We start from the raw sequence: 230,150 nt of genomic DNA on the forward strand, positions 1-230,150 counted from the left end.
AAAAAATTAAAAAGAAAAAAAACCACCCCACTGCCTTTTAACCTGCTATAAAATGATTATTTTTAATTCAAGCACTTATAAAAACTGCAGTTGGCTAGCACTGTTTTAACAAAGGCATCATTGTCCTTTTTACAAACAAGTAGGTAGGATGCCTCTGTTTAAGACAATGGGTTGTATGCCATGTTAAGCCTTCTCAGAGTAGATGCATTGAAAGTAATGGGCAGGATTAACTTAGGTCCCTTTATTTCAGTGGTTCTACTCTGAGCAGGACTTAGCTGAAGACAGCACAATACTGATGACTCTGCATGCTCACTTCATCCAAAACAAGGACAGTGATATTACTGGATTTCACCAGCCCTGACCAAACACAGCTAGTCATCAGGATGATGCAAGTTATAGTCCAACAGCGTCTTAAGAGACAGAGGTTCCCTACCCCTGCTCTAAAACCATAGAAAACGTGCTTCTGGGTTGGTTTTGCTATTTTGTAAACTGATGCACAATGAATCAACTGGTTATTATTATTTAAGTAGAAGCTTTATTATTTCTTCTTTTTTTCAGTCCATCACTATTCCACAAAATTATTCCGCAAACAGAAAACAGCAGGAGCATTCCTCGTGCAGACTATAAATTGTTTCTGTGCTGCGACTTAACCGATTATCTAATAGATGGGCTGAAACTGGCATGATGAATTGATTAATATGTCTCGACTCAATCTACAACACCCTAATCAAAATCCATGCATGAAAAGCCTCCTTTGAGCACAGTTAGATCGGAGGTTCCATGATCAGGATTCCTGATGGAACAACAACAACAACAACAAAAGAAAATAAACACCCACACAGAAACATACTGTATTGGTTTAACTTGCTTGCCAGACGTACTGAGAGGCTATTAAAAATAAATGAAGGATTAACATTGGATTGATTTATTGGAACTACCTGGACTAATTAAGAGAAGCAGCACAAATGTGAGATAATCATCATTCCCCGACCTCAGAGCATGGGAAGCCAACCAAAGATTTATAATTTGGCATAATATTTGGATTGTTTGATTATTTTATAATTTGGAATGTTTTCAATGCGGTTTTTATTGGATTGTTAAAATGGAAAACTTAATAAATATTATTATTAACAACAACAACTTCAAGGGCCCCAAATCACAAGAATGCAATGCAATGCAATGCAATGCAATGCAATGCTGGAAGGTTTTTAAAAGAACATTTCCTCCTGATTAAATCTCCCAAGCCGCTAATTGCTGGGGTGCTTTTAACAGCAGCTCAGAGCTCATCTGCACTTCCTTTTGTGCTGTTTCTAGGCACAAGTCAGGGCTTTCCAGGTCTCTCTTTTTTCCTTTTCTTTTTGTCCCAGCACTTTCCATGGGAAAACCCACGTTTTACAAGTGAATCGGAGCAAATGGTAATCCATGAAAAACTCAGCTGCCATTTGCTTTGATTCACCTGCAAAATGTGGGTTTTTATAGAATCCTAGAATCATAGTCGGAAGGGACCCCAGGGGTCATCTAGTCCAACCCCCTGCAATGCAGGAATCTCAGCTAAAGCATTCGTGACAGATGGCCATCCAGCCTCTGTTTAAAAACCTCCAAGGAAGGAGAGTCTACCACCTCTTGTGGGAGTTTGTTCCATGGCTGATCAGCTGTTACTGTCAGAAAGTTTTTCTGAATGTTTTGTGGGAATCTCCTTTCTTGCAACTTGAAGCCATTGGTTCGAGTCTTACCCTCCAGAGCAGGAGAAAACAAGCATGCTCCCTCCTCCATGTGACAGCCCTTAAGATATTTGAAGGTGGCTATCATATCTCCTCTCAGTCTCCACTTTTCCAGGCTAAACACACCCAGCTCCTTCAAGCGTTCCTCATAAGGCTTCGTTTCCAGACCCTAGATCACGGCTAGGCAAACTAAGGCCTGGGGACCAAATCTGGCCCAATCGCCTTCTAAATCTGGCCCGCGGACTGTCCGGGAATCAGTGTGTTTTTACATGAGTAGAATGTGTTCTTTTATTTAAAATGAATCTCTGGGTTATTTGTGGGGCATAGGAATTCGTTCACCCCCCCCCCATATAGTCTGGCCCCCCATAAAGTCCAAGGGACAGTGGACCGGCCCCCTACTGAAAAGGTTTGCTGACCCCTATGTGCCTTGATCATCTTGGTTGCCCTCCTCTGCACACATTCCAGCTTGTCTTAAATTGTGGTGCCCAGAATTGGACTCAGTATTCCAAGTGTGGTCTGACTAAGGCAGAATAGAGGGGCACTATTATTTCCCTTGATCTGGACACTATACTTCTGTTGAAGCAGCTTAGAATAGCATTAGGTTTTTTTGCTACTGCATCACACTGTTGACTCATGTGAAGCTTGTGGTCCACCCAGATCCCAAGATCCTTTTCACATGTACTGCTAGTAAGCCAGGTGACCCCCATCCTATATTTGTGCATCTGGTTCTTCCTGCCTGAGTGCAGAACCTTACATTTGTCCCTATTGAAATTCATTTTGTTAGCTTGCACCCAGTTCTCCAATCTGTTACGGTCATTTTGAATTCTGATTCTGTCTTCTGTGGCATTAGCTACCCCTCCCAGTTTGGTGTCATCTGCTAGTTTGATGAGCATCCCCTCAATTCCTTCATCCAAGTCATTTATAAAGATGTTAAACAACAACGGGCCCAGGACAGAATCCTGCGGCACCCCACTTGTCACTTTTCCCCAGGATAACAAGGAACCATTAATGAGTACTCTTTGGGTTCGGTCAGTCAACCAGCTACAAATCCACCTAACAGTTACCTCGTTCAACCCACATTTTACCAGCTTCCTTGCGAGAATATCACGGGGGACTTTGTCAAAAGCCTTATTGAAATCAAGATACACTGTGTCCACAGCATTTCCCTGATCAAGTTTGTAATTCCATAAAAAAAGAAAGAGATCAGATTGGTCTGGCATGACTTATTTTTGAGAAACCCATGCTGGGGCTTAGTAATCACAGCATCCTTTTCTAAATGTGCACAGACTGACTACTGAATTATCTGTTCGGGGACCTTCCCTGGTATCAATGTCAAGCTCACCGTTCGGTAGTTACCTGGGTCTTCTTTTTGAAGATGGGGACAACATTTGTCCGCCTCCAGGCTGTGGGGATCTTACTTGTTCTCCAAGAATTATCAGAGATAATAGACAAGGGTTCTGAAATTACATCCGCAAGCTCCTTTGGTACCGTTGGATGCAGCTCATCAGGCCCTGGAGATTTTTCCCCAGGGAAATTGCTGGGACCAGAATCAGGACCTGAAAAGTCTGGATCTGTGCCTTGAAAGCACAGCGCGAAGGTTGTGTGGATAAGCCTTCACTCTGCACCATCAGCTTGTGGCAATGTTCCCCTCTTTATTGTGAAAGGTTTTGCTTGCCAACGGTTGCAGGTCAAGCTGTTGCTAAAGGCAGAAAAGCAGTTCATGCTGGGTTTTGTTGGGTCGGTTGGCACCCCTAGCTGGATTTCCACACAGCAGGCACTCCAGGAAAAACTCAACCATGTTCCGCCATAAAACAACAACACAACAGGCTTTTTTTGCAGCTAGGAAAATGACAAGGCAATGCACAGAAAATTGCCGGGTGGACAAACAATTAATGGGAAGATATGTAAACACCCCACAAGCAAGCCAGGATCTATGCTCATTGTCGTATCACTGCCTTGAAAACAAGTCACAACAAATGCTCCATAAGGAGAAAACGTAGTCTGACATCCGCATAAACTTTGGGTAAGCAAATCATGATGAATAAACAGGTTTCCTGGAGGTGCCCCCTAATATGAATTCCAATCATAGTCATCATTCTGGCTTCACCCCACTTCCAACAGCCTCCAGAAGCTAAATCTTGGAGCAATAAACTAGAGGGAGCCTTAATGCCATAAATGGATTTCTTGGCCTCTTTTTATTTTTAACAAAAGGCAGCTGTAAGGTGAGGGGGAAAGCTATATGGGTTGGGACCACAGCAGAAGGGAAAGGGGGTTCAGCCTCCTCTGCACCATTTTATTGCCAAATGTCCCCCCCCCAGCTGCTATTCAGGACGAACCCAATATATTTTGCTACCTGAGACAGAACAGCAAAGAACAGCAACCCTCTCCTGCCCCCGCCCCCCACTCGAGGAAGGTGCACATTACCCAAGACAGGTCAGCCAAGTTATTTTGGCAACAGAGGCAGAAAAATCTCACAAGCACCTCTTCCATTCCTTGGCAGTAAAAATGTAAACAATGCTTTAAAAAAACCCCAAACAGCCATTAGATGCCCTTTCTTGACACCCCCGATGAGTGCTGTGGCTCCAAATATATTGCTGATACCCCCCCCCCCCCAATTAAATGCTCTTATTATTGTGTCAAGAACTTGTTACACAATGAACCCCAGTCAGGGTGGGGGGCACAGTTCAAGGAATTGCTCAAGCATATCTGCTTTTGGAAACACTAAAAGCATAATAAGTGGCATACCTACATTATATTTCTTATTTCGACATTTGTTTTGAAGATTAATGTGACTATTGGCTGAATATATATATATATATATATATATATATATATTCAGGGAGGTTATATGAAGAAATACACACATGGTTGGCATGGGTGCAATTGGCATAGACAAGCCATGTGTTGATGGACTTACAGTTGATGGGTTGGGTTTACAGATACATGCATTAATGTGGGAGGCTTTTGTTTTGTTTTCAAATGGGCTTGCTGTAAAATCATTCCCCGAGGCTTTCCCAATGGTTAAACAATATAAATGTAACAGGAAACTGGTGTGATCTTGCTGACGTGGCATCGCAACACATGCACACCCACCCACCCACACCTCTCCCCTCTATATCAAAGGGTGGTCTAGGCTCCCTCCAGCTGTATATTTTACCTAATTACACCTCTGGCTCTGAAGGTGACTTGCGTGCATTCCTCTTAACAGCGGTTTCTGCAGAGACACTTATATCAAACTTTTAAGAGCTCGTAATCTAAACAGGAGGCAGTTTGGCCCAGAAATCAAACCTCAACATTCCTTCTTTAGCTTAAGGACCACGTAGCAGCCACAGATCGGAGACAGCCAACTCCACCCCCACCCTTCTCATGCCTCAGATCCCTCTCAGATTCCCACAAATGGCACAGCACCTTTACAGATCCCACACCAATTGCCTGGGTGTCGGGGAGGGGGAATCGGGATCAAGGGGTCATTAGAAGGGAACATCTGAAGTAGTTTTACAGATTGTCAGGAATGACCTTCCCTAGGATGTGGGACATAATCTATTAATGACGGATTGGGAAAGGCTTTGGAAGATAGATTTGAAATTTACTGCATGTACAGTAGTACCTCAGGTTACAGACGCTTCAGGTTACAGACTCCGCTAACCCAGAAATTGTACCTCAGGTTAAGAACTTTGCTTCAGGGTGAGAACAGAAATTGTGTGGCAGTGGCGCAGCGGCAGCGGGAGGCCCCATTACCTAAAGTGGTACCTCAGGTTAAGAACAGTTTCAGGTTAAGAACAGACCTCCAGAACAAATTAAGTTCTTAATCCGAGGTACCACTGTACTTTACTGAAAGAGAACTACATGAAAATGATGCATCGGTGGTATTTACCCCCAGTTAAATTAGCAAAAATGTACAGAGCAAGTTCTATTAAGTGTTGGAAATGTAGAGAAACAGAGGGTACATTTTATCATACATGGTGGGAATGTAGGAAGGTCCAAAACTATTGGGAAATGATTTATAATGAAATGAAAAAGAATGTTTAGAGTTACCTTTGTTAAAAAACCAGAAGCCTTTTATTAGGTATTGTAGGAGCAGAGATTCCAAGAGACCAGAAAAAATTGTTTATGTATGCTATGACAGTTGCCCGGATACTGTTAGCTCAAAGATGGAAAGAGGAAGCAGTCCTGACCAAAGAAGATTGGCAAACCAAGTTAATGGACTACGTTGAAATGACTAAATTAACTGGAAAGCTTAGAAATGAAGATGACAAGAAATTTAAAAAAGAATGGGAAATGTTTATTACGTACTTACAAAAGTATTGTAAACAGGTTAATACATCAGCAGGATTTTAAGAGCACTTGTAATTTTAGAAATAATGTAAGAAATTTGAGGTGGAAAAGTAATTTGGAGTAGAAATGATACGCAGTTGAAAAAGAAAATTAAGGAACTGGGGGGGGGAGTCATGGGGGAATCATGGCATTTTATGGATTTGGTATTGTTTTTATTTACAGTTTTCTTTCTTTGTTTGTTGTTGTGTTCTTTTTTTATTTCTCTTCATTTTGTTGAAAAATTAAGAATAATATTTTTTTTTAAAGAATGACCTTCCCTGACTTCTTTGAGGACTTTTCAAGCTTCAGTGCCAGAGTGGTGTAGTGGTCAGTGTGTCAGACTAGGACCAGGGAGAGACCAGGGTTCAAATCCTTTTGCTTAAGGCTGCCATATTTCAAAAAGTCCACAAAATTGGTGAGCTTCTTTTAAAGGAAAACCTGAAAGTTGTTGAGCTTTGTTTTACAACCCTGCCCCCCAAAACCCACAATTTTTTGAATGACTTGCCTAAGATCCAGAACAAAGCGCCGCCTTTCAGAATTCCCCCCGGATGTCAATTCCACCTTTGAAATCCCAGTAAAATCCAGACATATGGCAACCCTACCTTTGCCGCACTGTGAGTTTTGAAGGGTGGTTGTGTGTTTTGGTTCGGTCATAGTTTTGAAATGTTAAAATCTGGAAGGTTTGCATTGGCACCCTAACCATTTGGTCCTTTCTCCTTCATCCCTACCTAACGCTGAAGCGAAATCTGCATAGAAACTGTGCTAATTTGCATAATGTCTTTAGAACACGGAGGCTGAAATCCTAATACACACACTAATCAAACAGTACGTTCCTTTGACTACAGTGGGGACTTACTTCTGAGCAGACCTGTATAGGATTACACTGCTGATTTGTGTTTACCTGGATCCAGAATTTGGCATCAGAATTTAAGGCATCACTTCTCCATAGGACAGGCATAGGCAAACTCGGCCCTCCAGATGTTTTGGGACTACAACTCCCATCATCCCTGACCACTGGTCCTGTTATAGCTAGGGATGATGGGAGTTGTAGTCCCAAAACATCTGGAGAGCCGGAGTTTGCCTATGCCTGCCATAGGAGCATAAGAAGAATCTGCTGGATCAGGCCAATGCCCTATCAAGTCCAGCATCCTGTTCTCATCTAGCCAACCAGAGGCCTGTAGGAAATCCACAAGCAGGACCCAAGCACAAGAGCTCTCTCCCCTCCTGTTCATTCCATCAACTGGTGTTCAAAAGCATTATTGCCTCCCACCATGGAGACAGAGCATAGCCATCATGGTTAACATAGCCAATGATAGCTATCTCCTCCATGAATTTGTCCATGAATAAAGACATCCCAGTTGGTGACCATCACTGCCTCCTGTGGCACAGTGGCAGCAGGTTCCATAGCTGCCTAAAGTCGAACAGTGGTACCTCTGGTTAAGTACTTGATTCGTTCCGGAGGTCTGTTCTTAACCTGAAACTGTTCTTAACCTGAGATACCACTTTAGCTAATGGGGCCTCCTGCTGCTGCCACGCCGCACGATTTCTGTTCTCATCCTGAGGTAAAGTTCTTAACCCGAGGTACTACTTCCGGGTTAGTGGAGTCTGTAACCTGAAGCGTTTGTAACCCGAAGCATTTGTAACCCGAGGTACCACTGTACTTTCTTTCTCCAGCCTTACTCTAATATATATTCCTGCGCCACTTTTTGGTCATAGTCCTCCAGAGCAGCGTAGAACAATTTAAGAAAAAACACATAATTAAGACCAAACCTGATCAAAACAAAACAAAGCAACAGCAGTGACTGTGGCGCCCAAGATGGTTAATGAAAGGAACGACCACTTCTAAGCTTTGCAAAAAAAAAATATATGCTGTGCAGTTTTGGAGCAGAGCAATGGTGCCTCTGTAGTTAAGTAAGACATTTGGACTTCAAATGTCACAAGCTGTTGGAAGGAGAATCTTTTCTGTCCGCAAACCATCTCCTTTCCCACAGCCAATCTGTTATGAGACTGGAGAGGTGGGTGGTTGTTTCAAATCAGGTTTAAATCCATTACTTAAAAAAAAAAAAGCTCTTGTGAGAAAAACCAAACAACATGTAACATCACAAACATATATGAACGGTCTCATTAAGAGTGTTGCTTGATTCTCTATTGTACTGTAAAACATTTGTTCTTTTTTACTTATGATCAGAATTCTCTTTTTTCATTTGAAATGCTGTGATATGCAGTCAATTCCACAGAAGGTCATGTGTGCCTGGTTACCAGTAATGTACCTTTTGTGCTACTTATTTAATAAAGGGATAACGTGTCGCTTGAAACTTCTTTTGTCTCTTTAAAATTGTTCCTGTCTTTCACCTTTTGCGCCATTTTCCCCATCAATGCAATGGTCCAAGTTTCCTGGTACCTTTCAGATAGCAGATTGATGCCTAACTCTTTCCACCTTCTAGCTATTGTCAAGATTGCTACTGATAGTAAGAATTTTCTTAAGTCCTTATTTGTAACATTTCAATTTCCCCCATCAAATATGGATAGAAGCACCATCCTGGGATCTAAGTCCAGTTTCTGACCTGTGAGTAGTCACATTTCATAAAATATCCCGCCCCCCCCCCGAATTCATGTACCTTCTTACATGACCACCACATATGGAGATAGGCACCTGACTCTTTGCACCCTCTCCAGCATACTATCAGCACTTGAAGTTCTGTTAGGAGTGCAGGGAGTCAGGTACCATCTATGAATATCTTTAAATTAGTTCTTTCTCATTTGGGATGCCACTGACCAGAATGGAACGATGTCCCCAATTTTGTTCCACTTCATAGCGTCAATTTCAACCTGTAAGTCCTGTTAAAATCCTTACTTCTGCATGAATGGAAGCTTCTTCTTCTTCTTCTTCTTCTTCTTCTTCTTCTTCTTCTTCTTCTCTACAAAGGCTCATAGCCCTGCATGGTGGTGTGTTTTTACCAAGATTGTGGCTCTAGACGAAAGGATTGGGACCCTCTTCCCTGTGCACCATGGTCCCAATGAACTCTTTCCCTTGCCTGCTTCCAAATACTGTACAGTGGTACCTCAGGTTACATACGCTTCAGGTTACATACGCTTCAGGTTACAGACTCCGCTAACCCAGAAATAGTGCTTCAGGTTAAGAACTTTGCTTCAGGATGAGAACAGATATTGTGCTCCGGCGGCATGGCAGCAGCAGGAGGCCCCATTAGCTAAAGTGGTGCTTCAGGTTAAGAACAGTTTCAGGTTAAGTACGGACCTCCGGAACGAATTAAGTACTTAACCTGAGGTACCACTGTAATACAAAACCCAATGTGGTTCCTAAGGACACATTTAGCACCATGTTTAGTTTGATTATGAGACACCAGAGAGTTGCTGCCGATCTAGAGTAGGTCACCCTACTCTAGGGTGCACATCCCAGGAGCGGGTGGAGCCAATAAAGACTGGAAATTGTTATAGGCTTTGGTGGAGGCAGCGGGGGGTCAGTCTGGATGATACCCAGGGATACCTTCCAAACCTGTGGTTCTGTATCTGTGAGATTACAATCTAAAACAGAGGTAGGCAACCTAAGGCCCAGGGGCCAGATGTGGCCCAATCACCTTCTCAATCTGGCCCGCGGACAGTCCAGGAATCATTGTGTTTTAACATGAGTAGAATGTGTTCTTTTATTTAAAATGCATCTTTGGGTTATTTGTGGGGCCTGCCTGGTGTTTTTACACAAGTAGAAAGTGTGTTTTTATTTAAAATGCATCTCTGGGTTATTTGTGGGGCATAGGAATTCGCTCATATTTTTTTCCAAAATATAGTCTGGCCCACCACATGGTCTGAGGTACAGTGGACTGGCCCACGGCTGAAAAAGGTTGCTGACCCCTGATCTAAAACAAGAAATCTGCTGAGCCAAACTACTTTAAGGTAATGGTCTTAGCTGGCCAGTTAAGTACTGCTGTTTACATGTCCAGAGAGCTTGGCCTGTTGCCATAGAGACAAATGGGGAAGGCTGTATAATGATGGCATTTTACTCTAGAGTCAGTGGAAACTTGGAAACTTGTTTTTCTTGTTGTTGTTGTCCACACACAATCTAGATCTAGATATATATCTTTTGCCCCTGAACAGCACGCTTTTTGAGAAACTGGATTAATTCCAAAAATGAAAACTCATTGCAGATTGGTTCTGCTTTACCCCAAAGCGTGTCCATTTGAGAACAGATGCAGGTGAGGAAAATGACATTTGTGTGTGTGCTACAAATGGGCTAATGTGTGTGTGTGCATCTCAAGCCTAACCTGTGTTAATAAGGTATTCCAGGTAGCTATTAAAGATACAGTTGTTGTTGTTGTTTAGTCGTGTCCGACTCTTCGTGACCCCATGGACCAGAGCATGCCAGGCACTCCTGTTTTCCACTGCCTCCCGCAGTTTGGTCAAACTCATGCTGGTAGCTTTGAGAACACTGTCCAACCATCTCGTTCTCTGTCATCCCCTTCTCCTTGTTCCCTCCATCTTTCTCAACATCAGGGTCTTTTCCAGGGAGTCTTCTCTTCTCATGAGGTGGCCAAAGTATTGGAGTCTCAGCTTCAGGATCTGTCCTTCCAGTGAGCACTCAGGGCTGATTTCCTTAAGAATGGATAGGTTTGATCTTCTTGCAGTCCATGGGACTCTCAAGAGTCTCCTCCAGCACCATAATTCAAAAGCATCAATTCTTCGGCGATCAGCCTTCTTTGTGGTCCTGCTCTCACTTGCATACATCACTACTGGGAAAACCATAGCTTTAACTATACGGACCTTTGTTGGCAAGGTGATGTCTCTGCTTTTAAAGATGCTGATTAAAGGTACAGACCGACCCATTAAAAAAAAGGGAAAGTTGGCAACCCTGGTGACAAATGTGGATTGTGAGTTTGCTTTGCACCCTGTTGCTTTGTGTCCTTTCCACCAGCCCACTTTCGCTTCGCACCAGGAGTGGGTGAGCTGTCCTCAAAGTCAGGGGGAGGGAAAACTCAAAACACACATGCAGAGAGAAAAAGAGAGAGAGAGTGTGTATGTTTTGTGAAACGTCAGCAGAAACAGCCCCACAGCTGGGAAGGAAGGGGTCCAGCTGGCGCTCTGCAGATTGCAGACAGATGTGCACATGGTGGGGGGTGAAAGGGGGGGGAGAGCAGAGGAGACAGTGGGAAATTCAGGCTGAAAGGAAAGAGAACCGAGGGGAGGGGAAACAGCCAGTGTATGACAGCCTGCCCTACAATTAGGCAGCAAGGGAAGCAGGAGGCAGACACTGAGAAGGGGCAGTGAGGTGTTGGAAGGACAAGATTGGGTTTTGCCATGTGCTCTATCCTGCACTCCCTTAATCTAGCCTGCCATCTTCCAGTGGGGTGTCAGACGCAGATCCATCACTGCTGGTGAAACAAGGGTGCTTCCACACAAAGCATTTGTGGAGCACTCATCCTGATTTGTGTGCAGGGCAATTAAATGATTCTGGCTATGTAAGCAGCATACACCCAATACATTGACAGGACACTGAAAGTACATTGAAAGCATGTGTCTCCCTGCCCCACCACCAAGAATCCTGGGAACGGGGTGGGGGGGGACATCCTCATGTTGTTTCACCAGCATTTAAGTGCAATTTTACCCTAATAGATTAAAGTTTTATATGCAATTTTGCCTAACATGTTCATTACAGCAAAGCATTTCCCCCTAACACAATGCATTTTTCTATGTTATTTTCACCAATATATACCTTTTGATGCACAATTCACCTTAGCATATGCATTCATGTGCACGTTACTTGACGGGAGAACTGCACTGCAAAATTCAGAGAAGTTTACAAGGAGGGCTGTTTCAGTGTGCCGATTCTTTCGGAAAGTATGAATTGCCGGTAGGTAGATTCGCCTCTCAATGAGAATCGGATTTCTCCCCCATCTCTAGTTCTTGTGGACTATCCTGGGTATCTGGTTGGCCACTGGGAGAACAGAACGGTGGACATGGCCTGATCCAGGCTCTTTGGGTTTTGCACATGTAATTCCTGAAAAGGACAAAAGGTGGCAGTGTGGGATAGCTACCTAAAAGAGAGGGGGAAATGGTGCTAAAATGGTAGGACCTGCTTTAAATCTAAAGCCATTCCAAAGGACGGGGTGGGGGCATGAAAAGCATGTGTCAGTTGGCATATGTACCCGGAGAAGGGTGACAGGCTGGAGCTTCCTTTATTATACATGCTGCAAATGATATAATGCCTTCCCCGCCCGTGAGCATGGACAAGCTTGCAGTGCATTCTCACTTCTATGCTCTACAAGCACATCTTTATTAATTGCAGACCATGAAATAACTTATTCCCACGAGTGCCCCTCAAACCCATACAATCAATGTAAAGTTTGATGTTGAATTGTCCCCAGCTCGTTCCTTCTAATACTGAATTCAGGCGGTGCATGGGGAAAATATTTATAATATTTATAGTTGTATTGTAAACTGCTTTGTGAAAGTTTTGTTTCTGGGGTGAGGTGGTGCGAACACACCAATAAAGTAGATATACTTTGGAACACCAGTTTATATGCTGGTCTGAATATTTACTGATTGAATTTTAATCCCACCCTAATCCACAGAGTTTGGGGTGGGCTGCCAGGGTCTTCCCGCTTTACCCTCACAACAACCCTGTGGTGTAGGTTAGGCTGAGAGAGAGAGAAGGAGCGTGCGACTGGCTCAAGGTAACCCAATGAACTTCATGGCTGGGTGGGGATTTGAACCTGGTTCTCCTCATTCTTAGTCTGGCACTCTAATCATTCTGCCGTTCTGAATCTTGCATGCCTGTCAGGAAGCAAACGCCCTTATGGATCTCACATGCTCCTATCAGGGAGCTCATCTTTTGCCGAATACAGCCAAATCAAAATTATGCTCTGATGCACTGCAGAAATTCTTATGTTACATTCATTACATCGTTTGTCATCATCGCACACTGGTCTCTGTGGTGGTGGTGAGGAACCTGTGACCCTCCAGGTATTCTTCCTCCAGCTCCCATGAACCAGCACAGGCAGTGGTTAGGGATGGTGGGAGATGATGGTGGGAGTTAGAAGGGATCCCAAGGATCATCTAGTCCAACCCCTTGCAATGCAGGAATATGCCACTGTCCCATACAGGTTTCGTACCTGCAACCTTGGCATTACCTGCACCACACTCTAACCAGCTGAGTTACCCTTGGATGTCCAGTTCAGAAGCAGCTGGAGGGCTGCAGGTTCCCCATCCCCAATAAGGGGGGACATTGATGACCACCATTCATGGCTCCAACCTGATGCAGCCACCACACCGCAGAACAGTCCTTCTCACAGGAAATTGCCGTTCCATTCTTCATGGCAACTCTAGAAGACCAGGGCCAACAGCCTCTGACCCTGATACTCAGCATGAGGAACTGAAGCAACTCTCCTTTTATCTCCTGCTAAGTAATCAGGCTGCCTTGAAAAGGATGCGATTTAACAAGCTGAAATTACCCGCAGATTCCCAATTAATGGGGTTGCATTGTGCTGTTTGCTTCTAGAAAAGTTACCTAGTCAATGCTACGTGTGGGTTTGGGGGATTGCTTTGTCTCCAGTGTTCAAGGTTTGTCCTTTGATGCTAAGAACAAAAGAACATAGTGTCAAAGGACGTTTCTCACCCAGCAAAAAAAGCCTTCCTTTAAAAAACAGCCAGGCTAGAGTGATGAAAACCTTCACAGATGCTGCAGGCAACCAGTTGTGTAAGTTGGGCAAAGCCACGCTGGCAGTGACTTGGTTGCTTGGCATGCAAGTTTTAGGTTTTTGCAAATGTATGACTTTTGAGTCAGCTAACTTGACATTTCGAAAATGACACCGTCTCCTATGCTGTCCCCTCCCAAGGACAACCTTTTGCAAGATCAATTTGCTTCCAGAAGAGGCGGCAGCACCGGAGAGCTTTAAATTATCATTGCACTCCACTCTAATCTCCAAACAGTGTGTGATTTCCAGGATTCCAAGAGCTCACCCAGGGTTTGTGTTTTCTTTTGGAAATGTGGCACAGCAGAGACTGTGGTGTCTTTATAATATATGGTTTCTTTACACGTATATACAACCTGAGTTTACAATGAAGGGGTTCATAGCATTAACATTCCAGTTAGGTCTTATTTCTCCCATAGCCACAGTCTTGGATTCAAGAAGAGATCTGGCACAGCAAACTCTTTCTCTCTGCTTGCTGCTTTGCTTCTGGCCCACAACCACTCACCCGGATTCGAGTTTTGTCCTTCTCACTCTCTGCTCACAGAGCTCCTTTCTTTGTTCTCCTTACATCTCACCAGGTGTCTAGCCAGGCTATTTCAAAAATTAGAAGCCTTTGTTGGATTTTAACACTTGCTGGATTCAGGGATTAGAGGGGCCAACACCCCAAACTCATAATAGTATCCATTCATTTACAGCAGGGGCAGGGAACCTCTTTCTGATTGATGGCTGTATTCCCTTCTGGACAGTGTTCTGAAGGCCACATGCCAGTGGTGAATGGAACAAGAAATGCACACTGTGTGTTGTGTTTCTCACCCTAATAGTGAACTCAGCGGGTGTGTGTAGACAGAAATGGAACCACAACAGTATCACTGTGTGTTAGCAAAGATGCTTGACACAGGCAGTGCAGGGAGAAAAGTCTTGGTGCCATTGTACTGAGGAAACTAAGCAAAACAGTATAATTTGAGGATAAATAAGCAGAGAGGTTTTGTCTTTATAGGTTCAGGCCTTGTAAATAGCAGGAAGAAATGCAACTAAATGTACAGAGCAAAAGTTCCTAAGAACTACACAGAAAATCAAAACACCATGCTATCTCACTAGAGATCGTGCCACCCTGCCAGGTTGCTAAGCAACACCTCCATCACCACCCTTCTAGATTAGCTGACTTCCTGATAACAGAATTAACCCTTAAATTACAAATGGAATGATTCCTGCTGTTGCACTTCCAACACTGAGAAACAAGGAGAAGTCACCAGAACAATTTATGGGCAAACTGAATAATCTCAACTGCTTCAAGAATTTCCCAAGGTCCACTTAGAGGGAGCTATACCCCTGTATCTAATTTGTCATGTTTGTGGCCCATCTTTCTTCTGAGTTCTGAGAATTACAGGTAGAAAAACGCTAAGAGACAGTGACTGGCTCATGCTCATTCAGTCTGCTCCATGTCCAACCATGATCTGAACTCAGGTTTCCACCAACAAAATCCAAACCACTACCCCTTTACACAGCACACAAATATTCCCTTCTTTCACTCCCACACTCTCTCCACAAGAACTTTTAAGATGTCAGATTTAACCTGTTAATTAAAGTGATTGCAGTCACATTTTCCCTGAAACACACTGGGTGACTTTAGTATACCGTAATTACAGCTACAGTGGGGTTCAGAGAAAAATATCACCTAGAAGGCTAATTAATGGATATTTGTTTTTCAGGATGTGGCTTCCACTTTGCGGGAAGCAGATCTTTTTGGATTGAAGGCTTTGGGGAAAATAAGAAGCAATCAACACATTTTGCAGAACATGGTGGCAGAATTCTGGACTCTACTGCTTGAAATTACAAGTGTGGGAATGGTCTTCATATTTTTTTAATCCTCTCCTATCTTACAAAAGACAACAACCCTAACTGCCTTGAATGTAGAAAGCTAGTATATCACAAAGGAAAGTTCTCCTCAATACCCTAGCTTACTACATACATGGAGGATTTGTTTGCTTTTAAAAAAACCCCCAAAATGTATTCAAAATTAGTGGAATTGAGGCATTTGGGCCAGAGTCCATAGGAGGTATACAAGTTTCCCCCGACAATTAAGTATGCCTTTTGGCCAAGAGAACTTCCCCATATAGCCCTGGAGGCCTGAGGTGCCTGGTCAATTATGAAGCACCTGCTTAGCATGGGTAATCTCAAGTAGTAATGTTCTGAGGTGTCCATTGGGACTGGTGGAATGGGAGGGAGGGAGTCTAACTGTAGGTGGCGCCAAAACTAATGACAAGCAAAGCGAGAGCAATGAGTGAACAAAGGATGGAAGAATTTCAGCAGTGGTTGGTGCTCAATGGGACTGGTAGGGTGGAAGGCAGGGAGCCCAACAGTAGGTGGCGCCAGAGTCAATGACAGGCAGAGCCAACTCATTCTAGGTGTCCCCATCCTCATCCTCCTCCCTGCTGCATTCTATAACAGACACTGAGACCAGGAGGCGTGCATTGAAACCCCTTGGACTGGTTGTAGATACCGTAAGTAAGAAGCCTGGCAGGTGGGGGCTGGCTGAAAGCAAAGTGAGCTTGTGGGGACAATGCCACACTCACCTTAACAGAGGAAGCTTCACTGATCTCAAGCAATCTGGCCATAATCACAACCCACTTCTGCCAAATTGCCTTCTGCATGGAAAACGGTTCGCTTAAAAAGATTTCTCATATCTCCCAAATTACTCTGAACAGAGAGTCGCAGAGCTAGCAGGCTGAAGATGCAATTTTAAGGCCAAAGGATAAAAGCAAAGGCAGCTGCAAATGTACCAGATTATGTAATTTTTTTTTTTAAAAACGGCTCCAAACTCCATCTTGGCAGAAATTCTCTCTGGAGATGAAAGGGAATAAGCAAGTTGTCTTAGGGGAAGGGTCTGGCTATTATTTACCTTAACTGAGGATGTGGAGAGAATTCTAAGCATCAATAGCACTGAAGATGATTTTGAAGTGCAGGTCTTTAGGGTGAGCAGATTCAAAGGAAGGCTGATGGGGAAAGAAACAAAAGGATATATATATATAGATAAGACAAGGGTCTGAGGCAGTGTGACATTCCTATAGAAAATGGGGGCAAGAAAGCCAGTCAAGAGAGCCAGTGTGTGCCACAGGGGAAGAGGGGCAGCGTTGTGTAGTGTTTGGAGTGTAAGATGAGGCCCCAGGAAGCCAGGATTCAAATCCTAACTCACTCATGAAGCTCACTGAATGACCTGGGGCCAGTGACTGTCTCTCAGTCTGACCTGCTTCACAAGGTTGTTGTGAGAATAAAATGCAGAGAGGGAGAACTGTGTACACCACCTTAAGGAAGGATGGGATTTAAGCATAACAACAACAACAACAACAACAACAACAACAACAACAACAGCAAATCATCTCAAGTTATTCCAGTGCCTGAAGCAGAAAACCACACTAAGCTCTTCATTCTTGACCGTAAAAATACAATGATAATAAATAAAACAATTGACAATCTGAAGCTATGTAGAAATATGGGAGCAGCAGCCATGTATGATTTCCTCTGAGAGCACATCAAGCCATGTGATAAAGAGTTGCTATGGATCCAGTGCTGAAGCCCGCTTTTAATACTGTTTGTGCCTGCAAAAGTTTTGCAGAAAGCAACAAGTGGAACTGAGACCTAGCTTTCTGCTTAGTTGCCAACTTTTAAACTGATCACTTTCATATCTGCTGGGCTGGCAGGAATTAGCAGGTGTCAATGTCTCATTCCTGCAAACAATCAAATCATAGAATTGCAGAGTCGTAAGGGACCCTGAGAATCATCTAGTCCAACCCCCTGAAATGCAGGAATATGCAGCCATCCCATAGAGGAATTGAACCTGCAACCCTGGTATTATCAGCACCATGCTCTAATCAACTGAGCTATCCAGGCTTATCTAATTCAAGCTGGGTGGGCTTGAACCACCAACCTTCTGGTTAATAGCAAGGCACACTGACCTACTTTGCCACAAGGGGCTCAAAAGTGGAAAGTGGAAGGAAGAAAGCATCACATTACAACCTCTACCTATCAAGCAACTCTTAAAAGCACAACAACAGGCAAATCTATTCTTTTTCCTGGTCAGTTGGCACTCCTAAAACTAAGCCCAACAAGCAACTGCAAACTTTTTGGTTAGAGGGAAAGATCCTTATCAAGACGTCATGATGCCATGCCTATTTCAGGTAGATAAAACAGCAGGGAGGGCATTTAAATCTGAAACTCATTAAATTGAGGGATTGTAACTGCAATATTTTCCCCCTTCCTCATATAACAATGAAAAAAAATCCATCGTGTTGGGTGGCAGGTTTTAAAGAATTATCTTCCCACTTTCAATGCAACACAACGCAAAATTAATTTACCATTCCTAAAGTTAAAAAAAAATGGTTATGAAGGCAGAGAGATCTGTAGACCACTGGATTTGATTTGTATGCTACTGGAGAGGCCAGCAGCACTTTCGCAAAAGATTGCTATATGAATCGGCATCCTCTGAAGATTACCCGTCAGTGGTAAAGGAATGATAGCTAGCGGATGAGCAAAAGATTGGTTTGAATGTCATCAGGTTCCTGCTCCTAAAGTCATTTCTAGATAGAAACTAATTTTGATGATTTCGTTTCTTTTCAGCCTGTGCCTGCACCGCAGGAGGGACTTGTCCCAAATCCAGCCAAATTCTGAATCCCAGATTGGGCTGGTTTGGGGTCATCTGGTCTTGGGTTGAGTCAGGTCAAGGCAGCACCAAATCACTCTGGGTTGGATCAGACTGCCTGGAGTAGACCAGAGCTGTCAGGGGGGGTGTCAGGTGGAAGAGCTGCAGGCGCTATCAGGATAGTCATCCACAAACGCTTCCCCTCAGGGGAGGGGCTTGCAAGCTAGGGTTGCCATTTGTCCTCTTTTTCCAGGACACACCCTCTTTTTCATGGGTATGGAAAATGAGAGTCGCCCTAGCAATCCATAGTTAAAAGTAGAAGTTGGCAAATGTGTCCTCTTTTTTTGCTCTTCAAAATAGGGCAACCCTATCAGGTACCCCACAAGATTGAATCCTTCTGCTTTCTACCGTGGTGGGGGGAAGGAGATGCAGTATTTTCTAACCCCCACAATAATACATTTGATTAGGGACAAGAAAGAGAAAAAAAATGTAAGGATAAATGGAACTGCTTGTTGAATTTAGGAAGAATAAATTATAAATGTAGATGATTCTAATAATTTCCTATGCAGCAAAATATTAAAGAATAATCTGAATATTATATTTATTTTATGTAATGTGAGAGATCTAATCAAGTTTGTTTTACAAAAAATAAAAACCTAGTTAAACATTAGCCCTGGCCCCTGCCTCAGATGCCCAAATTCATTTGGAGCTGTTGAGCAACCGGCTCTTTTGTGCTTGTCCCACCCCCTGGCTTCATGCAAATCCAAGGTTGTAATGTGCCACTACAAATCCTCCAATAGAGATTGAGTGATGGCAGCATTACATTTTTATGTATATCAGAAGATATACACAAGGTTAAATAATGTTTCTTTTTTTAAAAAAATCAACAATAAAAAACTGCTAATGAAGCATTACCCCTACTGTCTCTCAAATGATTTGGATCCAGGTTAGGTGTTCTCTTGGTCAGCCTGGATTGAGGAAGGGGGACCGTGCACAGTCCTGAACTGCAACTCACCAAGACAATTGCCTTTGCAGCAGCCTCTAAGATAGGGTTGCCAGTAGCAATGGAATCTGTCAGTTTCGCTTCTCTGTGTTCCTCCGTTTTCCAATCATGAGTTCAGTTCTCCATACTTCTGCAGCAATTTGCCATTTGAAAAAACCTTCCTAATGAAAATTCATCAACATTTTAATAAACACATTCTTTGTAAGCAAACGGGTGGGTTTTTTTTTTTTGCAAAGCAATTGATCATAATATAATGCATTTCTGCATATTCTTCTCACAGATTTATATGCACATTTATATGCACACTTTATACTAGTATATGCATTTTTGTAAACATTGCTTGGCTAGATAACTGTGTTGCAAAATTCAGAGAAGCGTGTATTACAGAAAATTCCCAGAGTTCCCAGGGAAGAGGGCTTTACTGTTAAACCACTCTAGAAATCATAGCTCTGGGAGGGGGGAAAGGGTCCCCTAAGAACTCTCAGCACCCTTAACAAATGGCAGCTCACAGAGTTCTTTCGGCGAAGCCATGACTGTTTGGAGTGGTCCCTTAGTGCTTTAAACATATGGTCTAAATGTGGCCTTGGTGTAGTTGAATAGGGGATTTAGTATCATAAAAGAGTTAAGTGACCCCAATGGTCGTCTAATCCAGGCATAGGCAAACTTGGCCCTCCAGATGTTTTGAGACTACAATTCCCATCATCCCTGACCACTGGTCCTTTTAGCTAGGGATGATGGGAGTTGTAGTCCCAAAACATCTGGAGGGCCGAGTTTGCCTAGGCCTGATCTAATCCAACCCCCTTCAATGTAGGAATCACCACTAAAGAATCCTTCACAGATGTCCATCCAAACTCTGCTTAAAAACCTCCAATGAAGGAGGGTCTACCACCTTCTGAAATAGTGCTTTCCACTGCTCTTACCATAAAGTTCTTCATAATGTTTAGAAGTAATCTCCTTTCTTCCCATTTGAATCCATTGTTTCAGGTCCCAGCCTCTGGAGCAGCAGAAAACAAGCTTGCTCCATTGTCCACATGGCAGCTCTTCAGATATTTTAAGGTGGCTATCCTATCACCTCTTAGTCTTCTCTTCTCCAGGCTAAACATACCCAACGCCCTCAACTGTTCCACATAAGGCTTGGTTTTCAGGCTATCCTTTCAAACTCTGCCCATCTGGTTACTCGGTGCAACATCAGGGTGGACTTGATGGTCAGGGAGGGGGAGTTGCTGTGGTTTGTAGAAATTCTCTCTCTCTCTCTCTCTGGTTGAGGGAGGGTCTAGAGTAGCGTTTCTCAACCTGCGGGTCCCCAGATGTTGTTGGACTACAAATCCCATCATCCCTGAGCTCTGGCCTTGCTAGCTAGGGGTGATGGGAGTTGTAGTTCAGCAACCTCTCGGGACCCCCAGGTTGAGAAAGGCTGGTCTAGAGTGTGTGTTCCTGTCAATAGGCAATTGGGACAGATTAGGGATTCTGTTACTTTACCACCCACCTCACTGCCCAGCAGTCTCCCTGAACAGTCTCCCTGAGAACTCCCAGACTGCTGTTTTGGGGAGCCTTCAACATCCATGCCAAGGCAACTGGCTCTGAGGTGGCCCATGAGGACCATGGGGTTATCCAACACATATGGCAGGCCACATTCTGGACCTTGTTTTCTCAACTGGGCAGGAAGAGGGGATATCTGAAAATGGGGGATATTGACATCATATTTCTGCATCAGTTTCTGGTAAAGAGTCAAGTCAAGTCCTCGCAAATTCATCAGCATTTTAGTGCGGATTTTTTTTTCTAATAGACCCAATTTTCTTATGTAATTTTTCTAAGTATACACAGTTTTGCAAGCAACATCCTGTAACAGAATGAATTTCTGAATGTCATTTTCACTTATCTGTGCATTTTTAAGCACACTTCTCTGTGATACATATACATTTTTGGTACACATCGCTCTGATTGCAGAGCAGCAAAGCAAAATCTGGAGAAGTGCGAATTTGCAAAGAGAATCATGTTTTTTGGTTTGTGCATTGTTTCTGGAACAGCGGATAAGCTTCGCTTCACTTCAAAATGTGAAGCAAAACAAATCTCTCTCCACCCCCAATCTCTAGCAAGCTACAAGGTGTGCTTTGGACTGAACACACATGGCTTTCGAGAGAATGAAATCTGCACAAGCGACCAGGTCTCAAGACTCAGTCAGAGGTGATGGGGAGACTTGACTAAAGTGGAGGGCAAGAGGTCAGATCCTGGCATCCCAGTGTGGGGACGAAGCCAGAGAAATGCCCAAGTGGAATCAGGGGGAGTAGAAAGAGGAGGAGGAGGGTGGAGAAGCAGTGGCAGGAGGTGTGCAGCTGAGAGGGAGGGACGGAGCCGACATCACTGGCTGAGGATCAGACGGAGCCACGATGTGGCAGCGAAGGTCTGCAGCAACCAGGCAGGATCCTCTCTCTTGCCTGTGTGGAGCTGAGGCACCAGGCGAGGTGAATGGAAATCTGTGAGCCCAGGAGAAGAGGCAGCAGTTTGGTGCATGAGAATCAGGTAGGCTGGAGCTGAAAAACTTGCACAAAGACCTAAAGTGGTCAGACGCAAAAGCAGGAGGGACGAGTCTGCGGATGTGGCCCCTTTCTGTGTCTGCTCAGAGAGGTTTTAATGCAAATGCCACTTGCATTTATTACCAAGACTAAGGCTAAGCAGTCCCTGGTGGTCATTGCTAAGTGGATGTATTTAATGCGCTTGCGAATTTTCTCTTTCAACACATGGTAAACAGTTGTGCACTGCATTGTTACGCTTGTGTTAAGGTTCTTTTGCATAATTATATATTGTGTTATGTTATGGATTTAGAAATAAAATGTAAGTGGGGCAAAATTAGGTGGCTGCTGTTGCTGCTGTTACCAGAATCTTGTGGCACACTGACTTTCTGATAGTCTCTTTGCTCTCAGGTGCGGGCAGTGCCAGCAGTCAAGAGTGTATTGTAGTCAAGCAGTCTTGTAGTCAAGCAGTATTGTAGACCAGCAGTCAAGAGTGTGAATTGTACCAGCTACAAATGTGGCTGTAACACCCTGAGAATCTTGACTGAGGATGGAGTTACACCTTGTACACCTTGTTAATATCTCATCTGTTCTTACATGAAGTTGCATTTAAAGGAAATACTGTTTTATTGTATTGTATTGTATCATTCATTCATTTTATTTCTTATTCGCCCTTCACCATTAAAGTCCCGGGGAGGGGGGGAGAGGCAATTTAAAAACACAATATTAAAAACGGTTTCAAATTTTCCTCACTCTGGGAGTGTGTAAACAACCAACAGTGGGTTATTGAAATAAGAAATAAGCACAAAAAATCTTCTGCCGTGCCGAAGTTGTCATAATAGAGCACGGGATGCTGCCTTATACTGAGTCAGACCCACCGGTCCATTTAGCTCAATATTGTCTACACTTACTAGCAGCAGATCTCCAGGGTTTTAGGTTTTAGGAGAAGTCACACCTGGAGATGCTGGGAATTGAACTTGGGACCTCCTGCATGCATAGCAGGTATTCTGTGGACTTTCTAAATGAGATATCTTCCACTCTATCTTCCACTTTGCAGAAGAGATAGTAAGAGGGAGCAGTTAGAAGAGGGCTGCGCCTCCTCCTCCTCCTCCTCCTCCTCCTCTAAATATGCAAAGAAATTAAGGAGGTGAAGTGTCATATGGAGACCTCTGTGTGTGTGTGTGTGTGTGTGTGTGTGTGTGGCAGGGGAGACTCATCTGCATGTTTGTGTTAAAGACACAGAAGTAGGTAAGTTGTGTTTGTTTGTTTGTTTGTTTGTGGTTTTTTCCTAACCCACCCCAGTTCTGGGTTCATCATCACCTCAAGGCTTCAGGATTTAACCTCCTTCCATCAGGCCTGTAAGACAGAGTGATTCCGCCTGGCCTTTAATTTGAATTCAGCCTGATCTTTTATTTCCCTTCTCTTCCTTCCCCCTCCCCTTTTATGAAGATCACCCACTCTGAGACCCCACAGCTAATTCTCCCCTGGTCTCCTTACTGGCCCAAGTAGGACCAATTCAACCAGCTAGCGCTGGGGATTATCTAACTGATTTTTGAATTTTATTGTTATTCATGTTTTTATACTGTATTTTATGCTGCTTTTATAATGAAGTGTTTTAAAGTGTTTTAAATTTGTTGTTAGCCGCCCTGAACCCGGTTTTTGAACCAGGAAGGGCGGAGTATAAATAAAAATTTATTATTATTTATTATAAGGCATTTTTTCAACTTCACAGCCAGTGCTTGATATTTTAAAAACGAGAGGCATGGTGGTGGTGGGAAGCTTATTTTCCTGGAAGTGTCCCCTTCTGACTGGCAGACTCAGAGGTGAAGAAAGATACTTTGCAAATGCCCTAAGCAGTGAGGAATCCCAGCTGAGGTTAAGCCGTAAATGTTGATGCGTCCTCAGTAGAATCTTGGCATAACCCTCCATTGCTTTCTGTAGAATGGACCCAAGTGATTCTTCTGGAAATGGAATGTGACGGGGATGATGGCTTCCTGAAAAATTGCTATTTATTATATTTTTATTCTTTCTTTCTCCCAGGGTGGCATATATTGTGCCCCCCTTCCATTTTACCTTCACAACAGTCCAGTGAGGTAGACTGGGCTGAAAGAACGAGTCTTACAAAAGCTCACTCAGCAAGCTCAGTGACTGAGCACAGAAAAGGATACCTTCTAACCTGGAAGCTCTTCATCCTGAAGATATACACAATTAAGCTTACCAATGCAGACATTTATATTAGATAAAATCCATAGTTCTAAATGAATCTGGACCCCTTTCCTGGATGATTTTGCTTTTAAGCCATGGGGAAAGATACAAATCTCAACCACATACACACACACTTTGTCAACATTTGCCTGCTTTTGAGGTTTATAAGATGTCCATGGGATACATATAATTAAGTCAAGAAGTGTGAACTGGACTGGAAAAGATATTGGCAATGCGTGCCTTAATGGCATTGAAACACCAGTGCAGTAGCAGGCAGAGATCTGTTTCATCATAATCCCAGAGAGCTGCTGCCAGTCAGTGGGGCCACTACTGAGCTAGATGGAACAAGGATTTGACTCAGTATGAGGCCGCTTCCTGTGTTTTGCTCAAGAGCCCTAGCTCAGTGAGAGAGCATCTGCTTTGCATGCAGAAGGTCCCAGATTCATTCCCTGACATCTCCAAGTAGAGCTGCTGCCGGTCTGTGTAGGCAATACTAAGCTAGATAGACTCTCCAAGTAGAGCTGCTGCCAGTCTGTGTAGGCAATACTAAGCTAGATAGACTCACTATAAAGCAGCTTCTTATGTTCTTCCATTGCCTGGCCTATGGTCCTGGTATTAAAATTGTCCTCTCTTATTTATTTTTTATTTTATCACAATACTGGAGAAGATGGTGACGAGGTGGCTGTGGGCCTCCTAAATCTGTTGTCCAGAGCTAACTGTTGCTAGGCAACCTGAGGCACCTTTCCCCCCATCTTTCCATTTCACCACCTGAGGCAAAATGAGAAAGTGCCGCCATGTCACCAAAGCCTCTCTGACCTCCCTTACCTGTGGTGGCAGATCTCACTGGGAACCTGCCCTACTGCCGGTGGCTGAGGCTGCAGGGTGGGCCTGCAGGGGTGGCCCCTCTTCAGCTTCTGCCACCTGAAGCAGCTGCTTCACCGTGCCTCATGGGCAGCCCGGCCCTGTATCAATGGACTGCGGCTATGAATAGCTATTAACCACATTGGCTAAGCAGAGACGGCACCATAGTGCTCAGATCCTGCTTGTGGGCTTCCCACAGCCATTGTGGGAAATGAATGCTGGACTAGATGGGCACTGGCCTGATCCAGCAGCCAGGCTCCTCCAATGTTCTTCACGGTTTCTGCTCTTCCTGTTCTCTCTTTTTTAAACCAGACTTGGGCCGGAGAGCCCCTTCACACACAAGACTGTCCTTTGTAAGGTCAGACACCCAGCCCCTCTGCCTAAAATCCACCCACTTTAAACAACGACAGCCTAATTTAGAGTTATTGACCACATTCACATCATCCCACTTTAAACAGTCATGATTTCTTCCCCCAAAGGATTATGGGAGCTGCTGTTTGTTAGGAGAACCCCTATCCCCCCTAAGCTACAATCCCCAATAAGTCCCTCTTCATAGGGAACTCTGGGAATTGTAGCTCTGTGAGGGGAATAGGGATCCCCTAACAATTACCAGCATGTTTAACATACTACACTTCCCAGAATTCCTTGGGCAGAAGCAATGACTCACAGTGCTTTTTCAATGTATAGTGTGAATGTGACCTTAGCTGAATACCACCTTCTGCCTTTCTGGTCCTTCAAATACCCTTTCTGGTCCTTCAAATGGAGGGTAGTCCTTCAATCAGAGGATTGTCCTCTGTAAAGTAGGTCCCATGGCCCCCCTCTGGCCGAGTGTGGATTTGAACCTGAGCCCACCTCAACATCCTCGCTAAAGCATCAAATTGTGTCCAAAACTGTTAATTTAGAGCTGTGTTGCAAGAGAGACTGGCGATTATAACTCTCCTTTCTCTGTGCAAGGCTCACGACTGTTGATTTAGCAAAACAAAATCGAAAAGCCGGGGGGGTGCGGGAGAGGGACGGACGGACGTCAGAGTCATATATTTCTCTAGCGTAATAAAACCGATTTTCTGGGCAAGTGTGTTGATTCGCCCCTTGAATCTTATTGCTGCACTGGGAACAGCTCTGCCCAGCTGTAGTCCATCATCTTCGCACAGAATGTGAGTGAAGTAATACCAGTATTAAATTTACAGCGACTAGAGATGTAGTAGCAAATATCAGGCTTGTATTTCCCTCCCCCTCCACGCATAATTCAACACTGAGTATTTGTTTCCCATTGCCAAATATTTAGATTAAAAACCTTTCTTGGGAAAAGGCTAAGACACTTTGACTGACACTGAGTAATGAGAGATCTGCAGTTTGGGAGTTGCTCATTTTCAAGGCAAATTTTTACCACTCACAGATTAAATCTAGGCTTCATTCAGCAACTCCCGGGCTGGGGTTCAACAGATCAAGGGCTCCTGTGCTGTGGTGCAAGGATGAAATAGTTCCCCTTCTTCTCTTTCTCCTTCTTCTTACATTTATATACCATCTATATAACCGCAGAGCCTAGGACTTGCTGATCAGAAGGTCGGCAGTTCGAATCCCCATGACGGGGTGAGCTCCCGTTGCTCGGTCCCTGCTCCTGCCAACCTAGCAGTTCGAAAGCACGTCAGAGTGGAAGTAGATAAATAGGTACCGCTCTGGCGGGAAGGTAAACGGCGTTTCCGTGCACTGCTCTGGTTCGCCAGAAGCGGCTTAGTCATGCTGGCCACATGACCCGGAAGCTGTACGCCGGCTTCCTCAGCCAATAAAGCAAGATGAGCGCCGCAACCCCAGAATCAGCCATGACTGGACCTAATGGTCACGGGTCCCTTTACCTTTACCTTACCTCCCAAGAACCTCAAGGTGGGGTACATGGTTCTCCTCCCCCATTTCATCCTCACAACAACCCTGTGAAGTAGGTTAGGCTAAGAGATGGTGACTGGCCCAAGCACACCCAATGGCTGGGTGGAGATTTAAACCCTACTCTCCCATGTCCTGGTCCAACACTCTAACCATTACACCACACTGTCTCTTTGCATGCAGAAGGTCCCAGGTTGGAAATGTCTCCTTCTTGAAACCCTGGAAAGCCACTGCCAGTCAATGGAGACAGGACAGAGGTAGATGGACCAGTGGTCTAATGTGGAACAAGGCAGTTTCCTATGTTCCTATGATGGGAGAGAAATTCGATTTTGTTTTGAGAAACTCCCTAATTTTCACTTCCCAAATGAATACATTAGCATGATTAGCTGAAACAAACCGATTCGTCAAAATTTATATTTCTCCGACTTTTGCTGTGTTTGCCAAAATACATATATTGGGGGCAATATATATATATATATAGCAATATATATAGCAAAACAAAAAAAATTTAAAATGAATTATATCGGGTAAGATTGCTTTCAAAAATGCATTTACTACTCAAAACTGCACACAGAAAAATGTTTATTTTCGGGGGGAAATTGCACTAAAACACTAATGAATTTTCGCAAGATTGTTTTTTTTTAAAAAAATTGCCTTGTTGCAGAAATATGGAACCCTGAATTTAAGACTGGATAAAGGAGAAGCTTCCCAGAGATTTCTGGTTGGCCGCTCTTGTAAAAAGGGAGCCAGAGCATATGGACTTTTCATCCAATATATCAAGGCTCTTCTTCTGGGTTCTTCTGGGTTCTTTTGGGTTCAAAAGCCAGATTTCCCCTTGGTGCAAGATTTGGATTATTTGGATTATTATTTCATATACAGCTTCCATTGCAAGACCCTCACAGTCTCTTTCTCCCACCATTCTCCCACAGATTAAAAATAATACTAATAATGACCGAACAGGAAGACTTTGCCAGCTTGGCTGGACACTGGAACGCCTCTGATGCCCACCAGTTCAGCCTGGCCAGTGTCATCGTCCCTGTCGTCTTCTCCTTGATCTTTCTTCTGGGCACCATCGGCAACAGCCTAGTCCTGGCCGTGCTGCTGCGGAACGGGCAGGTGGGGCACAACAGCACCAACCTCTTCATCCTCAACCTCAGCCTGGCAGACTTCTTCTTCATCATCTGCTGCGTGCCTTTCCAGGCCACCATCTACTCCCTGGAGGGCTGGGTCTTTGGGTCGTTCATGTGCAAGGCTGTCCACTTCTTCATCTACCTTACTATGTATGCCAGCAGTTTCACCCTGGCAGCCGTCTCTGTAGACAGGTAATGGAGACCCCTGCACTAAAAAATAATAATAGGAGATCCCGATTCATCTAGTCCAACTCCCTGCAGTGCAGGGATTTTTTGCACAGCGTGGGGCTCAAACCCACAACCCTGAGATTAAGAGTGTCATGCTCCACCAACTGAGCATTTATATCCCACCTTTTGCTCCAAGGAGATCAAGGTGGCTTACATGGTTTGCCCTGTTCCTCATTTAACCCCCACGGCAACTCTGCAAAGTGGGTTAGGTTGAGAAGCAGTGACTGGCCCAAGAGAGCCCCAGTGAGTTTCATGGTTGAGCAGGACTTTAAACCGTGGTGTCTCCCAGGTCCTGGTCTGACACGTGGGTGGCACTGTGGTCTAAACCACTGAGCCTCTTGGGCTTGCTGATCAGTAGGTCAGCGGTTCAAATCCCCCCAACGGGGTGAGCTCCCGTTGCTCTGTCCCAGCTCCTGCCCAACCTAGCAGTTTGAAAGCACACCAGTGCAAGTAGACAAATAGGTACCGCTGTGGCGGGAAGGTAAATGGCGTTTCCGTGCACTCTGGTTTCCGTCACGGTGTCCCGATGTGCCAGAAGCCGTTTAGTCGTGCTGGCCACATGACCCGGAAAGAGGTCTGAAAGCGAGATGAGCGCAACAACCCCATAGTCGCCTTGGACTGAACTTAACTGTCCAGGAGTCCTTTACCTTTTTTCAGTCTGACACTCTAACCCTAGACCACACTGTCTTGCTGCTTGATGCTGGGCGGTGGTGGTGAGGCTGAGCTAAAATAAGAACTTTGCACAAATTCAGGTCTCTCCTCTACCCCCGCCCCCACCCTATTTCAGTCCCTGAAATTTCAGTCCCTAATTTATAAAGTTCAGTATTGGAGGAATTATTAGTAGTATTATTAAAAACATAGTACAATATGATAATAAAATCAACTCTGCTTTTGTCAGATTTTTCTATAAATTATGAGTAACTGAAGCATAAATGTATCCCCCCCCTTTGTCTCTTTGTAACCTTGCAGAGCAGAACCATCAAAACAGCTTGTAGTTTAAATCAAAATGAACTATTAAACTCTTCTCATAATGTTGTCACCAAAGTTACTCAGAAAAGACTCACTGAAATTGGATCCATTAATGGGCTTACTCTGAGTAGAATTTGTTGCACACAACCCATACATTTGCATGTGGTTTTGCAAATATATATGCTATTTTGCCTATGTTGTCTCTTTAAATTTATGTTTATAATCTGATTATTAATAATTTAATTAAATACGCTACATGTATAAATAAATAGAAACAACAACAACAACAATAAATTAGTAAAACTTGCTTTGCCACGTTCGATATTTTACTCCCAATTCAGTAAAAATTTGAGTAACCCACAATGCAGCCTGCAGGAGGGGTCCTATTGCTGGAACCCAGGGGTCCCTGGCCTTGTTTCCCCCTCCTCTTTGTCCTCACTACCCGCCTGTCTTCCCTCCTCAAATGTGCAAACATGGGGGCCGTAGGATTGCAAACATAATGCAGTTGTTATACAGTACTTAGTGTTTTATTTTGTGCAACCATTTGAAATAAAAGGAATAAAGCTTGGAGCATGTTTGGACAATGTGCATTTAGGGGCTTGCTGTTTTGCATTGGCTTACAATGCCTTCGTAAGAGACGCGGGTGGTGCTGTGGGTTAAACCACAGAGCCTAGGATTTGCCGATCAGAAGGTCGGCGGTTTGAATCCCCGTGACGAGGTGAGCTCCCGTTGCTCTTTCCCTGCTCCTGCCAACCTAGCAGTTCGAAAGCATGTCAAAGTGCAAGTAGATAAATAGGTACCGCTCTGGCAGGAAGGTAAACGGTGCGCTGCTCTGGTTCTCCAGATGCTGGCCACATGACCCGGAAGCTGTATGCCGGCTCCCTTGACCAGTAAAATGAGATGAGCACCGCAACCCCAGAGTTGGCTACAACTGGACCTAATGGTCAGGGCTCCCTTTACCTTTTACAATGCCTTCATCCAGTACACCCTACAAACCCCCAGGCCCCACATTTTTTGGCTCAATCCCCTGACTCTCTGAACTTACAGACCTTCCCTGGTCTGCCTGGCAGTTCCTCTTACTCATCTCGAGACGTGATATGTGGCCAACCCGTGCTCTTGGCTGTCATGTCAATCTGACGCCTTTCCACAGCTGTCAAAATAAACCACCCCCATCCTGGTTTTCTCCCCTGGAGGAGAAACAGATGGTCTGTATCAGTCGCTTGTCGTTTCTGCTCCCTGGGGTGCAACACCCCCTTCTTTCCCTTCTCCCTCTTCCTCCCCCCACCCTCTGCCTACCAGGGGAGAAGAAGCAGATTGCTCTTGCCAGACTTCCGAACAGAGTCCTTGCAGAAGGCATACGGACTTAGACTGAGGGCCACATAAAATTAGGCTGATCTTAGGGTGTGTGAGCGTTGGGTGCAAAGGAGTGGTGGGAGGAACCAGCTGGGGCACCCCCAAGGGGAGAAGGCTCAGCCTGGGGAGTAATGGTGGGACGACAATGAGTGGTCAGAGGGAGAAGATAAATGGTGCAGATAATCCTCAGCAATGCTTAACTCTGTTGACTTTTCTGGCAGATACCTGGCCATCCGATACCCGCTGCGGTCCCGGGAGTTGCGGACGCCCTGCAACGCAGTGGCAGCGATGGCCGCCATTTGGGGCCTCTCCGTGATCTTTTCGGGGCCCTACCTGAGCTACTACGACCTGATTGAATGGGAGGGCAGCTACATCTGTGTGCCAGGATGGGAGGAATGGCGGCGGAAGATCATGGACACCTGTACCTTCACTTTTGGCTACGTCATCCCGGTGCTGATTGTCAGCCTCTCCTACACGCGGACGATTAAATACCTGTGGACTGCGGTGGACCCCCTGGAGGACATGTCCGAGTCTAAGAAGGCCAAGCGCAAAGTGACCAAGATGATCATCATCGTGACTGTCCTCTTCTGCCTCTGCTGGCTGCCCTACCACGTCGTCGTGCTGCGTTACCTCTACGGAGACTTCCCTTTCAACCAGACCACCTACGCCTTCCGGCTCCTCTCCCACTGCATGGCCTATGCCAACTCTTGCCTCAACCCCATTGTCTACGCCCTGGTCTCCAAGCACTTCCGCAAGGGCTTCAAGAAGGTCTTCAGCTGCCTGCTGCGGAAGAAGGCCCGGAACAGGGTCCACGTTGTCCATGCTGCTCATACCGTCCACGGCTTCGAGGCAGGTTCCACAGAAGTCTCTCAGATGAACGAGGACAACAATGGGCAGCTGAATGGATGTGAACTGGATGCAAGGTCTCTTGTGGTCCCCACAGGACCCGGCAGGACCCTCCATATTTCTTAAGCTGAGTTGAACGGCAACTCAGGCAAGTGGAGTGAGATGCTTCAATTCCAGAGGGTGTTCTCCGAGGGAAGAGGATATCTTTAGTGAAGTTCTTTGTTGAACGTCACAATGTTCTTTCTTCTGGGGCTGGACTTCAGGGCCAAAGGCAAAGGTCACAGGAGGACTGAAGGCCTGCTACTATTTCTGCAGCAGGGTCCCTGCCTCCGGCATCCTAAGAATCACCCAATTAGCATGAAACGGGAGCTTTTTTGCCAGTGTATGCTCCAAAGTTCAGCGCTTCAGTTTCATGAGAAAGGCATGCAAGCTCTGGAACAAGGGAACTTCGTAGGGAACACAACTTGAGTCACTCTGAAAGAAGATATTGGAAACATTTGCCCATGTACGTGCACATCTAGCTGAAAGGCAACACATGGAGACCTGCATTGATCATTGCAATATATCCCAAATGATTAATATTGTATAATTATAAGACTATTGCATAATCTTAGAAGGCTGTGTAATCTTATAGGGGTGTCACTGCGAGGGGTGCGGTTGTGACTATCATGAAGGGACCCTACGCTTCTGAATTTGCCACTACACTGCTGCCCACAGGCCAGGCTCAACCCCTTAAATGAGCACCCAAAGGTTCTGGGGGAGGCACTGGCAAAGAGGTCCCACATCAACACTTGGGCCCATTTGGGCAAGTGGGGGCCTACAAGAATTGATGCTAGTCATCACAGCATTTTTTCTTTTTTCTTATTCCAACTTAAAACAAAAACAAAAACATTTTATAGTCAGCAGGGAGGCGAGTGGCATGTACATAGTTACAGGTGCTCATTTCATTTATTTTTACTTTAAGAATCCTTTATGCTTTTACTTCTGCAGACCTCAGGGTTCTGGGTTCCCCCGATCTTGCTCATCCCTCCCTCTTGTTTCTCATTTTGGCTCAATTTCCATTGGTATTCGCCAACTGAGTTGCTTATTAGTGGGAACAACAGCAGCCCCTATCATGTCTATTATTCCCTTTAAAGTCACCATGCATTTAAAAAAATAAAAAATGGCGTTTTCACACAAAGGCTAGAACACCATTGCCCAGTTAGCAGTCATGATTGAGTGTCTATTAACAAGCTTTTTCGAGCGGAATAAAAATTACAAATGTCCCCCCCCCCCTTCTGACTCCATAAAATAATTGTCCTCCCCTGTGGTGTTAATAAGAGCTTTCTCTCTATGCAGATTGAATCCTAATTGGCAGGCAGCAGGGTACACGCCGTGCCCTGTGGCAACAATGGGAGTGGGAGGTGGCTGACTCTGATTGGATTAGGAAGACATTTGCATCCACCTTCAAGTCATCAATCGGGCTGGGAGACCTTGTTGAATCACAGCCTTGTGACAGTGCAAAATCTCTTTCCTTCACATCTTAATATCACAGGGCATAACAAAGCGTGGTGTAATTACCAGTAACACTCGCTTATAATTTCTGGGAGCCTAGAGCAGACCAGGTCATTCCCCCCCCCCTCCCGATTAGCTAGCATCACGGCTTTTTAATGTGACTTGGCTCCTACTCCTGGCTGATAAACTATAGCGCACCGCTTGGCTTCATATAAATCAAAAACACAGAGGGTGGGTGGGGGAGAAGCTTGTTATTCAGCATGACTGAAGGGTGCGTGCCACAAGTTATGCAGAACACACTACAGTTTCACTTGAGTACAACCAATTTGCCTCGATACACCCAGTGAGTCACAACGGGCAGAAATGCCGGGTGCTCAGTCCATCCTTGATAGAAGCCTTCGTCAAGCTCGACTTCAGCTGGAGGGAACGAGGGAGACACAGCGCAATCGAAATCTGCCTCTATGCTTAAGGATTAAAGGGTGTCTTATCATTTCAATGGTTGGCTGGAAGCCAAGAAGGCACCCTACTCCAGAAGATAAACACCAGCAACACAGAAAGAGGAACTACATTCAGAAAACTGTTTCATAAATCACTTTGGAAATCTAGCTTTACTGAGAGTGGTGGGGAACAAATTCAATTCAGCTTGCACTTAAAGGTGAACCAACCTAATTTGCACTTTCTGAAACAAGATGCAAACCGAAACAACAGCTGTCCTTCAAGATTCGGCTTTCCCAAATTTGGCAATGCATTTCTCTAGCCAATGCGTATACAAATGCATGTACAAGAGTGAAGCCTGCATAGAAATGGGTGTATTGGTGAAAATAACATACAAGAAGCACCACGGGTTAGGGAAAATTTGTGTATTAGGAGAAATTCGAACTAAACTGCTGAAGGGCTTTTCATGAGGACTTTTTTTTTTTTAAAAAAAGCAATAATTCATGTTAGGCAGGTTCGTCTTTATAAGTGAACAGGATTGAACTTCCGGGTCAGCGCCATTGGTGAATGGCGGAGTTCCTCCGACTGGAGGAACGGGCTCCGTGAAAACTGGGTCTTCCCGCCGCGGCGAAGGTGGGGACCCGCTAGAAATCCCAGGCGGAGGAAGCCTGGGAATGTGGGGTTCGGCAGGGCACCAGAAGCGCCCCCCTACTCACGGGGAATCCCATCTAGGGGCTCCGGAGTGAAGTGGGGTGAGAAGCGCGGTGCTACAAACTGACTGCTACTTTCATGGAGTGAAGCCGCACAGCCATTGCCAGAGAGCGCTGACTTTTTCCTGTGGACAATTGGACTTAAAACAAGTACCCGTGAGTAGAAACGGAAAATTGGATCAAGAAATTGTTTTAATTTGGTATCGAAGCGGGAAGGTGCAAACAGGAAGTCCGCCTTCCGCTTTTTCGTATATAGACTAAAGCAAAAATTTTGCAAGCTAAAGCCGGGAAGCTGTTAAAAAAGGACTAAATTTCCTTCATTTAGAACCACTGAAACCCCCCTTGGAAGCAGGAGAAAAGGGGGGGGGACTCTGTTTAACCCTAGCAGGAGAGGGAGTGAAGAAGGATAAGTTTCCACCGTCTCTAACCTGGGAACGGGGTGTCAGAGACAGAAACTGTTGCTGAGGTTCATTGACTGTGAACGTAACACTTTGACAGATAGCCAATGAAGAGAAACAAGTTGATTCTAATGTTGCCTTTTGCATCCTAAAGAAACAAAATATCTGAAAAACGTCTGAAATATCTGAAAAATGAAAGTAACTTTCCTTTGTCTTTAAAAAAATAAAATGGATACAAGTAGATTGTCTCCTCTAGAGGGAGCTTGCTAAATTGTTGTTGCAGCATATTTGAGACCGAACATCTGTGAGATTAAGACTGTGGGAACAGTCTTTTCCGACCTTGAACAAAGATGAGCTGGGAGAAAGACTGGCTGCTTGCTCTATGCAAGACAAATGCTTTTCTGGAACAGATGCATGAAAAGATGGACTTGATGAATGAGAAAATGGATTTGACTGTTGTGGTTAATAACATTGATACAGAAATCATCCAAGAACCAACCTATCAATCTGTACCGACTGGGCAAGTGCAGTTGACAATGGAGGAGGATGTGGCTGCACCTCAAATAGTACAAATGGAGAGACCCGAGGCCCTACAGGAGCATAAGCCGCTGCTGTTGAAGATTGAAGTTGGAGTGGGCCAAGGGGAGTCTGGAGATGAGGAGATTCCTAGCTTTGGAGAGATCTTGAAATTTGATTTTAAATTCATTTTGGATTATATCGAGGACTGTGGGGAGTGGGACTGTGGGGAATGGGTGAGCTGGATGAAGGGTGATGGAGACAATTTTGGGTTGGAATCCCCCAGAGACCTACTCCTCAATGAGAAAGGAAAGAAACTAAGACAGAGACCAACAAGAGACAAGGAAAAGGGCAAACACAAACAAGATGAAGAAGAATTGCAGAAGGGACATGGAAGAGATTTAAGGGCCTCGGACATAAGGCTTCCAGGTTGATGGACAATAAGGACTGACATGACCCGAGACCAGGAAGAAGAGACGCTGGATGATGATTGGAAGAGAATTTATAATGGAAACTTTTTTATTTTAGAATCAGCTAATGAATATTAGGGAAAATGTGGGAATGAAACTGTACGACTCTAGCAGAAATGATATTAGGAGCTATGTATATTTGAAATTTAAGATTTAAGTCTTAAGGCACTTAGGGGTAAGATAAGGTTAAATAAATTAAGGTAATCTGAATAATAGAATATGGGGAAAGATGGTAAGGATTTGCTGAGTTAATTATTAGGTTAAATTGTTAAGATAGATTTTATAACAAAAATTGAGAAAGATGGAAAGAATTTGCTGAAATAATTACTAAACTAGAACACAAAAATGGAGGTGTGAGGAGGTCAATGAAACAAGCAAATGGAAATTATGGATATGCAATTTGGGATTTGTGTTTTTTTCTTTCTTCTTCTTTTTTTCTTTTTTTATTGCTGTATTGTCATATTGGTTTTCACATTTTGTGCTTTTCTCTTTTTTTTCTATTGTCTTCTTTTTTGTATTGTAGTGTTGGTTTTTATTTTTTATTTTTCTTGTAATTTTGAAATTATCAATAAATATTATTTTTTAAAAAATAAATAAAAGTGAACAGGATTAATTTTTTCCTCCAAACCTAGTTTGTATTTAAGAATGGAAGAAGGGCCTACTCACATCCGACTAAAGGCCCACCTGGTCCAGCATCCTTTTCCCACAGTGGCCAACCAGATGCCTCTGGAAAGCCTGCAGTTGTGACCTGAGCACAACTCCACACTCCCCTCCTGCAGTTTCCAGCAACAGGGCATTCAGAGACATCCTGCCTCCAACAGTGGTGGTAGAACGCAGCCTTATTCTCTGTGTCTCTATCTACTTCTTGTGTGAGCAAATGCCATAGTTTAACTATGCACTGTGTGAAAAGGGACTGTCTTTTGCCTGCCTCGGATATTCCAACATTCAGCTTCATCCCCGAGTTCTAGGGGTTTAAAGGGAGAAAAGTTTCTTTCTCCATACACCTCTATCATGCCTCCCTCCCTTCCCCTTGTTTCTAAACTAAAATGCCCCAATTGCTGCAACCTTTCCTCATATAGGTCTTGTTGCAGAACTGATGAAGAATATAAACAATATTAAAATAGAAAAGTATTAAGAATTAAGTAGAAATTTTTTATTAAAATGGTATAGAACTCCAGCACAAATGGTGTATATAGGGAAAGGGTTTAGTCCCAAATGCTGGCATTGTGGTCAGGAAAAAGGACTATATTCACACATGTGGTGGGAATGTAATCTGGTTAAGGAATATTGGCAAAAGATTATAAAGATAATTTCTGGATTATTTCAAATAAACATAGAAGTTAATAGGGATTTGTTATTTTCGGGAATACTGGGAAATAACGAAGTAAAAAGTAATAAGCAAGAGTTGTACAAGATTATGATTTTAGCTGGAATGGCAGTTATTGCTTTGGGGTGGAAAGAAAAGGCCAAATGGAATATGGAAAAATGGAATGATTATGTTTTTGAATACGTACAATCAGAAATATTCGCACAGATAGTGGCAGAGGATAGATGGGAAAATAAATGCCAAAGAATCACAAATAAATGGGCATTTTACAGGAACTGGATAGAAAGAGGGGAAGCCAAACCTAACATACAAGTTCGAATGAACAGACTGTGTACATGGATAAAGATATGGAGAAGGAAGGCCTGACTCGGGGGGAGGGCTGGAGTGGGGAGGGAGGGGGAAGAAAAAAATGAAAAAAATATATAGGTCTTGTTGCATGACCTTGGTCATTTTGGTTGCACTTTTCTGAACCTTTTCTAGTTCTAGAGGTGGCTCTGCTAAGTTGAGGTGGGCCCTTCTGGGGTCTCATTGTCACACACACACACACACACACACACACACACACACCCCTCTCCCAAAATGTCACCTACGCCAGTCATGAGCCTGTTTCCTTATCAAGTTTGCAGCCTCAGCGAGACCAGCCTCATGCAAACAGCCTCACCAACTTCATCCTGAAATTTTAATTAACTGCTAGACCATAATCAAATTACAATGCAGCTTGTCAGCTTGGCTAATTCAAAGCCATTTGTGGGGAAGCTAATCTATTTAATTGGTAACAAAAAAGACGTTTTTCATGGCCAACAGCCATAGACCATGGGGTGACTAAGCATCGTTTTTTGGCCTGAGGGCAATAGTGCCCCATTACAGCCCTTTTGGGGACCACATCCCAGTGGTGCCTGTGTCCAAAAAAAGACTGACAATGACCATGGACACCACACACTTCATCAGCTGTTGTTTATACTGCTTTCCACCCTCCCTGTCCCAATGGTCACCAGTCACCACTGGGTAGGTGCATTGATCTGCATCCCCTTGACTTCCATCCTTATTGCAGTGCTAGGCTGGGCAGAGAGGGACCACTCTGCCCAGTTCAGTGTTGCAACAGGGAAGAAAACCTCTCTGCTCGGCCCAGCACTGTGAAGCCTTGACTCGGGGAACGAGAAATTAAAATGGCTAGGGGAGGCAGGACACAGCCTCTGCCATAGTCAGCCAGTAGGGCAATGGGGGCAGTCATGTACCCCCACCCCAACAACAGTGCACCTAGAAGGATGATATGTTGTGAGGGTGCAGTACTGAGAAGTACTGTGGGGGAGGAAATGGTCCATTATCAGACAAGAAGCACCATGACTGCATGTCCTACTTGCACACACCACAATGGAGCCTGGAATGTGGCCGGGCCTGGTTTCTCCCTGAAATTAGCAATGCTCTGAATTGGGAATCCATTTCTTAGGGTAGAAATGAACCCAGAGGAAGATTGTGGGCATGGAGAGCTTTTCGTTCTGTTTTTTGCTCTGCCCTTCAGATGCAGAACCTGGCAGCTTGCAGTCGTCAAATCCTTGCCAAGCTCTCCGGTCTCGTGGGTGTCGCTAAAAGGGTTTTTTGCGATGTCCTCCATTGCAAGTACCCTTCCCTCCTCATCTCTGCCTGCTCCTAATTAATGGTACTCGAACGTCTTGTGTTCATCATTCGAAGGTCAGTCGTTGCTGGCACCGAAGACGGCTGCTCGTTATTGTCCCTTTTATTTCTTAACAACCTCCCAACATTGATTAAATCTGGTGCTAAAGTTGCCCAACATCTCCTTCCGTGGCCTCACATTCTCTTAAATGAGCTGGCTTTGCGGATGAAAGTTCAGCTTCCTCAAGTCCCTGCTGCTTACAGAGGGCTCTTCCAGAGGTATTTGGTTCAGCTGGCACTCTGCATATGCCCTAGAACTATGTGGCTTCTTTAGCTTCACTCTGCAGGGTGACTGCACAATGGATATTCAGTCTTTGCCAGCAGAAGAGGGGAAGCAACCCTTGGCACAGACTGCCTGCCCTCATTAGAAAGGGATTGCTAGTCCTTACGAGACCGAGAGGTGCAGGAGCTTTAAATATGGGCTAATTCCTAAATATGTGCTTGATCATTTGCCATCTCCCAACACAGCAAATGCCTCTATTCAGTCATTAATTAGCTCTGACGAGGCGGATATTTCCTTCTGGCCAGCACTGCAACCACACTGGTAACCTCAGCAACGGTCATTTGCAACATTGGCTATTTCTACTACATTATGGATTTACAAAGTGTTAGCGCAGTTCAGGCCTGTCATAAAATATGCAGTGGTACCTTGGTTCTCCAGTGCCTTGGTTCTCAAATGCCTTGGTTCCCAAACTCTGAAAACCTGGAAGTAAGTGTTCTAGTTTTCAAACGTTTTTCGGAAGCTGAACATCCGATGCGGCTGTCGGCTATTGTTTCCAGGATGCCTGCACCAATCAGAAGCTGCACCTTGGTTTTTGAACATTTCGGAAGTCAAACGGACTTCCAGAATGGATTAAGTTCAAGAACCAAGGTGCCACTGTATTTGGCGCTTTTGGTTTTGCTATTTATTTTGCGTTTTTGAGGCTTTTTTGATTAATTTGTTTTTGTGACTGTGTGGAACCCAGTTCAGCTGATTGATTGATTGATTGATTGATTGTCTAACTGCAGAAATGGATGAAAGTCCCCCCTCCAAACAATGAGAAAAGAAAAAATAATAATTTTAATTTTCATAAACTACAATACTGTTTTATTTATTTTATAGTATAGTACATTGATCATTGCTTTCATTTTATGGATCAATGGTCTTCTTAGAGAGTAAAAATCATGTTAAATTGCTGTTTTAGGAGTTGTTTTTAAAAGTCTGGAAAGGATTAATTCGTTTTTGCATTCATTTCTATGGGAAAGCGCACCTTGGTTTTGGAACGCTTTGGTTTTGGAACGGACTTCCGGAACAGATAAAGTTTGAGAACCAAGGTGCCACTGTAGTTCATTTAAGTTGGTAATGTAGCATCTGACACACTTTTTTGATGGCAGATTTGCATGTGAATCAGGACTGTCGTATGATTCAGCCTCCTGCATTTTTCATTACAAGCCTTTGTAAAATCAAGCATGACCCTTATCTTTTGTGATCCCAAACATTATCAGTGTGGGGTGTATAATGCACTGCCATCCACAGATGTTTATTTGCCTCAGCCACTAGCCTCTGTAAATTGAATATAAACTACAGAAATGTATCAACAACTAAGGAGGTAAAATTAACGAACTAAATTATCACACAGCAGCCATTGCAAGGCAGATAGAATTAGCAAACTCAGTTGGAATTTTTAAATTACGCAAATTAAAATGTGCAGCCCATTGTAGCTGCTCTTATTTTAATGGTGGCTGCGGAGAATTTTACACTTTTGTCTTGATCTCTAAGGAGAAAAGTCACACAATTTCCTGCCCTTCCTCACAAGGTGAGCCTGTCTCTATCATCACTTGCTTTCAGAGGAATTTGAAAACATTCCAGTTCTCCCAGGCATGTTTGGTGACTGAAACATGCTGTTCCTGGCAACCCTGAGATCATTGGATGAAGGAGTGTTTGTAACTTTCACTGCTTTTGGAATGCTTTCCACTGTAAATGATTTTAGAATGTTTAAACTGTTTTGGAAAGTTTTTGCTTTCTTTCTTTGTCTTTAAATTGCATACCTGTTTGAAATCTTGGTCTCCTTGGGGAGGAAGGGTGGGGTATAAATTCAATTAATCAGCAACAGCTGGCTGAAACACCCTGGATGAAAAAGTAAACAACTCTTTATGTGAATCTCTGTACAGTCGTACCTTGGTTTTTGAACAGCTTAGTTCTCGAATGTCTTAGCTCTCGGACGCCACAAATCCTGAAGTGAGTGTTCCAGTTTGTGAACTATTTTTGGAAGCCAAACGTCCAACACAGCTTCCGCAGCTTCTGATTGGCTGCAGGAGCTTCCTGCAGCCAATCAGAAGCCACACTTTGGTTTTTGAATGTTTTGGAAGTTGAACAGACTTCCGGAACGGATTCCGGAGGTACGACTCTACAAAGAACAAAAGAACAGTACACGAACCATGTTTTTAGCACTGCCATCTCCACATGGAAGAATCCAGTATTGCACCGGGATTCTCTTATAGCAACCCTCAAGTGCTGATGAAGGAAGCACATCCTAGATATCTCCTTTGCCGTCTGACAGTAGCCTTGTCCGGACATCCCAGATCACCTTGGTCTTTGGCCATTTCAAAATTGCTGCTATTCTGCAAGTGGGATTCAATTGCATACCACGGCAAATTCAGGTTGCACAGTTAATAATTGACTGGGTGGTATTGCATAACGACAACAACAACTATTATTGTTATTTGTTAAATTTGTATACCATCCTTCCTCCGAAGATCTCAGGGCAGTTCACAGCATAAAAATTGAAGATAAAAACACAAAATACATAATGAAAACAAAACAAGCCAATAACCCCCTTTTACTCTCTCCCTCCCACAATCACATTTAAAAGAATATAGGATGTTAATCAGCCAAAGGCTTAGTTGAAGAGGAACATTTTCTCCTGGCACCTAAAGGTGTATAATGAAGGTACCAGGTGAGCCTCCTTGGGGAGAGCATTCCACAAATGGGGAGCCACTGCAGAGAAGGCCCATTTTCATGTTGCCAGACCTCTTGTGAAGGAGGCACGTGAAGAAGGGCCTCAGATGATGTTTGAAGGGTCCAGGTAGGTTCATATGGGGAAGCGATGGTCCTTGAGGTATCACAGTCCTGAACTATTTAAGACACTTTGAATTGGGACCAGAAACATAACTGGCAGCCAGTGCAACTGGACCAGTGTCGGTGTAATAAGCTCAAATCATCTTCCCTGGTGAGTATCATAGCTGCCAAATTCTGCTCCAGCTTCCCCCAAAGGTCAAACCTGCCTCCCAAAAAAGTTGGACCTTTTGCAGTAAGGAAAGTGACAGGAAAATCCACTGGTAAATGTGGGATAATGGCTGCTTTGATGCAGTTGTCTAACCTTCCTGCAAACAAATCAGGATGAATCCTCATAAAACAACACCCATAGTTCATCGCTATGGCCATTTTGCTAATGGATATCCATTTCCCCCATGCGGATTGTGGTTCCATCTAGCCACATTATATCAGTTTGCTTCTAATTATGCTAATAATGTGCATCTCTCCTCACAGCAGTCTGTATGAAAGCACAAAAGTAATTAATTTGAAATTGAAGGGGGAAATAAACAATATGCAGAAAGTTCAGTCACTCTCTCGAGAGTCTGATGTGTTCTAAATTCAAATGTACAAGAACTGAGAAGATGGGAAGAGTTTCAAGAGTCCCACAGGCTAGGTTTGGCACCCTTGAGACTCTCTAGGCAAAAGCTGAAATGCCTTTACTGGCAGTTCATTGAAGAAACTTCACTGGTGCATGTTGACTCAATGCTTATTTAGATCCTGTCCTGTGATTTAAAACCTTGCCGGAACAGCTTAAAAACACACACACAAATATAATTAAAAGGTATCTAAAACTATGAAACAGTAGAAAAATAAAACAACAGCATTAAACACAATTTTCACCAGAAATCCAAAACCTGGTAAAATAAAGTTCTTTGCCTGGAACTAAAAAGGCATTAAAATGGTTGCAAGGCAAGTCTCCTTGGGGAGAGGATTATGCACTTAGGGCCAAGGGTAGGTATATATCTTCCATTACTCTTCAAAAGCATCCTCTATTTGAAGGACAGTCTGCTTCAAGTTTGGGTGAAAGTTATCTCTCTCCACTATGGGAGAGATAGGGCCCAATTCGAAGTGCTGGTTTTGACCTTCTCCTGAGGTACCTTGAAAAACACACCTCCTTTTCTTTGGCTGAAACCATCTTGCCCATTTCCCCCATTCCCAGCAGCACCCTGAAATGCCAGGGTCCTAGTACCCTTAGCTTGACTTGGGCCCTTCCTTTTAACAAAAAAAATTCCTGGTTTAGCGGCTCTGAGCAGTGCTGGGTCTAGCCACCATTTCAATTTCTCACAGTTCCCCAGAACAACACTACATTGAGGTCCACGTGGATATTCTTGGGGTGCAGGAGGAGGCTAAGAGTGGAAGTTTTCTCTCTCTTAACCGTCCCCACACACGGGGGTTCTAAAAGTGAGCATGTTGAGGTTCTGAGGTAAAAGAATGCAAATCAAAGGCTCTGGCAACGCCTGTGAAAACAGTAATCACCCCGCATATCTTGTCTTGAGAGGCAGTCAAGTGTGTCTGACATATCTTCCCACTTCTCCTCAGGGGACTTCATTAGCATTTTCCGAAGGTTTATCATGACGATCGTTCGGCAACCACTGACAGCTCCCCGGTTTATGTTGTTCTGGGAAAGGGGGGGGGCAAACCTCTGTGGGGAAAGATTTGTGGGGGTGTCATCCCCACCTTGGGGGTGGGAGTTTCCAAATGTGGAGAGTGGCCTTGGGTGCCCCTCTTTAAATCCTAACTGCCCTCAAGACAGCTGTCTGAGAGAAGAACGGGAGGCGAGGAGGAGCTGTTCAGGGAAAGGGAAAGGCAAAGGACTGGATGGTTAAGTCCAATCAAAGGCGACTATGGCGCTCATCTCATTTTCAGGCCAAGGGAGCTGGCGTTTGTCCACAGACAGCTTTCTGGGTCATGTGGCCAGCAGGACTAAACCGCTTATGGCGCAATGGGACACCGTGACAGAAACCAGAGCGCACGGAATCGCCGTTTACCTTGCTCCCGCAGCGGTACCTATTTATCTACTTGCACTGGTATGCTTTCGAACTGCTAGGTTGGCAGGAGCTGGGACAGAGCAACGGGAGCTCACCCCGTCAAGGGATTCGAACTGCCAATCTTCTGATCAGCAAGCCCAAGAGGCTCAGTGGTTTAGACCACAGTGCCACCCACATCCCTAAGCAAACTATCAAGGACAATGCAGCCAGAACCGCCACAGACATTGGCTGCAACTTGAAGTGAGTGCGCTAGGAAGGAGGTGAGGGAGTGTTGGAGGGGTACAAAGCGTTGGTCCTCTGAGGTTCTCTGCAAGGGAGGGGAGCCTGGAGGGGGGGGAGTCATCCTATGCAACAGATTGGCAATAATTTACTCAGGACTGCTGTAAAAGGGTGCCTATTTCACACATGCTTAGGCTTTAATGGTCACTGACTGTAATCCTCACCTCTCACTGCTATCCAACTCCTTCCTACCTTCCATGTCCTTCTTTAATATAATAAGAGTTCATTTGAAGAGTCAAGAAAAGCCCAAGCGGTGACGACCGCTGTTCATTTTTAAGAGGCCAACAAAGACTCTTTGTTTTGTTGCCAGAGACATAACACAACTACCCCTCGCGGGGGGACGGGACCCAATAGTATCTGAGCACACCTGGATTTCACCCTCCTCACAAGCAAATAAGCACTCAGCTGTTATACATAACTGAAATATCTTTCGATAACCTTCCCTGCAGCTAGCCATTTGATGCATTTAAATTGACAAATTATCATCCTTGCAGACAATGTTTGGTCTCCTATTGATTGGATTGGATGAATTTGTTTCTTGCATACTGCTTGAGCGGCAGAGATGGCACTTCATAAATTCAGGGTGGCTGGGTGTGGGGCAGAGCTGAGGGGCGCCATAGCTCATCTAAATTCAAATTATGTTACTCTAATTTCTTCCTCCATTATTGGCCATTGTGAAAATTCTAGGTTGCTTCCACAGCTAAAGGCATTGTTTTCCAGCAAGCGTCTGCAAGTGGGATTCAAAGGGAGATTGAGTGGTTGTTCAAGACTGGCTAATTCCAGGTTGCTGGGGGCTCTCGGACAATGTGTGCTCTGGCAGGCCCCTTCACCCACTTGAATACGAGTTCTCTTCTGATGACTGTGCTGCTAAGCCTTATTGAATTATAAGCATAGGGTAATTATCATGCTGTGTTTATTTCAGCTGCAAATTTCATAAAGGTCGCCATAGTTGTGACGTAGGTATTCCTGTTCAGAACCAGAGTGCAATGCTGCAATTAATCTGAGCTTAGAAACTAGAGGCAAAATTTCATTAGAGTCTTCTATCGAATTACAGCGCAGGGCAGATAATTTTACACCACAATGATATACAGTGGTACCTCAGGTTACATACGCTTCAGGTTACATACGCTTCAGGTTACAGATTCCGCTAAGCCAGAAATTGTGCTTCAGGTTAAGAACTTTGCTTCAGGATGAGAACAGAAATCATGCTCTGGCGATGCGGCGGCAGCAGGAGGCCCCATTAGCTAAAGTGGTGCTTCAGGTTAAGAACAGTTTCAGGTTAAGTACGGACCTCCGGAACGAATTAAGTACTTAACCCAAGGTACCACTGTATATAGAATAATCGAATTAGAATTGTAGTGTTGGAAATTTAAAAATAGCATAACAACCCTCTTGACCTTCTGTCCCATATGGGGATCGAACATGCAACCTTGTCTTTTATCAGCACCACACTGTTTCGCCTGCTTGGTTTCATTTCTGTTATGAAGCTCATACAAAGACCTGCGAGGGGGCCAACAAGCTGTTAGCTTTGCTTTGCTTTTACAACTATCCATCGAGAGGATGCCCATTTGTCTCGACTGCAGACATGCTTAGGAGGACATTTCATAGCTTTGTCAAAGATGATAAAATCATATTATCAGCGAGGGAAGGGGGGGAATTGGAGGGCAAAAACAATAAGCTTCATCACTTCCGAGAATACAAGCTGTAAAATTAACAAGGGAACCAGTCTGTTAGAGGTATATAGCTTTGGGGAGCCCTTTCAATAGTAGGTAATGATGATGGATCTCCATCATTTCAAATAGTTTGGCTTAAGTCAAGGACTGGGACCTGTGGCCCTTCATTCCCGACCATCCCTGGCTTTGCTTATTGGGGCAGAAGAGAGTAGAGGGTCCTGCAACATCTAGAAGAGCACAGGTAGGGATGAAGAACAAATCCGATTCTGTTCACAGTGAAAAGGGAATTTTGCAATTTCTGAAACAAGAAGCAAACCAAAACATAGCCATCTCTTGAAATTCACACTTCTCCCAATTTTGCAGTGCAGTTCTCCAGCCAAGCAATGTGTACAAAAATGTATATGCTTGGGCAAAGTGTGCATTGAACATGCATACGTTAGTGAAAATACATGCATGCAATAATGCAGGTCATTAGAATAAGCTGCTATGCACGCAAAAAAGTATATTATGCAATGCTGCATACAAAAAATGAAATTCACACTACAGTGGTGATGAATTTTCTTGAGGATTTTTTTTTTTGGGGGGGGGGGGTTGAATCGAAAATCAATGTAGAAATGTAGAGAGCTGAAGACTGAGAGGTGGAAAGAAACCCCAGTTGACAGATTTGCCCATCCCTAGCCAGGAAGGAGTTCCACAGCATTGAGCTGGCAATACTGAATGCACAACTCCTGGTTGGACCACAAGCAGTGAATTCCCTCAGAGACTTCGGTGACTGGGAAGGGATATGAAGACTCAGGTGGTCCTTAAGGTATCCTGGACCCAAGTTGTCAAGGGCATTGCAAATTAAGTTAAGCACCTTGGCCTTGGCCTGTAGCGTATGAGCAGCCAGGGAAAGATTTTAAGCACTGGAGCTGTGTGTTGGTGGTACTCTGTCCCCACCAACAGTTGAGCTGCAACCTCCAAGGATTGTGCTGGTGGCTTCTTTCTCAAGCCAAGAAGCATTGTGGTCGAGATTCTGGGCATACGTGTCAGCTGTCTCAGAGGATAGCAGGAGAAAGGGGAAATGTCAAGGTGCCATGCGAGGGCAGCCACACAATCAAAGGCAAGGTTTCAAATGTCATTGCGCTTGACCTTTGACGGCCACCAGCAATTCTTGTCTCTGCAGCTTTGATGCAGCCCGTGAAAGTGGTTCTGCGCACAGACAGAGCAGCCTTTTGCAGAGCAGAAGTGGAAGCTCTGCAGATCTTCAAGACCTGAACACCAAATGGTGGCATCTAGCTCTGCAAGCCGTTCCCAAAGGAGGTGTCGTGAGTGGTGAGTTTGGGTATGAATACTCACAAACTTCCTTGTCTGCAGGGAGGTCAAAGAATTCTGATGGCATCTGGAGCAGAAATGGCCATGTTTGCTGATTTGTCCTACATCTGGAACAGAAATCCATCCGATTTCCAAACTTAGTTTAGTTCTCCACATTTCCATTTATGAGTGCTTTTGAAAATTCATCAGCATTTTATTATGGATGTGTCCCAAGAAATGCATTTTTTGCATGCAAGTTTGCCTATGATATACATTTTTGCAAATCAATCTTCCCTGATATAATGCATTTTTGTATGCTGTTTTCATGACATTTATGCACACTTTATCCTAGTATTTGCATTTTTAGGCACACTACCTGGATACAGAACGGTACTGCAAAATTCAGAGATGCTTGGATTTCAAAATATAGGCTATGCTTTGGTTCATGCATTGTTTTGCAAAGTGCAAATGCAATTTGAATTCTCCTCCATCTCTAGTAGCTAGTAGCCAGCAGTCTTCAACAGTCATCAGTGCTCTTTTAAGCAAGGGCCTCTTTAGCCACCAGTGGTCACTTGAGAAACCTACTTAGCTTCCAGCTTTACAAGTAACTTGGGAAAAGGCTGTCTCCTTCCTTGACTGCTTTAATAAAAAAGCACATTAGCAGATGAGAATTGCCCTCATATGAACTCAGAGAATTCTAGCAATTGCCAGCTGGTGGTGACCATTGGGTCTGGTAGGGCAGAAGGTAGGGAGAGGAACAGTAGGTGGTGCCATATCAGGCAGAGCCACTCCTGATTAGTAAGAAGTAATAAGGTAGGCAAGTGGGAGCAGACTCAAGTGCACAGCCCCATTCATCCTAATAGACCAGCCGCCAAGGGGGGAAATAGCACCAAGCACTTAGACACTGTCCTTTGTTTTCCTATTGTGGGCCAAGTTCTATTTGATTCCATGTTCTCTCAAGCGAACATTTTCAATAGACGTTGTTGTTCCCAGCAGAATGTTGGTGCCGGTAGCGACTGGCCACAAATCTGGATAAAAAGGAAAGAAGATAGATTGATGCTGCTTTTATCGACTCCTGCACAGAACGGTGCACCTCATATTTATTTTATGGCAGGCTGCGCTCACAGCATCTTGGGCCAGGGAGGCGGAGGGACAGAGAGGGGGACCCTGAATACAATTACCTTAGAGGATGCATTTGGAGGGCTGGTTGCCTTTTAAATCACACTGTACCCAACCAGATTGATCTTTCCTAGAGCTCATTCTGCTCTTCTTGGATCCCAGGCATGGGCCATTCTCTTGGGAGACGGTGCGTCCTCTCGCTCTTTTTCAAGAGTTCATAAATAAAACTTCTATGAGTCTGCAGTCACTGAGAAGTTTCTCTCATTCACTTTCTCCCTGCAGTCTTGTTTATTAGTTCTTGTCTTGCACTTTTATGAGCTTTGCAGGAATGAATTTCCAACATTGCACCGGTGTAGATTTAAGGGCAGTTTAACTGATGGATGCCTTGTTAAGGACCATGGACATACTGTGACCATGGACTACCAATGTGTTCGATTCCTCTGCTCTGGTGAATGCTTAACGCAGCCAACAGGCAGCACCTCCTCCCACTCTTCCTTGCTGGGATCTGATGAGTTCTTCTTAATTTCTCAATGAGAAGCACCATAGCAAAAATTGATTTGATGTGTGTGTGTTTCAACAATTCTCCATCAAGTTATAAGAAAAGAAACTGCATCCAAAAACTTCTCAAAGGGTGGGCATATTGTCCAAATTCATGGCCTAGATTGCATGACCAGGCAGCGACAGCCCCAGCCCCCAGGGATCATAAGGAATAAAGACTCTGACAACGTTCTATGGAATTAAAATTAAGCCACAACTTTATTAAACATCTGAATGTAGGAAGACCTTAGCTTAGGCCTTGGGCGTTTATCTCTCCCAGCCCCCCAGCTGAGGGGAACTGGGGCTCATCAGGGCAAACGGGATATCGGGGTGCTCTGCGAGAAGTAAGTGTAGCAGGCAGCTCGGCCCATATCCCAGCATGCAGGGTAGTTCACTGACGACCTTTCAGTGTATGGCCAGTGACACCCATATATATAACTCCTTTAAGAAGAGGACCCTGGAATCGCTGTCGCGCGGGGGGGGGGGGGGGTGAGTCACCACTTCACACACACACCCCAATAGGGAAGAAAAGGCTAACAGATTCCACCCAAGGCCATAACAGCCAAAGTTGTGATTAATTGCTACAGGGAAGACAAAACCTGCCAATGCAGGAAAATTTCTTCCCGGTCCTTCAATAGCAACCAGTCAAAGACCGTAGCAGCGCCTGCTACACAGGAAGAATAAGTTAACCTGCAAACTAGAAACATTAAACAAAGGGAGGGTAGGGAGAGTGAATCTCCAGAGCCGACTGCCTAGCTATTGTCAGCTCCACCCCCTATTTATAAATGGGGCTGGTCCCACCTCCCAGCAAGAAACTTGATTACTGGGGTTGGGTGTGAACCTCCAAAAATTAACACTGAGAGGCAAGCCAGCCCCTCTTTGCCAGTAAGCTCCTTGGGCACTGTAGCACCACGCACGATCCCACAAAGGGCACCCACAATGTAAAGTGTGAGTGCTCATTGCTAAAGGAGTAGCTACTGTTGACATTAGGGGTCAACAACCTTTTGTGGGTCTGCAGGGACACAATTCAGGGAGTGACACATGCACAGGGTTCTGCCCAAGTGGGGGGGGCAGCATGCATGTGTGATGTCACGCGGTGGGAGGAGGCCCAATGGGGCCAGTCATGGTGGCAGAATATTGAAGAGGCCCGGCCCCCTCCTTGAATTTTTTTTTGGGGGGGGACTTGCCCCCTGCTCCCCCAGGTGGCACCCCTGCAGAGTGACATGGACACACACACATCCTCTGGCTGCCTCTGACTCCCAGATCACCCCCCCCCCCAAAGACAGAAAGATACAAACCACGCATGCAGGCCCACTTTGCTTTTCTGTGGGGTATGCGTAAAAGTAGGATCCAGAAGAATTAAAGCAAATCCTCTTGGATGTGCAGGGATTATCACAGAGTGCTAACCAGTGCTCACCCTCAAATTAACTTTTGTTTACTTATTTATTATGCTGATATCCCACACACGAGCCAGTGTGGTGTAGTGGTTAAGAGCAGTAGACTCGTAATCTGGTGAACCGGGTTCGATTCCCCGCTCCTCCACATGCAGCTGCTGGGTGACCTTGGGCCAGTCACACTTCTCTGAAGTCTCTCAGCCCCACTCACCTCACAGAGTGTTTGTTGTGGGGGAGGAAGGGAAAGCAGAATGTTAGCCGCTTTGAGACTCCTTCGGGTAGTGATAAAGCAGGATATCAAATCCAAACTCCTCCTCCTCCTCCTCCTCCTCCTCCTCCTCCTCTTCTTCCTCCTCTTCCTCCTTCTCCTCTTTTTCTTCTTCTTCTTCTTCCCTCCAGGGAGCTCATGGTGGTGTAAACACTTCTCCACCCACCTCCCCACTTTATCCTCACAACACCCCTGCGAGGTATGTTGAGAGACGGTGACTGGCCCAAGGTTGCCCAGTGGGCTTCATAGCTGAGTGGCCCCTGGAACCTCAGGCTCCCAGCTCTTAGTCCAACACTCTAACCACTACAGGACACTGCGCACTCCTACGCTCTTTCCCTTTTTAGGGCTCTTTACCAATCAGAGGGTGCCTTCAAATAGAGGACTGTCATCTGTAAATGAGGATGCATGGGCACCCTACCAGAAAACGGGAAGGTCACATACAGTTCAGAGCGATCCGATCATCGGCCTTCAAGACCTGTTGTGCACCAATCTTGAAGAAGCCATAGACGCAAAGGTCAATGACTCATGCTGTCATTTGTGCCACCCCCACCTCAAACGCTGGGTCCCACGAACTGCAGACTTGCAGCAGACAAGGAGCTTCAAAAGGAATTGCTATGGCATGCCCATTGTGATCCATGCCTGCTGGCTGGGTCTGAGCCACCTTTTAAATTTAGGAACATAGAATCGTAGAGTTGGAAGAGGCCCAGAGGATCATCTGGTCCAACCTCCTGCAATGCAGAAATCTGAACTAAAGCATCCATGACAGAAGACCATCCAACCTCTGATTAAAAACCTCCAAGGAAGGAGGTTCCTGGGAGCAGGGGTCTCTCCCAGATGTACCTGGAAATGCTGTGAGGGGCTGAACCTAGGGCCTTCTATATGCCGAGCATATGCCTCAACACTGCATTGAAGGACTAGACAATATCCAAGTTGCCTAATCCTTTGAAAGAGGATTAGACAACTCCATGGAGGACAAGGCTATCATTAGCTGCCATCTATGATCACTATGTTCTACCTCCATCGTTGGAGGCAGTATGCTAGGAATCGGTTGCTGGGACCGAGCGGAGAGTGCTGGTGAACTGAGGTCCTGCTGGTGCGGAGCGGAGAGTGCTGGTGAACTGAGGTCCTGCTGGTGGACTTCTTGCAGGCATCTGGTTCGCCAGTTGTGAGAACAGGATGCTGGACTAGATGGGCCACTGACCCAATCCAGCAGACTCTTTGTGCTGGGCCCAGGGGTAACCCGAGAACCGCGGTCCAGATCTGGTCCAGAATCTGTAGGTTCCACTAGGAGTCAGTCCAACAGGGTCAAGGCGGGACACGAGGCAGGAAACCAGGCAAGGACAGGTACAGGATCTGGCATAAAGCAATGTTGCTCCCGCAACCTGGGGCGGGGTCTGACAGCCTTTTATCTTTGTTGGGGTAACGGCCGGTCCTGATCCCCCGGCGACTCACCTCCCTGTTTTGCCCAAAGGTGAGCACTCCTCCTGCAAGTACTCCTTCTCTCAGACCTTTGTCTCTGCAGCTCGGGAGACGTCGGTGGGTTACTAGACCCAGGGGCCGCCTCAGCCTCCCCTGACCAAATTGGTAGTGGAGCAGCTGTAAGTGATGGCCCAGCTGAAGGCAACGAGGTAATCACTGCATCTGGAGCCAGGGCAGGTTCAGGCCCCTGACTCGGCCCAGCTGGTATTTGTTGCAGGGGAACCTGTGCAGACTGGGACTCTTCAGGATCAGGCCCCAGACTTGGTTCAGATGATGCTTGAGGCAAAGGATCCAGTGCAGGCTGAGACTCCCCTGGGCCCGAGCCCGAGTCCCAGGCCATCATACTCTTCCTATATTCTTATGTCATAGGGCAACTGGATAGCTCAGTCAGTAGAACATGAAACTCTTAATCTCAGGCTTATGGGTTCAAGCCCCACATTACGCAAACAGATTCCTGCATTGCAGGGGGTTGGACCAGATGACTCTTGTGGTCCCTTCCAACTCTACAATTCTATGATTCTGCCTTCTACAGAGTCAGATTAACTATCCACCTAGCTCAGTATACATTGTCAGTGGTTTTCCAGGAGCTATCCTCAGCCCTAGCTGGACATACAGGGGATTGAACCTGGGACTTTCTGCATGCAAAACTGATGTTCTACTACTGCTCTACAGCCGTTCCTGACTCCTCTCACCTACACCAGAGAAGCAGCTGGGAAAGGATGTTCCCTGTAAGACAGAAGACTCCGCTTTTGATGCCCCCCAAGGTGATTTCATGAAGAAATCATGATTTCATGACAATTGCTTTGTCTTGGAGAAGGAAGGAAGGAAGGAAGGAAGGAAGGAAGGAAGGAAGGAAGGAAGGGGGCAGGGAGAGCGAGAGAAAGCCTCCATTGCATGCAAAGTATTTTGTGGCAGGAGGATCATCTAAAACTTTCAGATGTTTATAGCACTAAATGGAGATGAAAACCTTGTCAGAAGATTATCTGTAATTTCTCATCTGGCTATTGAAGAAAGACAACAGGGCAGCATTATAGAGCCCAGACAAAATGTGACTGCAGCAACAGTTCACCTAATTATAGCCACCGAGGAGCTCAATAAGGAAAAGAGCTTTTTCTCTTTGACCTTTCTGATCACCAGGGCTTTACATAAAAGAGTGCATTAGCTTCTGTCTTTGTGAACAGCAGAAGCCAATCTCATGTTGACTTTAGCGGTGAAGCACAACACATCTGTACTGCTTATGAAACAACTTCAGTGAAGCTTAGGCAGGAATGGACAAATCGCAGTTTTGCTTCCTCTCAGTTCCCCATTTTTCCAATCTTAATTTCAGGTCTCCACATTTTCGGATTATTAAAAAGTCCTTGTGAAAATTCACCAGCATTTTAGTGTGCATTTTTGCTAATATATTATTATTATTATTATTACCATTATTCATTTCATTTCTACACCAGGGTCAACCACAGAATGCACAATTGTATGCAATTTTGTCAACTTTTGCAAAGCCATTTCCCCCCCAATATAATGCATTTTCTATGTTGTGTTCACTGGTATATGCATTTATACGCACACTTAACTCTAGTATGTACATTTTTGTGCATACTATTTAGCTGTAGAACTGCATTACAAAATTCAGAGAAGCATGAGAATTTTGAAGGAGAGTTATGTTTTGGCTCCCATTGTTATGGCACCGGAACCAATGCATAGCCAACTCTTTCTGTGGTTGTTCTCCTCCTCCGCCTCCTCTTCCCTGCTGGGTTCTGTAATGGCAACGCTGAGACTAAGAAGGAGGCTGAAGCTGACAGGCAGTGCTGCCACCTTCTGGGCTGGAGGTAAATAAGAAGGGGTGATGGTGGCTGAGGGCAGAATGAGGTTGGTGGGCAGTTCACCATTCACTGTAATGGACCTGAAATCCAAAGTTTCCCCCCTTTTTTAAAAATTAGGGAAATGTTAAGTGTTATTTTTCAAGGGTTGTGTACAGATTTTTGCATTAGTAGAATTAAGATGAATAAGGTTTGACAATTGGATTGTTAAGACTATAAGGCTTTATGGATGTGCATGAATATGTCAATACAATGAAACCAAGAGGGGGAGTGGAGGGAAGTCAACTGAGATTTACAATTTGAATTTCTATATTTGGCTTGTTTTGCTTTGTTATTGTACTATTATTGTTTTGGTTTTTTTGTCATTTTTGGAAAATTTATAAATTGTTATCAAATAATAATAATAATAATAATAATAATAATAATAATAATATCACATCCAAAGTAGTGTAAACATCTAACCTGTAAAAAAAAGGACACATTTGAACCCACAAATTCATCTGAAGGTTCACATTCCAAGCCACGTGGATTTCTGCCTCTTTCTCCAGTTTCTGGCAGGCCCCCAGGGGGAGGCTTTGGCAAGCAGTTTGCTCGCCCTCTCACCCTGGCCAAGGAAGTGCCACACTTCAGGGAAGCTTGCTGTTGACTTTTGCAATTAGGTGGAAAGCGAATGGGCAGGAGCTGGTTGGAGGCGGCTGGCTCATTAGAAAGGGCTTTGCTTCCCCTACCTATCCTGCATTACAGCAGCACTAATGAGCCCCTCCACTTTTCCCATTCCGCTGAGCTATGACACCCACACTATTTTCACATGGCATTGTTTGTGGAGTTGGAGCCGCACCAAGCCCAAATGTTTCTCCAATTCGGCAGCATCCAAAGACCTTGCAGATACCAGCCCCCAAACATTTTATTGATGCTCTCTTTGGGCTTGTTAATATATTGATTTCTTTATTTCCCCCCTGAAAAAATAACAATTCAGTATTTATTAAATTTCTATCTCCCTCCCCCTCCCAGGAGCTCAGTTCGTTTGTTCTTCCTTCCTTCCTTCCTTTCTTTCTTTCTTTCTTTCTTTCTTTCTTTCTTTCTTTCTCTTCTCTCTCTCTCTCTCTCTCTCTCTCTCTCTCTTTCTTTCTTTCTTTCTTTCTCTCTCTCTCTCTCTCTCTCTCTCTCTCTCTCTTCTTTCTTTCTTTCTTTCTTTCTCTTTCTCTCTGTCTCTTAATAATTACATTTCTATCCCAAACCAATGCAATACTTTTTTTTTTGCATTCAGAACATTGTGAAACACTTGAAAACAGTCATATATTATCACCACTAATAATTTCAAGGTTGACAGGATCTTTTAGTCTTCAAATGGCTGGATGAACAGGGATGTTTTAAAATTCCTCCTGAATGTTTCCCTCACAACAGCCTATAGGTTCGGCAAAGAGATTGTGGCTAGCTCAAAGGCACCCAGTGAGCTATGTGGCTCCAAGTCTGTTTTTTTAATGTCAGCGTTGAGACTGGTAGGACTGGTCTGGGAGGCCAACAATAGGTGGCGCCACACCCAGCAGTAGGCTGAGCCAACTCATTCTAGTTTTGTCCCATCCTCCTCCTCCCTCCTGAGTTCTAAGGATGAGGAAGCTTGCAGGCAGTGCCACCCCCCCCCCCGGGCACACTGCAAGCAAAATGGCAGGCAGGTGGGAGGCTGACTTGGGGCGGAGTGAGGTTGGTCTGGCAGTTCCCCATTCATCACAATTGGACAAGCTTCCACCACTTAAGAGTTTTGTATCTTGAAACTGGGCTTGGACCAGTTTCCTCTGTAAAGTAGGAGACACAGCCACTTTCCTGAGAATCAATACTTAAACTGTACTCCCTCTTTGGTTATTTAACTTATACAGTGGTACCTTGGATTAAGTACTTAATTCGTTCTGGAGGTCCGTACTTAACCTGAAACTGTTCTTAACCTGAAGCACCACTTCAGCTAATGGGGCCTCCCGCTGCCGCCGCGCCACCAGAGCACAATTTCTGTTTGCACCCTGAAGCAAAGTTCTTAACCTGAGGTACTATTTCTGGGTTAGTGGAGTCTGTAACCTGAAGCGTATGTAACCCGAGGTACCACTGTAATGCAAGAGACAGGGTCCTGAAGAACAACACTAGTGTAGCGATTGACTGTGTAGCAGTTTCCCCTGGCAAATAGGGGCAGTGGTGCATGGTGTGGAGAGAGGCGTGTGGCCTGGAGAGAGAGGGTGTGGCCTATAGGGTGGAGGTGTTGCTTAGCAACCAGGCAGAATGGCATGATCTTCGCTGAGGTAGCATGCACTTTGATTGACTGTGTAATTTTGAGGGAGTTTTTCATCTCCTGAAAGTTTAGTTGTTATGTAACAAGGCCGGAATTAAGAAAGACAAAACCTCTCTGCTCTTTTGTCCTCAAATTATACAGTTTTTGTTCGGTTTGCACAGTTAAGTGTTATCAGGATTTCTTTTCTCTCTGGACTCCGTCAGTGTTATTTAAGTGACTTTGCTAATTCATGGCAGCTGTAACTCCCATGTTGGGCTGCTGCTTTGGCAAAGCTCGCTGTGCTCTGGCTGCAACATTCCTCATTGCAATCACTTCGCAGAAGGTCTCTGAAGCTCTTCCAAGCGCCTTGCCAACATCTGGAGCGCTAATCGGGTCGTGTGTTCCTTCCTGCAGTGCCGAGTTCCATAATGCCTTGACCTCCAGCTGCCTGACCGCATTTGCTGTCACTGTTGTGGTTTTCTGGTGCATCACCTTGAGGCGTTGTGCTCTTTAATGAGTGTTTTTACCAAGCTGGGCCCGAACTGGGGGTTTATTTGGCAGCACTCTCCAGATACAGCTACTGGGGAGATTCAGAACTGTGCTGCTGACCAATGCTAGGTTAGGAAGCCCACAGAGGTCACTCCTTGAAGAGTTTTGAAAATCAGCATTATAGCTGGAAGATGGAAGGGTCAGGGTTTGTGGTGATACATCATAAGTGGTCGTCTTAGAGGGATCGCTGAAGAAGCAAAGTGCATTGAGAGTCAGGGGAGCGCGTTGTCCCCCAAAAGAAAATAATGGTATATTGCACATTAATGCTCTCACTGTAAACCTGTTTTTCCTTAAATAATTCCTGCTTATTCTGATGGAATTAACTTTCAAGGAGACGAGGGTGGCGCTGTGGGTTAAACCACAGAGGCTAGGACTTGCCGATCAGAAGGTTGGTGGTTCAAATCCCCGTGATAGGGTGAGCTCCCATTGTTTGGACCCAGCTCCTGCCTACCTAGCAGTTCGAAAGCAGGTCAAAGTGCAAGTGGATAAATAGGTACCGCTCTGGCGGGAAGGTAAACGGCGTTTCCATGCACTGCTCTGGTTCACCAGAAGCTGTTTAGTCATGCTGGCCACATGACCCGGAAGCTGTACGCCCGCTCCCTCGGCCAAGAAAGCGAGATGAGCGCCGCAACCCCAGAGTTGGTCACGACTGGACCAAATGGTCAGGGGTCCCTATACCTATACCTATACCTAACTTTCAAGGAAGCTTGCTTACATGGAATCAGATGATTGGTCCATCTAGCTCAGTATTGTCCACACAGACTAGCAGTGGCTCTCTAGGATTCTGGACAAGGGATTTTTCAAGCCCTACCTGGAAATGCAAGGAATTAAACCCAGAACCTGCTCTACTACTGAGCTATATAAGAAGATGCTTTATATGCATACTGTATAACCGACCTGTTTTAAGCAGGCCGTCTCAGATTTATAGAAGCTTCTGATCCTAGTTCTGGATGTCCCATTTTGGCTCCTGTGCTCTGGCCGCGCCAGAGTGTGGGAGCAAAAGACAGATCCATTCTTCTTCCTCCTTCTAGAAGCAGCACCGGCTAGATTACCACATTACTGCCTATACGGACTGGCAGCAGCTCTCCAGGGTCTCTCTCATCCCCAACTGGCAATGCCAGGGCTTGAACCTGGCACCTCCTGCGTGCAAGGCAGACATTCTACGACTGAACCACAGTCCTCCTGATTTGGCATGTCAAAATTGCCTTCTTTTCAAGTAGTCCCAGCTGTCCAGCAAGGGGAAAGGCAAGCGGTACCTATGCATGAGCTACTTGTTTGAAGTGGGGAGTGTTTACCGCCCTCAGTCTCTCCCCTCTGGCGTCACCTATGACCCTAATGCTTGAACGTAATTGCTCTGCCCAGGGATACGTGTCTGTAACTTGCACCAGAGGGGGGACATGGTGTTCTTTCAACATGATTGGCATTGGAGGCCAGAGAGTGAAAGCAACAAGGTACTGGTGAGAGAATTCGCCCGCCACGCTGAAGACATGCTTTCCATATTGAATGTCCGGCGGGGCTTTTGGAAGCTCTCTTCCAGAGTCTTCAGATCTCGACCTGCCTCAAAGGGCAGAGCGAAGGGGCCCCTGACCCTGACCCTGCTGCTCTTGATACGGCTGAGAGCAGACTGGCTAAGAGCAATTCAGAAGTATTTATTTTTATCCTTGATGCTCTCTCAGTGATGCTTGCCTGGAGCTTCTTAAGGATTGGAAAAAGAGCTCTCTTGAGCAGCTGAGACCCCAAAAGTGTCCTTGCCCCACAGATTGCTGGAGAGGCTGGCCTCTGCCCATTTCTGCATGCTGGGTTTCGGCTCCACCTTCACTAAACATTTAAAACAGCACCACACCGCTTTAAACAGGCATGGCTTCCCTGCAACGAATCCTGGGAAACTTAGTTTGTTAAGGGGGCTGAGAGTTGTGAGAGACCCTGCTTCCCCTCACAGAGCTATGCTTCTCTGGGAAGAAGAGGGATTGATTGTTAAATCACTCAGCTGATGGGTCATAGGAGCCTGCCTTCATCAAGTGGTGGGCTTCTGTTCAATAGAAACTGCTTCTCCCTCCCGGAGCTGCTCTTTGGCGCTGTCCTGCATGGCTTCAACACAGAAGGGGGGGGGGAGCCCTGCAGGGAGGCTTGAAACAGGAACAGACTTTGGCCTTTCAAAATTCAGCAGCGCCCTGTGCGTCGCCAAAATTCGGCACGCCTCACCTCTTGCCTTCCATTTTTCTCAATTCACTATGTCATAGTTGTGACGCCCTGCGGTGCCCCCTTGGCTCGGCATCCAATGCGGCAAAACTAGTAGCGCTGCCCTAAATCCACCTCTGCTTGCAAAGCCCCTTGCAGTCCTCCCTGTGTTCTCCTTTGCACCTCCGATAGGGTTGTGGGTTCGAGCACCATGTTGGGCAAATGATTCCCGCATTGCAGGGGGTTGGCTTAGATGACCCTCATGGTCCCTTCCAACTCTACGATTCTATGAAAGGAGAAGTGCATGGGAGCCCTTTCCGATGCCCCTCCTTTCAACCTTAGATGTTGGGGATTTGGTTTGCATGCAACAGTACTCTATATATGAAGGGGTGGCTGAATGATCTTAGACTCTGTGTGCATTGGGGATTAAGAATGATGGAGAATTGTGTCCAAGGAAATGATGGTTGCTGAAAAAATAAGTCGTTTAAATAGTGAGTGCTGAGTGCATGTCTGAACTCCTGAACTCAAAATTAAAGTATATTTGTAAGATCTATCTGCAAGTATATATAATATATAATAAGTATATATAATATTCATAAATATGAAGGAGAAAATGAGTAAAGAGAGCAAGAAAATGTTGGAGAGAAAGAAAATGTACCTCAAGTTATATGTGTGGGCTCTGATGTTTAGGTGTGTGGGTTCACTTTCTGTTGTAAATGAGTGAAAAAATATCTAAAATAGGAAACAGTAGAATCTAGACAGCCAGGACTCAATTATACAGCTGCAAATAAAATGTTTGCAATGTGTTCTAACATGCAATATACAAATGTGACACTAGATGGCAACAGTGAGCTATGCAAAATTCAATGTGTTTTTTCCCCCCAAAATGTTTTTTCCAAGCATTTTCAGTGTGTTTTTTTATATGTGTGTAGATTCCACACTAGCCTTGTGTTAAAACAGTTTGAAAAGAGCAGAAGGCAAGGTGGATGTAGGAAATGGGGTAAAGGGACTTTTGGCCTGATCTGTGATGGACATCCAGTTTCCCACCCTAAACCTTCTCCCCATGTCTCTTTCTGCAAGCCTGGGCTCGCCTCTGCCTAAACCACATCTTCACATTTGAACCATGTAGCCTTCATGCCTATTGAGCAAGCAACGCAAGCCTGTCACCTTTTGAGGTGTCCATCAATCTCCCTAACCATCATTTCAATCAGCGCCAGTCCTTGTAAATAAATGCAGCATCCTCTGCGCCCTGCCAAGATCCATCAGTGCAAAGTGTTCCACGGAGAAGCGCTGAATTAGAAATATCATCCTTCCATCACCTGGCAATAACAATAGAGGCGAGAAGGTACTGTATATAAAGTTCCTATTCCCTGCTTTCTGAAAAGTAAATGTACTTAATTTGCTAGCAAGAGGCAGCCTTGGTGAAAGCCTTTGGATGTGAGCTGTGCAGAGTGAGTTTTAAAAAAGCAAAACCCTGGAAACAAAGCAATTTTCTGAATTAATTTCAGCCAAAGAGAAATGGCATTGTGTTTCCTTCCCACGTGGTGCAGCAGTACAACTGAGGATTGCTTGGGTGGCTTTAAAAGAGGATGAGATTCGTGGAAGATACGGCTATTACTGCCCTCTCCCCCGGTGTTGTCCTTTGGCAAGTGAGTGGGGCTCAGCTCATAGGGGAGGAGGCATGTCTCCCTTGCTCTCAGTTGCCTGTGCAGCAACTTCCACTGAGGACATCTGAAATAAGGGCTTCGTTTCCAGCCCTACCTGAAGATGCCAGTGACTGAACCCGGGACATGGAAAGCAGATGTTCTGTTACTGAGCTACGGCCCTTCCTGGAAGCTGCCTTTTACCAAGCCGGAACATTGGTCAATCTAGCTCAGTATTTCATATTGTTGCTGGAGAACACAGTGGGGTTGGAGGAGTGTTCTTGTGCTCAGGTTTCTGCTTGTGGGTTTTCCCACAGGAATCTGGTTGGCCACTGTGAGAACAGGATGCTGGACTGCATGGGCCGTTGGCCTGATCCAGCCGGGCTCATCTTAGGTTCTTATTGCTTGCACTGGCTGGCAGCAGTGCTGCAGGGGGCCTTTACCAGCCCTACTTGTAGATGCTGGGGACTGAAGCTGAGACCAGGTGCTGTACCACTGTAATATATCCTCACCCTTTCCTCTGTCTCCAGGCTCATATCACTTGCGCCCTCTTTAAGCTGTGTGAAATGGGAGAGGAATTCTCAACATGGAATGAAACAGCTCTCTCCAGTTCCTGCCGGACACCCAGGATGCTTTCCTCGCTTCTCTCCATCAGTTGGGACCAGACAGGTGTGAAAAAATAGACACCGAGAAGCCCGCAAGCGGCCCGTCACATTGCCTTGTCTGCTGTCGCATCCGATAAGCCCAGCACCGGTGATTGTGTGCTGTGTCCAAAACAGTTGTTCACAATAGGTTTTTTTGCTCTATAAACACCAGGCAAAAAAATATCCTCTCAATATTATAAAAAAGCTTCCTACTCCATCTAAAACAAGGTCTCCACATCATACCAGGTCAAGCTCAAAGTGTTACTATTAGTATTTAAAGTCCTTAACAGCTTGGGACCAGTAACCTGTGAGATTGCTTTAGCATGTATGTGTCCACTTGACGTCTTCAATGTGCAGAAAACTGGCACTATTACAAGTGCCAAACAATACTTGTTCCATGTTTGTATGAAATTGATATTTTAGTGTGGCAGCTGTCACACTTTGACTCTCTTTGCCTATTGACATCAGGCAGAGGCCTTCACTGTACTCGGGTATGTACCTCGGGTTACATACGCTTCAGGATACATACGCTTCAGGTTACAGACTCCGCTAACCCAGAAATAGTACCTCGGGTTAAGAACTTTGCTTCAGGATGAGAACAGAAATCGCGCAGCAGCAGTGGGAGGCCCCATTAGCTAAAGTGGTGCTTCAAGTTAAGAACAGTTTCAGGTTAAGAACAGACCTCCGGAATGAATTAAGTTCTTAACCCGAGGTACCACTGTATCCTTTTTGGCACCTGCTTAAAACATTTTTGTTAGGCAAGCCTATCCAGTCATGTAGAATGTGGACATGTGCTTTAATCTGGTTTTTAACTTATAGTTGATTTTAATTACTTTTTGAACATTTTAAATGGTTGCTTTTAACTTTTGTAAAACTGATAATTTCATTGTTTTATTATTTTGTAAACCACATTGAGGTGTGCGGGGTTTTGTTTTTTTACACCAGGATTCTGCACTAGGCCAGAGCCCCAGACCTGTTCACTGTCTCTGCTGCTGCACAGCGCTCTGAACACGTGTGGCGAAATCCCCCTCCAGCCCACCTCAGGCTAGCTTTCCGCTTCTCACACTGAGATGTACCTTTCCTCAACTGCCCAGCATTTATTCCTGTGTTAAGATGGAAGCTCATCCCTTTGGGGACTGGAGAACATCTCTCCAAAAAATAAGGATGTGCAAGAGCACCGTGGCTTGAATCTCCATATATATATATATAATTTTACACCTTCTGATGAAAACAACATGGAGCATATCAGCTGAAGAGTTAGAAATGATTGTTAAGAGGAGGAAAAGGAAAATATTTCATAGCTATCTGTGCAAACCCAACACCTCTGTAACACCTGCCAAAACCAGAAAGGGTTTGTATAGGTTGTTAATACGTGTATAGCACTGCGGACATGAATGGACCAAGGTCTCAAAGTCCTAAAGGGGTAAAGAAAGAATTCTGACCAACATGGAGTAAGGGCAGAAAGAGGCAAATGCTTTTTCTTTTTCTCATTATATAATACCATTTTTACCTCACGTTTTTCTGGCTCTGGTTTTAGTTAAGCCCCATCTGCATCATGCAAAGAATCTTGGGGACTGTGGTTTCTTAATGATGCTGTGAGTTGTTGGAAGGCCGCTATTCCTCTCACAGAACTACAATTCCCAGAGATCCTTGGGAGGAGGGATTGACTGTTAAACCACTCTGTAAATTGTAGCTCTGTGAGGGTAACAGAGGCGTCTCCTAAAAACTGGCAGCATCCTGAAAAAGCCACACTTCACAAGATTATCAGTGGGAGGCAATGACTTTTTAAAAGTGATATAATGCTGCTGGTAAATGATATATAATGAAATGAAAATGATGTCTAAAATAACGTTTGTAAAAAAACAACAACCCAGAAGCCTTTCTTCTGGGAATTATAGGGATAGAACTGCCTAAATTGTATAGAAATTTATTCATGTAAGCGACTACAGCGGCAAGAATGTTACTTGTCCAAAAATAGAAAGGAGAAGAAGTCCCAGCAAAGGAAGAAGGGATACAAAACCTTATGGAATATGCAGAAATGGTGAAACTTACCGGAAGAATAAGAAATCAAAATAACAAACTTTTTGTGAAAGAATGGAAATGGTTTATTGAATATTTACAGATAAATTGTAAACAGATAAAAACACTGGCAGGATTATTGTAACAACCCGCAGCTATATAAAAGTATATATATATAAAGAAGATAAATAAATGAGTAAGTTAAGTTAATTTGGATATGCAGAAGATATTAAAAATAAATTTAAGGAACTGCAGAAAGCGGGGAAAGGAAGTCAAGTTTTAAAATGCCAGAATGAATGTAAAATCAGTGAAATGTATATATATGAAAAGTATAATTTTTTTTTAAAATAATAATGCAGCATTAAATGTATAGTGCAGATGAGGACTAACTCATACTCAGAATCGACCCACTGAAATTAATCAGCACAGTTTTTTTTTTAGGCCCTATCCATGCTATACATTTAAAACAATATCCTAGTTTAAACAGGCATGGCTTCCCCCAAATGCTCCTTGGAACTGTAATTTGTTCAGGGTCCTGAGAGTTGTTAGCAGACCCCAATTCCACACAGGGCTACAGTTCTCTGAGTTCCCAGGGAAGAAGAGGGATTGGCATTTAAACCACTCAGGTTGTCAATGTTTGGCCGGGATCCTGAAGTAGGCTATCGCCTGCAAGGTAAATAAAACAACTTCGCCATCTGCTGGACACTCAGGAATTGCACGCATGCATTTTTTTTATCTCCAGAACCAGCTCTGTTCCCCAATTCCTCAAAAGTTTTCTTCTTCCTCATTCATAAGAACGTAAGAAGAGCCTGCTAGTCCAGCAGCCTATTCTCACAGTGGGCAACCAGATGCCTGTGAAAGAACTGCAAGCAGGATTCGAATACAAGATCACTCTCCTCTCCTGTGGTCTTCAGAAACTGGTATTCAGAAGTATTACTGCATCTGAACCGTGGAGGCAGACAGTAGTCATCATGGCTTGTAGCCACTGTCCTCACAGGGCTCTTGAGAATATCAGTCAGTGTTTGAAATTTGCACTTCTCCAAAATTTGCAATTGAATTCCCCAGCCACGCAACATCTGCAAAAGATGCATATATTAGGGTAAAGTGTGAAAAAACTCATGTATTTAGTGAAAGTAAGAAATACATTATACGAGCGGGAAATTTGCTCTGCAAAAATGTGCAGATTAGGCAAGACTGTGTGCAAAAAAATATGAATATGAAAAGAAATTCACAATAAAATACCGATGAATTTTCATCTGGACTTTTTTTTAAAAAGCAAACTGATGTGGAAATGTGGAGAACTGATCCTAAGTTTGGAAAAGTTGAAAAACAGAGAGAAACCGGTACTGGCCTATGTGAATTAGGTTGGTTTGCCTTTAAATGCAAACTGATTCTAATTTCACCCTCATCCCCTACCAAGGCTAGGAGAAGAGGATGTGTTTGCTATTTGTTTGAGCTCAGGTGGCTGCAGTTTAACTACCGGACTGGGCACTTGCTGAAACAGGAACAAGGAAGTGAAAGCGGGTGGCACACCTACTGAAAACCAGAGAACAGCAAAACCTCACAAAGGAATACCTGCAGGTAACAATATATAGTTTTGTCACTTGCCATTTAAGCAGTTGATTTTCTAGGTTTCGTGTTGGTCACTTTGAGGAAGCCACTTCCTAATTTTGTTTTACTTCTCTAAGCCAAGTTAATCTCCTTCCTCTGCTCAGTTTTGTGGGTGATTCTTGAGACCTGGCAGGTCCTAGGAAGGAAAGTAGAACAAGGAAGCATATGAGAGGGCTGAACAGAAGGTAAGGGGCACAGCACTGTGCCAGGTGCCAGAGGCTTGGTGATCTGGAGTTGCTTATTTTCTGCTGCACCCTGAAAACTGCAAAAATGAGTGTATGAGAACCATTCTTTTGGCCTGACTGGCAAACCAGCAATTGGCCAGGTAACCAGTATCGGAGTCTAGCACAATCCAGCCAGGGGCAGCTTCAGGTTTGAGAAATGGGATGCGGGTGGCGCTGTGCTCTAAACCACTGAGCCTCTTGGGCTTGCTGATCGGAAGGTCAGTGGTTCGAATCCCCGCAACAGGGTGAGCTCCCGTTGCTGTGTCCCAGCTCCTGCCAACCTAGCAGTTTGAAAGCACGCCAGTGCAAGTAGATAAATAGGTACTGCTGCAGCAGGAAGGTAAACGGCATTTCCATGAGCTCTGGTTTCCGTCATGGTGTCCCGTTGCTCCAAAAGCAGTTTAGTCATGCTGGTCACATGACCCAGAAAGCTGTCTGTGGACAAACACTGGCTCCCTTGGCCTGAAAGCGAGATGAGCGCTGCAACCTCGTAGTCACCTTTGACTGGACTTAACCATCCAGGGGTCCTTTACCTTTACCATACCAGGTTTGAGTGCAAAGTATCCTCCAGTTGGACTCCTCCTGTGTTTGTGGAGCTGATGGGAGTTGCTGTTCAAAATATCTGGAGGGCAGCAGTTTAGGGAAGGCTTCTCTCTCCCTCTCTCTCTCCCTCCCTCCCTCCTTGTTCCGATTTATATACCACTTGATTATTTTAAAAAAGGTGGGATGTGAGACAAACAAAAACGGGAATGTGGTGATACAGAATTTGAATGTTTTGAAGCATTTCACATGTCAGTCTTGTCTCATGTTTATTTTTTATGGGATAAGTGAAGTTCATGGATTTATTAATTTTTTTAGTGGGAGGACTCCTAAATTGTCATCATTTAGGAGCAAGTCCTTCTGTGGGTTGGCCATGGACCTGTGGAATGCTTAAAGGAGGCTTTAAAATATAATTTTTGTTCATCGTAAAACAAACTGAACAATTTTTCAGTTTTGCTTACCCTTTTGGATCACGCCAAATTTTGCAAGGGGAAATGTGTCTAAAATGCATGTTTTAGTGGTAATGCATGCAATTAGAATGTGAGGTTTTGTGCATTTTTCATTTTAAAAAGAGGAAATGGGACAGAGTGGACTAAAGACTATAAACACATTCGAAACTGACACGGGTTGGGAATAATCCATCCCAAGTGCAAAAAGGACACAGGGTTCCAATATGTTAGACTGCTAGAAACATAGGAAGCTGACTGATACTGAATTTGACCATTGGTCCATATATCTCAGTATTGCTTGCACTGATTGGCAGCAGCTCTCTAGGATTTCAGGCAGAGGACATTCCCAGTGAAATGTTGAGATGCTGGGGATTGAACTTGGGTCGTTCTGTATGCAAATTGCAAAGCATGTGCTCTACCACCGTTCCCCTAAAGCAAGTTTCCAGACCTCATTATACTGGTTAAGGTGCCATTTGAAATAGAAGCATAGGAAGTTACTGTGTCAGACCATAGGTCCATCTAGCTCAGCATTGTGGACACTGACTGGCAGTTGATCTCCAGGGTTTCTGGCAGGGAGTTTCTCCAAGCCCCATCAGGAGATGCTAGGATTGAACCTGGGACCTGTCTGCATGCCAAACAGACACTGTACCACTGAGCTACATGCCTTCTCTTATCTTCTTTTTCTCTATCTACAGATAAAACAGAACGTCAGAAAGGGGGCTACAGACAACCAAGTATGGCTTCCTCAGGGAAAGATTTTGGCCAAGAGCTAAGTGATCAGATCCACGATGTACTGAACCGACTGGAAAGCAAGCAGATGTTCCAGACTGCCTGGGACATTGCGGCATTTGTCATTTTCTTTTCTTTCATTGGTAAGTTGGAGGGTGTGGCGGGGAAATGAGAAGGGGAAAAAAATGGTTGCTTTTCACAGCTGATATTGTTTTTTCTCTAGACCTTGAGCCATGTCCCTTGAGGATTTGGACAGATCGCTATGGCTCAAGCTGCTTTGGTTGTTGACGCAGAAAATCCAAATGGCCCCATCCCATAGTGGTGCAAAAAATATAGATTATATATTGGAAGAAACTGAATTTTAAATAACTAAAGCAGCCTTGCTGAAGCTAAGCAAGGCAGGGTTTAAGCAGTGCCTGGAGCTGGGAGCCCCCTCAATGTCTGTTTGAGCTCCATAAAAGACAGGTGGGATGTACATTACTAAAGTTGTCTCCACTGAACCATTTAACAGTACCGTAAAATGTGTGTCCTAGGACAGGCTACAGCTCTTCTTTGTGGGCTGGCCCCACTTTTCTAGGCAGGGAACTCAGAAACTGATGCATCCAAGCTATCACCTTTACTGAGACAGACCAGCTCCCTTTAACTCTTCCTCAAATTATCTAGTGGCAGCCATTCTATCAGGCTGCTTCCATCTCAGTTGGCCATTATAACTTTTAAGAACTGGTGCCTGAGCTTTTCCCCTCGCTCCTCCCCTCTTTTTCCTCAAGTGCCATGTATTTTAGATTGCAAGCCAGACAACAGGGGCAGATGATCTTTGTGAGCTGCACCAGCAGCCTATTTTGGCTGAAGAGCATGGAAGAAAACGCTTTAAACAACAATTCTTTCTGTCTTCCAGGTGTGGTTCTCTTCATGGCCCTCATTGTTCTTATCCGCTGCTTTTGCTGTTGCTGTGATTGCGATTCATATGAGAAGGTGAACATTTTCTGGTATTATATTCCCACACTTAGAGCAGGGATCCTCAATTTTTTGGGGACCTGGGAGCACATTTGGAAATCTAATTAATTATCATGGGCACCACAATAAACCCATTTCAGAGAGGAAAACCTGGTGATGCTCATAACTCCCCTCCCAAAAAAAACACCCTACACCCCCTGAAACAAATGAAGACGTGAAAGAGGCAATATTTCCCAAAAAACAGGTACCCCCCCCAAACTCCTTTTTAAAAAAATTGTTTTGAAAAAATGAGCAGGGGAGCATATGAGGTCCTCATGATCTTGGGATGTGAGAAAAGGGTAATATGGCATTAACAGATCACTTGGGCTAGAAGCAGATCCGGGCTCAAATACACAGCATAGCGCTGTAGGCTGCATTCACACAAACGGGGCAATGTGCATTCCACACCCTTGCCATGGTTTACTGCTTGAGATTCTAAAACCTTGCTTTCCTGTATACAGGTCCCCAGGAAAAAGGCTGGCATTGTTAACCAGGGGATGGAGCTGTAGTTTTGCTATGACTGATCACCTAAGCAACCAGGAAGAGGACCAAATATTTGTGCTTTTCCTGGATTTTCTCATCTGCACTGGAATTAACCGTAAATTGGACCTTGCCTGGGGAGGCATGTATGATTAGGGAGGTACTGGAGGCCAGATGCACCAATTGTGACAATATTTAGCCCACAACTGATTGCATATTAAACTATTCCCTACGGTTCGGTATCTTCTGCTTTTTGATCACTGGAGAGAAGATCACAAGGCAGCAAACTCCTCTCCCAGTTGGTTTTTTAAGCCATCTAGTTTGTGTTTCATTAAAGGAGGGGCAGATCAAGATCGGCTAATTGGGTTTTCTGGCTGACTCACATAAAGCCATACTAGAAAAGGGATAACTCTCAACAACCATTACAGGGAATGGGTCAATGCTCTTTTCTTGTGTAGATCAAGATGCTGCATACTAATGGCAGACCTGCTGTTTCCTCTCCACCCCCCTGCCCCCCCCATACCATTTCTCACCCATGAATACTTTGGCCAACTGAGAAACCTACACTTCATGTGTCTGGAGAAATGTGCTCTAGTCCACAAAAGATTACACCACAATTACATCGGTTAGCTGTCAACGCGCTGTGATGAAATTTCCTTATTTTGCTGTAAAATGGAGCCTGAATCAGTGTGAAGTCTTCATCCTCCTGGTTTCTTACAGTCAACTGCTAATTGCAGTAATAAAGTCACATGGCTATGATGGGGCAAGCAGCAAGAGAAGCGTAACTGTTCAAGGTTCAGTAGGTTCCAAGGAATGTGCTTTTTGGATGTTGCGGTGAACACATGAATGCCTCCTCATTAGTGTAGTATAGAAGTTGCATTCTGGGTCATCTTGATTTTGAACTGGGCTTTGTAGAAACTCGCCCTACAAACCATCAGGAGAGGGAGCCCCCTCGATTATTTCACTGTCCTGAGAGATTTCAGGGCAGCCCTTAAGACAGGGCGGTCCAATGTGTAGCCAAAAGGCTGCATGCGGCCCTCGTTGCCTTTTTGGGTGGTCTTCAACAATATTTGAGCCCCCCCCCCAAAAAAAAACTGCCTTCCCAAAGCAGGGTAAGGGAGGCACTGGGCTTTGGGAAGGCGATGCAGGGGCTCTGGCAGTATCCTAGAGTCCTCCTTCCCAAAGCTTAGTTACTGCTTTCCCAGTTTTGAGGAGACACGATGACTCTAGGACTCTTGCCAGAGCCTTTCCCTGCTACAAAAGTGCAACTGATACTTTCATTGTATAGTTTTTGTCATATGCTGAAGATACACCTCTTTGCCCTGGCCTTTGAGATTTTTAGCAGTAGAGATTTTTAGGATCCTTGCTATTCATCTGATTGAAATATTAAAATTAGTTTAAAACAATTAGCATTCTACATGGTTGAAACGTGTTCTGGTGAAGGGCTGTTAAACAATCTAATAATTAACAACAGGCAGAGTCGAGGCATCTGTATCAACTTAAGACATTTCGACTAGCTCCCTCCTCCACATCATTGGGGTCTCCTTCGAAACATAGGTTTGCAACTTCAGCCACACAGCACAACGGTCAGGGATTTTTATTTAACGACAACAGCAGACCAGTTCAAGGAATGATTCGTTCAAGTTTAGCAGCAACCGACCACTCTGCCACCAAGACAAACATGTATGGTTTGCATTGCTTAGTGGTAGACGGGCATAGCGATGGCTCAATGGAAGACATGATGGAGGTGGTGCCTCTGGCTACCCACCAAAAGAACATTGTTCCCGACGCCGCTGGGGTTAAATTGTAGAGATGAATCTTCCACATTGGTGCAAGAGATTTGGTGGTGGTGATGGAAGGGACAGCAAACCAAAAATATGACGAGGAAGGAATGGCTCTTTGTGGCCCACCACACACACCAAGTTGGTCCCTCTTGTCATCCCTCCATAACAGTCCAGCCCTGGCTTCATTTTCCCTGTTCACAATCACACCTTTTCCTCTAATGAAGGGAAAAGGGGAGCCTGTGGCCCTCCAAGTCTTGCTAGACTTCAGCTCCCACCAGTCCCAGCCAGCATGGCCAGTGGATCAGGGACAATGGGAGTTGCAGTCCTGTGACGTTTGGAGAGCCCATTCCCTGTGCTAGAGGGTTGGGATTTGACTAGTGTTCACCAGCTTGGAAAGGAATAGGTGTACTTCTAAAGTGCTAATAAATAATGATATTCGACACATGAGGATGCCAACACTGGGCATGGTGCCTACCCGGCTGCCACCATGAACAGTGGGATCCAGTAAATCTTCACACATACACAGCTTATACAATGATTTCCTCCCGGGAAGAGAGAGAGAGTGGCTGAAATTGCAAATGGACCACTGTTTGAGGCAGGATCAGTAGAGCTTGTAGTTCCAGTAGCCAGAAAACACAGAGATCTGGAAAATAAGAGGGGGAGAGGTTGTCAAAAGCCACATCATGCTCCTGCTCAAGACATCTGTTTGGCAACCCCCAACCTAAGGTTTCCCATCCCTGCTGTAAAAAGCTAATTGGTGTGGAATCCAAGAATGAGCAGGGAATGGGGATCCTTAATTCAAATCTCACTTTTGTCACAAGCTTAGGGGTTCTCTAAGCCTCCACATCCCACCCTCCCAAATCTGAAATATGGGGATAATATCAACCTACCTTGACAGGGCTGCTGGTTCATTTTTCCATTGCATTTTACTTGAAATAGACTTAGCTGTAGCAGTCTAAATGCTCTAAATGTGCTATATTATTGCTAAGGGTTACTATCTATACATCAGCAGGACATATGCTTTTAGGTTTCACACAATCCAATGCTATTTGCCTTGCCCCCAGTGTCTCCTTTTTCTGCATCAGATACAGAACTAACACTTCACTAAGTATACCAGAAGTAGTCAACGTGGTGCCCTTCACATGCCCACTCAGCCCCAGCTAGCATAGTTAGCGGTCAGGGATGATGGCAGTCCAGCAGCTTCTGCAGGGCATCACACTGGCTGCCGCTGCAAAATACTTTCAACATCCAGCAGCCTCCCCTGGCCCCCAAAAGCAAGGAATGCCCTTTGCCAACCACGTCATCTCTTTCCACCACCCGACCTTGTCCTTCAGCTGCTGGCAGAGCTGCAGGGAGACCGTGAAAAAAACGAGGGCGTCATTCAGCCAGGGCACGACACACTCTACTTTGTGGACATGGTTCACTTCATATCTTTGGTTGTTGAACTCACTGGAGAGAGAGGGAGAGAGAGAGAGAGAGAGAGAGAGAGAGAGGGAGATATGCTGGGTGCAGGGAGGTTATACAGACAAAATTCCACCCTGTTCCCTCAGGCCTTCTTCACCATAGTGTGATGGTATTTATTTATTCATTTATTTTATTAAATGTGTAAACCACCCTATACCCGCAGGTCTCAACATAAAATCACAATATAAAATCACAAATACACAATAAAAACAAAAACAACCCAACTTACAACATGGCCCCTGGGTTGTGTAGTATGGACCCTCCAGCCGGTCTGAAGTTCTGGGGGAGGAAATAAAAAATTACCACCCATGGATTTTCAAAGAAGGAAACAGTTGTTCTGTGTAGACTCCACAAGCTTTCTTTATTATAGAGGTGATATGAATAGTGTACTTACAGTCTCAATATTTTTTCTGCTTCCTTAGCATCTGTTGTCATTTCCTGACTCTTAAATTAGAGAGATATGGTGTTGTCTTCAACCAAGTTCTACCCAAGAGTAGATCCACTGAAAGTAATGGGCATGACTAATTCATGCCCATTCATTTCAACAGCTCTACTCTGAGTAGAACTTGCTCAGATACAACCCACAAACATTTACTCAGCTAGTCAGAGCTTAGTCTTTCACAACACCCCCTTGAAGTAGTGATAGCAAATACAAAGGAGAAAGATGTTACGCAGCTGCTTCTGGGCTTCATCTATAGTTTTGCCAAAACTATCACCAGTGAAGATCCACCAACACATTTAAAATCAAGGCCCCTGGTCGGACCTACAAATGGCTTATGACCCTCAGCTGTATTAACCACAATATTTTACCCTTGTTAAGATTTGAAACCAATGCTCTAACGCTGACCTTCTCCCCAAGTGGTAAGGGATGTCTCCTGTGTAGGATTACAGTAGAGTAGATCCCTGCCCTGGGAGCGAGCTGGGGGTTACGTTCTATTTATATGTATTTTAGGAGATTTATAAATAGTCCTTCAGCATTTTCCCGGTACCTTTGTAGAACTGGGTTGCAGAGCATGCAGCTGATAGACAGTCAAGCACAGCTTATTCAGGTTGATGTAGAAATTGACGAGGATGTCTGGAGGCAGAGCAGGAGTGAACATTTTCTGCAGGGAAAGCAAAACCAGTGTATCATTAAGGTCCTTCCTTTCTTACCCATTGAAAATACCAGGTTTCAATACATGCAGGATTGTGAACAAGTATCCCTCGAGGACAGTAGTCTTCATTTTTTTCCCTGACCTTATAATCAAACATGCATTTGGGGACCCATTCCTTGACTTTTTATGATGTATTTCTATGGTGGTGGTGCAGCTGTTATGATCCACCTTAGATCAGATCGTGATTTGGTTCTGGGTTCCAGCTCACCAATTAAGACCAATGCTAGGACAAAGATTCTCAGAGTGTAAAGCAGGTCTTCCTAGAGGGGTCTGAAGTACTTCTCTGTCAGGAGAAGAAAACATTCCCCTTTAGGCCCTGTCACTCAATCACAGGGATAGGAGAAAAACAGAACACCCAGCAGCGGAGCATATACCCGTGCTGCCCAGGGCGGGCACGCTCCCAAGGCGGGCGGGGAACAGAGGGTGCCCTCCCAGGCGCGGGATAGCTGCTCGGGTGCACGGAGCAGCACGCGCGCCCTGCAGCCAGGGACGGAGCGAGCCACCAATGGCGGACATTCAGCGCACCGCCCACCTGCGACTCCCAAACTTCCCCCAGCTGTCAAAACGAAGGGGGAAAGGAATGCTGCAGGAACGCGGCACAGCTCCCCCCCTTTACCCGACGGCTCGCGGTAGGCTTGGGAGTTGCGGGTAGGTGGTGCACCAAATGTCACCCCCCTCAGCGAAGACACCTAGGGTGTTCTGCCCCCACTGCACCCCCTTTCCTCCACCCCTGGGAATACCAACCCACTGTTTTACAACCGTTGCATCACTGCTGCAAAGATAGTGATGGATCTTTTTTCTATTCTGAAAGTCCTAGTCTTTCAACTGGGCAAATACAAACTGGCAGACTGGGCCAAGCCCACTGGCCCATCTGCATCAACTTCTTTGGTGTCAACACTGACAGGCTGGCGCTCCCTGACCTAAAGATTTCAGGAGTTAAACAAAGAGCAATGCATCAGGGGCCACCAGTTAATATTAATGAGAGGCAGAAACATCAAGTTCACCAAAACTGCTGCCCTCCCAAGGGCAAAGAGTCCCTCTGCTCCTATTTGTAACAGTTCTTTTCTGATCACATGCAGTCACAGGAAACTTTGTGAGCAAAATTTGTCCGCTGCAGCTTGCCAGGAGCCCCCGTCTAGCAGCAGCCACCAGCTCCTTGGGGGTGGGAAATCTCAGAAGGGCCAATTGTACCTGTCTCCCCCATTGCCAACGTTGAACAATTTACCACATCATGTAAAGTATTACTAGGGAATGGATTTGGTTTCCCTGAGCTTGCATGTTGCAAGCAACATTCTAGTCCTCATGGATGTGCAATTAAAAAAAAAAATGTCCAGGAAATACATTCTCAAAGCTCAGGAGACAAAGGCAACTTTGTAGGTAGGACTTTCAGAGTTTAGAAGGATGGAAGCCAAGGTGGGAGGATGGCTACTACTACTGCTTCTTGACTTCTGTAGCCTTGCTGTTGCCAATAACTTAAAACCTAAGCCATTCACACAGTACAGCAGGTTTAATGCAAGTATACACAAAGCTGGACTTTTCTTAGAGCACAACTAAGATTACTCTTAACAGAGATTTGAGTGGGCCGGAGCAGGTGTGTGCTTATCCCTTCCTGAGAGACTGACAAAGGCAGTTACCGTAACACCACTAGAGGCGATTTCTGGCAGAGTCAAAGTAGCTGGAGTGGTGAGCCGATTCCGAGCTCTTGTCAACTGCAGCATCACTGCATCCATCAACTGGTGTGGAGAGAGGAGGAGGAAGGCAGAGAGAGAAACCCGAAATTTAATTTAGACTGATCCAGAGTTGTGGCTGAAAAGTCTTAGTCATATGACGTTACTCCAAAATGGCTTTCAGTGTATCAAGAACCAAGCGTAACCCTGGCCTCTCAGGTACCCCGGAGCTTTCTTCATATGCACAAATCATAATTGATGCGTAGGGTCAATCAGAAACATTTCGTTTGAGTGTTAGCAAGAAACTGCCCCCAAAACAAACTGCCTTCCTGGATTAAGTCAAAGGTCCCTCTAATCTCCCTGACACCAACTGCCCCGTGAGCAGGACCCCAGGAGAAGGTGGGAAGGAGGCGAAGACCACACCAAGGCCTGCTCTAGCTGGACTATCATCCTTCTCTCCCCTGATGATTCTACCACCAATTGCCCTGTGGGAAGGATCCTGATGACTTTATGTGTGGATATCGTTCACTGAGGTTTTGGAAAATGTGGGCTTCTAAACAGACTTAGAATAATTTGCATTCTGAAAGGTGGGACTGAAAAATGGTATCAATAAATAAATTAAAGTCCAGTATTCTATTAACAGCTATGGACAGCCAGGATTCTTATAAGACAGATATCCTACCTCTGAGCATGGAGGCTCTATTTCCTATCTAATCTATCTAAGTCAATGGTCATCACTACACCTTCTATATTAATTTCCCATTACACACGTCTGAAATCTCTTGTGACCTACGTGGAAAGGAAGAAAAACCCTTCTGTGTAAGGGTAAGTTATGCCTCTGAACACTGGATGGCTGTTGCCTTCATGCCCTGTTTGTGGGCATCTCTGAGTCCCTTAATTGGAGGCGAGATGGGCATTTGGCCTGATCCAGCAGGGCCTTTTAAAGTTCTGCTGGTTGCATACTAGGCCAGAGGAGTAGTGCTGTCTGTTCTGGGAGCAGCTCTCCAAAGTCCCAGGTAGATTTCCTTCCCTGTTCTATGACCATTTGCCCTTTAACAAGAGATGCAAAGGACAGAATCTGGGACCAGACACATGCTAAACATGTGTCCTGTCAGTGCCATCAAGCCACAGCTCTGTCCCACAATTGTTCCAGTTGCAGGTGAAGTGTTTGCTCATCTGGAAAAGTGACTGTTCCCAAGGCGAACGGAAGCAAGCACAATTCTCACCTTGAGGACCTCACATCCTGTCTTGAACTGGTAATTGGCGCCTCTGTTGGTAAGCAGGTAGATCGCTTGGTTGACATGATTCCTTGCATCCTGGATCTGAAAAAAGCACAAAGGGCAGCCCATCAGCATGCTGGGCCAAAGCAGGCAAAAAGAGTTTTGAACTTAGAAGCACACAAAATCAGCACAAACAAGATGCAAGAAGATGAGTTTGCAGTCATCATACCTGCTGGAGTTTCCATTGTTTATCATCCCGGAATGCAAAGTGTAGGAGTTGGTTATTCCTGGGCATTTTTAAGTTAATATCCTGAGAAACAGAGAGGGGTGATGAAGGGTGCATACACACAGCATACATGCATAGCAGTTCGCTACTAATGAAAGTCTAGCAGAGACTACTCTGACCCTCCCACCCTATTTCTGATTATTGAGCTCAGGATGGTGAGTCCTGGAAGTACTGTATCAGGAACTACATATCTATAGGAGGAACAGCAAGCTGGAGAAAGCACCTTTTCTGAGAGGCAAAAAACATTATTCTGTTTGATGCCTATGTGGTATTAGGGTTTAGGATTGACAATCAGATTAATGGCCATTTTCAGCCCTACACTGGATGCATCTGCTAACCAGTAGTTGGTTAACTGGCTTGGGAAAGTCAGCAGTGGAAAGTCACTACATCAGGTTGCAGAGCAAGGAAGAAGGGTTGTTTTGTCACCTCTATTGAGGAACCAGCTGCCTCAACTGTCACCTAGTGGCAGCTGTTCCATCAGGCCACCTGAATTGCTTCTATTCCAGCTAGCCCTTTGGAAGAATTGTAACTTTAAGAGCTAGGGATTGAGCTTCCCTTTCCCCTTCCTGTTCTGTTCCTCTTGTGTGCCATGTCTTTTATTGATCTTTCTATGCTGCTCGAGGCCTTTTTGGCCAAAGTGAGGGGTCAAATCATTTGAATTACTTGATGCCAAGGTCTGTGCAATACCTGGCTCACCTGAACCACTGCAGCAAAAACAAGCAAAGTCCTCAAATAACCAGTGGCCCAGGAGCTTAACTTTCCAGGGGCCTCCGTAACATACTGAAACGCGGTGCCTGGTTGAACAGTTAGCAAACAACAGGGAGTAGAGAAAGATGCAACCCCCCTCCTGGGTCAATCACTGAGAAGCCACAGTTTAAGCTGCAAGCTCTCAAATAAAAATACCGTTTCAGGAATTACTGAAGTGGCACCTCCAGGTGCACCTGTGTCTGCAGAGGCTCTTCCTGGCCCCAACAGGGCCCCCTCCCTACAGTTAAGCTTCAAAGAAGCACTCTGTTGTAGCCAGTGGAACAGGTTGTAATATGTGCTCGATTGTGGTGGTGTGTGTATGTGTGGCGCCCGCAACAGTTTCTCCAGTTTGCAAATGTGCCCCAAAAGGTTGGTGAGCAGTGTTTCCCAAGCTTGGGTCTCCAGCTGTTTTTGGACTACAACTCCCATCCTCAGCTAGCAGGACCAGTGGCCAGGGATGATGAGAATTGTAGTCCCAAACAGCTGGAGACCCAAGAATGAGAAACACTGATTTGGAGCATGCAGTAGTCCTACAGTTCATGGGACACACAAATACACAAAAAAAGTCAAATTCCTCTCTTGAATTTATTGTTACCAACCCCTTTGGGATTAGAGGCCATGTTTATCTGCATTGCAGCAATAGTGAACTGAGGCTGAAAGAAGTTTGCTTAACCATCTGGGGAATCTACAACCAGGCCTCAATAACAATCCTAAGAGATCTGCATGGTATGTTGCCTGGCACTGATGGTGTGTTGGCTGCACTGCTGACATGGAAACCAAAAGCAGCAGGTAACCATTAAGCATGAGCAGCAATTCCAGGGCAGGGGTTTCATGGTCCCTGCGGCCTTTGAAAGATAATTCAGCAATGTAAATGGCAAAGGCTCATGTGAGCAAGTTGGTTATTTATCTGATTACGGCAGAGGTACATCTGTGCCATACATTCACAGCATTCTTACAGCACTTCAAACAGTTGCAGCTTCCCCCAAAGAATTATGGGAGTTGTAGTTTGTTAAGGGCCCTGAGAGGCCTCTATTCCCTTCTTAGAGCTACAATTTCCAGAGTGGTTTACCAAACAACCTCTCTACTCAGGGTACTGTAGCTCTGCGAGGGGACTAGGAGTATTCTAACAAATCTCAGCACCCTTAACAAACTACGGTTCCCAGGATTTTCGAGGAGAAGCCACAACTGTTTAAATTGCTGTAATAGTACTTAAATGTATAGTGGCCCAAGTGAAAAATAAGCTGGAATTCCCCCAAGAGGAGATCTGCTGACATGCCAAGAGTGTTGGAAGGAGATGAGGTTTTCCTGCCTGGCACCATCAGGGAGGTACCCACTCCCTACCACGTGAAACTTGCATGAGCAAATACTCACAGCCTGGCACAAGGCATCTCCCTGAAGTGTCAGGACTCCCTTCACCTGGTCAGTGCTGAAATAAAAGGCAGTGTTGTTAACATGGATAATAAAATGCATCTAATTCTCACGGGTGTTTGGGGATGTATATACGCAAGCAAACACAAATGGTTCAAAGAGCAGGCCAGTGCTGTTCAGGGATTATAAATTTACAGTTCCAACTTCCTCATTGGAACCATCAGGAATAGACAGCATAAAGAAAGACTTGTGCTATTTTCTAGTTTTCTCTCAGTTGCTGACATACTGCAAACAGCCTCCTTGTATAATTGCGGAAAGTGTGATTGAGCAAAACAAACTCTGTTTGTTATTTAGAAATGAATCGTCTTTGTTTCTGCAACAGGAATGTGACCATAAAATTGGGATTGGTTAAGGATCTGATGACAGGATGCACACTGCTCTCAATAAAGTACCAAGTACGGTGGGTCCTCTGTAGCAGTGCATCATCTTCAAATGTAAGCTGGGAAAAGGATTGGATGGATTGGATGAATTTGGTGGAGGAAGGGGTTCAGCTCCCCACCCCCAAAAAGAGGAGATTCATTGTTTATTAGGATGGGTAGGCAATAAACTTTTACAATGTAATGGCAGGGAAATGTCTCTGTTCTATTTTTAAAAACTTTTATCATGCCAACATACCAAACAGTGGTAGAGACACAGATAACAGACCAGCTCTGCTTTGGCTTAACCCCAATTGACCTGGATGCAGCATCGTTCTGGGGCATTTTGAGGGATGGAAAATATGGCAGCCACCAATAGTGATAACCATGTTTCCTTCCTCTAAAGTGTCCTAAAATGACACTGCATTCAAGTCATTTTGCAGCTACAAAAAAGATGTTCAGGCTGCTGAGAGCAGAACTGTTCTGTTACAGAGAACAGTGCTAACAAAAAAATGGTTAAAGAAGCTGCCCATCCACCCTCACATTGCTTAAGTAAGAGGCCTCCATGATGGCAACAAATTTTTACTATGTATTACCCCTCACAATCAGAGAAATGGCCAGTTTGCGGTCTCTGAATAAGGCTTACGAAATCTGGGAGGGGAGCATTTTGGCAGTCCTACCTCAAAACTCAAAGCTGTTATATCCATAGGCAGAGGAAGAGCAGACAACAGCTAGAGGAAATGGGAGTTCTCTTCATCCCGCCCCCTCCCAGCCCGTTTTTGAACATGTGCCTGAGCAGTGGGTTCAGAAATGTCCATCCACACACGTGGACATTCAGCCCTTTATAGAAACAACAAGGCTGAAGACCAGAGCCAGGGAAGGGACACACATCTTTCTGATTGCTTTGCACCTTTGTAGTGGTCCCCTTTGAAGAATTAAAAACACATCTTCTCCTATATACCCCTGGGACTTTTAATAAAAACAAAGCAAAAAAAACTGCCTTTGTTATTTATATGTCTTAAGGTGTTGCAGTTCGGAAGGAGCTTACAATCTAAATAGAGTGGGGAAAATGACCAAGGGCAGGAGGGACAGACAGATGGATCAGTAATGAAGGCAAGAACTGCAACATGTGATTGAAGTTTGGCTACCGTTGGGAATGAAAAACAAGGGAGATAATAAACCTAAGGGTAAGCAGAAAAAGTGATTTTAAATCAGGTGTTCGGAGGGAGACTTGACCCAGCATACACCAGAGGAGGGGTATCTTGGGCCAGGATACAGGATGCAGCTCTCCACGCCCCTCTGTCCAGCGCCCTCGGGATTCTCCCCAGGCCACACCCCTTATTGTTCTGTACCCTCCTTGAGGGATTTTGCCTGGCTGGAATGTGATAATGCCTCCTGCTTGCTTGGATGGAGAGATGTGTATATGGAAACTTCTGCCTGGCTAGAATCTAGCCTACTGTACAAATATGTGGCTCCACCCACTTTTGCATCTGGCACCGCCCACCATGGCCACAGGGCCCTTGGGCTGAAAAAGGTTCTAAGCGCCTAACATACACACTCAGAGAATACATTCCACACACGGGGGGAAGGCAGCAAAGGAGAATGGATGGAGCTATTGAAGGGCAAGGATGAGAGGGATCATATCAGCTCCAACGTGTGCTTCTAATTTAAACTTAATTACACTGACAGAAGCTGAATAGTTTTCTAATCTTGACTCACAGAGGCTTCCTGAGATGCTGCCTGAGAAACAACTTTTGTCTGAGCAGCATGGTGTGGTGGGAAGTGGCAATTTAAGCTCCCAGACTTGGCTTCCCCCGCACTGGCTGGCCTTAGCCAAGTCCACTTTGCTTCCCCTCCCCTCTGTAGCTGCTACAAGGAGACAATAGTTGCAAATCATGTTGCCCATGAAGATCTCCATACATACTTTGAACTACCCAGAATAAAGTTCTCCTGCTTGATGGGTCCCTCTGAACCGCTCACAGGCAAAGTAAAGCGATGAGAAGCCTCCTGAGCAAGAAAGAAGCAGAGAAGAATGAGTGCCGCAGACACCAGCTGCCTCCCAAAATTTCATCTTCTTCTTCTTAGGTTAGAAACTCAGAAAAGTGGCAAGACCGCTCTGGTTCACACAAAAATAAAACCAATGGTATAACCTACTTCCTGCTTCCACACTTCTCTATTATTTTTAAATACTTTGAACAGATGCACCAGAGTTTCCTGTTTCTGGGAAATTTATTTAATCTCATGAACTTTAAGTACTTCACGGCTATCTATCTACACACACACTTCTTGGCTCAGTTAAAAACCCCCACGATTAATCTTCATTCACCCACCTGAACATACACAGCATAGCCGCCAAAATCAGAAGTCTTTCAATCTATCTCTGAAGTTGTAATTCTGATATCTGGACTGGGCGTGGGGTGAGAAGAGGACAAATCTGCAGTACACAATTTGGGTCCTTTTTTCATCTCTGCTACAAAGCTGGTCTGGCATTTGGCTCTTTGCTGGTGAAATTAGTGATTGGCCCTGCTGGTCGCCATACTTGCATACTGTATTCTGGTATCATCATAAGTAGAGACCAGCATTTGGCAACCTAGTACCCTCCAAATATTTTGGACTACAACTCCCATCAGGTCCAGCCAGCACGATGCTAGCTGGGGCAGACAGGAGCTGTGCTCCAAAGCTTATGGAGAGCACCAATTTTTGCCAAAGGCTAATATACAACCAAAACCCAGAACCCATAGCAAGTTTTGTTTTGTTTTGTAGTAGAACGAGAGGCCTGAGAGGTTCCTAGTATGCCCAGTAACTGTTTCAGACAAAGAAACACACAGTCGGAAGAAATATCATTTTTGGGTAAATACCTTCAGAATATCTTGCAGCTGCCGTAGGACAGCATGAACCTCCTCTCGTAAAAGCCACTTGAACTCCTCTTCCTGCAGGGAAAGAAAATACATATTAAAACCCCCTGCATTAATACTCCACATTTCTATAATATGATTCACTGAGAACTTTTGAAAGATATTTAGCACTCCAGTGCTACTCTCCTCTTTGTTCCTCCACTCATAAAATCATAGACTTGTAGAGTTGGAAGGGACCTTCGGAATCATCTAGTCCAACCCCTGCAATGAAGGAATATGCATTTATGGCACGCGCAGATCAAACCTGCAACTTTGGCGTTATCTGCACCACCCTCTAACCAACTGAGCTATCCACTCACATCATCACACATAAATGAGTAAGTTCTGCTGAAACTATCCAAAGACATTTAGAATGCTTGTGATCATGCACTTTTAAAAATGAAGATCTTACCCAGGCAGCAAGCTATGCAAGTTAACCAGAACATTTTAATTTAACATTCTTGCAAGTTTCACATGATTTTATTTTGCCTAGAAACTACAGGGTTTTCATTCATATTCAAATCAACACAGAAGTAAAGAGTACACAGGCAATGGCAAAATTGCTTCCTCCTCTTCATTTCCCAAGCACAGAGGGGGATTTCACAAGCTCTTATTGAGTCAGCAAGGCATGGGGTGTCTCCTTACTTTCGATGGATCAGGTTCTGCTCTGAGAGGGCAATGCCTCTGCTGTGCTGCTCTCCCTGCTGAGAAAAAGCCACTCTTTGTTAGTCCTACTCAAATTAGAACTGATGGACAAAACTAAAACATGTCCATTAATCTCAATGGCTCTACCCTTTTTGTTGTTGTTGTTTTTACTGTTTTGTGACCAAAGTGCCACAATTCATAGCTTAGATTTTCTACTGCACAAATTGGGCCATACTGATAGAAATATTTGGAAATCCAACATTTACCTAAATCAGTGGTGTCCAAACTTTTTTCAGAGGGCCAGATTTGATGAAGTGAAGGGTCATGAGGGCCAACCAAAGTTGTTAACCTTTTTTGAGGATTGAAGCTGTTGAGGGTTTTTAAGGATTTTACCCTAGGATATAAACTACCACAGGGGCCGGATTAAAGCGAGCAGCGGGCCGAAACGGACTTTGGACATGCCTGATCTAAATAAATCACCCCTGAGCCTTATAGTTGCAGAGACATGTACATATGGAGCTTCCAGTAAGGCTCAACTTTGAACTGAGCATGCCTCCAATCCCTTCCCCACAACTCAAGGTCTTACCACCACTCCTCAATTTATTGACCTGGCTTCGACACTGACAAAATAAACTGTGGAAACTCCGCTCCCAACATCTTTCCCTATCATGCAATGACATCTCAGTGTCTGTTCCCAAATAATTCTGGAAAGGTTTGGTTCAAAGAAGAAACCAACTATTCACAATGCTGACAACAATCCACTTGTTTACACAGGAGTGAATCCAAAAGCACCACATGGCTTCAGATAAACAGAAGCACTGCTGGATCCAGAAGGGGCGGTGGAGCCACAGTAAGGCTCCCTCCCCAAGGGCACCTTGAACATTCTTCTCCAGCTGTTATGAACACAAACAAATTCTTTCAGAGTCTCTTGAACCTTGACAGCACCTACACAGCTTTAATAATTAACTTGCATCTATTTCTAAGAGGCTGTTTTCATTTACTTTTAAGGATAAAGGCACAGGGTAGGAGCCAAATCTTACCTCCCACCACCCAACCATGTTCTCTGGGGAACCTCTTAGGTCCAAACTGTCAGGTTACTCTTCATTTACGCATTTCTACTTGAATACAGATGCCTCCAGATCTTCTGCATTTAACAGCTGATCAGCACCATTGAGTGAAACCCCTAAAAGTGCCCATCTGATACTGAGAGTTTGATACTGAGATACTGAGAGTACATTTCCCATGCTGGGCATGCACACAGGTTACTTGATGTAGAGTTCCCCATCTGTACAGCAGTCTGTCATGTTGTACACGTTAAAACTGTACTCCAAGTGTGGAAATGCACCATGAATCACTCCCACTGGGTAAGGGTGAATTTGGTTAGGATCAAGGAGTTCACAAACAAACAAAAAATGCTGCATGTAAACTGAATAACCTTTTGCCACTAAGACAACTTACTCTAGGATGAAGCATTCCTTATGGTGTTGGAGACATTGTGTTATTCAAATGAACACAGTGATATGAAGTGAGAACATGCAGCATAGAACTGTTGCTTGAACTAATGTTTAAACAATGCCCCAAGCAATCTGATTAAGGGCCAGAATAGCCTTACTGGCATCAGCAACACATGGGACCTAAACAAATAAATAAATGCTTTGTTTCAGGTCTCAACTGATAAATGCTGCCAGATTAGATTTATGTATATTTAAGACTCAGGAGAAACTTATAAAGCAGGGATGGGGAACCCCAGGCCTGTGGGGCCAATCTTTATTTGGCCCTCAGGAGGCCCTCCACCCCACATGCTCCTTGAGTGCTTTCGCCTAACTGAAATGTGTTCCTAAACTGTGATAACGCTTCTTTGCTTGCCTGGATGAAGGGTGGAGGTTTGTGTGTGGAAAAGTTTGCATGGTGGAATGCAAGGTATGGCACAAAGGCATGATTCACACTTTCAAGGCCCACTTTTGCATCTAGCCCTATCCGCTGGAAAGGAATGCAACCCTCAGGCTGAAAAAGGTTCCCTACTCCTGCAGTAAAGTCTTCTATTGATGATAAAGCAAAAGTAAGTATTCTGGCACCTTAATAGACTAACAAATTACTATGGAATAAACTCTAGGCCTGTACAGTTGAAATCAACAATACTGTTGGTGGATCCTAGCATATAGAACCATATACAGTGGTGCCCCGCAAGACGAATGCCTCGCAAGACGAAAAACTCGCTAGACGAAAGAGTTTTCCGTTTTTTTAGTCGTTCCGCAAGACGAATTTCCCTATGGGCTTGCTTCGCAAGACGAAACGTCTTGCAAGTTCTTGCGAGTTTGTTTCCTTTTTCTTAAAGCCGCTAAGCCGTTAATAGCCGCTAAGCCGCTAAGCCACTAATAGCCGTGCTTCGCAAGACAAAAAAACCGCAAGACGAAGAGACTCGCGGAACGGATTAATTTCGTCTTGCGAGGCACCACTGTATGCTAAGTTTTCAAGTACTTTAGCCAACCGGTGCAGACATGTGTTTGGTGCCGAAAAAGCGATAACAATGGTAACTAATGCAGCAGATGAAAACATTGTAGAGTTTGCAGATTCCTGAGAAACCTGAGGCATGTCTCTGACCCTCACAGCTCCAGTTAGGATCAAATCTATCAATCTTAATTTTCATCTGAAGCTGCAAAGCAACACACTGGCTATTCAGTGATACTCCACCCCCAACAATATGCCTTCTTTTACAATAATATCCAAATAGCAAAGTGACAGACCTTGCTTCTAATTCAGACCTTTCAGCAACAGCTGTGAATGGCATTTAAGAATTCATGAAGGGAATGCAGAAAACCACTGCACCATCCATGTGCCTTACAGAACCAACCAATGATGTTTCATTGTGCTAGAACTGAACTGTCAACAATTTGTGGATGCAGGCTTAAAGTGCAGAACTATGAACACAAACAAACAGAGACTGACAAATTTAGAGAGGACCATTCCATCAACTCTCCTGATCAATTCTTGTTAAGTAGATTCTCCACATCCAGAGGCAGTACATCTTTGGACACAATTCCAGGAGATCCCAATCATCATGAAACCTTGCTTCTAGGCAGTGGCCTCTGGCTGGCAGTGATTGAGAGAAAATGCTGGACAAGAGGGGTTATTTGCTCAATTCAATAAGGAGAAGTTAATGTTGATGTTATTGCTACCTGCTTGGGGAATGCAAGACAGATTCTGGGCATATACATGCAGCAGAAGGAAGTGGTAAAGAATCCACAGATGGCAGGATGGACTGTACCTTTTTGGACTGTATGTGTGCAAGGAGTCATTTTATTTAATGGTCCCATGTCTTAAAAAAATCATTGTAACTAGAACACTAGCACAGCAAGGATCAGGCTGGGCAAGAAGACTTTGCTCTGATGAAGAAGCCTTTTAAGACATCAAAGAAGCTTTCAAAAAAGCAATGACTTCCACATCTTGCAGTGTAAAATGCTACAGTCATACTATCACCAACTCAAAGAATGAGAGCATCTCTGCTGGTTTTGACAGAAGTCCACCTAGTCTAGCATCATTTCCAACATGTGTCAAACAGAGGTCTCTTGCAGCCCTTCCTGGATAGATTAGGAATCTATATTGGGACCTTTTGCATGCAAAGCATATGCTGTGCTACTGAGCTACAACCCCTCCCTGCTCCATGCTTTTGCTCTGCCTAACCTACTTCAGAAGGCCAAAGAAGCCTGTGGCACACTAAAGCCTAAAAAATTATTATGACATCAGCTTGTGTGGACTACAGTCCACCCCTCCTGTGTAACAGGCACACTTGCACACACACACAATGTTTGGAGGAATCGGAGGGCAAGGAAATGCAAAAAAAACAAGTGCTAGAGACTCAACATCCTCTGGAAATCACAACCTCACAAGTATGCTGTAAGATAAAGTGGGGCCCCTTGCGGGAAGGAACTTTGCCCACCGCCCTGAACTCCTTGAAGGAATTGTTAAGTGGGGTGCAAATCTTATCTAACATGAGTGGTTTTCAAATCGTTTCTTGGAAGTATATTGAGTGATTTTATTCCTCAAAGAAGAGATCAGCAACAGTGAACAAACTGCCCCTGAAGACAGCATGCATCAATTCACAAACTCTTGGGCTGGACTCCTTTAAATGCAGTTTAAATGTGCAGCTGAAACTCTCAGCCCAGTTTCCCCCCGGCAATTCATAGAAAGCAGGGGAAAGAACATCAACAGAGCCTGGCTGCTGGATCAGCCCAATGGCCCATCTAGTCCACCATCCTGCTACCTCAGTGGCCAACCAGATGCATCTATGTATAGGGAAACCCACAAGCAGGACCTGAGTATAGGGAAATCCACAAGCAGCACTCTCTCGGTGCTGGCAACATATTTCAGGATGATGATGATGACGACGATGATAAATATCATTATGAAATAAGGTAATTATAATTTCATGGGAGGAGGCGGCGCCGGCTCTGCGATGCTGTGGGGTGACGTCACGCACCGCCGATGCCGGCGCGGATGACGTCACGCACGGCCCCGCTCCACACCAAAGGGGTTGAGCCAGGCAGAGCCGCTGTCGGTCCCTCAGGGCTGAACAGAGGCGCCTCGGCTTCTCCCGGCCAAGTGGGAAGGAGACGCCGCCGACGCCGCCTCCGAACCCAGCTGCAGCTGCAACAGCAACGCGGACGGCCGCCCCAGCCGCTCTCTCACCAGTACAGCCCTCTCGGCCGCGCTCGCCAGCGCCGCCATCCTCATAGCCGCGCCGCCTCTCGTCCGCCGCTCGCCAGACCCAGATCGATAACCGCCTCACGGAGATGCTCCACGGACCCGACCGCTTGACTTGAGGCGATGCGTGAAGCGCGGGCTCTTCCCTCCCCTTCGCTCCTTATTGGGCAGGAGCTTCAAGAGAAGCCGTTCTTATTGGCCAGTTCTGAAAGGCCTTGCCTAGACGCCTCCGCGAGGCTCCGCCCACTTCTCGGCTTTTAAATAACCCTAGAGATAGGAGGAGTTTACAACCACTTCCGGTCGGAACGTTTTCTCTCTCTCGGTGCCTTTATATTTATCAATGCCAAATGGGTTTTACCATAGAGGTTGGTGCCAAGGGCTAGAGCGGCATCAATTTGCAATTTAATTTTTTTTGAGTGTGCCTACATCTATTTATTAATTGCATATTTTAGACACAAGTGGGCTAAAATTGCATATTTTAGACACAAGTGGTGCAGAATGCGGCGTAAACTCTTACCGCAGCACACACGCACGCCTCCTTAGGCTATCTCTTACAGTTCATGCTTTCTCCTTTTTACCCGAGGATCATATTACCTAAAACAGATTTCCTATGTACATCCCCGGTGACAACTCTGACCTGCAATTTGCATTCCTTCCGAGTAATACCCCTTCCCACCCTCTCACGATATATAAGGGTCTGGTGACCCTTCAGTGTATCTGAAGAAGTGTGCATGCACACGAAAGCTCATACCAATGACAACCTTAAGTCTCCAAGGTGCTACTGGAAGGAATTTTTTAATTTTGTTTCTACTGGGGTCCTTCAGTTTTCACCGGAATTTCAGGGCGATAGTGTTATAAAGACTATATAGTGTGTTTTATCTCTACGTTTTAAAAACTGAAGCCTAGCAACCAGGAAGTCAGGCGACACTCATGTATTTCTGCTTTCCTACCTTTTCCAGCTTCTGAGGGTTGTGGCGTCATAGAGCCTAGTGACGTAATGAAGCAGGCTAGTCCGCCCAAGCGTTTTGGGGGGGACGTAGAGGGAGAATTGTGAAAACAACCAACGGCAGATAATGCGAAATCCACCAATTTTAATGTGTATACTATTTTAAACTGTATCTAAGGGATATAAAGATAAGAGTACTGTACAATTCTCTTTGTTTCCAAAGTGCAGTGTTATGTGCTGGTCAAAACGACATTACTGTATTCACAACCAAGGAGACAGGAAAAACCCTGCTGATGACTGAGCATGCTCAGCGGCCACGGATTAGTAATTGACTGTGCTTGAAAATAGCCACAGAAAGGGGAGGGGCATGGAATGGAAAATCCTGAAAAAGACATAGCTGGATAGAACTCGAGCAGGCACATTCCATTCCGCAACACACCAAATATAATTCAGATTAATATTGTAAACTAACAGGAGTTATCACATCCAGATTATAAACCATATAGCACTTCTTTGATTGGCATTATGTTCCCAGTGAAATAGTTACCATAAATTCTTCAGCTTGCGCTTTCCTTCTGTTTATATCCCACCTTTCTTTCCCAAGGTTGGAATAGTGACTGGGCCAATGTTACGCAAATTAGTTTTATGGTTGAGAAGGTACCTGCATCAAAGATCTCCATATAACCACAACGGCAAGCAACTTTCATTCCCAATGCTATTTGAAATAGAAAGTTATGTTTACTGACATGATTTATCATACTGTGAAGTTATTTTTCTATAGTGTATAGCAGAAATTCGCTTCCAAAGACTTCCCCTTTGAAGCAGTTTAGTTTTTCAGGGAAATGGATACTCTCATTCTTGTAGTATTAAACAAGTTGATGTTTAATACTAAAGATAAACAAGTTGTATGCCTAAACAGAACCCCCATATTTAAATATTTACACAAAACAAAACTTTGTGCTAAAGCTGGCCTCTTCCAGTTCAAAACTTATCCAACCTGTTTGGGTAGCAATGTCTTAAAGGAGGGGGAACAGGAAATTCTTGCTTCCTACTTTGCTGCAGGACACAAAAATCATTGTGTAGCCAAACAGACATATGCATTAACAATCCCAAAAGCCAAAGGCAGGCAATTCTTCTCATTAGGATCAACTAGCCAAGTCATTTTATTATGGTCAATAACCAGTATCAAGACAAAGATACCAATTACAAAATTATAAAACTCTAGACAAAATAAGATGTAAAATCACATATAAACAAGCAGTTCTAGGTGGTCGTTTATATCAGAAAGGAATCCTTCTGATCTAGGGATATCCATCGTAGAACCCACTAAAACACCAGAATTTCATGTCCTCCTGAACTCTTTTGGCTTAAGAACCCCCCAAGGTAGCAAGCAGCCTGCAGCTAGAAACAGAAGGGGAAGGGCCATAGCTCAGAGTATAGTATCAATTTTGCATGCTGCAGGTCTCAGGTTCAATCTCCAGGTAGGGCTGGGAGGGAATCTCACTTGAAACGCCAGAGAGCCACCACTAGTCAGTGCAGACAGTATTGTGGTAAGATGCTCTGGTGATCTCACTCCATATAAGGCAGCTTCCTTTGAAAAAGAGCACCTGCCGTGTCTAGAGCAAAGCTGTTGTCTGTCACTGTTGAATGACACTGCTAGATTGCTCTTTTAAGTCCTTCAAGCCTAGTTCTGTATACTCTGACTGGCAGAGGCTCTCTAGAGTGTCTCTCCCCAGCACTACCTGGAGATTTCAGGGATTGAACCTGGGACTTTTGCCATGCAAAGCTGATACTCTTAACATTATTCAGAAAACACAGCAGTTCTAGAGCTGACAGAGGAAAAAAAGAGTAGGAAAATGGAAACAACTTTAACTGGGTTGTCTTGCAACAGACAGGAAGAAAAACTGCCTGTCATTATGGGATCTGAGTGTATAAAAGTGTGATGTGTATCTTCAGTTTTAATACAGGAAAAACATAACATTGTGCTCTATGAATCAAAAGTAAGGGGAATGTTAGGCTTAACATATTTCTTTTGATTTAATGGCTGGTGAAGGAGAGAAAAGAGAATATTGGTGGGGAGAGCTTAGAAACAGACAAGTAACATTGTGTTACCAAGAAAGGTTTTATTTCCTTTTGCCAGTAGCTTTGTTAATTGCACAAGAAAAAAAATCATTTCTTCTGTTTTTGCCATTTAATCATCACCACACATCCTATTCTGAATGACAAACGTTAATTAAAAACAAGGCAAAAAATTTAAAAAAAATTCACAACCTTAATTAACTATAGATCGGTCATTGAAGGAGAGGGAATTAAAAGAAAACTGCTTTTTCTTACAAGCTTTCCACAAGTGTCACATTTTTTTTTCTCTTTAAAAAGGAAGGATCCAAAATAAAAAGCAATTGCTAAAACAGAAATCCCCATTAAAAAGTAACTTTACAGTATTGTCAACAATATTAAGACAACAATGACCAAGCCAGTTCAATCACACAGTCTTGTAATCCAAGCTTCCCCTCCTGCAACATCAACAGCTGGAATCTGAAGGGACCCACAAAAAAAGGATTTTGGAGAAATTGGCTCCTGAAGGTGAGAAACTGAATAGAATGTATAGCGAGTCTTGCGGCCCCTTAAAAAAACCACCACAAATATATTGTGGCATAAAACCTGTGGGCCATAGCACACTTCTGACCCGTGAAAGTTTATGCCACAATAAAAGCTTTAAGGCACCACAACTCGCTCCCATTTTGCTGCAAGAAATGAAGGCGGCTATTCTTCTGAAGTGGCATTTGAGACTGCAGAGTGCTCGGCCCACCCTTGGCTTCTATCTGAGAGTGTTCTCGGCTGTTCTTGGTTTATCAGTAACTGTAGAGTCCTGCAGGAAGAACCACACCCGCTAGCAGATCTTTATTCTCCTTGCCAAAGAAGCCACAAGATAGGCCTTCAATACAAGGGGTTACAGTTCTCTGTTACTCCTACACCCAGCCTAGTTTGAATTTTTCGCTCCAAGGCAAAATAAAGTGTACTGAAGTCTGCTGTTTCTGTTTACACCTTTTAAAGTTTTCTGAAGACAGCCTTTATCACAAGATTAAGAAATCCCCCCCCCCACCCTGGACCTCTTTGGGATAGTACCTTAAGATCCTTGCAACTACTTCTATCATTTATAAATCACGCTATGTGAAGACTGCAAAGTATGTCCTCCAAAATTAAACTGCTCTTTCTGCAAGATCCTAAGCTGTCCTAGCAGGATCCAACAGGGAATCCATAAACTCACAACTGTTGTGTGCTCATTTCCACCGCTCATCAAGATAAAATTTCAGCACAGGGCAGAGTAGCAGTCTCTGATGGCTATCTATGGCCAGAGATCACACAAGCAGGAATGGAAGACCCTAGGGAGAGAAGGCTTCCTCAACCTGGTACTCTCCAGAAGATTTTGACTAATTCCCATCATGATGGCTGGAGCTGATGGGAGCTGTAGTGCAAAACACCAGGAAGGCATCAGTTTGAGGAAGGCTGCTCCAGAGGAACACTTAACTGGTTCTGTTTCCTTTCCCAGGCCGACTGCTAAAATACCACAGAAGTAACAAGCAACTAGAGGAGTGTGGCTTTCATTTTTGTACTGGATCTACAAATGTGAAGGTCCTGATCAAGGTAACGTCCTGGTCCACGTGGTATATTCACTACAAAATGTAAGTACGGATTACTGTGCAGACTGGGTCTGTGCATATTAGGGCTCTACAGCTGCAGGACACCCATGGAAAATGAAATCTGATGTGTGAACAGCAAGGGGTGTCCATCCTGCTGCTTTCCAAGTGTGAACACGGGATTCTCTTCCAAGACTAACACTGAGCATTTCTCTGGGGGCATTTTCTCTGCTATTTGTACGGCACCCACTTTGTATATCCTTGTATTCCATTTTGAAAGTTCAGGAGCTGCCAGAGAGAACTAAGGACTGTTCATTTGACACCAGCCATTTTTCACATGGAAGCATGTGGTCAAGTTCTGTTGGGCTCAAAAGCTCACCCTCCCTCAACGGCAGCTCTGGTTGATTCAAATAGATTTATTTGAATTCTCTGGGACCCTACTTGACTTCCAGTGAGACCCAGCATGGTAAATGGCCTCAACAACAGGAGCCATTCCCCACTTCCCTTTACTAGGTTATTTCCAAAGCACGGGTACTTGGCCAATCTGCTGGAGCACTCACAACTTCACCAACAGATGACAGCATATCAATTCAAAGCTTGTCGTCACTGCCATTCATGCAAGCAGAGTTTATTAGGCTGTATTAAAGTTCTTGCCAACAAATAGGCATATTTCCTCCACTTTTACAGAAAGGGAAACATGGAAGTCAAGATTCTGCGTTTAGATTTTGGGTCTTCCTGAAGCCACTTTCTCTTACCTTGCCCTATGGCTCTCTGGCAATATGAGAAGAATCCTAATAATCTTTGCCAACACTAACAGCCACAGAAGATCAGGTGCGTGCACACTGTGCATGCTCTCAGGACATAAAACCAAAGGAAGACCCCAAAGTTTCTACCTTCGCTCTTTAAAACACATCCCAGTTCATTTTCTGAATTATAAAAAGCAATAGGGTTTTACAGCAATATTCAAGACTGGATTAACCTTTTGGGAACTGGAGTCTTTTTAAAATCAACAATGGGGAATCTGTGCCCTCCAGATGCTGGGGGACAAAAATCCCTTTGTTCCAAGACTGCCTTGGATTTGGAGTTCAACAATGCTTGGAAAGCCAAAGGCTGTTCTAAATGCATTTGGCATATCCAAGTGCCACAGGCATATGCTAGATCCTGTGTACACTAAAAACTAAGCTGTCTGAATGGGAAGGGCCATGGATGGAGCCTGTTTTGGTTCTTGTAACTAATTCCACTGAGATACTGAGGTGGGGAATATCCGAAACTACAATGCTAATTTTAGCCCTGTCGCCTTCTTGATTGTGACTTTCCTCCTAGGAAAAAAAAGAGGAGCCAGGTTCCCAGGGTCTAGACCAGGTGTGGGAAATCTCTGGCACTCCAGATGTTGCTGAACGACAACTCCCATCACGACTGGGCCACTGATCTTGCTTGTGGAAGCTGTAGTGCATCAGCATCTAGAGGGCCTGAGATTGAGCCACCCAGGTTCACAGGCAGGTGAGACAGCCTTCTTTCAATTGTCCCTAGTGCGTAAGAGAGGACAATGAACACATTACCCACAGCAAATAAGTGAAACAGCAGTTAAAAACAAACAAACAACCTCTTGAGGACACTGGTACAAAAGTGAACACCAGAAGAAGTCAAGCAGCAGACTTCCTGGCAAGAGTCACCTCAGGGTTTGAGATGACCTGCAGCCAATTCCATTCTGTGACTCCGAGAATGTGGTATAATTTGTTGTCAAGAAGGCAATGATCCAAGCCCTTTCCCTCCTACTCTTGCTGCTGCTGGCACAGGAAGGCTTGCTGTAGAATCTGCCCTTGTGGCAGATCCCAGGAGAGTTTTTGTATTTTAAAAAAGGAAAAACAATTGAGGAGAGGTGGGGGGAAGAAAAAGAGAGAGAGACAGAGAGACAGAGATGGACTGGTCCAGAGTTAAAACCCAGTATTCATCATCATCATCATAATTAATAATCATGGTATTAACAAGAATGGGGTAGCCTAGTGGATGTAGGCCCTGTACACAGCAGACATGTCATTGTCAGATTGGTCCAATGCTTTTGCTCGTTTGTAGACCTGAAGAAAGAGAAAGGCAATAAGAGAGCAGTCCTTTCAGAAAGCAAGTATTCTCATAATACTATTGGTTTCCCACTAGAATACAGAACTGCCTCAGCAATATCTATAAACACTTCCCTTCAAGGAATGCTATGTGAGTTGGGGAATTGGGGTCACAGCCAGCACCTATGTGTAGCTCACTATGAGGAAAAGCCTGCTGGCCATAATTAGCCCCAACAAAGCTTCCTCCCACAGGAAAGACGATACTGTGTCATGTAAAAGAGCCAAAATATTCCATTAAAATATAAACTTTCAACAGCCATAAGCAGTATTAAATCACCAAACTCTAAACCAGGATGGGCAACCTGTGGCCTTCCAGATGTTGTTAGACTTCAGGCCTGCCAAGCATGGCCAGGGATGATGGGAGTTGAACAACAAATGTTCTACAGGTTTAATTTTAACCACGAGAAGCCAAGGCAAACAAAAATGTTTTACAATGCTTTGAAAAAATGGCTGAACCCCAGAGGACTTGGCAAATCAAGGGAAGAGTGTCATAATCAAGGGGCACCATCAAGATCACCTCCGTATAAGTGCCTGCTGTCTTTTAAAAAAAGGTGTGTGTATGGAATTATCAAGAAGATCAGGGTTTAAGAAGTCTGCTTGACATGGCAAGCGTGCAGATGTGAAGGCCCATTAAAAATAGGTGAAAAAAATGGTCGTTTCCCATTCACCTCTTTTTCCCAGCCATCACTTATCTAAGCAAGTGTGATGCATCCCTCTGGCGAGGATGGTGGGTGGTCCAGCCTATTTCCAAATTTTAAAGCTAAGGAGGGTGGGAGTCCTTTGCCAGTGAGCCATACCTCCAAAGTTGGAAGACTGGGGGCTGCGTGGCCAAGGCACCCAAAGAGGCTTGGCCATGCAGGGCCAAAGTGGCAACTCCCCTGACCTTTACAAAAGGGGTATCAGGAGATCTCCTAAAGATGGAACTGGAGAAAGAGAGGAGGCCTGGGCAGCACACATACCTCATTGGCTGCAGCTGCCATGGGAGTTGGGTGGTTAACAGAATCGCCTAGTGCAATGGCTAATCTGAGATCCTTCTGGATGTATTTCAGGTAGAAATCTGGTTTAAAATTTCCTTGCAGGATGTCTGGAAAAAAAGAAAAGAAACAAAACCCCAAGTACATTTCACATTCCACTTTCCCAGCTGCTGACTTGCTTTCTCTCTTCCCTTGCAGATTTCACTAGTGCCAGAATCAAACTGATCCTGCTTAAAGACGTCAAGTAGAGTGAGATTGCTACTCTAAAAGTGACCTTCAAGGCAGATATCTTTCCTAACCCTCCTTTTGGTGACAAAACCTAGGACACTGCTAAACTGTGACCCTCCCCCAAACATGGACTTCCTGTATCACCCCATATTTTTAAAAGCCTGGCTGTGAAGACAGATGAAGTAGCAACAAGCATGCAATGTTCAGTAGATAAAATCTTTGGCTTGGATGTGGGAGTGTGAATTTGCAGCAAATCCATCCTACACTACACTAATGGAACAGTGAATCCAGAAGCAATGCTTATCTCCTCTCCCCCACTCTTTGAACCCCACTATGCAAGTGTTTGGTGACACTTAAAAAGAGATACTAGCTTTCTGGTTAAGAAGGAAAGATGGGAGAGAACTTTACTTTGGCACTTCTGGTCCAAGAAGATGCTGGCGAGCTGTCCCTGGTTGAGGATATCCAGAAGAGTCTGCTGCGACTGACCAGTCACTTGAGCCAGAGTTAGTCCTTCTGCTATTGTGGCCATGAAGCTTCCTTGGACCATGTTCACAATGAGCATCATCTTGGCAGCGTTGCCCACTTCCCCTGTGAGAGAGGCACACACTGTTGGACAGCTCTATATAAGGAAAAAAACAAGAACCTGCACCATGCCCACTGACATCTAAGCCGTTCTGAAAGACACCCAGCGAAAGCAACCATGTCTTCTGTTTGGGGTGGGCGGGCTGAATCCCTAATATGAATGCGTGCATGACAGCAACCTGAAAGCGGCCAGAAAAGGGGGCATAACAGGGGTGGGAGCATAGTGGGCTTATGTGTGCGCTGCAGTTGTGCACATGACTCCTTACACAACCCTTCTGCAAATCAGGGGTTGCCCGTATCACTGCTTCAGAGAGACTCTGGATTCCAAAACAATTTTTTGACCACACAGTTTTATGTTCTCTTGCCTAAACTTGCTGAGGGGAGACTCACCTTCCTATTCCACCTCTCAGAATGGAGATACGGATTGCAAGGGTGGGAAACATGGTGCCCTCCAGATCAACTCCTGATTACTGGCCATCAGCTGGCCTGGAGCTGCTGGGAATTTTAGTTGAACAACAGTGTGGAGGACCACAGATTGCCCATCCTTACTGTACAAATCGAGGCACCCTAAAGCCAACTTAATTCAGTGGGCTTAAACTCTATTCTGCCTATGATCAGCCTACTATGATTCTCTTCAGCTCTGGGATGGAAGGTATTACCTAGAAAAAAAGAGGTTTTCCCCATTGCTTGGAAACAACTACTGCAGTCTTCATATAAGCCCCTGTCACCGGCGGCTAGTATCACCAGCATGCCATCATTAGAGAGTTGTTGGTTCCCTGAAACTGGTGCCTCCAGGAAGCGACCACCCCTGGATACGATCACCTGGAAGAAATGAGAAGAAATGTCCCAATTACATACACATGGGGCACACACATACTGCACCAACCAAGAGGTCAAAGAGGAAAGCTACACCTTGAAAACCATCAGGAAATACAGGAAACCCCAAACACCTATTAATGACAGGAGCACCCATGAACTCCCTCTAGCTATTGGGATAATCTGCTGTGGTGACACTGAAGTTGAAAACACCTCATATATTGGCTAATGTTGAGTATGTCAGCAAGAGACTATTGACAGTGCAGCTACTTTTGAGGGAACTGAAAGGGCACATCAATTTAGGGGCAGCCAACTTGGTGCCCTCCAGTTGTTCGTGGACTCCAACAGTATCTGGAGGGCACCACACTGACTACCATTTCTTTAGATCGAAGAAAAAGTTCAGAGATCCTAAGGACAGTAGGCAGGTGCATGTGTGTGCAAAAGGGCATACAGTTTGCAAGAAGGAAATGGAGACATGGAACTTTGACATGGAGAGAACGTGGTACAGGGAGGTGAGGCAGACTTTCACAAATCATTTGAATCAAAAATCCGAATCTCTGGTTACAGGTCTCAATTTTTAGTAGGCTTGCAAATTGCCTGGCTCTTTTAAGGCAGAATTTGCATGTAGCAGAAAAAGAGTGAATGAACACCATCCTGAAGGAGAGCTAACCCTATTACATGATTTAAAATAACACCAGGCACTCAGTTTGCAATGCTTACCTGAGCCAGTTCTGTAACAGTGTCTGCATCCACGGTGGACATGTCCACGTAGCACTTTCCTGGACGTATACCCTGGAGCACTCCACTAGGACCAAGCACCAGCTGTGGGAATAGAAGAGCGCCAAAGCAATAGGGTGTCTGCAAAGGAAATCCACCTGTGCCAATGCTAAAGGGCTTCCTGCTAACAATCTCTGCACAAGGGCTTGCTGAAAGTGCCCACATGACTTGAGTGGCCTCAACATTATTTACCTTGAAGGATGCTGCTGCTCACTTTAGACAGAGGATAGTTTTAAGGAAGCGCTAACAAAGGATCAGGAAGATGATGGCATCACTGCCTTGGGCTACATTTTCTCTCTATCTTGGATAAGGGATGTCTGGTTGAAGCTCCATTAGGATGTGTTACTATCTGCAGTTCCAGGCAGAGGGGAGGAACTGGACCACACAGAAATAAGACTATAGTTTCTCACAGCCGAGCATGCGCACAAATCTGCAGTGCTATACTGTAGCACCTGTATAAAACAGAAACTCAAAAGGAATCCAAAATTCATGCAGCCCAACTTCTTACTCAAGGATGAAACCTCCCATTCTATTAACTTCACAGCCTTGCAGTTACATATATATAAAACAGCAAGGGTAAGATTTGGTTTATTGTGTTGACATTGTAGGGCTCTGGATGGGTGCTGGTTATGACAGCAGGCCATTTTAAATGATATGGGGAGGGAAAATCCTTTTTTAAAAAGGTAGCAGATGAAGAGTTGCCTAACTCCTGGGCTAGATGGACTTGGTCTGACCTGGCACAATGGTAGCTTCTTAGGTCCTATTAGGAGGAGCAGATCATACATTTTGTGTTACTCTGCTTCATATACACTCAGCCACACAATTATTTTTGTGTATTTTACTTGTATTGTGCATTGATGGGGTTGTATGGATAACATGAGCTTAGGTAGGACCCTGGAGCAAAATCACTTAATAAATAGAAAAATATACTTAACTGTGCCAGGGGATTCTCTGCTGCTTTTCTGAGATTTTGCTAAGCACAGATAACAGTTTTTCAAGCCTACTCTTACAGCCACATAAGAGCTACAAAACTTGCAGCACAAGCATTTATTCCACCCTCTATTAGTAGTCTCGGGTTTTAGGAGTGTGCTACTGGGAAAGCACACACCAATTAAACTCCATCTGACCTCAGCCTTTGAGACCGAGGTTCAAGCTCCACCTCTTGGTGGTCTCATCCAAGTCACTCTCAGCCTCTGTTCCTCAGCTGTAAAATGGGAACAATAGCAACCTCTCACAGGGTTGGCTACAGTTATGGAAAAGTCACAATAAAGTTATCTAAAACATTTTAAACTGTGAAGTGATACAATTTGCTTCTGTGGCTGACTGTGGTTATCCTATCCCACAGTGCGCACAGTCCTTTATTTGTTTTATATATTGCCTTTAGACTACAGCCTTCAAAGAGGATCATGAAAATTATAAACATACACTACATCAGCAACCACACAAAATGAAGAAAACAAAAAGCAAAAGTAACCAGCTCTGCCCAAATCTACTGTGAACTATTCCAGTCATTTGACAGCAAAGCTTTTAGAAGGAGATTAAGCATTTGGGCAGAAAATGTCAACACACAGCTGAAAAGACAGGCTGACCTTGTTCTAAATACTAGAGCCATGTTTTGATACTCTGATCAGTTTCCACCCATGATTTAAAACTGGGAGGCACACCTCACTCTTAATTCTCACAATTTCTGTTCCTAGAACAGCAGCCAGGCTTCCTCCTTGAAACTACCACTACCTCCTATTTCCCCCTTCCCAGTCAAGGCAAGACAACAGTGATGCTTCTGGGCTTTACCTGCATCCTTCAGCAATTGCATAAGGGAATCCTAGCACACACTTATTCCAACTGAATATTCTGATACTATTCAAATATTCAAATTCTAGCATGTCCTTATACAGTGGTGCCTCGCTAGACGAATGCCTCGCTAGACGAAAGAGTTTTCCGTTTTTTGAGTCGTTCCGCAAGACGAATTTCCCTATGGGCTTGCTTCGCAAGACGAAACGTCTTGCGAGTTCTTGCAAGTTTGTTTCCTTTTTCTTAAAGCCGCTAAGCCGTTAATAGCCGCTAAGCCACTAATAGCCGTGCTTCGCAAGACGAAAAAACCACAAGACGAAGAGACTCGCGGAACGGATTAATTTCGTCTTGCGAGGCACCACTGTATATATATGCTAAGTAAACAGTGAGGAGGGTTAATCAATGTTGCACGGGCCCTCACTGCTATAAGGAGCACAGAATGGAGGACGCCTCCAGTCTACTAATTTTTTCAAGGCACACTTCAGCCTCTCTTGCAGGACACTAGCATGCCCTGATGCACAGTTTGGGAATTACTGTACCAGACAAACTTTTGGGCATCCATTATAGGAAGCTTACAATGAGGAGTATGATTTCTGCACTTTCTTGGCTTACAATTAAAGAGCTGCAGAGATTCATGTCTAGAATCAGTGGAGGGATTCATTCATCAGGACTCAGTATATTTTGGAAGAGTTTTTGGTCATGGAAAGTCAGCGCTGTGTACAGCACTGAGAGAAAGGTGAGAGTGTGCAAGAAAAAGAGATAATCCTTACATCCTTGGCTGCCTTTGGATCAGATACGCAGGCGAAAGTGATGTCACAGGTGGAGACCACTTCAGCGGGGGTTCTTCCCAACCTTGCCCCCTCCTGGATGAACAAATCACACTGCAAAAGTCACAGACCCAAATGTAAGAAATGGAAACCACTGAATAATAAAGGTCAAAGCTGGCTTCGCTCTACCAGGGACCCTGATGTGCCCATGGTGAACTGAAGAGGATTGCATCCTGGACCACATTCACATGAACAAAATGAAACAGGGCTAGGCTATTTAGAATAACCTTGTTTTCTGGGGTGTGGAGATCACGTTCAGTGATGTCAGGTTCTCTTCTCTGCTTTCTAGAGTGGTTAGCTATCCCCTTACTTTAGGCAGTGCATTTCAAGGAGTACTCCAAAGACCCCAGGAGTTCCATAGCAACTTATCAGGCCCTCAGCTCAAGAGGCCAATGATAGCAGGCTACCTTCTAACCGCCAAACAGGTAGCAACAGCTGGAGCCCAGTTCCAAAACACAGCCCATGTGGGCTGGTGGGGAATAGAAAACCTCACCTGTCCTGAATGACAGAAGACAACCTGCTACTTTCTACTGGTGGCAGTAGGTGGGGATGGGTCCTGGCACTAGCTTTCATCATCTCTGTGTGGGCACTGAACATTTGGGCCATTCCCCTGCTGTCACAGGCTGCTAGATGGTAGCTCTGAAACCAAGTCTCTTGATTGCTTTCACCCCAGAATAAGGGGGGGGGGGACCATTGTGTGTTTGATCACTGCTTTTGAGAATTAGACACGCACACTATCTCTCACTCCACTGTGCTCAAGCAATCTATAGACTACCCATTCCAGCTGGCTGTAGCAGAGGGACAGAGGGGCTTCAGGGTCCACTCCATTGACTCTGCTGAGACAGGCTGCCACTGGCCTCCTCTCATTCAAATCTTCCCATTCAAAAGCTATTTATGTGTTCACTACGAACTGATGCCTTAGTCGGCTTCTCTTCCCTCTTGTGTTGTATCTGTTAGGTTGCAAGCCTGAAGGGACTGGCTTGTATGCTACTGATCTCATATACAAGCTATTCCAGGAGCCTTTTTGGCTGAAGGGCAGGGTAAACCAATGCTTCAAATAAATAAATCCATCTCCAAAAACTTGATACAAGAATGATGTGGGCACAGCTGTTCCAGAGATCAGAAGGCAGAGCTTCTGCTACTAGCCACAAAAATAGCACAAAATGAGAGGAAAGAACATGAAGCAGAGGGAAGGAAAATGTTACCATGGCTACTACTTTCTGGTGTGATAATTTAAGCTGACTTTGTCACAGCAGTGGTGGAGCTCAGAAATGCATGTCTCAGACGTGACTGACAGAAAGGCATACTTTTTGTCTAAATGGCTTCTCCTCATTACTATACTTCCAAGCTCAGTGAAACCCCACTGTTCACATTTGGGAGGATGGCTTAAGGTCAGCCAAGCTGAAAGTTGCCAAAGCTTCATAATGAAGTTTCTCTGCAGATGCATAAGCTTAGACTAGGTGACTAAGATAATGTATGATATCGCCTCATACTTCCCAAAGAATGAACTCACCTTTTCAGCAGTCCGGTTCCAGACCGTGACAGTGTGACCCATTTTTAGTAAGTTGGACACGATGCCACTCCCCATCAGGCCAAGGCCAAGGAACCCTATCCTGGGGAGGAGAGAAGGAAGTTTGTAGCGTTGGAAATTTGCATAAGGGCTTAATGTGAGGTTGGAGATATAGAAGCAAAGGCTCTTCGAGGCCTTGTGGGGTTCAAGCTTCATGGAAACAGACATACAGAGGCAGGCAGCAAAGTGCGTAATTCATAGTAACAGAGGATTTATTGAGTGAGCACCAATGTTCTCAAGAGCAGGAACACCAAAAGGATCACATTTATATCCCTAGCAAAGAGCCAATGGCTGACAGACATCAAAAATCTGCTCTATACAGCATGCCTAAACAAGCAGTCCAGACTTAAGAGACATTACTTTCTGCTCAGGCAGATAAGAGAACCTCATCCTAGGAGGACCAAGAACTGGGTGCACAAAGTCATACTCATTGATAGCACAAAACGGACTAGGACGGTGCAGTGAAAAATGTCTTGGGTCTGCATGTGCAAGGTCTAAATTTGAGTACAGTTCAGCAATGACTGGGCAACTCCCTCTCTTAGCTAGTTTGCCTCAGAAGGCTCAACACAGCATTTGGTATCCTGGTGCACAACTCACAGATCAAAAGTCACTTATGTTTTTGTAAATCTTTCTGCCATGCCACTTAAATAGAATTAAGTGCTTGTTTAAGCTACAGTTCACATGTTAGCAGCCACTCTGGTTTCATGCTTAGGAAAAGCCACTGCTAATATACAACATTCCTTATCCAAATTAGTAAGGAGGGGAGGGGGGTATTGGAAGAATTTTGGTTGAGAGGGCCCTGCATGCACTTGTAAGTAAACTATAAAGAGGCAGTGGCAAGAACAAGGGATACCAGAATGGAACAAAGACAAATTACCCTTGGAAACTTACAAAGAGTACAAGTGACTGTTTCCCTCCTCAATTAACAAAGGCGTTTCAAAACTGATCTTAATAAAGCTAACACATTTTAGCTTCCTGTATGTCTGCTGTTCAGTTCACAGCTGGCAGCACTTGCAATGCTTAACTAAGCCACCATGAGAGACTTGCGGCAAGCCACTGCTAAGACATTTTCACACTAACAGAGCCCAACCCAGAGGGACGCATTGTCTGCTTCCGAATTGCTAAGGGGAAAGGGTTTACCTGAATACTTTCATTGTTATATATTAAGTTTCCCTTCAGCAAGCCTGAAAAACGGACATTCCGAGACAGCTCCAGCGACAAACAGGCCACAGCCTGTTCTGCATCGGAGCAGGAGGGAAATTGCTTCCGAGAGCGAGGCAGGAAGTGCAACCGTAGCTCCTGTCACTCTAGAAAGGAGAGGGGGGGAAGCACAGGAAGTGCCAGAGGACACAAGTGTCACAGAGTGCTGTTCTTGGAAGGTACAATGCTTCCGCCTCTACTCATGTGTCTGGTGGTTTGGGGTTGGTGGTTAAACAGATTAGGCCACCTGACCTGCCTTGCAGGACAATGCTTTCACCCACATATAGACTAGGCAACTCCCAGCACATTCATGCAACGACCCTAGAGTTGTGATAAAAGCAACTTTCATTTTTCAAAATGCATTCATCAGACCAGCAGGCAGGCTCATTACGATATCCCAGGAAGTCTTGCTAATTTTATTTATCATAGTTTGATCATGCTCTTCTTCAAGAAACTCATTGCTTTTGACTTTCTTGCATCTCTTGGAGCCTTTTTTTTTTATCCTGGAAGGCCTTTGCAGCTATTTAAATTTCTAATGTTTAGACTAGCCAGTTACTTTAGTGATTCTCTGAATTGTTTTTAATGGTGTTTAATGTTTTGTTGTACATCACCCTTATATTTTATAATATGGTGATGCAGAAATACTTTTATAAAAACACAAACTCACTCAGCCATTCCTCTTTTAACAAGCCTTCTAAAATCTTTATCCCAACTGGTATCTGCTTTGAATCTGAATTAGTTTTCCATATGTGATCTTATTTTCAACTGCTATAACACATATAACTATGGTTTTTAAAAATGTTTTATATATGCAATTGTTATAACTGTTTACATATATGTATCATATGTGTTATATTGCAAATTGCTCCTTAAGCCAACAGGCAGACACGACAGCCTTCAGAATCAGAGGGAAATGAAAGAAAAGGAGGTTCTTACTTCTTGTCTGTGGGAGTGATGCTGCCATTGATAGCCGTGCTGTCGGCTGCCTGGATAGACGTGGACCCTGTTTCCTAAGGGGTAGAAAAAACACAGCCATAAAAGATAATTTTACTTTACAGAAACAGGCAGTCTCAAAACTTTAATGCAGGCAAGTAAAAAAGGAAGTCTGCTATACCTCTTCACACACCTTCAGCTTCTTTGTGATGGCTTGGTAGCAAACAGCCGGCTGCATAGAGAGGAAAAGGAAAATAACAAATTTTGGGGGAAACTCTTTTGCTGTCTTGCAGGGCAAGTAGACCTATATACTCAGCATGAATAGACAATTAATTATGATCAAGCCAGAGACACCCCACCCTACTTTCTGTATGAGAAAAACAGTTCTTATGCTCAACACCTTCCCTCCAGGGCAATCCCAGATAACACTGTGAACTCATAGGTGAAGAACCAAGCTTAGAGAGATCTGGCAAAAAAAAACCCCCAAGTAAATACTTATTGCAGGAGAACAGCTGCAGGTCAGTGGGTAGAGCACTTGCTTTGCATACAGAAGGACCCAGTTTCAATCACCAGCATTGGAGAGCAGCTGCCAGTCAGTGGAGAGTCTAGGCTTAGGGTGATACTGAGCTAGATGGATCAATGATCTGGCTCAGTATAAGGCAACATCCTATTTCCTACTCCCCAACCATGCTCCCTTAGGATGGAGGAATCTTTATGAAATGCATGTGGGGTGAAATAAATGACTGTTATCTCCCTATAGCTGCCTTATGCACAACTTCTGGTGACCTGCTCCAGGAACTTTTAAAATCATACCTGTCCCATATGTACAAGTGAAAAACTGCTGTTCCTCAAGGAAATCTGAGGATGTCACGGCTCAGCTTTAAAGGCATTTTCACTTATGAATGCCAAAGCAAAACTAATGAAACCTGGCACAGAGACTTCAACTCCTGAAGTGCCACAAGCAATGAACTCATCAGCCAAACCTATTGCTCACCTTCTCTGTCTGGCTAAGCAGGAAGTGATGGAAATGAGGGTCGCCATCTTTCACAGGCTGCAATTGCAAAGAGGCAAACTTAGAAACCAAGGCAACCAAACTTCAAGTCTGAAAAGCCTCCACACACATTTTAATGGGTTGTCACTTTCTCAATTCTGAGGAGACTCCTTGATGTCTGCCACAGACTAGCAAGAGTCTTGTTTTTATCTCTGTACCTAATACAGGATGTGTGTCAAGAAGTTATCATTATGCTTGGTAATAGAGGTGGGAATTAAGAGAGTCCAGGAGAGGCAGGCTGGGGAGTTCAGCTCAGAAAGAATTGGCAGGAGAAGGAAAGTAATTTCCAGGACATAATACACACAATAGCCTCTTCAGTGAAAGCCACCCATGGCAACATTATGGGAGGCTGCTTGAAAATGACTCCTTGGGATATATTTAAGCTTGTGATATATCCCATAAAAGCACTTTCCTTTTAAAAACAGGACTCATCTGAATGTATTGGTTTCTAAGTTGCAATCCTAAGCACACTATTAAGCAGCAAGCAATTTACTTTTGAGTAAACATGCTTAAAATTCTGCTACAGGTCTGTGCTCTCAAATCTTTTTTCTTTTTTAAATAAGTCACTTAGGAAGCCTTTTTTTTTTTTGTCTGAAGAGCGGTTTATTACTCCTTTAAATAAATCAGTTAAGTACTACCCATTCTAAGAGCATGTTCATGTTAGATGGAAATCATCAATTTAAGTGAAATGTTTCTGATAAATATTAAACGGTGAGGGACACAGTTTGCCAACTCCAAAAACCAAACCTAAGGTGATATCTCAGAAACTACTTTGACTACTTTTTTTATCTTCTGCCTCTTGGCACCAGCCACTATCAACACTTCAACTAATAATTGGTGTTGACTGGTTATCTAATCATCCTTACCCCTCCTTATATTTTCTACCAATGGTCACACAACAAAGAGAAAGACAAGATTCAATTGGTATTGCATTAACAGTGTAATAGGTTTTGATGTTCGACATCACTGCCTCTTTCCATATGAACCAGCCCAGATACAGAGATCATCCCCTGAGGCCCTTCTTTGTGTGCTTCCTCCACGAAAGGACCAGAGGGTGGAAACACAAAAAATGGGCCTTTCCTGTGGTGGCTCCCATTTTGTGGAATGCCTTCATTACCTATCTGCAGACGCCAGGCAAAAATGTTTCTCTATAACCACATCTTTGGCTGCTTAACATTCTATGGCTGTTTAAATGTGTTTGTAGGCGGGAGATTACTGGTTTGTTTTTGTTTTATTATATATTTTGGGTTCACATTTTGTGTTTTTATGTTGTGAACCACCCTGTGATCTTCGGATGAAGGCCGGTATACAAATCTGACTAATAATAAATAAACAAGCAAACAAATAATTGTGATAAATATACAAAATTTGGTTTGGAAGGAAATTTGTATTTAAAAACCCTGCAAGCCAAATGCAAAGATGTATTTAATTTTTTGTGTAGTTTGGCCCTCAGAACTGAGCAATGAAGGGTAGGAGGGGAGGGGAAATTGCAGGAGAATCACGTGACAAGACTTCTATCAGCCAACAATTCCATGAGTTCTATCCCCTCTCTGCTATTGGACCTAGTACAGGAGTAGCCCATGTGGTGCCCGCCCCTCAAGGCATTGCTAGACTATAACACCCTTCATCCCTCACCAGTGGTTATGCTGGCTGGGGCTGATGGGAGTTCAGCAACAGTGGAGGGCACCACATTGACTAACCCTGCCCTACCAACTTTGCCAACTGCTGCATTCTTTATAGGAAGTCCTGCTGCCTCCTCACTGCTGCCAGAGGGCTGTAAAGTGGTAGCCCTGGAGCCCCAGACAATCACCTGTGCTGCTAAGCTTCCACCCTTACCTTCTAGCTTATGAGTATTGCATTTCAAAGATCAAAGAGGCAACAATGAACATACTGAGCTATGCAAAAAGCAAATTCTGAACATGATGTGTGTTTGCCTTTGGATTCTTTCCTCCTTTCTTTCTAGGACACACCTGCATGACTTCTGTGTTGCAGGGATTTTGCCTGGTAGTGTGAGGGGTCATTCTTTACTATAACTACATAACATTGGAGTCTAAGGGGTGGGAGAGAATAGGAAATTTGAAGTTGAGCATGCTAGTGTTTCTGGCAAGGAGAAGAGTGGTATCTTGCTCTGCATTGCTTCACTTTGTGGGTCTCATCCCCATTTCCCAAGTTATTTTCTCTAGCCCCCAAAATGATGAAAGACAGGAGCATTTCTGTTCATGTTCACAAGTTACGGTATATTTTTGCATTTGAGCCACTATGTTCATAACGTAACAGCTTTTTTTTTTTATATTTCCAAAGTGAGTTTCTCAGAACACTTTACAAGTAAACAGGGAATAAGCCTTACTGAAATAGATGGGCCTTACTTTTGAGTAAACATATATAAGAACATGCTTATAGCTTGATTCTCAGGCCTGGCATGCCTAGTGCAATAGTAATCTGAGACCTTTAAACACTAGTAAATGCACTGTTCATGGTATGTGATTTAAACCATTTTAAAGAGCTGCCCTAAGAAATGACTTATATAAAAATATATTTATTATTTATATAAATTTAATTTTAAAATGTTTTTAAAAGCTAGGGCATAGCTATTAGACTAATTAAACTAGGCTATTAGATGAAGACTACTATTGTCATCTTAAGACTGAAAGACTGCAGAATGGGTTTTGTCAGGAATGAGGAATGGCCGGATCCCAAGCTCCTCACACACACACACAACCCGACCATTTTGATAGGTAAACAGGGCTACACAACTGTCAATCACCTGACATCACCATGGCACCAGGTGACCGAACTTAAAGCACCAATGCATGGAAAAGTAACGCCTCTTCTACAGTGGGCTGGTTTGTATGCAACCGTAAACTATGGTTTGGTACTATGTACAAGTGCTGGAATGAGCAAGAGCAAATCATCTTCTCCCATGAACCAGAAGGCCTTCTATAGATTTGAAATCTACCTTGTCATCACAATATAACTGAGGTTTAAAACAAGCTTTGGTTAAATTGAGCAAGCCAGCTTCATAATCCATGGTTAGTAGTTGGTTTGCTCAGAAGCTGACCAAAACATCTTTAAACCACAACGCCTGGTTTGCACATAATAAGCCAGGTTTCAATGGAAGCAAATCTAAACGCTGCAGAAATCCTTCTCTTGGCTGATGGTGAGTCCAAGACTTTATTCAGGTTTGTTTCAGTTCATGCTAAACCATGGTTTAGTGTTATGTTAGAATGAGCCTAGTGGCTCCTCCTCTTGTTTCCCTTCGCCCATATGAAACAGACAGTAACCAGGGCAATGCAGAGATGGGTACAGGAATAGGGACAGTAAGAGAGAGGAGATGAAGTAATACAAGAGGTGAGTATTTGAAACTGGAAAAGGGGCATGATGCAAGTCATGCACGGAGAGGACTGGAAATGGAAGAGCAAGGAAGGAAAGGGTCTCTTGCACAAAATATGGGGAACCAAGCCTTCCATTAAGAAACTCTGATGTATGCAAAGTAGAGGATTATTGTGCTCCACCCCACTGTGCTTCGTACAACAGCAGAAATGCTAGAATTTTTTCCACTGAGGAAAAGACAAAGAATTAAATCACCTCGCTTACACTCGGTGGCCATTTAAAGCCAGCCATGGTGCCAGTCATCATTCTCTTCACTGTGCTCGATTCAGGGATTGTCAGATCCTGTGAAGCAAGGAGGAGATTGAATAAGAACTAAGTTTACGGACAGAATCCCAAAACTCTGTGCACAGGATATTCGAATAGCAGCTAAATGAATATGTAACAAATATAATGAAGCATATTTTCCTCTTCCACATCCCCCAATCACTCTTTGGAAAATGTTGCTCTTACAAAGGAATATAACTTCCAAAATCAAGTAGTGGAACGTGCTTGCAAAATGGCATATGAAAAACTCAGTGGAAGAAAGGGGTTTGCGCTAGGAGCAAATGGCTGGGCTGGTTAGGAGAGTGTCATCTCTCATGTGCAAAAAAGGAAAGGAATGAATGGTGAGGAAGGGTCCATCTGTATTCTATACACAGAGGACAGAGAAGTGTTGACTCTACAATAAAAAATGTTCTCTTTCCCAAGGTCTGAGCTTATAGTATTTGGTGAAAGTTGGGCAAGTAATAATTTATTGGGGCCAGCTTTTAATGGGTAGCGTTAAATGAGACCAGAGATAATTTGAATTCTGGTAACGTACAGTATTTTTTTAAAATGGGTTAATTTATTGATTTGATTTCTGTTATATCTAGGAACTTGGGGTGGGTGGCATGGACAATAAATCCAATAAAAGCAATTAACCAAAATAAGCAAGGACTTTTAGCAGCTTCAAGGTGACTCAAAGCAATCAAGCAATAATCCATGCAGCAAGATCCTATTGTAAACTTGGAAGCAAGTCCCCATCCCACCCCCAGGTTCACTAAGACTTACACCCTATTAGGTGTGCTTAACATCATGAACGTAACATAATCCATGCACATGACAATGATTCAATACATGCTATCCAGTAAATTTCACAAGCCAGAATGACATTTATTTCCAAGAAGGACTCCCTCATCTTATCTTATTTCCCTCTGCCATTATTGTCATGGAGAAATGTACTGAGAACACAGTGCATCTCAGCTTGCTCTTCTACCATTATTAACCTCTTGTTATATATATATATATATATATATATATATATATATATATATATATATAACAAACATCAATTTGCATCCCTTTCCTTGACTCAAACAGAACCCACCCTTCACCTCTAACCTAGTTTCTTCTTAACGGATCCCAATTTCTGGAATGAAGAATTGTGCCAAAAGCACATTACACTCTAATCTATATCTACTGCTGAGGGAGAAGGAAAGCGATGAACAAAAGACAAAATCTTTACTGGTTTTGGAATCTTGGCCAATTTTCACTGCATGTCTTCTAAGCACCACCACTTTTTGCTTTCTATTTTAATAAATGATCTGGCTAAGATTTTTAGGTTTTTCAACGGACCAAAACATTATGATTCATATTATCAACCTTGGCTATTCTAAGCCACTATTCTTTTTATATGGTAGTTCTTACAACTCTACCATCAATCTTCAGCTGGGCCAAGTCCACACACTGGCAACCCTTATTAAGTATTAAATCCCTTTGGTGTAAGAGTTGCAAGAGTAACAAAATAGCCACCCAGTCACATAATAGGCTCCTTATCTTTTGCTAAACAAATGCTGGATTTTGATAGTTACAATCCTATACATACAGTAGTTACCTAAAATGAAGTGAACTTGATGGAAATTACTTTTGAGCGAACATGTGTAGAGTTGATGGTAAAGATGCCCTTGCTTGTCTTCTCAAGCCTGTGCCATCTGGCTCTATTGGTTCTGCAGTAAATTCCTTGTTTGTGTGTATATAAGTATTTTGTATATTACATATACGTGGGGGGCTGGACTGTAGAGGCTGATTTGGCTAGGGCGGTGGAGAGATTACCCTGAATGATAGCAGAACCTTCCCATTCCTTCCAAACCTATGATCAAGAACAATCATTTTCATCTCCTACCCCTGGAATCACCATGAATTTGCGTACCGTGTAAAATGCATGTATATGGTACTGGATCTCTTGAATATAAACAAAGAGCGACCAAGAGTCATCCAGTACTGCTCTGCAACCTCTAAACATTGTGTGTGGATGTGATGTGATGACTGGTGTCACAGAATTGTAGAGTCGGAAGGGACCCTAAGGGCCATCTAGTTCAACCACCTGCACTGTAGGAAGTTTCTCCCCAGTGTAGGGGTTGAACCCACGACCCTGAGATTAAGAGTCATATGTTCTACCCATTGAGCTATCACCTTGAAAGACATCTGCAGGGGTTGAAAGGTGGGTATAAATTATTTTACAACAACCACCTGAAGGTGTAGAGGGAGTTGCCATAGCCTCATCATAATCCAGGAAGCATTTTATAGCATCACCGTCTTTGGAATCTGGTGACGACAATAACTCTACTATCCTCCTACATTAAGCCTCCCATCTTCACCACATTTTAAGTAAAAGGCTAAACCAACCAACCAACCAACCAACCAGTGTCCATTTAGTGCACAGATTAATAGACCTCTCAGTGAGATGTTTTCTAGCCATCTTCTACAGCAGCTTGCAATCCCTTTTGATTTTAGGCAGAGTGAGATTCCACAACAGTAACAAACCAGGACCATTTCAGTTGCGAAGAGGACTTGGACTGTCACAGCCAGTGCTATCTATACAAAGCCTGGTCCAACAGCCATTCTTACAAAAGCAGGGCTCTCCTCCACTGGAACGGGGCTCCCACACTCTTTTGATGATTATATTTTGAAAAATTACTGAATATTCTTCAATGGGCAAGAGAGTATGCAGCAGTGGTAGCTGAATGAGCAGCGTCATCAAGAAGTCTGTTGCTTTCAGTAGCCTCTTTTCTTTCCAAACTTCTTGATGATGCTGCTCCATCAGCCAGAAAATCCATCCATAACTGCCAACATTTCTGCAATCAACCATGTAAAAAGGGACACCCCCCTCACCTGGTATTCAGCCAGTGACTTAGTATGCTTCTGAAATTAAAAGGGCTAAATTTACTACAGTCATACCTCAGGTTGCGAACGCTGTGGGTTGCGCGTTTTCGAGTTACGGACGTGCCAAACCCGGAAGTACCGTAACGGTTACTTCTGGATTTCGGTGCTCACGCACGCGCAGAAGCACCAAAACCGCACTTTGTGCATACGCAGAGGCGCCGAATCGCGCCGTGCGCGTGTGCAGAGGCGGTGCTGTGGGTTGCAAATGTGCCTCCCACACGGATCACGTTCGCAACTCGAGGTTCCACTGTACTGATACACTCTCCAAAAGAACAAGTTAGCAAATATGCACACCCTCAAGCCAACTGTTTTGGAAATGTATATTTTGGTATCTGAAGAAGTGTGCTTGCACACGAAAGCTCATACCAAGAACTAACTTAGTTGGTCTTAAAGGTGCTACTGGAAGGATTTTTTTATTTTGACTAAAATAAAATCTCAGGGAAAATCCTACTTGTAAGCAGCTTCATCACATCTAAACGCAGGGATCTGGTCAGTCACCAATAAAGTATCAATAATAGTTTTCCCAGACTGCAGGAATCTAAACCTCAAACTAGTAAAGATGAGAGTCACAACTGTGGCCTAATAAAAGACAGCAGTGAGAAAGAGGGAAGCACTTTGTACCATTCAACTGAAAATGAGTGGAATGCAATTCTAGTAAATCTTAGCTGATTAGTAATCCTGTCTTATGCTTCTTAGTGGCATTCAGATTCAGCCTCGTGGAGAATTAGCATTATAGTAATCCATTCAACTGGTAAGAATTGAAGTAGGTAACATCAACCGCCAGGAGATTCCAACTTTCTTGAATAGATAGAGGTGGCCACGTTCCGCTAGTGAACATCTGTCAAGTGTCCAAGGATGGGACAGACCACAACGGGGGGTGAGCAATCAAAGGCTGGCAAAGAATTAGGAATGCATAGAAACGGACGTCTTCTGGCTACGTAATCCACTTCTAGAAGCTTTCTTCGTGCTCATCTATCAAGGCAACTGGCCCTTTTCCAGCCTGACCGCACCGGAGAAAGGATGAGATGGAAAGGGCTGTCATCTGACCAAACGCACAAATGAGATGGAGATGTTAACATATACCACTATTGACGGTGAAATTGTGCTCCGTTTCCTTGGTTAGCGTGCAACAAGATGGAAAAATGGTGTTATCTCGTTGGATTTCCCAGAGAGAGGAGCCACTCCATGAAACTTCTAAAGCTGAGCACTTTGGAAGAGCCAACTAATATAAATGATTATGGCTGAGGAATAAAGGAATTGCCTGGTGGACCCTTGAACAGTTAACACATGCAACTTTTCAAATGGCCACAACAATGAAGTCATCTGGTTGGCTGTTAAGGTTACATTCCATCTGGACAAGCTCACAGAGCATGGGAGGAGATGCAAAACACAAACCTTCTCATCTTTAGGGGGGCGCCCTCGCTTCCGGGGGCTTTGCTCATACGTTCTCTTCAGAGGGGATTTTGAGCCTCGCTCTGAAGAAACGGAAGACACCCTCTTCTTCGGCTTCCCTTCAGACAAATTGGCTTTGTGTTTCTCTTCTCCCACTGACTGCTTGCCCCTCTCTTCACTCGAATTCCGCCGATTCTTCTCTTCGGTGGAGTTATGAGAAGCCTGAGAGATTACAGAACAGAGAGGATGAGGAAAAGAAGGGGCATGAGCTGGCATGGATTTTGTTGTCCCCAAGCTCACAAAATCCAAACATGAGTTTTGCCAGATATCCGAAGAATGCCAAGGACCCTGAACTCAGGGTTTTAGCAGGTTCAAGCTACTATTTAGAACAGACAAGGAGAGGCAAAGCACAGCTGTGTGTTCTAGGCAGACACCTACTTTATAAGGAAAAAAAAGTTCTAACTCCAGAGTGCATAGCAAACACATTCCAACGCTGTAAGGAGATCCAGCCGATCCTTTTGTCACTGTTCACTTTAAGGGAGTCAGAGAGGTGACAGAATTGTGAAACTTAACTGCTTTACAACTTTAAATGTGACCCTAATCACTGTTCCATAGTATAATTCTTGAGACATTGTCTGTCACACCTACCTGGCAATGAAGTAAAAACAGAAGCATTTCATTCATTATTCCAGGGAACGGTGTCAGGTGGCAAAACTAAATGAAAGGACACTCACCTGGTCCTTGCCTTTGCCTTTTTTGAGGAATTCTTCCACAGCATCCACAGCTTGCTGGAACCTCTTGCCTTTGTTAATTTTGATCATTTCCTCTTTGTGGGCATGATAAGGCTTCAGCTGCTCCACTTTAATCCAAGCACTAATAAAAGAGAAATCAAAATGATATTTTCCAGTCATATCACTCCCAGAGGTAATTGGCAGCCCTTCCAAGCAAGATGTGTGGATAAAACCTGAATACTTTGTCCCCCCACCCCCGTATTCCAAAAGCCTTCCTTGGAAGTGGCATACTACCTAGCGCCCACAGCAAATCCTCTTCTTAGCTAACTTTATACTGCTTCAGTTATCTGTAAGCATTCCCTCCCATACCTCCTCAATTAGTGGTGAACCCAAGGTGCTGAAAAAGCAGTTTACTTGTTAACAAACCACATCTCAAACATGTTTGTGCCTGATGTTTTTCAAGCAGAATAGTTCTTCCTCAGATGCCACTGCTGGTTTTCAATGTGAGAGTGTCTTCTGTGTTCAAGGAAATCACTAGTGAAGTCACTTCCGACTAAGAGCTCTTTTGCTTATAATGAATTGGGTAAATTAAGCTATTAAGCCCCTTCATGGATCACTGCCTTGCCATGGCGAAGGGGCTTGAATAACTCGGAGAAGCTATGAGCTATGCCGTGCAGGGCCACCCAAGATGGACAGGTCATAGTGGAGAGTTTTGACCAAACGTGATCCACCTGGAGCAGGAACCGGCAAGCCACTCCAGTATCCCTGCCAAGAAAACTCCATGGACAAAGACAAAAGGCATATAAAAGTTATGACGCTGGAAGATGAGCCCCTCAGGTCGGAAGGCGTCCAACATGCTACTGAGGAAGAGCGGAGGACAAGTACAAGTAGATTCAGAGCTGATGAAGCGGCTGGGCCAAAGCCGAAAGGACGCTCAGTTGCGGATATGCCTGGAAGCGAAAGGAAAGTCCAATGCTGTAAAGAAAAATATTGCATAGGAACCTGGAATGTAAGAACCATGAACCTTGGTAAGTTGGATGTGGTCAAAAATGAGATGGCAAGAATAAATATTGACATCCTGGGCATCAGTGAACTAAAATGGACGGGAATGGGCGAATTCAGTTCGGATGACCATCATATCTACTACTGTGGGCAAGAATCCCGTAAAAGAAATGGAGTGGCCCTCATAGTCAACAAAAGAGTGGCAAATACTGTATTGGGATGCAATCTCAAAAACGATAGAATGATCTCGATACGAATCCAAGGCAGACCTTTTAACATCACAGTAATCCAAGTTTATGCACCAACCACTGGTGCTGAAGAAACTGAAATTGACCAATTCTATGAAGACTTACAACACCTTATAGAATTGACACCAAAGAAGGATGTTCTTCTCATTATAGGGGACTGGAATGCTAAAGTAGGGAGTCAAGAGATAAAAGGAACAACTGGCAAGTTTGGCCTTGGAGTTCAAAACGAAGCAGGGCAAAGGCTAATAGAGTTCTGCCAAGAGAACAAGCTGGTCATCACAAACACTCTTTTCCAACAACACAAGAGACAACTCTACACATGGACATCACCAGATGGGCAGCATTGAAATCAGATTGATTATATTCTCTGCAGCCAAAGATGGAGAAGCTCTATACAGTCAGCAAAAACAAGACCTGGAGTGGACTGTGGCTCAGATCATCAGCTTCTTATAGCACAATTCAAGCTTAAACTGAAAAAAGTAGGAAAAACCACTGGGCCGGTAAGATACAATCTAAGTCAAATCCCTTATGAATACACAGTGGAAGTGAGGAATAGGTTTAAGGATTTAGATTTGGTGGACAGAGTGCCTGAAGAACTATGGATGGAGGCTCGCAACATTATAAAGGAGGCAGCAACGAAAACCATCCCAATGAAAAGGAAATGCAAGAAAGCAAAGTGGCTGTCTAACGAGGCCTTACAAATAGCGGAGGAGAGAAGGCAAGCAAAATGAGAGGGAGATAGTGAAAGATACAGGAAATTGAATGCAGATTTCCAAAAAATAGCAAGGAGAGACAAGAAGGCCTTCTTAAACGAGCAATGCAAAGAAATAGAGGAAAAAAACAGAATGGGAAGAACCAGAGATCTGTTCAAGAAAATTGGAGATATGAAAGGGACATTTCGTACAAAGATTACCATAATAAAGGACAAAAGTGGTAAGGACCTAACAGAAACAGAAGACATCAAGAAGAGGTGGCAAGAATACACAGAGGAATTATACCAGAAAGATAAGGATGGCTCGTACACCCCAGGTAGTGTGGTTGCTGACCTTGAGCCAGACATCCTGGAGAGTGAAGTCAAATGGGCCTTAGAAAGCACTGCAAATAACAAGGCCAGTGGAAGTGATGGTATTCCAGCTGAACTACTTAAAATTTTAAAAGATGATGCTGTTAAGGTGCTACACTCAATATGCCAGCAAGTTTGGAAAACTCAGCAGTGGCCAGAGGATTGGAGAAGATCAGTCTACATCCCAATCCCAAAGAAGGGCAGTGCCAAAGAATGCTCCAACTACCGCACAATTGCACTCATTTCACACACTAGCAAGGTTATGCTTAAAATTCTACAAGGAAGGCTCAAGCAGTATATGGACCGAGAACGTGCAAGCTGGATTTAGAAGAGGCAGAGGAACCAGAAACCAAATTGCAAACATGCGCTGGATTATGGAGAAAGCTAGAGAGTTCCAGAAAGTCATCTACTTTTGCTTCATTGACTATGCAAAAGCCTTTGACTGTGTCGACCACAGCAAACTATGGCAAGCTCTTAAAGAAATGAAGCTGATGGACTACATGGAACTGGCGGAAATGACTGGCAGAATTCGAGACCAGGGAGAAGAGTCAGTGGAAGAAGATTGGAAAAAATTTAAAGTATACTTACAGAAACATTGTAAAATTAATGAGTGTTACAAGGATGCGGGAATGATGTTACATGGTTTTAGTAGAAATGCAACAAAGAATTAAGTAAAAGTTGATTGACAATGGGTTAAATTGAAAAAATTTAAGGTTAGACCGTTAAGACAAATTATAGAATAAAAATTGAGAAAGACGGAAAGAACTTGCTGAAATAGTGAATTGAACTAGAATACAAAAAAAGGGAGGTGTGAGGAGGTCGATGAAACAAGTAAAGGAAAGGTAAAGATATGGAATACTGGATGTGTGTTTTAGTTTCTTTTTTGTTTTTGTTTTTTGCTGTATTGTTGTATGGCTTTTATATGTTTTATATGTTTTGTTATTGTTATTGTTCTTTTTCATTAATTTTTTTTCTTTTTTCTGTAATTTTTAAACTTTTAATAAATATCATTTTAAAAAAAAGAAAAAAAGAAATGGGAGTGCCTGATCACCTCATCTGTCTCCTGAGAAATCTCTATGTGGGACAAGAAGCTACAGTTAGAACTGGATATGGAACAACTGATTGGTTCAAAATTGGGAAAGGAGTACGGCAAGGCTGTATATTGTCTCCCTGCTTATTTAACTTATATGCAGAATTCATCATGCGAAAGGCTGGGCTGGATGAATCCCAAGCCGGAATTAAGATTGCCGGAAGAAATATCAACAACCTCAGATATGCAGATGACACAACCTTGATGGCAGAAAGTGAGGAGGAATTAAAGAACCTTTTAATGAGGGTGAAAGAGGAGAGCACAAAATATGGTCTGAAGCTCAACATCAAAAAAACGAAGATCATGGCCACTGGGCCCATCACCTCCTGGCAAATAGAAGGGGAAGAAATGGAGGCAGTGAGAGATTTTACTTTCTTGGGCTCCATGATCACTGCAGATGGTGACAGCAGTCACGAAATTAAAAGACGCCTGCTCCTTGGGGGAAAGGCGATGGCAAACCTAGACAGCATCTTAAAAAGGAGAGACATCACCTTGCCAACAAAGGTCCGTATAGTTAAAGCCATGGTTTTCCCAGTAGTGATGTATGGAAGTGAGAGCTGGACCATAAAGAAGGCTGATCGCCGAAGAATTGATGCTTTTGAATTATGGTGCTGGAGGAGACTCTTGAGAGTCCCATGGACTGCAAGAAGATCAAACGCATCCATTCTTAAGGAAATTAGCCCTGAGTGGTCACTGGAAGGACAGATCGTGAAGCTGAGGCTCCAATACTTTGGCCACCTAATGAGAAGAGAAGACTCCCTGGAAAAGACCCTGATGTTGGGAAAGATTGAGGGCACAAGGAGAAGGGGACGGCAGAGGACGAGATGGTTGGACAGTGTTCTCGAAGCTACAAACATGAGTCTGACCAAACTGCGGGAGAAAGTGGAAGACAGAAGTGCCTGGCATGCTCTGGTCCATGGGGTCACGAAGAGTCGGACACGACTAAACGACTAAACAACCACAAAAAGCTATTAAGGTTTTGCTTTGGTTTTCCTAATTCAATTAGGTGATACCCCTCACACTGCCAGACTTTCAACTCCCAAACAACTGAGTGGGATGGTGCTTTTTTTTTGTTTTTGTTCTTCAGTTAGTCATCCAACTAGGATACCTGTGCAAAACACTGATTCCTTAGCAGCACCTAGCTGAATTAGGAAAAACACCTGTCTTTAACTGAACTCAACTATTACAGAATGAAGGGGAACTTATTCACCTCTTCTGTTTTCTTTTATATGCATTTCCATAGCATTTCTGATATTTCAAGTCCTAGACTTTGTTCCTAATGACATGTTTTAAATGAAATTTCTCCTTCTCAGTAGGTATGTTGCTATATGTAATCTATTAACTTTACAACTTCTGTCACAGAAACAAAGAATCAGAATCCATGCATATCATTTTATAAGATAAATCAATATTCTATCTACAGAATTCCAGTGGAGTTGCAAAAACCATTGTTTAAAGGAGTTGTTGCCTCAATAAAATGCTTAAACACCAACTCAAGAAAATCACATTCCACCTGACTTTTAAGCACCACACCAAGGAATAGTATGCAGTTTTAGTAGACAAAACAATGTGGGAAGAAATTTTGGTCCATTAGAAAAAGGGTATCCAAAAGCAATAGTAGAGTAATTTGTTTATTAGAACCAAAAGTCTAAATAAAAAAAGGGTTTTTTAAAATTATTATTTATGAAGTTTATTAGTCATTTTTTTGCCACAGCAACTCAAAGCGAGTTAGAATATTTTAAGCAAAAAACCAAACACATAGATACATTAAAACCAGCATTGGAAAATAACCATCTACATTAAAACATCTCACCAACACAAAAAGGCCACTGATAGTTAAAATGTATGTTTTTGCATAGCACTTAAGGATATGCAACAATGGTGCCAGGCAAACCTGCCCTGAGCAAGCATTCCACTAGCAGGGAGCTAGACCAATGAAAAGACCCTTTCTCATGTTGCCATCTTCCAGAACGCCTGTGGAGGGGCCCAAAAAGAAGGGCCTCAGATGCTGATTGCAGGGTTTGGGTCAGTTCGGAGGGGGGGGAGCACCTAAGACTTTATAGGTCAAAACCAGCACTTTGAATTGTGCCTGGAAACTAACTCATAATCAGCGCTGTCAGGCCAGAATTGTTGTTGTATGCTCAGCCTTTCTTGCCCCAGTGAGCAACCTGGGCAATCTATCCTCCATTCAATCTTCAGCTATTACCACAAACTGGGCTCTCCATTATGCCAAGTAACTATTACATCTGTCTTCCTCACAATCCCTACTCACCCGGCCTGATAAAAGTTATGAACTCAAAAAAGCTTTAATTCACTTCTTCTATGACTTGAATTGGTCCTAGTAGAATTATGCTACTACAGTGGTACCTCGGGTTACATACGCTTCAGGTTACAGACTCCGCTAGCCCAGAAATAGTACCTCGGGTGAAGAACTTTGCTTCAGGATGAGAACAGAAATTGTGCTCCGGTGGCGCGGCGGCAGCAGGAGGTCCCATTAGCTAAAATGGTGCTTCAGGTTAAGAACAGTTTCAGGTTAAGAACGGACCTCTGGAACGAATGAAGTACTTAACCCGAGGTACCACTGTATTGATTTCAAACTTTAGTGTTTTAAAGCAGTTTATCCTGACTTAACATATCCACACACACAAATATTTAAGCTTGCAGAAAAAAAATGTATTATTATTATTAATAATATACAGTGCAATGCTAGCCAGACCTACTCAGAAATAAGTCCTAATGAATTAAATTGAGCTTACGTCTAGGTAAGTAGTTAGGCACCAAGCAGCCTTAGTCAGGAGGCTGGGCACTGAGAATGTGTACAGATTAACTCATTTCCTTGTTTTGGCATCACAGTTGTGCTCTTTTGTTCCAAAATTGGGGAAGATATTATGAACTAGGCCATGTATATGACCATTCTGGCATTATTCCTTCTACAAACAGCAGCCATAAGTCAACAGAACGAGAGCTTTTCCTTTTATTTTTATTTTAAAACCAAAAATGCCCCTTCACTTATTAAAGTTGGTTATAGTCATGTTCAGCGTTGGGTATTCCCAGTGCTTATACGGGAGCTTATACCAGGAAGCAGCCCGGGAGTGTGGGGCAGCGCTGTGCCACCTGCCTGCCGCTCCCAATGGCACCTGTCTGCTTATTTTGAAAAAGGGAACTATGGGGAAGAATAGGAAGGCAAGCATAGCACTAAAGCCGTATATCTAACTCTGAATGTCTTATTCAGCAAACCCTCAAGAGTTAAGATTTCTCAAGATTCACAGATGCATACTTTCAAGAATATTTCTATTAGAAACTTGCCTTTAAAAATAAATAAAAAAGAAGTTGAATTGTGAGGCAACAGTTTGCAATCAAATTGCACACATAAACAGAGTTTCAGCAGCAATATATGAATTTACCTGCTTCACCCTGACATCGTATATGACATCACATTCAGGGCAGGTGGCTGTGGCTTGGCTAAAATGGTCCCTCAAGCCAAAAGGAGAGGCTTGGTGGACATAACTGGGCCCATAAGCCATAGCTATTACTTGGTTAATTATTTATGCATTAATTTTTTTTAAAAAAAAGGTCAACCGTGACTATTCAGTTTCTTCCTAGAAGCCTACAATCAGCTGTTTTAGGGAGATATACACTATAAAAACATGCATCCTGACTTCTTCCTGTTTCTGGCAGGAGAGGGAGGTTGTTCAACCAAATACAGCACAAAAGAGTCACTTGGGAAGTCCTCCATTGTGAAGTCTTGTGAAATGCACATAGCACACACAGGCATACCAGCACAATATGCCAGAAACTCTCTCCTAGATGCACAAATTTTCTGCATCTGGCAAGATCTACAGTTTTAAGTCGTATTCCCAAATGGCTCTATAATATGATGTTCCTAATCATACATAGAGAGCTGGTGTGGCGTAGTAGCTAAGAGGTTAAAATACGTCAGGGTGACCCAGGTTCAAACTTTACCTCTACCATGAATCTCAGCCTCCCCCCACTATTTGCACTTTGGGGGTAATACTGATCTACCTTACAGGGTAGATCACATAGATCAGCCTACATCAATAAAATAATGCACGTAAAGTACTTTGAGTGGTGAAAAACATCATATAGTTTTTGTTTAGGGAAGTTTTTAATGTTTGATGTTTTCTCGTGTTTTTAATATTCTGTTGGGAGCCACCCAGAGTGGCTGGGGAGGCCCGGCCAGATGGGCAGGGTATAAGTAACATATTTATTATTATTATTAGTTGTATTGTTGCAAATATTATACAAATGAGCTGTAAATTAGTTTGTCAGAAAGTAGATTGGGTTTTTTCCTTGACTACTTAAGTTTTATGTTGTTTTTCCTCAAAAGTATGGGTGGAGAGCACTTGCCTGAATGCTGCTTCATTACTGGAGGTATTGCTTTGTTTCCATTACAGAAACTGGAGGAGATAACCAGGATTAACAGAGCATTATCACACTTTGTCAGATGGTAACTAAATTCCCACTTAAAGTGAATGACTGTGACTCAAAGGCTCACCCCAGGATTAGACACAGATCACAAAGGGCCCATTTCACTGAATGGTTTTTTTTAAAAAAAAAAAAATTTAATCCCACTCTTATCCCAGTTATGTGATAAGAATAAATTCTGCATCATAGAAATTCTTATTTTTTATTTAATAATTTTATATACTGCCCTTCAGCCAAAGATGACAGGACAGTTTAAAGTATAAATGTACTTTGCATCAACTCTCCTGTTTCTATAAACACAGTAAGGGCTAGAAACTTACTTTGCTTGCCTCAGGAAACTATTTTTTTTGCAATACAATATTCTATGCCCCCCTCAAATTGCAGAACACAGAGCCCTGCTTATATCTTGCCTTTCCCTTATACATAAGATGTAGCCTGTACTTGAATGAAATATCCACTGCTCAGCAGACAGAAATCATTCAACAGGACATGATTAATACATTCCTCAGGGCTTGCTCTTTAGCCAACCTCCTCCACCGAATTATATTATAAACTACATGCCATACTGCTATTTGGTTTGGTTTGGTACATCAACGTTTTCATTTGCAATCTGTTCATTAATCTATGCTGGAACTAAACAGCATTCCAGACCATTCGACCCACTTTTCAAATGTTTCCACTGCAAATAAAAACATACTGCAGTTTCTCCCTTCTCCTTTTTTGTTCCCATCTCATGATGTTGTATTACTTCCTACCTGCTCTTCACCATAAGCTCCCACAGCAGGTTACAACAATATAAAAATGTAAGGTTAAAACCAGTTTAAAGAATTTACGAAAAATGGAACTACCTAAGGGTGAGGAATAGCAACAGCCTTGAAGCACTGACAGGTACGCCCCAATTATTAGAGGACATATACCTGGCTAGAAAATAAGCACTCTCTCATGTGGCACTGTCAGTCCAAATATTTAAACTTCAGAAAAAGAAAAAGCAAGTATAAAGGAGGAGTTTATGCTGTTGTCTAAAACATAATGTGTTGAATACTGACACAATGGCCCAGTTTTTAAATGAAATTATCATACGTGGGTGCTTACAGCATCAGATCATTGGTCCATATATGTCAGTAGAAATACTTTGTATAAGTGCAACCTGCAACAAAATGTAGCAACACGGAGTACTTTTTGTTCACTCCCCTTTACATTTCTCCTTCCACATGGTTATCAGGTTTTTATTTTTCCTCCTTCAACATTTTGTATCATTGAATTCTTAATGGGATGTTCAGGGGATTTCCCAAACCCCTTTGTTGTTGTTTTCCACTGAAGATTACTGAGCACCCGCAAACCTCTATTGTATCTTGAATCTGCTAATACCTCTCTCTTGTACGTGGTTGATGCAGTTTGGGCTCCAGCTCCTCAAGCACGGGAAGACTTGAAGCAGAAACAGAGGGATGGATGATTATGATACAATATAGAAGGTTCTCCTGGGATTGTTCACGCAGTTCCCAATGGGCTGTGCAGACCAAACTGTTTGCAAAATCCACCATGAGGCAAATGCCTGACCCCTTCCCTTGGTTCTCTGTACATGCCACAGAGGTCCCTCTTTACTTCCTGCTCCACTTGTTTATGGAACCCAGAAGTTTGAATTTTGCAAATGAAGATGGTCAAAAATGCCTGCCTTTGATGGGGGCGGGGAGAGAATGAACTAGACTGCTTTTCAGTTTTTTTTACACCAACCAGTTTCTTCCTATTTCACTGGACATCACTGATATCAACTGCAACAATATTCAACATGTAAGTCTGACTTTCAAATTAACAAACCGTACATTAAACCTGCAGCCCTCCAGGTATTACTTGACTAGAATGCCCATCATCCCTGACCACTGGTCATGCTAGCTGGGCTGATGGGAGCTGAAGTCCAACATCTGGAGGGCCACAGGTTCCCCAGCCTTGATATAAATCTCAATACCAACCACATGCTGTCAAATTCTTCCTAATGCAGGGAATGTGGATGTGTGTTAAACTGTCTAAAAAAAGCTATGGACATTTCTGATGCCTAGGTAAGCTGGTACATCAGCTTCTTCAGCCTTGACCAGCACATAGGCTCTAGAGGTTTCTGCTGCTAGCTGATAAATTAAGACTATTTTTACTGGTCATGAAATTGCACTGTGCCAGCTTTTCTACAAGGCTCTAAAGTTTAAAAATAGATCCCCCTGGCAGAAAAGAAGTGGGTACATACTGATCTTCAGTCCCAAAAAACTTCACAAAGAAGCACTTCTTCCCACGAGGCTTCTTCAGGTCCTTAGGCGGGTTAACAATCTGAGAGAGAAACACAGGAAGCCACAATTAGAGGTAATAAAAACGGAACTTTTTAAACATTCTTCACCCCCCCCCCCGCTCCAAAATCTTTGCATATATTGGTAAAAACTGTTGTGAAACAAGATTATTTTGGGGGGGGGGGGGGGAGATACCTTGTAACTAAAGGTATATTCACGCCAGAAAAAGAAGGCCCATATTCCTGAGTGCAGTGCTACTCTTAAAACTTTGGGCTAAGCTTATTACAAAAATGCATGTAACATGTTTTTACAGGTATATGTAAAAATATCCAATCAACGAGCAAATGAGGCTATCTGTGTATTATGCTGTTCACAGCATGATGCCTCGCAATCACGCCAGTTACGCTGATATAGACTAAGTTTAGATGGTAATTCTGCAACAGGCTTTGCATAGTTAAGTACACCATACACAACACAGGATCAGGACTGTAATTATCCCTACAGTAACAAACTGATTGCAAGGTAAATGCTACAAAAGCACCAGCTTTTCAGGAGATAAATCCAGACATTTGTCACACTCGTCAATCATTTATCTGAGTGAATGGAAATAACTAAACACTGTACTAATCGGTGACATATCAAATAATGAAATAAAGTAATTGCAGTAACTGTGCCTTTGATTCTAGCAGACACAGATACTGAATTGATATTGAAACGCCCACACTGACCTCCTCCTACTAAAATTTTGCTAAGATCTTCCATTCTTTTATAGACAGCAGAACTGTGAGAGGCCAGAGAATGAAAAACAGGCTGACAGTTGCCATTGAGGCAACTCCTTTTCACTGGCCTGGCTGAACCGATTAATCTCTACAGGGCCCCCAAGGGCCTGCCCCCAGCAACTGCAGGCCAGGTCAACTATGTGTGATTCCACCAGCATGGCATCTCTTAGCATAACATCATGGAACTTCTGGTGGATATTTAGGCCTAAATCTGGAGCTTTTGCAAAACAAAAATACATTTACAAATAAATCCTTAGCCTTCAAAATTGTCCTTTGGCTGTTATTCATTGTCATTTGAGTGAAAGTCCCACTGAACACAAATGGGACTTATTTCATTCATAAGATCTGATTGCACATTTTATTTGAGGGTGGTGTCAGGGCTTATTTATGAAGAAAGGGAAAGCAGTTTTTCAGAAAGACAGAAAAAGGATTAAGTAGCTACATCCAGGAACACAACTGATTAAAAAACCCACCTAAACTGGTCTAGATTCACTTTGGTTTATGTAACATGCTGTGGGTCAACTGATAACTGCAGGAAATGTAGATCTACACACTGCATTTGACATTAATAAAAATATGTTACCCCAACAAAGAGAACACCAAAAAGTAAGTGAAGTGCACACTAGAACTCACCTTTCCTGGCCAAGGAGGGTATCGGCCCAGCTTCCCCCTATAGAAAAAACAGAAGTCAGCCAATGGCTATGACAAACAGCAGCAACTCTTCAACATTCTTCACTTACACAGTACTATTAGAAAAGAAAACTGAGAGCAATTTGGGGGGGGGGGGAGGATGAATCCAGAACAATATTCTTCCATGGATGCTAAAGAATGTCCCCTTCCCTGGAACTGAGGCAAAATCTCGCTAGTATCTTCTTTTGCGCATGTTCCCAAGCATAGCAAGTTGACTTACAAACATATCCAGACACATTTGCTGGACTGCCTGCAAAATCAGTCTTTTTTTAATCATCAAATTTCCCAGCTTCTTCACCTGAAGGGAATTCTTTTTTGCCACAGGCATTCAGGTCAGTGGCTATTTACAATCCTTGTGACAAGCCTCCCAAGGGCAGATGTCAGTAGGACAAATAAAGCAACCAGAAAAATAAAGCAACCAGAAACATGCTTGGTTTTCCTAAATTTCAACTACCCCTTTTCATTTCTCCTGCATAAATTGGTTGCATGCATGTTTAGCTTGCAACGAGTACAGATTGCCTCAGGACCACACCAGGTTGAATCTCATAACTATATTATCCATCGAATCCCAGATCAAAGCCAGCAATTCCTTAAATGCACCACTTTTCAAATTAAAATAGTATCTCTTGGGTCCCACAATATTTGAAGAGCCCAGATCCAAGGACTGTTCACATCTGACTGTTTCCTCACAAAGAGAGCTGCCATACATGGAATAACATTGACACCTATCTACATGATTATATATGAAAACTGAGCTCCCTGGAACACATGGTCTCATCTAGACACGTATTCATGACAAAAGACAGGCATGTGAGTTTCAAGCTTACAGCTTACAAAATTCTCTACACACACCATGTTGTACTCCTTAAAGATACAGGTGTTCATGTTATGCCCCATCAATTTTCTTTCATCACTAAAACCATTAAATCACTTCCCCACAGCAAATGAAGGGGGGAAACAGATTACATATGCTCACAGTATCACTAGACCCTTAGCTTAGGTAGGGTGAATGGTTTTATACATCTTCCATTGTCACAGAACAGAAATGGTTTAAAGTTAAGATTCTACAAACAATAAAATATGAGCTAACGTATAAGAAGCCAATGTTGTGCCTTCCGGATGTTATTGGACAATGGACGCTAATTCCCAACATTTCTGACCTTTGTCTATTCAGCTTCTTTTCCATGATGCTTCCACAAATCATGTTAATATCTTGTGGATCTTTTTCAGTGGTTCCAAACCTTCTAGGGCCCAAGTTGGGCAAAGAATATGAAGGGTTTTGCCTCAAACTCTTACACAAACCAAATTTTGGGAAGAATTTTTAACCCAAGAAATGGAGGGTTGTCTAGAAAAATAATAATGCAGAGATTAAGTAATCACCTAAGGTAACCACAAAACACTGCAATAATGGTCCTGATTTTGTAGTCTACTAGATAATATACATAAATACGGTTTCCAATGAATGTTATTCACAATATCAAGGCCATTGCTTATATTTATGTTGCCTTTCCTTGCCGTCTACAAAATCCATGTAAAACAACTTATCATAAAGCTCGTTTTAAATTCATATAGTTTAACACACAAGATGCATAGTCCTTGACTTAAGGCCTGTTTATCTCAGTTTAGATTAAACCAGCACAGGCAAGCCATACTGCTAAGCTCTATCAAAATAGTCTGTTTCCATGACTCCACAGGCTTGTTTACAAAAAAAGAAAGAAAAAGCAATAGTGTAACTTGGGCTTAGACTGCAAGAGATAATAGACTGCACAGATCATTATATGCTAAAAGATATAGGCTTGGGACTAGAATGTGCCTTGTGTTTGCAGTAGAGGATGAGTGCCTATGGAGGCTCCCCCCAAAGGGGGGGGGGGAAGCGGAGCAGAAATATATTAGCTGATCCCCCTCCTGCAGTTCCTCTGATACAGTTGCCAACATTCCTTTTGGAGCAGATTTTCGGGGGACCCAGGGCGAGGAAGAAGTAAATGACAGAAATCACCTCCCCCCCTTCCTACAGCAGGAGCATCCAGTGCCTTGACTTGACTCACAGGAACTCTGGATCCTGTCCATACTGTATAAAATACTAAATAATAAAATAAATAATTTACGTTTCTTGCAATATGAAACACCTGGGGATCCACTGCCAACCCAAAGCTTAAGCTCTCTCTCACACAATCATATTTCTAAGCAATAGTTTGCAGAGCTTTGGTGACAGTTTGCACACTTAGCCATCATAAGACAAGTTTAAAACACCATGGTAGGTCAAGGTGAAAATAGCTAGTCCACACAGGAGAAAGACTAATAGGCATGGTTGGGTGGGGGGAAAGGATTTCCAGTAATTAGGTGGCAGAATCAAATTAAGCAGCAAGTCCTAAAGAATGGGGAAATGTCATAATTCTTAGCCTAGACCAGTGTTTCTCAAACTTGGGTCTTAACTGTTGTTGGTACTAGAAGTCTCATCATCCCTGACCACTAGTTCTGCCAGCTAGGGAGTTGTAGTCCAACAACAGCTGGCAACCCAAGTTTGAGAAACACTGGCCTAGATGATCAGGCCCCTCATATTTTTCAAATTCTACCAGCAGTTATTGGTCAAGCTGTGCACTTTAAGGCTGCTTGGAACCTGAAGTTAACAACTAAGATAGGCTAAATGCACTGGATTAGACAAACATCATACTTTATTACTATTTGAGAAGCAGTGATGCGGGTTTTCCAGATAATTTTTAGTTAGAAAAATATTGATGCTTTAAACAGAGCATAATTTGATTTTGAATATTTGACTTCAACTAAATATAAACACACTTGCAGCCCCAAGTTTATATGGATTTTAGGTTTGGCTTTGATTATAACTGCACAGCCAATCTGATGAATTCATGTTTGGTTTGTATTTGTATTTTACCTATTTACAAAATAAAATGTACTCTCTTCCTTTTTCTAAGATCACATGAAAAACATTTAATTACAACTTTGAAACTGCCATGCAGAAAACATGTTTGTCTAATGTTACACTGTCATCAACTAATGAATTTTACAAAGCAATGAATTTTTAGAAATGAAAATATTTCAGCCCTACATCACTGCTGAGAAGTGAAACTGACACAGATACTTACACCTCCTAGACAATTCAATATTATACAATATGTAGATGGAAGTCTTGTAATCCAAATCTTGCTATGGTTTCATTCATTATTAAAAACTGGTGCAACCCTGATGACACCCATGAATACATGATTAAATAGGTAACAATAAAAAACATGCAACAAAATAGCCAACCGGCAGTCAGCAACATTCAAGCTTAATTTAAAAAAACCCTCAAGAAAAAATGCAGATTCGGGGTTAGATATGAAAGGTGTATATAGGTGCATAAAAATATGGAGTCTTTTTTTATAGGGAGGTCTCATACAGGAATCTACAAGTTTTAGCTGGTGGTCTTAGCCAGCTGTTACTTGCAGATGACCAATGACCTTTTTTCCATGACACCCAACAAAAAAAGCAGCTCTGGAGAGAAAATGTGTCAGTTTCTCACTGCTTTTCAGTACCTTCAAACTGTAATACAAAGAGTTATGATGCTTCCAAGTGTATGAAAACACCAACCCAAAGTGAGCAGCTGGTCCCTTCCCTCAAATCTTCTGTACAAGTGCTGGGAGATTTGAGGGAAGGGCAGGTCTGTATTTCCTGCTTGGCACAAAACAAGCCCCCCTGCCACCATAATGCAGGGGAAGAGGACTAAGGGATTACTTTCCCTTTTATACAAAACTTATTGAGAAGCAATTTTGCCCCAACAAAATATAAAAAGCTGGTGGGAATTAAATTGGGATATAAACATTGAAGAAGATAAATAGAATTTTTTATGGACCAAAGCACCATATAAATATGTCAGCAAAACCTAGAGAGTATTCACTAAAAACTGCATGGGTGTTATTTAACACTGAGATGCCTATCTTATACACAGCCCAATAGTTCTCTGTTGTGTTGCAGAGGATGCCAATTTATAGGTACATACCAACATATGTGTTGGGAATGTCCACAAAAAGTAGAATGTTGGAAGAAAGTTTTTAAAAAGTTATCTCAGATTATAGTTCAGACAATTCCAGTAACACCAGCATTAGCCTTACTTAATTTATATATTCCAGATATGGACAAAATAGGAAGGGATTAATAACACATTTATTAACAGCAACTAGAACGGTAATAGCCAGAACTTGGAAAACCTTGAATTTAATGAATATTGATCACTGGTATAGTATAGTCTGGGGAACAATGGAAAAGCTGTCGTAAAAATTGAAGGTGGCAAGGGGACAGAGAAACAAGAAGTTTTACAAGGTATGGTGTGATTTTATTAAATATGCAAATAAAATAACACATACATTGCAATATAGCATAGATAAGCAGGTACTATTCATTAGCTTTCCCATATTACTCTGTGTTTTCTAAGTTGATTTATTGGCGAATTCATTTTACTGGTTTATTGAAATCACTTGATTATTATGTACTGTAAAATAATGTTTAGTATTTTACTTCCCTAGTGATCCATTTTTTGTTAGTCACGTCATGTTTTATTATTTACGTTTGTACAAAAAAATGCAGGGGAAAAGATATCATGTGCTGAGATTTGAGTTTGTGAGTGTGCTTTAATTAGATTCACAGTCGCTAACACCAATTTGGCAAGTGCATTTGTGGAACCCTGACTTCATGCCACTGAAAATTCATCTTCTCCTGCTAATGTAGGTAGAAGTTGTATCAGAAAGCACAAAGGGAAATGAAAGCAATTACCTTTCTCCTGGTGTGGAAGACAGACCGCAAATGCCCCTTTCCCTTAGGACAGGCTTTTCCAATCTGTTGCCCTCCAGAAGCTGTTGGACTACAATGCCTATCATCCCTGCCGATGCTTACTTCACTGATACTCCTAACACCACTCCTTTTACTGGCTTTGCTGTCCATAAACCAAGAGTGGAGGAACTGTGTGGCCCTCTAGGGGTTACTTGACTACAACTTCCATAATCTATGGCTACTAGCCATGCTGGCTCATAGAAATTAGAGAAGAAAGTTGTTCTACAAAGTGAGCACTACACTTTATAGATCCAAAAGTTCAAGCAAGCACCAGTTTTTGAAAGTTTGTCAAGGGTCACATGTAGGGAACATACCTTTCCCCCTACTTTGGTGATATTAACAGCCATTACACAAGTCCCCATGTTAATCTTGGACCTATTTACAGGGCTAGGAAACAACATTCCTGCCAATAAGCAAAGCAAAGCAATTAAGGAAGGGCCAAAAGCTGCCGTGCTAGACACAAACCTGGAAGCAAAAGACCAAGAATCAGCACTGGCATATAGAACAAGCAACAAGGAAGTTGATTGTTGTTGTTATTATTATTATATACAATATATATAATATATATTATATTATATATATAATATATATTATATTATATATATTATATATTATTATTATTATTATTATTATTATTATGTGATTAAGTTAGGCTGGCATTCACTCACTCACTCTGCTGCCATCCCTCTTTATAGCACATCTCTCAATATATTAGCACATGACTAAATAATCATCAAAGTCTATCCACAAAGCTACATGTGAATTCCAACTTGAACTTATATTTAATGACTTCACAAGTTGAGTACAACAGCCAACACAGACTGGAAATGCATCATCTGAATAAATCACATTCTAGCTTCTCTGTTAGCAAGTCAGATGAGAAATCTGAGATGGTTATTGCCAGGATTGTATAATTAGTTTTTTTTCGTATATAAACTAATACAAACTTGCAAGTTGAGTACCGTATTTTTCGCACCATAGGACGCACCTTGTTTTAGAGGGGGGAGAACAAGAAAAAAAAATTCTCCCCCTCTCTGCCCAGTGCCCCTTCAGCGAAGCAGCAGGAGGCGCTGCGCAGAGAGGGGGAGAATTTCCCCCCTCTTGTTTTCCCCCTCTAAAACAAGGTGCCGTTTAAGGTGCGTTCAGTCACCTTCAGGCGGCTACCTTGGAAGCCTGGAGAGCGAGAGGGGTTGGTGCGCACTGACCCCCCTCTCTCTCCAGGCTTCAGGTTCCTTTCGACCTGCTCTTTGGGGCTGGCGGGGGGAAGCCCACCACCAGCCTCAAAGAGCAGGTCGGGGAGCAGCGGAAAGTCGCGCAGCGGAGAGGCTGCTGCCATAGTCGCGCATCACCTCTCCAGCTGGGAGAGGGTTGTGGGGGGCTTCTTTAGCCCCGTGCGCGCTCTCCCGGCTGGAGAGGTGGCGCGTGGCTATGGCAGGAGCCTCTTTAGCCACGCGTCACCTCTCCAGCCGGGAGAGGGTTGCGGGACTATGGCGTCTTCGCTCCATAGGACGCACACACATCTCCCCTTAATTTTTGAAGGGGAAAAAGTGCATCCTATAGAGCGAAAAATACGGTATATAGCTATTTGTTTCAAAGTTAAAACAAATCTGTTTAAGACCACGATTTAGAAGAATTAGCAGAAACACTAAATAAGACAGTGCTTAATAGAAGTCATTATTAGAGCAAAAAACGATAGGAATATGATTTCTTCGCATGGCAGAGGTATCTGCCAATAAGCCACACTTATATGTAAAGATGAATAAATGCCAGTTTTTCCAGATTCTCAATAGCTGATCCCAAAATTTTACCATTCACCATGTTCTCTTGGGAGCAAAATCTGTGTACTGTAGTTCTGGTGGTATATGACCCATCTTGAGGACACAAAAATAAATTGCTCAGTGGCTCTTGAAATAAGTCATATTGCTCAGACACCACTGCTCAATTAAGACAGGGCTTTAACTACCAGAAGCAGACTCACTACTTGCTTGGCATTCAATGGCCTTGAGCTACTACCCTGGAAAAAACCCAGGCTTCACAGGCCCAGATAAAAATTTCATAGAATTAAGTCTTGCTTCCAGTTCTGTATTTGTGCACCAACTCCAGCACAGTCACATATAATTACTGGCTCCTTCTCTTACAAAAGGTGCCCATTACACTGGCAATTCCAGATGATTACCCCATTTGGTACCTCAACCCTAACACAGCCAAGCAATGACACCAACCCTGCATTTAAGCACCAGCCTAGAAACCATAAAGGGACTAATGCATAAAACCGAGTGTATAAAATTCTATGCTAGTGAATGAATGGGCTGGCAGAGAAACAATCAGATGAGGAAAGTGCCCACCCCCAGCACAGAAACACAACAGTTTGCTGCAAGAGTGCGGCCCTCCGTCTCTTTTTCGCCAGTCCTCAGAAGGCTAGCAAACATTTTTGCAGACTAGCAATGTTATTTCCAGAGTATCCTCACTGCATTATGTGGGATTTTCAACAATCACTTTGTGTTTGTTAATTAAGAACATAATTTGAAGTTCTGGTTTTTGGAAAAAATATTTTTGGGCATATAATGAAGAGACAGTCAAGATGTATCAAATAATTTTATGGAACAGCTCCCTTGTGGCTCTTAGTGCATAATATGATTGTGGGAAATCACAAAGGAGCAGGGAGAAAAGGTTTTGTACTACTCATTGAACAAATTCCAATGTAGCTGAACTTATTTGCCCACTTCTAAACTATGGATTAACAATAGTCACACATTCTGTTGTTATAACATTCTAGAAAGGATCCAAATTTAGAAAGCATTTTTTGCAGAGTAACTACTACACTTCATTATAATTTAAACCTGGTTAGCTGTTGTACTGGGGGCAGGTTCCTCGGTTTTTAAAGTAACTTGATTGGACTAACTAGTGTAAAAAAGGAAAGTATCCTTTTGGTAGAGAAGCCATTACACTTTTCATGCTTCCCATTCGTAAAGTGGCTGCATTGGTGATCTATCCCACATGACGAAATGAGAATAAAAATGAGAACAAAAGCTTGTGAGGACCCTACCCAGTGCACACTTACGTGGAAGTATGCTCCCCTAAACTTAGTGGAACTTACTTCAGAGTAAATATCAATGGGATTACAATATAAAACCTGAATTTAAATCCCAGCTCAGCTATGGACTAACTCGGTGGCTTTGGCCAAGTCACTACCTCTTCACTTCAGATCCTGCAAAGAAGAACAGCAGCAACCTGAATCACAGGGTTGCTGTAAAAGTAAAATAAAACAGTAAGACATTTGTACATTAAGTGTGTTATTTAAAATAACTATCACTATTAATAACTTTGTGTGTGACAACTCTGCTTTAAGTACTCACTGCAATTTACAATGATTTCAACAAGTCAGATTTCAACAGTAAACAATAGCTTCCAGAACAACTCTCACTGAATTTAGTCGGTCCAATTAAAAGGATCACTCATCGAGCCACCTAGAGCTCCATTTATTTAGCAGTAACCTTGATTTGAATTTTCAAAGTACTTTTAATTAATTCATTATCGTACAATTCTAATTACAATCTTTGCTCCATTCCGGAATATGTCAGTGCCATTTTCTCCACAATGCTGTCTAAAAACTAAAACTAAAGGAAAAAAGTAGCTTGCTTAAGGCTTCAATAACTTTGATCCTAAGACTTCCTGGCTCACACTGACTGCTGGCAGGAATTTACCCTTGGCTCCATTCCTAGTACCAAAAGACCAACCCAACTGATGCGGAATATCTTCCTCACAAGTTTGCCAGCTTACTGAGAATATTAGCACGCGCTCCCCTCCCCACAACCAAGTTTGCCTCTTTACCTCAGTTTCTTCCAGTACTAGAAATGCAGAAAACCAGAGGAGGCCCAAGCCTCTTAACTATTGAAGTTGCGTGTTTAGGAAACTGTAGTGGCCCCCAATATGGCTACATTTAATGGAAGCCATGGGGTGGTGTTTCAGATTTAACTCCTCCCCATCTCCCGACCACCCGGATAATGTTACTCGTTTTCGTCTTTCTTCTCCGCTCACACCAAAGCTTACCTTTTTCTGTCTCTTAAAAGTGAACTCCTCTCACTCGCAACATGCCCCAGGCCGCGCCGCCCTTCGAGTCGAGTCGCCCTTCGCCACCTCCAGCAGCCCCCCTACGAAGCGACTTACTCCCCCCCCCTTAAAGGTGGCAAATTTCCCCTCTAGGAAGGTGGTCGGGAGGCAAGTCTAGCCCCACATCCCGCCCTAAGTCCTCGCGGGGCTGACTTGCCCGTGCCTCCTCCCACAAGGCGAGTCCGTGTTTGTGCCTGAGGAAGGGGGGGGGTGTCCCTCCTTCGCAGGGCTCTGCCCACAAACGGCGGCGATGGCCGCCTGCGGGCTTACGAGGCCCAGGCCAGAAGATTCAGCTTTCCCCGTTTCACCCCTTTCTAGAGGGGAGGCGCCCCCCAACCGCCCCGGTGCCACCCCGCAACTCACCACACCAGGTCTCCGAGCCGCAGGTTCACAGGAACAGCAGCCGCAGCCGCAGCCATTTTCCTGACCCGGCCGGCACCGTCGCTGTTGCTGCTGCTGCCGCCGCTGCTACCACCTCCTCCTCCTCTACAGCCGACGCCGCCACACCCCTCCTCAGGCTCCCCCTCCTTCCGCCCCTCAGCAGCCAGAATTGGCAGCGACGACGATCCCTTCTGCTATTCCTCTTCCTTCCTTCCTTCTCTCTCTCGCTCTCTCTCTCCCCCCCCCCCGCTCTGCCGCAGAGCCTACCGGGACACTGGCTGGCGCGCGCGCAGCACGCACTCCGTCGCCGCCCCCCCCTTTCCTCAACAGCAGCAGCAATACAAAGACCGACGGGAGGGGAAGAGGAGAGATGGATGGAAAGCGATGCCCTGTAAGATCAGCGCTCTCTCTGATAGGCCGGCCCTTTGCATGTGACGCGGGAGCACTCCGCGCGTGACCTCCCCCCGCCCCCTCCTGCTCTGCTTGTCAAAAAGCGAAGAGCGCGAGCGCGTTCCGTTGGCGTCACGTGACGCGGGCCTCGGGGGTTTCCCTCCAACCCTGGCTTGTTGTTTTTCGTTCTCTCCGCCCTCTCCCCTCGCACGTGACTTGAGGGAGCGAGGAATTGGATCCGGCGGCGGCGGCAGTTGCAGCAGCAGCGGCGGCGCTTGCGAGAAGGGTTAGCTGCTGAGGCCGCGTCAACGGTTTGAGGTAGCTGGAGGGAAGGCGGAGAGGTGCCGCGAGGCGAGCTTGGAGTCGAAGAAATGGAGGCGCGCCGGTAAGCGTTGCTTTCGGGTAGAGGGCGGGAGAAGGGACAAACCTCCCCAGGCGCTCCAAAGCGCCTCCCTCGTTACCAGGGGCAACGGGGCCTTCCTTTCGCCACCTCGCCGGCTGGGAATAACCGACACCTTTTCTTTGAACCCCCGCCCCCCCCCGCCCGATTAACCCGGACTTGGAGATGAGCTTCGGCCTTCTCCGCTCTTTCCCCCTAATACATAGTGCAGAGGAAATGTGCGCGTGGGTGGGCAGCCCTTGCAGAGTGTTGCAAATTGCCATTTGTGCTTCTGCATTTATTTTGGGTGCATGGATCGGTGGGGAAGAGGGGAATTGGATACTGCGAAGCCTGAACGAGGAGGAGGGGGAATCTTTTCATAGCCTCTTACACGCCACACCGGAAAACCCCTAGTGAGTTACATCAGTAGCTACTACCTGGGATGTCTGTAAACAAAATCTCCATGTGCTGGAGCAGTCTACGTCAGCGGTAGATGCTGTGGGTTAATAAAGGTGCAGGCGTGTTGTGGGGGGCGGGAAGGACCAGGGTTCTGCTTTTGTGGCTTCCTGGAGAAGCTTTCTTGACTGCTTTTGGAAATTGGGAGCGTTGGATCAGACCAGCAGTGGAGGGAACTTGTACGCCTCCAGATTTTCTTGGCCTCTGCACTCCCATCACCCCTCAAAATTATTGGCCATGTTGCTGCGGCTGGTGGGAGTTGGGCCTCAGATTTCCTCACTTTGGGGGTTAAGTAGATATGTCAAGATAGATCTTGTACCCTTGCTGGTGTCTTTTGGACAACAGCACAATGGGGCTTCCCTATACTGAGACAGTGTACCTCTGAATACTAGGGGCAAGTCCAGAGGATACAGCCAGGCATCTATCTGATCTATCAGTGTGTGAGAATGTTGAAGCAGGTGGACTTTGTTCAGATCCTGCAAGGCAATTAACCTATTTCTGTGTTCCAAATAACTTTGCACTTGCATTAGTTACATTTCCTTAGTGTCCAGAGCATGCCACACATGTTATTTCAATCATTCTTTTAGTCATAAAATGTGAGCTAGTGGTTTTATCTCTGTATTCCAAATTATGAGGTGGTTGTGGTGAAGTTGAAGGGTGGGTTGTTCAAAGGCCACCTTCTAAGTTTATATGATTTAAACTTTGGACTTCCCAGCTTTGCTAAGCAGCACATCATGCCAACTTTTCTACCTAAGCATGAGCTTAGCTTTGCTACAGTGAACCTCACTTAGATAAAGGAGGCGGGTGGGGAGTGACTAAATGCCAGGAAACAATAAAGAAAAATTGGCCTGTTGTTGCCATGGGGACCAGAAGCATTCATTCCATTAACTCTCTGGAAACTGAAATAAGTTTTATAAATAAAGGAATGCTATATGTGAATGTCTGGGCTACTTGGATCTTGCAGACCTAATCCTGTTATTGTGCCATTGCACTGACAGGAAAGTGGATGGGTTTTGTTCTAACACTCAATCTGATGCTGTCAAGACAGAGCAGAACAGAGTGTAGTTGTTAGCATCTATCTGTCACGAGAGACAATGGAATGTGTCTCCAGGGGTGAAGTCAAACCACTAGAGAGTCACAGCGCTTGCTGTGGCTGCAGAGACTTGCAACTTGTAACTGTTGCCTCCTGCATTGTTTTTGCTGCGTTAGCGGCACTGAAGTAATCTCTCCGGGGTGCCAACCTGGGCAGTGTGTATGGAGGCTTTGGGTTACCCAGACAACAAGAACCCACTCTTGGCCTTGCTGATGTGGTCCAAAGGGAAGCATAGCAATACATTTGGCACCAGCTTGAGCTGCAGGAGTTGCTGGAAAGAGGCATACAAGACAACTGTCTTAGGGACACCGCTCCGGATTTGTGTAGGGTTTACTCCTTAGCCTTTTCTTCTCCCAAGGATTTCCCACAAGACAGCGGGTACAGATTTTTCCTTGGGGTTTACTCACAAAGCAACGGGTGGGGGAGTCATTTGAATGTGTAAGAGACTTTTGTAGCAGGTGCCCCCAAGGACATGACTCACACAAATGTATTCTCCAAAGCATGTTGTTTGTGTGCATCTCACTTTCTGTGTCATGGGGAAACAAAGTACTATGTTACTGCTGTATATCGAACAGTCAGTCGTTCAGCGGTGACACCTCCAGTTGTAGATATTTTATTTGGGGACAGTTCCTCATCCAAGCTGCCGCAATTGGCTTTTTCTCTCATCACTATTTAGAGGACTTTCTGTCTGCCAGTTTTCACTCTAGAGAGTGGATCATCTAATACTTTGTGTAATAATTTTGCTGATTATCTTCTATTGGCATAAAACATTTGCATCCACAATCTGTCAGAGCCCAAACCATGTCTGTTGGTTACTGCCAATCCCAAAAAAATAAGAGTTGCTTTGTTGGGTTAAGAACAAATGCTTATGCTTAGCACTCTGTTCCCAAATGTGCCCCGATGAGTGCTCAGAGAGGGTGTAATAGTGACTAAGCTTTTATTGGTTGGTCTCTGCCAACTGGTAAGGACAAGCATGCTTTTTCTGAACACGGAGCTTCCATTTCTGCCTGTTATGGCTAATATTTTTGGGCATGCATGTTCTCCATGAGTTTAATGCTTTTCTGAAATCATTTGTTTAGTAGCAATTACTACATTTCATGACATCCAACTGTGTAATTGAGTTTTGTGTGGAAGAATTATTTGCTTGGACATTCAGAGATCTCATCCAGTTACAGCAGGAGTGGGGAACATTTGGACCTCCAGATGTTGCTGAACTACAGCTCCTATCAGCCCTGGCCATTGGTCATACATGCTAGGGCTGATGGCACTTGTAGTTCAGCAGCATCTGGAGGGCTAGAGTATCCCTACCTGAGTTACAGGGTACAGTCATTATTCAGTACAGCACCAGACCTGCCAGACAGGCCTCATTTGAAACATAGCCCATGGAGGAACAAAAATTGTGTGTTCACCTGTGCTGTTTTTTGTGGCTGGAACTTTCTGATTTTGTCTTTTAGGTAGAAATATGAAGATACGTCTTTGGAAAGAAGTTTCAGAGTGTTATCTACATGCCACGGATCTGGAGTCGTTTGGGTCTGAATGCTAGCAGATCGGCATTTGTATTCAGCAGAAGGCCGGAGCATATGTGTTCAGTGTTTTTTGCATTATGTCAGTTCCCAGTGAGGGAAATTCTCTGATGTGGAGTAACATAGCCCAGACTGACCTTTCCGGCCAATGTCACAATGAAACTGATTCCATAAAAGTTGCTCTGTTCAGAAAGTTCTTTCTTTCTTTCCTTCACGTTTGGCTTGAAGCAGAGTTGTGCTGCATAAACTTCAAGGGCCACATGCTAACCTGCAGTGGTGTGGCTATGGGATGATGATTCTTCTCCTCTTATGAAAGCAGAGATTGTTGCGTTGTTTTTCTTAAAACGCAGGAATCTAGCATATCTATTAATTTCTGCATTTGGCATCCATCTGTGTGTGTGTGTTTTCCAGTGGTGATGCCCTCATGTATATACTAGTCCAGACTTTGGCCTAGACTGTTGGAAACCATGCCATGATAGCAACTACAACGTAAGTCTAGCCATGACGGAACCCCACAGGGTCCAGCTCACCTCTCTGTCTGGTCCACTGAGCACCACTTTACTGAAAAAGCCTCGCCGGGAGGACATCACAGGAACAGAGCACCCCCCGGAATCTGAACCTGCGGCTGCAGCAGTTCGCATTGCCCTCACCCTTTTTGAGCCAGATCACAAGCGCTGTCCAGAGTTCTTTTATCCAGAGCTGCTGAAGAATACACGAGGGAAAGGGAAAAGCAGTTCCACAGGAGAAAAAGTATGTGGACATCTTATTGTTCCTGTTGCACATTCTTTAGCTGTGCATTTCAAAACCCCCACAACAAAGCTTTGAGATCTCTTGAGAATGGTGGACACTTGGCTTGACAGCAGTATATGTAAAAAAAATCTAGGGGTCTTAGTAGATCTCAAGCCTTAACATGGGTAAAGAGTGTGATGCAGCAGCAAAAAAAATTAATACAGTTCTAAGGTGCATCAACAGAAGTATAGTGTCCAGATCAAGGGAAGTAATAGTGCCACTGTATTCTGCCTTGTCAGACCCCACCTGGAGCACTGTGACCATCCATCCATCTTTTTATTTGTATTCCAAATTTCCATAGCCATAACCATGCTCAAGGCGGCTTACAACATGGGGGGAATCAAAATTGCAAATGTAAGAAGGCTAGCTATGAAGAAGCAAACTGTCAAAAAGTACACAACCAAACTAAACAATTTCCACATAATAAAATCTAAAAGAAAGATATGAAAGATTAATATCAATAATGGCAACTCCCCTCCACCACAAACAATACCCCAGCCCAGTTCTGAGCACCACAGTTTAAGAAATATATTTACAAGCTGGAATGTGTGTGGAGGAGGGCAACCAAGATGATCAGGGGTCTGGAAACAAAGCCTTATGAGGAACAGTTGAGGGAGTTAGGTATGTTTAGCCTGTAGAAGAGAAGACTGAGGGGTTATGGCGGCCATCTTCAAGTGTCCTTCCTTGGAGGTTTTTTAAACAGGTTGGATGGGCATATCTTACTGGGAAGATATCAGAAAATCTATAAGATATTGATGGATTTAATTATTAAGCAAATCAAATAATCAAATGAGATGGGAATATAATTAATCAAATAAGATGGGAAGGAGAACTGGGATGACTTATTTTAGAGAAGCAAGGGAATAAGATTTGTAGTTAGGTGCATAGTTCTTCACTAAGTTTATCAAGTACAAAGGCACAATATAAGTCATTGTTGAGATGGTATTTGACACCTGCAAGACTCAGTAGGATATATTCAGTAAATCAATTTAAATGCTGGAAACATACAGTGTGGAATGCACATTTGTTGCCTATGTGGTGGGCTTGCCTGAGTGCAGCTATCACTGACATAATAGGGACTATATTGAGGCCCACTCCAATGCTGGTTTTATTCAGTGTAATTTAAGATGAGATGGGGAATAGATTGAAACTATTGTTTATGTATTCTGTTGATAGCAGACAATATACTGTGGGCTAGAAAATGGAAGAATCAAGAAGCTCTCTTTGAGTGGGATTGGTTAATAACATGTCTGGAATTGGCAGACATTTGTTTAAAAGAGGGAAGGCAGTTTTGTAGAAGGTTGATTTCTCTGGAAGAATAAGCTTTTTACTTGAATTTTGAAACACAAAATATGGATATAGTAAGGCTTTGTCAAGGATGGCTGATGCTAATATTTCAGCTGGGACTAAAACTTGAATCTCTATGGTCTTCAGATACATTCTTGCTGCTAAACAACACTGAAAAGTTTGTTTACAATTATCATTTTTTGGGCACATACTTGACAAATTTCTTTCCCGTGTGGCTGCTGGGTGTGGGTTTTTTGTGTGTGATTGTGTGTTTTTAGTCTTTTAGACTGGAAGCCCAAGGGCAAGCTCTCCTGGTTTTGTCAATGCGATCTCCTACAAGCATGAACCAAGTCCCCACCTTTGCAACACACCGCGTCTACAAGCATGAATCTCCACTGGATATTCCAGACTCTCTCTTGGCCCTTAGATAAAAGAGGCATCTCTGTGAAACAGTGTGACAACTGATTCAATTCTGATGTTGTTCACCTCCCTTTTTGCTTCCCCCCTACAGAAAAAAGACCTTGCGGATCCCTTCAATGATGAGGAAAAGGAGAGGCATAAAGCAGAGGCGCTTGCCAGGAAGCTTGAAGAGAAATATGTACGTTTCTTCATTGTGGCTATGTACCAGAATGAAGTCTTGGTTTTAGCTTTCTTCATAGAAATGTTGTCTTTAACACCAGGGTGATTCTTGTGTTTATATTCATGTTAGGAGTGTGTATACAACTAAGAACTGCTATGGTAATTACTATGGGCTGGTGCCTGATAAAGTGATGTGTGCAGCACCAGTATTCAGGGAATATGAATATTTACATCTCTCCCTTCCTTCAAAAAGCTCATGGCTGTGTGCATGGTTCTCCCCTATCCATTTTATCTTCACAACAATCCTACTGGGTAGGCTGAGATAAGGAATAATGACTAGTGGAAAGTTACCTAGTGATCTTCAGGCTGGTTTGTTTGGGCTGTGGGATATGGGAATTCAGGTCCAGGCTTCCACATCTGCCCCTGCCACCAGCAGGAGGTTCTGCAGGTGACAGATTTAGCAATGGAAGTGTATTTGATCCATTGGACCAAAGAGCTTCTATGAATGGTTGCAATTGGGGGGGGGGGAACCAAGAAGAAGAAGAGGAGGAAGAAGAGTTTGGATTTGATATCCCGCTTTATCACTACCCTAGGGAGTCTCAAAGCGGCTAACATCCTCCTTTCCCTTCCTCCCCCACAACAAACACTCTGTGAGGTGAGGGGGCTGAGAGACTTCAAAGAAGTGTGACTAGCCCAAGGTCACCCAGCAGCTGCATGTGGAGGAGCGGGGAAGCGGACTCGGCTCCCCAGATTACGAGACTACCGCTCTTAACTACTACACCATACTGGCTCAAATACACAATGGAAGTGTATTTAATCCATTGGACCAAAGAGCTTCTATGAATGGTTGCAATTGGGGGGGGGGGGAACCAATGGCTAAAATGTTTTTATTTGGAATAAAGGTAAATTGATATTTTAATCTACACCTTGACAATACCTGATGGATGTTTATTTTTATATGTTTGATTACAAGTACTGTGTATGTGTGTTTTAAATTCTATTTCCCCTCTCTGATTATTTATATGGGGTTATTGGATTGTTCTTGTTTTTATTTTGATTATGTATTTTGTGTTTTTATGTTGTGATTTTAGCCTGTGAACCGCCCTGAAACCTGTGGGTATAGGGCAGTATATAAATTTAAATAATAATAATAGCTTGCCTTCTTTGGGGCCATAAGGGGTAACCATCAGCCTTTCTTGTTTCAGGGTGGAAAGAAGCGCAGGAAAGATCGTGTCCAGGACCTGATAGATATGGGATATGGATACGATGAATCCGATTCATTCATTGATAATTCTGAAGCAGTGAGTAGCAGTGGAGGGCTCTGGTTCCCAACAATAAAGCAGGTGATGAAGCTGTCTGCCCTAGCAGCAGTGGGTGCTCCAGGTAGGGTGAACATCCAGGCCACATCTGCACAGAGACCTGGTTTGGAGGCTGTGTTTCCGGGTTCCAGAGCTATGTTGTTTTTCCAGCCTGCACAGAGGCCCATAGCAGGCATTTGAGCCATTCCCTCAGTCATGTCCCTCTGCCACAAAGGCCAAAACTATTGCTTGTTACTGTCTAGAGCAGGCATAGGCAGATTTCAGGCTTGTTGAACCTTTTTTAAAAAAAACCTAGAATTCTGACATCCACCAACTAGAGCTAAGACTTTGGGTTGTAGCCAATGTTGGTCATACTCAGAGTAGACACATTAACATTAACAGACATGACTAAATTAGGTTTTTTAATTTCAATGGGTCTACTCTTGCTTAGATGTCAGAATTAAGAAATAGACTTCTTTTGACCAGGAACTTGTTTTCAGTAGCAGAGCAGGTCATTCCTTACATCAGGCATGGCCAAACTTGGCCCTCCAGCTGTTTTGGGACTACAACTCCCATCATCTCTAGCTAACAGGACCAGTGGTCAGGGATGATGGGAATTGTAGTCCCAAAACAGCTGGAGAGCCAAGTTTGGCCATGCCTGCCTTACATGCACATATTCACATCTGGTTTTCCTTCAGACTTTCTTGATTTCAGTGACCTAATTGGGAGACGGATTGGTAGAGCATAATCTTTCCATGCAGAATGTCCCAACTTCAGTCCCCCTTCCATCTCCAGGTAGGGCTGGTAGTGTTCTCTTGTCTGACAGTAAGAGCTGTTTGACAGTGGAACAGTCTCCCTGAAATGTGGGTGTGGACTTTCCTTCCTTGGAGGTTTTTAAGCAGAGTTTAGACAGCCATCTGTCAGGGTTGCCTTAGCTGAGATTCCTGCATTGCAGGGGGTTGAACTAGATGACCTTTGGGGTATCTTCCAACTGATTCTGTGAAAGCCTGGAGAAGCGCTACCAGTCAGTGTAGATGATACTGACCTCGATGGGCCAGTGAAATGACTTGGTGTAAGGCAGCATCTTATCTTCCTGTGATTTCTAGGTCATCTTCAGGTTCATTCTCCTGCATGTGCCTTTTACTCTGTAGACTCTTTGGGTCTTAAATATTGCAATTGCTTGGGGAAATAAATTAAACAAGTCACATTATTAAACAGTTGCCATTTGGAACCCCTCCCCAACCTACTTCAAATTGCCCAATGATTGGTTGATCTTCCCGTCCTTGTTCTAGAGGACCCTAGGACCTGGGTGCATGCTTAGAGCTTTTTTCCCTTTCTTTTCTTCCTAGAAGACTGGATTTTAGCATACATGCCTGAAGGGGGGGAAAGGGTTTGGGAGTGGGAGCTGTTGCACCCAAAACAAAACAGGGAAAATCAGGGCACAAAGCTAGGCATTATAGTCAGGGCAGTTAATAAAGATGAGGGAAGAGAAGTAAAGCTGTTGCCAAAATGTATTTCTGTACAAAATGATGCAGCTGTAAGAATCTGGTGTTTTTGCATGTCCAAAGTGACTTCAAGGCCGATTCACTGGAAAAATGAGCATGGTTTCATTGGGGTTCTTTCACATGTACACCCATCGGTTCTACAAGAATGCTGACTGATCTCTCCTCTTTGCCCCCAGTACGATGAGCTCGTTCCAGCATCTCTAACAACCAAGTATGGAGGCTTTTACATCAACTCTGGAACTCTACAGTTCCGGCAGGCTTCGGAGTCGGAGGATGACTTTATCAAAGAGAAAAAGAAGAAATCACCTAAGGTCTGGGAATAAGACGCTCTGGGTGCTTTCTTTTTTAAATAGAGCCTTCAATAAAGTATGGTTTTTGTTGGCTGACAAAATGTGACTGCAGACGAAGGGGTCAGTGGGTGGATGTAATATTTTGTTACCTGAAAGAAGCTCAAAGGCTGAAATTATGTGTGTACTTACTTACCCCAAGCAAAGCAGAAAATATAAAAATAGTAGTTCAGCATGGAGGACATAAAGACCTTCAGTGCACTTTTGACAAGTCAGGAAGTAGATGGTTTATAATTTACTCTGCTTGCAGTTCATACTGTAAGCAGCACAGAGTGATCCCTTTAATGGAAGGTTATAGTGACTGAGGTCACCTCATAGCTAGTAGGCTTTCCCTCCCTTTAAAAAGAAATGAAAGTGCTACCTGTGGTTTATAGTTCATGGGTAGGAGGAAATCAATGGACTTACATTAGTCACGTCCATTAATTTGTTCAGAGTATTTCTCTGGGTCCCATCTGCAATGTACATTTAAAGCAATATACCACTTTAAATAGTCATGGCTTCCCCCAAAGTATCATGGGAATTGTTGTTTGTTAAGGGTGCTGAGAGAGCTACAGTTCCCAGAGTGGTTTAACAATCAATCCCTCTTTTCAGAGAACTTCGGGAATTAAAGCTCTGGAATGGGAATAGTGTTCTCCAAATCGCTTTCAGCATCCTTAACAGTTCATAGGATGTCTTGTGAGAAGCCATGGCTGTTTAAAGTCGTAGTGCTTTAAATGTATAGTGCAGATGGGGCCTTAGTTGGATCCAACTCACTAATTTCATTCTGTGGGTGACTTCATTGAATCTGGTGGCTGAAAGAGATGAGAAATCTTCTCTTGGTCTTTGCATGACTCTAAGCTGCTGTTCTAGTATTAGGGGCTGCCTGAGAAAGTGTTTTGCAGCCCTCTTTGGGCTTGGAGACGATCCTTAACAACCTTATATCTTCCTTGCCCTTAGAGATGCTTCATCTTTTCCTTTTACCATCATGGAGAGTTAATCACTTGTTAGCAAGCGTGTTCATGAATGACTACATGCCTGAGTGGCACCTTTCTCTCTTTTCATAAAGGTGCTGCTCAGGCATGTAAATCCATCCATGAACACTCTTGCTAACAAGTGATTAAATCACTTAGTGTCTTCTTAGTACTACGTAATGACAATTGTTAAAATTATTTAATCCCCAGAAACGAAAATTAAAAGAAGGAGGTGAGAAGATGAAGAAAAAGAAGAAAGATGATTCTTATGAGAAAGAAAAGAAATCTAAAAAATCGAAGTTTCCCAAAACTGGGTAAGTCAGCTATTTGTATCAAAGTGCTTTTTTTAATAGACGGGTATCATCTTTCTCCTAAATGGAACTTCTTTTGTGGATTTAAAAAAGGGAAACTCTAGAAAAACCATTTTAAGCCTTGGAGTGTGATATCTAAATTAGGCTCAAATCCTTCTTTTTGCCACCAATTTTCCAGATTTGTGTTAATCAAATCTCTGTCATAAACAAACCAGGAAGGTTGTGAGGGTGAGCAAGATAAGGATTATGAATTATTTTGCATGATGCAGAAATAAATGCTATAGATGATTTTAAAAATGAGTTGGCAAGAACTTATTTTGATACAGTGCTTGTTCAGATGACCCAGCAGCGAAAAGGGGTCAAATGGTCATAATTTCCTTTGTGATAGAATAGTAAAATGAATAATGATTCTAGAAGAAATGACTCTTAAGTTATTGACTTCCACAAATACGCGTACGTTCACGCAAATAACTTTATTTCACCTGTCCTCTAAAATAGCACAAAAAAATCTTCCTCTTACCAATTTGCAGTTAGGACAGAATGTGTCAACTTATATAAGCTGCACTGCCTCAAGCATTGCTGAAGGTTGGAGAGTTTATATGATTTACTCACAGGCTGAAAGTCTGTCTGCATTTCCCTGCAAGTTCCATGGAACATAGTGTGACATCTGAAATAACACGTTTAGGATTCTACCATAACAATCAAATTAAAGTTCAGTGCTTGGGCACTCTTAGGCTGTAGGTGCTCAAATGGCTGGACATCTTACTTCCCTCATATGTACCATGTTTCCTTTATAGTTTCACAGCCCTGAATGCAAGCAAGGAGAAGAAGAAGAAGAAATACTCTGGAGCCCCGAGTTACAAGGAAATGCTGAAGAAGTTTCAAAAGGAAAAGGAAGCTCAGAAGAAGCAAGACGACGAGCCAAAGCTTATTGTCCCTTCTCTGGCTGAAACTCCAACACCACGGGAAGTGGAAAGCCTGCCCGATCCGCTCCTCTCTTTCTTTGGCCACAGCAGTGACAATGAGCTCCTTCAAGCTGCGTCAGCCATGGACTCCCTGACTGATCTTGATCTAGAACAGCTGTTCAATGAATCTCCAGAAGAAAGCCCTTTCCATGACATGGAAGATGGGAGTGACCCCCTTGGGATGGGTCTAGAGCAGGACATCAAGCAGCCTCTCTCCCTCCCTGAAGGACTTCCAGGATCACTGGAGAAGCGCATTGAGGAACTGACACAGGTAACAGCAGATCATACCGGATGTGGCAAGTGATGTCTCTTGCAGGGTAGACAATAGGTACAGTTCTTCATGCTAGGAAGCAGCCTTAGGCAGAGTCAAGAACGCTGGTCCATCTAGCCCAGTCTTGTCTTCACTTCCTGGCCGTGGCTTTTCAGAGTTTTAGGCAGGGGTTTTTCTTTACTTGGGGCTGCCAGGGATGGAAACTGACCTTTTGCATTCAAAGCATGTGATCTCCCCTATAGTTGCTGCTTGCTTCCATGTTTTGAAGAGGTTCTTTATGGAAAGTCAGTTTGAAATATGGTGCACCCAGGACAGCAGTCGAGGACAGAAGGCCGTCAGATTCTTGCTGTGGTCTGATGTGAGGTGGCATTATTCAGAGAAGTTGGGTTGTTAATGAGTGGCAACAGCCAAGCTGGCATTCCTAGAGCCCAACTGAGCTGGGTGCTTAGGCAGTTGTGAGGTGTGTGTTCACATAGTGCCATTCTGAGTTACTTATTGCATAGGTTTGTGGAGTAAGTGGTTGTACTGCTACACCTGTGGACTCTGGAGTAAAGTTTGAGGTTTAGGTGGAGAGAATCTTTGTATTATGGTTTCAATCTATAGCAGAGCTACCTCTGTTCTAGATTAACTATGCATGTCTTAGAAGGTTAAGGCACCTGATTCCAGTAATGAGATGTGGAATGATTTCCATAACATTTTTTCCTTAGAAAAAATCCTTAAAATGCATATTTGCATCAAAAATACCTTAAGACCCAACTGTACCCAAAAAACGTAATAATGAATGGCTACATTGCCAATCTAATTGTGCAGTTTCAAAGTTATAATTAATTTTTTTCATATTGACTAAGAAGCATATAGTAAAAAAAATTTCTCTGACGCACGTACCCATTATATTGATTTGTGACTGGGAGTTGTTCGGGATGTGCATAAAATTAGAACCAAACGTATGCATATTCCAAGCAGTTTAGCACATGGAAAAATTTTATAGTAAAATTGTATCCTTCCCCATTTTTCCTCCAAGAATGCAAAGGGCTTTTTGAGAAAAGGCACCTTTTGAAATTGTATTCCTCATTGAACCTGTTGCCTGAAAGGATGTTTGAGTCTGGAGTATCACATTACAATAAAATCTAGATAATCAATTAAATGCAGATGTTGAAACACAAATGGCAAAAAGGCAACCCAAGCAGAAAGATTCCATGCTGCTTCTGAAGATGTCCAGACTTTGGGGAACCTTCTAGAGCCGATTGGGGCTCAGGGGGTAGAGGTTAGGAGAAGGGGGAAGCTCCATTGCATTTGCTGGCATGACATTGAATCTCTCCCTCAGATTTTGGCCATGTTGTAGAAATGAATCTAGGCTTCCAGAACTGCTGGGGGAAAGTTCCAATGGAGGAATCAATTCTGACTCATTTCAGTGTTAATATCGCTGCAGCTTTCTACAGCTTTGGACATTAATTTGGTTAGGAGTAATTGAATCACCTTTCCTATGAGGAAATGCTATGGGACTGTGACTTCTGTAGAATATACTGACTTCCTCCCCCCCCCTTTCCCCTACACCCCCCCTGCCCCCGGGTTGACCCTTTTCCTGCATCTCTGGTTATTAACTATTCTGTGTTGGTCTTTTTGTGAACTCCAGGCTGCCAGGGTGGCTGAAGGAGAAGGCAAACACAAGTTCTTCAACCAAGAAATGAATAGCATATTGTTGGAGTAAGTCACTTTCCCAAATGTACCATCCGAACCCTGTGAGCTCAGAGAATGAAAGTGAGAATGGTGTTTGCATAAGGCAGATGTAGGCAGAAGGTACTAGTAGTTCTCTGGGTGCTTTCCAGTAGATTAAAAAGGGTTACTGTCTTCCAGCCATCAGCAATAGCAGCAACAATACAACTTCTTTGCTGCTGAAATCTGGCTGTCGAAATGAAAAACCCTTGGGGCATAACCAGGAATGGTCATGGCAAGGGCCAGGGGTGTTTTGCCTTATCTAGGGCACATCTAATGGGGGCCCGTTTGTGCCAATTCAAGGTGTTGGGTCTTAAGCTTCCAAAGCTCTGCTTGACCTCAAATACTTGAGAGAACTATATCTACCATAGGTTTCGCTCCACATGTTGAGTCCTAATAGTGCAAGAGACTGCTATATAAAAATGAGTGGCAACAACAAAGGAAATCTGCCCATAGTCCTTGGAAACTCTTGTTCAGATTAGCTTTTGACTTCTACATAATACGTCTTTTAGACTTTGCCATTACTGTTTGCCACTAATTTCCCCCCCTTGTTAATATAATTTTTACATATCAGTTATCATTCATAGAAAGAAACTTCACATCTTATACAATCTTTTTGGACTTCCATCAGCCCCTCTGATGGTCTTCCGTTCTTATCACTTATTCTGCATTTATTAAATTCCTATTGCCTTTAATTATCTTAACTAACAGTCCCCCTCATTACCTTTTTTTTTTTTTTTGCAATATTCAAATAGTCCAGCTTACAAAACTTCTTGCAAACATACAAGTGTAATATGATCATCACAATTACTCTCCAAATAGTCCGTAAATTTATGTCAGTCTTCTGTGAATCTCTGGTCCCGCAGATTTCGAATTCTTCCTGTTAATTTATCTGATTCTGCATAGTCCATCAGTTTCATCCTCCATTCTTCTTTTGTCGGTAATTCTTCTTGTTTCCAATTTTGTGCCAATAATATTCTGATTCCCGCCCCCCTTGTTATTCTTGTTTCATTTGTTTTTAACCTTTAACTTTTTTTATTTAGATTTTAAATTGAAGCTTTTTTAAAGGGCCTTTGCAGTATTTTACTTTACCATGTTTTGCTTGGGCTCCCTTACTCTGCTGTCAAAGGGAGGCATTTGGATCAGAGCTAAATAGTTTTGCCTTTTTCTGCCCTCAGTATAGAGCTGCAAACTCGGGAGTTGAACAGCCAGGTCCGCTCAGGGGTGTATGCTCACCTGGCCTCCTTCCTGCCTTGCAACAAAGACACCCTGCTCAAACGTGCCCGCCGGCTTTACGCCTATGAACAGGTGAGTGGTCATGTAAATGCAGTGCTACTAGTCAGTGTAAGGTAATTCCCTCCTGAGGCCCCTGAGTGGCGGATGGGTTCAGAGGCAAAAGTGGGTGGACCAATAAATGTCTTAACTTTGTACCCTAAGGCAGTTTTGTCTCACACATCAGTTGTCAAGCCAAACAAGCAAGAAGCATAATCAGAGTTCAAGGACATCCTCGTCAGGTAAAAACAAGGAGGGTGTGTGGCCTAGGGAGAGTCCCAAGAGACAGATGGGTTGTATTTGGCACTCAGGCCCTTGGTGTAAGTGATAGCGGTGTCAGCCATAGAAAGAAATGTCATAAACTGGATTTGTGAACATCTCTTTTTGGGCTCAGTGGCTGCTCATGGAGAAGGGAATGTGTGTCTCTGAATTTTGATGCCATCGCCATTTCTAATAAGGGATAAAAGGTTTCCACATGAGGGCTGGTCTAGATTTCCCTTTCTTTAACCTTGCAAAAAACAAATTCTTGGTGATGAAAAGGGAATTTTATTTATTAAAAGCTTTTTTATACCTCTTTTCCAAATAGCCCAAAGTAATTCCTAACACATGAAAGAATAGAGCCATACAAAACCCACTATAAATTTCACAAAATCAAAGAGCTACAGGTTAAAACAGGAGATGACCCAGGCCATCCAAATGCCCATCAGAAGAGAAGGGCCTTGCCACTCCACTGGAAATGTGATGAGGTAGCTTTCCAGTCTTCTTTAGAATGTAGGTTCTATACTTTTGAAGCCATGTCTGAAAATATTTGGCTCCTACCTCTTGCTGTCTGAACCAGCTCTAAATATTATTATTATTATTCATTTCATTTCTATACCGCTTTATATTTTTAAGGAAAAAATCTCCAAGCAGTTTTCATTAAAATGTCAAATAAAAGAATCCAGAAGAAAACATTATAGAAGAAAGTCAAATATAAAGTATAACATTCAAAGCAACATAATTAACAGGAAGTTAAATATGAAAGATGGATGGTAAGCAAACTGCATCTGAAGTCTAGACTTCATTTAGTGGTTAGGCTTAGATGAGTAAGTAAGGGGTGTGCAAAAGGAGTGCTTTCCTCTCACAAACAATCTCACTGCCTATATGGGCACAACTTAGCATGAATACTGGGTCAGAGTCCTTAACTCTTTGTTTTTCTGCAGGGAGGGCGGATGAAGGACCCTCTTCAGAAACTCAAGGAAGCCATTGGCAGGGCAATGCCAGAGCAGATGGCCAAATACCAGGAAGAGTGCCAAGCGCACACCCAGGCCAAGTTTGCGAAGTGCGTTTTCAACTTGTTTTTTGTTTTAGTCCCTGCATTCCACTCTGTGCACACCCAAAGCTTATACTAGTGGGGCGGGGGCATATTTTAGAAGTGGATCCAATTACCATTCTGCACTTCAGTGTCCCTCTTCTCTTTTCCTCTCAGGATGTTAGAAGAGGAAAAGGACAAGGACCAGAGAGAACGGGTTTGTTCAGATGAAGAGGAAGATGACGATAAAGGAGGAAGGCGGATCATGGGACCTCGGAAGAAGTTTCAGTGGATTGATGAAATCAGGTTGGCAAAGTCAGAGGGGACAAGACTGGGTTTTAGAGCCTTGTTCCCTGGCTTCAGGGAAAATACACCTGTATTTGCCTTTCTGGGCATTACAGCTTTATTTGTTGCTGAGTTGGTTAAAAGGTATGGGGGCTGCAGTTTTCACCTAGGTCTTGGTGTGTTTTGAATTTAAGACCCAGGGTGGGGTATCTGGTATGAAGATGTCGCCTGGCTTCAGCATTTTGGCCTTGGCGTTCATCTTGAATTTGAAGCCCAAGATTGCTGCTAGATTTAGGACAGATCTGTTGTCTGGTTCATAGTGGTGTATACACTATAGTCCAAATACAAGGGCTGAACTTATTAAGGCTGTGCTTAAAATAACCTTCCCAAACTGAATCAATTGAGGGCAGTCTACACGTGGGGTTGGGGGACAGGGGGCAAAGAGTATGGTCTGGGTAACCTAGGTAAACTTCCTCCTCTAGGGATTTGCTCTGTCAGGCGGTGAAAATCAAGCTGGACGGGTATGACCGTGAAAAGAACAAGGCTCAGTCAATGGAGGATTATGTGAAGACTTTCCTGGATGCAGAAGTCAAGCCACTTTGGCCAAAGGGCTGGATGCAGTCCAGGTGAGAGGGAACAAGGCTGACTAATCACTATGTGCTATAATTTAGACATAGCAGAGGCATCCCCAACATCCGAAAGGTACTCTAGGCCCCATCTCTGACCCTATTGGCAATGCTGGCTCTGTCCCACAACATCCTGAGGGACACAGGTTCCTCAACCCTGCTTTCAATGTAGAGAAGGCAAGCCCACAATAATGGTCACTTTGAATGTCAGGAAATGGCAGTTCAGCCATTTTATTGATACCTGTAGTTAGGGCTGTGCAATAAATTGCCATACCCTTGAATACCGGTATTGACATAACATTGTGATAGTGTTTCAACAAGGCAATATACCCATGAATGAAAGGTTGAAACTTGACAGCTTATGAGGAGGTAGCCCAGCCGAACAGATACTTTACATATACTTTGCAGGCTTTGTTTGCTCTCTCCCCTCCTATAAGCCCTCACACAAACTCGGAAACTCTTTCAGCTTCACTGGTATGTTTCTTGCTACTTTCCTCAGTGAGAAGGTAGTCACATCTCTCCTTGCTTTGTTGTCCCTCCCCTCTCTGAGAAATAAGGATAGAAGCCCTTAGCTGCAGACAGTTTTAATCCCTAGCAAGCACACAAACCAACTCTTTCAGCAGAACTTCCTGCTCTCAAAAGTCTGAGCTCAGCTAATTATGCAGAGCCAGCTAACAATCCAGGAGCAACTCCCCTGGCTAGGCTATCAAAGATCCAGGGGAAAAGTAAACAGGGAATGTAAACAAAGAACTGGAGAGCACTTCTTCCTTTCTTCCCTCCCACTCACCCACCCTCACTGGTGGAAAAAAGGGGAGGAAGTGTGTTTATTTCCCCCCTAAATAGCTTTCCTCTATATTAAAAAGGAAGGTTTATTTATTTATTTATTTAAAGGGAGACCATGTCTTTGCTTGCTTGCTTGCCCTCCCTCCCTCCCTTTGATACAAAGGGAGAGATTGATGGGGTGAGGGTTTTTGCAGGGGGTGGGAGGCTTCTCTGTCAGGGGGAAATGGAGAGGAGAAGATTTAACTGGTTGCCTTCTGCTGAAATGGGAGGTTGGCTATTGTGTGAGAATGGTGCGGAGGGTGTTTGTCGGTAAGCAGTGCAAGCAAATGTGTGTCTACTCACAAGCAAGCCCTACTGACTTCAGTGGGGCTTACTCCCAGGAAAGTTGAAGTTTAGCTGAACTCAGTGGGGCTTATGCATGCATAGATTCCGCTTAGACCTCTGAGTGGGGAAGCAGATGCAACTTTACTAGTAAATCACTTGAACTATTTTTAATTTAGTTGAAAATATAGTATATGGAAGTCATTTTTATTAAATCTACTACTTCCTTACATTGTAAACCACCATGGGGAGACGCAGCAAGGCCCCCCACCACTGTCGGGAGGTGCGGCAAAGCTCTCTGCCGCCCCAGGGAAGCGCAGCACATCATCCTCTGTGATGGGGCCCTCCACCACTGTGGGGATTCCTGGTCAGGCCCTCTGCCTGCAGATAGGTGCAGTGAGGACCTCCTCCATCGTGGGGATTCCCAGTGAAGCCCTTGTCTTCCTTGGGGAGGCGCAGCAGGGCCATTCTCCCCCGCGGGGCAGTCCTCAGCCGCCATGGATATGTATCATGTTATATTGAGATATCATGATGTCTATTTGGTGATCTATTATGATATTGAAAACCAGATATCACCCAGCCCTACCTGTAGTGTGAGTGTCAGTGGCATGACTGCGAGTAGAGCTTCTCCTGCCACATGGGCCAGGCAGCTGCACATGATGAAAGGAGACCTGCAAAAGAGGTTGCTTCAGATGTTTAATAGTCAAAGCAATTTTAGAAGTCTAAAGGGGTCTTCAGAAGGACAATATGCAGGGTTGCAACATGATTGCTGATGGCTCACTTGCTGCTGAAGTTGGTCGTCGTCTTCTTTGATTTACATACATGATTTCTAACCCACAGCAAGTGCTGTCTGCATGTTTTTGTGTAACCTTTCTTTACAACAGTGGGGTCTAGAAACTTCCTTTTAAAAACAGAAAGATTCTGTTCTCGGGATTCTGCTAGAGGCACTAGGATCTTAAGCTTGAAGGGCTCATTTCTGCTGCTTGGAGATTGATCCCCAATAGATCTGGCTCACCTTCCTCTCTCCTTTTTTCAGGACCCTCTTTAAAGAAAGCAGGCGAGTGCATGGTCACCTTACATCAATTCCGTGAGTATCTGTCCGTGCTTGCAGTACAGGAAATCTGCCCTGTGCTCCTGCTGTTTAGTCCTTGGTCACGTTTTGTCACTCAGATGGCAACTGTGCACGTGGATATCCTCCAGCATGGACAAACATGAACTTCTGCAGGGCCTTCTGCCTTATTGCTGTTTTTTATTTGTGGATCAGGCATGAGAAATGGTGGAATAGCACTGCCAGCACATCTTCAGTGGAATAGCAATGCTGGCAAAATCAGATAAAGTTTGAAGGAACAATCTGGGATCAGTATGTGCTATACTGCACAGCAGCAGGCATCCTTGGCGAATGTACATGTGAAGCTGCCTTGTGCAGAGTCAGGTCACTGACCCACATGGCCTAGTACTGTCTGCTCTGACTGGCAGCAGCTTTCCCACTGATTCCCTCCCCCCCCCCCCCCCAGCTATGTGAGATGCTTTTAACTGGAGATCCCACAACTTAAAGGTGGGACCTGGCACATGCCAACCAGGTCCTCTGCCACAGAACAACAGCTCATCTTTATATGTGTCTGCACCCCAAACACACACAGCACTCCCCAAGGTTGTTCACCATTTGAGCACATGTATCAGTTGTAACTGGTCCCCAGGGATTGTCGTAGGCACTAGAAGGCTTAAGGTTCTCTAGCTAGCCTCCCCTGGCAGGTTACATCATGCTGACCTGGAAGTAAGATAATCTCTTCTCTTACTTGTGTTTCCCTATAGAACAAAGAAGAAAGTCATGGCGCCTCCAAAGGTGAAAGGAAAGGTGAGCAGTTACACCTGGGCTCCTATTAGCACTCATCCCTGATTGCGTCTTCTTGGGACATATGAGAATATGGGGAAGATACAGTTGCTTCTTGTGTACTTTGAAACAGCTCTCCAGGACCCACTCCTATGAGTTGTGCCCTGTGTTTACATGGTGCTTTTCCAGATTTGATTGTCAAAGCAATGTAAGCCCAGCTAGTTCCCTGCTATGATGGCCTTGGAGTCTAACATTAGACTTTAAGCATGTGTGTTTGGCAGGGGTAGAGGCAGACAACTAAGAAAAGTGAGGCCAAGGTCCAAGTGAACAAGATGAGTGTAAGCCAATGTAGTTACAGGATGCTTAGGTACTGGCTTTGAGGGTTTTGAGCCAAAAACTTCATGGAAAAGAGGTGTAGCAAATTGGTATCCTTTCTGGATTAATTGCCTTCAAGTAGGCTTTGTCCTGATAGAAGAACTGAAGTAGTCTCTACAGCATTCAGCACTACAGCTGGAGGAAGTATCACGTTCTAGGAAAATGCATGTCTAGCAGCATCCAAAGCTCTCTCCAGATGTTCATATTCCTGCATTACTTTTAATTTTGCTGTTGAAATTGCACAACTCGGGAATGTATGGTATAAAGAACTCTGCCACTTTTAACTTAATAGCAACCCCATTTTAATATTCTCTTCCTGGTACCAATTGTGCCTTTGCACAGCATGTACACAGCTCCTTCTGTAATCCATTTTATCTAGAGCCTTTGGCCAAGTAATACTCCTTCAATTTAAAATGACTAAGAAAAAAATAGCTGGGCAAATAGCATTAAGCCTACAACCTGTCTAATCTCCCTTTCTGTCTTCCAGGAGTCGTCCTGTAAGCCAGATAAGAAGTTGCCCCTTCCTATGCCCTTGATCCACTCAAGCAGCGGAGTTACGCTTTCTCCAGAGTCGCAGGGAGTTGCAGTTGGCCTCAGCCCTCAGACCAGGGAACTCTTGGCCATGAGTTCAACCCCAACTCCCAGCAGCACAGCTGCTCCTCCCACTTTCAGCATGGACGACTCTCTGGATGAAGACTTGATCCACAATGCTGCCTCATCTTTGGAAGCTGTCTCCAAGGAACTGGCTGTTCTTAACAGCCAGACGGGGGGAAGCCCTGACTTCACCCTCCCTGCCACCCCAAAGGTGCCTTTGGAGAAACCCCCCGTTCAGACCACATTGGAAGAGAAGAGGAGCTTCTCCAAGCCAAGCCCCTCACCTGCCCCATCTCCAGCTGCCAGCTCTCTGCAGTCACCGCTCAACTTCCTGGCCGAACAGGCCTTGGCACTGGGCCAGTCTCCTCCGGACAAAAAGACTGAGAGCTCCAGCTACAGAGAACTCTCCTGCCAGGCTACCCCTGCAAAGACTCTGGATGCCCACCAGTCTAAGCCGAAGCATCACAGCCTGCCACGCACCGTTCATGGGCCCCAGACCTCGACCCCAGTCCAAATACCCCAGGTGAAGGTGTTCACCCTGGCCTCCCAGCAGCGGAAAAACTTTTCCACATCCCCTCCCTTTGTCAAGCTGCAGGGTCCCAAGATCATCTCGCCTTTGCCCCAGCGGCCTCCTCTCCATCAGCAGGTCAAGACCCCCACCAAATCGCCCGGTTTCCATTCTTCTTCCTCCTCCTCCTCTTCGACCATCTCCCCAGGGTCTGGCAGCGCCCACAAGACCCCCAATTCCTCTTCTCTGACCCTGAGCTACACAGGGAAGCACCCCAGCACCCCTGGTTCCTTGGGGCAGTCGTTCAAGTCGCCTTTTGTGGCCTTGTCACGTCACATGGCAACTTCTTCCAGCGGCTCCACGTCCAGCATATCCACAAACCAAATCTCCTCCTCCTCCACGGGGAACCTGCTCCCAGGCACATCGCTACCTTCTCCTGGGCAGGCTCCCAGTCGCTTGTCTCCAAGTTCCATGGTGAAGAAGGCCCTGGTCTCCCAGAAGCTGACCTTGGTTGCTCCACCGGGGGGTCCGAATGTCAGTTCAAGCGGAGGGACGCAAGGAGTGGCCAAGTTGCTGACCTCTTCTTTGAAGCCCGCTGTAGTTAGCAGCACTGCAACCTCAACACCTGTGCCGGTAAGTGGTCCCTCCCAGAGGCCTGATGTCAGCTGACTAAGTTCCTTTTTCTTTTGCCCTGTGAACTTCCCTGTCTACCTTGATTTGGCTGCTGCTGCTACTCTTTAACTCACTGTTACCAACTCATGCCAGCAAGAGCCAGTGTGGCGCAGTGGTGCAATGTGGTGCAACCTGGGAGATAAGGATTCAAATCTCCACTTGGCTACCAAGATCACTGGGTGACTTTGGGCCAGTCGCTTACCTGTCAGTCTCAGCCTGACCTACCTCATTGATTGGTGGCTAGGATAAAATAAAGGCAGAAGAACCATGTGTGCTGTCTTCAGCTCCTTGGGAGGAAAGGTGAGATGTAAATATAGCCAATAAATAAATGTCCTCTTTCATTCAGGAGACGTGTTGCAAGGCTGTCCACCCCCTCAAAATCTGGAAAGTGATTGCTAGAGCTTTGGGCCTGGCACAGTTCTGAGGGACCTGCACCAGGTGGCATTGGGTGGGAGAAAACAGCTTCTCTTAGCTATCGGCAGTAATTTCTGGAGGCAAGGGAACTTTCTTTCCTGGAAAGATTGAAACCCATCAATTGAATTCTGAGGTTGTGCATGAGCCTCTGTGTCACATGCTTCCATGACGGATGACAGTGGACCGTTTCTCTGCTCTTCTGATGGTTGCTTTCTTTCTCCTTCCCAGAAAGGAGCCAGCGGAGCAGTCCTGCTTACCAGTTCATCTTCCTTGAACGTCCTGTCTCCTGCTTACAAGCCCGGCAACCCGAAGCTGCCAGCACCAGCCCTGAGTTCCACCCCGCTAGGAATTATCTCTCCAATCCATTCCTTCCCTCTTCATGTGATTTCCTTCAGCTCTGAATCATCCCCCAAGTCAGGGGTGTCGAAGGACGCCATTGTCACAGGACCGGCCCCGGGGACTTTCCATCATGGCCTTGGCCACAGTAAGTGTTTGAGAGGGAAATAGGGGCCCGCACTCCAGGGAAACAGCCGTTGTGAGCCCTGGAGGGCTTAATTTGGCCCTCAGGCCAGAGTTTCCACACCCATGCGTTTAATGGTCTGGGCCTACCAGGGTATGGGAAGGCCCACTTGCTTCCATGTGAAGCTGCCCGATCCTTGAGGTCTTCCTCAATGGCTCAGCTCAGGGTGCCTCTTAGGATGGGGTAGCCTACCAGGAAGAGGTAGCCTTTCCTTTGGTGGTGGAACTGCCTCCTATTCCTCATCAGCTATTGCCTGTGCCTGCATTTAGGTGTCAGGTAAAACAGCCTTGTCTGTTCAGTCACTCAGTAGCTTTGAATTTACTGGATCAACATAATCTGCTGTTTTTTTATTTGCTAGATGTCTATGCCTTTGTTGTATTATAGTGCAATTTTGGAGCTCGTGCTGTGAGCTGAGTTGGAATCTACAGTTGTGCTGTGGGGTGTAAATAATTTTAAAGAAAGATGTGGGAAATGGGAAAGCAGCAGGAATGGCTAGCCCTGGGCAACAGTAGAGGTCCGACTGCCCTTGTGACCTATTCCATGATGGCTTGGTATGTGTGAATCATATTTGTGAATTTGCCATCACAAATCTATATTTTATATCCCTCACATTGCCCTGGATCAGTTGCTTTTCAGTAGAGTCAGTTCATGCATTGGGCTGCCAGTAATGCACAGGAATTATTAACCCACTCTTGGTTTGCAGGGGCTCCTCTGAATGTCAAGCTCCACAACCAGCACTGGTTGGACAAGCCAGGCTTCTTTCCTCTTTTCCCCAACAAGTCTCAGCTCGAACTGAATTGTGCTTTGTAGCCCATCAGTTGAACTAGTTCCACCTGATTGTTGGCTGCAGAACTTGACAGACATTGGGGAGGGAGGGGCCGCTCTTCTTCATTAGAATCCACCAGCAGACATCTTCTTCTCTGCTTGTTTCTGTCTTCAACATACATTTGTTTCTCCTTTATTCCATCCTCCTCCTCCTTTTTCTCTCCTTTCTTTCTCTTTCTCTCCTCTTCCCCATTTTCTAGGTCTTTTGGCTGGCTTGCCCTCCAGCCTGCGCCAGGCAGCGCCCCTCCCACTCTCAGTGCTGCCTGCCCATTTAGCACACAGCCTGCCAGGTAACTCCTCTGCTGCTGCTGCTGCTGCTGTTGTTGTTTGTCTTCTGCACTCGTGAGTCACCCCGCAGGTGCCCTCCTGCTTTGCAGCAAGAGAGCCGCCACCCTTGCCATTGACTCCAGGTTCACAACTCCCGTGGCTTAGGAAACCTCTGTAAAGCCCAGGATGCTCTAATGCCATCCATTTCTTTTATTTTGTAAGGAACATATTTTATTCCAATTTCAAACAATTTTATTTCAGGAGAAAGATATGAAAATATTTATTGAAGCTGTGCTGGAACACAGGAAGCTTAAATAACCCTTCCCCTTAAATATTAGGAAGCTGTCTTAAACAGAATCAGATCATTGGTCTGTCTAGCTCAGTATTGTCTGCACTGACTGGCCATGGCTCTCCCAGGTTTCAGGCAGGGTTCTCCCCCCACTCCTGCCTGAAGATGCCAGGATTGAACCCGAGGTCTTCTGCATGCAAGGTAGATGCTCTGCCACCAAACTACATACAGATGCTTTCTCAGAAAAGCGGCAGGTTACAATTTTACCCCCCCCCCCGGCCTTTCTTTCTGTGAAACACTGACATGTGGATTAACTGTTGCCCACAAGTCACAAATACAGGGCTGGCTTTTAACATGAGTGGCTACCCCATGGCTTGTCTGCTGTATGTGGCCCCCAAGATATTTTCAGTGGCCCATGGAGAACTCGCAACATTTGACACTTTTCAAGGTGGGGGACTTAGTTTCCGCAGGTCTTGCAATCTTGCCTCAATGAGAGTTTTAAATGTTTTCAAAGGATTTCCTTTAAGTGTTCCTCAAACGTCCACCTTGTTTTTGAGCTGCAAACGTCTGTGTTCACTGGGCTTCTTGAGCCCTCATCAATCCTAATGTCTTTATTTCCGGTAACACTGACGCTCTAACTGCCAAAGGGGAGCTGGTCTTGACTGATCAGTCCCAAGAGCTGTTGAAAGCCTTGCAGCATTAAGTGGGACGAAGCGTCACAGCTGCACTTTAACCCAGCAGTAAATTGAGTGGTGAGCACTAAACGAGCTAGCGGGGAGCAGAAACAGAGAGGAAAGAAAGAGGGGGAGTTCTTCATGACGGGGAAAGGGAGTAATTAATGTGGAGGTCAATAAAGTAACTTAGGGAGTGGGAGCATAAATTGTTTCATTTGAGAATGATTTCTAAGGAAATGAATGGAGAGGAAGCAAGAAGGTTGGTGTAGGAAGTTCTTCAAGTAGGCTTTAATGTTTTTAGTTGGAAGACAAGGAATTACATTTGTGGGTAGGGAGAGGAAGAAGGAAGCATTAATTCCATTAATAATAGTTCCTTGACATGCTGGTTGTGGCCTCCACCTTACGTATCACTGATATATTTCTTTTTTTAAAAAAGAAAGAAAGAAAGAAAGAAAGAAAGAAAGAAAGAAAGAAATACAAATAAGGTTTCTCTTTTTCTCCCATTCCCATTTTGGCATGTATCCCTTGGAGGATTGGCTGTGGCTCAGTGCAGCCCTCTGCTCGGAAAAGGTTCAGCAACCTGTTTTCTAAAGCCTTGAAACAAGACATGGATGCTCCTGGCTGCACTAGGTGTTTAGAGGAACTATATGGCAGTTGGCAGCCTCTTGTTAAACTTTCAACATAGAAGTCACTTGGGGATGTGTTTTTTTCCCATTTAGGAGGTCGTTTCTGTAGGTTGCCCAATCTCTCTGAAAGTACAGAACATGGTGCCATGGCAACTTGGTTGCTTCTCCTGCCCCCCCTCCCTGCTAATTAATTTATTGCTTGTTTTTATTGCAAAGTTGTTGCTAATAACTTGTGGTGATGCTGCTGCTGCTGCTACTTCTGTTTGTTGCGGAGGGGGGTTGTGCTGCTGTGTTGTGTATCCTAAACGTAATTTTAAATTGCGATGTTTTAATTGATTTGGATCTTGTGGAGAACATAGGAAGCTGCCTTCGTTCACAGTCAGACCATTGGTCTACACTGGCGGGCAGAGGCTCTTCAAAGTTTCAGGAGAAGTTGGTGATTGAGGCTGGAACTTTCTGCATGCAAAGCAGATACCCTGCTAATGAGCTCCAACCCTTCATTCACTGCCTTGGGTATCTGACATGCTCAGAGTGTAAAAATAGCATTTACATTGCTTAGAAACACTTCACTGCATAGTAACAATACTTCAGATAACAGCACAGAGTGCAGTTATTATTAGCTTTTCTTCAAAAGCTCAAAACACTCGGGGTGGCTGAATTTCAGCAAATCCTTAGCCAGGCCTTGAGGAACTTCCTCAAGTAGCAGGGTTGCTACTTTGTTGTTTTTTACTCGGAGTAAAAATATTCCTCTCTTTGAAGACCCACATTCAGGAACCCTTTCCCAAAGGAAATCCACCTCATTGCTTTCCAGTGGCCAGGGGAATAGCATGTATTGGTGCAGGAGCTTTTGAGGTCTCCTGGATGCGATTGGGTGGGTAGATAGCTGAAGCTTTGTAAGCTGACCTTGAGGAAACATTCTTTGGAATATGTTCCAGAGCCGGGGTAGGTGAACTGTGGCCCCCTAGATGTTCCAGGACCCTAACTCCCACCATCCCTGACTATGAGCCTTGCTAGCTGGGGTTGATGAAAATTTGAGTCCAGCAACCTCCATCCCTCCTCCAGAGGATGGGTTTTGCTGTCTTGCTTGAGGTCTACAGGCGGAACTTTGCAAGTGTGCATCACACAGAGTGCTGTGCCAAATAGCAACCTGCAAAGGAGCTGCCACGGGGAGAACTCTCTCTTTTTGCCTCCGCTGCTCTGCTTTTGTCTTAGTCCTACACCTATAGTGCAACATGGTCATAGAATGGACTGTTAGTGCTTGGCACATTTAAATTTTATTTTTTAAAGCATTTATTGAAGAGGGGTTGTAGCCTCCCTGTTGTGTGAAAGGGTTTGCTTTTACTTAGCACAGTATGCCATTCATTCACCTGTATAAGGAGTACAGTGCATTGTACCATCCTGGAACTCTACAGATTTTGTCACCACATTTTGCTGCATGTTTAAGACAAATCATCCATAACTCATCAGTACTAGATTACACCAGTGATGCACTATTGTGAACCAGGCTTACTCACCAACCATACGTGATATCAAGAAGAGTCTTGGGTGTGTTTTTGCCTGCCCGCAAGACCAAGGATGAGAGAGAACTTAGCTAGGGGAACCTAAACCTTTGTTGTGCACATTCATTAGAGCATGGGAACATGGGTACCGTGTTTTCCTTCTTCCCTGATATCCGTCTTCCTCTTCTTTGGTCCCTGCCAAATGCTTGAGAAAGCCTTACTGTCCCATGATGCAGTACAAAGGACAGCAAGGCCCAAGCTGTAATCATTTGAGGATCCAATTCTGTTTACAGAACTTCAGTTTTTCAGTCACAGGTTTTTTTCAGACTGCAGTGATCATCCCTTCCTGTCTGTCAATGTCTCTATTAATTAAACTCTTTAGTAGCTTATGGCTAGTAACACTTGCTAATCATTTGGTAAACTAAATGTTTGGAGCTTCCACTGCTGGGGCGGGGACAGTAATAGTTCTTCTTTTGCATCTCTTTCAGATACATCTCAGCTGCATGGTAAAGGGTCCAGTGTACAGCCACGGAAATTGTGACAGTTCGAAAGTTGAGGACATGACAAGCCCTGATAGGGACTTGCAGAATGAAGCCATGGACGCAAGGTGCCCTTTCTCCCCACCCCCTGTTCCTTTTTGAATGGAGTTGATCTGGAGGTTCCTTCCCTGTTTGGACCAGTCCCTTTCCACAGGGATCTGTGCCTCGCACTAAGAAAGGAAGCACTTAACTGGTGCCGTTCTGGCAGCTGCCCTGGCTTCACATACTTCAGGCACCTGAGTGGGAGGGAGAGATGCAGGCAGGGCTCTAGAAGCTGAGCACGACACCCAAGCCCTTCTTGTCACATACCTCTGAATCCAGTTGTTTCTCACTCCTTGATTTTCCAGTGGACTATGTGAAGGTGTTTGAACATTCCTGCTTTGGGTTTACTTGGCTGGCTTAAGCTAATCAAAGAGTGACAGTCACAAGTGGTTCCCCCCCCCCCCTTTATGGTACCTGTAATAAAGCTATGCTGACGTCAACCAAGAAGACCCACCTTCCTCTGTGGCATCTTTTGTAAAGTCAATCAGCTCATTGGTCTTCTCAGAAGGACAGAGACTTGTGAGGCCTTGAGATGCATTCATGAACATTGGCATTCTGATCTTTTTGTGTTGCTTCTCTGCCTTTTATTTTCTGGTATGGTCAATCCTGCCCTCTTCCCTGCCCTGTCATTACCACTGAATGCATAGGATTGGACAAGTCCCCTTTCTTTCCCAGCATGTCATTGTGTATAGCAAAGCCGTAATTCCAGTGCCTTTTATGGTGGAGCAAGAGTGCAAAACATTTCAAGCTCTTTTTGTGTGGGCTCTCTCTTTTGTTGTTGTTTCCCCCCCTCAAAAATTCTTAGCTGTATTTAAGACGTGTTGGGCTTTATTTGATAAGAGCTTTTTTTTCTGGAGTTATACACTGCTTTCTGGACTTGACCTTGTGGAGTTGCCTAGTGCCAAGCAGAGTACAAAATAGATATTGATCAGTAGGTGTGGAGTATGTGGACCTGAGTTTCCCCAAAAGCAGGGATGGGGAACCTGTAGTCTACCTGAAGATGATGGACTGCAAACCCATCGTTCATGACCATTGGCTACCCTGGTTGGGGCTGATGGGAGTGGGAGGGCCACAGATACACCATCCCTGCCCTAAAGCTGTTTTCCCCGGGCTCAGATTTCAGCAGGTGTTCTGCAAGCAAGGTGAGATCTAGAACTCTACTTTTGCTCTACTGGAGGAAAGAGTTCTGCATACCGGTGCACAGAGACATGGGTGTGTGGAGCTGGCCCTCTGTAGGACTGCTGGGTTGTGGACCATTTGTGGACTATTTGGAGATGCTGTTCTAGCACCAGCATGATAATGGAACCATTGTATTCTGGTGACAGGGCAGTTCCCTCTGAGAACCTTTCCTGTGCAATCACTGGAAATTGGGCTTGACCCTCTTCATTTAAGAGCTTGCTCAGGCTTTGCTAAGAATCTTGGTGGCTAAGCTCTTTTGTGGAGGTCTGGGGAGTAGTGTAGGCTCATCAGGGCCAGCGCCAACCCCACCAGTGCTCTTTGCTGGAAAGTGAAAGTGGTTGTGCATCAGAGCTGTCATAAATACCTTGCTTTGAGGAGGTGACTGACAGCTCAGTTGGTCAGTGGGTAATTTGTGTAAGAGAACCAGGAAGGGGTGGGGGCTGAAGGACTAACTAAACCTTCCCCCTCTTCACTTGACCTTTTTGTCCCAGTATGCTGCTTGCCCTGGGGAGAAAAGAGGTTATGAAACACATTGCCACAAAGAGGGGCACATATGGCAATCCCTTTGGATTGCAGCCTCTTCTGTTCCTGGAAGGCCATAGACCAGGTTCGGTCCAGTGGCTTGCAAACAAAAACTGTTCATAATAAACCACATGGCTCCTCAGGGTACTCCCTTCCCTTCAGAGCCCTACATTGGATGGTTCTTCCTTGGTATCAGAAAGCTCTTGATCCTCTAAGTGGTGTGAGCCCCATTGTTTTTAAAAAAAGAGAAAGAAAATAAATCACAATGAGTTCTGCTTGGATTATGACCAAATTTGGAGCCAACTTCATTCCTTCAACATGCCTGTTTTGAAGTCCAAGTAAATACGGACATAAACCCTAATTAATTTGTACATCTCCCCAACAAAATGAATTGGATTATGTCAAGCTTATTTATGAAAATATTTCCATTATTTCCATGAGAAAGTAAGAATAATAAAAACTCTAGGTTGTAGTAAAAGAGCCAAAGACCAAATGTTAAGGTTGCCAGTTTTGAAGCACAGACATTTGTAATAGATGGGCGTGTTTTTTGTTTTTGCTTTTTCTGGTCAGGCCTCAATCCTGCTGGGTGCTAATTACCTCTTGTGAGAACTGTTTTATCATTTCGACAGGATTGAGGCCTTCTTGAGCTACTTGCAATTCCCCTCTTGTTGCTCTCCCTTGAAAGCTTCTGTTGTCAAAAGCTACCTGTGCATTTGCAGTGGCTGGAGCAGAAACTTCTTGTTTTAGAAAGAAATCTCATGAAGCCTCTTGCCTCAGGGAAATGTTATTTCTTCCCCCTCCTCCTTCCCCGCCTTTTCTTTTGCATTGAACAGTGAGAGAACTTAATCAAACAGAGCCATGGCAGGGCAGGGTCTATCAGCGTTTGGTTGGGACAAGAACAAGAGCACTGGGGTCTCTCTCTCTCTCTCTCTCTCTCTCTCTCTGCCTTGGCTTTGACCCTTTTGGGAGATTTTTGTTTATGGTGGGCATGTGCACCACCAGATGGCACTTAAAAACTTAGAAAAGCAGCTTCTTTGAGTGTGGGAAGAGCTGCAATTTATTTTTGTGTGTGTTGTGGGTGGGTGGGTGGGGGCAGGGGCCTTTCTAGGTAATGAGGAAGATGGAGGAGACGTTTAAAATGGCTAATCTTGTATACAGCAGCTGAATAAAATTGTTTTCCAGTTTCCAAATTGCTGTTTTCATTCTCTTTATTTTCAAAGAAAAGGCAAAGAGGTGACCATAACTCAGTGGCAGAGCAGCCGCTTTGCATGCAGAAAGTCTGTGGGTCAATTCTTGGCATCTCCAAGCAGGGTGGGGAAAAGACTCTTGTCTGGAACCCTGAAAATCTGCTGCTAGTAAGTACCAATAATCCTGAGACAGATAGGTCCAGTAGTCTGTCTCACCATAAGACAGCTTCTCATGTTCCCATACCTGAGACTCTGCCAGTTAGAGTAGATGAGCAAATAGTTTGACCTGTTACAAGGCTGCTTCCTTTGAGCTGTGTTGGGAATGCAGCATGGCTGTTTTGTTTTTTAAGCTTTCCGAAGGCTTAAGAAAATCCTGTCTCTCGTCCCCAAACCATACTGCCAGCCGTCTTGGTATTTATGTGTGGGGCTGCTTGTATTGAATTATTTTAAATTCTGCAGCCTGTGTACATTGTGCACAATTTTATTTTGTTTCTGTTGTCAGGTAGAGGGACTGTGAGCTAGTCAGGCCCTTGGATCCTGGCAGTTCTACTGAGCCTGGAGATTGCACTAGGCCCATGACCTCAGAAAAACTAGCAGCTGAGATGACAGTCTCCATCCTTTTTCTGCACCTGCTTGGATTTGTGTAACACAGCCTGTCTATACAAACTGTGAAAATGCCAACGTTCTCCACTTTATATGTCCTTTTACAAGCAGTGGTGCACATACCAGATGCAGTGAGACGCCCTGCGTATCGTATCTTTTATGTGAACAAATGAAATGGCAAATATTAAATGGGAGGAAATCATCAGGTTAGATTGCTGCAGAGTATTTTTTCATTTATTTGGGTGCATAAATAAAATTTCCCATTCCCTTCTACAATGCATACTTTGAGAATTCATACAGTCAAATAACAACTAAGCAAACACCAGCACAAATATCATAAGTACCCAGTGTTCCATTCTAACCGTGACAATGGAATGAGAGGCACTTTTGGGGATTGTTAACTGCAGCATCCTCTATTTAACCTCCTTTCCTTTTTAAGGACTGGAGCTTCCCTACACAAGTATGACTTGAAAGATAAGCAGGTCACTCTAAACATACACACACATATCGTTTACTGTCTCAGTTACACAATGATAATCACTATCTTGGACTACGTACTAGAGTCTGACAGTTTATTATGTAGAAAGGAGTTGCACTGTGCTTAAGTGTCATCTTATGCTGAAGCTTCTACAAACGTATTCAATGACAGCATAGCATTGAACAGCATCTGCCTTTAGACTGCTATTCTTCGCAGTAGCTGGTTACTGGGTCTCCACTGGTGAGTTTATTCTTCCTTTGGCTTTATTAGTATTGTCTTTAAATAACATCCAGGAGTGAAAACCAGTTCCTGCGGTAACAATATATGCATATAGTACTTTAGAGTGCTCAGAGAGTTTCACATAAACTCAGCTGTCCTTACAACAGCCCTGTAAGATAATGCTAGTGTTTCTCCACACATTGCAGAGATGAGGGTTAGTCAATGTTGATGCCTTCCTGAAGTTGTTGAACTACAGCTCCCATTATCGCTGGCTATTGGCCATGCTGGTGGGGAGTTGGGAGTTCAACAACATCTGAAGTGCACTAGATTTGCTACTCCTGGGTGAAGGGGCTTAGGGGGGAAATGGCTCACCAAATGAGTTCAAGATTAAGTTGAGATTCAGGTGGGATTTCACAAGTGTTCAGCTATCACTCTTAACTACTTCACTAAGGGAATGTGTTGGTAGAGACCACATGAGCTTGGAAAGCCAAGCTGGAGAGCTCTCATTCAAAAATAGCATTGGGTAATCATTTGATTTCTACCCACTCCCTGCCACCCCAGTGCACAGAGGGCCACTGACTGGCGGGGACAAAAGTAACATGCAACTTTGGCAAATTGGAGCATTGGCCTGGGGTGGCAAGTCATAAATATTTTTGATAAAAGCAAGTAAGTGCAGCTTAAAAGCACCCTAACGTTGGAGAGCAGGCACTAGGTTTGGGGAATATACACCTATTGGAAGCAACAGGTAGTAGATGTCCAAGTTTGTAACATTCGGTACAGCTCTAGACCAGCTGCTTAAGAATAGTTCTTTTTTTTTTAAAAAAAAACATCTCTCTTGAAGCAGCTATTTCTGTCCAGACACCAAGACAGCCAGCTCCTGGATGGACAACTCCTTGTTGAGGTAACTGTCGTACTGAGCCATGGTTAACCTTCCATTCTTCAAGGCATCTTCAATTGAGAACTTCTTCCCTGACTTCCTGTCAAGGATTACTGAAGATTCGCCACTTGGCCCTTTCATTGTGATCTCTTCCCAGTCGCATTCTTGGCTCTTCAATTTGACATACAAGCTCCACTCAATAAGCCCGAACCTGTGAGCTTCTTCTGGTGACATCTCTTTCCCAGTGTCTGGATCAATGACCACAATGGAACGTCTCAAGTGATTTTCTCTCTGCTCCCTCTTGATAGCTACTGTCTGAAGACGGTTTTGAAGCTGTTCAATCTCGTTGTCTTTGTCTTGAGATAACCTCTTCAGATCATCCAGCTCTCTCTCCAAAGCCTGGAACCGGGAGTCTAGGTTCACGCCGCTGTCCACCTGTGACATGTTTCTTAAATCCCGGGTTTCTGTTACTGTGAGTTCAATCTCCGATTGCAACCTCCGCATCTCCAACAAAAGGTTCTGCTTTTCCAGATGCAGCTTGTGGTTTTCCTCCCTCAAAAAGTCCAGCTCCTTGGAAGACTTGGAGTTGTTGAATTCCACTTCTGACAACTTGGCCTCTAGCCTGTTGATGTCCGTGTCTAGTTCCATCTTCCGCCGGCTTTCCTCCTCCAGGTTGTTCTTCAGCTTCTGAATCTCGTATTCAGTGTCTCCTTTCTCCACTTGGATGCTCTCAGAGAAGACTACTTTCTCCTTGACTTCCATCTTTTCCAGTGCCTGCAGTTTCTTCTGCAGGGCTTCCAACTCGGCCTGCAGGACTTGCCTCCTATGTTTTTCTTCCTCCAGCTCCAGCTTAAGCAGAGCATGCTCTTTCTCCTGCTGCGGATCTTGTTGGAGGATCACCTTCTGTTTCACGGTGACTCTCTCTGTTGTCTCCTTCACCTGCTCCTCCAGCTCGCTCAGCCTGATCTTCAGCCTCTGCACCTCCAGCTCTGCCTCCCGCCGTGCCTGCCTCTCTTTCTCCAGCTCATCCAGCTGGCGCTCCAGCTCCGACCTCCTCCGCTGCAGCTTGCGCATTTCGTTTCGGAGTGAGTCAATCTGCTGCAGCTCATTCTCTATGCTCTGTGAGAAGGAGCTGACCTCTGCTTTCAAAGCAGGGTCCTGCTCCAGTTTTACCACTTCCTGCTGCACCACCTTCTCCCTCACTTGAGAGAGTTCCTCCTCCTTCTGTCTGATCTTCTCATCCTGCAACTTCCTCTCCCTTTCCAGGTCCAGGTGCTTCTTCTGCTCTTCAGCCAGCTGAGCTCTCAGGGACTCCACTTCTTCTCTGGTTTGGGGGTCTTCCCGGTACTGCAGCACCTCCTGCACTACTTCCTTCGTCTGGACTTGAGGCTTGGCATCTTTCAGGGTCTGAATTTCTTGCTTCAGCTGATAGATCTCAAGATCCGCCCTCTCAATTGCTCTGGTCCGGTCCACAATCTCGTCCCTGAGAGACTGAAGCTCCATCTCAGTCTCTGGGTCAGCCTTGTATTTTATAACCTCCTTGATAACCTCTTGCACTTCCACCAGGGGCCCTCTTTTCTTCAGGGCAGCCAGCTCATTCTGACAAGTTTTCAGCTGCTCTTCCCCACCCCGGTATCTCCTTTCCTGCTCCACCAGTTCTAGGCGAAGGTTAGCCACTTCGTTTTCAGCCTTGGGGTCTGGACGGACAATCTCCCGGACTTTCTCCTGGACAATCACTTTGGCATTCTCCTCTTCCAGAGCCTGGATTTGCCTGAGTAGCTCTGCTTTCTCCCTTTCATTGGAGCGGCCTTTGGCCTTCTCGTCTTCATACTGCCGTCGCAGCTCGCTCACTTCCCTTTCTGTTGCTAGGTCCTTCTCCACTTTCAGCACCTCCTTGACAGTGATCTTGCCCTCGGCCATCGCCCGCTCTTTCTCCAGCCGCTTCAGTTTGTCTTGCAAGAAGCGAAGCTCTTCCTCTTGCTGCTTCCGCAGTGTACTCTCCCTGTGTTTGTTCTCCTGCAGCTGCTGATACTCTGTCTCCAGCTGGGGGTCGTTCTGCAGCTTCACTACTTCTTTTTCCATCACTTTCTCCTGCTCCTTGTTCTTTTCATTGGAAAGAGCATCCACCTGGTGGCGCAGGAGAGCCATCTCATTCTGACGGTTCCCTTCCTGCCTCTTGAGATCCTCCAGCTCTTCTTTCAACTTCAGGATTTCCTCTGCCTGTGCCTTATCCGGCTCAATACGGAGGACTTCCTTGACCACATACTCCTGCCCACCTTCCCTCCTCTCATGCTCCAGGGTTCGCAGCTTGAGTTTCAGGACCTCCAGTTCATCATGCAAGTTTTGGTTCTTGCGTTGTTCTTCTGCCAGGTTCTGTTGCATCTTGTGAAAACTCTCATCGAGTGCTGGGTCAGGCACTTTCTTCAACACTTCCTTCTTGACCACGGTCTCCTGTGGCTTCTGGTTCTGCAGGAGGAGGATGTTCTCCTGGATGACCTTGATCTCTGCCTCCAGCTGCTGTCGGCGCTGGCTCTCATCGTCCAGCTCCTTCCTTAACTTCCAGACTTCCTCAAGCGGCCTTTCAAACGTGTTGGTCTGAGCAGACTCCTGCATCACCTGGACCTCTGGCTGCTGCCAAAAAAGAAAAAAAAATGATGAGTTGCTATAGCTGGAGCATCATTTTTCATTCCCTCCACCCTCTAATCAAAGACAAATGTTGCCAGATAGGAACTCTCTTCAAAGCTGCTAGCATCCTATGCATGTTACTTCTGAGTCTGGCTGTCTTTGAAGGAGCTGCTTCCCAAGTACAGGGCTGGGGAACCTCTAGCCCTTGAGATGTTGCTGGAGTCCCAACTCCCACCCTCCCATGCCATATTAGCTGGGGCTGATGGGTACTGAGAGCCAGTCTTAAGCTACAATCGTAATTAGAAATCCCACTATATTCAGTAAGTGTGTGTAGGATTGCAGCCTTAGTCTGCCACCCCCTCTTTTTCAAAACCCTCGCTGGCATGTTCTGTTAAGTGATGATGGAATCCTTCCCTGCCATCTGCATGGGCATATTCTCATTAAAAATTGGCATGCAGAGTTGGGATGTTTTCTCACAAAACAGCTCTGTAACTTGCAGCCAGCTAGGTTTCTCTGCCTAAGTCTGCACCCCAGCCTATGTGCATCTTCTTCCTCTTTCCAGAGTTCTGCCTAAGTAGGTAGAACAGAGAGAAGCAAATTAAAGCCTAAGCTTCTCACACTCACTTGTCTCAAGAGATTCTGGGCAAACTCCAGGTTCTGCAGCCTCTGCTTATTTACAGCATTCACCTCCGTGAACTTTGCAGCCAGGAGAGCTTCCTAAGAATGGAAAAAAGAAATGAGGTTAACAAAAGGTATTAAGAACATAAGAAGAGCCATGCTGGATCAGGCCAATGGGCCATCTACTCTTATATTCCTGTTCTTAGAATAGCTAAACCAGATGCCTATGGGAAGCCCATAAGCAGGACCTGAGCTCTGCAGGAACCAATTTTCAGGCTAGATAAAAGAAGCTGACAACCTCCTTCCATGCTTCTGGGGAGTTGGCAACTGTGGCCATTGATGAGGTTTTGGACAAGGGAGGAAGCATTCAGAGGGGTATTTCTGCAGTCAAGCAAGTTTTGGTTGATGCACCGCCCAACAAGGCCTCTGGGCACCCAGGAGAGATCAGTGTCTTCCACCTAGTGCCTCTCAGCCTTGATCATTCCCCATCAAATTTATGACATCGAGGCCTAGTCATGCAGTGGAGTCAGGACATCCTTCCTTTGTCGGAAGCGACACTGGTTCTGGTTTGGCAGAGCTGAGGCAAGAACGCAAACTGTTGAGACAAATCCAAGAATGGACCCAAGATGGTGTCAAGCCACAGAGCCAACTGCTGTTTCCTTCAGGGTGAACATAGCACATTCATAAATCTTCTTTGTATGGAGCCAGACCACAGGTACATCTAGTGAAGTATTGCCTATGCTGACTCACAGTGGCGCCCCAGGGTTTCAGGCAGGGTTCTCTCCTAGCCCTATCAGGCAATATCAGGGATTGAACCTGGGGGCTTCTGCATGCAAAGCAGACACTTGGCCACTGAGCTATGGACTTTCAACATGAAAAATATTGAGATACTGTCTAGAGGAGCCACTTAGACTGTGGCAGAGGGCTTGTCAAATACCAGCAAGTACCTCTTCTTTCACTTTAGCAGCTGGAGACTGGATTCTGGGTCTCTTACTCATGAAGCCATTGCGACCATTTTCCAGGTCAAGGATGGATCTCAGCTTCTCTGCTTCAAGTTCGTAGTCCTGCAGAGTGGAGGGAGATGAAAATCTACTTACAGAGAACCCGTCACAGCTCCATAGTACATCTCCTCTGCGATGGGGTTGTTTTCTTCCTGTAAGCAACCCTTTTAGCCACACAGGCTGCTGCTTCTCTGAGCCACCCCCATCCCGCCATCCTCACCTTCACTGCCTGCTGATACTGTTGAGCCTCGGCGGAAACTTTCTGAACATCTTGCTCTTTGCTGGCAATTTCCCCCAGCAGGGCCTGCAAAAACAGATCAAGCAGAAAACGTGAAACAGCAAGAAGCCAATGGCTATACCGTCTTTTAGATCAGGATAGCTAATGTGGTCCTACTAGATGTTTCTGGGTTACATCTCCCATTATCTCTGGTCTCATCAGGTCTTCCCAGAGCAGTCGGGTTGCCATAAGGCAGATGGGCCGCTGGGCAGCAAGTTTGGGGGTGGGGAGAAGAAGACAACACAGATGAGAGTCTCCACAAGTTTAATTGGGGCTGTTAAACTCTGTGAAAACCCTGATTATGCATGCAGCTGGAAGCAGCAGGGTGTGGGAAGGAGATGATGCAGACCATGTTCTCTACCTGCATCATTTAAAACCCTAATTAAACATTAGGGCTGTGCAAGACCCCTGATTTCATTTGGGGTCCAGTCCAGATCAGAGCCAGATTAGGATCACAGTCCTACTGCATAATCAGCTTATCACAGGGTGCAAGGGAATCAGACAAGAAAGCTGGATGAACTCTGAAGCTCCTTCCAACTCTTACGATTCTCTTCTATGATTACCTGTTGGTTCTTCAGCTTGGTTTCCACTTGAGTGACATTGTCGGTTTCTTGAGGCTCATAGTTGGGCACGTTACAAAGGAACTGGTTCAGGTTGTTGTAGCCATTGCGATAGTTGGAGTAGGACAATTTTGCTTTCTGCAACATCTGAGATCTGTGAAGGGAAGCCGAACAATACTTGCTTGGGATGGACATTAGCAGAAATGTCACAGCGCCATTAACTGTAACACCCTAGACCAATTGTTCCCAATTGGTGGTCCGTGGATCACAGGGGTCCATGGTATATACACCAGTCAACTGTCCAGGATATCACATGGGGGGTATGCTCTCGTGTGAGACTGTGGCACCCAAAAACACACAGGTCATGTGACTTGTGCAGGACTGCGGCCTGGAAGTCATGCACCCCAGTCTTGCACTGGAACATGTTGAAGGGTTCACATAACAAAAACTACCAGAGAGATATAGCAACATTTTCAAAAGGAGTCAGTGGCTTGGCTTTTGACAAACAGGGGGTCTGCAGTACTTAGCTAATTGGGAACCACTGCCCTAGTCTAAACTAGGCTAAATATATGATGAATTTGGATGAACTCTCCCATTTTATAGCAAAAAAAGTACATTTATCTGCTTCCTTTAATGCAGCTCTTGGCTGCAGCTCCCATTTGTATGTATTAACCACCATCCATTTTGAGAGCCTCCAGGGATGGGGAGTACGCAGACAGCTAAAACGTCCTCTGCAAGATAACCTGGTGACACAGGGCTGGGGAAAGAGGGGTTTGGACATTCCTTCTCCTGCTTCTATTGCCAGTGCTTCATTCACCCCCTCTTTCTTTCGCTCAGAGCCTGACCTGTGATCTATTTGCTTGTTGAGGTTGCCGAACCGCTGGTTGAGCTTATGGAGTTCAGCTTCCTGGCGCTCGATGTCCGGGCAGTGCTCTTGGAACTGGCTGGCCAGGGCATTGGAGCATTTCTTGGCTTTCTGCAGATCCTGCTCTGCCACGCTCAGCAAAGGCTGGTGGGCTTGCAATTCAGAACCCAGTGCCTGGAGAAAAGTTGGGGGGGGGGATGGATAATCAAGTGTTTTAAAAGATGTTAACATTTTTACCCTACCTTTCTAGGACAGCCTCACAAAGATTTAAATGTGTGACAGTACAAATGAAAACACAAGCCTCAACAATAAGACAAAAAGCAAGAAAGCAGCATCATACAAATTTGCCAGGAGCCAGCAAATGACATGATGTCATCCCAAGTTCTATGTAAAAAAACACCCACCAGGTTTAAAGCAGGGTGGAGTCTTAGGAGCCCATTTAAAAGCAGGCAAAGAGGTTTTAATTGTATGGATTTTATGTCCTGGCAGTCCCAGTTCTTCGTGGGGACAGGACTAAGTAACCCTGGCAGCAGCCGTATGGAATTTCATCAAGCCCTGTTGGGGTTGGGGGCTCTCTCTATGTTCACTGAAGGTACAGGATAGCAAGGAACCCCATGGGCTAGCCACTCAGCCTGTGTGTGGCTGGATCGTGCTGTTTTAGAGTGTTTAAAGCAAATGTGTGGCACCTATAGCCCTCCAGATGTTGTTGAACTACAATTCCCATCATCCCTCACCATTGGCCTAGCTTGCTGTAGTTTAGCAACATTTGAAGGCCCGTAAGCCCCCCAGCCCTAGTTTAAAGAAAAAAGAAAGGGGAACAGAGGCAGTGTGCAACCCTAGAAGTCCTACTTTGGACTGTGTTTTAAACCTGCAGGCTAGAACCCACTAGATTGTGGATTCTGAAGCGGGCCAGTGATCCAGTTCAGGTCATGATTCCACCCAGATTGGATCAGGTGAATCCACTTTGGAATCTGAGCCAGGTGGATTCCTCCTCCATCTCTTATCACAGCTGAAGCGGACCCCCTCTCCCTTGTCCCTTCAGCCAGAGATGGGACAATAGGATGACCTCAGAAACCGTACTGACTGGCGACTGTCTGGATACATTTGGGCCGTTTAGCAGCACTGCCTTAGTTTTGAAAGCCCCACTGCAAGTGAGGACTCACCAGCAGCTCTTCTCTCTTGCGCTCCAGGGCACCTGTGTCCTCAGGAATAGTGTCCTCAATGGCCAACTTGTTCTCATAGCCAGAAATCAGATCCCTCCCTTGCTGCAGACTCTTCTCAAGGCGATTGGCAACATCCACTCTGTACAAGACAGACAAAAGCAGCACTTCAAATAAACAAAGCTTTACAGACATGGATACTCCTTCAGGCAGAAGAAGCAGACAGGGTTCTGTGCACATGGATGGATGCTATGATTTCGCAGGAGCACAAAATATCTGCAGTGTGTGGTATTAGGCAAAGGAGTTGGCGTCTGGAAAACCTCGCCTTTTGTCTAGTGTTCATGGTTGCAATGCATTGTAAGCTATTGCAGATATTGCCTCAGCAGCCAGAGAGATGGCTGAAAAAGATTTTTAATGGGTTGGGTGGGCTCCTTCCAGGCCCTGCATACTGGCCGTCCCCCATGACCAGCAAAGCCAGAATAAATTATGCAAAATAAGAAATATGCTAATTTCCTTTTCATGATTTATGCAGGTTGCATGCAGAGCAGGTGTTCTACTACTGAGTGGCAGCTCATCCTCCAAAAGCAGGTGCACCATATGGAGGTGCTTACCAAGAGCTCAAACAGGTGAGCCAAGCCACCAAAAGGACCCAAAGACCTAGAGCAGGTGGTGAAATTTCATGTTCCCTTTCCAAACAGACTCAGAGAAGCTGTACAGACACCTACTTCTCCTGAGCGGCGCCAAGCAGTTGGATGACGTGGTTGTATTTGTTGTTTGTCTCTTCTGCCTTGTTCTTTAGCAGGGAGGCACTTCCTGTGTCTGGCACGGACTCTATGAAGGTTTCACACTCCTGGATCCTGCGTGCTTTCTCGGGTTCAATACGCCGGACCTCATTGGTGATGTTCTGCAAAAGGGAGAGAGGTGGGCAGCAGATGAGCAGGCGAGCATGGCACTGCCCCTCTGCTGTCTGTCCCAGGAGCAGCTGAGTTCTTGAGCCAAAATCCTCCTGGGCTGTAAAGTAGGGGGGAGATGGGTCCATAACTCTGGACACAACTCATAGCATCCTGCCCGGCTCAATATTAGGGATGGGAGGAACTCAGTTTGAGCACTCAATTTCTCTCTTTTTAAATCTTAAATACAGTTCCTCACATTTCGGCAGTAATTTGAGATTAAAAAAGAAATTCTCATGAAAACTCTTCAGCATTTTGGTGCAGTGGTGAGGATTTCCTACAAGATCTTTCACAAGCCAAAGGCCAAGCAGCCCTTTCCCAACAGCCTTTGATCCTTTCTTCCACTAGCCTGCTTTCAGCCATGTATGGTTGAAATCGCGCAAGTCAAATGCATGTAAGATGCAGCTTCACTGTTTTCTCCACCTGTGGGTTTCATCACTATTGAGAAGAAAGATTCTATAAAGTCTTAGATCCAGCATCCTGTTCCCACCGCGAACAACCAGCTGTCCTTGGGAAGCCAACAAGCAGGACCTGGGTGCAATAGCACCCTCCCCCCTTGCGATTCACTGGTATTCATAGTCATCCTCCCTCCAGCCGTGGAAGGAGAACATAGCTTTGTCTTCCCCCATGAATTTGTCCAACCCTCTTTAAAAGCTGCCCATGTTAGTGGCAATCACTACATCTTGTGGGAATGAAGGCTGCACCTCTTCCTCCCATGCCACGTTCCTATCTTAAGGGCAGGTTTCTATATGCATTCAACAATGATATCCCCCTTACCTGTGATTTACAATGGCATGAGCAACCAATTGCCATTCCATCAACTCACTGCAGAATAGCATTGGGGGAGAGAGAGAGACTTTACCTTAAGATCCTTGGATCGCTCCGCACTGTCCTGCACTGCCCGGCTTTGCTCTAGCGGCGGCCGCAGGTTTGCAGTGATGGCTTTCTCTTGCTTATCCAACTCACTGTTCACTTTCTCCAGCCCCGCCAGCAGCTGTCGCCCCTGGACTGATGCTGCATCTGAGGCGAAAAACAACAACAGCAGGTGGAGCAGAAGGTTTTATGTTTGGATCCCTGGTCAGCAAGTACATTTGCTGGGAGAAGTGGAGAAATAGTGGCTAAGGCCCTTAGACTATCCCAACAAGGGGCATTCTCACAAACTGTGCTGCTAAGGAGGCTAATATTATGGTGTCACTTTTCTAACAAATTTCAAAGCGGTACGGTACAATCCCATCTTACCCACATTTAACTTGTGCGATTTCAGCCTCATGTGGCTGAATGCCAGCTGGTTGAAATTGTGCCAATTAAAGGCACACAATGTGCACTTTTAAACTCTCTGCCTTGCTTATTGGGCAAGGCCTGCTCACCAAGCCAGCTCCGGAAAAGTAAGGGTGGTCATGTGGGGGTGGTTTGATCATAAGCACTTTTGGGTATATGCAGAACCCTTGGAACTGAACCCCTGCATAAGATGCAGTCATATTGAATTCACATTTCCCCCGAATCACACCAAAATGTATCTTCTGCATGGAAAGCACAGATTCTGCTACTGAACTCTGACCCTCCACACAACCATATTAATAAAGAGATCTCTGCACATACATTTGCATAATATACAGTAAATAGATCACAGAATTCTAATTCAGGTTTCCAGAATTGCAGCATTTTTCGGTGCATGGTATGCATAGCTGCTGAATTTGAACTCATTCACTGCTTGTGATGAACTAATGGCCCTTTTATTTTAAATGTGGAACTCAAGCATTCCCCCAGGCATGGTGTGGGACACCTACCTCCAATGCTGTCTGCCTTCAGCCCATCATATCGCTGCTGCAGAAGGCCCTTGGTGCCAGCTATCTTCTGTTTCACGCTCTGATACTGACCGGTGATGCTGTGGGACAAGAAGAGATTGAGCCAGTTGCGCAAATAGTCGGGAATACGAAGCACTTCCATGCTTAAAATAGACAAAAGGAAGGCCTCTGTCTGAACCATCAAAGGACTGCTTGGCACTGGCATCATTACTGCTACTATTAAGACAATTTATGAGTTGCTTAACATAGAAGAAGCCTCCTTAAAATAATTAAAAACATGAAGCATGGCATAAAATGTGGAGGAAAGGAAGAACAATGCATTACAACAAAAACCCAGCAATAAGCTGCAAAACAAACAGAAGCAAAACAGACCAACGATAGACAGCAACTTCGTCCTAATCTGTCAAATGGCTGGTTCGTGTCAACACAATCTGGATCAGGGAGCACTTACTTGTCAGCGTGAGCCAGTGATTCAGGATCTGTCGGGGGGATCATGAAGCAGACACCAGGGGCGCTGATTGCATTTCCTGCGCTGTCGGTAACTTCCCAGATGTCACCACTGTTCTTGTGCAGGGTGTATCTGGCTCCACGAGAGATCTGGCACTGGGGTAGAAAGAGTTCAGGATAAGCAGTCGTATCATTTCTCCCACCCCCCAGTAGTCCCAGGAGCGCATGCTTTGCCGTGGTACCACTGGTTAAAAGGGGGTCTTTTAGCCAGTGGCTGGAAAGACCTCTCCCTGAGACCAGACAAACACTGACAGTCAGAGGAAACAAAACTTGGCTCTACAGATGAAAGGGCTGGTTCAAAGGTTGGGAACCTGCAGCCTATAGATCAAATATAGCCCACCAGACCTCCTAATTTGGCCAGGTCCACCTGCTCCACACCTGACTTATAACTTCAGGTAGATGTTGATGTGGCTTCAAATAAACAACCAGGAACTTAAAGTGAGCTTTTGGCTGTTCCTTTGCTGGAGCAAGGATCGTTTCCCCCATGAATGACAGTGGGAAGGAAAGTCCACTTTACTCCAATAGTATTGAACAATTTCCATTGAAAATGCTGCTAAAATGGAGCTCTGCCCCCCCCCCCCTGTTTTAGCAGCAGTCTCAATACCATACTGGAAGATTTTCCCCAACAGACACACATTTAGAGAACCGCATTGCAAAATTCAGAGAAGTATGAATTTCAAAGGATACTGACATTTCAGTTGGGTAATTGTTTCAGAAAATGCAAGCCAGGTGTGGTCTCATTCAAATGTGTACCCAAGTATATCCCCTACCCTACCTGAATTTACCAGGCAGATCTTTTGCCCGTTGCGTCATCCTGTGAAGGGGAAACATTGCTTCTTACCCGCTCACTTTCATAGTCACAAAGCGCTTCCACTGGGATGGGCTTAAGCGGGGTCTCCCGGCGGAACTTCAGAGGGAGCACCTGCTGGCTGCGCTTCTGCAGGGACTTCACCACATCATCATACTTGTCCAAGGCCTTCTCCTGGTCCTGGTGAAGACAAGGCAAAATCCTGATGCACCAGGGAAGAGACGATCAAGGCAGACAATGGGATATGGACAAAGTTGTGCTGGCCAAAAGCAGAGGGGCAGGGCCATAGCTCAGTGTGATGTGCAGCTGCAGTCAACTCTCACACTCAATACTTGCCTCCAGCTCCCTCAGCAAAGATTCAATCTGGTATCGATCTTTGAAATCCGGGCTGTATTTCTGGTCCAGGTCTGTGTCCACTTTCCTGAGAAGGTCCTGGGCATCCTTAGCATCTTTTTGGAACTGTTTGGGGTGGGAAGCAACTCAAAAAAGTCAAGGGATCCTCTTTGAGACAGAAAAACAATGTACTGCACCCTCACAACATGACTGTCACAAAGGGGTGTGGACACTTTCCCCTCCCCCTCTCCCTGCAAGGCAATAATTCACTTGTTGGTAGAGTGGAGGAGAAGGAGGAGAAGCTACAGGCCCTGGCATGGGGGGTTCTAGAGAAATGAAATACTATTCTCTCTTCCACATCAGGGATGGGAGCCTGTGGTCCTCCAGATATTGCTGGATTACACCTCATGTCTTCCCTGACCATCCGCCATGTTAGCTGGGGCTTATGGGAGTTGGTTCCAGCCCTATCTTAAACAAAATAGATTCAGGGATGACTGAATCTATCAATTTTGGTCCTCTATCTCTTTTTTCCAACCTTAAATTTAGTTCCCTGGATTTCTGCAGCTATTTGTGATTTTTTTAAAAAAACAACAACGTGAGCATTTTAGTGTGAATTTTTCCTAATCAACACATTTCCGTATACAATTTTGACAAATGTACATATTTTTGCAAGGCAATTTCTCCAATATAATGCATTTTTGCATTTGTTCTTTCTCTAACAGGTGCAGTTTTAAGCACACTTTTCTGTAATCTATGCATTTTTGAACACACTGGTTGGTAGGAACCACACTGCAAAATTCAGAGAACTGCGACATTGAAGGAAATCCAGTTTGTGTATTCAGGAACTGTGAATTAAAATGCAAACCTAAATTTTCCCCCATCCCTTCTGCCACCCTTCCCCACCCTCCCCATATTCATTTTATGAAGGGTTGTTTCAATTGTTTATGATTGTCTGGTGTTTATTTTATGATTGGAAACTGCCCTGGGATCTGAATGTATATGTTGAATGTCAGCCTACAAACAACAAACAAAATGAGTTTGGGACAGGTAGGTTCAGGCTGCATCAGCAATGGCATCACCACTGTTTGTGCTTTGTTTCTTTTAGGGTTTGGGGATTTATGTACTTTAAAAAACAGGAAGTGGGTGAAAACCTGCAAAAGAGGACAAGCTTTTCTCCCACCTCTGTGAAAAGGACCAATCTATCCCAATGTATCCCAATCACCCCTTCAGTGCAACTATTAAAGAGACTGTTGTCCCTTTCATCTGGTCACATAGGAACATAAGAGAAAGGAAGCTGTCTTGTACAACATCGAACCTTTGTCCATCTAGCTCAGTATTGTCTACACTGACCTGTCCAGGATTTCGGGCAGCGTTCTATCCCAGCCCTACCTGCAGAAGGTGCTCTGCCACTATGCTATAGTTCTCTGCCACTATGCTATAGTCTTTCGCACCCTAAAGACAAAAGTGGGAGCCTGCATAGGGGTGTTTTAAAGGACCCCCCACACAGTTGTGTGTGGGCCTCTTGCCTAAAATTCAAGTAGTCAAAAACTACTACTCCTACTACAGTCAACCAGAGAAAAATGAAGGGCAGCAAAATATTACCTGCTAACTAGGGAAATCTCCAAGCAAAGAGACATGCCTGCTTTTGCCCCAAGGACAATCGGAGCACAGAATCTGGGAGCCTCTGCCTTTCTGAGCCACCTGCAGAAGGCAGATGCCTGCTTGATCAGTAACACCTGACAGCAAAGAGGTTCAGGAAAGAGTGACGAAGGGGGGTAAAACAGGTCGGGCAAGATTGTTTTCTCACCAGCTCCTTCGGCTGTTTCCCATACAAGCAAGCATTGCAGCACACAACGTGGGTACCTCCTTGCTTAACACGAAGCTGTGCTAGACAAACTGTCTGGCAGGACAGCTTGCTATTTGATTATCAGGAAAGCCACCTCCCTGCTGTCCTCCCCTGCAAATGACAACATCTGACTCACTTGCTCAGAACAAATCCCTGGGCTCAGAAGTGTGTGCCCTTTGCACCAGGCCCTGGGTGGTGGATCTCAGGGTTTGTGGGGTGGGGAAAACAAAGCATATCCTTCAAGGCTGAAATCTGCCCACAGCTGCTCTATGGGACAACCAGGCCTCTGGGCCTCCAACACTGCCACTAATTTACAGCCACCCATCTCATCGCTCCCTTAGTGCTGCCATGCTGGTGGAAGCAGAGACACAATGGAGCATGTTTGGGGAAATCTCAAGGATTGTAGAAATACCCCCCCCCTTAAAAAAAAACCTTAAATAAGGTTTTGTGAGGTTTGCAAGAAGTTTTGTGAGGAGTATTATTAGAAATATTGTAAAAATGGACAAGGGGGAGGATGGTCTGTTAAGAGATGTAAAGGCAATATAAAGTTAAGAAATGCATAAGAAGTGGTTAAAGCGGTGGATCATCAGAGGTGCTGAGGGAAGTCTAAAAAGATTGTATAAGTGATAAGTTTTGTGGTACATTTTATAATTTATATGTTAAAATTAATAAAAAATATTATAAAAAAAAACTTAAGTAAGGTGGGGGAAATTCCTCCCTCCTCTAAAAACACCCCCCCCAACACCCAAGGACTGAGCATGCCCAGTGATCACCAGGGGTCATGGAATGTTGAATATCAGCTGGAAAAGAAAAACAGAAAACTGAGCAAGGGGACAGTTCACAGAAGTGTCGCCCAACCTTTTTGGAGCAGCAGTGGTCACATCTAGAAATATGAGCAAATTTCAGGAGACTACCACAATCAGCCTTCTCTACCCCCCCATTGGAGTTTTTTTCCTTCCTGATCTAAATCATTTAAGTCAACCGCACTCAAGCCAGCCACTGCCAAAAGGTAAAATAAAAGACAACTGGGCCCCTCAAAATGAAGTCTTCACAGGTACCAGGTAAAGCACAAGGGGGCACAACAGTAGGGATACTAGGGATTCTCTTTGGAGTAGATCCACTGTGTTGGATTCAATGCAAGCTCCACTCCGCAATCCCACTGAAATTAACAGGCATGACTGACTCAGGTCCTTCCATGGGTTTACTCCAAGTAAGACTTAGCTGAGTATAGCCCACTGAAATTAATGGACCTAAATTAGTCTTAGATTCTAGCAGGTCTTCTCTGAGTATGACCAACTCCAATTGGGGTTTACAGTATCCTGAAGGAAGTTGGTTGGTTGGTTGAGATCCTGAATGGGAGCCATCTTGCTAGAGGGCAAAGATGCACTGCTGCATTTTCTGACAGCCCCTCCTTCTAAGTGTCCTCAGTGGAAAGGTACCTGGTGATAGTCCTCCATGAACTTGAGGTGACTCTCCTCACAGATAAGCAAGTTGAGGTACTCCTTCCAGTCAGCGTGGACTGCCTCGATGTGAGCCTGCAAGCAAGAGGATAGCAGGTAATGCTCAGTAGGTCACAGAAGGGCGGTGGCAGGGAGACACCTCTCAGGGACCAAGAGAGACTCTGATAGGGGACCAGCTGGGGGTGGAGAAAGGATCTCATGCGCATGACAGCAGCCAAACTCACCTCAATGGGGATCTTCCCAGGGTGACTTTGGGCCAGTAGCTTATTGCCGTCCTCGTGCAGCTTGTTGATCGCTCCCTCTTTTTCTTCCAAATTCCGGTTGATGAAATTCTAAAGGGAGAAGGAAGGAAGCAGAGACGTTACCATCTGATGTCTCGGCGGTCCACAACCCAGTCGGGCAGAGTGGTCTAGGGGGATCCAGCACCCATTACTATTTCCGCAGCAGGGCCCCCGTCTCTAGCATGCTTAGAGGCACTCAGTCAGCATGAAAGGGGAGCTTTTCAGCCTCTATATGCTCCCAACACTAAGCATTGAGGACACTGGAAACACAAGGGGCTTCAGTTTCAACTCAGTTCTCTTATGTACAATGGAACTTCAAGGAAAAGACGGATGTTGGAGCAGTCCAAAGCATTTCCCCATGTACAGGCACAGGAAATTATTAGATTCAGGTGAAAGGCAACACATGGAGATCTGCATTGATGGTTGCAATGCATCCTTGGTTATTATTCTTGCTTAGTCTTTGAAGGTTGTGGCTGTGACTACCATGAAGAGACTGACACTTCTGAATTTCCTACTAACACTATTGCTGTGACTCTCAGCAGGTCAAGGAAACATTGGTTTCAACCCCATTCCACACAGGGCCTTTAGTTGGATCGAGGTCGTTGGAGTTCACAAAGCTTCTCTCCACAGGTTACCTCTTCTGTCTCCTTGCCAGGTTTATTTTCCTTAATTGAATTTATAAATAAATATGGGTGAGAGCCGATGTTCATCGTATTGAGAGGAGACCCATTGAAATTTATGGATCTGCTCTCAGGACGACTTAGTTGGCTGTCACCCAATGTAAGTAACACTTAAAAGAGTTTTGTATCTAACAGTCATACCCAAAGTAGACCCACTGAAGGAAGTGGGTCTAGTCTGAACCTCACGTAGTTGGATACAAACCAGAGTAGCAAAGGCAGGTCCCAATCCTGAGCAGTTTACAGTCTAAAATTATGCAATGCAATTAGCCACAATAATATCACCACCAACACCATTTATCTAACACCTGTGTACACACTACCTTTAAAGCATATGTGAAACACATTCTTTCCCAAAGGATTCTGAGCACTGAGTTTACCCTTCACATATTTACAGTTCTCAGCAACCCTTAACAAACTACGGGGCCCAGACTTTTGTGAGGGGGAAAATGGGCTTTGGATGTGCTTTGAAAGTATAGTATGTACCAAGGGTTTGTGATTTCTTAAGATGTACAGATCAGATTAGTTCATACTGGAATTCACGATGATTACCACCTCCTTTAATATATTTCTGCCCTTCAGCTTTGATTCAGGCTGAATAATTCAGATCCAAATGCCAGAATGCGTTTTCCACACAGATCTCAAAGTCAAACTGCCTCCTGAGGGGGGATAAGCTCTGGGGAGAAAATGTACCTCGTACTGGCGCCGGCGGCTTGGGTAGTCGAGGTTACGGTCACTCCAGTCAAACTGCATCCTGTCTTTGGCCTGCTGATCTAGCCAGTAGAGCTTGTTGGTGCAGCGCTGCATGTAATCCTGGAGCGAGTTCAAATCCTGCTGCCTCTGTTGGGATCCTGACTGCAAGGAGAGAGGGAGTTTTGCCAACCGTCAAGGCTTGGAGATTGGGAGTCACAGAGAGCAACTCGAGAGAGGGCTAAGTCTACTGTGAAATACATGACTTGTGCACTCCTTTTCTCCTGGTGTCAAGATTCTAGACCACATTGAGCTGGGAATCGGAGGGGCAGGGAAGGAATAGCAGTCAAAGTATCGTGTGCACTTTGACCAAGCTCTGATCAAAGTAAGGAACAACAGAGAGCACACTCAGGGTATGACTCAAAGGGCCCTTAAATACTTATTGACGCTGATCAAGGCTTCATGTGCTGAGATACAGTTTAGGCGGGTGTTGTTGGGGGGGTTGCTATTGATATTATTTTGTGCATCTTTATTTTTATATCTTATGATTTATGTGGACATTTTCATTTTGGTTGTGTACTTTTCGATGTTTTATTGTTTATGAGTACTTTAGTTATGTTTATAATTACGTAATTTTTTTCATATTGGTAAGTCGCCTTGAGTATGTTTTGAAATATGGAAAGGTGGCACGTATGCAGGTATCCTCCTCAGCGTTGTCTTAATTCAGATGGGGCATAGCATGTCAACCAAGGTCTCAGCCACACCACACATGTAAATCATATGGCTTCCTCCAAAGAGTCCTGGGAACTGTAGTTCACAAGCCTCACAGAGCTACAGTTCCCAGCACTCTTAACAAACCAAAGTTCTCATGATTCTCTGGGGGAAACTGTGTACATTAAATATGTTCTGTATATGGTATGAACGGGACCCAAGAGTCTCCTCACATCACCTCTGAGCTGCTTGGATGTACCAAAGATAGTCCCTGATCTTTTGAGGACGGAAAATAAAAAGAACAAGGTCTTACCAGCAGTTTCTGATATTTCACCTGGAGCCCACTCATATATTCCTGGAAACAAACAAAGAGAAGATGAACAAAAGACAGGACAAGGCCCCCCAAAGAGGGTGTTACCACACTTCCCAAAGCAAACACACTTGCTACGTGCATGCAGCTTTTAATCAAATGATCAATCGATCACTGGGGAAGAGGTGATTTGCATCCCCCAAGAGGGTACTGGGTTCTGTCTAACTCCTTTCTTTTTCTTTTTGCTCTTCTTGCCAAAATCAGTGAGTCTTTGGGAAGGGCAGGGGGGAAATATGATGGGGGGAGCAGGTGAAGCCTTTGTGCTGGGGGTTAGCTACCCCAATTTGTGCATTTGATTTTTATACTATCCTTCCTCCAGTGATCCTATACCAAGGAAATCCTCTCCTTTCTCATCTGGTTATCTAACCACTACAACACATGGTCTTGGTTGGTGTGTTTATGTGTTTGCTGTGGGAGACGGTTATAACACACGGCAAAAGTATTTTGTTGAGTATTTATTTATTGGATTTGTATCCACCCTTCCTCCCGAAAGTGCCCAGAGCAGCCAGCACATAAGCTTTATCTTAAGCATTCTAAAAGTTAAAACATTATAAAAACAGATTCAGTAAACAGTAAATACAAATGTTTTCAAATACTTCCTGAAAATTAATAATAGTGAGACAGACACACCTCACTAGGGAAGGCATTCCACAAATGGGGAACCACCACTGAAAAGGCCCAACCGGGCAGCCCCTCGTGGTGGCAGCCCCAACAAATAACCTCTCTCATTCAAAGAGTAAAGCTTATAGAGTCTCTCATTTAAAGACTATGTAGGCTGTGGAGAAGAAAGGAGAGGAGCTAGAGTTAGGTAGGACAAAGTAACATCTGCAACACTTACTCAAACCCGCTACACAAGGTGGTGTTGGCCCTTGAACTATGTTTGAATCACTTTTTGAGAGATCCCTGAAGCTCCTGAACCTTTAGCTGGGGTACATCGGGCAGAAATCCAACAGGTTCAGCTTTCCTCACCATCGAAGCCCCTGTGACGGGGAAAAGCTCCACCAGTTGGATTTCTCCTGTCACTGGTTAAAGGCACAGGAACTGTGTAAAACCAATTCTGTCCCCTCCCCTCCTCCCGAAGAGCTGCAAAGCAGGCATTAGAAGCACATGATACCTTGTCACCCTCCTTGCTGATGTGCGGTCCGATAGCCATCACTTCATTATGGAAGATGTTGTGCTCCTCCACCTGACCGTTGACTGATGGCAAGTCAGTGCCGAAGCCCTTGCTGTTCAGTATTTCCTAGTGGTAAAAGAAAAGGGGGAGGTTCCGGTCTTTCCGCCAAACTCCTGGCAAACAAAGCAGGCCAAGAACATAGCAGCACAGGAGGCTGCCTTATACAGAGTCAACCCATCAGCCTGTTTAGCTTAGTATTGTCCACAGCCAATGTTCTGCAGCCTTGGATTCCCCAGGTGTTGTTGCACTACACCTCTCATCATCCCTGACCATTAGCTAAGCTGGCTGGGGCTGATGGAAGTTGTAGTCCAACAATGCCTGGGAACCGAAGGCTGAATACTCATCTACACCAGCATGCAGACAGTTCTGTGCCAAAAATTCCTCCTGCATTTTTAAAAACATTCCTCATCAGAAATTGCACTTGGAAATTATCAAAGAGGACAGGGAAATCCTTATGGGTGGGATGTAGGGATTTTGTGGCATTTGCCTTATTTTTGAGATGGCAGGTGGATGCTGTTGAGCACCCTTTCTGTTGTTCTACAAACCATGTCTCTAGCAGTCTGCATTCTGCAGCCTTCCTGGGTGCCCACATTTCAATAAAGGTCATTTAATTAAACCATGTTCAATTAAAGGGAAGACAGGTAACTCTTCCCATAGGTTGTTTTTTCTTATTCTTCTTTTTCAAAACAGCAAGCACGGGCAGCCAGAGAGTTTGCAGTGCACTAGAGAAATGTTTATAGGGAAGGAAACAGAGACACCACCCTTGGCTACCTTGCAAATGAAAATGCGAGAGTCTTGGGAACGAGGCAACAAATCACCAACCCCTTTTGGCGGGGCCTCAAATGTCTGAGAACCTGGAGGACAGATTTCAATGCCGCGCTACCTCCAGATGTCCCAGTGATGGCTGGGGCTGATGGGAGCTGCCATACAAAACATCTGGAGGGCACCAGGTTGGGGACAGCTGGTCTACACTGATTTGGCATGCACTACAAAATTCAGTGCAGTGCAACTTCCGAAAAATGGCTGCTTTTTAGCTTGCATCTTGTTTGGGAAAGACGGTTGACCTTTTAATGCAAACTGAACTGAATGTGTCTCCCGTCCCTAGATGCAAATATCTAGATTGCTGTTGCTGCTGTCTTTCCCTTCCTCCAAAACAAAACTGCCCTGTTTTAAGCCCACTTGTTGCAATTTTACACAGGATGGCGCTCAGCCAAGATGCAGAAGGCATCCTGTGATGCTGGATAGCCGTGCCCTGCCCCTGGCAAAGGGAGGGAAGCTCCCGCCAGGCAGCCCAGAGACAGAACTGCAAAGCTAGCAGAACCTGGGCTGCTGCACAAAGCCTCTCATTAAGCCAAAAGCTAGGGGGCATCTCCAGCCAGCAGCCAGGGAGGATTTGGGGGGGATTTGCAACTGGAAGCTGACAAAGCAACTGGAAGAGGAGCAAAAATCAACAGCGGGGAAGAGATCTGGCAGCCTAAAGCTCCTATCTCTCTACCCCGTTTTGTGAGCTGATTAACAGTGCCCAGGCACCTGACGAGTGGGGCGGGGGCAGGACTTTCATTCAAGACAACTGACACTGCGTGAGCTTTTCAGTACATTCATGGCTGGAGTAGGGGTTGATGGAGACAGGTCCATCCAGATGAATGGGGGGCTGCCCCACCAACCTCAGTCTGCCCTCAGCCAGCCCCCACCTGTTTACCTACCTCCTTAATTACCAGTCCAGGTGACAACACATCCTCCTCCTTAGTTTTAGTGTTAACCCTTGCAGAACTCAGCAGGGAGGAGGATGGGGCATTTGCTCTGTCTGTCATTGGCTCTGGCTCCGCCTGTTATTTCTTCTGGCTCCACCTACTCTTGGGCTACCTGCCAGCCTACAGGTGGAAGGTACTATTTCTGAATGCCCACCCCATACAAATAAGGGAGCTTCATCCCAGTGGTGGAAGTACTGTAGCTATTTTTAACTTTAATATATGGAATTGTTTTAAATTGGTTTATATATACGGAGCTGTTCTTAATGGGGGTCCCCCCCCCCACTTTTATTGTTTTCTGATTGTAACTGTTTTATTTGTTTTATAATTGCGTATTTTACTGTTGTAGCCCATTCTGGGACATTGTGGTTGAGATAGGAAATCTAAATAATATATACGGAAACTAGGCAAAGCTTATAGTTCATGGATTACGTTAATGTGCACTTTTTAAAATGTGCAATTAGCAGTTAAAGGGAAGTCTGAGACGTATTGGGGTTGCAGAGGGTGGGGAGGGAGAAAATGGAAGGTCTGCAAACAACTGTTTGGGGTGAGGGGGTGGTCTTTTGGAAGGTATGCTGGAGGATGAGCTAAATTCTCCCTCTCCCCACCACTGGTCCAAAATGCTGCTCTGGCTTCAACTTACACCCCCCACCCCAACTTACCTACCAAAACAAACAAATATCCCCCATGCAAGTTACCTGGATTCAGGCAATTAACGTCATGTTTAGTTAAGGCCCAGAATGGTTTTAAAAAGGCTCTTTGGCAAACAGAAATCTAGCACAACAGGGAGAAAAGTTCAAGCCCAGCTCTCTCTCTCTCTACTGCACTACATTTCTAGTTCCAGGGAGATGTGCAGGAGAACTCCATTTAGTGCTGCGCTGGATGCCCCCAAAGTCCATATTTTGGAAGAAATGGCTCCAATCTAAAGAAAAAAGAGATCAGATGTTCACTAACTGGATGCAAAGCACCTACTCACCTGCTTCTCTTCAATCACCGTGGTCCAGTTGACTTGAGGTTCAATTTCCTGTGGGGTGAAGTTGTAGATCTGATCATGTTTCACACGCAAGTTGCCCACTCTCTCCTTTAGTTGCCGGATGCTGAAGGAAGGAGAGAGGATACAAGCAATTACTGGTTTCTCTGAACAACGTATAGACGAATCATTCCCCCTCCCCTAACTTCAATACTACTTTCCTCAAAGTGAAACATTTTGGAGACCCCCCCCCCAAAAAAACCCTCCTACCCCACATTGCAAAAATGTCATATCAATTAATTCTGTTTTCCAAGTGTGGATTTTAAGGATCTACACTAATTACTCAGTAACGCACTCTCTCAGCCTAACCTACCTTACAGAGCTGTTGTGAAGATAAATGGGGTGGTAGAAGACCTGACTTGAACTAGCCTAATGTGTTGGTTTGAATATATATCAGACAGATTTGCTCACCCCTAGATGAAAGTTTCAAATCAAGCACCATCCCATATTGCAGTGGGGGGGAGGACCTCTGGCCCATGGGCCTAATTGAGTACCTTAGGCCTCTAAATTTGGCCTGCAAGGCCATTGGGGCAAACTAGACCCACCTGTCCGTCAACTGATGTCATATGATATTAGGTGTGGAGATCTGTTTTCTCCAACCTAAGTGTTAGCTAAGCTTATATTTCATCTTAGTGCTGTGGTGCTCTTTACAAGGCAGCAGGCAGTAGCTTATCTCTGATCTTAGCACTGTAGTCCCACCATGCTAAGAACAGAGATAAGCCTCTGCCTGCTCTCTTGGTTTGAACTTTTCATCACCTGCCAGTGGCCCCACCCATTTGTCAAAATAGCGCACAAAAGGAGGGCCCAACTCTGGATCTAGCACTCTGCCCAGATCCGCTTCCCCACCCCTGCCCTACTGGCTTCCCCAGACTCACTCTTCTGTGATCATATCCCCCTGTGGGTGTTTCATGTGGCGAGCGATGGCAGCATCCCCATCCAGGACATAGAGGAGCTTATCGGATTCTATTAGCTTATCTGCCGTGAGGTCTTGGTACTCAGCAGGTTGACCGGCCTTAAGCTTGTGCAGGTCCTGAGAAAGCGTTTGGAAAGGGAGAGCAGGCTTATATAAACAGCAGAATCAACACAGCGCAAAAAGAAGTATCTCGGGTCCTCTTCCTAACCCCGCAAACCTACAGGGAAGAAGAACTGATCCAGGGATCACTCTAAACAGATCCACCCCACTTCTGTTTTTCACTCACAGCTTTGAGCTGGTTTTCATGGTTTTCATTGTTAAACAGAAGCAGAATCAATAGAGCTGTGAGGTTAGAACATTAAGAGAATGGGACTCCGAATGAAACAGCAGAGTTGGCACCTCCTTCCTTCTAGGTACAGAGGCTGACCAGACCATCAAGAGTGATGACAGGCAGGACCCAAACCAATAACTTCAAGTTACAAGAAAGTTAATTCCAACGAAACATCAGGAAGAACTTTCTGGCGGTAAGTGCTGTTCAACAGCGGAAGGGACTCACTTGGAAGGTGGTGGACTCTTTTTCTTTGCAGGTTTTGAAGCAGAGGTTGGATGGCCATCTTTTGGGGTGCTTTAGTTGAGATTCCTGCATTGCAGAGGGTTGGACTAGATGACCCTTTGGGTCCCTTCTAACTATGACAGCATCCTTCACCATACATCAGGCCAGGAGGCCACTATAGCAGAGCTCCGGCAGAGGAGAATGGTTAGGGACTCAAAAGGAGTAGCCGGGTGAGGTGGGGAGCTGCCACCACACAACACAGATCAGCTGCCAGAGGCTGCTGGCTCACTCTGCCCAATGGCAGAGATGGCTGGTACCCATTGGTACTGGATAGAAAGCAGGAAGCCCAAATAGTCTGTGGAGCCAGAGCCAATGGCAGGCAGAGCCAGCTCATTCTAGTTTTGTCCCCCAACCTCTTCCTCCCTGCTTAGTTCTACAAGGGAACACTGAGACTGAAGAGGAGGAGGGAGCCAATAGCCAAGTCCCAACTCCAAATTGTTTGGAAGAAGGAAGGCAGGCAAATGGGGCTGGCTGAAGGCAGACAAAGGTCGATGGGGCAGCGCTAAGGGACAAATGTCTCCACTGCCTAATGGTAGGACAAGCCCTGCAAAACAATAACCATTGCTAGGTTAGAAAGTAGGAACTAAGCCTATTTTACAATCTGAATTGTATAATTAGAGATGGACATTTGTCACCTTAGGCTGCATTTACATTTAAACTGGTCTGAATTGAAGTTTCACCCAAAAGGAAGCCTAGAAAACGTAGTTTTGTACAGGTTTTGAGAACGCTGTGTTAGAGAATTCCCAGTATCCTTAACAAACTACAGATTTTCTGGAGGACGCCATTTGCTTTAGATGTGTTTTAATTATATGGTGTGGATGTCACCTTATTTGGTTCCCCCAAATGTTCAGAAGCCACATTTTGTTTAATGTTACTTTTTTTCAACCTCTGGTTCTGTGTTTTATACTGATCTTATTTTATTGCTACTTTTCAATTGTATTTTTATCTAAGTTTTCTTGTGTTTGATTCATAGAATCATAAGAGTTGGAAGGGATCCTGAGGGTCATCTAGTCCAGGAATTTCAACACACGGCCCCATCCTATTTGAAACCACACCAGACCCTGCTTAGCTTTGCAAATGTACTAGCAATTTTATTGCTGCACCATTATTGATATGATTCATTTCTATGTAAAACCCTTCTTGATGTTATTTTTTTTAAAAAAATGAAAAGTGGTATATAAGAACGCTGAAATAAAATAAACTCACGTTTTGCATCTTAGAGTCTGCTTCCACAATGTTCTTTTCCACCTGGTCAGCATTTTTCTGCAACTTCTCAATCAGCTCAGACAACTCCTTGCTGGATATGCTGCGAAGAGAGAAAGAGATTTCAAGAAGGATGAAAAAAGCAGATCACAGCCAGCCAGGAGCTCACTCAGGGATATAAGATAGAAGGAGCAAGAGTTTCCCTGTGCATATGCAAAGTGCTTTTACTTCACCACCAAGTAACTGCAGCCAGTTGGCCACAATTTTTGGAATAAGAGGAGGAGGGGATTCCAGGAAGCACTCAGCCCCTAACACCTTACAAAATAAACACTACAAAAAGCAGCAGTTGACTACACTAGTCAGTAAAATCAAAAGAACAGTAGACTACTTCACTGTAGGGTTTGAAGGACTTTTTTCTGGTGAAGATAAATGTTTATAAAGCACTTTGCTTTCATAGCTAGTCTAATTTTTAATCTGCAAAATGCTTTTACAACTTTAACCTTCACCCAAATGAGCACCCTGTGAGGTTGGTTGCAGATAGCACCATTTTAATGCTGGGGGGGAATCAAGGCTAGTAGATAGTGACTTGCCCAAAGCTAAAGATCAAAGCCATGTATGTGTAACACTTGCCAATTTCTTTTTACTGGTCCTGCTTCTGTGCTTTTAAACAGCAACTGGACAGGCATAAATTGTGTGAAACTTATCCCTAGTAGGGAATTAAGAGGTGGGTAAAGTTTAACTCATCCATGACATGCTGCTGTAGGAGCCACAGGAGCTGCCCATGGACAAAAGTTGGCAACTGGCCATTGATGAGTCTTTGGACAAGAGAGGAAGCATTCAGCAATTCAGATGGGTGTCTGCAGTCTAGCAGGTTGTGGTTGATGCTCCACCCATGAAGGCCTCTGGGCACCCAGGAGAGATTAGTGTCTTCTACCCAATGCCACTCAGCCTTGGTCATTCCCCATCAAGTTTCCTAAATTGAAGCCTAGTCATGCAATCTTTGCTTGAGGGCAGTGGAGTCGGAACATCCTCCTTTTGCTGGAAGTGACACTGGCTCCGGTTTGGCAGAGTTGGGGCAAAACAGCAAACTGTAGAGGCAAATCCAAGATGGTGTCAAGCCACAAAGCCAACTGCTGTTGCCTTTATGAAACAGCCTTTACAGGGGTGCCAACTAGAATAAAATATTTGGGCGCAGCAAAAGCAACATGGGAGGCAGCAGTTACAAGTCTCTGCAGCCACAGCAGGCACTGTGATTCTCCAGCGGGTTATCATTATTTATTATTGTTAATTCTTATTTATTGTGATGATTATATGTGGTCAAGATCTGGCCAAACTTCAGGCTTGCAGAAACTACCTTTTTGTTTTTTTACTGGAACCTTGAAGTCCATCAAGTAGAGGAAAGCTCAAAACAGTGGTTTGTGTGAAGGCGGAACCAGGTCCAAAATGGGGCAGAGCCAATGACCTTTTGAACCCCATGAACCATACTCTGAGATGGTCAGTAAATCAGCATGGGAGTTACTACAGATCAGAGATCCTAACAGGGTTAGACAAAGGCTAAGCCTGCCTGCTGTCCTATCATCCCTAATTTGTCTCCTTCAGGAAGCAGACGCTCTCCCCTCTCTCACTTGTCTCAAATTTCAGTCCACTGAGGCTTCCCCCATAGAACTCAGTGGGATTCTTCTGAAAACTAAGTCACCCTTGTTTGCAGAGTCTTCTGGATTAGAGTACTGTTTCTTATAGTTCTGAAACTTGAGGCGCATTCCTGCCTGCCTACCCAGCCACCCCCAAATCCAAATTAGAAGCAGTCTCCCTGCTTACATTGCAAAGGGTTAAAATATGCAAAAGCAGGAATAGCCTTCTGCATGACTCCCTGATAAGAGCACACAGGGACACAACAGGCAACCACCTCTGCAGACAGTGAATGAGTGATTTGGATTCATGGAAATCTTTGGTTGTTTCTCATACCATAATAGCTGCTCCCTCGTGGCAGATAGTTTGGGAATTACTGTGCTAGAGTGATGAAAGCCTGGCACTTGACAGAACCTTTTGGTGACACCTCCCTCCTGCTTATACAGAACTGTTCCTACTAAGCAATTGCCTCTTGACTTGCCAAACTTGTTCTCTCTCCTAGCCAAGCATCCTCTCGGACGGAGGGTGACTCACGGCTCCTCTGACTGACAGTTTTGGACAGGAAACGAGACAGCAGCACAGCATCCGGACAGGAACAACCAGAGATCCTGAACAAGGGGCAAGGTCTAATGAGAGGCTTGTGCACTGGAAGAACTATGCCAGCAGCATTCCTAGGCTTGTGAAAACTGAAGCAGACAACCACAACCAACCAACCAACCAACCAACCCACCCCTCCCCCCCGTTTTCCTAAATGATGCCTTAAGAAACAGAATGCAGCTTTTGCTTGCAAATGATAGGAATGGGTAAATTGGTCAATTCCGATTTCTCTCATTTTCTCCCAACCTTCTTCCGTTCAGTTCCCCATGTTTCCACTACAGTTTGCAAAATTAGGGTGAAAAAGACCCCACGAAAATTCATCAGCGTTAATTGTCCTCTAATTGTCAAGGTATGGTCAAAATCAGCACCACCACCATTTCCCAAATATTCTCCCCCTGTGAAAGTGGGGACCAGGGGGCGGCTGTTTTGGTCTCCCCACCTCCCTGTCTGAGGGCTCTCCCCCCTGCCACCTGATTCTGCATGGATGGTGATGTTTCAGATATACAGTCGTACCTTGGACCCCAAACACACTGGCTCCCGAACAAATCGTCTCCCGAATGATCAAAACCTGGAAGTGAATGTTTCGGTTTTCAAATGCTTTTCGGAAGCTGAACATTTGGCATGGCTTCTGCAGCTGCAGAACACTCCTGCAGCCAATCGGAAGTTGCGCCTTGGTTTTTGAATGGTTCCGGGAGTCAAACGGACTCCCAGAACGCATTCTGTTCGAGAACCAAGGTACGACTGTATAAGGTTTTGCACTCAAAGGATGGGTTTGCTATTAGTAATTGGCTACTGCAGAAAATTATCATGTGCTAGAACCAACTGATATTGCGCTCACAACAGAGCCATCACAACAAACACATGTGGTGAAACGCATGAGCTGAACCTAAGAAGTGCGAAGATCCCAGTTCAGTTCTCACCTTGGCCACAAACTCACAAGGTAGCTCTAAGCAAGCCATTGCCACATCTGAGAAATGTGGCTAATAATAAAGCCACCAAGATTATGAATGTTTGAATTGCTTTGAAATCCACCCACCCCCAATATATATATAGATAGCATAAGTTAGATTAGTTTGTTTGGCATTTTTTATTTCGTTTTTGCAGGTGTATTCTGCAATATGTTATTGATGCAATAACAGTGCATTAGCAGTGAATTTATTCTGAACTGTCCGTTCATCATTCTGCTTGATTCATCGTTCTGTGATGCTTCCCCACTGTTACTGGAAGGAAACACTTGCACTATAGTGCAAGAAAATAAACAGGAACATTTTCAGTGCAAGAAGCTACAGGATTTCAGCAGGGAGTTACTGGGACAGGCACTGATTGTAAACAAAGCAGTATGTCTGCCCTAAAACTTTTGCAGGGGTAAACATTATTTGAAAGCAGGAGCACATATAACTACCCCAATAGCATCATGAGTGCAAATCATCGTGAATACATGGTAAAAAGCACTTCTAGAGGTGCCCTGAGTATTATCATTAGCATCAGAAACTCCTCCAGTATAATAAGGTGCAACAGACTCAGGGAAAATACTCCTACATTGGGTCACAAGAAGTCAATTCACCCAAACTTACAACTGGGGGCAAATGCACTTTTTCTGGTTGGTTTTGGCCTACCGCAGGCTTCACATTCATTCCAGTTGTATTAAACTTCAAGCTTGGTGTCTGTCACTGTAGCTCTGCTCGATCAACAAAGGCATGCCATTCCTGCCAGGCTTCATATACCAGCAGCAAATGAACAGTATTGTGGAAGGGACAATAACCATTCAGTTTGCCTTTCAGACCCTGCCAGGCAGGCAAAATGATACCACTGGACTCTGGTCAGCAGAAGGCTGGAGAAACAAAACCCTCCCTAGCAGCTCCGCTGAGAAGCTGCACGTGCCAAACTGATTTACACAAGTGGGACTTGCAGCTAAATGTTGCAGTGTGACATGCTCCTGTCCAGGGCTCCAGTAGCCATGGATGTTTTTTCAGAGTACTCCATTCCATTCCCCCTCCGGTTTCCCATCACATCCCCATCCATCGCACCAAAGCAAGTTTGGCACCAATTCTCTCATGTGATTTATTCCATGCATGAATGCTGATGTGCTGTGGAAAAAAGGTGCCTTAAAATCAACTCTGCACCACAACCAATGTAGCTTTTATTTTATTTTTATTCTTATTCTTACATTTGCTAGGGAGATACTTTTTTCTTTCCCTTTTTAAGCTGGCATGCTCTTTCTGTTTCTCTCAGAGAGTTTCTCATTTTTCCAATCTTAAATTCAGTTCTCTACATTTCTGTAGCAATTTGCAAAAAACAAATGTATGATTCTATGAATTCTATGCATTCAAGGGAACATTTATCCTAATAAAAACATTTTTGCAAGCAGTTTTCCCTAATATAATGCATTTTTCCATGTTCCTTTCATGAATGCAAACACTTTTATGGACATTCCTCCCTAATACATGCATTTTGGATACGTTCTTGCTTGGAGGACTGCATTACAAAATTCAGAGGTGAATGAATTTCAAAATAGCACTGTGTTTTGCATTATGGTTCAAGAAGTGCAAATTAGTTAGTTTCTAATTTAAATGGAAGCAAAGCTGAATTTCCACCATTACCACACCATACTCTGCAAGAACTCTGGAGATTGCAGTTTTTGTTGCAGGTGTGAGAGCCTTAGACTCTTCACATAATTATTGTTACTGCAATTACTTGGCTATGATGAAAGTTAAACCGGTTTGATAATAGTAGTTCAGAGTTGCAGTGGGGAAACACCCAGGACCTCATCCACTATGGAATGAGATTTTAGATGTGAAATATGAGGGTTTTTTAAAAAAATAAAAAATAAAAATCTTACCCTGTTGCAAATAGGACATTATTGTTCCTGGTTATTCTTATTTCCTGAACCTAACTTGTTATCACACCCATTAAAAATATGCAGCCAGTATTACTGGAATGGTCTTCAAAACAGAGATCTGCATTCATGCTAACAACCAGAAAATGACTAAAGGTAAAGGTAAAGGTACCCCTGCCCGTACGGGCCAGTCTTGACAGACACTAGGGTTGTGCACTCATCTCACTCTAGAGGCTGGGAGCCAGCGCTGTCCGCAGACACTTCCGGGTCACGTGGCCAGTGTGACAAGCTGCATCTGGCGAGCCAGCGCAGCACACAGAACGCCGTTTACCTTCCCGCTATAAAGCGGTACCTATTTATCTACTTGCACTTAGGGGTGCTTTCGAACTGCTAGGTGGGCAGGAGCTGGGACCAAACGACGGGAGCTCACCCCGCCGCGGGGATTCGAACCGCCGACCATACGATCAGCAAGTCCTAGGCGCTGAGGCTTTTACCCACAGCGCCACCCGCGTCCCAGCCTAGAAAATGACTACCACAATCTTATTGTTCACCCCAGTTCTAAACTCATTTACTTGACATTTAAGCCTATGGTATTAGTCAATTTTATTTCTAAGGATCTTGAAGAACTCCCCTACATTTGGAGGCTTTTAATTAAGGGGGGAAAGTGAGTAAGAGGAGACATGATAGAGGTGTATTGTGTGGAAGATCCAGGATAAAATGAAGTAATCCACACAGCATATTGTTAAATCAGATTTAGTGATAGCCACCCCCTTGGATATCCCAATGACCGTGTTCTTCTTCCACTGTTGCAGGCAGTATGCCTCTGAATTACCAGTTGCTGAGAATCTCAAATAGGGACTGTGCTCTTCTGATCAAATCCTGCTCACGGACTTCCCATAGGGACACCTGCTTGGCCACTGTGAGAACAAAATGCTAGACTAGATGAGCCTTTGGCAGGGCTTTCCTTCAGTGACTTCAGGGTTTCAACACAAGTTGGCAAAGACTACAGAGGAAGCTTTATCAACCTGCCTAAGGAGTCAGGGGAGTGCCTGATTTCAAGACTGCTATAAAAATACAATAAAGGAACTTGGTGGGTCTGTGGTTGCAGGAGCAGGGACCAGGTGTAAAACTCCTAAGACAGTCATCCTCAGATTCAGAGCTTCAGGGTGAGCTCTCTCTCTCTCTCTCTCTCTCTCTCTCTCTCTCTCTCTCTGCACCTGGTCAGAGGCACTGGCGAACGCAAGCCCACATTAAACTCTGAGTAAAGACATCGACATGAACTACTAATGGAAGGCAGATGTAGTGTGGAGCCATTCAAGAGAACAGATGGTACTAGTATCCATTTGGCTGAGATTGGTTTTCTTTTTCATTAAACACTGTGGCTTAGCTATTCTTGGAGGGGGTCAAAGGACCTGTTTATTTACTGGAAGGACACCCTGGGCCTCCCTCTGTTGTGCCAGGGCATGGGTGGAGCAGCAGGAGGTTCTTTTGCCAAAGAATCCTGGAGGCTCTTCGGGACAAATTACTCACCCTTCTGCACTAGAAACTGCTTACCATCATTATTATTATTACAGTGGTACCTCGGGTTACAGACGCTTCAGGTTACAGACACTTCAGGTTACAGACTCTGCTAACCCAGAAATAGTACCTCGGGTTAAGAACTTTGCTTCAGGATAAAAACAGAAATTGCGTGGCGGAGGCAGCGGGAGGCCCCATTAGCTAAAGTGGTACCTCAGGTTAAGAACAGTTTCAGGTTAAGAATGGACCTCCAGAACGAATTAAGTTCTTAACCCGAGGTACCACTGTATTCATTATTTATTGAATTTATATACCACCCTATACCCGGAGGTCTCATGTACAAGCACTTTGCAAAAGACTTTGCCATCTTTGCTCTTTTGTTTTGTGTATACCTCACTGAAGTTTAGTGAAGATTTGACAACCCTAAAAAGTATCTATTTTACAAACATGGAACACTAAGGCTGTGGGTTAGTGACTCTAGCAAGATATGCATATATTAAAAAAATGAGAGCATGTGATGTTAAAAGCACACATTCTCGTTGCAGTAGACACCCCCCTTTTTCTTTAATTGGTGCCATATGCTCTCTTTTCTTGCACCCTTAAAAATTGTGACTTCAGGACCACATGGGTTTTCCCTCCTCACAATCGCTGCCACTTGTTGCACGTAAACAGACCATTTGCTTTTCCCACCCTGGCTGTTCCCCTCAGGTGCACCCAGGGGCAGGCAAATCTGTCAATGTTGGTTTCTCTCTGTTTTTTGTTCTTCCAGTCTTCAGCTCGGTTCAGATGAATTTTCATGGGGAATTTTAAAAAATGCAAACATGCTGAACTTAAGATTGGAAAAACAAGAAACCGAGAGAAACCCAAAATGACAGATTTGCTCAATTATACTTGCACAACTCTATGGACAATTTCATCTGCAGTCCTCAGCTGACACAAAGTAGTGTAGCTGAACAAAAGAACAAAATTGGACAATTTCTGCCCGTTGTGGATTTCACTCATCAAGAAAGCTCCAGAGAATCCCTTCACTTGTTTGCTCTGTGTGAGATCTTGGCCTTCTGAACTTAGCATGACCATCTATCTTCTCCCCCTCCCTCCTCTCTCTCTCTCTCACACACACACAAAATGCAGAACAATGAATGAAATTCAGGGGAACCCCCACTTATGTGGGGTTTCTGTTCTCAGCTACTGCACTGGAACCCTCCCCACCCCATTCTGCCCCTGCCCCACCTCCTTTTGGTGCTGAAAACATTGTGCACATCAGAGGGAGTGTGCATGCTGATCATGCGCAGGTGGGGAGATGCCTGTACAATAACATTGATCACACTTCCATTCTATTTTCAAGCATCATATCCAAGAATTTTTGTCTTATTCTGTTCACACCAGTTTGCCTGCAATCTTGTGTGGGTAAGCCCCACTGAATTCAATGGGGCTTACTTCTGACTCCGAGTAGACACACATAGGATTTTGCACTGTCATTCAACCTACCTAGTCCAGGTAGATAAGCATTCATAAAGACTGTCTGGTTAATAATTGACTGCTTCCCGATATCTCCATCCCATTTAAGAACAAAAATATGACAACGGAAAGGCTTTGTGGGGGAAAGCCCAGCTTATCAGCATCTTCAGATGTCAGTGAGCACATGTCAAGATTAGCTCCAAAGAAACAGGAGAAAATGGATTTCCCATTGAGTGCTTGATTCACTAACAGTGAACAGCTGTAGAGACAGTTCCCAGAATTTTCTACCATGAGAGTTTCAAAGAAACCCCCATTTCAGTACTGCAGCTCTTGGTGACACCCTGCCTGCTCCTTGAGGAAAGAAGAAAGTGGGTGAGAAAAATGCAAAAGTCCTTGCAGGTATGTCTTAGCACCTAGGACCAGGTAGGAATGGCATCAGAAGAACAAAGTGGAATTGAGGGGGTGTCAACTCAAGGCACATTCCAAACATAGCAAACCTTCAGGCTGCAGGCATTTGCCTGCCAAAACACACACACGACCAAAACAGGAAACCTGAACACCTGAACATCAAACTGCAAAGTGCTAAGCAAAAGGATTCTTAGCAACTGGGAAGCCAAAAGAAAACCAGCTTCTGTTTCTCTCCGTTTCTCGTTTTCCCAATATTAAGTTCAGTTCTCCCCATTTCCACACTGGCGCAGACTGCTTGAACTTGTCTGAACGAGGCATAAGCTTACTACAGGTAGTCTGGGTAGGGGGATGTGTGGAACCCAGAGACAGTTTGCCAACCCTGGTTCCCCCGCCCACTAGCCCTTTCCCTTCAGGGCCAGATCAACAGACATGGGTCCCTCTTCTCTGATCTCATTATTCACCTCCATGCCTCACCCACACAGAGAAACATATATTTTGAGGCAGAAAATCCCAATTGCTCCCACAGTTCTCAGTTACTCATTTATGCCTTTAAAGGCCTAAACGGCCTCGGTCCTGTATACCTGAAGGAGAGTCTCCACCCCCATCGTTCAGCCTGGACACTGAGATCCAGCGCCGAGGGCCTTCTGGCGGTTCCCTCATTGCAAGACGTGAGGTTACAGGGAACCAGACAGAGGGCCTTCTCGGTAGTGGCGCCTGCCCTGTGGAACGCCCTCCCTTCAGATGTGAAGGAAATAAGCATCTATCTTATCTTTAAAAGACATCTGAAGGCTGTATTGCTGTATTGTTTTTAACACTCGATTGGGAGCCGCCCAGAGTGGCTGAGGAAACTCAGCCAGATGGGCGGGGTATAAATATTAAATTTATTATTATTATTATTATTATTATTATTATTATTATTATTATATTATGCATTATATGCATTGATATTTCACGCTGCTCATAGTTAATCTATGGGACTCACTTCCACAGGAGGCAGTGATGGGCACCAACTTGGATGGCTTTAAAAGAGAAGTGGACATGTTCATGGAGGAGAGGGCTATCAGTGGCTACTAGTCATGATGACTATACCACCAGGTTAAAAAGCAGAAATACTTCTGAATACCAGTTGCTGGAAACCACAGGAGAGGCGAGGGCTTTTGTGCTCAAATCCTGCTTGCGGGTTTCCCACAGGAATCTGGCTGGCCCTTGTGAGAACAGTGGACCAGATGAGCCATTGGCCTGATCCAGAAGGCTCCTCTTATGTTCTTTGAGTCTACTCTTCACCATGCAGTCCCAGGATGGGTTACATCCAGCTAGGGATGTCAGAGAATTCTGACAAAAATGGAAAAGGAAGCAGATATGGCTACGTTTCTTTTGTTCACTGTGGTCAGGAACAGAAACTAGTCAAGCGAAAGCAATTGGTATCTGTTCACATTGTATTTGCTTGTTTAAGTCTGCAAATGACAAGTAATTAATGACTTTTTTTTTTTTTACATTGGTTTGACATTTCCATTACATTGAAAGAATGTAAGTTACGTAACTTACATTAAATAGCAGGCAGTGAGACAAATAACATACTATTTGGCAGAAACCGAAGTGCATCAGAACAGAACCAGCACTGATTCTGCTGAAAACTAGTCAGAATGGTGATCGCTGTCTTCTCACATGCCTACATCTAGCTCAGTACAAGTAGTTTAACTCATTATATGCATTACTAGACAATACATTAATCTGAACCAACAATAGCCCAAACCTGCAATAATACTGCAAGGGGAAGGTATTCTGAAATAATAATTTGTTTACCCCACACTTTTCAGTGCATTTCCCCTTCACTATCCTAACTGTAGAAAATCTTCTCTTTTTTTAAAAAAAGTGGGTTTGCTGTTCTAGGACAACGGAATGTTTTAACCTACTGTAATTATACAAACCTAAAGTTATGGGAGATGCTTGAATTTCCTCATGCAACATAATGTAAGTCTGGAGGCCCCCTGAATGTGTTGCCTTCTCTTCCTTTCAAGGCTTTTCTATTGTTGTTGGCCGCCCTGAGCCCGGCTTCGGCTGGGGAGGGCGGGATATAAATAAAATTTATTATTTATTATTATTATTATTATTATTATTATTATTATTATTATTAAAGGGGATGCAGAGGCAGGGTCTTGGCCTGTACACCTTTAAGATCAGACACTGATCTCCAGCTACAGGTGTTCAGTTCTCCCCAGACTTTCACTGAAATTCCTTCCTGTCAACACCACCAACCACATCACCATCATGCTTGTTTTGAATTTGTCACTCAAAACTGCAGTGGGAATAACAACTCACATTTCACCGGTGCACTGAGTATTAATTACTAGGGTTGTTTTCAAAGCGCTAAATGAACTGATGAATGTTTCACCCTCTACCTCAAGCAAGGAAATATAATCAAGAGTCAATCAAGAGAGTCAGTGTGGGGCAGTGCTGTGGTGTCAGAGTGCTGCACTGAGACCTGGGAGACCGGAGTTCAAATCCCCACCTGGCCATGAAGGTCACTGCCTCTCAGCCTGGCCTACCTTCCAAGCTGGTTGTGGGGATTAAATGAGGTGGAGGGAGAATCATGTACACCACCTTAAGCTCATGTACACCACCTTAAGAGAAAAAGCAGGATACAAATGCAATAAATAAATAATAAACAATAAGGTTGGCTGTTCCACAATGCCATGTGAACAGGACTTTGTGGCCAACAGGGAATTTGCGCGATCAGCTAAATAGCCACTTTCATTCTACAGCATAATTTTCTCTAGAAGCTGAGTCTTCATTAAAAGAAATGAAGCGTCTTGCCTCTTGTGGTTGAGAAGATCATCTTCAAGGTGACCAAATCTCAGAAAGGAGAAGTCAGGCTAACAGATTTACTGTGGTTTGTGCCACGAGAAATTTGTCGGTGACACAAGATTCATTGTGTATGTTATATAAGCCAAGAAGCCAATATCTGCCATAATCAGCCGAAAGGTTTGGAATAATTTTTATGCTGCATTTGAGCTCCAAGGAGCTTAAAGCAACATTATAACCTACCTCACAAGGCTCTTGTGAGGATGGATGAGAGAAAGTGATTTGCTCAAGGCTGGCCAGTGAGCCACGCAGCTAAGCAGAAATATGAACTTGGGTTTCTTTGCCACATCCAAGGCCTGGATGCCACCACAACAGCTGGAAGCAACTGAGCACTGCTGTCATTAACTCTCTGAAGCCTAAATATGACATGTGAGCCCTCTAAACAAAATTTCCCATGCCTTCTTATAGGTCAGTGTTGGGTTTCCCTGATGTTGTTGAACTTCTATTCCCACCATCCCTGCTCATTGGCTAAGCTGGCTGGGGATGATGGGAGTTGTAGTCCAACAATATCTGGGGGAACAAGATCAAAGATCAATATCATAGGAGAAACATGCATAGTACACATCCACCTTTGAGTAAATCCTACACAAATCGGGAGTGGAGCCCCTAAGACGGTTGGGTGGTGACTTAGATTTCTCCTTCTAGCAACTCCTGCAGCCAAGCTGGTGCCAAACGGATTGCTCTGCTTTCCTTTGGACCACATCAGTGACGTGAAGAAGGGGGTCTTGTTGTCTGGGCAGCCGAGGACCTCCCTACACTAGGGCTGGGCGATATATCAACAAAGCCTCACAGGCTGCCGCTGCTTCTGCCACCCCCCGGCCACTGCCACGAGGAGGCTTCGCAGGCTGCTGATTATTGTGCCCCTGCTGCCAGGCTGCCGCTGCTTCTGCCCCCCTCCCCTCCTTGTTGATTCTGCCACCACCAGGCTGCTGACAGTCCCAGATTATTTTCACTCACTCTGACTCATCACCGTACTTTGGATTGTCCTGAAGACCACCATTTGGTAGCCAAGCCCAAAACCAAAAGTCTCATTTGAATGCATTTTGGCTTGCCTGCTGCTGAAAGTGACCATGAAGTGATTGATAATATCATCATTTATCAGTTTTAGACCCTTAAGTAGTAGCAACTGCCAGGACATTGTCCTGTTTGCCTCTGCGTAGTTCCTTCCTTATTTCAGATATCGTGATATATCGATATATTGCAATGTTTAGCTGCTGATATATTGCGATATCGAAAACCAGTTATCGCTCAGCCCTACATACCACTGTTACCATAAAGCACCAATGCTGCAGCAAGCAAAGGCTCTAGCAGCTCAGCCAGCTGCTTGTGGCTGGAAAGCCAGACAGGATGTTTGTGACTGTTGCCATGGGAACAAAGGGGCAGTCCATTCTGTACTGAGCACCGGATGTTAGCTCAGTGTGTGTGTGTGTCATATGACCCGTACTGGATGTACTTGGGGAGGAGTTTTTCTTCTTGCTGTTGTTGAGTGCAGACATGATTCTCTGTACTGATGTAAGAGGCAGAAATAAATGATGTAAATAGTTTTCTGTCTGCTTCTTTCCCCTCCCTGGGGACACCAAAGGGGAGAGAGGAAGAACGGTGTGTTCCTCTCATACATCTGAGAAGAATCGCCGGACCTCGCCTGCTTATCAGCAGAGGTTGGGAGACGCGGGGAGGTCGACAGGAATATCTGCCGGTGCCTGCTTGTGGCACATTCCTCTGACCCAGGCAGAATTCCAACAGTGGCAGCCTTCGGATGGTTGCGATTCATCGGACATCTGCATGAGAGGCTGGTGGATTGTCCTCCTCTGCTCCAAGGAGGAAGAGAAGCGTCTGAAAGCAGCCAGAGGCTCCACAGACAGCTGGTGGAAAGAAGAGGTGTTTTCCAGAGCAACAAAGTTCAAGGTATGCTGCATTTCGGGCTAAAAGTGTGAACGCGGTTGGATTAATTCCCTGGTTCACGGAGCTGCGTTTTGGAAAAACAAAAGCTCCGGGAGAAGAGGCCTGCATTCCACAAATTTTTGTGGTAGATAAGATGTCCTATTGAAATGCATTGTTGCTAGGTAACGGAAAGTTACTGGCAAAGGGGCTGGACTCTGAGTGTAAGCCTGGGAAAGCGAAGCAAAACCAGAGAATGTTTTGGCTACAAGGTTTACGAGCTCTTGGAAGGGACTTTTCAATAGCAGCCTGAGTTTAGCTGCCAGGTGCAAAGAGCGTAAACAATTTGCAGTTTGCTGCGTGAGAAAAGAAAAAAACAGCTGTTGGATTTTACAGTTTGTTTGACATTGTGAGCTAGAGGCTTGGCTTCAAGATGGATGCCAAGAAAGGAGCTTTGCCTTGCCCTCCTCCCTTGACCAATGACAATTATTCATCTTGGTCTGTAAAGATGAAGGCCCTGCTGCAGAATCAGAGGCTTTTTGATGTGATTGAAAACCCCATCCCTGCAGCACCAACCAGAGGTTGGGAATCACGGAATGTAAGGGCCAGGACTGCTATAATTCTGTGTGTCTCAGATGATCAGTTGGTGCATGTTCAGCATTTAGAAAATGCGAAAGAGGTATGGGACACGCTGCGTACAACGCATCAGAGAGATGCTGGTTCTTCAGCGTTGCTGTATTTTGAGAAATTGACCAATCTGAGACTTGCGCCTGATGGAGATGTTCAAGCGCACCTGACAGAAATGAAGTTTCTGCGTCAACAGATGGTGGAACGTAATTTCCGTCTTCAGGAGGAAGTGTTTTGCTTCATGATGATAAACAGCCTTAGCCGCACCTACAAGGTTGTTGCCAGTCAGCTTGGTTCCCTACCGGCCGCGCAGCTGACCGCGGAGAGAGTTTGTGCTGTGGTCCTGAATGAACACGACAGACTTGCTGCACTGGAAGAAAAAGACAGGGGGAGGGAAGAACAGAGTTCTAATTCCCCCACTGCTGATGCTACTGGAGAGCATGGTGTAGCATTGAGTGCTGTCCGATGCTACAATTGTGGACAGACTGGGCATCTACAGCGAAACTGTAAGAAGCCGCGCCAGTCAAGAGGAGCAAAGAGCAGCTCTACGAAGCCTCAGGCGTCAGGCAAAAGCCGTACCAAGTGCCAGGTGAAACCTGCAAAGGCTATGATGGCGAAAGGAACCACGCCAGATGTTGGGAACTCGTTCATAATTGACACGGGCGCCACGGTTCATATGTGCCCGCACAGAGGACTGTTTTCGACGTTGAGGAAGCAAAGCTTCACTGTGAAACAGGCCAACGGTCAGGAGTTGGAAGCGACTGGATTTGGGACTGTGTATCTTGAGAGTCTGAACTTGACTATAAGTGATGTTTACCTGGTTCCAGAACTGAGATTTAATCTGCTGAGCGTATCGCAGATTGCAAAGAAAGGACTGAAACTGTCCTATGATGCTAAAAGCTGCAAGATCTACAAAGATGGAGAACTGTTTCTTACTGCCAAAGAGAAAGATGGACTGTATTTGTTGACTTTTGATCAAAGTGATTACATGAAATGTAATTCTTCTGTTTCTAACGAAATCTCTCTTGCAGGGGTGACCAAGACCAGTGTGAGCACCAGGAAGGTGACTAAGTCGAAGAAGGTCGACAGAGCATTTCAGCGGGTGTATGCTGATGTGATTGGTCCTCTAGAACCATCTAGAGGCGGTGCACGATATTACCTTTTGTGTGTGGATTGTTTCACTAATTATTCTTGGGTTTATATGATGGAGAAACCACAAGAAACTTTAGAAAAGTTTCAGGAGTTTTGTGACAAGGTTAAAAGTATGCATAATGCTAACATTGATTGTCTTTTCACAGATGAGAAGCAAATTTTTCTGTTACAGAAGTTTCAGAGGTTCCTAGATGGAAAAGGGATAGACCACAAAGTGGCAGTTTCGCAAGAAGCGTGGAACAGAGGGGTCTGTGTAAAAGTGAACAAAGAGTTGCAAAAGGGAATGAGTGCGCAATTGCTGAGTTCACATTTGTCACATGAATATTGGGCCGAATCGCTAGCGTCCTATCTTCATGTGTGGTTGAGAAAGGTCTCAACAGAGTTGGGATGTTCTCCTTTTGAGACGCTGTTCAATAGAAAACCTTCTGTTGCCTATTTTAAGGTTTTCGGGTCTCATGTGAGAACAGAAGCTCCAGGTGGTGTAAAGAATGCCAGAGGCATTTTTGTGGGTTATGAAAAAGGTCTCTACAGAGTAATTTTGTCTGAATCTGGTCAGGTGATTCTCACAAAGTTCCTAGAGAGTGCTCCAAAGCAAGAGCGGATAGTACAGACATTTCCCACAGGAAACGATGATGATGATGATGATGAGTTTGATCTTATTGAGTTCAGTAGTACTGATGATGACAGCGATAGCTCAGACAGCTCAGTTGTCACAGTCATTGAGAGGAAATCTCACACAATGGATAGACCTTCACAGGTGAAGGAAGAACCACTGATTGCTACTGGTTCTCGACAGAGTCCAAAGGTTGAACCAGTGAGCACAGAGGATCAGAACCTCATACGCAGGTCTGAGAGAGTTACAAAGGGTGTACCACCAAAGAGGTATTCAAAGGAGTTTGCTAACCTTGCATATGTTGCTGTTGTAAACGACCAAGGACAGATTGAAGCTGTGTCTGAGTCAGAGACAAAGGCACAACAGAGAGTTGTTAACCGAGGTAATGCGAAGTCACACAACCAGAGAGGTACATTGGTTAAACCAGTGGCGGGTAGTTCCAAGGGTGGAACTGAAACAACAGGGGAATGTTATAAATATAACAACTGTTTGTTTTCTTCTCTGGATGACGCTTTGCTCGCAGCACACATTGATACTTTAGGGGGAGTATGTTACCATAAAGCACCAATGCTGCAGCAAGCAAAGGCTCTAGCAGCTCAGCCAGCTGCTTGTGGCTGGAAAGCCAGACAGGATGTTTGTGACTGTTGCCATGGGAACAAAGGGGCAGTCCATTCTGTACTGAGCACCGGATGTTAGCTCAGTGTGTGTGTGTGTCATATGACCCGTACTGGATGTACTTGGGGAGGAGTTTTTCTTCTTGCTGTTGTTGAGTGCAGACATGATTCTCTGTACTGATGTAAGAGGCAGAAATAAATGATGTAAATAGTTTTCTGTCTGCTTCTTTCCCCTCCCTGGGGACACCAAAGGGGAGAGAGGAAGAACGGTGTGTTCCTCTCATACATCTGAGAAGAATCGCCGGACCTCGCCTGCTTATCAGCAGAGGTTGGGAGACGCGGGGAGGTCGACAGGAATATCTGCCGGTGCCTGCTTGTGGCACATTCCTCTGACCCAGGCAGAATTCCAACAACCACTGCCCAGGTTTGCACCCCAAGGAGGTCACTTTGGTGCTGCTAACGCAGCAGTTTGACTTCACCCCCCCTCCCGAGGCACACTCCATTGTCACTCGAGACAGATGGATGCCAACAACAACAACTAGTCGAATTGAACCTTACTGGAGACCCTAAAAAGAGCCTTCCTGCCTTCTCTCCACTATTTCCTAGAAACAGCAACAAAGGAAGCTGCTGTATACTAAGTCACACCAATGGTCCATCTAACACAGCATTGTTTACACTGACTGGCAGCAACTCTCCAGGATCTCAGACAAGGTCTCTCCTGGAGATGTCAGGGTTTGAACCTAGGACCTTCTTCTTTCAAAGCAGATGTTCTACCACTAACTTACAACCCTTGCTTTATGTCTACAGACATTTCTAAGCCCTGACTGGCTCAAAGCAGAGCCCTCTGATTGGCTGAAGGGCTGTGTATAAAATGTCTTACTGCATTAGGTCTGGCACATTTCTGTGGACTTGCTACTGGCAGAGAACCAGAATTATGTCCTTCAGCCAAAGCAAGAAATGGATGCCTCACCAGTCTCCATGACCTTGCCTAGCTGCCAGTCAGTGCCCTTGCTCAGTTGCTAGTCTGACCTACACCCTTGTGAGTTATCAAAAACTGGTTGGTTTTCCGATAGCAGCATGCGTGCTTATTGTTTAAGTTGGGAGCAAAGAAGAGGGCAATAGCAAGAGGTATTGGTACTTCACAGTATGGCCCCATGTGTCCTTTGAAGCAGGAGTGGGGAACCTCAGGCCTGATGAGGCTGATTGTGGCCCCCCAGACCTCTCTGTCGGGCCCTTGGAACTCTTCCCAATCCACACCCTCTCTCTCAAGCCACACATTCTCACCAGTCCTGCTTCTCAAGCACATTTCCTGGGGTGAACGTGTCCTTGAACTGTGATAACACCTCTTGCTTGCCTGGATAGAGGATGAAGAGCTGTGTCCTGTATATGTGTGTTTGTCTAGAAAACTCTGACTTTGGCTGCCTGAAATGTAGCCACCTCTACAGGGGTAAACGTCACATCTCACTACTCTGCCCACTTTTGGCCTCTGGCCACACCTATAGTCCAAATGGGACTCCACACAATCCTGAAGGCCAACTGCTTTCCTCCCTTTGCATCATGCACTTATGATTTAGCTCTTTGAAGCTAAATTTTTACTCTGCTCATTTTACTCTAATTTTTATTCTGCTCTTCAGCCGAAAGTAGCTCCCAGAGCAGCTTGCAAAGATCAATATGAAGATGGCTCTGGCCCTCAGGCTTACAAAAGGATACAAAAGGGAAAGGGACTGGGGAGGAAGGAGGAATAAAGCAAACACCTGAGCCTGGTTCTTAGTTACAAAGAACGGACGGGAATTTAAAGGTGTGCAAGGAGAAGGATGAGCCCATAGTGACTTTCAGCAGAGCTGGTGGAGTGACTCTGCTTCCCTTCTCTGTTTCTACTGCAGACTGATGGAGTGACTGCTGCCAGGTGACAGATGAGGAAAGGAAGAGCCGATGGAGCTGGCCTTTCTGGAAAGCTGAATATAGTCTCCTGTTGGGTTGAGTGGGGTAGCATTGCCAGTGACAATTCCTAGGGGCTCAAGTGTCATGCAAAGCCAGTAGAGCCCATAATGCCAAAGGCAGTGTGGCCATTTTCAACCCTTTGGAGCAGTCAGTCCTGGGAGAAGCTGCCATTAATGGAGGCATGATGCGTAGATCATTTTCTCAGTGTTTCATGCCCCAAAGCTCAACCGCCAGTGACAGTCCAGGAATTCAGAGCCTGGCATGCTGCTCAACAGTCCTGGGCAGGTTTCCCTTCATTTTTTCTCTATGAGAAGCCACGGTTGAAATAATCGACTCTCCTTGCATTCAGAAATACAGTGTGTTTAGCCCAATTAAATTATAGCTTTCTTTGCAGTGCGATTATTTGCAACCTACGTTTGAAAAAAAATATAGGGTGTGTTAAAATGAGCTTCCTGTCAGCAAAACCCTTATCAGGGACACAGGAGCAGGATAAACAATGGACAATTACTCCCCCAAATATCCTTCAGCTGAAATCTTTCAGCAACTTAAAAAATGCAAGCTGCCAGAGGCAAAAACAGCAACTGCCTACCTACCAGCATTTCTGTGATGGGGCTATGCAAGGGCTCTTCTGGCATCGCTGCATCACATGCCATGGCTAAGAAGGAAAGCAATCCCTGATGTCGGAAGAATCTCAGTCAGCAAGTGATGGGAAAGACTTCTGCTGCAGATGTTGGACAGCAACAGTTTGTTGGAACAGTACATTTTGTCTTGCTTTTCTTTCCAACACAGAATGTAAGGGTCCTAGGCAATAATAACCAAGCAATAATAACCAGATCTAGACCACTTCTTTTTAGCAAAGTGGTTGTCTTGTGTGCCTTCTGATCATTCCCTTGGTCTAGATGGGCCAATGGTCTGATCTGGTATAAGCAGCTTACGATACGGGTAGGGACTGGTAGGGGCATAAGAAGTGCCCTGCTGGATCAGGTCAAGGCCCATCTAGTCCAGCATCCAGTTCTCTCAGTGGCCTATGAGATGCCTTTGGGAAACCTAAAAGGAGGACTTAAGCACAACAGCACTCTCCCTACCTGTGACCTCCAGCATCTAGTATTCAGAGGCATACAGACTCAGAGAGGAAGCAGAACATAGTCATTGCAACTTGAAGTCACTTGAAGTCAATGCAACTGCCAAATTCTCTTTTAAAATCATAGTTTAACTATATGATGCTTTGAAGAAGTATGTTCTTGAAGGTTTCCAGCAGTCAGTTTGAAAGGTGGCCCTGCCCCATCTTGGCATGTAGCCTCCAGAAGTTTGCCCTAGGGGAATGCAGCCCTCAGGCTAAAAAAAGGATTCCGCACCCCTGGGCTAAGACAAGCAGGTTGTTTTAGCTTCAGATCTTCATCTGTCCAATGGGAATGGAAATAACAACAACAAAACAAAACAAAACAAAACAAAACAAAACAAAACAAAACAAAACAAAACAATAGCAATGCAATAATGACTCCACTGAGTTCAGGGTGCTTGGACATATTGGTTAGATTTTCTTTACTATTGCAACAACCCTGTGAGGTAGACTGGGAAATAATGTCTGGCATATGCTCTCCCAGTGAGCCCTTCTGCCAAGTGGAGATTTTTAATTCTGCTCTCGCTGGCCAAAATGTTAAATGTTCTCTGACTGCTGCATCATAGCTGTTGGACAGTGAAGACATTTTAAAGGGCAGTGGGGCCCAGTTTGAAAACCTCCTTGTAGCATTGAAACTAAATACACATTATTTCTCCAATATAACCTCAATATAACCTCAAAAAACAAGCAAACACAGTGACGCTGATTTTGTCACTTTGCAACAGAAGTTGGCTATGGACATGATCTTGCAAAGTTGTTTTACAAAAAAAATTACAGCCTGATGAATTGTGCACATCATGCCACCATGATGGGTTCCCCCATCCCACACAAAAAACAACCCACTTGTTTGTGTCCAATCATAGAGCAGTATTTGCTGCATAGCAAATGTAAAACACATTGGCAATTGCCGTTACATCTCTCAAAGTGCCGCTGCACCCTCTCAGTAGCACCTCCAATACATAGCTTTGTAGATTATCCACCATGCTAAGCACTTCACAGAATGGCACTCCAGCTCAATTTAGACCCCACTTAGATTTATCTGGGAGTTTCACCACCTTGCTCCCAGCAATTCAGAGCAGCTGTCACATTGCGTGATGGGATGCCCCCCTGCATCAATTGTCGCTTTCAGATTCTTAGGAAGATCATCCAGTCCCTAGACCTAATTTGTAAATGCTGATTGCATGGCGGAACTTGGATCTGTTCCAGTTTCCCCTTCTTGCTACAATGAGTCATTGAGCAAAATGAATGGCAATTTGCCTGTCTCTGCTCGGAGTTTTGAGTATCTTTTCCATCCCCAGCAGTATTTTTGGATGGGCAATGCTGTGCTCCTTTCCAATTCTGACATATTTATGCATGCAAAAACAGTGGAGCAAATCCTTCATGGACTGGATAACAATAGAGCTTTCCTTTTAAAAATATTGTGCTTTTAACAGTAGCCAAACACAGAGGTAAAGGTGTTTGGGAAAAACTATACCAATTATATTTCTGAGTGTCTAGCTAGTACAAACTGCACAGGAGCAGGGTCAGAAAAAAGCCGGCAAAATTCAGCCTTTGGTAAGGCCCATCCTCAATATTAAATGTTTTCTAAATATTAATTAGCTAATTAGTTCAATGTATTTATATCCTGCATGCAGGCAATGTTTTACCTAATCGCTCACTAAGAAGTAACACATTTCAGTAAGTTTAAACATGTTGGGCTATCTGTATTTACCGTATTTTTCGCTCTATAAGACGCACCAGACCACAAGACGCACCTAGTTTTTGGAGGAGGAAAACAAGAAAAAAACTATTCTGAATCTCAGAAGCCAGAACTGCAAGAGGGATCGCTGCGCAGTGAAAGCAGCAATCCCTCTTGCTGTTCTGGCTTCTGGGATAGCTGCGCAGCCTGCATTTGCTCCATAAGATGCACACACATTTCCCCTTACTTTTTAGGAGGGAAAAAGTGAATCTTATAGAGCAAAAAATACGGTATGTCCTGGCAGTTCTACAATAATTCCCCCACTCCACAAAATCACTGGCTGTAGGCCAGGGATGGGCAAATCTGTCAATTTCAGTTTCTCCTTTTCTCACTCTTCAGTTCTCCACACTTTGACAACCATTTGCGATTTTAAAAAAATCCTCAAGAAGGTTCATCAGCATTTAAGTGTCAATTTCTCCTAATATGCAATTTTATATGCAATTTTGCATAATTTTTGCAAAGCAGCCTTCTCTAATAGAATGCATTTCTGCTCATACATGCATCTTTATGCAGTTTACTCTGGTATAAGTACACGTTACTTGGCTGGAGAACTGCACTGCAAAATCCAGAGATTTGCAGATTTTGAGAAATGTAAATTAGTTAGCTTCACCTTTATTTGCAAACTGAATTGATTTTTTTCCTTCATACCTCTCCCCTGCCCACATGCCCTCTGCACACCCCTTTCTTTTAAGCTTGTCTAAGCTGTGTGTGTTTCAACATTTAATAACAGCTACCCACATAGCCACCCTATAGCAGGGCTTGACATGGTTTGGAGGTTGAGGAAAGTCACTCCAATGACCCACCCTGGTTAAATCTCCTCCAGATTGTTCAGGGTTTGGTTGGTTGGTTGTTTTTTGAAATGGTGTGGCTGGCACAATTAATGAAAGAGAGCAAATAGCAAACAAAGCACATCAGAAAGGATCATAACTCCAAGTCGCCACCCTCCTTCTGACAGCTTCTCCAAAACAAGCCCTCCGGAACAAGAACGCAACGCCCACACAAAATATGCATCGTGCCTCATCATAACAGGATTCCCCAGACGACATTTGTTGGGGGTGGGAGAGAGAGATCCTTGAAGTTCCAAGAAATGTCACAAGCTCGTGTCCAAAGTTTAATACAAAAAGTTTCCACATGGCTGTTTCAAGGAATGAGGCCAAACGGACTTGCAGCTTCTCTAGGGGCTTGTTAGGACCAGGGAAGAACACTTTCCCCCCCTGCTTATATGGAAATTTGAAACTTGCCTCCAGAGTGGAAGATTAGAAAGGAGGGTTGTGTAAACAGGGCTGAAGTGCTAAGTTGTTGGGCCTCCGCTTTGCAGGGAAGTTTTTACCCACTGACCTGAAACACATTTCCCCACAATCACAGACTGGGGAAGGGAGAATGGTAACAAACATGGTTGGTTTGCACATTGCGTCTGATTAGGGGCTGCTGCTGCTGCAAGCTATGCAAGTCATGGTAGAAAGCTTCACCTGATGGATTTCTGCCTGCTACTTGGCAGCTAATTTTGCACATCAGTCCTAATTAGCCAGACTGATCTATCTGGCAGAAGAGCAGGGTAGAAATAAAATTATAATGGTGGCTACGTAGTGTTTAGGAAAGGCATTTTGTACATGCTCAGAGGCATACCCTATCACTACTTCTAGTGGCATCTCAAGACCAGGGAGGCTGTGCTCAATGGCAGAGCAGATACTTTATATGCAGAAGAAGTTCCCTGGTTAATTCCTTGGTATTTCCAGCTAAAAGGGTCAGGCAGTTGACGACAGGGAAGACCTATGCTTGTGTGATTAGAAGTCAATCTATATATATTGTATAAGGCAGCTTTATATGTCCACGTTGAGCCATAATTCTACTGCACTAGATAGAGACCCTCATAAAGCACAAGGAAGCACTTTCGTAATCCCTCCTTTGGAAATCTGTTTACATGAAAACTGGTTTTAAATTGCTGTGTTTTATGCACATTTCAGCTTTTTCCTGGGATCTCTCCTGTTGTGATTTTATTCCACTGTGAATCAGATTTTGTAAAATGCCCAAAGTGCTCAGTTGGATGGGCTGTGTGCAAATGTAACAAACAGAATAAAATACTCAATGCAATAAATATAGAGGAAACACTGCCAGAGTTATGGTGGTCATGTACATAAGATATTGGGGTTCCTGCACCTTAAATTAAAACATATATATGTGCATGAGGCTTTATAACGCTACAGAGAAGCAACAGAGGACTGGGGGAGAATGGAGGCAGGGACAGAGTATGAGGTTATTTCAGTTGCAAGCCAATCTCAATAAGATCTTCTATAAAGCTATTAAAGATGCAAGAGCACTTGTCTGTTTCTCACCTGGGCTATCCAAATCAGAGCTGGCAATTCTGGGCTTGATTTTGTGGTCATTTCCCCCCCCCCTTGATATATAAAATGGTTTAACCTGGTGCAAGGCAGCTTCGTATGTTCTATTCCCGCTTATTAAATCAATGCAAGTTGCTGCTGTTTTAATTAGGACACATCGAAACATGTTATTTGGCTGTGGAAAAGTAACACATCAGGTGCATGCCAGCATAAGATGAGAAGAGGAGCAGAGGGAGGAGAAAACAAGAAAGGGTGATGAAGCCGCACCCTGAGAGATTAAGTTCAGGAATGTGGCAACAATCTCAAACTATTCTGAAGAGGAAAATTAAAGCTGCAGTCTGTGTGTGCATATTTCCCTGCGTGGTAAACCCCATTTCGCCCAGTGGGATTGACTCCTGGGTAAATGTACACAGGATCAGGCTGCTCAAACTGTGTATCTTGTTTCGGTATGAGAAATAATGTGTGAGAAAGTACTATTGAGGATACACAGAGTACCTGTCACACACACGTTAGTAACCATAACTCTTCATATTTAGGAGCAGAATGTCAAGAAGTTAGCTCAGCTGGTTGGAGCAGGGTGCTGATAGCACCAAGGTTGCAGGTTCGGTTCCCGTAAGGGACAGCTATATATTCCTGCATTGAAGGGGGTTGGACTAGATGGTCCTCAGGGTCCCTTCCAACTCAAGTTTCTGGACCTTTCTTTCACTTGCCCTCTTCAGCAACCACCAAACACACAGAAATTAACCTGGAAAAGCTTTCTCTGTCATCTGATCTCTGTGCCAGGTAAAGGCAGCTTTCCAAATATCTGCCTTTTCAAGCTGCTGCCGCAAGACACAGGAACACAGACAGCAAACAAAACAAAACAAAAGCAAACCTGCTTTCAGTACAAGGGCTCAGTGACATGAGTAATACAACGCAGAAATGCTATAGAACATGTGCAAAGTCCCTATTGCACACCACTCATTAACATAGCTGTCAACGTTTCCCTTTTTTTAAGGGAAATTCCCTTATTCCAAATAGGATTCCTCGCAAGAAAAGGGAAAAGTTGACAGCTATGCTCGTTAATCCACCTACCCAGGTACCGGATTTGGGGTGGCGGTAGTGAAGGTAAACTGGGCACAGGGTGCATCTTAGTGGCAGGCTTGATCCTGCACATTTCATATTAAAACAGAAATGAAGTGGATATATGCCAAGAAAGCTGTTAGCAAAATGATGCTCCTGTGACACTGGATCACAGAATAGAGATATGTACTGTAGAAAGTCCAGACAGGAACATAGGAATCTGCCTCATACTTAATCAGACCATTGGTCCATCTATAGCTCAGTATTCTCTACACTGACTGGCAGCAGCTCTGCAGAATTTCTGGTAGGGAGCCTTTCCAAGCCTTTTCTGGAGATGAACCTGGGACCTTCAACATGCAAAGCAGATGCTGTACCACTAAGATATGGCCCTTCTGTCTCTCCTATTGGTCCATCAAGCTCAATATTGTCTACACTTCCTGGCAGTGGCTCTCCAAGTTTTCAGGCAGCGAGACTTTCCCAGCCCTACCTGGAGATGCCAGGAATTGAACCTGGGACATTCTGAATGCAAAGCAGATTCTTTGCCACTGAGCTACAGCCCTGGAGAATCTAGGCGACAGCTCCAGGGCTGCCCTGGAGTTCTGAAACTGTACAGGTACAGCTCACACCTGCTTGTTCCTCCCCACAAGCTGCCTAGTCAGGAGCAGGATCCGTATGTCGAACGACATGTGTAAACAGAGTGCAACGCTCACCTTTTCTTCTGCACTGTCGGGCTGTACTTCCCTTTGTTTCTCTTCTTGAACAGGGAATGCATAATGTTAACCCCAGGGTTCAGCAAGTGCCGACAGAATCTCGTTCCAGTGGAAGTCCAAAGAAAATAAAATTAAAACGAATGAACCAGCAAGGCTCTGTCACACAGCTCTTGTTGTTCCCCCTGGTGAAAGGCTGCTGGTGTCTGTTTTTGATGCTAGATCCTGCAGTTTTAGAAAAGTTGCTGAACGGAGAGAGGGAGAGAGAAAGAGCAACTCTGCGGCTACCTCAAGTCCTGCTTCTCTGGCACTTCTGCCAAAGGAACTGCAACTCTCCCAGGCCAAGCGAACTGGGAGTTACCTCCTCCCCCTGGAGGTGGTGCTTACCTACCACACACATGTCATGGGCCCAGGCGGAGCCAGTCTAGGCCATTATTTCCTCGTCAGCCTCTGCTGGGAGCAGCTGTTGCTATGACTGCCTATGACTAGCACATCTTTCTGTCACTGGCAGTGTACGAGGGTTGCAAGATACTTCCCATTCAGCCCTTTCTCCTTTGACTTTAACAGCAGCTCAGCAGGTATAAATTCACCAGGTGAAGCTTTTTCACCTAACAGGAAAATAAGCGGCTGGGGGAAAACCTCACCAGTTAAATTCATGCACCCAAGGCTGCTGTTAAAGGCCGAGGATCAGGAGGAGAGGGGAGTAGTGTTTTGTTTTGTTTTGTTTTGTTTTTATGGCTGGCAATGTTGAAACTGCCTTAAGGACAGTTTGATCAGTAGGCATTAGCTGGTGATAATGTTTCGTTCCTTCATGCCTTGAAAAGCTTCTCCTGTTGATTTCAGTGGATCAAATGGCCTTTCAGGCCACAAAGAGCAGATCAGGCTGGTTCCCCCCCCCCCCCTAATCAGATGGCAGCCCTATCTGTATCGTGGAGGGAATTCCAGCGACTGTAGCTCTTCTCAGTTTTGCATGACAAGCTTCACTGGCAAACATTCCCTGGCTAGGCAACTGTAAAAGATAAAGGAGCCATATCTGCTTTTGAATCTAGTTACCTTAGATAGGGCTTAATTTTAGCCCCAGAGCTCACCCCCCCTTTTTTATGCCTGTACTCAGCCATTCATTAAATGGATGCCTCTTATCTCATTAATCTGAGTTGACAAAATACCCTACCATTCTGTCAAGTGTAGAGTACAAGGCATTACTTGATTTTATCTTCACAACAACCCTGTTAGGTTGGCTGGGTCGAGAGGTAGCGGCTTGCCCAAGGCCATCCACTGAGATCTGCAGCTGAGCTGGGAACTTTGTCCCAGTCCAAGCTCAAAACTCAAGCCACTGCACACAAGAGCAACTAGAGTGCCTCTGACCACATGCAGAGCACACATTTCTCCCCATTTAGTAAAGATAGCCATATGTGGACCTGAGCAGGAATAAGGGTGGCCAGGTGATCAGTGAAGGCGGACTGTAGTATCAGCACCTCACAATTTGGGCTTTGCCTGGGGCAGGCTGGAATGGCCTTGAAGGCTGGGCCAAGCGATGGGAACAGCCCTTGTTTTTGAGAGCCTTTTCCTGTCCCTGTAGAGGTTAATCCAGCCCTTTCCTGTTGGGTTGGATACAGAAGTACACAGGTTGCACCAGACCTCAGGAGGAAGTTACAGGAGAAGGCCCATTTGGTTGTTAAGCAACATCCCTGTTAGGCCTAGGTAGTATTTCTGCTCCCTCTCTCTACTCATCAGTGACAGGGCAGGTGTGACTTTGAAAGCACACCTTTGAATAAACTGGTTTGGTGAGCGTGTTCTTTCTCAGCAAGGCGTAACTCCAACCTCGATAGAGCAATAATTAACAGCCCACCCACCACCTCATCTTTGGTCTTGTCACTTAGGAAGAAGGGATATGACCAACGTCCCCCAGTTTGGGACCTCAAGAATCAGAGGCCTCTGGTGTCTGAGGTCATACCATGTAACTGTAGCCGGGGAGGAAAAAAAACACTTCCAAACCCTTGATTCTGAGCCTGTCCGGGTCCAAATACCTCCTTTTAAAAGGGCACCTGCTGTTCAGGAAACAAATATTTTATTGACTCATTGCATTTATTTACTGCCTTTCCTCCCAGGAACTCAAAGCAGAATGCATAGTTCTCTTCCCCACCCTCACTTTTTCCTCATAACAACCCTGTGAGGTGGGTTAGGCAGAGAGAGTGAGGAAAGCCCTTAACATCCAGAAAGGTACATGGCCGGGCGAGGATTTGAACCTGAGCCTTCCAGCTCCTAGGGCAGACCCACACTATACCTTTGAAGCAATCCAAGGCACATTTAAAGTACACTACATCCCCCAGAAAATTCTGGGAACTGTTGATTGTGAAGGTTACTGTGAATTGTCGATCTCTGAGAAAGAAACTACAATGTTCATGCTTCCTGGGGGGGGGGGACTATGTGCTTTAAATGTGTGTTGAATGTACTTTATGGTGTGGATCTTTATGGTGTGGCCCCTAGTCTGACACTCTAACCACTACACCTACTTGCCCAAAGAAGATTCCAGCCATGCCATGTGCTCCAACTGTCCCTGTTAACCAGAAACACTCTCTGTTTTCTGGCTCCTGTCCATCATGGTAAAATACTGTCCACATTTTGTCTCTGTTTTTTGTCTTGGAGATAGACAGGTCTACAAATGTGTTACTGTACACTTACATCCCTTGCAGCAGCAGTGGTAAAACTTGTAGGGTCTACTTTGTTTTGTATTAGGAAGTGAGATCCACCAGCTAGAGCTTGGTGCAAAAGACATAACACACTGGGGAAAAAATCTGAGTCCAAGAAATGATGGTTATGAGCACCAGAACTGAACAAGAGCTCACAGTCCTGCCGCACAAAAATCCATACCTGGTTGCTGATTCCCCACCCACCCCAGCTGCAAGCTGTCTCCTTTTCAGCAGTATAATTTTTGGTGTGGGTGATTTTGTGGTTGCCGCTTCTAAACAATTAGGATACATAAATCCTTGCCAATAAAATAACCAAAGATCCACCGGTAGATCCAGCTTCTGCCTATCATTTCTTTAAAGTTCTCTACCTAAGCAATGCCTGTTGTCTTTGTCCATGGAGTTTTCTTGGTAGGGATACTGGAGTGGCTTGCCGGTTCCTGCTCCAGGTGGATCACATTTGGTCAAAACTCTCCACTATGACCTGTCCATCTTGGGTGCCCTGCTCGGCATAGTTCATAGCTTCTCTGAGTTATTCAAGCCCCTTCGCCACGGCAAGGCAGTGATCCATGAAGGAGACTCTTGAGAGTCCCATGGACTGCAAGAAGATCAAACCTATCCATTCTTAAGGATATCAGCCCTGAGTGCTCACTGGAAGGACAGATCCTGAAGCTGAGGCTCCAGTACTTTGGCCACCTCATGAGAAGAGAAGACTCCCTGGAAAAGACCCTGATGTTGGGAAAGATTGAGGGACCAAGGAGAAGGGGACAACAGAGGACGAGATGGCTGGACAGTGTTCTCGAAGCTACCAGCATTAATTTGACCAAACTGCGGGAGGCAGTGGAAGACAGGAGTGCCTGGCGTGCTCTGGTCCATGGGGTCACGAAGAGTCAGACATGACTAAACAACTAAACAACAACAACACCTAAGCAATACACAGACTTACACATTGTCAAAAAAATAAAAAAATAAAAAAAAGAGGAAACATATCACCCAAAGAAGGTGATGTATAACTTTGTGTGTGTGCTCATTGATATGTAAGGATGCAAATTTAGAAAGAATCCAGCCCATCACACCATAATGAGGAAGACTGCCACTTGGTGAGCTGCATGCCCATTTAGTCTGTTGTCCATATGCTAACTGTGCGTGGGCTACTTCAAGCCCTCTGCTCTCCCATCATAGGATTCGTTATCTTTAAACATAGCTTAGACCAGACAGCTTTTCAAACAGAGGACATCTTCAAACAGAGGACTGTCTTCTGATATCCGTTCAAATTGTTCTCTTTAAAGCATTGATGTCGCAGTTCAGAGTTGCAGAGGATCAACAACTCATTACAGTTTCTGCAACGGGATCCCTGTTTCCAGTGCCTCAGAGCTGCCCAATTGGCTTGAAGGGAGAGCTTTTTAGGCACTGAGAACTCTCCTCACCTTTTGTGCTTTATCCAATCAGAGTGAAAGGAGGTGAGTCAACCACTGAGAATTGGCTTCAGTTTCAAGAGAAGGTTGTTCAGTTTCACGATAATAGTGAGCAAATTCTGTTACATGCAATGGAACTTCAATGGAAACAGAACTAACGTCACTCCAGAAGAAGATACTGGAGAACGCCAAATCATTTGCCCATGTATGTGCACGGTAAACAGTAGATATAGCTGAAGGGCAACATGGAAATCTGCATCGATCATTGCAATGTATCTGTAATTATTATTACTGTATAATTATAAGATTACTGTATAATCTTAGAAGGTTGTATAATTTTATAAAGGGGTGTGGCTATAAGGAGCCATGGCTGTGACTATCATGAAGGAACTCTGCACTTCTGAATTGGCCACTATACGAGTGCTTTAAAATAGAACACATAACCACCTTGCCCAAGTCCCTAAAAAATAAATATCTGAAGGACAACCAGATATGGCAGCATGGGAGATCTATGACTGGCTCTCCCGGTATTTTTGAAAAAAATAATTGGGAGTTCCAATGCTGAACCTCAGCACAGAACTGCTCCTTTCCAAGTGAGCTAATAGTACCCTGATCAGGAAAACAGGGGAGCAGGAAAGTAGCCTCACCGTTGTTCCTCAAAATTAAGCAAAATGAGATCACTTGCATGGTGCGAAGAAAGTGGGCAGGGAGGGTCTTCCTCTCTCATCATACTAGAACTCAGGAACATTCCATGAAATGGAATGTTGGAAGATTCAGGGTAGACAAAAGAAGTTAAACTATGGGATTTGCTCCCACAAGACCTATTGATGGCTAGTGATGGCCACCAACTTAGATAGCTTTGAAAGAGGACCAGGGCTGTGCACATATTACAAAATGCAGCTAGGTTGTTCTATTTCTCAATTCAGATTGAAGGTGGTTTGGCAGGGCTGCATCGAAACCCGGTATTACATAAGAAACAACAGGATAGATAAAGGATGGATATGGACTATGGCTAATGCCATGTGCACACCACTTCCCAAACCAGTGTTGGGAGTGCAATGGATGCGGAGGGAAAAGGAGCATGTACACAGTCTTAGACAAGTTCCAGGTAGGTAGCCGTGCTGGTCTGCCGCAGTCGAAACAAAATAAAAAAATTCCTTCCAGTAGCACCTTAGAGACCAACTAAGTTTGTTATTGGTATGAGCGTTCATGTGCATGGACACTTCTTCAGAGTCTTAGACAAATTCATGAAGGGTAAGTCTGTAATGTCTGCACCTGTACCCACCCTAAGATTTCTCTATCTGCTCACCTGGATATCATTCATCATCACCATTTTAGACCCTCAACTTAGTCTTACAGAGGACCCCCGTTAAGCAGCCATAGGTATTACTTCCATTGTGAAGTACCCATTCAATATTTCTCTTCTCCCCATTATAATTCCGTTCGCTAACTCCCAGCATTCTGCTTCTAAACCCCAGCATTTGGGATGTTATAGTTTAGTGAAAAGGCAAGTAGGAGGATAGAAGTTTAAAAAAATTGTGAGTTGCATGGAGAAAGTGCAAAGTTTTCCTTTCCCTCTCACACAAGACTGGAAATTACGGACATCCATCAAAGGTGAATGTTGGAAGGTTCAGGACAGATAAAGTACTTCTTTGTGCAGTGCACAGATAAACTATGGAACTCACTCCCACAGGAGGAAGCATGCCTCTGAATACCAGTTGTTAGGAATCACAAGTGTGTAGAGCACTGTTGCACTCAGGTCTCATCTAGCTGGCCTCTTTGAGGCCAGGATGCTGGACTAGATAGGCCTCTGGCCTGATCTAGCAGGGCTATTCTTGTGTTCTCTTGAAGTTGATGGAGTATTCATGCCCTGTGAGCTGCCTGCCAAAGGATATAATGTTGAGAAAACCTACAGCCACCTCTCTCTTTTTAAAATATTCGTGCCCAGGCTCAGTCTGTTGATTTTAACTTCTCTCTGGAGCTTTTAGGAGAGACCTGTGAATTCTCCCCGGCCTGTGTTGAGTGCTGGCTGCTGATCCTGCACTCTAATTATGTCATCTTGTTTATCGCTCCTATCAATTCATCATTTTAAAAACCACCTTGGCCCAATGCCCGAAGCTGGTCTTTCATCCAGCTCTGTACTGAAATTCAGTGTGCAATTTCACGACAACAGGGTTAATCAAAATTAGAGCTGATGTGCAAATACGCTCCTTCCCAGCCACTCCACTCCTATTTATATTTTAAAGAAAGGGCCTGTACCACGGCTACCCTTCCATGCATCCTGCTATTTATGTGCATTTGCGATAATGAATATAGTCAACAAACAATACAGTGTTACCTCAGGTTAAGTACTTAATTCGTTCCGGAGGTCCGTTCTTAACCTGAAACTGTTCTTAACCTGAAGCACCACTTTAGCTAATGGGGCCTCCTGCTGCTGCCGCGCCGCCGGAGCCCGATTTCTGTTTTTATCCTGAAGCAAAGTTCTTAACCTGAAGCACTATTTCTGGGTTAGCGGAGTGTGTAACCTGAAGCTTATGTAACCTGAAGCATATGTAACCCGAGGTACCACTGTAGTTCCCAGCATTATTTGGGAGAGGTTGTGAGTGTTTGAAGCATCACACAGTGCTTCCATGTGACCAATGGCGATATTTTATAATGAAAATACAGGATACATATACATTTTGGATAACGTCATGTGTGAACTGTGAGTTTAAAAAAGGCAGCATGGGAAATTCAGTGTGTGCTTAGTAACTGGGAAGGTGAATATGGTCTAGGACTCCATAGTTGTCAGGGAGTCTTGTTTGAAGCCAACAATGGCATCAGTTCTAGAGTGTGTGGGGAGACACACACACAAACAAAAGGCCTGTGGGGTTGGGAAGCAGGGGAGGAGATGGGAACAAGATGGAACAAGCCTCAAGAGAATTCTAACAAAGCAGGAAGGCAATAGGCAGTGCCAAGATTTCCAAGGCCCGCCAGTTAATCTTCCGAGTTGTCCTGACTTGCCAGATTTCACACCTGCATTTCACTACACTGATTTCTCGGTCATGCTCAGAGATCCAGTAAATAATGAAAGTGGCTTATTCTCATTTGCAATCTTGGTGCATCAAGCCCCATTCTGTCTACTCCTGAGTACAGATGGAGGGAGAAATTCAATTCAGTTCGCGTTTAAAGGCGAATCTATCAAATCCACACTTTTTGAAGCGATATGACAAGTGGAACACAGCCACCCTTCGAAATCGGCAAGTATGCGAATTTTGCGCTGTAGTTCTCCAAACAAACAACTATTTGCAAAAATTGCATATATTAGGAGGACAGTGTGCATAAATATACAAAAATGCATTGTATTAGGAGAAGCTGCATGCAGAAATGTTTACATTAGTTAAATGCACACAGAAATTTGTTTATTAAGAGAAAGTCATGTTAAAATGCTGGTGAATTTTCACAAGGATTCAGAATGAAATGGGAACTGCTGCAGAAATGGGGAGAACTGAATTTAATATTGAAAAAAATAGAAACTGAGAGAAAACAACATTGAAAATGCATTATATTAGAAGAATTTTCTTGCCAAAAAAAATTGTGTGCATTGGAGTTTTGTTTTTGTTTTTTTACAATTAAGCAGTGTCTAAGTCTTGCCAAACAAACAAATAAATAAATATTCGGAAAGCATTTGTTGTGGTTACATTAAAAACAAAACCCAACCCCCCCCCACCCTCTTGATGTGTTCAGTGGCTTTTCCAAACCTGACTAGTAAGTTGGTGGCTTAACAACATAAAAGCCTTTACTGGCTGGACCAGTGTGAAGTTGGCAGCCACGCTGACAGTCTCCTCCTGTGGCATCTCTGTGAGCAGATTCTTTGCAGGTGACTCCAGCAGTGCGGCACTTGTTGATCTAAAAGTGGTTTTCTACCATAACTTGTGGGAGCTGCAAGAGGCTGGGAGGGGCCAGGCAGAGAGAAAGCATCTTATGCAATTAATTTTCTTGGCACCCTCTGCCTCTTTCTTTCTTTCTTTCTTTCTTTCTCTCTCTCTCTCTCTCTTTTGAAATGCATCTCACACCCTTCTCCTGCCCAGCCCTGAATTCTCTCTACTATCTGTAAATATTGTCTGAAATAGCTGCTTCCCAGGAGAGGAGGGGAGGTGGGGGTGGAGAGGAGAAGGCTTTTTGTGTTGAAAGTGTTCTCAAGAGAGGCACTGGTCTGAGAGGCTGTGTCTTTGTTGGCTGGGGGCATAGCTCAGTGGTAGAGCACCCGCTTTGCATGCAGAAGGTCCCAGGTTCAAGCCCTGCAGGTAGGGCCTTCAGGAGCCACCACTAGGTAGCGTAGACAATATTGAGCTATATGGACCAATAGTCTGACTCAGTATAAAGCAGCTTGCTATGTTGCACTACATTATGGCTTTGTAGTCTTTAATGCTTCCTGGTCCAGGAAAATGGGAAGGCACACCACTTGGTGGGCAGCAGCAACGCCTATGCAGCTTCCTATGATCTTATGTTCCCTTCTCCTTTGCACCTACTCAATAGCAGCTTCTGCTTGCCACTGCTTCCCCTGAAGCACATGGATAATGCCCTCTGGCAAAAGCAGAGCTGCAGATCCGCTCTACCCACCACCGCCTGGCTGTACATTCAAACTGTAAACCCAGAAACATGACATGGTTTGCTCATACATAGCATCGTCTCTCTCTCTCTCTCTCTCTCTCTCTCTCTCTCTCTCTCTCTCCTCCTCCACCCCTTTTCTCAGGCCTCTCCCTCTCTGCTCTAATCTTGAGAGGTGAACGGAAAATTCTTTCAGTGCATTGACATTTGCAGCCAAAAAGAATTCAGACCTCTCCAAAGACTGGCTTTGCCAACCGGGTGCTGCCCAGATGTTTTGCATTACAGCTCCCAGCCTACATGACCAGACCCAGAGCCACTTAGCTTCAGCAAGGTGGTAGCCTTGCTTATGTTCAGACCATGGAATGATTTCATAGACTTTTAGGACTGTAATATGAGCCCGCTGGATCAGGCCAGTAGCCCACCTAGTCCAGCATCCTCTTCTCACAGTGATTGACCAGATACCCCAGTGGGAAGCCTGAAATCTTGACATGAGCACAACAGTACTCCATCCACCTGCAATTCCCAAAAAACTGATATAATTTGTGGACTAGAGTCTGATTCAAAAAATGGACAATGTCTCTATCTTAGACAAACAGACGTATATCTGGACACGGAAGGAAAATTTATTAGACAGAAATCTTCATATAAAGATTTTAAAACTTGCTCATTATTATTACCCACCCTTCACCAAAAGGTCCCAGGGCACATTACAGCAAAATAAAAAGATATATGTTGATTGTTCTGTTCATTGTAGTTTAATGCCTATTACAGTGGTACCTCAGGTTACATACGCTTCAGGTTACAGACTCCGCTAACCCAGAAATATTACCTCGGGTTAATAACTTTGCTTCAGGATGAGAACAGAAATTGTGGGCAGTGGTGTGGTGGCAGCAGGAGGCCCCATTAGCTAAAGTGGTGCTTCAGGTTAAGAACAGTTTCAGGTTAAGAACAGACCTCCAGAACAAATTAAGTTCTTAATCCGAGGTACCACTGTATTGCTTTGTTATTTCAAATTGTTGAAAGCCTCCCTGAGTAGTATATAGGCAGTTGAAAGGGTGGTATAAAATATTTTGTATGTAAATCAAAGAAATAAAATATTAATAACTGAAGCCATGAAGTGCATCTGTGAAAATTCAGTTAAAGCAGGGATAGGATACCCTGTTTTGCATGGGGGCAGGGGTGCTAACTTGAATAAAATATGGGGGGGCAGGTAAGTCCTGCCTTGTATAATCAATCACTTGACGTGGTACCCACCCACCATTTGAATAGCAATGCCCGTCAACTTTTTTTTTGGGGGGGGGTGGATCTGGCCTTCTCAAAAAAAATATTGCGGGGGGGGGGGTTGAAGGGACCTCAGCCTCCAGGAGCTGGCTGCATGCATGAGAGCCACATTCCATTCTGAGCAACCTTCTGGGGCTCACATGCCAGTGGTAGTGGTGGGGGAGCAAAAGTGAGTAGGGCAGTTAATGTACATGCCACCTTTGCACAGTAGGCTAGTTTATTTCTGCACATGGTCATGCACGCCTCTTTACCCTCAAACCAATGAAACAAGAGTCATGTGCCAAGGACACATTTTGGTCAGGTCAGAAAATTCAAGGAGAGTGCAAAGGAGGGTTGGTTGGGATGTATCTGGGAGGTTTTGAAGCCAGAGGACCAGACAGAGAGGATGAGAGGGCTGCATCCAGTCCCCAGGCCAGAGGATCCCCACCCCTGAATTAAAGCTGAACTGTTTGCTCAAATCAGCACAAAGACCATTCACAATTCTAGTAATCTGTGATAAAACACAATTATCCTAACTTTGCTATGTTAATTATCACCTCTAGTGTTTTATGTTGTTCTTCTTTTTCTATGCATGCAAGAAAACTAGTCCAAATTTAAATGACGGGTGTATTTCATGCTCCCTGGAATGCTTAAAAGACACAAACATGTCAAGCTTCCACATCCCAGTGTGGGAGGTCTGTTCTAAGACTCTTGTCACCCAGCAGCCTTCCACATCCCTCTGGGCTATTTGGATCCATGAATTGACGTGGATCTTCTCAAGCATCAAACGGCTTGCGTATAGCCCTGGAGGCAATATTACACAGCCTCCCTCTCCTCCCTCTCTCGAACAACTAGACACCCAGGGACTGCACTGTAGGGTTATGGCAAGGAGAGAGAGCAAAGCGGATGTAATTAAAGAAAATCAAACACCCTCCAATTTTGGTGTCCCAGCAATAAGTGGCAGCAATTACACTAATCAAGTCCTATAGGTTCATGGGATGCTCGAAGGGAAGGATCGTGTTGCCTTGAAAATAGGGTGGCCAACTGATGGGGGTGGGAATCAGGCTGGATCGCTTTTTAATCAGTTTTAACCAGCAGTTTTATCTGCAGAGATTGACAAGTGGAGCTTTCAGGCAGGGAGATGGATGCGATCGCCTGCTAACATCTGCAGGTGAAGCTGCTGCTAAAGGTGGAGGAGCACGGGCTAGTAAAACTGTTGGCAACCCCACTCAGATATAAAAGTCATAGATTGCTTTTATTGAACTGGCTCCCAAGTAAGTATTATTTCCTACCTCTGTTCCTCTATCCTCCAGCTCTACCACCCTCAGCCACCCAAGTCACCTAGTCCCTTAAAGGGCTCCATCCTCTGTTAGTCTGTATGCCTGGAATGTCCTTCCAGAATGCCCACATGATGGGGCCATCTCTCTTTCTTCTTTCAGAACTCCCCCTCCCAAAGCTCAAAATACATCTTGCCTTATGGAGGTTCTAGTCCTCATTGCCAGCAGAGCGGAAGACTACACTTGCCCACATTTATCCCTGGTTTATCCCAGCTTCTCTCTATTGGAAGTACAACACCAGGGATCATTCAGCTACTAACCAATGGGTTAACTCTGTTTACAGTTAGCCAACCAAGAAGTGGTTCCCAACAACCAGCCACATTGGCCCCACTGAGGTAATTCAAGTTCTGAGTGGCTGGTTAGTTCTGAGTGAGTTTTCCTCTGCATCTCTTCCTGCTATGGACTAGCCCTTAACCTTGTAAGAAAGACAACTCCTCTCTGTTTATTTCTCCTCTTATTATGTGCTGTTTTTGCTCAGCTCACCTAGAAAAGTATTGCCAGTTTCTTTTCTCTCAGGACTCCTTCAGCATGATTTAAGTGCCTCTGCCAACACTTCCTTCCTTCTCTTTGTTGTTTCCCTTGCTATGGAAATGTAGGGTCATCAGGGCAGAGACCTGTCCTGTTTTGTTTCGGCATAAGTGACTTTATAAAGTACGCCAAAGGTGCTATGTTAAAGAAGTTCGTGATAAATGACACAAAAATCCTGAGGATCATGGCCCCCCCTCTGAGCAACTATGACATCAGCTGGGGTGTGAAATTTGGAGAAGTCCTCCTTAGCTGCAAACTGCCTGCTGTGAGAGGAGCCAGAAACAGGCTTTTTGCCAACATCACTGCGGAGATGGGGACATCATTGGATGAGCTGGAATTAGTTCTTATGTCGCTTGGATATGCAGTTTGCAGGAGGGCAAACCCCTTGCATTTTTCAAGGAACTTTTGGGAGCAAGACTTGTGCACTTATCCCAGGTGTTTTCAACTCAAGAGCCGCTTTCCCTTCGGAGCAACCTTCCAGGGGCCACGTGCCAGGGATGGGCCGGGCCAGAGAGGAAAGTGGGTGGAGGAATAAATGCAGATGTTCCCTTTGTACCACTGACTGCCACCAGACTGCCACCAGAAGACATGCGTTCACGGAAAACATGGTACCAGTGTGCCTGGCCTCTTGACATCACAGGTGAACAGGCATCGCTTGTCACGCAACGTAAGCCCTGACGTGCGACAGGAAGCCATAAATAAGCTGTGTGTCACTTACAGGTATTTTCTCCCATCGAGTCAAACTGCTATATATCAGCTGGCTGTTGACAATTTGGGTGTTTCCCCCTACTTCTTAATACCTTTCCGCCTACATGGAGGAGCCTGCTGAACAACCTGCCCTGTCCTGGGATCTAATTGAATGGTTGCCACCAGGAGAAGGAGGAGGGCCGCCACTTAACATATCACCAAAAAAGGAAACCAAAGGAGACGGGTATTTGCATCACATTTGCATATGCCAACTTACGTGTCCTGAATCTGCATGTTTAGGGTTGCTGCCGGTGCTAGTCCTAACCAGAGTAAACCTACTGAAGTTAAAGGGCAAGACTTACTTTGGCACATTAATTTCGATGAGTCTACTCTGAGCAGGACTTAGAGAGAACCCTGAGTGACAAAAGAGGAGAGCCTCCACCCAGCCTTTCTGGCAGACAAGAGCTCTGTGCTTTATCAGACACATATTCAGCTGGTTCTGCATTCCCCCAGCTTTGCCAACTGGATCGCTGCCCATCACATTGCTGTTAAAGAAACAACTAGCAATGAGTAGGGGGAAATTGTTCATTTGCAGGATGACCCTTTGTTAGGTTAGCACCTTATTAATCCAATGCTGAGCTTCTTGCCAAAATAGAAACCACCTCGGTGGTCAAAAGTACAAGAGGAATCTGTCCTGCCCCGCCAAGCCCTGTCCCCCCCCAACCCCCCCAACCCCACTTTTGGTTAGCCCAGGGTGTTCCTTCTTCACGTGACACACAGGTATGCATGGCATTCTCATTTCACCCATCCCTCAAGAGGGGCGTGAATCACCTTTCTGGCACTTGGGCTATGTGGGCAGAACCGGTGCCGCATTGTCCGAAGCAGAAGAAATTTAAAGACCTGGTGCAACACTCTGATTTTAAATGCCTGCACAAATGGGCTGCTGAGACTCCGGCACATGTTGGCTCCTCTTCTCGTCTTTGTTTGCTTGTTTCATTTTTGTCCCCACCCTTTATTGAAGGAACTCCCACGGGCAGACTGGATGGGCCTTTGGCCTAATCCGGCAGCCAGGCTCATGCATACTCTCCAACATTTCTCCAATGAAAATAGGGACGTCCTATTCAATTATTATTATTATTATTTATTAACTAATAGCTTGCCATCTGACTGGGTTGCTCCAGTCACTCTGGGTGACTCCCAACATATATAAAAACATAATAGAACATTAAACATTTAAAAATGTCCCTATACAGGGCTGCCTTCAGATGTCTTCTAAAGGTTGAATAGTTACTCATCTCTTTTCGCGGGCACATAACTCCATACCCTCCAACATTTCTCCTTAGGGATATCCTAAGGAAAAGTGTGACATTCCAGGATCGGATCAGAAATTGGGACGGCTTCTATAAATTTGGGACTGTCCCTAGAAAATAGGGGCACTTGGATGGTCTGCTTATGGTTCCTTCCAATGCCTCAGTTCTATGATTCTATGCCTTGTTCAACTCCAGAGAGACCTGGAGCAGAGCTGGCTCTGCCATTAGGCAGACTGAGGCAGCTGCCTCAGGCGGCAGAAGCCCCATGGGCGGCACAGAAGCAGCGCCAGTGTTAGCGCCAATTTTGACTGAAATCGCATCCAAAATTGCATGAGATCTTGCAAGAGCGTGCAAGATCTCATGCACTATCGGCAAGATCTACTCAAATCAGGGGCGACCTTGCCCCAAAATGGGGACGATGACAGTACTGCTTTTCCACCAGCAGCTGAGGAGGTGGGTGGAGAAGCAGCGGTAGTGGTGGCACCAATGGAAGCAGCAGAGCAGGACAAGGTGGCACTTCCCATTGTGCCTCTAGCAGCATAATACAATATGTTGCCCCTAGCCTGGAGGTCTGCATTTGGCCTCTGGACGTGAGGCTTCTCTCCCCCTGCTCTAACCACTTCCCCACAGGGGGACTGAGCTTTAGACTGATCCTTTCTCCGACGGCATTGCTATGCTATAGGAGAGGGAGTTGCCGCTGTCATTCCCTGGGCTTCTGGTCGGTGTACAGGTGCAAGCCCTCCTGACAGGGCAGGTCTGTGGGCCTGCCGTTTCTGTGTTCGCACACCTGAAACCGCCACCGACCACAGAGCACAGGTTCCCTTTGAGCGTTGAC

The 230,150-nt window shown here is 44.5% G+C and overlaps 6 protein-coding genes and 1 long non-coding RNA gene across 33 annotated transcripts; 3 read left to right on the forward strand and 4 right to left on the reverse strand.

The window, feature by feature from the left end:
• The first annotated feature begins 21,787 nt into the window (after positions 1 to 21,787).
• LOC308463535 (galanin receptor 2b-like) lies at positions 21,788 to 31,572 on the forward strand. Of its 2 annotated transcripts, none has more exons than XM_080982020.1 (3): positions 21,788 to 21,894; positions 27,758 to 28,150; positions 30,730 to 31,572. In XM_080982020.1, the coding sequence occupies exons 1-3, from the start codon at positions 21,884 to 21,886 to the stop codon at positions 31,478 to 31,480; spliced, it is 1,155 nt and encodes a 384-aa protein (XP_080838146.1). In that variant the 5' UTR covers positions 21,788 to 21,883; the 3' UTR covers positions 31,481 to 31,572. The 2 variants fall into 2 exon arrangements, with proteins under 2 accessions (XP_080838146.1, XP_080838145.1); XM_080982019.1 differs by lacking the exon at positions 21,788 to 21,894 and adding an exon at positions 24,928 to 25,308.
• A 32,440-nt stretch (positions 31,573 to 64,012) lies between these two features.
• SMIM22 (small integral membrane protein 22) lies at positions 64,013 to 67,962 on the forward strand. Of its 2 annotated transcripts, XM_080981758.1 has the most exons (5): positions 64,018 to 64,166; positions 64,301 to 64,381; positions 66,105 to 66,281; positions 67,034 to 67,110; positions 67,593 to 67,962. In XM_080981758.1, exons 3-5 carry the CDS (start codon positions 66,146 to 66,148, stop codon positions 67,638 to 67,640), a joined length of 261 nt encoding a protein of 86 aa, XP_080837884.1. In that variant the 5' UTR covers positions 64,018 to 64,166; positions 64,301 to 64,381; positions 66,105 to 66,145; the 3' UTR covers positions 67,641 to 67,962. The 2 variants fall into 2 exon arrangements, with proteins under 2 accessions (XP_080837883.1, XP_080837884.1); XM_080981757.1 differs by lacking the exon at positions 64,301 to 64,381 and having other exon boundaries at positions 64,013 to 64,166.
• A 1,231-nt stretch (positions 67,963 to 69,193) lies between these two features.
• ROGDI (rogdi atypical leucine zipper) lies at positions 69,194 to 86,953 on the reverse strand. 4 transcript variants are annotated; one of them, XM_080982051.1, is made up of 12 exons: positions 86,908 to 86,953; positions 81,257 to 81,312; positions 80,576 to 80,647; positions 79,642 to 79,724; positions 77,305 to 77,359; positions 75,130 to 75,210; positions 74,907 to 75,002; positions 73,648 to 73,746; positions 71,849 to 71,962; positions 71,089 to 71,138; positions 70,718 to 70,844; positions 69,194 to 70,038 (listed from the first exon to the last, which is right to left on the reverse strand). In XM_080982051.1, the coding sequence occupies exons 1-12, from the start codon at positions 86,936 to 86,938 to the stop codon at positions 69,997 to 69,999; spliced, it is 906 nt and encodes a 301-aa protein (XP_080838177.1). In that variant the 5' UTR covers positions 86,939 to 86,953; the 3' UTR covers positions 69,194 to 69,996. The 4 variants fall into 4 exon arrangements, with proteins under 4 accessions (XP_080838177.1, XP_080838176.1, XP_080838179.1 ...); XM_080982050.1 differs by having other exon boundaries at positions 81,257 to 81,315; XM_080982053.1 differs by lacking the exons at positions 81,257 to 81,312; positions 86,908 to 86,953 and adding an exon at positions 85,943 to 86,161.
• Positions 86,954 to 89,006: 2,053 nt separating this feature from the next.
• Positions 89,007 to 133,177, reverse strand: GLYR1 (glyoxylate reductase 1 homolog). Of its 18 annotated transcripts, XR_013979606.1 has the most exons (17): positions 132,986 to 133,177; positions 123,632 to 123,668; positions 122,183 to 122,262; positions 112,104 to 112,242; positions 111,373 to 111,591; positions 106,993 to 107,079; positions 103,351 to 103,407; positions 102,538 to 102,588; positions 102,360 to 102,433; positions 100,167 to 100,266; positions 98,597 to 98,707; positions 95,979 to 96,080; positions 95,102 to 95,264; positions 94,269 to 94,448; positions 93,618 to 93,742; positions 91,610 to 92,616; positions 89,007 to 91,578 (listed from the first exon to the last, which is right to left on the reverse strand). XR_013979606.1 is itself a non-coding variant. In XM_080982002.1 (16 exons), the coding sequence occupies exons 1-16, from the start codon at positions 133,039 to 133,041 to the stop codon at positions 92,542 to 92,544; spliced, it is 1,635 nt and encodes a 544-aa protein (XP_080838128.1). In that variant the 5' UTR covers positions 133,042 to 133,177; the 3' UTR covers positions 89,007 to 92,541. The 18 variants fall into 18 exon arrangements, 17 of the variants coding, with proteins under 17 accessions (XP_080838128.1, XP_080838124.1, XP_080838125.1 ...); XM_080982002.1 differs by having other exon boundaries at positions 89,007 to 92,616; positions 102,550 to 102,588; positions 107,002 to 107,079; XM_080981998.1 differs by having other exon boundaries at positions 89,007 to 92,616; positions 107,002 to 107,079.
• Positions 115,180 to 118,628, reverse strand: LOC308463567. The gene is made up of 2 exons (XR_013979618.1): positions 118,083 to 118,628; positions 115,180 to 117,858 (listed from the first exon to the last, which is right to left on the reverse strand). It is a non-coding gene; the product is annotated as an uncharacterized lncRNA (long non-coding RNA).
• A 338-nt stretch (positions 133,178 to 133,515) lies between the features above and the next one.
• On the forward strand, positions 133,516 to 166,114 carry UBN1 (ubinuclein 1). 4 transcript variants are annotated; one of them, XM_080981933.1, is made up of 18 exons: positions 133,516 to 133,778; positions 136,776 to 137,594; positions 139,432 to 139,518; positions 140,705 to 140,800; positions 142,479 to 142,613; positions 143,810 to 143,913; positions 144,708 to 145,146; positions 146,780 to 146,850; positions 148,038 to 148,167; positions 149,334 to 149,452; positions 149,600 to 149,728; positions 150,190 to 150,333; positions 152,474 to 152,524; positions 153,250 to 153,292; positions 154,131 to 155,378; positions 156,060 to 156,315; positions 157,377 to 157,466; positions 161,020 to 166,114. In XM_080981933.1, exons 2-18 carry the CDS (start codon positions 137,346 to 137,348, stop codon positions 161,070 to 161,072), a joined length of 3,444 nt encoding a protein of 1,147 aa, XP_080838059.1. In that variant the 5' UTR covers positions 133,516 to 133,778; positions 136,776 to 137,345; the 3' UTR covers positions 161,073 to 166,114. The 4 variants fall into 4 exon arrangements, with proteins under 4 accessions (XP_080838059.1, XP_080838062.1, XP_080838060.1 ...); XM_080981934.1 differs by lacking the exon at positions 133,516 to 133,778 and adding an exon at positions 133,917 to 134,185; XM_080981935.1 differs by lacking the exon at positions 133,516 to 133,778 and adding an exon at positions 135,597 to 135,699.
• On the reverse strand, positions 164,811 to 215,835 carry PPL (periplakin). Of its 2 annotated transcripts, none has more exons than XM_080981909.1 (22): positions 215,505 to 215,835; positions 190,406 to 190,505; positions 188,549 to 188,703; positions 187,620 to 187,740; positions 184,836 to 184,961; positions 183,665 to 183,706; positions 182,644 to 182,805; positions 181,217 to 181,324; positions 180,972 to 181,067; positions 177,690 to 177,812; positions 177,387 to 177,533; positions 176,490 to 176,641; positions 176,021 to 176,118; positions 175,096 to 175,253; positions 174,009 to 174,187; positions 173,287 to 173,425; positions 172,104 to 172,297; positions 171,262 to 171,412; positions 170,642 to 170,725; positions 170,368 to 170,484; positions 169,427 to 169,519; positions 164,811 to 168,805 (listed from the first exon to the last, which is right to left on the reverse strand). In XM_080981909.1, the coding sequence occupies exons 1-22, from the start codon at positions 215,564 to 215,566 to the stop codon at positions 166,145 to 166,147; spliced, it is 5,268 nt and encodes a 1,755-aa protein (XP_080838035.1). In that variant the 5' UTR covers positions 215,567 to 215,835; the 3' UTR covers positions 164,811 to 166,144. The 2 variants fall into 2 exon arrangements, with proteins under 2 accessions (XP_080838035.1, XP_080838034.1); XM_080981908.1 differs by having other exon boundaries at positions 164,811 to 168,808.
• Between the last annotated feature and the right edge of the window lie 14,315 nt (positions 215,836 to 230,150).

The sequence above is a fragment of the Podarcis pityusensis genome (assembly GCF_964106645.2).
Source record: "Podarcis pityusensis genome assembly, chromosome: 14".
In the NCBI taxonomy this organism is placed as follows: domain Eukaryota; kingdom Metazoa; phylum Chordata; class Lepidosauria; order Squamata; family Lacertidae; genus Podarcis; species Podarcis pityusensis.

Coding starts and splice junctions, on each gene's coding strand:
- SMIM22 (XM_080981757.1), top strand. CDS start 66,146: ATGGCTTCCTCAGGGAAAGATTTTGGCCAAGAGCTAAGTGATCAGATC. Junction 66,282..67,033: donor CATTTTCTTTTCTTTCATTG/GTAAGTTGGAGG, acceptor TCTGTCTTCCAG/GTGTGGTTCTCTTCATGGCC. Junction 67,111..67,592: donor ATTGCGATTCATATGAGAAG/GTGAACATTTTC, acceptor TCCTGTATACAG/GTCCCCAGGAAAAAGGCTGG.
- LOC308463535 (XM_080982019.1), top strand. CDS start 25,178: ATGGGCACTGGCCTGATCCAGCAGCCAGGCTCCTCCAATGTTCTTCAC. Junction 25,309..27,757: donor ACAAGACTGTCCTTTGTAAG/GTCAGACACCCA, acceptor ATTCTCCCACAG/ATTAAAAATAATACTAATAA. Junction 28,151..30,729: donor GCAGCCGTCTCTGTAGACAG/GTAATGGAGACC, acceptor CTTTTCTGGCAG/ATACCTGGCCATCCGATACC.
- GLYR1 (XM_080981987.1), bottom strand. CDS start 133,041: ATGGCTGCGGCTGCGGCTGCTGTTCCTGTGAACCTGCGGCTCGGAGAC. Junction 111,592..112,103: donor AAGGCAAAGGCAAGGACCAG/GTGAGTGTCCTT, acceptor GTAATCTCTCAG/GCTTCTCATAACTCCACCGA. Junction 96,081..98,596: donor ATCCAAAGGCAGCCAAGGAT/GTAAGGATTATC, acceptor CTATTCCCACAG/CTGGTGCTTGGTCCTAGTGG.
- UBN1 (XM_080981933.1), top strand. CDS start 137,346: ATGACGGAACCCCACAGGGTCCAGCTCACCTCTCTGTCTGGTCCACTG. Junction 152,525..153,249: donor GGTCACCTTACATCAATTCC/GTGAGTATCTGT, acceptor GTTTCCCTATAG/AACAAAGAAGAAAGTCATGG. Junction 157,467..161,019: donor TTTAGCACACAGCCTGCCAG/GTAACTCCTCTG, acceptor CATCTCTTTCAG/ATACATCTCAGCTGCATGGT.
- ROGDI (XM_080982050.1), bottom strand. CDS start 86,938: ATGACGCCACAACCCTCAGAAGCTGGAAAAG. Junction 80,648..81,256: donor CAGAACCTGATCCATCGAAA/GTAAGGAGACAC, acceptor CTTTCCCTGCAG/GAAGAGGAGTTCAAGTGGCT. Junction 70,845..71,088: donor CACAACCCAGGGGCCATGTT/GTAAGTTGGGTT, acceptor CTCTCTCTCCAG/TGAGTTCAACAACCAAAGAT.
- PPL (XM_080981908.1), bottom strand. CDS start 215,566: ATGCATTCCCTGTTCAAGAAGAGAAACAAAGGGAAGTACAGCCCGACA. Junction 176,642..177,386: donor GTGACTATGAAAGTGAGCGG/GTAAGAAGCAAT, acceptor TTTCTACCCCAG/TGCCAGATCTCTCGTGGAGC. Junction 175,254..176,020: donor GAAGGCAGACAGCATTGGAG/GTAGGTGTCCCA, acceptor TTTTCGCCTCAG/ATGCAGCATCAGTCCAGGGG.